Source organism: Zootoca vivipara, chromosome 15 (genome assembly GCF_965207765.1).
Source record: "Zootoca vivipara chromosome 15, rZooViv2.hap1.1, whole genome shotgun sequence".
Taxonomy (NCBI): Eukaryota; Metazoa; Chordata; class Lepidosauria; order Squamata; family Lacertidae; genus Zootoca; species Zootoca vivipara.
This window is the reverse complement of record NC_142598.1, coordinates 41535160-41823517: the sequence shown is the minus strand read 5'-3', so window position 1 is coordinate 41823517 and position 288358 is coordinate 41535160. Positions and strand designations below refer to the sequence as shown.

General features: G+C 46.3%; 2 protein-coding genes, 1 long non-coding RNA gene and 1 pseudogene across 6 annotated transcripts; 2 read left to right on the top strand and 2 right to left on the bottom strand.

Annotated features, from left to right (window-relative positions):
* Nucleotides 1-18425: 18425 nt before the first annotated feature.
* On the bottom strand, nt 18426-52012 carry VLDLR (very low density lipoprotein receptor). Of its 2 annotated transcripts, XM_035097125.3 has the most exons (19): nt 51306-52012; nt 39892-40011; nt 36605-36727; nt 35800-35922; nt 31898-32278; nt 31675-31797; nt 31185-31307; nt 30409-30528; nt 30202-30327; nt 29637-29808; nt 27818-28042; nt 26340-26458; nt 25829-25968; nt 25209-25350; nt 24115-24264; nt 22769-22834; nt 20917-20997; nt 20348-20517; nt 18426-19036 (listed from the first exon to the last, which is right to left on the bottom strand). In XM_035097125.3, the coding sequence occupies exons 1-19, from the start codon at nt 51388-51390 to the stop codon at nt 19001-19003; spliced, it is 2625 nt and encodes an 874-aa protein (XP_034953016.3). In that variant the 5' UTR covers nt 51391-52012; the 3' UTR covers nt 18426-19000. The 2 variants fall into 2 exon arrangements, with proteins under 2 accessions (XP_034953016.3, XP_060125235.2); XM_060269252.2 differs by lacking the exon at nt 22769-22834 and having other exon boundaries at nt 51306-51846.
* On the top strand, nt 52003-57237 carry LOC148683456 (uncharacterized). The gene is made up of 3 exons (XR_015947332.1): nt 52003-52064; nt 53809-53878; nt 56077-57237. It is a non-coding gene; the product is annotated as an uncharacterized LOC148683456 (long non-coding RNA).
* An 88191-nt stretch (nt 57238-145428) lies between these two features.
* On the top strand, nt 145429-145875 carry LOC118075320 (large ribosomal subunit protein eL21 pseudogene; annotated as a pseudogene).
* Nucleotides 145876-165099: 19224 nt separating this feature from the next.
* SMARCA2 (SWI/SNF related BAF chromatin remodeling complex subunit ATPase 2) lies at nt 165100-279057 on the bottom strand. Of its 3 annotated transcripts, none has more exons than XM_088658815.1 (34): nt 278894-279057; nt 272077-272335; nt 266517-266646; nt 258922-259245; nt 257433-257534; nt 256480-256729; nt 252778-252904; nt 249690-249863; nt 246012-246185; nt 243988-244162; nt 241581-241630; nt 238475-238605; nt 238207-238264; nt 235282-235382; nt 234543-234693; nt 231298-231461; nt 227839-227905; nt 225247-225357; nt 222579-222821; nt 221493-221606; nt 220341-220448; nt 219007-219093; nt 217738-217784; nt 216466-216632; nt 216066-216229; nt 213756-213983; nt 211696-211773; nt 206530-206748; nt 191383-191603; nt 174115-174220; nt 170670-170771; nt 168978-169107; nt 167981-168123; nt 165100-166015 (listed from the first exon to the last, which is right to left on the bottom strand). In XM_088658815.1, the coding sequence occupies exons 2-34, from the start codon at nt 272299-272301 to the stop codon at nt 165980-165982; spliced, it is 4707 nt and encodes a 1568-aa protein (XP_088514941.1). In that variant the 5' UTR covers nt 272302-272335; nt 278894-279057; the 3' UTR covers nt 165100-165979. The 3 variants fall into 3 exon arrangements, with proteins under 3 accessions (XP_088514941.1, XP_088514940.1, XP_088514939.1); XM_088658814.1 differs by having other exon boundaries at nt 278255-278960; XM_088658813.1 differs by lacking the exon at nt 278894-279057 and adding an exon at nt 277282-277547.
* Nucleotides 279058-288358: the final 9301 nt, after the last annotated feature.

Here is a 288358-nt window from a genome sequence, read left to right as displayed (position 1 = left end):
CATTGCTGACTTGAGACTCAGGTGGCCTCTGGTGGCCCAGCTGCACCCCGATCTGGACAGGGGCAGCCTAACTTCTGTTGTCTATGCTCTGGTAACTCTAGCTTAGATTACTGCAGTGTATTAAACATAGGGCTGCCTCGGGAGACGGTTTGGAAACTTCAGCTAGTACAGAATTCGGCAACCAGGCCGCTCACCTGGGCCAGCTGGTTTGAGCATACAGCATGAAATATACTCGGAGTCGCGTAGTGATTTCATGCTCTTTATTGCAGCTCAGCGACCCAGGTGGCGCTGTGGGTTAAATCACAGAGTCTAGGGCTTGCTGATCAGAAGGTCGGCGGTTCGAATCCCTGCAACGGGGTGAGCTCCTGTTGTTCGGTCCCAGCTCCTGCCCACCTAGCAGTTCGAAAGCACATCAAAGTGCAAGTAGATAAATAGGGACCGCTCCGGCAGGAAGGTAAACGGCGTTTCCGTGCGCTGCTCTGGTTCGCCAGAAAGCAGCTTTGTCATGCTGGCCACATGACCCGGAAGCTGTCTGTGGACAAACGCCGGCTCCCTCGGCCTATAGAGCGAGATGAGCGCCGCAACCCCAGAGTCGGACACGACTGGACCTGATGGTCAGGGGCCCCTTTACCTTTACCTTATTGCAGCTCATAAAACAGTGAATGAATTTCCCCCCAGACCTCAGGCTTTATAGACATTATTTACACAATGAGGTCCGTCTGATTGGCTGATTCTGCTTCCCTCCTGGCGCCTGATTGGGCTGGTCCTGCCAGCCAATCAGTTGTTGCATTCTAGGATCCTACCAGCCTAATAGGCTGATTAACTTCCTCCTGGGGTCTAATTGGGCTGTTGCATTCTAGGAGCCTACCTGCCTATTGTTCTAGGATCCAAGCTCAGTACATAACACCACACCAACCTGAGCCCAACTGCACTGGCTACCAATTTTCAGGTGAAGAAGAAGAAGAGTTTGGATTTGATATCCTGCTTTATCACAACCCGAAGGAGTTTCAAAGCGGCTAACATTCTCCTTTCCCTTCCTTCCCCACAACAAACACTCTGTGAGGCGAGTGAGGCTGAGAGACTTCAGAGAAGTGTGACTAGCCCAAGGTCACCCAGCAGCTGCATGTGGAGGAGCGGAGATGCGAACCCGGTTCCCCAGATTACGAGTCTACCGCTCTTAACCACTACACCACATTGGCTCTCAATTCAAGGTCCAATTCAAAGTGCTGGTTTTGACCTATAAAGCCTTAAACGGCTCTGGACCACAGTACCTCAAGGACCACCTCTTACCTACCCAGACCCTGAGATCATCATCTGAGGTCCTTCTTCATGTGTCTTCTTTGTGAGAGGTTTGGAGGGTGGCAACACAGAAAGGGGCCTTTTCTGTGGTGGCTCCCCATTTGTGGAATGTTCTCCCCAGGGAGGCTCACCTGACGCCTTCATTCCATATCTGAAGGTGCCAGGTGCTTCTCCCAGGCCTTTGGCTAATAAAACCATCTGTGGCCTTTTAGACTGGGGAGTGGGGTGGTTTTATTATTTTTGCTACTATGCTCTGTATTTTTATGTTGTAAACTGTCCTGTGATCCTCAGACAAATGGCGATATAGAAATTTAATTAATTAATTAATAATAAAATAGTGCTGTCTGTAAGCAGTTTTGTTCAGCCAGAGCAGTCCATTTGCTCAATCACCGTACCCTGTGCTTCTGATTTATGGAGACCAACATGATCCACTAAATAATAATCATAATAATAATATTTATTTATTTATTTATTTATTTGTATCCCACCCTCCCAGGCCAAAGCCGGGCTCAGAAAGAAAGAAAAGTATGCATCTAAGAGAGAAACCGATTTGAAGGAGTGGAAAACATTTACTGAGCTGCTATTTCAATGCATAAAATAACTCCTCCAGCCCCACCCCTCTTAGTTTTCGCTGTTGCAGAGCCTTCTGCAAGGCTCCTCATCTGGATGGAACAGAACTTCTTTTTGGTGCTACAGATCAACATTTGTGGGTTCCGCATTGTCTGTATGTGTTTGTGGGAAGACAGACAAAGAACCTTAAGGATATTTACAAAGGGGGCGCATTTTCCTTTGTGTGATTCCTAATAGGATGGTGGGCTCTTAACTGTGCAAAAACGGCCGCAGTCCCTTCAAGGAGGCTCTCTCTAACCATCTTGTTTTCGGGAGGGATTCTTTTCCCTAACTAATGAACTGCAAAGAGAGGGGTGGGGGAATTGCTTCTCCCTCTTAATTTGTTGCGCTGAATGTAAAGTTCAATTACATTAATGGTTTGCAGTGTTTCTGAGATCTGAAGTACTCCAGCTAATTAATCACCCTGGAGTTATATTGTGCGCAGTGCAACGAAACACTTAATACATTGATGAGACCCAACATAGTCTTTTGCACTTGGCGGAATGAATGTGGTGAGATGAATGAAGGGGGGGAGGGGGATCTCAAAATCTCTCTGCCTTTGAGGAGTGGTAAAAAAATAGTGAGATAATAAGGATGATTATGGCAGGGAATACTGTATCTGTATTGTGATTTAGAGTGCTCCAAGAGTGTTTTCCTTTGCAGAATTGCCTTACCCCAAAAGAGCCCACTCAATTGGATCAGTTTGCAAAACTGGCACTGTTACAGGTGCACAAAATGTAGGCCTGAGCTTTTTCTGGCAAAGTTGTTGAGGCTTTTTTTGCCAAAATCTCCATAAAAAATTTGAAGTTTCCCCCTATTTCTTAGAAAAATCACCAAAAGAATCAACACTTCCTATACGGGCTGCCATATGCCTGGGTTTCCCCGCACATTTTTTCCGCTTTTCAGAAATTCTGCCCAGATGCCATTTTTGACACCTGTGTCTGGGAAATTCTGGACATAGGGCAGTCCTAACATAATGCTTGCTCCTTACTTGTAAGAAATCGGTATTTTAGTCTGGCAGCAACTACACTTTGGAACTCCCTGCCTGTTGATATCAGCTAGGTGCCTTCGCTGTACTTTGCTGTTCCGGACATGTGAAGTTGCATGTGTGTTATTTCTTTTTAGCTACTGTTGATTGTAATAATCTTTTGACTATTTTAAAATACGTGTTGTTATCAATAATTTCAATGTTTTGTTTCCTATTTTCCTACACCGTTAACTGGTTACAATCTAGCAATATGTACATTTTGTTAAATAAAAACAAAACTTTACAACCTTGTAAGGCAGATCGGGATTACGGTATTATCTGCATGCCAAAGCTTGCCCGGGGCCGGGGGGGGGGGCTGAGTCGCAACAGATTTCCTGAAAGTGCATAAAAAATGAAGGCAGAAGCAAGACTAGGGGTTTCCTGTCTCAGCAGCTGTTCATTCTACACTGGACCATAAATGAAAGTAAGTCCTGCCGTATTCAGTGGGGCTTAGTCCTAGCAAAGCGTGCAAAGAACTGCAGCCTTAGTCCCCATTCCACACTACGGCTGCATGTGATGGATGTAACGATCAATCATAGTTTATTGTGAGAAGCTTGGCCTCCCTTGGAGGTTAGCATGTAACTATCAATCGAGCCAACTTCACGCTGCGATATAGGAAGCTGGCTTGTTTCACAAACAATGGTCAAGGTCAAGCACATGGAATGGTTCAGATGTAATGTGAACTGAAAGCAAAAGCTTGACATTAGGAGGGAGCTAGGCTTAGCCACATGTCCACTGTCCTAATGTCACAGAATGATCACTCCTGTCCTTACTCCCACGTCACAGTGTTGCATTGTAACCTTTGAATAAATATTTAAACAATAATAAACCATTCCAACCATAAGCAGCCTCTCCCTAGGAATGAGCTAGGAATGAGCCACTGGCCGGATCCAGCAGCCTCTGCTTCTGCTTGTATGCATTCAGGGCTTTTATTTCTTAGATCCACCCCGTTCTTTAAACTGTCCATTTCCCATTTGAATAATTCTTTGTGTGTGTAGAATGGACATTTGTGATGGTGCATTCTCAGAGACCATAGAATCATAGAATCGTAGAGTTGGAAGAGACCACAAGGGCCATCCAGTCCAACCCCCTGCCGAGCAGGAAACGCCATCAAAGCATTCTTGACATATGCCTGTCAAGCCTCTGCTTAAAGACCTCCAAAGAAGGAGACTCCACCACACTTCTTGGCAGCAAATTTCACTGTCGAACAGCTCTTACTGTCAGGAAGTTCTTCCTAATGTTTAGGTGGAATCTTCTTTCTTGTAGTTTGAATCCATTGCTCCGTGTCCGCTTCTCTGGAGCAGCAGAAAAAACCTTTCTCCCCCCTCTATATGACAACCTTTTATATATTTGAACATGGCTATCATATCACCCCTTAACCTTCTCTTCTCCAGGCTAAACATACCCAGCTCCCTAAGCCGTTCCTCATAAGGCATCGTTTCCAGGCCTTTGACCATTTTGGTTGCCCTCTTCTGGACACGTTCCAGCTTGTCAGTATCCCTCTTGAACTGTGGTGCCCAGAACTGGACACAGTACTCCAGGTGAGGTCTGAAAAACAAATCCCTTTCGCTTTTCAGCCATCGCCCCCCCCGCCTAGCCACAACTTATTGTGGAAAACTGCAGTGATTTTGACCAGTACTTGGCATTAGTTATTGGCACGATATGCACAGACTATAGTAAGAGCACCTTACTATGTAATAGGTTTAATACCGGAGCTGTACAAATATTTATTTCTGTCTCTAGCAGCACCAGAGTATGACCTTTAAATGGATTGATGGTTGACTGTAATGCTTTAAGGATAAGTAATAATGCTCTCACTTGTCAATATTTGCTCCATGACAAGTTATAGCTAACAGGGGTGAGGGAAGGGTTCATGTGGGCCGTACTGAAACATCAACGTTAGCTAATAACAAGAATCCTTGCAGAGGTTTTGGAACATATATCGCGTCCAAAAGTTCTGCAAGCTATTTTTAGCTTATTTTAACCATCCATTTGATGCTGCTTGTGTTCAGCAGGCCAGGTCTATTTGCTAAATATATCTTTCCAAGTTTTGCATGCTACTCCAGGGACACTGCGTTCTGTTTCGCTGCTTGAGGTGAAACAGGAAGGGCCGCCTTGTGTCGCCATCACTTCCATCCCTGCTGGCCTTGGCCCTGGGGCCAGTGTCAATTTCAGGCAACAGGTCACCCAATTTGGGCAAAATCCTGTGCGATTTTGGGTGTGAATGTGATCCAAATCTGTGCTGGAGGCTGCAGGGTTGCCGCCTTTTGCCACCTGAAGCATCTGCCTTGGCCGGCCGGCTGTGAACTACCCCGGTTTAACCACACATTCCTCCAGGTATTGGCCTCAACTCCCATCTTATGACAGAACTCGACCTGGAGCAAGTTGGCTTTCAGGGCTCTTTGCATCCTGCCAGGTGGCAAGGAGAATTTCACAGGTGCAGGCCGCAGTTACCTGTGTCAGACGGGGCACCTTGGGCCTCTCTGGGTGGCCCTCAGGACCCCTCCTGGGAAAGTTAAGTAGCATCCAACATATGCTGACCTAGGAACAAGTGGGCTGCACATTGCATTTTCCAGTGGCAGCTTGAAAACAGGGGTGGAGCGAGCTGGATGCGGCGAGTGCGGACCACCCTGGGTGTCATCTCCGAGGGGGTGACATTTGGCGCTCCACCTGCCCGCAACTCCCTGCTACCCTGAGCCGTCGGGGGAAGGGGGGAGCTGTGCCGCTTTGCTGGCAGCCTTCCCCCCCTTCATTTTGACAGCCCCCCGCTCCTCAGCTGCTGAAGGAGGCATGGAGACAGGCAGGTGGGGAGAGGATGGGAAGGTGGCAGCGAGCAAACAAGCGGAGAGTGGAGGGAAGGAGAGAAGCAGAAGCTTCCTTTACTCAGGACCCAAACCCTGGAACCCCAAAAAAGCTCAACAACTTTGGCCGAACCTTTCCTAAAAAAGCTGAACAACTCCGGGCAATGACAAAAAGGGAGTCTTTTTATACTGTGAGTAGATCGCAGTCTCACTGCAGATGGTGACAGCAGTCACGAAATTAAAAGACGCCTGCTTCTTGGGAGAAAAGCAATGACAAACCTAGACAGCATCTTAAAAAGCAGAGACATCACCTTGCCTACAAAGGTCCGTATAGTTAAAGCTATGGTTTTCCCAGTAGTGATGTATGGAAGTGAGAGCTGGACCATAAAGAAGGCTGATCGCTGAAAAATTGATGCTTTTGAATTATGGTGCTGGAGGAGACTCTTGAGAGTCCCATGGACTGCAAGAAGATCAAACCTATCCATTCTGAAGGAAATCAGCCCTGAGTGCTCACTGGAAGGACAGATCGTGAAGCTGAGGCTCCAATACTTTGGCCACCTCATGAGAAGAGAAGAATCCTTGGAAAAGACCCTGATGTTGGGAAAGATTGAGGGCACTAGGAGAAGGGGACGACAGAGGACAAGATGGTTGGACAGTGTTCTCGAAGCTACGAACATGAGTTTGACCAAACTGCGGGAGGCAGTGCAAGACAGGAGTGCCTGGCGTGCTGTGGTCCATGGGGTCACGAAGAGTCGGACACGACTAAACGACTAAGCAACAACAACATATAATTGTCTATCCAACTGGAACAAATTGTCAGAGTATCCCGGTAAAGGGGTCTGGGGGAAAGTTTTGTCTGAAGGCCAAGATGGTGGCTGATGGACCACAGAACTCCCCAAAAGACCATCCCAGGGAGTTCTCCCTACTTGATCTGCATCCTAAGTGGGAGCCTTTAACCCGGAATTGGCTCTGGTGAAGAAATCAACCAGAAATTGGGTTGGTTGAGTCCGTATGCATCCCCAATGTCTATGCCAAAACCTTCTGACATCTGTAATCAATAAAGTTGTGGCTATGTCCAGTGTTCTCGAAGCTGCTAACATGAGTTTGACCAAACTGCGGGAGGCAGTGGAAGACAGGAGTGCCTGGCGTGCTCTGGTCCATGGGGTCACAAAGAGTCGGACATGACTAAATGACTAAACAACAACAGATCACAGTCTCATGGGAGTCCAACTAGATTTCAATGTTTGTGTGTGTGTGGGGGGGGGGGGTGACAAGAAATTTCCCGCATCATGTACCACCACCAGACCTTGCTACGCCACTGCTTGAAAGAGCAAGCCATGCCCAAAGTGAGGTCTAAACCACTTGGAAAACTGCCTGGTCCTGCAAGGCCACCAAATGCCCTTCTTTCTCTTCACTAGCCAGTGAGCGTTCTGTTCTCCTTCCTCTGTCTCTTCATCACTTGGCTCTCCTGGCATGTCTTGCCGCTTTCTACTCCAGCCATCGCTCCACCAAGATGTTTCTATGGCAACGCTGTCAAGCCACGGATGAGACATTTTTATTTCAACCCAAAAGATAACAGGAGACCATGCCAGACAAATTTTGTTGTTGTTTAGTCGTTTAGTCGTGTCCGACTCTTCGTGACCCCATGGACCATAGCACGCCAGGCACTCCTGTCTTGCACTGCCTCCCGCAGTTTGGTCAAACTCATGTTCGTAGCTTCGAGAACACTGTCCAACCATCTTGTCCTCTGTCGTCCCCTTCTCCTAGTGCCCTCAGTCTTTCCCAACATCAGGGTCTTTTCCAAGGATTCTTCTCTTCTCATGAGGTGGCCAAAGTATTGGAGCCTCAGCTTCACGATCTGTCCTTCCAGTGAGCACTCAGGGCTGATTTCCTTCAGAATGGATAGGTTTGATCTTCTTGCAGTCCATGGGACTCTCAAGAGTCTCCTCCAGCACCATAATTCAAAAGCATCAATTCTTCGGCGATCAGCCTTCTTTATGGTCCAGCTCTCACTTCCATACATCACTACTGGGAAAACCATAGCTTTAACTATACGGACCTTTGTCGGCAAGGTGATGTCTCTGCTTTTTAAGATGCTGGCCAGACAAATTACCACCAGGCAAACTGCATCGCCTTGTCAGACAAGGAGGGCTTCCTCCCTCACACCAAGGCTTTGCGCACATCACACGTCGAAAGCCTGTGACTTCTCCCACAAAGAATCCTGGGAAATGTAGTTTACACCTCTGCTCTGCAATTCCCAGCACCCTTAAGAAACGACAGTTTGCAGGATGCTTGAACTGGGATTTAAGTGTACGGTGTTTATCAGCCCAAATGCAGGTTAAATGGTTAGGCAACGAGCCCGATGTTCTCCAGACCTTTTAGAGTTGAATCTAGAATTGCCTGTTGTACAAGATTGCATTGTACCCCACGCAGAACACTCAACCAAATTTCTTATAATTAAACAAGACAGGGAGTACATGCTGTAAAATTTAAGTGGCATTTTAATGACTCACTTTATAATATGAGGGAACAAAGAAGTCTCTTCCAGGGGTCATGAGGATCTCATTTACATAATATATCTCTTGTAGAAATTGAAGTATGACACAGCCCTTATATTACAGCAACACTAGAATGGTTCAAATTGCATGGGGTACATTTTAAAAAGTAATACTCTCAGCTTGTAATCCCATTGTATTTCTTAGAAGAATCTCAAAAGTCTATTTTGTGCAATTCACAATAATCACAGCAGAAATTAAACCTGGGAGCTGTTTCACATATTGCATAAAAAAACGCACACCTGAAAATTCATGTATAGATCTAAACATATAAATTATACAAAGACAAATGTGTTTGGAAATGCATCATTAGCAATGGGGAAGAAATTCAATCTAATTCACATTTTAATGCAATTTAATGCAGTGTGGTGGTTAGGAGGTGGTCCTTGAGATATTGTGGTCCAGAGCCGTTTAAGGCTTTATAGGTCAAAACCAGCACTTGAATTGCACCTTGAATTGAGAGCCAATGTGGTGTAGTGGTTAAGAGCAGTGGACTCATAATCTGGTGAACCGGGTTCGCGTCTCCGCTCCTCCACATGCAGCTGCTGGGTGACCTTGGGCTAGTCACACTTCTCTGAAGTCTCTCAGCCCCACCCACCTCACAGGGTGTCTGTTGTGGGGGAGGAAGGGAAAAGGAGATTGTCAGCCGCTTTGAGACTCCTTCGGGTAGTGATAAAGCAGGATATCAAATCCAAACTCTTCTTCTTCTAAAGCAACACAGAAAGAAGGAGGTATCCTTCAAAATTCACACTTTTTAAAAGTGCTGCATACTCTAAAAAGCAAAGATTAAGAGCTGCTACAGCAGGCATCCCCAAACTTCGGCCCTCCAGATGTTTTGGGCTACAATTCCCATCATCCCTATCCACTGGTCCTGTTAGCTAGGGGTGATGGGAGTTGTAGTCTCAAAACAGCTGGAGGGCCAAGTTTGCTTATGCCTGCTCTGGTCTCTAGACAGAGGCACAAACCACCTGCAGGGGCAGAGCAAGTGGGGGCGGAATGCCCTGGGCACCACCCTGGAGGGGGTGTCACTCGGGGCCGTGACCCCACCCCCTGCCTCTGCACAGCAGCCTCAGAGAAATAAAAAATAAAAAAGATAGCTGAGCGGGCCTGCGGCTTTCTTTCTTTCTTTCTTTTTGTAGCTGGAGCGAGGTGCGCGGCTTTGGTGGTGCGGGGGTGCGGTGATACCCCGCCATGTAACAACACATGTGCAATTTTCCGCCCCGGGTGTCGTGGCGCCCCGCTATACCCCTGACCACCTGCCTTTAAGAAAATGTGTGAAGGGAGAAAGGTCAGAGTGCAGCAATGAGATGCATATATAACAGGTCAAGGCATTGGCCTAGAAGATCCAAGAAGATCATCACGTGGGAAGGAGATTGTCTTCAGGTTCTAAAACAAGAAGCGAGCACAACAAAGCATTCAAGCAAGGAGACAGGAGACATGCTGGAAGATTAATGCAATACCTGCCAGTCAAAAGCTCTCAATGTTTAATGCCAGCCTCTATATTCCTAGTGATTTTAGAGCCCAAAGGAAGCCCAAGGCCAAGACTCTGTTGGCAGTGGCCGTATTTGTCCAGCACGAGCAGTTTGGTTGCCAACTAGGCTTCTCTTGAAGACTGAGGGAATGCCAGAAGATGCTTGATTTGGGCAGCAAAGCTTAAAAGACAGCAAATCACTTAGAATAGTAGAGTTGTAAGGGACCCTGATGATCATCTAGTCCAACCCCCTTCAATGCAGGCATATGCAACTGTCCCTTACAAGGTTTGAACCTGCAACCTTGCCATTATCAGCACCACACTCTGACCGGCTGAGCTTAGGAGAATCATTTTTTAAAATGTAGTGAACCTAACAACAATGCTTGTTCAGTTAGATTCTTCGTTTTCATTGAAACCTTGTCTTACCAAGGGGCGAGGAATCATTTGTTGCTTTTCACTTTTTAAAGTTGTTCTTGTTTCTCATTAGATATTTTTCTTTTGCTGTTCCTACTTAACTTCCACCTTCCTTGACCATTGGTCCATGATGACTGGGGATGATGAGAGTCCAATGGAGCCAGAGCTTCCCTATTGAAAGAAAAGTCCTGGGGCCCACTTACTCCTGTCTCTATCCCTGTGCACTCGCTAAATATATTCTGCCTTTTCGCAAACTCTACAAAGCGGTGTGTGTGTGCGCAGGGAGAGGCACACTTCCCTCTTCTCTTTTTTAATTTACTGGGTTAAAACCCTTTTATTCTCTTGAGCAGCCATCCCCAAACTTCGGCCTTCCAGATGTTTTGGACTACAATTCCCATCATCCCTGACCACTGGTCCTGTTAGCTAGGGATCATGGGAGTTGTAGGCCAAAACATCTGGAGGGCCGCAGTTTGGGGGTGCCTGGTCTGGGTCATAGCAAAAGGCCAACAACCAAACAGGTTGCAATGATGAAGGTAAGCAGCAGCTTCAAAGAGCTCTTGGCAGTGAACTCTCTTTAGGGCAGGCATGTCAAACCTGCGGCCCTCCAGATGTTTTGGACCACAATTCCCATCTTCCCCAACCACTGGTCCTGCTAGCTAGGGATCATGGGAGTTGTAGGCCAAAACATCTGGAGGGCCGCAGTTTGGGGATGCCTGCTCTTGAGCTCTTGATGAGTAACAGCAGCAGCGGTTCTCCAAGGTCGGAGCTAGCAGTCTTTCCCGTCATCTGTGCTCAAAATTGGGGTGCAAAGCTCCACCAGTGAGCTCCGGCCCCTTCCTCTAGTGCAACACAGTTTCTTTAAAAAAAAAAAAACCCACTGCCTTAAAAGTCCAGAATGCTGAATATTTTCTTGACGATTCCTTGCTGTTTCTTAGATCCTTAATGATGCACACACATTCATCGGAAATCTTAGAGACCTGCTGAAATGGCGCCACGTGGGGTGGGGGTGGGAGGAAGGGCACAGAAGAGCTGTGCAGGAAGAGACGATGAGCAGCTAAGAAGCAAAGCATGATGCCAGTGGGCTTATTTTAAAAGATAAAAGGGAAGAGTGCCAGGCTGCCAGGGCACAGCAACCCTGGGGCTTCAGTCCCTAGAGCGGCTCATGCAAGAAAAGGCAGCTATATTTAGCACGGCACCACAACCTTCCCCAGCCCAAATCCAGGCACGGCGTCAGCAACACAGCATTAGCAAAAGCCTGACAAATTCCTGCTGGTTTTCAAGTACTATCGCACACTGTTTTTTTCCCCCGGGGGCAGATTTTGCTCTTTGTGGCCTTCTTTTAATGCGGCAACAGATGGTCAGGTCGGTACGGTACATCCAGATTCAGTGCTGGCCTTCCTCTCTGTAAGTCGGCAAAGCGGTTCAGCCGGGTCTCGCTGCTGGCAGGATTTTACCAGGCACAAGGTCTGGGATGACAAAGGAACCAATTGGCCAGCACAGATTTCTGACCTTGGGAGGTTTCTGGGTGGAGCGAAGGTTCGCCCCCACGATCACGGAGGAGTTTTTGGACAGGCTGCTCAGAATTACTTAGGCAAATCTTGCCACTTAGCTGTGCTTTGTGGGGCCGGAGGACCCCACAAGTCACAAAGGCCGCGAGTGAGGAAATACACGAGAGTCCTTTGGACCTGCCAGTTTATCTAATAAGGGCATTTTTTGTGTGTGCTAAGTGTCCTAGGGTACATTAAGGATGACTGTGGGTCTTTATGGGTCCTGTTGCTGAAATCCCAAAGTTCACTGCCCCAATATTCTGCTCCCAATGAAGGCATTTCTGGTTTGGTTTTGCTGCAGCAGCAGCAACAACAACAACTTGCTGTCAGAATTAAAATGGTAGTTTCAAAAAGTACTACATATAGCAGCGTTTCTCAACCGCACTAGTGTGCCGCGAGACGCTGGCTGGTGTGCCGCGACGTGCGGCGACGAGAAGGGCGATTTGCATTGTCACGTGCCTGGCGGCCGCCAATGATCAGCACTGACCCGCCGGAAAGGAAGCCAGCCGGGTCACGACGCGGGGCGAGCGCAGCTCTCAACAGCCGCCACCACGGGAGGGTGGTTTTAGACAAACTTAAAGAAGCTGGCTGGATGAGCTCAACGTGAAACTTGCTGAGCAAAGGATTGTGCTGGCAGAGAAATCAGCGGCTTGTGAAGCCTTATTACAGGAGATTGCAACCAACACAGCAATTGGCAAGTGTTTCTTACAGTCATAATTATATAGTCAATATAGGGCGGCACAGAGTTAAATTTTTTAACTTTTTTAATGGTGGTGTGCCTCGTGATTTTTTTCATGGAACAAGTGTGCCTTGGCCCAAAAAAGGTTGAGAAACACTGACATATAGTGCTATTTTATCCTGCAGTCTGTTTTCCAAGGCCAAAATCATGTTATTGTTCACTCGCAAATCCCATTTAACTAAGCCCCCCTGCAATGCTAATTAGTAGCTTCCTTATAGATTCTGCCAGTTATTAGTTTTTTGCTTTTAATTTAGTGCATTTGGGGGATTTATAATTTACCGCCCCTTAGTCAGCATCTGTTGCCAACATGCAGCTTTTGTTACTTGCTTTCTCTTCCCCATCAAGTTTTATTTGATAGCATCCCCCCCCCTTATAGCAAAATAAAACTGAAAGGAAACTACGTAGTAACCAAAGCCACCTCTCCAATGAGGAACTGAAGTTGACTGACCAAGGAGCAATTAATCACTTATTCCTCAGCTGCATTGAACAAGAGGAAGCAGTGAAGGGGGCAGAGTGAGTAAGGAAGAAGCTTTTATCTAATCAAATAACAACTTTAATTTAGGTGGCCTTGAAAAGCCTCAGAGCACTGCCCAAGTTGGAAAGGCAGGTGCTGCAATGGCATTTTATCACTGTGCAGAAAATAAGACATAAATCAGCTATGAAACATGGCAGGAGACCACGTCAGAAAACCAGTGGGTTGCAAACATTTGGCCACATCACCAGGATTCTCAGAAAAGTGGAGAAAGAATGGCAGGGGAGACAGCTAGTCTTCTAAAGCAGTGCTCCCCAACCTTTTTATCGCCGCGGACCAGTCAACATTTGATAATTTTACCGCGGCCCACTAAGGGGAGGACGTTGACTGTTTATATTTTATTTAGATTGTTTTGATTTAATAATTTTAATTTAATTGTATTTAAATGTTCCTTGGGCGGCCCGGTATCAATTGATCCACGGACCGGTAGCAGTCCGTGGACCGGGGGTTGAGGACCACTGTTCTAAAGAACACAAGTAATTTATTGCAATAGTGCTAGGATAATTCAGATAATAAATCTATCCTCCCTCAGCTGATTTTCACCTACCTGAAGAAGGTGCCATTGAAGGATGTGATGTTACATTAAATGTGGACAGAGAACAGTGAGCATCTGGGCTTGGCTTTTAGGTTTAGGAATCGGACAAGACAGAAACAACAAACTGATAGCAAGCCATCCCTGAGCCGATGACCCCAGCAAGTTTAAGAAAAGCACCACATCCATCTATGGAAGGAAGGAAGGAGCAGCTTGCAAGTAGAGTCCCCTACAAGGGGAAAAAACATAGGAGCAGGTATGTTTTCTGTATAATAGCTACCAAGAACTTTATAAAACGAGCTACAGAACGGAGAAAAAGCAGTAGTTTTAACCAATAAAGAAACTTGTATCAAAGTGAGTCAGTGACACTGCATGGGAGAGAAGCAAACAGAAGGAATTTTTTATTTTTTATTGCAAAGAGGAAAGGATTTCCATTCTCGGAGCACACTGTGGAGCGGGGTGTTTTGTTCCCTTAAACACTTGCATGTTTCAGAATCTTCCTGGACCAGACTTGTTCGTTTCAATGGGAAAGAATGAATTCCAGACATACAACAGAGCAGGCCAGAACGCTGTCCTTCTCGATAAGAATACGTTTGATTAATAGCGAAGCGTGTGTGTCCATATGGTGCTCAATATCACTTGCCCTAGAACAGCTGCTTGTGAGACGCCACTTTACTCGGCCTCCTGCAGCTCAGAAGCCAGCAAGAGGCACTGACGTATTTTATTCAGGATTGTTGAACGGATATCCATGAAATTCCAAACCAGAAATTCTCATGTTCTGCAGAGTTATAGTTCCCCAAAGACAGATGGTGCCAATGTTTCAAATTAAAGTATCCCCCTAGACTACCCAGAAGAATTGTGGCAGTCATTTAAAAAAACTCATAAAAATATGCAGCTCCCAAGCCTTTAATCTATTTTTTTGCCCCCATTTCAGGAGGAATCTAAAATAATCCTCAATTCAGTCTGAGGCTTTACTCTTCCATAATGCTGCATTTCACAATTCTGACCACAATGATGATTTTCTTCAGGTTAAAACCCAAGGAAAAATCTGTACCACCTGCCTTGTGAAATATCTTTGGGAGAAGAAAAGGCTAAGGAGGAAATCCTACACAAATCCGGAGCGGAGTCCCTAAGGCAGTTGGGTGGCACCTTGTAAGCCTCCTTCCTGCAGCCCAGCGGGTGCCAAACGTCTTGCTCTGCTTTCCTTTGGACCACGTCAGCGAGGCCGAGAGGGGGTCTTGTCATCTGGGCAGCCGAGGACCTCCAGACACACCACCCAGACTTGCGCCCCAGAAAGGTCCCTTCAGGAAAAACAATGCAGGAGGCAGCAGTTATGAGTTCCCAGTCTCTGCAGCCACAGCAGGCGCTGTGATTCTCCACAAGCAGTTTGACTTCACCCCCGGAGGCACACTCCAGGGCCGGCTCATCATAGACCCCCGGTGGCGCAGGGCACCATGGCGCCGGCCCGCCCGCTGGCCGGCCGGCCGGTTCACTGCGCAGCTGCGCGCGGCGCCCACCTTCCCACCACGCTGGGAAACGGGGCGGGAGGGCGCTGGAGAGATCGCGCTGTGTCTGCCCGCCTGCCCGCCGCGCAGCAGCGCCGCGCCCGGCGCCCACCGCGTTAGGAAACGGGGCGGAAGGGCGCCGGAGAGATCCGGCGCACCATGGCGACAGGGGCGCTTAAGACGGCGCTGGCACACTCCATTGTCTCTCGAGACAGGCAGATGCCAACAAATGATGATCTTCTGCACAACATGAGATAATAGTCAAGTCACATGTGTTCAAGGCATCACATTTACCAAATCTCTGGTATTAATTCTTTGGGTGGCCAAGCGCATTGTTCATTCAAAAGGGCTTAACAAGATCTTAATTTTAAGGCCTCTGAATACAGGGGTACCTTGGTTTACAACCATCATCCATTCTGGAGATCCGTTTGTAAACCAAAACAGGTTGTAACCCAAGGCGCGCTTTCGCCAATGGGGCCTCCCCAAAAAATTGTTTGTAATCCCCCCAAAATGGGTTGTAATCCCAAAAAAGGTTGCAAACCGGGACATGCACTTCCTGCTTTGACGTGTTTGTAATCCAAAATGTATGCAAACCAAGGTACCACTGTAGTTAGACGTTGAAGCGCTGCAAACATGTTGCCCCACCTACAGGAAACGAGAGTTACTTTCCTTTGCTGGAGACAAGAGTTCTCTTTGCCAGGGATGGGGACAAAGTGACAGGGCTGGGGGTCACGTAGCAATTGGTGGGGGCAGCAAGCATGCCTTGCCAGTGTGCAGCTGGGAGTGCGTTTGCTCCCAATTGTGCTTACGGAAGCCAATATTCTGGAGGAAGACCCATTTATCAAGGCTTGACCAAGAACAATCCACTCTTAACACAAAGGAAATGTTGTTCGCCTACATCCTAACCCTAATAAAACACTTTCAACCATAAGGCTGCATTTGAATGTATTGTTGCAAGCAACTTCTGTTATGGGCAATTCTTTGCTTACCTTGGTTGGCAAGATGTCAACAGATCAAGTATCAGGAGAGGGTGAAAGCATGGGTATCCTCTGAAATTCAGCACTGGAAGGAAAAACTATTCCCTGAGGGGATGAGAAATTGCCACACTTGGCTCATAGCACATAGCAGAACTCTGCAAAAAGGCATTTGGAAATTAAGGAGAGAGAATACAACATGGAACCAAGCGCCACAAAAATGTGCCAATATCATAACTGCGTCAGGCCGGTCATAATTCCCTTACAGTGGCACCTCTAGTTACGAACTCAATTCATTTTGGAGGTCCGTTCTTAACCTGAAACTGTTCTTACCTAGAGGAGTTTGTAACCTGAAGCGTTTGTAACCTGAGGCGTTTGTAACTCAAGGTACCACTGTACAATTATAGAAGTTTTTTTACAATGACAACAGGAAGGAGATTCTGCTGACTCAGAACGTCAGTGATTTGTAGACATCTTTCGAGAGCAAAGCGAATTGAGAAGTCTCTTTTAGACATAGAATCATGGGGAAAAGAGGGCAGCCTGGATTCAAAACAGCAGAAAGGGCACTTCTGATACCTGATCTCAGTGGAGGAGAGTGCTGTAGGAAATGGGGGCTGGATCCTGCCAAACTTTAGACTGACAGGAGCAGGTGGTTGTGGGCAATTTGGATGAAAATGGCATAGCTAGAGGTTGCCTTGCTCCTGATATATCACTTGAACATCCCTCCCAAAAGCACCATGACCAGAGAGCCATAAGAAATCCAGACTCATCACGAGAGACGGCCTCTCTCTGGTGTTTTCCTTATGTGGAGGGCTGTGTGGTAGAAAGAGACATTGTTCCCAGGCATGCTGCATCTGCACACATCACTAACTAAAACCCACGTTCAGTCCTGTTGGGCAGATACCGGTTTCTCTGAAAATAAGACACCGTCTTAAATTCCCCCCCCTCCTCAAAAAGCACATGGCGGCTTATTTTCAGGGGAAGTCTTATTTTTATTACGTGTCCAGCCTAGCCTCTTCCTTGGCGCCCTCCAGAACTGCGCCTATCACTATGTCTTATTTTCGGGGTATGCCTTATATCGCGCAAATGCTTATAAATCCTGCTACGGCTTATTTTATGGGCATGTCTTATTTTCGGAGAAACAGGCCCATCCTTTGCTTCAATATCAGGTGTGACTAAGTTAGCCGTATCACTGCAATCCAGTCCTTCCCTTTGGAGCAGTGATTGGGACCCCGGGACCCTCCAGGCATTGCTGACCTACAGCCCCCATCATGCCTGACCACCGTCTGGGGCGGAGTCCAACGATAGCTGGAGGGTCACAACACACCTAACTGTCAACTTGGGTCATGGTGGGCCTACTGCTTGGAAGGAAAAGGGGCCACCACAAAACAGAAGTGGTTTCCACATACCTGGCTTCTGATGTATCACTTGAACATCCCTGGGTGGGACTGTATTATGTGTATGAAGGAGCATCTCCACCCCCATCGTTCTGCCCGGGCACTCAGGTCCAGCTCTAAGGGCCTTCTGGCGGTTCCCTCCCTGAGAGAAGCGATGTTGCAATGCGCTCTTGGACTACTGCAATGCGCTCTATGTGGGTCTACCTTTGAAGATGACCTTTGAAGGTGAACTACAACTAATCCAGAATGCGGCAACTAGACTGGTGACTGGGAACGGCCACCGAGACCACATAACACCGGTCTTGAAAGATCTACATTGGCTCCCAGTACATTTCCGAGCACAGTTCAAAGTGTTGGTGCTGTCCTTTAAAGCCCTAAATGGCCTCGGTCCAGTATTCTCCCTCATTGCAAGAAGCCAAGTTGCAGGCAACCAGGCAGAGGGCCTTCTCGGTGGTGGCGCCTACCCTGTGGAATGCCCTCCCACCAGATGTCAAGGAAATAAACAACTATCTGACTTTTAGAAGACATCTGAAGGCAGCCCTGTTTAGGGAAGCTTTTAATATTTGATGGATTATTGTATTTTAATATTTTGCTGGAAGCCACCCAGAGTGGCTGGGGAAACCTAGCCAGGTGGATGGGACATAAATAAAAAATTTATTTATTATTATATTATAATTATTTGCAGCTGCTTATAAATCAAGTACTCAATTGGCACCGTAAGCACCCCTGACATCCCAGGACTGCCTCTTGAGAGTAGCTGATAGAGAAATTGAAAGGCACCGGGCAGACTCAGCAAGGCAACGGCTGAAGCCAAGGGTTAGGATATTAATTGAGGGGGGGAAGTGAGGGCTGCGTGAATTGGGCTGCTCACCCCTGCAGCGCTTCTGGCGAGAGCTACACCATTCGCAGGCAGCCCTGCCGTTCAGATTTCCGTGTGCTCCCTTCACTCCAAGCCAAGTTCTCAGCTGGTGCCCGGAATGTGCCAGCAACGCGATCAAGCAAACGGCACGCCCAGCCTTCCTATAGCCTTGCGTCTCTTTAATGTCATTTCAGTGTCGAAATTTACAGTGGTTTTCTGATACAGAGCAATTGTCCTCTGCACACCCCGGTAGGTGGTTCAGGAAGGACATATTCACAATTCATACAAAAGTTAAATTTTACAAATTTTTTGGCAATTAAACTGAGTAACCCGTTTTCTCCTATTGCCATTGCCCAACCATTGACAAAAAAAGTTATACAATAATTTACATGGAAATGTGTTTCTTCTCCAAAGTGCTTGATAGACTATCCTCAGGAAAATTTACAGGGGCCTGTACAATTATTTACAGGAAGTCCTTCTTGCAGCGCTTGTTCCTCCCCTATGGCTTCTTGGAAAGTGCTTTCTACAGGGCCAGCGGTGGCAATACTTCTTAAAAGGATTACAGGTAACCAGCGACTTAAAAGCTGAATTGCTGTGGACAGCCGTTGACAAGCTTCATATGAAAATGGGTTGTGAGCTTGGGCCATCTTCATTCTCCCATGACAGGAAGGAAAACTGTCCAGCCACTGGCTTCTGTCCAAATGGTGTAAAACAAAAGTAGACTAGGAGATGGCCGCCTTCATGACAAGTCATCGTCTGTGCTGACGACTGATATCTGTTCGGAGGAGAAACGAGGATTAATGACAATGCAATCCCTCCTGTTTCATGCAGTGAAGTTTCTGCAGCACGTGGGTTTGTGTTTAACACAAGATGCTCCTGGCTGTCAACTTTGTATGACGGGAACAGTACACAATACTTACCCTGTTTTACTTCTCCGCAGAGCCAGCGGAACTTCCTAGCCAGTAGCTGCCACAACTTTAGCAGCTAATGCAGCCATCTCTGTTTAGCCTCAAACATGACTTAGGTGGGTGCTGAGACAGAAGCAGTTCCAAGAGCCCAAGACCCTTGGCAAAGGGTATCAGTTGTGCCCTGGTCACCTCCCATCGCTCATTCTGAAGGAGCGTCTCCACCCCCATCGTTCTGCCCGGACACTGAGGTCCAGCGCCGAGGGCCTTCTGGCGGTTCCCTCGCTACAAGAAGCCAAGTTACAGGGAACCAGGCAGAGGGCCTTCTCGGTAGTGGCACCCACCCTGTGGAACGCCCTCCCACCAGAGGTCAAAGAGAACAACAATTACCAGACCTTTAGAAGGCATCTCAAGGCAGACCTGCTTAGGGAAGCTTTTAATGTTTGATTTCTGTATTTTAATGTTTTGTTGGAAGCCGCCCAGAGTGGCTGGGGGAACATGGCCAGATGGGCGGGGTATAAATAATATATTATTATTATTATTATTATTATTATTATTATTATTATTATTATTATTATTATTTTCCCCACAGATAAAACTTAAGATGACTCCCGAGATAAATATTAGAAGAGGGGGAGAAGCCTCCATGGGGTCAAAGGAGAAATCCACAAAGGGATCTCCCATCTTCTGCCTCCTTCCACCTGCTTGCTTTGCAAGTGATCCTCTGCAGGCCACCGGGAAGTGAGCCTCACTGAATCCAGTGGGTCTCCCTTCAGAGGAAACCAGCCGAGAACCAGCGAGGGCCCCTCCTGAGCTCCTGGATCCCCAGACAGTGCTTGGCCCATGGATGGATCTGCAGCCACGTCCCGAGTTCTGCTATGCACTTACCAAAGCTAGTTTGAAATTTAAGCCTTAAGAACCAATTTGGATTAAGGACTTTAAACAAATTCTGATTTTCAAGAGTTGCCGGGATCCATTTAAGGCAGTCACTATCGTGCCCTGCATTCCCATAATCCCTGACCGCTGGGCGACACAGACTGGGGACGATGCGAATCACAATCCAACACGTTAGGAGGACAGCACATTGGTGGCACCACTGCTTCAGATACGACAGGGAAGTGATGCCTTATTTCTGGTGCCTAATATTTACAATCTTCTACCGTTCCACCCCCTTCACTTACAGCTGGATATGTGTGGCCCACTGAAGCGCTGTGTCTTCCGATGTCTATAGAGAGGTCTTCTTCCGTCGTTTTCAAGTACACCGGATTGTCAAAATTCATGCTTTTCATGTTCTTGTGTTGCCAGTTGCGCCACATGAAGTAGCTGCCTGCCGCCGCCATGGTCAACAACACTGAAAGAAATGGCAAGGGGATGTTCCTCTGGGGCATCTTAGCCCAGCTCAGACTGCTGAATAGCCTTCGGTGGCCTAAGTTGAACCCAGCCACCATCAGGAGCAAGTGTGCCGCCTTGCTCCCACGACTGAGGGGGCCGCAGCCGCGTGGCATCAGCGGGGCATGTGTGCATGGTGTCAGCATGCTGACCTTTTGTGCGCACACCCCACGGCTTGTGCATGTGATGCAAGCACACCCCACGACATGCACACAGGGCTGCCAAGGAATTTTGAGGGGGCCCAGCCTGAACATGGGGGTGGGGCCTTGACCCCCTGATCAGGAGGGAGGTGCAGTGAAAATCAGGAGGGAGGTGCAGTGAAAATAGCTCACACAATTTCAGGGCAACGTCTTCTACTTACATACGGGAAGAATGGCCCATGCTGCTGAAGAACTTCTGGAAGAAGAAAGCTCTTCTGAAACTGGACTGCTTAGATTTTGTCCTAGGAAGGAAGAAAGAAACAGCCATTTCATTCATTCCCAAGTTGAACCCCGGTTAAGTGTTTTAAAAGGTTTCCACATCTGGTACTGGTAGAAAGCTTTGCCTACTAAACAGTTCAAACTCTAAGGGAGGCAGAAAAGTTGCCCAAACTTTGGCAGACAAAATGAGCCACCTGCCCAGCTGGTTTCCACTCAAAACTCGAGGTGTGCTGCTGCCACAAATCCCCCCTTTTAGGATGTTGTCCAATGCATCATGGGACGACTGCCTGGTGCAATAGCTCTGCTGGCCAGAGTCAGAAAGGAATATTTCAGTTCAAGTAAGAGAAGGATCAACTCTGAAGGCTCCAAGGCCTACCCAATGGGCATTGCAATTCTGAGTAGAAAATGGTAGCATGAAGCTTAGGGCAGAAAAGACCAAGTTAGTGTTGCTTGGCTGGGGGGGGGGCGTCTAGAGGCCTCTAACTGTCTGCCCACTCTCCCGTGAGGTCTGCAGCTTGGAGGTAATCCTAGATTATCCTCACACTGCCGTAATTGTCAGCTGTATCCTTCCCATGATAAGTCAATCCAGACCATGTAATTAATGCCTCTATTTCTAGACCACTGTAATGTGTTCTCTGTGGCTGCCCTTGGAAGCTAGCATTGTATTGTGGAGTTATATATTCTTATTTTCCAGCTTCGTGTGACAGCCACAGTATGGATTAACTGAGGTTTATGAACTATTAGCTTTGCTTACTTCAAGTGCTGGATGACTTTTCCAAACTTCCAGTACTCTGGGACCGAAGTATTTTAAGAACTGCTTCCAGGCATAGGAAATCATTCCCCCTCAAAGATGGCCTGGCCAGCCCCTGCTCTCTGTGTCAGACATCGGAGAACCAGGAGCAGAGCCTTTTCGGTGGCGACGTCAAGTACCGGAATGTTCTATTCCAAAGCAGGTTTCCCTGGACTGAAGGGCCACTCCACTTTCGGCAAGCAGCCAAGGCTTTCCTCCCAGCGGGACTTCATTTGGCCTCTGAACTACATTTTGCTGTACCTTTTATTGCAAATCTCACAATATTGTACTTGTTAAGGTCGCTCACTTTGCATTTTATTTGTTCAAATGATGTGTAAACAAGTCAAGAAAGCACACTTTTGGCAATCCATACCAAGGACTCTGGGATATGGCATTCTTGCTCAAGAACTTAAGTACCTTCCTGGAAGAAGCCAAGAAGCAGCTAAATGTATAAGCTGAACATGCTATAGCTTAGGACCCCACTCTCTGAGCCCCCCCCCCCCAAATTAGGAGTCTTTGTAAATTGTGTTTCTAAAGGAACTTTTGTTATTGCCAAATGCCAGTATTAAGTTTATGAATAAAAAATCATTTTAAGTTAGAGCTTAATAATTATTTCACTATTAATATACTACTTCTTAATTGTATCCCACTATTAATATACTTCTTAATTGTATTTCAGTTCAATTACTTCGGTAAAATACATATTTTGTTATGCGAGATACCTATGAGGTCCATAAATTACCATATAGCATGTATTCAACACAAAAAAACAGCGACAATTTGTTGTTGACAAAGGACAGCTGGACAGATAAAGGCCCCCCCCCATTACCTTCAGGAGCTGAGGGCCTCATCAAATCTAAATCCGGCCCCGAGCTTAGCCCAGTGTTCCTTGGAATGACCCAAACACGCAAGGTCTCAAAAAAGACCCCTTTGCGCTGAGCAGAAGTGGGGTGAGCCTTCGCTTATTCTGCTCCACCACCAGAACGTTGCATTAGGACCAATACCTCCAGAAAGTGGTCCAGGTGGTTTTCCTGTCCTGCTGTTCTCTTTTGCCTCAGCAGCTCCTGTACCTGAAATTATAGATCGGCAACTTTGAAGCCCAGGATTGACCGGGTCCTTGTTCTGCGGAGGTGGCGCGTCTACAGATGAGCATGTTCATGCATGTCTCAAATTAGCTGCGGATTGCAAGATGTCAGCCGTCTGCTGCAACTTCGTTACACAGCAGATCCGTCATCAGATCAGCTCTTGAATGCTTAGAAAGTCAGGCTCAAGTTATCTAGCTCTTGGCCACTTAAACCATTTTTAATTTTTTGTATTTTTTAAAAAATAAGAGGTCAAATGTATTTCTAAACTATGCTGGAAAATAAAAGCCAAGGCTGAAGTCTGAGCGATGTTATGCTTAGACCCAAGCTGCAGGACCAGTTGAACACATTATCCAGCACAGTGTTTCTCAACCTTTTTTGGGCCACGGCACACTTGTTCCGTGAAAAAAATCACGAGGCACACCACCTCCATAAGACATACCTCCATGCCCTGTAGAGCGAGACCACCGAGCGCCCCAGCCAGCCAGAGGGGCCTGGAACCGGCTGCTGTAGCAGCAGGGAGTGCGCGGAGCGCCAGTGCAGCGCCTGGCCTCTTCTTTTTTTGGGGGGGGGCTGCCCGAGGCCTGCCGCCTCGGTGCCTGGAACTGGCGGCTGCAGAGCGGAGCGCTCCGAAACGGTGAGCGCTCGGAGCGCCCTGCAGCGCCAGGCCTTTCTTTTCTTTTTTGCTGCCCAAGGCCGGTGGCTGCAGAGCGGAGTGCTCCGAAGCGCTCGGAGCGCCCTGCAGCGCCTGGCCTCTTCTCTCTTTTTTGGGGGGCTGCCCAAGGCCGGCGGCACGTGACAAGGCAGCAAGTCGCCCTTCTCGCCGCGGCATGTCGCGGCACACCAGCCAGCCTCTCGCGGCACACTAGTGTACCGCGGAACAGCGGTTGAGAAACGCTGATCCAGCACTCCAAGAGATGCTATAGTAGGTTGATATGTGAGGTTTCAGACTTCAACTGGCAAACCTTTCCCACCTAGAACTAGCGTTCTGGATTAAGAGAGCTTGCTTTTTCAAGGCACTTTGCCTCCCAGTAGGTTGTATGTCAGCATACATCCCACTGCAGAGAGTATCATTTGTCCAATTATTATCAGGTCGGCATTTGAATTTAATAGATGCCTACTATAGCTTGTGAAATCCATGAGAATGTAGATGCCAGCCAGAATAAGCCACTGAATGACCACATCAAAGCATTTTGGACAGTATAAATGCACAAGATGGACAGGGCAAAGACTCACGAGACACAACTTCAATGAGCAGGCAGGCATACCTCTGCATCTCAAGCCATTATCTTGCAACGTGTCACCATCGGGACAAATGCAAGTATACTTTGGCGAACGGTCATTGATCTGGGGAGCAGGCAAGCAGAGATATTCGCAGCCTCCGTTTGTCATGTTCTCATCTTCACACCAGTTCTTTCCTGCAGAGAGATGTTTCCAAGCATATTCATCTCGTATCAGAACTTAAAGCTTCCATCAAGACGGCAAAGGCTGTGATCAGTTTACTAGGCGAGCCATCGCAACGTTTGGCTTGCAGTCAAGGCTATACTCCACATGGTGCTCATCAGGGCCGTCTTAAGCATATCTGGCACCCTGGCACTGTGGTGTGAAGATCCCTCCAGCGCCCCCCTGCCCCGTTTCCCAGCGGGGCCCCCTGGCAGCCCGACGCCCTGGCGCCTTGTGCCACCCAGCCTTGCCTTAGAGCCGGCCCTGGTGCTCATCTTCCTATAATGGGAGTGTTTTCCAAGAGGAAATGCGAGAGCAGAGAATCCTCCCCAGGACGTGCCCTGGCGAGGAAGAAGGCTGCCCCGTCTTTCCAGCATAGGATGCTATTTGTCCCTTGGCTATTGCCAAAGTAAACCATGGACCCAGAGCAAGTTACAATCAGAACTTGGATGGCTGAAAGCAGAATTTGGGGCAACCACCCACTTCCCTCTCAGATACACTGTGGCAACTTTAAACAGATTCATTTATGAAAGTCTTTTTATACTGCTGTATCATAAATATATAGCACAGCAGTTTACAACAATATAAAACCATGAAGATTAGAAAAAAAGTTAAAAACAAGTCGTAAGCAAAAGAAGGGAAGGGATCATCTAGTCTAGGCACCCCCAAACTCGACCCTCCAGATGTTTGGGACTACAACTCCCATCATCCCTAGCTAACAGGACAAGTGGGAATTGTAGTCCCAAAACAGCTGGAGGACCGAGTTTGGGGAAGCCTGATCTAGTCCCACTGGCTGCAATGTATTGTGGGAGATGTACCCTTAATTGCCTGCCTAGACCTGGTGGAAGAGAAGTTCTCAGCTGGCCTTTAAAAGTTGGCCCAGAAAGCTTCTCGCACTCCACCTGCTGACTCCTGTTACCTGATTGCTGTACAAGTTCGTGATACACAATGATATCCCGAGCATCATACAAGTTGTTGACTACGGTTTCCAGCTCAGCGCCCGTAAACTTATTCGCACCATACACAGCTTCGTTTTCACCATCTGTCCAGTAAATGGTGTCCTGGGGAGAAAGGTGGTTATATCAGAGTGAAGGATTATTCTTTGAACTGCTGAAGTTAAAAAGAAGGCAAGTGAGGACCAAACGTGTTTTCCATCAAATTCCACAAGTCAAGTTAAAAGGAGCAGCAACTTTTCAGCAGCAATTTAGTTCACTGGCCTCCTGGCCCAGCTCCATTATCACGGAAGGCAACAGCCTTTCTGCAGCTCAAAGGACTTCTCACCACTCTTAGCTTGCTAATTTATTTCTCACATTCACAGACCACCTTTTCTTCCAAGAAGCTCCATGTGGCATACGTGGTTCTTTTTCCTCCCCAGTTCATCCTCACAACAACCCTGTGAGGTTGGTTAGGCTGAGTGACTGTGACTGGCCCAAGGTCAGCCAGCCAGCTTCATGGCCCAGTGGGAATTTGAACCCTTGTCACAACCTGACACTCTACCCAGTAAGCCACACTGCCTCTCACTGAGACCTTGGCTCTTACCTCAAATATCGTCAGACCAAGGGGATGAGCAAGGAATTCATGAGATTCCAACACGATCCTTCGGTCGTGCCCATTGAGATCGACACTGGACAGCTTGTGAAGCTTAGAATCGACCCAGTAGAGACGATTCTTCACACGATCTGAAGAGAAAACATCTCAGAATGCAGCCAAGTTTTGACAAGATCTTGCCTAAATGCACTTCTAAGCCTAGATTTCTAAGGACGTTTTGCAGTAGCGTCCTTGGCTATGCAATGGGTAATTAAGGCACCACAAAATGCAGATTACATGAGTCAATGGCAATGATCATCGAGAGAAGCCATGGAAGCATGTCAAATACCCCCAAGGCTGGGTATTGGCTTGATTTGGGGTGGGGAAAGGTCTCATCGTGTTCTGGCCCAAAGCAGTTCACCCCAGAAGACTTGCTTTCACACCCACACTCATCCCAATTAATCCAACTCCAAGAATTCCTTAAACAAGGAATTCCAGCACGGTAGGAAGAACATTTATATACCTAGTGCAATCCCATTAGGCCTCTCAATATCTGTTGTCACAAGTTGTTGCCTGTCAAGTCCATTCATCCCTGCTTTCTCAATTTTGGCTGGTTCACCCCAATCAGACCAATACATGAAGCTGTAAGAGAAACCAGGTAAAAACTGTCAGGAGTCGACTCGGCTGCCTTGATCATTTTGCATGTTTCTAGAGTTTCACCTTAAAACTTTGGCTGATGGTTGGGCTAATGGGCTCCTGGCAGGCCCGGGCAATGTATTGTCTAAAACCGGTTACAATCGCAAGAGCAAGTTCAGAATTTCTGATCAGGCAACGCACCACAAATTCCTGCTCACCTCACTTTCAGTGAGCCTCGCACCCTGCAATCGGGCTTGCCCGGTGCTTGTCCACCCCCTCCCTGCGCAGCCCACCCACCCACCTCACGAGTGGGGCTTTCCTGCCCGCCCCCCGTGCCTTGTGCCTTTGTTCCTTTCCCGGCTGCGGAAGCACTAGCAGGCTGCCTCCTCCCTCCACATGCCGAGTGGAATGGTTGCCTTCTGGTAGCCAAGAGAGACTCCGGTCAGAGGGAGCCATGGCTGGCGGTTCTGGGGGAGGCCGGTGGCTCCACGGTGCCCAGCAGCGCCCCAGCTGATGCACTCCACCCGGGGCAGTGCCACCCGTTCAGCCTCACCAGGAAGAGGTAGAAGCTAAACATGGCGACGTCAATCATCTCCTCAGCCGGCAACTGCCTTCTTCCTCCCTTTCAACATCGCAATATACCGCCATATCGCAAAGTTTAGCTGGCGATCTATTACAAGGTTGGAAAGCAGGTTTTGCCCAGCCTTACCTAGTTCCTATTTGTGCCAAGTTACAGAAAGGATGGGTCTCTTCCCTCAGGGTCATTATTTGGTTGCGCAAATGCACAATGCACCAAATCATATAGATCAAGCCTAGAAAAACAGTCCCTTCTCAACTGGGGTGGGCAAGTACAGGCATAGGCAAACTCCGGCCCTCCAGATGTTTGGGACTACAATCCCCATCATCCCTAGCTAACAGGACCAGTGGGTCAGGGAGGATGGAAATTGTAGTCCCTCGGGTCTGGAGGGCCCGAGTTTGCCAATGCCTGGGCAAGTGTTGTGGGCAGCTACTCTGGCATTAAGTTACTAGCAATTCTTCCAGTTCCACTTCCTGTCTATTCAACATAGATGTGCTTACATTGGCAAAAATATAAAAGTTTATGAAGCAAGTTACTGCTGTCTTTTCTGGATTCCCCAATGGAATCCTCAATGATATTCATTCAAATTGCGGGTTTCCTCTCTCTCTCTCTCTCTCTCTCTCTCTCTCTCTCTCTCTCTCTCTCTCTCTCTCTCTCTCTCTCCTGCAAGTGCCGCTATACGTCTTGGAATGCTGTACCCTTTGAGCGGATAGGTCATATCAGAGGGGCTCAAACATCATCAAGGTTGATTAAGTTAAGATGATCTCAGACATCTAAAGATTGTTTACCCAGAAAGTGGATCCACCGCAAGAGAGGCTGGCTCTTTTAAGTCCGTGTCAAAGAGGACCTTCCTTTTAGCACCCTTCAGGCTGGCCACGGAAATGGACTTGAGAGAAGAATCAGTCCAGTAGATGTTCTTGTATATCCAGTCAACAGCAATTCCTGCAGGACTCTGCACATTCTCTATGATCCGGCGGTGCTGGAGCGGCTTGTTATTAGAAGTGATGGAGGTGCTGGGAAGAAAGATCTCCTTGAGTTGAGTCTCCAGTGGATGCAGCCTCCGGTTCTGACACACCCTGCCCCAAACCCAGTGTGCGGGGCTCCAAGTCTAGGATTACCTAGACTCAGGTTTAGCTAGAACAAGCTTGCAGCCTAAGGGCCACATTTCCCTCAGAGACAACCTACTGAGAGCTACATGCAGGGAATGTTCACATGGGCAAAGCTGGAGACCCTCTCACAACACATTTCCCACCAAGCCAAGCGAGAGGAAGCACAGTTCTACAATACATTCAAGCTAAGGTCAGAAACATGGCCTGAGGAGAATTCCCAGGGCTGGAGGCACCTTTGGCCCTCAGGCTGCAGGCTGCTAACCCCCTGGTCTACAAGTTGAGACTCTTAACACCCCACGGCCACCCATCAAAGGAAATTGATTTTGGCCATCAAACTTGCCATCTGGTATGTTTTGGCAGTCACACACAGTAAGGTTTCAGCTGGGCTTCCCTCCCGGGTCTGTGTGCCTGGTACCAAGCTAAAAAAGGTGCCCAGGACTTTTAGTTTGTTCATGTATCTGCTCAGCTGCATTTGAAACTCAACTGTGTTAGTGACATCTTGCTAAGTTGATAGCCATTTTGAAACTGGGTAGTGGTACCTTGCTTCTCAAACTTAATCCAGAATGGATTAATCCGTTCCAGACTTTTAAAAAACAAACCCTAAAACAGCAATTTAACATGAATTTTAGTATTTAACGAGACCATTGATCCATAAAATGAAAGCAATTAACAATGTACTACAGTCACACAATCAATCAGTAGCTGAACTGAGTTCCACACAGTCACAAAAACAAAACAAAAAAAGAGTAAAAAAAAGTAGAATAAATAGCAAAAACAGACAGACCTCAGCATAACACTCAAAACGGAAGTGTGGAACCCAAATTGGAAGCGTAACACTCAAAATGGAGCACATTTAGCTTCCCAAAAAAGTTCGCAAACTGGAACAGTTTGCAGTGTTTGGGTTCGAAGTTGTTTGAGTACCAAGGTGCTTGAGAACCAAGGTACCACTGTACAGGTATGGTGGCTCAACACCTTAAGGGAGCACTCATTATTAGAAGGTTCTCGCCAAGGACAAAATTTTGCACAGCTCCGTTTAGTAGATCGTGCTTTATGGTAGCAGCCAGCACTGGAGAGCTCAGTTGGTTAGAGCCTGGTGCTGATATAACGCCAAGGTTGTGGGTTCTATCCCTGTATAGAACAGCTGCCTATTCCTGCATTGCAGGGGGTGGGACCAGGCAATCCTCAGGGTCCCCCTCCAACTCTAATTCTATGATTCTATTCCTCTATATGTCCCCCCCAAGAAATCCAAGGGTCTGTCTCCAGCTGGACCTGTGTGTCGGGTGACCTGAAAGACCTACGCTGGGCCTGTTGATTATCCATTACCAAGTTGAGGCCGAGAGTAGGGTACAAGACATTGTCTTCACCCAAAAAATAAGCTGCATAGTCTTAAAGGGAGGTTTGGTGATCTATTGCAAGTCAGCCAAGCCAAAGGTTGTTACTCTTTAGGTAGGTGTGCAAGCAGCTCTTCAGTTCCATCACCTGCATGGAAAAAGCTTACCTGAGGAGAGCATTTGGGCCAATGTCCGCCCAAAAGATGGCATGCTCAGCCATGTCCGCATCCAAAGCCACCACATTCCTCAGGTCTCCTATTAGCTGGGTATAATCCTGCCTTTCCAGGGCAAACTGCCTGATGTTCCAGCGATTTGTAAAAAGCAGGCTTGGTTCTCCACCTGCAATAATAGATTAGTAGGTGAAGTGTACAGCCAGAGAGTGCAGAAATAGCTTTTTACCCCGAGCACCCACTTTCAAACAAGTTCCTCTGTGGACCTTTTCCTCATCTGCAGGCTCTGCTCAGTCATTCGTGTCTCCTCATTCCAATTACGCATTTCAGGAATTCAGATCTCAACTGATTCGGCTTCAGAGGCAACCAAGGGCACCCATTGTCAATTACAAAAGTCCTTTGACATTTTGCAAGGGGGACAACTTTCGTTCGTCTCTCTGGGGTGCAAGGCTCTGGTAAGGTGCCTGGAAATGAGTTTGCGATTGTTTTACATCCTCAAGTGGAAAATTATGGACACCAGGATGAAGAGTTGCTTAGTGCCAGAACCACTCAAGCTGCTTACCGATTGCCTTACATACTAGAGTTTGTGGGTCCATCCGGTAGCCCCGGCTACATTCGCATTTGTACCCCAACTTTGTATTGATGCAGATTTGGCTGCAGATACCCGGGTTCTGGCATTCATCGATGTCTGGAAGAGAAAAGCTACTTAGCATTGCACTACAATAGGAATACAAGTTTCAGGAATACCATCTCGCCACAAAATGCTCACCTCCGCACGTTTTTCTGTCTATCAACTCAAAACCAGCAGGACAATCACATTCATAGCCTATAACCAGGTCCCTGCAGATATGGGAGCAGCCTCCGTTGTTCACAAGGCACTCATTGACGTCTGGAAGAAATGAGAAGGGCCACTCAGTCCTTTGTGAGATTTGCTTCATGTGCTTAGAACATGGGGAGGCAAACTAAGGCCCGGGGGCTGGATGCGGCCCAATCGTCTTCTCAATCTGGCCCGCAGACAGTGCAGGAATCAGCATGTTTTTACATGAGTAGAATGTGTCCTTTTATTTAAAATGCATCTCTGGGTTGTTTGTGGGGCATAGGAATTCGTTCTTTTCTCTCTCCAAAATATAGCCCGCCCGCCCCCATAAGGTCTGAGGGACAGGGGATTGGCCCCCTGCTGAACAAGTTTGCTGACTCCTGGGCTTAGAAGCAATACCTCCCTAAACCTTCTAGAGATGTCTGTTGCAACAGAGAGAGAATTGGAGGCCGAGTTGTTGAATCAGCCCATGACCCATTAGAGCCGTGTGATACTTGACTGCTCTAGTGGGGAAATTGCTTTACTCGTGACATTTAGGTAGCAGGAAGCGTTGCCTTGCCGGCTTCAAAAAGGACATGGAATGCATGTTGCTGTTGAATGTGGTTCAGCTACGTTTAAAGTTCCAACCTTGAAAGGAAGGTGGCTTGTTTGTTTGTTTGATAAGAAGACACAGACCTATTCAAGTGTCCCGGGTGCCAACAATCCACGCTACGCTACCTACAACTTACTGCATTCTTTGAGAGGTTCGTCACTCCAGTCTTTGCAGTCCTGCTTCTGGTTGCAAACTTTGCTGGACTCGATGCACTCGCCACTTCTGCACCTGAACTTGCCAGGTCCGGTGCACTGATTCGCTGGAGGTCACAGGGAAGAGACGGACCACGTTAAACAGCTGTCCCAAGCTCAAAATGCTGTGGCTGCTGTCAATGAACTTGTCATTGGTGTAGGCTCAATACATATTCTACCACTTAAAGCATGCAGAAGCACTTAAAAACCACACGACATCTAGACTAATGAAAATAGGAGCAGCAACACTTTAAGCCTCTCTTTTAATCAATGTCGAGACATTGCCCTTCAATGATATGGGCATGCAAGAGCCTTCAATAGGAAGGTTACCAGAGCCATCACCACGTTCATTCCAGATTGCATTTTGCGCATCATTTATTGCAGTTTCAGGTCTCAGCCCGCCATCTTCTCTGCTGCGTTATGCTCCCCACTTACCTACTTGGCAGTTCACTTCATCTGATCCATCTATGCAGTCCCTCACACCGTTGCACTGCCTGGTTCCATGGACGCAGTTCCCATCCTCACATCTGAACTGGTCGGGTCTGCATGTCTGGAAAGCTGGGAGAGGGGGAAAGAGGGTGTTCAAGAACTCAGCTTGCAGCCGAAGGAGCCCAGGAGCCACTTTCTGCCGTCCGCAGACCAACGGACCGCTACTTACAGCAGTTGATCTCATCGCTGCCGTCTTTGCAGTCCGTGTCGCCGTCGCAGCGCCACTTCTTGTGGAAACATTCGTCTCCCGAATCGCAAAGCATTTCGCTCTCCCCGCATTTCACGGTCCGGACCGGCTGGTGGCCACACTGCTCCGAAGATTCGTCCGACCAGTCGGTACAGTCCGGTTCGCCGTCGCACACCCAGTTCACCGGGATGCAAGTGTCGCTCTCGCTTTTGCACTGGAATTCACCGACCCGACAAGTGGGTGCCGCGCAGCCGACCTCGTCACTGCCGTCGCTGCAGTCTTCGTGCCCGTTGCAAGCAAAGTCTTTGGAGATGCACTGGCCATTGGAACATGTGAACTCTTCCGGGTTGCAAGTGATGTTGGCTAAGGGGAAGAAGACACAACACAACTTTTAATTTTATTTACTGGGTACTGCCGCTTGACAGGAAGTCACCATGGGGAACTGCCAAACACCGAAATATTACGCTGATCAGGTTAATTTTGCACACCCAGAGAACTCTAGTACATGTTTTGATTTACACTGTAGTATACACTTGTACCTCGGTTTTCGAACAGCTTAGTTCTTGAATGTTTTGGCTCCCGAACGCCCCAGACCCAGAAGTGACTGTTCCGGTTTGCAAACTATTTTTGGAAGCCGAATGTCTGACGGGGCTTCTGTGACTTCCAAATGGCTGCAGGAGCTTCCTGCAGCCAATCAGAAGCTGCGCTTTGGTTTCTGAACGTTTTGAAAGTTGAAAGGACTTCTGGAATGGATTCCGTTCGACTTCCAAGGTATGACTGTATTTAGCACTAGCAGAATGGGTTTAACAGTTAGGTTTCCATTGTTCAGTTTCTGTTAATTAGTTCTCATGGGAAACTTACAGATTCTTGCTTCACACAATTAACTCAAGGCAGTGTCAATTTACTCTTGGCAGAAAGCCAAGGTCTGCCTGGCCTGGCAACAGCTCTCTGATTGGTTAATGACCAGCACTGAACTCTGTTATCTAGGAATGCTAGCACAGTTGTTGCTTGTTGGGTGTTAGGAGTAGGAGTGCTGCGTATGGTTGGAGAGAGAAAGGATTTATTTTGCTTTGCTTTGTATGCAGAAACTCTGCTGGTTTTATTTTCTTTTAATAAATCCTGTAAATAGTTATTCTGCGTCTAGCCGACTAGTCATTTCCACCTCAACTAGCTTCTGCGCTGTGCAGGAAAACTCTGCTACGTTTGGGCTAAAGCCACTAGAGCTATGCCTGACACTTCAAAATTCTAAGAGGTTATGGGTATCGTGCTGCCAGCCTGAGTTGTGGTGGTGTCAGCGTAAGCGGTGTTGGTTCCAGTAGTTCCAGAAGTCATTGTTCCTGTGGCGTTGGTGCAGCGGTTGGACACTGGCTGGTTCCTGACTGTCGTGAGCTGGTGACGCAGTGGACACAAGGACGACAGCTGCAGCGTGCGAGTGCTGGGTGCTGTGGTTCCTGTTCTCTCTCAGTGGCCGTGAGTAGCTGGTTCCGGGTTCCAGGGACATCGCTCTCTAGAGATGGCCTCACAACCAGTTCAGATGGCTTTTGAGCGTCTGAATGATTCCAATTACTTGCTGTGGTCGGAACGCATGCAGGCAGTGCTGCAGAGGGATCATCTCTGGCAAGTGGTGAGTAAGTTTCCTGCGAAGCCTGATGATGAAGACCTCGATAAAGACCAAAGAGCAAGGGCCACAATTGTCTTGGGGCTGGAAGATTCCCAGTTGCCGTATGTGAGGGGAATCAAGGCAGCTCGAGGTGTGTGGCAAGCACTTAAAGAACTCCATGTGCGTGAGACAGCGGTTTACAAGCTGTTTATTCGCTAGGCATTGTACAAGGCAATGTTACAGCCTGGGGTTACAATGCAGGAACACCTACACAGTCTGCAGTTAAAGTTTGATGCGCTTCAGGAAAAAGACTGTGCGTTCTAGGACCTAAATTAATGAGTATTTTAGTACCTTAAGCAATTGGTGTGTAGCAACATTCATGCTGAAAGAAAAAGCGCTCCTATCTTCACTTCAGTCCTAAAGTTGCCATCTGCATGGTTTAATACAAAATGGCAGCTTGCAAATGCAGAAATTTTAATTTAGATCACTGTCTCTTCTCGGTACTTTACAGTTTGCTGCTTTGAACCAGTGGCATCCCTGCCTGAGATTCAAGCCCAGGACTGTGGCCTGGATTCAGCTGAGCTGTGAGTCAAACGGGGCCTATTCCTAGGGACTCTGGCATTGGATTATTTGGGTTCAGGCAGCCATGGATCATGACAGGTCTGACGGGATGGCCCAGAATGATCCACGGTTGTCAGGCAGGAAGGAGAGGCAGGCCAGGAGAGAAAACAAGCTTGCCTGCCTGCCTGCCTGATGCCCTTTCTCCACTCAAAAGTTGGCGTTTGGGCAATGGGATCCTGCAAAGTGAGGCTGACACAAGTCCTGCAGAGCACCACCCTCCCACCCAGATGGCCTCCTTTGCTCAACTGTGGAGATGAGAGGGTGATCTGAGGGGAGGTGGCAGCGGAGGAGGAGGAGGTCTCTTTCCCCAGCCCCCGTCCTGCCTTGCACTTCTTTAGGAACAGGTCCAAGGTGGGCTGGGGGTGGTCCCCAGGCGGGGTGAATCCAGTGCCCCCAAAATTGGAGCCATGGGGCAGATCGGGGGGCTGTGCACAGCCCGACTCAACTACCCCTGGAAAATGTCACTGAGGGATTTGGCAAAGTCCCTTTTGTGGGATGTATTATTACAAGAGCAGTCAAGTACAACATTTCCCCGTTGCCTAGAATGGACACACAGGGGGATGTGGCTCCAGACAGGAAGGACTTCCTATCATACGTGCTCCGACGCTTCCTCCCCCTGTGTGTGACCAGGTAGATGGGCGTGGCCCTAGCTGACCAGATCAAAGGGCTCCCCACGCAACCATCTCTCTCGGTCTCTCGGACTCCTCCTCCTCAGGCGTGTAGCAAGGGAGGGGGGGGCAGGCCACCCCTGGCTCCAGTCTGGTGTTGACAGTGTGCGGGGCAGCGCCTCCGGCCCCTAGCCCGTCCCTCGCCTTCTCCGGCCGAGTGCACTGCCGCCCAAGCGCGCAGTGCGCCACGGACAGACTGCATGTGTGGAGATGCACAGTCCTTCCTGGCGCATGCATCGTGATATCACAACGCATGCGTCAGGCCGCGTCATGACGCACGCGCCAGGGCGGACTGCGTATGTGCCGCCCCGGGCAGCCAAGCAGCACCGTTCGCCCCTGCTCCTCCTCTTCCTCCTCCTGGACTCTTGCTCTCCTGGCTCTTAGCCAGCGCATGGCTCAACCTTCACATAGGATGGAGCCCACAAGCAGAAAGTCTGAGATGTAGCTCACACTTCTTGGCTCTGTACCCACAAGACAAAGCCTACCTTCAGTTTAATGCTGGGAACTGAATGTGAGTAAAACTTTACTCTTACTTTCAAAGAAGAAGACTGTGTTGTGTCATTATTATTTTAAGAGGTGGATAAAAGGGAAAACTTGCCAGGAACAATCCAGATTGGACAATCCAGACTGGTTTGCTTAATGAAAGGATTCTAATGAATCATCAACTTGCTTCCAAATAAGTTGCAACGGGAATGTGCTCTGCTGTTTACTCACTAGCGTGAGTGAGGAGGGATAATATCCAAACAATATATCCTCTCCTTCCTCCCTTAACATCCCCACACCTTCAAGTAGAGACAAGAAACCACAACCACCATTTTACTGAAGCTTAGCTCAACTGGATACAGGAACTGATGCTTGCATATCAATAGCCTACATCAGCTGTGAACACTGCCTCTAGTGTGCATTTGTGTGGCTGGATACTAATACAATTCCTGTGTATTATGGGGTGTGCTGTGGCCAAGTCACCCACACAGCCCTGATGAACTTAGGCTTACCACAATCGTCTTCGTCCTCAGCAGCGTCGCAGTCGCTTTCTCCATCGCATTTCCAGGACACAGGGATGCAGCGACTTGACTGAGGGCCACAACTGACTTCCCCTATATCACACTTCCTTGTGTCTATTGAGAAGCGATGAAGAATTCACTTAAAATAATAATAATACCCAGAATACTTAAAAAGCTCCCATGCAAGTCAGTGCAAGTACCAGTCAAGTGAGGCTTGGTCTATGCTCTGCTCGGGGGTCTCCAATCCTGCAGAGGGAAGCCAAGCCAATTCTCCCTTTCAGCATCTTAGGCAAGACCTGAGCAACTTAGCCTTTTTGGGGAGAGGGGGGAGGGGAATCTTGCATTTTTAATATTTCATAGATTTGGCTTGATGTTTGTTTACAGATTTAAAACAAATACCAAATGCTACCTCAACACAATAACCCGTTTGGGGTAATAATGCATTGGCTTATGCCAAGTTATTTGCCAATATATAGCTAATGGTTGGTTGAATGCTAAAAAGTTTTACTTAATTGTGGAGAAGGGGGTTAAACACACCAGCATGGCTTCCCTCAGAAATCCAGAAGCCTAACCTTGCAGCGAAAGTAGAGGAAGGTTTGGATTGTAGGCCAGGCATGGGAGATCTGAATTCAAATCCCCCTCCCCCGCCTGTCTCCTGCCCAACGGCTTAAGGCCACACCTGCAACTTCAGCGCAAGAGGTTCTTTGTCTCAGCCATATGGGGAAAGCATGGAAACAGCCTGCCTTGGGCGCAACCTCGCACTTGGCTTCAGCTTTAAGGGAAGGTGGCTACTCACAGCAAAGTTCCGATCGCTCGTCCGACGCATCTTCACAATCGGGGTCCCCATCACACTGCCATCGGTTCGGTATACACTGCCCACTTAGGCACACGAAATCAGATGCGGCACACGTTTTCTTCACTGCAAGGAAGTAGCATTTTGCTGAATTTGTCAGGGAAAAATATCAGCGCTTGCTTCCAACTGCTCCGATCAACAGGTGCCCTAGCCCAGCTAATGTGGTAGTTGCTGCCAGGTGTGTTCCACAGTGCACAGGATTTCATGCTTCTTGGAGCTGCCCTGTTGCAGAAGTCACAGCAGAGCTATGAAACCCTAGTTAGGATTCTGGCCACTTCCTCCACACGAAGAATACAGGAAGCACAATGCCAAAGGATGTGTCTGGAATAAATTTGGTAGGGATGCTAAGTGTGTGCGCTGGACCTCAAAGAAACAGGATATTTTGAGGTGCAGCTATAGTAGAAGTTGGCAGAATGACATAGTCGCCCGGTTGCTCCAAGAGATGCAGGCTTGCTCCACTTCAACATTTGGAGGAGGAATTTTCTGCTTCCCAACTGGTCTTTCAACAACAGTTCCCAACCCCAGGGTGGACGGTCAGCATATTTCCATCCTGCGTCGTTCATATCTTTACAAAACCAACCCCATTTCATTCATGGGCAGGTTCCTTTTAAAGGGAAAATCCAAAAAAAAAAAAATCCCACCCAGTTTTATGAACAAATAAAAGCAACACTTATATGAGGTGGTTTAAGAGCTGCCCTTCTCTCCTTTGAGATTTTACAGCTGCTTAGAGCAGCTCTGTGGCCGCATTGTAAGATTTGTTTTAAAATGCTCCCACCACATGCAGTCAAGGAATCGTACGAAGAAAAGACAGCTGTTGCCATGGGCCTATGAGCGACACCATCTTTTCCCCATACAATTCCACCCCCATTGTTCAGCCCAGACCCCGAGGTCTTCCTCCAAGGGTCTTCTGGTGGTTCCCTCACTGCAAGAAGCGAGGTTACAGGGAACCAGGCAGCGGGCCTTCTCAGTGGTGGCTCCCGCCCTGTGGAACGCCCTCCCACCAGATGTCAAGGAGATAAAGAACTACTGGTACATAACTTTTAGAAGGCATCTGAAGGCAGCCCTGTTTAGGGAAGTTTTTAATATTTGAGGTTTTATTATGTTTTGATATATGCTGTAAGCCACCCAGAGTGGCTGGGGAAACCCAGCCAGATGGACAGGGTATAAATAAAATAATAAGGTAATAATAATAAGGTAAGGTGAGACGCGGGTGGCGCTGTGGGTTAAACCACTGAGCCTAGGGCTTGCCTATCGGAAGGTCAGTGGTTTGAATCCCCGTGATGGGGTGAGCTCCCGTTGCTCGGTCCCAGCTCCTGCCAACCTAGCAGTTTGAAAGCACATCAAAGTGCAAGTAGATAAATAGGTACCGCTCCAAGCGGGAAGGTAAACGGCATTTCCATGTGCTGCTCTGGTTCGCCAGAAGTGGCTTTGTCATGCTGGCCACATGACCTGGAAGCTGTACGCTGGCTCCCTCGGCCAATAGAGTGAGATGAGCGCTGCAACCAGAGTCGGTCACGACTGGACCTAATGGTCAGGGGTCCCTTTACCTTTACCTAATAAGATATGGACCTATTGTGCACAGAGGTTCACCGACTGTGTGGTCTAATCTGTAGCCATCAAGGTGTCTTGAGATGCTTCAATATGCAGTTGGAACTGCAATTGTTCCCATCTCTATACTACACTAAATTGTGTACTGTCTTAATAAAAGCTGTTTTTAAAAGCACTTTTCATCTACACGGATACTAGAGCAGGATATAAGGCAGGCATGAATAAAACCAAGTACTGTATACAATGCACTAAAAGCAATAAATCATAATGCATATGGAGCTCATAGAATACAAGCAGTGCAGATGAAAGGTTGGTTAAAAACCGCAATGAAAGTCCCTGGGCAAAGTAGGAAGTTTTGATCTTGTGTTGAAGTGAACATCCCAGCATGACTGCCGTCAATAAAAAGTCTATTGCATAGACAGAGCCACCACCCAAGGATGCTCATACACTTCACTGCCTGTTATTTTATTACCTCCCCACCATCCCAAGGTCTCAGGGCAGGTTTCAATGATTTAAAATACAGTTTTAAAAAACACAATCATGAAAAACAGGGTCTTGACAATCTAACGTTCCCAGGTGTCAAAGAAGAAAGGGGTGCATCTACAGCATTTGTCCCAAACTGTATAATGAAGTTGCAATACACACCTCTGTGGGGAGGGAGTCCCCCAACTCAGGGGCTGCCACAGAGAAGGCCCTCTCTTGGGCTACTGGTACCCAAGCTCCTGCGGGCGGCAGAATCTCCAAGAGACTCCAAGTTGATTACCTATGTATTGACCCTTACCAAATAAACAAGGGAGCAACTCAGAAGAGTCAGCCAAGCCCACACTTCAGGTTCAGGTTGATCTAAGTCAGATGGCGCAAAGCACAGAGTTCTGAGCGCAGCCTTAAGAAAAAGAAGGAATTGGGCCTGGGAAAAGACATATAAAGATTTGAAGAAAATGTGGGAAATGATTGTTGTTAAAAAAATGAAGTTATGATCCTGAGATGTACAGGGCTTGAGCAAAAGACTTTGTTCCAATACGTGAGACTGGATGCCAGGCCAAGACCAGCCAGCCCCTATGGAAGGAAGAAGCTAAGAAAAAAAAGATTGGCAAAATAAATGACTGAACTGTGGAGGACAAATTATTCTAAAAAAGGGCAACTGTTTAATGCATATTTTTAAAGCTTTGTGTATAGATTTTTTTTTACATTAGTATAACTTTTAAAAGTCACTTGTAATAAAATGAAGGTTTTAAAATTGGATTATGTATATAAGAGTTGATGGACGTGCATGAACAAGTATATTATAATAGAACCAAGAGGGGGAGTGGAGGGAAGTCATCCAAAAATTATGGTTTAATTCGGTTATGGTTTCTTTCTCTGTTTCCCGCCCCCCCGCCCCCATTTTGTTATTTCTGGGAAATCAATAAAATGTTATCCAAAAAAAGGTGGGGGTAAGAAAAAAAAGAGTAATTGCCAAATGCCCTATCAAGGGAGGAAGTTCCTAGGCTGCATGTGGCCCATCCCTTGATAGGGATGCATGCTTTGATAAGCCTGAAGTGGAACCTCTAACTGCAGTCTTTTTGCTCTTCATGGTTTGCTGCCCAAGCTCGAAGCATGTCAGACAGAGGCAGGCCAAAGGACCTGCTGAGCTACTTTGCTACTCAACTACAGGCTCAGTGGCAATGCAAGACCTTCCTTACCACAGGACACTTCATCACTGCCGTCGGTGCAGTCTGGATCTCCGTCACATCTCCACAGCAGTGTTATGCAGCGGCCGTTGTGACACTGGAACTGAGAGTCGTCACAAGTCACTCTTGTACCTTGAATTAAGAAACAAGCCCATTAGATGCAGAAGCAGCAATTCAGAGTTCACCGATCCAATGCATTCTTTCACAGGGACGAGGCTTCTTTGCTTTTAGTGTCAGAGTTTGGCACCCTCCTCTGTTCAGCTGTCACGGGATGCTCCTTCTAAACATGGCAAAGGGAGGATCCCATGATCTCCAACATGCAAGCTCTTTAATTCACACAGCTCAAGGCCTATCACTCTTCTGGGATATGACTAGCAACTAGCTTTGATTTGATTAACAACCAGCCATGTTAGCAAAGTAAGGCCACAAACATTGCTAGCCTGCAATACTTACCAGGCTGCTAAGAGGCTAGTTTTAAAATGGTCTTTTAGCAGGAAAGCTGGCGAAAGAGGACGGGTAGACTCAGTCCCACCCTCCACTGGACTGCTCTCCCATTTGCACAGAATCCCATGACACCAGTAACTACAAGGGGAGCCCTTAAACCACAGGTCCACTCAGGGGCTGCTTGCCCATTGACTCTAGTGGTGCGGGGCGCCAGGGCGCTGGGTTGGGAGGGGGGCGCTGCGCGGCAGAGCCGCGCGGAAACCACACTGCGCCCGCCCACCAGCCGCAAGAAGAAATGGGGCAGGGCGGGGGCGCCGGAGCGATCTGCGCGCCAGGGCGCCCGACCTGCTTAAGACGTTCCTGGGTCCACTTTAGCAGCAAGTAGACCCCATGGGGAATGATTTTGCCATGGAATATCGCTCTCAATCACAACCTGAAAGTGTATTAATATGGCTTTCTAGTCCATGAAAGTCAGGCTATTTTACTTTTTTAAAAAACAGAGCATTATAACTGTACTGAGCCACTTAAAAGACCAAGATACATGTACATGTATCTTGAACAAGCTCAGCTGTCCAGGTTTCAGGTGACAATAGATGCGTCAAGGAGATGCTGCGATGCACAGTTCTATCACTGATGCAAGTTTTGCTGTCATCTTGGGAGAAAGGCCCACTGAATATTGGGGGAGCCTATACTTTACTTTTTTGGTTGGGCCAAAGCCGAAAGGTCGCTCAGTTGCGGATATGCCTGGAAGCGAAAGGAAAGTCCAATGCTGTAAAGAAAAATATTGCATAGGAACCTGGAATGTAAGAACCATGAATCTTGGTAAGTTGGATGTGGTAAAAAATGAGATGGCAAGAATAAATATTGACATCCTGGGCATCAGTGAACTAAAATGGAAGGGAATGGGCGAATTCAGTTCAGATGACCATCATATCTACTACTGTGGGCAAGAATCCCGTAAAAAAAATGGAGTGGCCCTCATAGTCAACAAAAGAGTGGTGAAAGCTGTACTGGGATGCAATCTCAAAAATGATAGAATGATCGCAATATGACCCCAAGGCAGACCTTTTAACATCAAAGGGACCCAGGTGGCGCTGTGGGTTAAACCACTGAGCCTAGGGCTTGCTGATCAGAAGGTCGGCGGTTCGAATCCTTGTGACGAGGTGAGCTCCCGTTGCTTGGTCCCAGCTTCTGCCAACCTAGCAGTTCGAGAGCACGTCAAAGTGCAAGTAGATAAATAGGAACCGCTACAGCGGGAAGGTAAACGGCCTTTCCATGTGCTACTCTGGTTTGCCAGAAGCGGCTTTGTCATGCTGGCCACATGACCTGGAAGCTATACGCCAGCTCCCTCGGCCTATAATGCGAGATGAGCGCGCAACCCCAGAGTCGGTCACGACTGGACCTAATGGTCAGGGGTCCCTTTACCTTTAATCCAAGTTTATGCACCAACTACCGGTGCTGAAGAAACTGAAATTGGCCAGTTCTATGAAAACTTACAACACCTTCTAGAAATGACACCAAAGAAGGATGTTCTTCTCATTATAGGGGATTCGAATGCTAAAGTAGGGAATCAAGAGATAAGAGGAATAACTGGCAAGTTTGGCCTTGGAGTTCAAAATGAAGCAGGGCAAAGGCTAATAGAGTTCTGTCAAGAGAACAAGCTGGTCATCACAAACACTCTTTTCCAACAACACAAGAGACGACTCTACACATGGACATCACCAGATGGGCAGCATCGAAATCAGACTGATTATATTCTCTGCAGCCAAAGATGGAGAAGCTCTATACAGTCAGCAAAAATAAGACCTGGAGCAGATTGTGGCTCAAGATCATCAGCTTCTTATAGCAAAATTCAAGCTTAAACTGAAGAAAGTAGGAAAAACCACTGGGCTAGTAAGACACAATCTAAGTCAAATCCCTTATGAATACACAGTGGAAGTGAGGAACAGGTTTAAGGATTTAGATTTGGTGGACAGAGGGCCTGAAGAACTATGGATGGAGGCTCGTAGCATTATACAGGAGGCAGCAACGGAAACCATCCCAAGGAAAAGGAAATGCAAGAAAGCAAAATGGCTGTCCAACGAGGCCTTACAAATAGTGGAGGAGAGGAGGCAAGCAAAATGCAAGGGAGATAGGGAAAGATACAGGAAACTGAATGCAGATTTCCAAAAAACAGCAAGGAGAGACAAGAGGGTCTTCTTAAATGAGCAATGCAAAGAAATAGAGGAAAACAATAGAATGGGGAAAACCAGAGATCTGTTCAAGAAAATTGGAGATATGAAAGGAACATTTCGTACAAAGATTACCATAATCAAGGACAAAAGTGGTAAGGACCTAACAGAAGCAGAAGACATCAAGAAGAGGTGGCAAGAATACACAGATGAATTATACCAGAAAGATATGGAGGTCTCGTACACCCCAGGTAGTGTGGTTGCTGACCTTGAGCCAGACATCTTGGAGAGTGAAGTCAAATGGGCCTTAGAAAGCATCGCTAATAACAAGGCCAGTGGAAGTGATGATATTCCATTTGAACTATTTAAAATTTTAAAAGATAATGCTGTTAAGGTGCTATACTCAATATGCCAGCAAGTTTGGAAAACTCAGCCAGAGGATTGGAGAAGATCAGTCTACATCCCAATTCCAAAGAAGGGCAGTGCCAAAGAATGCTCCAACTACTGCACAATTGCACTCATTTCACACGCTAGCAAGGTTATGCTTAAAATTCTACAAGGCAGGCTTAGGCAGTATGTGGACCGAGAACTCCCAGAAGTGCAAGCTGGATTTCGAAGGGGCAGAGGAACCAGAGACCAAATAGCAAACATGCGCTGGATTATGGAGAAAGCTAGAGAGTTCCAGAGAAACATCTACTTTTGCTTCATTGACTATGCAAAAGCCTTTGACTGTGTCGACCACAGCAAACTATGGCAAATTCTTAAAGAAATGGGAGTGCCTGATCACCTCATCTGTCTCCTGAGAAATCTCTATGTGGAACAAGAAGCTACAGTTAGAACTGAATATGGAACAACTGATTGGTTCAAAATTGGGAAAGGAGTACGACAAGGTTGTATATTGTCTCCCTGCTTATTTAACTTATATGCAGAATTCACCAAAGGCTGGACTAGATGAATCCCAAGCCGGAATTAAGATCGCCGGAAGAAATATCAACAACCTCAGATATGCAGATGACACAACTTTGATGGTAGAAAGTGAGGAGGAATTAAAGAACCTTTTAATGAGGGTGAAAGAGGAGAGCGCAAAATATGGTCTGAAGCTCAACATCAAAAAAACCAAGATCATGGCCACTGGTCCCGTCACCTCCTGGCAAATAGAAGGGGAAGAAATGGAGGCAGTGAGAGATTTTACCATACTTTCTTGGGCTCCATGATCACTGCAGATGGTGACAGCAGTCACAAAATTAAAAGACGCCTGCTTCTTGGGAGAAAAGCAATGACAAACCTAGACAGCATCTTAAAAAGCAGAGACATCACCTTGCCAACAAAGGTCCGTCTAGTTAAAACTATGGTTTTCCCAGTACTGTAGTGATGTATGGAAGTGAGAGCTGGACCATGAAGATGGCCGATTGCCGAAGAATTGATGCTTTTGAATTATGGTGCTGGAGGAGACTCTTGAGCAGGCATCCCCAAACTGCGGCCCTCCAGATGTTTTGGCCTACAACTCCCATGACCCCTAGCTAACAGGACCAGTGGTCAGGGATGATGGGAACTGTAGTCCAAAACATCTGGAGGGCCGAAGTTTGGGGATGCCTGCTCTTGAGATTCCCATGGACTGCAAGAAGATCAAACCTATCCATTTTGAAGGAAATCAGCCCTGAGTGCTCACTGGAAGGACAGATCCTGAAGCTGAGGCTCCAAGACTTTGGCCACCTCATGAGAAGAGAAGACTCCCTGGATAAGACCCTGATGTTGGGAAAGATGGGGGGCACAAGGAAAAGGGGACGGCAGAGGACGAGATGGTTGGACAGTGTTCTCGAACCCACCAACATGAGTCTGACCAAGCTGCAGAAGGCAGTGGAAGACAGGAGTGCCTAGTGTCCTCTGGTCCATGGGGTCACGAAGAGTCAGACATGACTAAAGGGCTACACAACAGCATACTTTTGCCAAACCACCAAGCACTGAACATAGATTATAACACCCCCTGGCAGATAGTTTCATCTAAGAGAGGGTAAAGCACACACTATATAGCTGAGCAAATTCTGAGTCGACAAAGCAGGGAGCAATAGCAAGTATTGAGAAATGAGTCACCCTGAAAAGACTTTGCAAGCATGCATTCACAGAGTGGGATGGTGGAGAACAGACTGGCATCAGAGAAGACTTGCAGGCAGAGTTCATGAGCAGTTCAAGACTGGAGGGGGGCAAGTAATATCAGACTTAGGGTTTCTTTAAGAAAGATTCTTAGTTCCAAAATGCGAAAATAAAGCCTAAACATATAAACCAGCATGTATACTACACAAACATGCAGAAGATGATACAGAATGGGAACACCGTGAACCCGACCAGGAATTTTTACTTATGAAGCAACTTTTGCCAGAGGTTAAGTGTGCCAGTTCAGCCTCCTAGACTCATATGTGCAAACACACGCCGTATAAATCACCAAGGAAGGAGCAGACTGAGTGCCATGTGCCAAAACTTGTGCTCCTTGATATACTCTGAGACGTCTTTGTTAGTTCCTTTGGAGTTTCAACCCAAAGTTCATAGGATCAACTAATTCTAGGAAGATGTTCATCACCCCATCAAGGCTAAGTGGATATTTAGCATTTGCAGATACCATTTTTATTATGTAACACTCCCCCCCCCCCCGATGATAGCTGGGGTGGGGGAAATGGAGCAAAGTCAGGAATCTGGAAATGGAAGTTTCCACCCCCATCTTTCTGCCCGGACACTGAGGTCCAGCACCGAGGGCCTTCTGGTGGTTCCCTCGTTGCGAGAAGCCAAGTTGCAGGGAACCAGACAGAGGGCCTTCTCGGTAGTGGCGCCCACCCTATGGAACGCTCTCCCATCGGATGTTAAAGAGAAAAACAGCTACCAGATTTTTAGAAGACATCTGAAGGCAGCCCTGTTTAGGGAGGCTTCTAATGTTTAATAGATTATTTTATTTCATTTTTCTGTTGGAAGCCGCCCAGAGTGGCTGGGGAAACCCAGCCAGATGGGCGGGGTATAAATAATAAATTATTATTATTATTATTATTATTATTATTATTATTATTATTATTCTCAGTACACAATATATAGAAAAGAAAAAGTTTAACTAACTTAACTAGCTTTGAAAACTAAAACAAAACAAATTCAATAAATAAATAATAAAACTGAGCAATGGAACTGAGCCAACAACTAGAAATGGGGAGAACCAAGAAGTCACCCCCGCGACTACAGCAAGAGTCACATCCCAGGAGAATCTGAATCTTGTCCCTGGTCTTTCAAGCCAGGGGATCTTGAACCTGCAAAGGGGAAAGGGAGATCCTGTGTCTGGCCTGCAGGTTGCAGCACTGCTTAGCAGTGCCATGATCAACTCGAATTTTGGGCTTGCACACATTCATTCCGACTGCCAGTACTGTAACTGGGAAGAGAACTCCCCATGGTCTGCAAAACATTGCTGATTTTGAAACAGGCGTGCATTTAAGAGAGGACTCAGGTGGGTAAGGGCAGAAGGGGGAGCACAAGAGAAACAGCCACCATTTAAAATGCAGTACTAAAACTATGAGTGGTAGCTGAGGCTTAGCCATGGCACAATGGCATAGCTGCCTGTTATGGACCCAAACTCCATTCTTTGATGTTAAGGTGACATCCAGCACATGAAACCACAAGGCTAACCAGCCACACACACAGAAAGCTACTTGATACCAGGTCATACTATTGGTCTTTCTAGCCAAGACCAGCATCTCTCCAGGATCTCAGGCACCAGTCTTTCCTAGCACCATCTGACGGGCCCGGGGTAAAATGGCAACCTTCTGCATGCAGAGCATGTTACTCACCAGTGAACTACAACCATCCTCACATACAATTTAAAAGCTTATAAACTATAAGCAGGTTGGTGGTGGTGGGGGGACTCCCTGGTCCTGAATGGGGTAACTGTGCCCCCAAAGGACCAGGTGCACAGCCTGGGAGCCATTTTGGACTCACAGCTGTCCATGGAGGCGCAGGTCAACACTGTGTCCAGGGCAGCTTTCTACCAGCTCCATCTGGTACACAGGATGAGACCCTACCTGCCTGCAGACTGTCTTGCCAGAGTGGTGCATGCTTTGGTTATCACCCGCTTGGACTACTGCAATGCACTCTACGTGGGGCTACCTTTGAAGGTGACCCGGAAACTACAACTAATCCAGAATGCGGCAGCCAGACTGGTGACTGGGAGCAGCCACCGAGACCATATGGCACTGGTCCTAAAGGTTCTTCCCTGGCTCCCAGTATGTTTCTGAGCATAATTCAGTGTTGGTGCTGGCCTTGAAAGCCCTCAGGCCCAGTATACCTGAAGGAGCGTCTCCAGCCCCATCGCTCAGCCCAGACACACAGGTCCAGCGCTGAGGGCCTTCTGGTAGTTCCCTCACTGTGAGAAGCAAAGCTACAGGGAACCAGACAGAGGGCCTTCTCGGTAGTGGCACTCGCTCTATGGAACGCCCTCCCATAGAGGAGATAAAAAAGACATGTGAAGGCAATCCTGTATAGGGAAGTTTCAATATTTTATTATATTTTTAATGTATGTTGGAAGCTGTCCCGAGTGGCTGGTGCAATCTAGCCAGATGGGTGGTATATAAATATTGCAACATTATTATTACTAGTTGTTGTTGTTGTTGTTACACCACATCAGCAGGTCTCACTTTCCACAGAGTGGAATAGCTTCCTTTTGCAAGTATAACTGCCGTAAGGAAAGGGCTGCCTGGCATGCGAAGGAACTGGAGAAGCTGACTTTTACCTAGTCCTGTACTCCCGTTTTTTAACTTATTGCTTCCAGAAGCGAGTAATTGTGCTCCTCCTCCCAGCACGTACTCCCAAGCCGATCTGAAGGACAAGAATAAATTCTCTTCTGCGCAGGCTCTAGTCAGGCTCATCCGTCTACAAGCACAGTGAGTGAAACATGATCCAGGCATTGTAAAGGCCAAGAAGTGCAGCATGATGCAAGACGCTTCTTAATTTGTTGCATCATTTCCATGTTTACTTTTGCCACCTGAAGGTTAGTAGAGAGCATTTATTTTAGCCCTCACTGAAACAGCAAGTGGGGATCCAAGTCAACTCCTCCTAGCAGAGCTCGCCAGTATAATGTACAGCAGGGAAATCTCCAAACTAAGGCCGGGGGCTGGATGCGGCCCAATCGCCTTCTAAATCCGGCCCGTGGATGGTCCGGGAATCAGCATGTTTTTACATGAGTAGAATGTATTCTTTTATTTAAAATGCACCTCTGGGTTGTTTGTGGGGTCTGCCTGGTGTTTTTACGTGAGTAGAATGTGTCCTTTTATTTAAAATGCATCTCTGGGTTATTTGTGGGACATAGGAATTCATTCATTCCCCCCCCCCCAAAAAAATATAGTCCGGCCCCCGACAAGGTCTGAAGGACAGTGGACCGGCCCCCTGCTGAAAAAGTTTGCTGACCTCTGACAGTCAGAAATAAGCTCCTGGCTGGAGGTGGCATTTCCTGATGAGATACCTAGAAGTGAAGACTTGGGAAGCAGACGAATTGTGCAGGGTGGGTCCCAGCTATAAATCCTTAGGTTTTAGGACAGCCTCTGGCACTACAAACTTTTAAAGACATGACCACCACTAATGCAAGCTCCATCTTCCTCTTGGGATGGTTGATTAACTAGCCTGGTAGTAGGCCAATGCTAACTTGAACTACGTAGAAGTGGTTACAGGTAGGTAGCCGTGTTGGTCTGAGTCGAAGCAAAATAAAAAAATTCCTTCAGTAGCACCTTAAAGACCAACTAAGTTTTTATTTTGGTATGAGCTTTCGTGTGCATGCACACTTCTTCAGATACACTTGAAACAGAAGTGTCAGACCCTTATATATATACAGAATCTCCCAGGACATTCTATACAAGAGCTCAAAGCAGCTGTTTTATTACAGAGAAATTTCAGGAACAGACTGGAAAGAGACGTTGCTGAATTGGAACTCATTACCAAGCTTAAAACCATGGAGCCACCTGGGATGAATAGAGACATCGGATTCTTATCTCATTATGCATGATCAAGCTTTCTTTAGCACCTCAGCCCAGGACTAATTGCAGTCATCAGCAGTCGTTAACAGCCATCTACAGGTTTACCATTCCCATCAGCCCATCACCCATTCCCACCCACCCCACCACCCTCTGTATATATATAAGGGTCTGACACTTCTGTTTCAAGTGTATCTGAAGAAGTGTGCGTGTACATGAAAGCTCATACCAAAATAAAAACTTAGTTGGTCTTTAAGGTGCTACCGAAGGAATTTTTTTATTTTACGTAGAAGTGACAAGCGTTCGCCACCTGATTGGAGAATGCATTCGCCAGTGACCCAGTTTGATGCAGAGCCAACACATTTAAGGCCTCGTGAATTAGAATCTCAAAGCAATTACTTTCAGGTTGGTTTGTTCTTTGCACAATCGAGGAGCACCTACGTTTTACGAAACCAAAATATACAAAATAAAGTTTCAGGGACTATATTTATATCCCCAAGGGAGGACCTCTTCTAAAAGTTGGCACATGCTCAAATTAAGCAGGATTAATTTAAGTGCCAATGATGCAGTATCTGAATGGCCGGTATCCCTGCCCCACCAAGGATAGCTAACGGGCCTCCTCCCTGCCCAGACAACTCTCCCCAGCCATAGCTTTCTCTCCAGGACTTCACTCTGAATTCGTCCAATGGGGCTGTTTGCAAGAGTGTAGTCCCCAAGATAACTGACTGGTCAGGGCAAATGTGGTCCTTAAGCCAAGAAAGCCTTAGCCATGCCCATTTAGGAGGACCAGCTCCAAGGAGGCCCTTAGGGCAAGGAGGCCCCTTATTATACCAAGTTTAGAGTAGGTAGCACAAGTTTTAACTACACAAAGTACTTCTGAAGAATTCAGGTATCCAGGCACTTTTTGAGTGTTTGCGACAACTCTTAGACTCTCACCTTTATGTATTTAAGAGGCAACAATGAGGCAAATGAAACTAGTAAGGAAGAGACAGATAAAATACTGCAGCAAATATGGCCAACTGCAACAGTAGCAGACATTACGTCCAGGATGCATTAGGTTCAGAGGCAAGCATTTTGGCAAACTTCTCTCAACTACAGTTTTCATTAGCAGAAATTTAGAATTTAGGTTTGGGGTCGTGGCAGATTTTGTCTGCCGGTGCCCCGCTCAGCCCTACAGCAAAATTATTATTATTATTATTATTATTATTATTATTATTATTATTATTATTAATGTGCTGTCCATCTGACTGGGTTTCCCCAACCACTCTGGGCAGCTCCTGCCAAAATATTAAAAACACAACTAAACATCAACCATCAAAAACTTCCCTGAACAGGGCTGCCTTCAGGTGTCTGTAAAAGTATGGCAATACTTAGAATAGTAGCATTGCGAACCGAGACCTGCAGGTTCAGGGCAGTAGACAAAAATAATAAATAATGGAGCTGGAAGGGACCCCGAGGGTCATCTAGTCCAACCCGCTGCAGTGCAGGAATCTCAAAGCATCCCTGACAGACAGACATCCAACCTCTGCTTAAAAAGCCCACCATCTCCAAAGGGAGTTTGTTCCACTGCCAAACAGCTCTTATGGTCAGAAAACTTCCTAATACTTCGTCAGAATCTCCTTGCTTGCAGATTGAATTCACTGCTGCCCCTTTCTGGCCTAGAGGGGCCAGTTAAGAAGCTCTTCTGGCCTACTTCAACAGGATAGCCATCAGCATCAAGTACTTTCAAGTGCAGATTTCCCTTTAACACCAATGTCTGGTGTGGCGCTTCTGGAAGCTGTTACTCAAAGTCTCATTTAACTCTCCAGTTGCTCCCAGCTTATCTTCAAGCCACACACACCTCAGGTTAGCAAAGCAAATTTTGAAAAAAAGTGTCATTTTAGGGAGCGGCTGGTTCAGAGTTTAACTGCTCAAACAAACGCTTCTGCCCCAGGTGTTACTTATACAGTAAACCTTTGCAGTCAGAGCCACTGCTCCAAGAGCCGAGCAGTACTTGCCACAAGAGGAGACCCAAATGTCAGCCCAAATTGCGCAGAAAACTCGGGAGTTTGTTCACAGGCCACCAGCAAGAAGGCGCTGCAAGAAGCTCCACTCCCCCCAGCTTAGTCCCCCCGTTTCATTCGAGTCCCATTCTTACGGACGGAGCTCTGGACCACTAAGCAGTTCACCTGATCCATAAAGGCAACCAGAGCAATTCGTTGGACTCTGGAGTTTGGCGAGCCTTTGCTTAGAGAATCTGAAAGGCGAGTCCTGAAATGGGTAAAGCACGCCTGGGGGGGATGGACCCTGCAAGCAACAGGGGAGCTGCAACAAGAGGGAAGCCAGCTGCTCTCTCTCTCTCTCTCTCTCTGCCATTGAAATCTCCTCCCAGGGCGAAATGGGGAAAAGATCCCAGGTGATTTCTTCACTGGCGGCAGCGGCAGCAGCAGCAGCCCTGGAAACAAAGAGCCTCTGCCTGCCACCCTCCTCCTCCTCCTCCCGAGCCAGGCCTGCCGGCTTCTTCGGCCGCGGCACAGAAAGGGGACCCCGTCCATCCCTCGCCAGGGCTTCCCTCGACGCCCCCCGCCAAGCGACACCCCCCTCGGGCGCCCAGAAGCAGCTGCTCCGGCGCGTCGGGCTGCGTTTCTCAGTCGGGTTGCTTTTCCATCCGGAGACCCCCCCCCCCGGAGGAGGGAGGGAGCGCCCACCCAAACGCACCCCTTCCATCCTCACCCACGGGACCCCCGTCGCGCGGTGCCTCCCGCTCCTCCGCCCACGGCGCTTCCCCGTCCGCACCCGCGTGGAAAAGGCCCCGCGCCCCGTCTCGCTGCCGGCTACTCACCGCGCGCCGCGGGCAGGCGAGCCGAGGCCAGCAGCAGCAGCAGCAGAGGCAGCCAGACCAGAGCCCAGCCGGGCAGCGCGCCCATCCTCGCGCAGCTCCGCGGAGGAGCCCAAGCAGGCGCGGGAGCGGCGGACGGGCAAGAAGCAGCGGCGGCGGCGGCAGCGGCCGAGTCCGTCCTTCCTTCCTTCCAGCCGCGCGGCTCCTTTTTGGAAAGCGGAGCCGGCAGACTCCCGGACGAGGCAGGCGGCGCGAGGACGGGCGAAGCGCGTCTCCGGGAGGCTCCCTGGCTTGCGCGCACCCGCGTCCGGCGGCGAGGGACGGGGAGAGCAGGCGGGGAGGGCGGGCTGCGCGTCTCCGGGCGGTCTTATAGAGGCGCCGCGCTACCTCCGCGGCCGCGTGCGGACGCCTGGCTGGGCGGCGTCTGCGGGGCTCCTGCCCGCGCCTCCAATCGCCAGCGCCGCCGCCGCCGCCGCTGCCCTGATTTCCTGATGCGCCCAACCTGGCGCCGCAGCTGCGCCGGGCGCGCCCCCGCGCCCAACGCGCGCAGCCACGATCCCGCGCGCGCCGCTCCACACGCGCCGCCCAGCTGCCAAGGAGCGAACCGGCGCGCAAGGGAGGCTCTGGGGCGCCCGCGCCGCCGCCTGCGCGCCGAGGAGCCGCGCGCGCTCCGCGCAGTAAGTTGCGCCTTGCCTGGCGGGGGAGCGGGAGGAGATCCACGCGAGGAAAGGCCTGGGTGATGCGGGATTGTCCCACATTGCAGTAGGATACAGTTTCGTCCCGTGTTTCCAAGTCTTCTCTCTCTCGCTCTCTCTGCCAAGTTAGGAGCCCTCTCCACAGGCAGGTGTTTTGAAAAGGCGTGGAAAGACCCCAGGAACCCTAGGCTTGGAGGGGACCTCCAGTTTCATCTAGTCCAACCCCTTGCAATACGGGAAGCTTTTGCTCCACATGGGGCTCGAACCCACCACCCGCAGAAGAAGAGGCTCACGCGCCACCGACCGAGCTCTTGGTGGCCAAGCATAGACAGGGGGTATAAATTCGTATTTATGCGCGTGGGCAGGTGCGTGTGTGAGGAATTCGAGAGGGGCCCGCAAGAGATTGGAATGGATTGCTTTGAAGTTACTGGGGGGGGGGGGGAAACACACGAAAGGGACCCCTGCCCTTCGGTTGCTCCTAGTAAAGGCATGGCCCAGATATGGGGATCCTAACCATGTCTACTCAGAAGTAAGCCCCATTGCTGAGTACGTAAGTGCCTGTAGGATTGCAGCCTTCAAATGAGAGACTTAAAGCTCCAATCCTCACTTATCTGGGAAGAAGTCGCACTGAATTTAGTGGGATTTACTTACGAGTAGACATGTATGGGACACGGTTGGCGCTGTGGTCTAAACCACAGAGCCCAGGGCTTGCCGATCAGAAGGTGATGGGGTGAGAGTAGATAAATAGGTACCGCTCCGGCGGGAAGGTAAACAGCGTTTCCATGTGCTGCTCTGGTTTGCCAGAAGTGGTTTAGTCCTGTTGGCCACATTACCCGGAAAGCTGTCTGCGGACGAACGCCAGCTCCCTTGGACAGTAAAGCGAGATGAGCGCTGCAACCCCAGAGTTGTCCGCAACTGGACTTAACGGTCAGGGGTCCCTTTACCTTTACCTTTTAGACATGTATAGAATTGCTCTGTTTTGCTTTGAGCAGTCTGTGATATTCCAGAAGTAATATTTGGAAGTGTCACTTATTGATGATTCCAATCTTCATTATTTAAAGCACTCCCCTCTCATCGACAACCAGAGTTCAGTCACAGCTCCAAGTGGCTGCTCTCATATGACTGAGGGTTGCAAATCATCTCTCCCCATCCTTGGCAGGCTTTCTCTTGTGTCTTTTAACTGCTGCAGAACAGGCAGGAATATAACAGGTGCAGCTCTTTGCATCACACTGCACATCCTTGCATGCAAATGCAACACACTTTGAATTTTTTCCCAACCGTAGTGACCGTAATGAAGGGCAAGGGGTTGCACTTATTTTGATGCACAGATGTTGCAGTAAACAGCTTATCCCCAAACATGTAATGTGGAAAGAAGCCCCAGTAACTTCCGTGGCCCGAGACTGACAGGCATTTTACGCAGCAGTGTTTGCTTAGAGCTACGCTGGCATTGGAGTGTCTTTTTCATGCAATAAATGCATATTGGCTAAATGGAAGGCAGACGATGTACTTCCTTAAAGAATCAAGGAAGCTGATTGGCTGCAGTTCCCCAATATGCCTGTTAAGGGATGCCTAGCGGTAGCTCTCTTGGCAGTTTACCTCTTTATTGCCAGAAACATCGCTGCAAGAGCAGGGCACCTGCTCCCAACATGATGCGTCAAGCACCTTTTACTTCCACATAACTCCACAGCTATCACTGCACTGTCTTGAAGTTGGGGAGCTTGTGAGCTTCAGGTGGATTAATTTTATTTAGTTCCCTGCACTTTTATTCCGTCTTTCTTCCACTGTAAAATTCAAAGTGGTCTCCCATCCAGATGCTGACCAGGCCCAGACCTGCTTAACTTCAGCAAGATGCCTGTATCCTGAGCCCTCAGATCAAACAAGGTTTGAAATTAAGGGAACTTTAGGGGTCTGTTGTTCAAATAACCAAAAAGGTCCATGGTGCGGGGAGGGGAGTATGCGGAAGCTCGTAAGCACACAGAAACTCTTTGCATCTGGGCCAATATATTAGGATTATGGTACAAACAACACTATTTGTTTTACTCATAAAATGTATAGTTTCCCCCTTTGCCAGTAGTCTCAGAGAACTAATGATAAATCAGAGTATGTCAAGCATTTACACTATTCTCCAATACCCGATTTAAAATATACTATACATTTTTTCCCCAATTCAACATTTCAAAATAGAGGCAACTGCTATTCATCATGGGCCTGGCAAAGGTTACCAGCCATGCAACAGGAAGGAAGTAGAATAGAGCAGGCTGAGAACCCCCCCCCCATTTGCTATGTTCATGGTATATATTTTTAGAACTGGTAAATCTGCAATCCTGAAACAAATGGAAAATTCTTAAGGGTCATTGTCTTCAGTGGGAGTTATTCATTGCAAGCAGATTCAGGTTCAGTATGTACTTGGTTTTTCTATCCAATACCGCAGTAAGCTTGCGCATTTCTATCATTTATACCCAAACCTGTTTTGATGTAAGGTGAACTGAAAGAGGAGAAGGAATGCAGGTTGTGATGTTTTTCCTCTCACCTCTGGCAACAGGGTGAAATGTTGCTAAGTGAAAGTTTGCAAAGACACATTTGCAGAGAAGCGCTTGCAAAACTACTGGGGGGGTGTGTGTGAACATGTTGAATAAGAAAGGATTCCATAGCTCCTCCTTCAGTGATGTGTCATATCAACAACAACAAAAAGTTTGTTTCCTGTTATTTCCCCTTTCCACAATAAGGTGTAACTTATCAAATGACAAAACATTGCAGTGGGGCGTCTGGGAGAGAAAACAGTTTACAAAACACACCATCAATAAATTCAAGTGAGACAAAAATCAACAATTTATGAAGCATCGTCAAATAAATCAATACTGTGTTGCAAAATAAATAATCTAGACTTAAATACATAAGTGCAAAGCCACAAGGGAGGACAGCTGGCTGCTGCTGGTTCAGACCTTCTGACACTCCAAGGCCCCCTAGGAGGGGGGCTGAGATACAGCTCAGAGTGGGAGGGGCCTTCTCTCCAGGCTAGATTATTTGCAGCTGGCTCCCACATCTCTCCTCCAGAGGAGACTTATAGAAGCACAAGGGGAACCCCGTGGAGGGCAATGATGCTGAGGGCCCTTCTCACCTTCCTGGAAGTTGCAGCAGCTGCGCTTGTTGTAGGTCTTCCTCACTAAGAGCAGGCTCCATGGCAAGGGTCCCATACAGAGGAGGCTGCTAATAAAATTGCATGTAGCATGATGCACGTTTTTTTAAAAAAAAAATTGCAAGGAGGGCAACAGGGAGATAAATGGACAAGTTAGAGCAGGGAATAAAGCTGTAAGCTCACAGAAGGGAATGCTACAAACTGCCTGGTGGTTCTCTGAGCATGGATGATGCACTGGAAAGCAGAAGATGGGGGACTGAGTCTCACCTGGGAAGATGCACCTGGAGCCTCAATATGGTCCAGCTCACCTCGGGGATCCTGCTGGCCACCATAATTGCACATTAAAGATGGAGTTGCAGGAGCAGGACTGCTTCCGGTCTGTCTACACACTTTCTTTTTTTGCTGCTTTCAGGTCATTCAGAAATACTCTGGGAGGTTCCTTCATAAACACCAGAAGAATGGTTTGTGTGTGTGTGTGTGTCAGGGAGTGCGTAGAAATCTCACCAGCATTACTTAAGTCTCTCTTGCCAGGAAAATGGGTGTTTTTCTGCCAACTTTCCTCTCTGTGGCACTTTTCCTATGCACTTGTACGTGATGAGAGAGAAATATTATTCTTCCGTGTCATCTTGAGGCTCTTTGGGGCTCTGGCCAGAAAAGAGTCTCCTTGTTTCAGGTTAGGTTAGGAAAGAATCAAGTTCCTTCTCTGGAGAGAAGACAGAGGCTGGGATTTATGGAATAATGCTGGGAGCTAGGTCCAATAGGCAAATGGTTTTCTCTGAAATCACCTGTGGGTATGCAGTCAGGACCTTTCAGAAAGGGAGAAAACCACTGTCTGGTTTGCTTGTGCCTCCATATTTATGTAGTCTATAGAAACAGAAATTCTTCTTTCAGAACATATTTTTTGCATTGTGAATGATTGATGTTTCCTTTTGGATGTTTGCAGTGAAAATGATCTTGCAGTCCGTGGAAGATGTGGAAATTGCCAATAACTAAGATGAATCAGCTGGACAGAGGCAACGTTCAGGAAACTGACTAATATTGCATCATCAATAACTTTCTGGATCCGTCATGAACATCCATCTACAGAAAGATGCTTAACAGAATTTTAATTATGAACGCCAGTTTCCTTGCCCTAAAGAGAGAGAAAACGCAAGGCCTCTTGTGCATATGCTTGTTCTCTGTGATACCGGTAGAAGATTTGGTGTACAATTTGAAACCTTAAGGAAAACCAAGACGCCAACTCAGGATCACCTTCTGGACTGCAGGCAGGGCTGAAAAGCTACTACTTGAGTTGTTGGTGATTTGGGTTCAAAAAGAGTTCTCATCCAATTATCAGTACTTGGACAAATTTTGCGGTGGATTATTGAGATTGGTCTGCGAATCCTCAAAAAAAAATTTCTGGATGAATAATTCTCACTACTGTACTGTATCTGTTCAGCGCAAAACAGAGAAAGATGCGTGGGAGAAGGCAGTGTTTGAAACTAGCCAGGTGCCAGGCGCCTTTTCCCACTCAGGAGCGCCCCCTTGAGACCAAGTGGAGATTTCCTGTTGCAAGGTTTGCGACTGAAAACTTCCGCTCTTGAGCTTTGGGCATTCCCCTTTGCTGCTCCCCTGAAGCCTTTTGAAATGCCCAAGAGATTCCATAATGGCGCTGTTTGCATAAGTAAACAAACAAACCGCAAAGCTCTTTCATGTGTTTAAGTGGATGCTTATTTGAATTGCCAACTTTGCAGGAGACAGAGCAAATTTCCTCCTGTGCTGGGTTGTTCCCACCCTCCCCTGGTAGCAACTGATTTTTCAGTTGGCCCACTCTCACTTCTCCCTCCAGTTCCTTGCTCCTAGATAGGAGGGGGGTGAATTGCCTGCCTCCCCTTCTTCCTTCTCCCCCACCAGGAGCCATGTGACAAACAGCTTTTCCACCGCAGTTTCTAACACAGGTAGGAGGACAATCTGATGAATAATCATGCACAGGCCCTTCAAGACTTTTGTAGTTTTCGTAGCAAATCATTCCTACATTCAAGCTCATTCTGATTCTTTTTTCTAAGGTAACAAATGATACAAGAATAAAAACGACCACAATAATAAAAATTACCACATTCACTCAGCTTTTTTTATTTGAAGTTTTTGGTAATTTTGGTCTCCTCTCCCGGTGTCTCTATATCTCAGTGGCAGTGTGCTATGATTTGATGCTGAGTTACATGATTCAGGGAGCACACATTTTTTCCCTCCTCTAAAATTTTGCCCCCATGGGAGGGGAAAGGATTTGTTCTACCTGTGCAGGCCGGTGTAGAGTTTCACTGGTTATGGGGGTATAGCCACGGATTGTACAAATTGTGGGTTGGACCTAAGGGTGGCCATCCCCTCGGCCGTCTATACCCCACCCGTAACTTTAGCAATTTGGGCAGGAGATCTTCCCAGGTGGAATGCCTCTGCCTAGGACTCTTCTGCCATTGCATCTGTTTGTCACAGCAATGGTGTGACCTGCTCTACTGTGTTTGGGCTTCTGCTCAATCCTGCAGACCTGAGTGATTGGTTTTCTCTCTCAATAACATTTTATTAATTTTCCAAAAATAACAATAAATAAATAAAAATAATCACAACAATACATAAAGAAAAGGAAAATGCAAACATCATAAACAAATTTTTGAACCATATTTTTGCTTGACTTCCCTCCACTCCCCCTCTTGGTTCCATTGTTTAGTACTCGTTCATGCACATCCATAAAACCTTATAATCTTAATAATCCAATTTTAAACCTCCTTCATCTCATTACAAGTGACTTTTTAAAGTTATACTAATGTAAATATCTATACACAAAGCTTAAAGGTTATGCATTGAACATTTATCCCTTTTTTAAAAAAAATCAAAGTCCTGAGTGATTGGCTTTCTCAGTCAAGGATGGCTTGAATTTTTTTAAAAAAATGAAGTCAGTCTTGTTCCCAGGAGTGGAATTCTCTGTTGTTAGAATGACTGGGGACTCATATTCCCCCCACTGTGCTGAAATGTTTCTATTTTCAGAAGGTTAATTAGTGGATTCCTAATGAGAACTGACTTAATAATAGCAGCTGTTACTGCATGTGAATCTTTTAAGACTCTCAACGTATTTTGGAGTCTCTTCTCTCGCTCTTTTTTGTTGGAGAGGATTTGGGGGGGGTGGCAGAGGGGGGGAGTAGAAACATATTTAGTAGCATCAAAATGTTATTGATAGCCAACATTAAGAATCAAGCTATAGTTTTACCAATATTGAATTCCCAGCCTAAAGGGATGGGGGCCCTTCCAGCAAGGGGGAGGAGGAGGCAGTCTGTGCAGTAACTGATGGTGGAGAAGTGTGTGTGGGGGGGGGCTGGATAAAACACAGGCAGTTGCACAAATGGGTAAAGTTGCAACAAACAACCCTTGAAAGTTGTTGCAATAAGGCTGTCTGTTTATTTTATATAATGGAGCAAACTTGTAGGCGCTTTACATCAAATGCACATTAAAATTATTGATAAAGGTCAGAAGATAAGAACAAGTTGACCTAAAAATATCAAAATACAAATGGGATCAGCAGTTTAAAACGCATGCCATAAAAAAGCTTCATATTAAAAGACATGTCAACTTTACGTACAGTGAGCCATCTGCCTAATATCAAGGGGCAGGGAGTTCCAAAGTGTAGGTGCTGTTATGGCAACAGATGGATCCTGTACGAACCTTATTTCTGCAGATTGAAGTGGCTGAGTGGCCGTCAATGGGGTAAGACCATCCAGTTTAAGTAAACAGCTTGCCAGCTGTTAAGGCCTTTATCTACTAATAGTGAGACCTAGGGTACCACATCCTTATGCGATGTATGTGACCTTCAGAGCCTAGGCCTGCTTACAAGCAGCATTCAGCCTCGTGCAGAAAGAAATGCCTAATTTAATAAGGTCGCTGGAGAAATTTAAGAGGAGTTTGACGCAAAGGCACTATATGCAACAATGAAGAATGTACGTGGTATCTTGTGTGTGCTGTGTGAGGGCAATAGCACTGCACAGGAGGAGGAGGTGCTGGGAACAAGGTCCCAAGGACAAAATACGGTTCAATTTAGGAGCCGGTATGAAGCCCACAAGGGACCCAGGTGGCGCTGTGGTTAAACCACTGAGCCTAGGGCTTGCTGATCAGAAGGTCGGCGGTTCGAATCCCTGTGACGGGGTGAGCTCCCGTTGCTCGGTCCCAGCTCCTGCCAACCTAGCAGTTTGAAAGCACGTCAAGTACAAGTAGATAAATAGGAACCACTGCAGCGGGAAGGTAAACGGCGTTTCCATGTGCTGCTCTGGTTTGCCAGAAGCGGCTTTGTCATGCTGGCCACATGACCTGGAAGCTATACGCCAGCTCCCTCGGCCAATAATGCGAGATGAGCGCGCAACCCCAGAGTCGGTCAGGGGTCCCTTTACCTTTATGAAGCCCACAGGCTGGTGGAAGCTGTAGGGCTGTAGGGCTGTAGGGCTGGCCGGTATAAAGATGTATTGTCCAAAACTGGTCTGAAGTACCGTGATATTGGTTTCATGGTTTTTTTTAACCTGGCAATATATCATGAATCACGATGTGTGTGTGTGTGTGTGCTATGCAAAAACCACAATTGGGGGGCGACTGAAGTACCGTGATATTGGTTTCATGGTTTTTTTTAACCTGGCAATATATCGTGAATCACGATGTGTGTGTGTGTGCGTGCTATGCAAAAACCACCACCGTGAAGCCAGCCAAGGCCTCTTACCAAGATCCATCCTGATTTCAGACCTTGCGATGTGTATCACAACATTAGCTGGGGGCAGAAGGAGCCTGGTGGGGCCATGCCCAATTCACCCTCGAGGACTCGCCTCCACTGAACCAAATCTATAAAAGACAGAAACAAAAAGCGCACACAGAATAAGAATTGAAAACAGGCGTGAATGGAAGTTTCCTTAATTCCCCCCCCTCATGCTGTTGCTCTGTGAATGAAAAATATTTTACAACGCAGCCCCATAGCAATAGGTACCTTGAGAGTCACAGAGGGAGGGTGGCCTTCTGCGTAGAGAAGGTGGCAAGGCACATCATGAGAGCTTGGCATCCCATGCCTACTGGATTTGGAAACATCGAAGAGAGGTTTTCAACCCGTGTGAGGCAGACTGTGTTTCTTGCCAACCTCTGGAAGGCAGAGAGCGGGGCAGAAATGAAACTTCCAGACAGATCACTCCTTTCAGAAGAAGAATAGCGAAATATTCCCACCAATGCTGCTACCCAGTGTGGTATGGGGGGTTCAACGATTGGATTCGGACCTGGGAGACCAGGCGTCATATCCTCCCTCAGCCGTGAAGCTCGCTGGTTGACCTTGGGACAGCCTAGCCTACCTCATAGGGTTGTTGGGAAGATAAAATGCAGAGGGTGGAAATCACGCATGCCAGCTTGAGTTCCTTGGAGGAAAGGCAGGATATAAATCAAACAAACAAACACTACTAGGCTAGATGGACAAATAATCTGAATTAAGCTTCTCATATGCCAGTATCATGGAGAAATTCCAAAGCAACAACTATACAGTGGTACCTCGGTTTACAAACTTAATCCGTTCCAGAAGTCGCTTCTTAAACCGAATCCATTCTTAAACTGAGGCATGCTTTCCCTAATGAGGCCTCCCACTGCCGGTGCCCTTCCACTGTTCGGATTCCGTTCTTAGACCGAGGTAAAGTTTGTAAACTGGGACACTACCTCTGGTTTTGCAGAGTTCGTAAACAGAATAGTTTGCAAACAGGGCTGTTCTACTTCCTGGAAGAAAACCAGAGAGTTCTCTGGCACCTTAAGAATAACGAATGTAGTATAGCTTAAATTAGGCACCCCTAAACTCAGCTCTCCAGATGTTTTGGGACTACAACTCCCATGATCCCTAGCTAACAGGACCAGTGGTCAGGGATGATGGGAATTGTAGTTCCAAAACATCTGGAGGGAGGGCCGAGTTTGGGGATGCCTGGCTTAAATCTTCCTTTGATTCTTGGAGTCTAGCTGCATGAATGGCAAAAAGGAGCAAAAGGATCCTTCCATTTTCTTGGAAGAGGAGGCTGTGTGTGTGTGTGTGTGTGTGTGTGTGTGTGTGTGTGTGTGTGTGTGTGTTTGCTTCTTCATTTCACCAGGGATAAAAATGTGGAAACAGGATTTCAATATGTTGCTCTGCTTTCCATAGAGCAGCAAAATCTGTGCATACCCCCAAATAAGTTGCCCACCTCTGGTGGCATATGGGGGTGGAAAGTGTTCAGGGGGGTTGCTTCATGCCCTCCAGCCCCACCTCTAATGTCTTTGCACATGGGAGCTCCTCCTGGTCTTTTGATGTTGATAGCGCAACATTGCCAATTCCGCAGAGGTGCCCAAGGTCAACTGAATGCCGCCGGAAGCCCCTTTCGGTCTTCACAGAAAATATTGGACGCATCTTTATACTGAGTCAAACCATTGGACCATCAACTCAGCACTGTCTATACCAGTGGCATAGCGTGGGTTGCCAGTGCCCGGGGCAGGCAAGCAGCCACTGGCAAAGTGCCCCCCCCCCGAGCCAAGAAGGGCCACGTCCACGCAGGGGGGAGCCTGCCTGTCCAAAGTGCCTGCCTGTCCACGCAGGGGGGAGCCTAGCCGGCCAACGCAACCCTTCACCCAAGGTCAATACCCTGACACCCGTGGAGAGGAGGAGGGCTGGGCTGGGTTGCTCTGGGGTCACCCCTTGACCTCCTCCCTCCATTGGTTCCCACTCACCATTGACCTGAGCTGCCACCTTTGTCAGAGCGGGGATCCCTGTGGAAGGCAGTGCCTGCATGGGGGCAGTTGCGCCCCCTCTGAATTTTGCACCCAAGGCCACGAAACCACATTACGCCACTGGTCTACACTGGCTGGCAGGGATTCTCCAGGATTTCAAAGAGAGTCTCTCGCAGCTCTACCTAGAGATGCCTAAATATGCAAAGGTCAGTGGGAGGAGGGGGCATGCCTGGTATGCAGGGAATTTTTTTGGGGGGGGGTGGCAGCCTAGCCTGTGTGTGTGTGCCCAGCCCCCCCCCACACACACCTGACTTCTTGTGATGAGGCCAAGGGTCTGAAGAGGGATAATACTGTTCATCAATGTGTATGGAAACCATGGGAAACACATCTTTCCATTTTCATGTACACGGCGACATTTAACCATCCAAGGACATTTTGCTGCTAATCCACTTAAGAGTCTCGCTGTGGGCAGAATGAGCTCCGAGCTTCTGCTCTTCAATCTCATTCTTGGCTCACAGCAGTCTTTGGAGCTCTTCACAAAACTGCTGGGGACAATGAGGACGGAGGACAGAGCAAGAGGTGGTTCTCACATGGGTTCAACTGGAAGAGGCGGGCTTTCGGTTGGGGTGGGGAGGAGAAGAAGATGTGGTAGGCAGAACTCAGAGACACGCTGAATCCCCATGCCACCTTCCTAGACCGCTGATGGTGTGACGCAGAAGCTCAAAAGAAAAGAGGAATAACGGCATTTTGGCAGCCTGGAGCCAATCAAGTGTTTGGACTGTGCTAATGTAAATAAGCACGGCGATTGTGTGTTTTGTTGGGATCTGGTGAGATAAATTACTATGTCAAGCACCTCCTGTATTAGAAAGTGCCCTTATCAAATGACAAATTCTCCATTTGCTGGTTCCTTTCCCTGGCAAATGCTGTTACCCCTCCCCACCCCACCCTCTCTGCCAAACATCTGAAAGGCCAAATGTTCAACCCAGTTTTTGAGAGGTGCCAATGAAAAGATAGTTCTTTCAGTGAGAGCTGGACCATAAAGAAGGCTGATCGCCGAAGAATTGATGCTTTTGAATTATGGTGCTGGAGGAGACTCTTGAGAGTCCCATGGGCGGCAAGAAGATCAAACCTATCCATTCTGAAGGAAATCAGCCCTGAGTGCTCACTGGAAGGACAGATCGTGAAGCTGAGGCTCCAAGACTTTGGCCACCTCATGAGAAGAGAAGACTCCCTGGAAAAGACCCTGATGTTGGGAAAGATGGAGGGCACTAGGAGAAGGGGACGACAGAGGACAAGATGGTTGGACAGTGTTCTCGAAGCTACGAACATGAGTTTGACCAAACTACGGGAGGCAGTGCAAGACAGGAGTGCCTGGCGTGCTATGGTCCATGGGGTCACGAAGAGTCGGACACGACTAAACGACTAAACAACAACAACAACAACAATGAAAAGATAAAACCACTTTCTTCCTTTCATGTTTTGTGAGTATGCTTTCTTTTAGGGGCAGCCATGGGGCTGGCAAAATTTATTGGAACTATTCGATGCTTTGCTGTGCTGGTAGGGTGGCTGCTATTTTAGATCTCCCCCCCCCCAAAAAAAACCCCAAACAATTTCTAGATACAACCTCCGGAGGAAAATGGTACAATGGTGTCGTTCTGCAGGGATTTTGCAACCATCTCTCCCCCACCCCTCAAATATCAAGTGGGTGTAAGTTGGAGAGAGGAATTCACTGTCAATGTAGCACAGAAACAGAACCGAATTAGTGTCAGTAGTGGCAGCAAACGGCAATATATAACCTATAATTTTAAATAGGAAGAACAAAAATTAATTTGGATCTAAGTTGCATAAGTATAGGCTTTTCTTATCAGTGAATAGCTTCATTATGCTGATACAATTAAAGAGTTTCATTTGCAATGACTCTACCTCATTTTTGTGCCAGCCCCTAGAAACATTGTAACCTGTTTTATTCCGTATCTGAGTTAGATCTGCTGATTGCAGAACTTCTTTCACTGCCTGAAAATAGCTCTGAAATTGCTGCTGCGTGTATTCCAGGTTGTGACTGGCTGTGGACCCGCAAAGGTCCTGGGAACTGTAGCTTTTTACGGGTGCTGGGAATTGTCATTTTGGGGGTTAATTGCAGCACCCGATTTTCTTTAAGGGAGAATGTATTCGACGTGTCAGGAAGCATCTCCACTTGCATTGAAGGCTGATGTGTCTGCATGGGAAAGGAGGAGCTGGCACCCCTAACAACAACAACAACAACAACAACAACAACTTATTACTTATACTCTGCCCATCTGGCTGGGCCTCCCCAGCCACTCGGGGCGGCTTCCGACAGGATATTAAAAACACAATAAAACCTCAATCCTTAAAGACTTCCCTACACAGGGCTGCCTTCAGATGTCTTCTAAAAGTCAGGTAGTTGTTTAATTCCTTGACATCTGGTGGGAGGGCGTTCCACAGGCCAGGCGCCACCACCGAGAAGGCCCTCTGCCTAGGGCCCTAACCTCCCTTCAGACTACTAGACTGACACTCCTGTGGCTGTGGACATCGTTTCCCACTTCCTCCTTCTTCATGAGAGGAGACCCCTGTTTTGCAGGTCTCTCCATCCAAGATGTGAGATGGAAGCATGGCTCATTGCATCTCCTGCTTAGTTAGAATTGGGATGTTAACTACGCCTGTATTTCCTACAATCAACCAAGCTTTCTGATTTTGCTAGACTCAAGAGTATCAGTCTGATGACATCCCGGGCAAAGGGAGCTCCTCCAGCAGGAATTCAGTCTTCAATTCAGCTTCTGACAGCTTCTTAACTCCAACGTTTGTTGGCATTTAAGCACCAACAAAAGGTGCTTTGGATAGCTCCATTGGCTAGAGCCTTATACCGATAACGCCAAGGTTGCAGGTTCGATCCCCTTCTGGGACAGCTGCACATTCCTGCAATGCTGGGGGCTGGACAGGACAATCCTCGGGGTCCCCTCCAACTCTATGATTATGTCGTTATAACTGTGATTTAAATGTGCAGTGTGCATGCACCTAATGTGACGTCACTTGCTTGGTTCGGCTCCCTTCTTTTTGTGAGCAATTAGCTGGACTTTGCAGGGAACACATTCAAAATGGAAACCAAGTGCTCTTCCCCAGTGGAGAATTCTTCTCTATGAAGTCACTTCACCAGAGGTTAGCCAGTGTTGTACCTACCAGATACAACGGACCTCAGCAGCATCCCTGACCATTGGGCATGCTGACTACAGGCAGCTGTGGCGGGAGGTTCTAGTCCAGGTGGCCCTCCATATGTTTTGGCCTACAACTCCCATGTTTTGGCCTACAACTAGCTAAGAGGACCAGTGGTCAGGGATGATGGGAATTGTAGTCCAAAACATCTGGAGGGCCGAAGTTTGGGGATCATAGAATCATAGAGTTGGAAGAGACCACAAGGGCCATCCAGTCCAACCCCCTGCGAGCCGGAAACACCATCAAAGCATTCTTGACATATGGCTGTCAAGCCTCTGCTTAAAGACCTCCAAAGAAGGAGACTCCACCACACTCCTTGGTAGCAAATTCCACTGCTGAACAGCTCTTACTGTCAGGAAGTTCTTCCTAATGTTTAGGTGGAATCTTCTTTTTTGTAGTTTGAATCCATTGCTCCGTGTCCACTTCTCTGGAGCAGCAGAAAACAACCTTTCTCCCTCCTCCATATGACATCCTTTCATATATTTGAACATGGCTATCATATCACCCCTTAACCTTCTCTTCACCAGGCTAAACATGCCCAGCTCCCTAAGCCGTTCCTCATAAGGCATCGTTTCCAGGCCTTTGACCATTTTGGTTGCCCTCTTCTGGACACGTTCCAGCTTGTCAGTATCCTTCTTGAACTGTGGTGCCCAGAACTGGACACAGTACTCCAGGTGAGGTCTGACCAGAGCAGAATACAGTGGTACTATTACTTCCCTTGATCTAGATGCTATACTCCTATTGATGCAGCCCAGAATTGCATTGGCTTTTTTAGCTGCTGCATCACACAGGGATGCCTGTTGTAGTCCAAGAACAGCCCGAGTGCCCAGGTCAGCTCCCCTTGCAATAGATTTTCAGCTGAATCTCAACGGGTAATGTTGTTAGCTTTAATGTAACTTCCACTGTTGGCAAACATTGATTTGAAAGGTATTGATTATTTCTCCTTCTCTTCCTCTGCTGAATCTGAGGTAACTGAACTATCTTGCACACTGCAGGCAAAACACATCCACTCATTAGCTGGAAATGCTTAGTTAAATCAATTGAAGAGCTGCTAATTTCATTGTTTCTGTTTCCATCCTTAAATACATTTGAGTTTCCCCAGCTCTTTAAAGTCATACCATTAGTGCAGACATGTAAAAATAAGTAAGTTTGGTATCAATATGTGCTTGGTGGAGCTCAGTTCCTAGTGCATTTGAAATGATCTGTTTCACACGGCACAGTCCACCAATGGGCCGGTACTTTGTCTTGTTACAGTTTGTTGCAGAGATAGAGTTTTAAAATCAGCAATGGTACGGATCCGAGGCATTAAGCTCTCTGTCCAGATGTTCCATGGGATGCCTGTGAGACTATTTTTGGCAGTCCAGATGGAGCCCTTGTTCCTTTCCTGTGGCCTGTGATATATCACCCTGCTCTCGGTTCCCCCAGGTGCTCAAGTGTCAGATTACTGCTCCTGGTTCCGGGGCTGCAAGCGCAATGCCGCTTGGTTTCCACCTTGAATGTATTCACAGGAAAGTCCACTGAAGTCCTGAAGTCCTGAGAGGAAGGCTGGAAGCAGGGCCTGAGCACAATGGCACTCTCTTCATTTACGATTCCTATAGTGCAGTTGGTAGAGCAGGTGATTCTCCTTTTCAGGGTCGTGGGTTCGAGCCCCCGCGTTGGGCAGGGGGTTTGACTAGATGACCCTCATGGTCTTTTCCATCTCTACAGCTCTATGATTCTGTGATTCAGAGGGGGAACATAGACATTGTGCCTGGTAACAGTTGATAGCCTTCTCTTCCATGGATTCAGCTAACCCTCTTTTGAAGCGCTCCAAGTTGGTTGGGAGCAGAGTCTACGTGTTGTGTGGAAAAGCACTTTCTTTTGCCTGTTCTGAAACTTCCCACATTTGGTGGGGGGCTAGCCCCACTCCCAATGCCCATGTTTTTCCTGCTGCACCCCTAACTGTTGGTCTTGGGCCAAACACACATCCAAGCTCCCTTCAGACTTTCCACCTCAATGGGGGAAGATCAACGGTAGAGCAGGCAGGGACAAGGAAACTGGAGGCAGAGCCGGTGGAAGGCTGACCCAGGGGTTCTTTGCAGGACGCCAGTTGCAAGAACCGTGTGGGGAGGCTCTTGTGTATGTCCACTCAGAAATTAGTCCCATTTTCAAGGAGACTTGATCCCAGATAAAGGTATATAGTATTACAACCTGAGAGACTTGGGGCATGTTCATAGAATCATAAAGTTGGAAGAGACCACAAGGGCCATCCAGTCCAACCCGCTGCCGAGCAGGAAACACCATCAAAGCATTCTTGACATATGCCTGTCAAGCCTCTGCTTAAAGACCTCCAAAGAAGGAGACTCCACCACACTCCTTGGGAGCAAATTCCACTGCTGAACAGCTCTTACTGTCAGGAAGTTCTTTCTAATGTTGAGGTGGAATCTTCTTTCTTGTAGTTTGAATCCATTGCTCCGTGTCCGCTTCTCTGGAGCAGCAGAAAACAACCTTTCTCCCTCCTCTATATGACATCCTTTGATATATTTGAACATGGCTATCATATCACCCCTTAACGTTCTCTTCTCCAGGCTAAACATACCCAGCTCCCTAAGCTGTTCCTCATAAGGCATCGTTTCCAGGCCTTTGACCATTTTGTTTGCCCTCTTCTGGACACGTTCCAGCTTGTCGGTATCCTTCTTCAACTGAGGTGCCCAGAACTGGACACAGTTCAGTTACCAACTCTCAGCCTAATGTACTTCAAAGGGGTGACTTGAGCTTAAGGCAAGAACCACACCGTGCAGGAAGGACCCAGCTATCTGATAAACAAAAATGTAACCAGAAAGGTACAAAAGTGAAATGCCAGCTGCTCTCCACCCTCCATCGGAATAGCCCAGGTCCCCTGCTTTGTGCCCTTGTCGCAAATTTCGCCTGGGCTGGAAGTGCAAGTGCTTCTGCTCTGCAGAACTAATGAGCTCCTTCATTAGCATTCTGCTCATAGACTTGGCTGGGCTAGTGTCAAACGTTCTTGCATTACGATTTCTACAGATCTTGCCCTTTATCACCAGCGGTCATGGACTCTACCTTCGAATGGGTTCCCAGCAGTACGTAGCAGCTGGGAGACTGAGCTGTGGTTGCCAGGAGGAGCAAAGTGAAATGAGCTGGAGCAGAGCTGGGGCCCCTCCTTCAGTCGTGCTGGGGTGGTAGGATTTGTGCCGGGGTGTTAGCCACCCCCTGCAGTTTTGTAATAAAAACAGGCGGCGGGCGGCAGTTTCAATATTAGCAGACCTCTGTGACTCTCAGGCATTGGCTGCAAATGCAAGCCAAGGAATGCCATCAGGTAAGGTCAGGCTTCCTCAACCTCGGCCCTCCAGATGTTTTTGGCCTATAACTCCCATGATTCCTAGGTAGCAGGACCAGTAGTCAGGGATGATGGGAATTGTAGTCTCAAAACATCTGGAGGGCCGAAGTTTGGGAATGCCTGTGTTAGATTGTCCTGCTCTATAGCAACTTCCTTATTCTCCACCGGCTTCTTCAGTCATTCAGGTGAGGATGCTTGACAAGGCCACCAACCTGAAAGAGAAATTGGTTTGACCAGTTCAGCAGTTCCTTCTACAGCAAAATTCCACCTTGTTCCATGTGAAGTCCCCGGCTTGGTTGGGACCCAAAGGCATCATCTGAACCACCTCACCCCAATCCTTTAACACTATTACATTACCCAGGCTTCCTCAACCTGGATTACAATTCCCATCTTCCCCGACCACTGGTCCTGTTTGCTAGGGATCATGGAAGTTGTAGGCCAAAACATCTGGGGGGGCAGTTTGGGGATGCCTGCTCTAACATGTCCCCTAAGCCCTGTCACTGTGGGCCTTGATCTCCTGAACCTTTCCTAAGCTGGAAAAGTCTAGCTCTTTGGCACTCCAGCTACCACCAGCCTCAACCAGGATGCTAAATGGCCAACAGCATAGAGTGAAGGGGGTTGTTTTAAAAAAGGAGAGCAGCAATTTGAGGGTGACCGAGATGCTATTTTCAGTTTAAAATTCATGTTTGGAAAAAGTAGGCAGAAATAATGATTTGTAGCTCAGATGGCACACAGATGTGCTTCCGGTGATACTGAAAAATAGTTTCCAGAGATTTCCTGTGAGTAGAAAATCACAACTTTTTTGGACTGTACCAATTTCCGTGGAAGAGAAAGCATGATTATAAGGTGCGTTTTCACATACGAGGCCTAAATCCCCCTCCCTTTTTTGAAATTTGAATGTAATAATGCCTACAGTAGCTAGAATAAACTTTTGGTTTTAAATTGGCTGGGTTTCACTTTCTTTCCTGCATTAACAACACTCTCATGTGCCCAACTTGCAGGGAAAGTGATTCAAAAGCTCTTTTAAGTGTCATGTGTGAAAACTCTTGAAGTCTGGCCATTAGAGGGAATCAGGCCACAGACTTTTTAAGAAGCAGATGTTTCAGTGTTCTCAGAGAAAAGTGTCATCTTTCTCCAGCTATGGCATCGTTTAACGAGTTTATTTGGGCTGGCAGCCTTTTCTGCTTCTGAGACACCTGAGATATTGCAGCAATTGAATAGTTCGTTTGGAACTAAAAAGCCAGTGATTGCTTTTCGTATATATTTATTATCATTAAACAAGCTTGGTATGCAGACTTTAAGAAATGATTGGAGCCAAGCACTGGAACTTTAAATATTACCCACAGTGGGAAAATGCATCACTACCAAAGGTATCAATGGATCTTAATTTAAGACATACAGCAGAAAATAATATTCAGAATTTACTGGACTCCTTTGTTGTTGTTTAGTCATTTAGTTGTGTCCGACTCTTCATGACCCCATGGACCAGAGCACGCCAGGCACTCCTGTCTTCTACTCCCTCCCACAATTTGGTCAAACTCATGTTCGTAGCTTCGAGAACACTGTCCAACCATCTCGTCCTCTGTCGTCCCCTTCTCCTTGGGCCCTCCATCATTCCCAACATCAGGGTCTTTTCCAGGGAGTCTTCTCTTCTCATGAGGTGGCCAAAGTCTTGGAGCCTCTGCTTCAGGATCTGTCCTTCCAGGGAGCACTCAGGGCTGATTTCCTTCAGAATGGATAGGTTTGATCTTCTTGCAGTCCATGGGACTCGCAAGAGTCTCCTCCAGCACCATAATTCAAAAGCATCCATTCTTCCGCAATCAGCCATCTTTATGGTCCAGCTCTCACTTCCATACATTACTACATAACTTTAACTATACGGACCTTTGTAGGCAAGGTGATGTCTCTGCTTTTTAAGTGCTGTCTGGGTTTGTCATTGCTTTTCTCCCAAGAAGCAGGCGTCTTTTAATTTCGTGACTGCTGTCACCATCTGCAGTGATCAAGGAGCCCAAGAAAGTAAAATCTCTCACTGCCTCCATTTCTTCCCCTTCTATTTGCCAGGAGGTGATGGGACCAGTGGCCATGATCTTAGTTTTTTTTTTTTTTTTTTGATGTTGAGCTTCAGACCATATTTTGCGCTCTGCTCTTTCACCCTCATTAAAAGATTCTTTAATTCCTCCTCGCTTTCTGCCATCAAGGTTGTGTCATCTGCATATCTGAAGTTGTGGATATTTCTTCTGGCAATCTTCATTCCTGCTTGGGATTCATCCAGTCGAGCCTTTCGCACGATGAATTCTGCATATAAAAATCGACTAGCTAAAACAGCTCTTTGCTGGAGATGTAATCAGGCCTATGCCTCCTTGAAACACACATTTTTACCGTGTATTATGTTTCGGGAGAAAATGCTGTACTGTATAAAAATGAATGTATGAATAACGTTAAAACTTACAGAGGAGAATATTCTCCTGAATTATATACCTACACTATTATATGGAAGTTGACAATATGCACCCTAATGATTGCTAAGAGACTGATCCTGATAAACTGGAAGAAACAAAAGATCCAATTCCATTTAATCAAGAGATTGACAACACAATAGCACTTGCAATGTATGAATGGATGACCAATAGACATAGACTTTGTTTGGATAAATATATTGATATTTGGAATGAGTTTGTACAGGATGCTGTGGGTTATTAGGAAGCAGATATTATCACTTTTATCTCTATAATAATTTATAGCAATGAAATTAACTTTACTAAATGTATTACATTGTATTTTTTGCACCTTTTCTCCCTTCTTTCTCTTTTCCTTTCTCCACTTTTTTCCTTTCTTCCTTTTCTTTATAAAGAAACATCTTGCAAAAAAATATCAATCCCCAAAAGAAGAAGCAGATACTTCAAAATGGTAAAACCCAGAGTTTTCAAAAGGTCTGTTTACAAGTTTATCGTTCTGCCAGGAAGGGTGAAAATTTGGTGAGTGCCAGATCCAGAGGCAGTCTTTATTTCAGGGTGAATGTTCAGTGAAAACTAGCTTTTGAACTCATCTTCAGTGATGGTGTCTTCTATAAATAGCACACCCATTAATGAGAAATATGGGGGGGGGAGAGCTCTTAAGACTTTCATTGCCTTCAGTGGGAACAAAATAGGTCACAAGGTCTGTGCATTAACTCACAGAGAATAGAATTATGCCCGCTAGGGTTACAAGAAATGTCCCAGATACTGTGCTCAGTGAAATAATGTTTGAAATATGGGAATGGTGGGGATGTCTTTGTCCATGCTTACATTTGAGTTTTCTTCTGCCCTAATGTGTCTTATACTGTCATCAAGTCCATGCTTAATCTCTAAAATAATAATAATAATAATAATAATAATAATAATAATAATAATAATGATATTTATGCCCTGCCCATCTGGAGGCTGCTGACTTGGGGACATCGAATGCAGCCCTAAACACATCTACAGTGAAGTAAGTACCATTGACTTCAGTAGGGCTTACTCACGGGTAAGAGAGAATAGGCCTGCAGTTCACACCATTCATTGAAAGCACTTTGATGCCACAGGCATTACTTCCCCCAAAGAATTGTGGGAGCTGTAGTTTATTAAGGGTGCTGAGAGTTGATGTCATTCCCCTTCCAGAACTACAGTTCCCAGAGTTCCCTGTGAAGCGGGGTTGGTGGTTACATCATTCTCGGCCATGGTAGCTCTGAGATGTTCTTTTCCTATTCTTTTTTAAATATATATATTTTATTTTATTTTACAAATTATTATTTCCATTCATAATCAAAAATAACATGCATGCACACAAAAGCTCATACCAAAATAAAAACTTAGTTGGTCTTTAAGGTGCTACTGAAGGAATTTTTTTATTTTACAAAAATAAAAACAAATACACAAAGATTCCCCAGAATCTTTGGACACCCCTCCATGGGTTCCATTGCTAGTCCTTTTCTGCTGAGTATTTTGAATCTCTCCAGTTTTTCCTTTTCCAAAGTCTCCATAGTCCTTGTTACATTACATTTTGATCTTCCTGTTTCTGATATTCTTGGTTTATACAGCAAAGCATCATGCGCCACGACACATGGGTGCTGATGTTTGTCTACACATGGAGCCATAGGCAGAATAATCTGACCAATATGGGTTTTTAAAATTATGCAGTTTTACTTCAGCACTCTCAGGTAGGAGGTAGCAAACACACCATTCTCTCTCTCTCTCTCTCTCTCTCTCTCTCTCTCTCTCTCTCTCTCTCTCTCTCTCTCTCTCTCTCTCTCTCTGTGTGTGTGTGTGTGTTGAGTCTGTCAAAACTTTCTCAAGACACCCTAGTCTTGGCAGACTGAACAATGTACATTGCAAAAGACACGCCGACTAATCTTCCCAAGCAGTTTCCATTGTTTGAGGCCAATGAATCAAGTCAAAGACTGACAAGGAAATTCTTCAGTGATGGAGTCAGGATTCCTCACTCATTGTGTCGCGTTACTGTATTCTGGCATCTATAACAGGGAATTACTTTAAAATGGGAACGTCAGCAATTATCATGCCTGGCCAGGAGCATAAGGCTTTGCTAAAAGGAAATAAAAGATACTCCGAACTAGAAATGTGTATGGCAAACATGCAGTGGAATTCCAAACTTTCCTTTAAAAGATGGGGCTCCGTTAAATGGTCTCTGCTTCTGCTGCTGCTTCTACATAATGACACCACAAGAGTGTGCTTTTGTGTGTAGTGGGGCTCTTGAGATTGGAACCAAGGCAGCATGGTGGATCTGAATCAAATTAGTTAAAATCTAAACCCCACTGGGGAAGCAATGGAGCAGCAGATCTAATAATAATAATAATAATAATAATAATAATAATAATAATAATACATTATTTATACCCCACCCATCTGGCTGGGTTTCCCCAGTCACTCGGGGCGGCTTCCAGCAAAATATTAAAATACAATAATTCATCAAATATTAAAAGCTTCCCTAAACAGGGCTGCCTTCAGATGTCTTGTAAAGGTCACATAGTTGTTTGTTTCCTTGACATCTGATGGGAGGGCATTCCACAGGGTGGGCGCCACCACCGAGAAGGCCCTCTGCCTGGTTCCCTGTAACCTCACTTCTCGCAGGGAGGGAACCGCCAGAAGGCCCTCGGAGCTGGACCTCAGTGTCTGGGCTGAACAATGGGGGTACTGGACTGAAGCCATTTAGGGCTTTCAAGGTCAGCACCAACACTTTGAATTGCTCTCAGAAACATACTAGGAGCCAATGTAGGTCTTTCAGGACCCAACGCCACTCCCTCCAGATTGGCACATCAGAGGGGCCCAAGGATCCAGAGTCTCCTTGGGGGATTCCCAAGGCATTGGATCCACCCTGCCCTAACACGCCCTCCTTCAGAGCTCTTCTGCAGGCTACCACCAACGGCACCTTCCCAACTAGGGTTGCCACCCGTCCCTAGAAAAATGTGGTAGTTCTCTTTTTGGGGGGAGAAAAGTGTCCTCTGTCCTGCATGAATCTTTTGACCAATGTGGGGCTCAAACCCACAACCCTGAGATTGTGAGTCTCATGGTCTCAGTCTCAGGGCTATCCCAAAAGGATGGGAGTCCTGCTCAATTCTCAGACAAATATTTCCACTGATGCACTGAATAAACAATGCTCTGTGAATGGACCATTCTTCCATTCATGAATACCCAGCATTCCACTAATACCGAAAGTGGTACTTAAGATGACTTAGATAACTAATATAACAGTAAATACAGGACGATGTCTTTTAAAAACTGAAATAAAACCAGCATATTCCTGTGCAAGGGTGATCTCAATTAAGCCCTTTGTTCCACACCCCTTCCAAATCAGGAAATATTTGACTTCAATGTTTTATTCTGCTTTTAAATCATTTTTTTTGTTTGTTTCATAGGTTATTTATTTAAAAGCATAGATCTGGCATAGGCAAACCCGGCCCTACAGATGTTTTGGGACTACAACTCCCATCATCCCTGACCACTGGTCCTGTTAGCTAGGGATCATGGGAGTTGTAGTCCCAAAACATCTGGAAGGCTGAGTTTGCCTATGCCTGGCATAGATCTCACCTTTCTCTATAAAAGAAACTGAAAGCAGCTCACAAAGGCCTCACAAACTAAACAAAGCACAATCAAATGGTTTAAGTTTCAATGCAAAACAGTTCAAATTACTAAAATCAATCTCATACACTAAAAACCAAGAGCCGAAGGGGGGACAAGACTTGAGCAAGCATAGCAATGCTAAAAAGCTCGCCTGAAGATTCAAAGAGAAGGTTATGGACAAGTTGATTCTGCAAGAGATTTTAATTGCTGATATGCAAGAAATCCTAATTGAAAGAGGGTTTGAAAGGACCACCTGTGGCTCAGTCACATTTTGCCTGTTTTTTTAAAAAAAGAAAAAGCACATTCAGGCCAGGAAACACAGCAGAAATGCTGAATTAAATGTATGCACACCACTTTTGGAAGGGCATAAACAACATCTGGTTTTCTTGGCTTTTGTTGCATGAATTTCCCAATTAGCTGCTTTTCCAGCACTTTGTTTGTTTTTTAAGGGAGACTGGAAGCTGTAAGAGTCTTCCGTGCCATCAGTGTAAGGGGGGGGCAGCTTTGGGGAGCACAATCCATGGCTGAGAGAGAGAGAGACATATGATTGGTGCCTTGGGAGACAGAGAGAGGAGCAGGAGTGTCACCAGCCCACCCTTTTTTCAACAGGATCATCATGTCATCTGTCTCTAGCGTGGGGACACCTTCTCTCTGGACATCTCTCCCATTGCATATCCAACAGGTGCCTTCTCTCCTGGATTTTTGGCACCTGCTAAACAAGCCTCCCAAAATCATCAGTTGGTATCTACTGTACATTGCTCCATCCTTATTTCAGACATCGTGATACATCAGTATATCACGATATTTAGCTGGTGATATATCACAATGCTGAAAACCAGTTATTGCCCAGCCCTAGTGTGGAGAGTTGGCAGTTTCCCAAACCCCAAGTTGATATTCCTTAAACCTGTGAGCTTTCCACCAGCCAGGGGTGTTGGGGGAAAACCCATTGCAGGTGAGAGCCCTGAGTGGAAGGTCAGCTGCTTTGCAGGACTGTTGTGTGACGTGGGCTCTGGGATGCTGCCTGGCTCAGGTCAAGTTTCCTCCATTTTTCAGTGTATTGAGTATCCCTCACAGCAATAGTAAAATCACACGTTGCAACTTGCCCTTTGAGATACACCATTGCAGGTGGATCTCCTGAGACAGAACAGACAATCGTTGGGTTGTTCCCATTTATTTCTTGCAGAGGAGTCTCCATGTCTAAATCCGTGAGTGACAATGCCGTCTCCGCTCTTAATATCGAGAGACAGCAACACAGTCAAGGTTGTCATCACTGAAATTAATTGTTGTTTCAATTAATTGTTCCAATTAGTCTCTCTCTCTCTCTTCAGTTATGCCTTTCTAGAACAATCACACCTGAGATACTAAGGGAAATTGGAAGCGCTCTGTGGGTCACATACTCTGCAATTAAAACTCTTACCATCTATAATGAGTTTCTGCCATGTTTTCACTGTTACCCTATATGCAGAGTGGGTGGTCTTGGGCTGGATGGCTTAGCGTTGCATGTCTGAATGAATAAAGAACAGAGAGAGAAATGAAGACAGCATTTCTGTGCACACCTACATTGGAGTAAGCCTCATTTTGCATAGTGGGGCAGAATTACTTTGTGTAGGATCCTGGATAGTTCAGTTGGTCGAGCATGAGACTCTTAATCTCAGTGCCATGGGTTTGAGTCCCACGTTGGGCAGAAGATTCCTGCATTGCTGGAGGTTGGAGGAGATGACCCTTCCAACTCTACAATTCTGTGATTCTATGACCGTTCTCTTGCTTTTCAGCTGCTGGGAACATGACCAGATACGGTTACTGTACTCATGCCCAATAGCCCCATCCATGTTTCCCCACTGCAGATATCATGGTGGTGGCATTATGGTTAGAGTGTTGGGAGAGACCAGGGTTCAAATTGCCACTCAGTCATGAAGCTCGCTGGGTGACCTTGGGTCATTCTCCATCGCTTAGCCTAGCCCGCCTCTCAGGGTTGCTGTGAGGATGAAATGGGGACGAAGAAGAACTATGTACGTTGCACTGAGCTCCTTAGAAGATAAAGGTGGTCTATAAATGTGACAAATTAATTAAATGCAGCACTGAGTCCACTCTTGCACCTCGGCAGCAGAGGACCAAAGTCACATCTGGGTGTAGCAGAAATGCAGCAATCTTTTTTCTCGAAGCATTTTTTAGGAAAAGGTTGGGCAGCCATTCTCTAGCAATGCTTAGCTCCCTGCAGAACATATCCTGCCTCAGAGCAGACTGACATCCTCCCCTAGCAAAAACATACATTATTCCCCTCTCCTCCTTTTCAAAGATTACTGAGGTCTCTGAAACTTTAGAGAACAGAGATGCATTAAACTTGAAACCAAAACTTTTCCGGGTGATTGAAGAGCTGGCCCTTCTTTATGCCGCCATCTTTAATAAGCTGTGCTTGTTTGTTTTGTATATCGCATGCTCATGTGAATGTTGGCTCCAAACACACGATGAAAAGAGTTTTCTTCATGCATTCTACAACTAAAAGGAAGGCTGTTTCAGAAGAGCTGGTATTTCTGACCCAAAAGCTGTTAAAAGGTCCCCCTTTTAAAACCTATTTGTGTCCCAAACAATCGTAGAAACTAGTTTGCCAGCAATGCTATGGTGGGATTTTCATCCTAATGGCGACTGCTCTGGTAGCAAAAAGGTTTTCAGAGTTGGTGTCCTTAACTTGATGGTGTACTTCCTAAAAGAGAATCAGCCACCACAGCCTTTCAGCAGATATTCACATGTAGCAACTTCTCATTTTTCTACACAAATGCCTGCTTAACAAATGGTGACTGCCAGTTGGCTGCATTTACGGTGCCAAATGCCACCAAATTTCCAAAATTGCTGATTCAGAAGAAGAACAACAACTGGATGCAGAAGGGAGACCTGCCAGTTATTGATGCTCATAAATGCACAACAGGGAGGCTCACCAAGCAATAGACATCCGGAAAGGGAAGAATCGGAAAGAGTCACAGAAGCAATCATGAATTGTAGAGTCTTCACTACCACCACCAAAAAATTAGCCTACCTCACAAACTTTTGGGGATGTTCCTCAAAATTTCTAGAATGCCCACATTCATTCTTACTACGAGCCCCTTGAACAGTAGTCTTGCATACCCTCCAACATTTCTCCAATGAAAATAGAGAGGTCCTATTCAACACCAACAAGAAGAAGAACTATTATTATTATATTTTATTTTATTGATATCCCACCCATCTGACTGGGTTGCCCCAGGCACTCTAGGCAGCTTCCAACATACATAAAAGCATTTTTAAAAAACCCTTCCCTATACAGGACTGCTTTCAGATGTCTTAGTTACTGGTAGCTAGCCGTGTTGGTCTGACATAGTCGAAACAAAAAATAAAAATAAAAATTCATGCACACACGAAAGCTCATACCTATGACAAGCTTAGTTGTTCTCTAAGGTGCTACTGGAAGGATTTTTTTTTTGTTTGTTTAATAAAAAAATTCCTTCAGTAGCACCTTAAAGACCAACTAAGTTTTTATTTTGGTATGAGCTTTCGTGTGCATGCACACTTCTTCAGATACAGTGAAATGGAAGTTTCCAGGCACTTATGTAGAGAAGGGGTGGGGAGGGGTGGGGATGGGGAGGGGGGATCACTCAGAAGGGTGGTGGAAATGGGTGATTGACTGACTGATAGCAGTTGATGACCGAAAACGACTGCAAATGGTTTTGCATGAAAAAGCAAGGGTTGAGATGGCTGAAGATCGCTTATCATGTATAATGAGATAAGAATCCGATATCTCTGTTCAAACCAGGTCCCTCCATGGTTTTGAGCTTGGTGATAAGTTGTAATTCAGCAACTTCTCTTTCCAGTCTATTTCTGAAATTCTTTTGTAGTAAGACAGCTACTTTGAGATCTTGTATAGAATGTCCTGGGAGATTGAAGTGTTCTCCTACTGGTTTTTCTGTCTTCTGGTTCCTGATGTCAGATTTATGTCCATTTATCCTTTGGCGTAGCAGTGGGACCCAGGTGGCGCTGTGGTTAAACCACTGAGCCTAGGGCTTGCTGATCAGAAGGTTGGCGGTTCGAATCCCTGTGACGGGATGAGCTCCCGTTACTTGGTCCCAGCTCCTGCCAACCTAGCAGTTCGAAAGCACGTCAAAATGCAAGTAGATAAATAGGAACCGCTACAGCGGGAAGGTAAACGGCGTTTCCATGTGCTGCTCTGGTTTGCCAGAAGCAGCTTTGTCATGCTGGCCACATGACCTGGAGGCTATACGCCGGCTCCCTCGGCCAATAATGCGAGATGAGCACGCAACCCCAGAGTCGGTCACGACTGGACCTAATGGTCAGGGGTCCCTTTACCCTTTACCTTTATCCTTTGGCGTATGGTTTGGCCTGTTTGTCCAATATAGAGAGCTGAAGGGGACTGTTGGCATTTGATGGCATACACAATGTTAGAAGATGAGCAATTAAATAGTCCTGAGATGGTATGTTGGATGTTGTTGGGGCCAGTAATGATGTTGTCCGGGTGTATGTGGCAGCAAAGTTGGCATCTGGGTTTATTGCAGGCTCTGGTACCAGTGTCCATGTTAAGTCTGGTGGTTGTACTATTATTGTGGGCGAGGAGTTGTTTAAGATTGGGTGGCTGTCTGTAGGCAATGAAAGGTCTTCCTCCCAGAGCTTGAGAAAGGGAGCTGTCATTGTCCAGGAGAGGCTGTAGATCTCTGATGATGCGTTGTACTGTTTTAACTTGGGAGCTGTATGTGATGACTAGTGGTGTTCTGTTATTTTCTTTTTTGGGTCTGTCTTGCAGCAGGTTCTCCCTAGGTATCAGTCTGGCTCTGTTGATCTGTTGTTTAACTTCATCAGGTGGATATTTTAGTTCTAAAAAGGTTTGCTGTAGATCTCTTAGGTGAGATTCTCTGTCTGTATTGTTGGAACAGATGCGGTTGTAACGTAGGGCCTGGCTGTATACGATGGATTGTTTGGTATGTTTGGGATGGTAGCTAGAAGCATGTAGATATGTTTGTCGGTCAGTTGGTTTTCTGTATAAGGTGGTGTCTATACGTCCATCCTGTATTTTTATAGTAGTGTCCAAAAAATGTATTTCTTGCATAGATTGGTTCATTGTTAGGTTGATGGTGGGGTGAAAGTCATTGAATGTCTGGTGGAAGGTTTCCAGGGTCTGTTGTCCATGTGTCCAGATAATAAAAATATCGTCAATGTATCGCAGGTACAAGAGAGGTTGAGTGGGTAGGAGTTTAGGAAACGTTGTTCTAAATCTGCCATGAAGATGTTGGCATACTGTGGGGCCATGCGGGTGCCCATGGCTGTGCCGCTGATCTGGAGGAACAGGTCATCACCAAATTTGAAGTGGTTGTGGGTAAGGACAAAGTGGCAGAGTTTGGTAGCAAAGTCCGCTGTGGTTTTATCTGAAATGTAAACCATCATTGTGTGGGATGTTGGTATATAAAGATTCCACATCCATAGTGGCTAGTATAGTATTGTTAGGAAGATTGTTCAAAGATTGTATTTTCCTCAGAAAATCTGTGGTGTCACGTACGTAGCTGGGAGCACTGATAGCATATGGTTTCAGAACAGAGTCCATATAGCCGGAAACACCCACTGTAATGGTGCCAATACCTGAGATGATGGGGCGTCCTGGATTTCCTGGTTTGTGTATTTTGGGTAGAAGATAGAAAGTTCCTGGCCGAGGTTCCGCTGGTGTGTTTGTGAGGATCTGTTCTTGGATGTGTAGGGGTAGCTCCTTTGTTTGTTTGTTTCAGATGTCTTCTAAAGGTTGTGTAGTTACTTATCTCATTGGCTTGGTCATCACGTAACTCCACACTCTCCAAGATTTCTCTGATGAAAATAGGGATGGCCAAAGAAAAGCGGGACAGGATCAAATCAGAAACTGGGATGGCTTCTGTAAGGGGGAGGGATTTTAGAGAACCCTCCCCCCTCATCAGAAGCAGCCCGTCTCCAAGCAGTCATGAGAGCGAGGGGTCCGAAGGGGTGAGTCAGGAAACGGAGAGGGAGTGCCAGGGCTCTGGCAACATCAAAGAGCCCCTGCTCCATAGGCAGGAAGAGAGGGAGGCGGAAAGAGTGGACAGGAATAGGGCAGACAGAAGACCCGTCCCTCCGACGCCGAAATTGAGAAGGAGGAGGAAAGGGAGGCGCTTCTGAGTTCCGAGGCTTTTATGCTGGTCCCGAGCGCGGAAGGGGGTAGTGCAGGAATCTGACTCGAGCGGGTAGACATGAAATGAGCAATCCGTTACACTGTAAATAATGTGCACCAATAAAAACGTCCAAAAGACAAGCATGTGGACGGTCGTTACTCAAGAGTAGTCACAACAAACCCTGACAGCTTCTGTAAATCTTGGACTATCCTTGGAAAATAGAGACGCCTCAAGGTCTGGTCTTGGCTAATCAGTACTGGTATAATTTTCAGCGATACTTAGGTGAGGGTGTCTCAGCTCAGGAGAACTTCTCATTCAGGGCTTCACACAATTTCCTCAGGGTTCAGATATTTCTCCCATCCTTTGATATCTGCCCTGCTGACTCATATCTTCCCAGCTTTCGTAGGCCCATTCCACAGTCTGAAGGCCAGACTTCCTGAGTCATGGGGAGTTTGTTCAGTTGCATGCAGTTTGACCCCCAACTTCTTCTTTTTTGTCTGGCCAAGCGCAGAAGCGAAAGAAAAAAGAAGAAGAAAAGTCCTGGTGAACTAATGCAGAGGAGAGTGGGGGACCTGACCTGCCACATAAATGAGAAGATCCAGCACAATATTTCAAACTGCTGAAAAAGTGTCTCCTAAGACTAGCATTTGACATTGACCAGTTGTTCTACTACAACAAGAAACACTTTAATAGCTTGATTTGGTAAATCTGAAACATCTCTGTTTAATGCATTCTTCTCCTTCATACCATAAGATGCTCATATGAAGGCTCCTATAATCTATAAACAAACATAATCAACTCCATACATCTTGACCACTTTCTTTTTATAAGAAGGCAATTTGATATAGGATGCAACCTGGGGACAAATGGAAGTTAATGCACTCCTAGTATCTGGAAGAGAATGGTCTAAGGAAGGCCCCAGGCTACCTTAAAGGATATTGGCAGTCAACTGGCCCTCAGCAGCACTTTTCTGAGGGAAATGCACTTCAAGCAATTATCAGGCTCCAGAAGAATTGTGGGTTTTGCCTGATGACAAATCTGATGTAACTGCATGCAAGTGTGTTAAAAACAGCTGTACATGTGAACAGGGCCAAGCCTCATCTCTCTTTATATATATTTTATAAAGAAACTACCACTTCTGTTTCTTTTTCATAAGGGAGACAAGAATACTACAGCTATCTAAGTTTTTAAAAAGAGAGATAAGGTAAAGGTAAAGGGACCCGTGACCATTAGGTCCAGTCGTGACCGACTCTGGGGTTGCGCGCTCATCTCGCATTATTGGCCGAGGGAGCCGGCGTATAGCTTCCAGGTCATGTGGCCAGCATGACAAAGCTGCTTCTGGCAAACCAGAGCAGCACATGGAAACGCCGTTTACCTTCCCGCTGTAGCGGTTCCTATTTATCTACTTGCATTTTGATGTGCTTTCGAACTGCTAGGTTGGCAGGAGCTGGGACCAAGCAATGGGAGCTCACCCCGTCACAGGGATTCGAACCGCAGACCTTCTGATCAGCAAGCCCTAGGCTCAGTGGTTTAACCACAGGTGCTAGCAGGTGTCAAAGGGAATAAGACATGCAATACATTCAGGTGTAGGCAGAGTTTTGTGCCCAGACCTGAATGTATTTCAGGGTGGCGCTGTGGTCTAAACCACTGAGCCTCTTGGGCTTGCTGATCGGAAGGTCGGCGGTTCAAATCCCCACGACAGAGTGAACTCCCATTGCTCTGTCCCAGCTCCTGCCAACCTAGCAATTCAAAAGCTTACCAGTGCAAGTAGATAAATGGGTACCACTGTGGTGGGGAGGTAAACGGCGTTTCCGTGCGCTCTAGTTTCCATCACGGTGTCCCATTGCACCAGAAGCAGTCGCCTTTGACTGGACTTAACCGTCCAGGGGTCCTTGACCTTTAACTTTTTACCTACGAACCTTCTCATTGACAGATCTCTGATAAAATTCAAAAAAAATGCCACAGGCACTGTTCACTCCTCTCCATGCAGGTATGTCATATAACCTGCTTCCTGAACTCCATGTTGTCCTATTAGAAAATAGCCTCTTTGACTCCTGAGGTCACTTGGCTGTCTCTGGGCAGAGCGGCCTTTGATATTGGGTTGGATCCAAAGGTTCCATGAATAGCAGGAAGTCCTTCTGTGAACGGGACTCTCTCCATGGAGGGAAGGAATTCCCTCTCGTGGAAAACCATGCTTCCATTTACTGGAGGAAACCTTTCAGTCAAACCCACCAAGGGACGGGCAAGGTAAGATGCTAAAAGTCAATCTTAGCATGCCATCCTTCCAATTGTGCTCATAATATTGACAGAAAAGGGCATGTCTGGCTACAGTTCTGCTTGGGGTCAGGGAAATGGACTGGCAGCTATGCTAACACATTATGGAGTCTAGTATACAGTTTAGATTGTTGACGTTATGTGATTATTCTTTATAATCTGCTGTGCCTTCTGCTATTTTCTGCTTGGTTTGCATTTAATCTTTTCTGGATTGGTTGGAAGGGAGAGAGATGCTGTTCCATTATATCCTATTTGTATTCCTGTGGCAAAACCAGTGCTGGGGGGGGATGTGGCCGATTTCCCCCAAGAAATGTTTTCAGGTGATAACCAATTCATTGTCATAGACCTTGTCTGGATTCTGGGCGAAAGGGAATTGATTTTCACCTTCAGAAAACAAACACGTTGCACAAAAAAATCTATAAAGACAGCAAAATGAATGAATTGTTCCCCTAATAAAATTGGATTGTTTAAGAAAAGCCTCCGTGTCACAAAAGATTCATTCACCAAACATGCCACGGAGGACAAGAATGTCTCTTAATGAAATGCATAAACGTCTTTCTGAAACATTTAACAAAGCCTTAAAACATGCAATCAATGTGCCTTAGTGAAGCGCTGCCTGTCTTTCTTACTTAATGGGGAAGGGGCATTCACCCCGGCCTTCAGCTGGAACCAATCAGCTGAATACATGAAATTCAGCATTTGCTGATTTCAGCACAGCTTATCGATCCCAGCAGTTCCTGAACACAAAACTCTGTAATTTTGTGCATTTTGAGACTTGCTGGCTCTTCTGCAATGTTGCAGCTGCTTCATGCAATGCATTGCTGGAAGTCAGAAAAAATGTTGCTAGGTCTCTCAAATTGCTCCCATTTGCATAACATAGGTAGGGCAGGAATGTGTGCTAGATGTTTGTTTCTTAGTTTGCAAAGTAATTGGAGGGAGAGGGGTTGCAACACATTGCCAAGTCATTCATCACAGAGCTAAACTTTGGAGGTACATTTACAGTGGTACCTCTACTTACAAATTTACTGCGTTTCGAACACACATTTGTAAGTCGAAAAAAATTGTAAGTCGAATCCCATAGGAATGCATTGGGAGAAAAAATTCGTAAGTCGAAGCAACCCTATCTAAAAATTCGTAAGTAGAAAAAATCCTATCTAAACCGCATACAAGATGGCGGACGGAGCTTCATTTCTAAGTAGAAAAATTCGTAAGTAGAGTTATTTGTAAGTAGAGGTACCACTGTACATGTCTAGAAGCAGTATGCAAGTCCAAAACCGATAATATTTGTGGCAGCGGTGAGAGATATAGAGTAGGTGGGCTTACATTTCTTCACCAACACTTTGCAGAGGTATGGAGGAGAGCGTGGGTTGGGTAGCAAGCGTCTTGTGATAGACCCAAACCATTGCAGCTGGATTGAATGATCCTCCTTGCCTTTCTGTTGACTTACCTGCAAGCGATATGACCGAGGAAGGTGGAAGGTGGGTTTCCAGTTCCACCCCTTTCACCAAATTAAATGGTATCCTGTGCAGATTCGCACAGAGGCTTCCATGCAGGACTTCAGCTAAAGGCAATTGCTGGACCAGAGAGAACTCTGTCTCATCATCTGCACTAGCCTTTCCCATCCTGGTGCCCTCAAAATGTTTCTGTACAATCAGAGGAGGAGGGGCAGTCAAGGAGGAGCCATCCTAAGGAGGCATGGTCTCCAAAGCAACTCCTTAAAAGGGCTTCCAAAATAATCCAGTCCTGCATACCCCAGCCCTCGTGCATTTCTGAAACAATTGTGGAGGGAGGCTCTACTCACTGCTGAAACCGTTATTCTTAAGAGGATACGCCCCCTCGCTCGGCTCTCGGTGCTGCAGCTGCTAACACGATGCACGAAACACTGGCCTGCGCAATTAATCGTCCTTTTTGGAGGCAGGTTTTTCTCAACAGAGACTCCTAATTAAAAGCAGCTACGTCTAGAGGGAATGGAGTTGGTGCTTGTGAGGGACAGGGGATATCGCGAAGTCCCTCCCCTCCTGAGTTCAAGCCCATCCCCGAGCACAGGGGAAAGCAGAGAGAGTTCCGATTCCAATGGGGAAGCAGGAAGTCGTGTCCGAGGCTCAGGCAAGGTAGAGGAGCCAGGGTCCCAGGTGGGACAGGAAGGGGCGAATAAGGGGGGGAGACCCATCCCCCCAACTCCGGAATTACGCAGAAAGAGGAGGGGAAAGAGGATGGGTCTGCCAAAGCTTTTGTGTTGGAGAAAGACGCGCCAAAAGCCATTCGGAGGTTCTGGAACCGACTGACCACATCACTCCGTGTAAACAGCAATGACTTCAGCACTGTAAATACGCAGCACCAATAAAAGAATAAAATGCAGAGCTGCGTAGCGTCGTTACTCTGAAGTAGCCCACTCCGGCCACTGTGACAGCAACCTCCGAATCCTTTTTTGGGCTACTTTGGAGTTGCCGGGATGAGCGTGTCAGAGGCGGAGAGATGGCGGCAGATCGCGGAGCAAGCCCAGCAAGAACTGCAGCAGCTGTCGCTGCAGGCGCAGGGGGAATTGAAGGCAGCTAAAGAAGAGACTAAGAAGGTCCAGGACGACCGGCTACAACTTGCGGAACAGGTGAGAGCGCTACAGGAAAGAGAGCAGGAATTAAGGGCGGTGGCGGTAGACCTCCAAAACAAGCTGGATGCAGAGAAAAACAAGGCGGGAGGGGCACCCCAAGTCCAAGTGCTGCCAGGAAGGAGAGCCGGGACCCTAGTAAGCAAGTTCAATGGAGACCCGAGGGTGCACCCAGTGTTTCATAGATCGCTGCTGTCGCCGTACAGGGAAAGCAGCAGGCTCTGAGGCAGCGAACAAACCCCTGAGGGAGGGGGGGAGAGAGAAGGCAGGGAGCAACTCAATGAGGCCACGGCCATCCTGGACTCAAGGAGGGGGGTGGGGGGCCTGGAGTACCTCATGGCATGGGAGGATGCTCCACCGTCCCAGAATGAATGGGTCCCAGCCACTCAGATACAGGAGGAATTCCTGGTAGAAGAATTTCACGCCCTCTTTCCCCATAGACCCAAGCCCTGGCACATGGAAAGGGAGGGGGAGGGGGAGGAAGCACGGGAGAGCAGTTCACCATGGCGCTGGGAAGCGGAGTTTGAGGAACCAGAGGATGAGGTATGGGTGTCACCGAGATCCACCCAGTCAGAGGAAGGAGCAGATTGGCAGAACATTTTTACCCCTACCAGCTCTGACGCCACGGACTTTTTGGGATTCCCGTCCTCCCAGGCGGAAGGGGGGGGCTCGCAGGACTGGGGGGAGGTGTTCTCACCAACGGGCTCGGAAAGCACTGAGTTCTTAGGCTTCCAGTCGTCACCGACACCTGGGGGGGACCTGGGGAGGGGTGAAGGAGAGCTTGGGGGGGGTGGATGTGAGGGACAGGGGATATCGCGAAGTCCCTCCCCTCCTGAGTTCAAGCCCATCCCCGAGCACAGGGGAAAGCAGAGAGAGTTCCGATTCCAATGGGGAAGCAGGAAGTCGTGTCCGAGGCTCAGGCAAGGTAGAGGAGCCAGGGTCCCAGGTGGGACAGGAAGGGGCGAATAAGGGGGGGAGACCCATCCCCCCAACTCCGGAATTACGCAGAAAGAGGAGGGGAAAGAGGATGGGTCTGCCAAAGCTTTTGTGTTGGAGAAAGACGCGCCAAAAGCCATTTGGAGGTTCTGGAACCGACTGACCACATCACTCCGTGTAAACAGCAATGACTTCAGCACTGTAAATACGCAGCACCAATAAAAGAATAAAATGCAGAGCTGCGTAGCGTCGTTACTCTGAAGTAGCCCACTCCGGCCACTGTGACAGTGCTATTCCTTATTAAAGGGATCAGAAGCTAGATTAAAATACAGGTTCCCCAACACGTATTAAGAAGTGCTTAACTTATGCCAGCATTTTTGGTTGTCCCAGTCAATGTGCAATTTTGCATTCCAGAAGCCGTGAGCAAAAATAAGAATATAATAAATGGCTGGACAGCCATCTGTTGGAGATGTTCCAGCTCTGGTTTTCCTGCATTTTCAAGCAGGGGGTTGAACCCAATGGCCCCAAATAGCCCTTCAACCCTATGACTCTAACCACTAGGGAATTGGGGAACCACCAAAATTCTCTTGCTAGCTGGGAGGTTTTGATTGCAGAGGATGACAATGGATTGCACAGCCCTTCATTAATCCCCCAGGCACTCTAATCTTTTCAGGATCTCCTCTAACTGCTTCATTTGATAAAAAAGGCTGTTTACTTATTTAAATATCTTTAATTAGTGCTCCTTGTTACTGAGCTATTGTTGCAGATTGCATTAGCATAGCTGGCCAAGAACAGGCAGCTGAATACATTTTCTACTCTCCAGTGCTGTGATGTTGACATCTCCCAGTGGGGCTGAACAAAAATAGCTGTCACAAATGAGGCTGGTGAATACTGGGCTTTAATTGAGCTACCGTAACCCACTTGTTTCCATGACCAATTTTTGACCAGCTGGGTCTCCCCCCTCCCCCCTCCCCACGTGCCATGTTGCACCATCCCAGGTGGAATGGAGATTTCAGGAGGATTGAGAAAGAGGCGATGTTTGTGCTTATCGTGTTAATGCTTAATTGCTACATTTGTAATAATTAATGTAATGTAATAATTAATGCATCTGTATGTATATTAGTAATATATCACCACATTATAATGTGCTGGTGCTATTAATATTCATCAATATTTAAATATTTAAATGCAGGTACAGTATGTTTAAATAATAGATTCAGATGTGTAGCGGTTGGAGGATGGATGGTGGCTAACAGATTGAGGTTGAATCCTGACAAGACAGAAGTACTGTTTGTGGGGGACAGGAGGCGGGCAGGTGTGGAGGACTCCCTGGTCCTGAATGGGGTAACTGTGCCCCTGAAGGACCAGGTGTGCAGCCTGGGAGTCATTTTGGACTCACAGCTGTCCATGGAGGTGCAGGTCAATTCCGTGTCCAGGGCAGCTGTCTATCAGCTCCATCTGGTATGCAGGCTGAGACCCTACCTGCCTGCAGACTGTCTAGCCAGAGTGGTGCATGCTCTAGTTATCTCCCGCTTGGACTACTGCAATGCGCTCGACGTGGGGCTACCCTTGAAGGCGACTCGGAAACTACAACTGATCCAGAATGCGGCAGCTAGACTGGTGACTGGGAGCGGCCGCCAAGACCACATAACACCGGTCTTGAAAGATCTACATTGGCTCCCAGTACGTTTCCGAGCACAATTCAAAGTGTTGGTGCTTACCTTTAAAGCCCTAAATGGCCTTGGTCCAGTATACCTGAAGGAGCGTCTCCACCTCCATCATTCTGCCCGGACACTGAGGTCCAGCACCGAGGGCCTTCTGGCGGTTCCCTCGTTGCAAGATGCCAAGTTGCAGGGAACTAGGCAGAGGGCCTTCTTGGTGGTGGCGCCTGCCCTGTGGAACGCCCTCCCAACAGATGTCAAAAAGGAAAACAACTACCAGACTTTTAGAAGACATCTGAAGGCAGCCCTGTTCAGGGAGGCTTTTAATGTTTAATAGATTATTGTGTTTTATTTTTCTGTTGGAAGCCGCCCAGAGTGGCTGGGGAAACCCAGCCAGATGGGCGGGGTATAAATAATAAATTATTATTATTATTATTATTATTATTATTATTATTATTATTATTATTATCTGGAGTTTTCATTCCACTTTTCAGGAAAATACTTGTGCAACCAGGCAAGTTCACAGATGTGTGCCTTTTAAAAACTAAACTAAAGCAGATTTTCAGGGGTATTTTAATTCCGCTGGTTCATGAATGATCTTGGGGTGGAGGCTACAGTTAGCTGGATAAAACCTTCCTGAAGGGAGACATTTCAAAACTGCCTTTGCTCATAGTGTGTCCCTGTTTATTTCTCCAGCCTGTTGTTCATCAACCATCCATCCTCTAAGTTGCTCAGGAAGATACAGATTGGGCAGGAGTCAACTAAGTTGTCATGCATGCTGACTGAGATTTGCTTATGCAAGGAGACTTTCCCAACCTCTGCTCCCCCCCCCAAAGACCCTGCTCTGGAGGGTTGGGAGAAGCCCAGAACAGGTTTAAGGGGTGCACTGGGTGGAGAGAAGGGGGAAATCATATTGCATGAGTGGATCTCTGGTTCCTTGCAGGCATACCCCACTTAGCCAAACATTCAATCAGATTTGGCTATACAGTATAGCATTTGGCAACATTTCTGCTGCTCCAAAGAGTCGGATGTGAACCCAAGAAAGGAGAATCTGAGTGAATGTTAGGAAGAACGTTCTGATAGTCAGAGCTGTTTGAATGGACTACCTTGGAAAATATTGGGCTCTCTTTCATTGGAGGTTTTTAAACAGAGGCTAGATGTCCATCTGCCAGGGCTTCTTTAGCTGTGATTCCAGCATCGCAGGGGGTTGGACTAGATGACCCCTGGTGTTCCTTCCAGCTCTACAGTTCTATGATTTTTTGATCATCCTGTTGAACTCACTCTGGATGAAGGGGCAAAAGAGGGAATGTCCAGACAGGAATGTTTTCTGACTTGTTATGTTGTGTAGGCAGTATCATTGCCCACCTACAGTGGCATAGCGTGAGTTGCCAGTGCCCGGGGCAAGCCAAGTAATGTGCCCCTTCACCTGTGGACCATTAGCACCCCCTGAGTCCGTGGAAGAACCAGTCCAGTTCCTGAACACCAGTATTGAACCCCTTACCCCCTAACACATTTATTGTATCCCCAGGAAACATATATAATGGAACAGTCAGAACTGCAAAATTATAAAACTATCCCAATAAAGAAAATCTAAAACAGCAGGCAATATGAAACAACTTTAAAAGCACTGCAAGAATTGACACACTAAAGGCCATTGAGACGAAATATGCTTTTGATTCCTGTCTAAAAGATTGTCATGAGGGAGCCACCACTGAGAAGTCCCTGTGTTTCATGTTCCTTTGTCTCTTTCTGCCCCACACCTATGGAGGGCTAGATCATCTTCCCCAGTGGCTGCTTTTGCGTCCTCTTACGCATGTGCATCCCATTTAACACACATGGTTGCTTTTGATTACTTTTGTCCTATTGCAGTCAATCACGTGCATCAGTGTTTGCCAACCTGGAGCCCTCCTGAAGTTTTGGACTGCAGCCCTCACAGACGGATCTTTTTGCTTGGTGTCACTGTTTTATTTCCATGTGTTTACTGACCTCTGCCCAATTAGATGGAGCATCTCTCCCCCACTGCACTGCCCTCCCCATTTCATCTTATTATGCATGTGTTAATCAAGGCAACAGGGCCTAACATAATTTCTGTTAAATTGGACTGGATGGGTCCTCACAGAAAACTCTCGTTTATCACTGGTAAGTTTTACGGCCCTTCAGCCAGCTTGTAAACCTTGCCGAAGTGCTAATTTCCAAGCCAATTTGAATTAATTAATGAGAGAGGATGAGGGAAAGCTTTGTCGCTTCCAATGTAAGATCATCAGATTGGAAGTTGGATTTGCGATGGTGGTTAAAAATCCATCTCAGAAACAGCCGGCGTAGGATGGGGGGGTTAATTAGCTGTGATGGTGGCTGATCTCAAGAGAATATTCTTTCCTACCTGACGTGGCAAACCGAAATGAGATGCCGAGGAGAAGGATAAACAAATTTAGATGCACATTCAAGGAGAACTAGGCCATTTGGCGGGTGGATCTCGACAACAAAATAGGTTCCGAGGCTGAATTATGGGGAGAGCAGAGAACAGTCGGTGGAGAACTTCAGCAAATGTTGGAACTTCAAAGCGGTCGGTAAATACTCCTGAAGTTAAAAGAAATGTAGCATTCAGCTTGAGATTGTTGGACTTGGGGTTTATGAAGACAAATGGCTGGGAATGTTGCATATTGGCAATTCAGATAACCCACTTTTGACCAAGCTGGTATTTTAAGAACAAGCTGAGTGGTCTACTTTTCTGTCATGAAGTAGAAGGAAATAGTGGCTTGCCTCCAACACTTTGTGAGCTGAGTTTCACTCACAACACAGGACTTCTCTCCTCTCCTCTCTCTGCACAACCCCAAATCTGCTCTCAACCACAGGAGCCAACTCCTGGGGGTGGAGGGGTATTCGCCTCCAATAAAATATTTGAGGGCACCCCTCCTCTGAACTATCCCCCAACCCTCTGGAGCCGATGGGGAGGATGAGTGGGGCAGGAGAGGAAGAAGAAGTTCTGTGGCACACATGGACGTCTGTTACACCCACGAAACTGCAATGCTGGATGCAACCCAAATATGCCTAGTTGTTAACTTGTATAGATTGGTTCTGCAGTCACACACAGATTCAAAACACGGAGAAAGAAGCTGACAGGTTCTATCAGTTCAAGGCCCTGTTTCATTTCTCAAGTGATAAAACTGACAGTGTCGTATCTGGGATCAGCGCTCCTCTTGTCTAGCAAGAAGATCACTTGGGTGCAAGTTGTTGACATGCAGGGTGCAACTATTACCATATTGGCCCGAATATAAGCCGCACCCCCAAATAAGCCACACCTTTAAAATTGAAGGAGGGTGTAAGGGGGAGGGAGTACAGAGTACCCCCCCCATCATCAAGAGTAGCGAAGGAAACACAGACTCCGGGGAGGGAAGTCAGGACACGGAGAGAGAGTGCCCGGGCTCAGGCAGGATGAAAGAAAGGGACCAGGGGGAGAGGGAAAATATGGAACGCAGACCCTTTCCGCCGGTTCCGGGATTACGAAGGAGGAGAAAAAGAAAGATTCAGTGTCCCGCGCCTTTTATTTTGGGGGCGTTCGCGCCGAGGGGCACTTCCGGATTCTGCATCGGAGTAAGGAGACATGTTTCTGCACCTGCTTCACTGTACATATCAGCACCAATAAACACGTTATGGAAAAGTAACCTGAGGAGCGTCGTTACTCGAGAGTAGTCACCAGAAACCCCTGACAGAGGGAAAAGAAAAAAAGACAATACCCGGGCTGCTTCCTGGGGGGGGGGAGCAGCACCCCTTTCCCGGCAGCATAAGGTCGTGAATATAAGCCACACTTTAACTTTTCACAGTCCAAATTTGGGGGGAAAGTGCAGCTTATATTCGGGTCAATAAGGTATTATGGGACCTTATCTAAGCTGCATTGCCCCAAGATAGTGAACCTTCTTGCTCCCACCTGAACTGAAGCTGAAGTGGCTTTGTCCACATTTATCCTGTTGCCCATATTTATCTTGCCAATGGAGGGTACCAGTGCCCTAGGGGAGCGGGTGGCACTGTGGTCTAAACCGCTGAGCCTCTTGGGCTTGCTGATCAGAAGGTCGGCGGTTCGAATCCCTGCAATGGGGTGAGCTCCCATTGCTGTCTCAGCTCCTGTCAGCCTAGCAGTTTGAAAGCATGCCAGTGCAAGTAGATAAATAGGTACTGCTGCGACAAGAAGGTAAGCAGTGTTTTTGTGCACTCTGGTTTCCGTCATGGTGTCCCATTGTGCCAGAAGCGGTTTAGTCCTGCTGGCCACATAAACCCAGAAAGCTGTCTGCGGGAAAACACTGGCTCCCTCGGCCTGAAAGCGAGATGAGCATCACACCCCATAGTCACCTTTGACTGGATTTAACTGTCCACGAGTCCTTTACCTTCTCTTTACCTACTACTCATGATGGCCTACTGCTCTGATGCTCCAGTATCCAAGGCAGTACCCCTCTGAAGAACCTCTGCAGGCCCTCTTGAGTGGAAGAGGGCTGTTCTGTTTCTGTCTCCAAGGGGGCTTCCCGTAGGCAACTGTGCTGACCAGTGGGAGAAAAGGATGCTGAAGAGGAGAGGCATTTAAAAACAAAACATAACAAAACCCTCCCAGGCTGTGACTGCTTTTGACAAACAATGAAAGTGATGGGAGCTTGGATCATGGATCTTCTCTAAACATGTTTGGCCCTGAGGCAGGAAGTTGTCTAAGGGTAAAATACTGCTCGCTAATCTGGATGGAGTTTTTTGTTTCGATTCAATTTATTTAGCAGGAGTAAGAGATCCGCCGTCTCACACAAGCCCACAAAAATACGGTATTGAGAGAGAGGTGGATGCCTGCCATTTAAAATGGTTTTTATTTGTTTGTTTTTTAAGGACAGACTCTCATTTGTAAGACTAATCAGCCTCTCTGCAGGCATGTTGAAGATGGGGTGAGCGGTGTTTTATACTGCCATATCTCAGAAGCGTGGGAAGAAAATGGCTGGGATTAGTTCATCAAAACAATCCTTTCTTCCCATATAGAGAAGTCCCCCTCGTCTCACCATCATTTTTCCATCATTGTTCTAGACTGGAATGAAGCTGGTTCCCCTTGGATACAGGCATGCTGAAAAGGCAACAGACAAGGGAGGCAAAAAATAGCCGCTTGTGTTCAGCGTGTGCCATTCTACACTATCCATCTGTTCGTTCGCCCTCAACAACCGCAGAAAGGAGCTTAGTCAGATCCTAGCTTGGGGGGGCAGTGCAGAGGACACCATTCCCAGTGTGAACAGTACAGTAGATGACATTTTGTTCACAATTGGAAACAGTAGAGGTGAGAAAATATAGCTGCTTACATATCTAGAAGTCAGTGGCTAGAGCAAGACAGTCTGAGTATAGAAAGTTAAAAGGTAAAGGACCCCTGGACGGTTAAGTCCAGTCAAAGGCAACTATGGGGTTCGGCACTCATCTTGCTTTCAGGCTGAGGGAGCCAGAGTTTGTCCATAGGCAGCTTTCCGGGTCATGTGACCAGCAGGACTAAACCACTTCTGGAACAACAGGACACAGTGACGGAAACCAGAGCGCATAGAAATGCCGTTTACCTTCCCGCTACTTGTACTTTGACATGCTTTCGAACTGCTAGGTTGGCAGGAGCTGGGACCAAGCAACGGGAGCTCACCCCGTCACGGGGATTCAAACTGCTGACCGTCCGATCGGCAAGCCCACTGTATTGGCTACTGATAAGTTTCCAGGCTGAATTCAAAGTGTTGATTTTGACCCATAAAGCCTTACACAAATCCTGAGTCTAGATGGAAATCTCTGTCCCAAAGCCAAGGCATTCTGCTGCTGCGTCATAGAGCAGCCTTCAGCAGCTTGGGAGGGCCATTCGTGTGCAGCTGCGTCTTACATCGGACCTGTTAATCCTAGGATTGACCCTGTCATGCCTCAGCCTTCCACCAGGTGTCACAGTCCGGTCGGCGGGCGGTTGAAGCCCTGGCTGAAGATGTCAGGACCAGAGGCAAGATGATGGTGTAGAAGCAGGAGCAGGTCCAGGGCTGAGGGTCCAGCAGCAGGCAGTCGCAGGGTCAAGGAGCAAGGCGGAGGCGAAGGTCTGGGAGTCAAGGATCAAGGCGTCGGCAAGGCAAGGGTCCAAGGGTCGAGGATCAAGGCATCAGCAAGGCGAAGGTCCAAGGGTCGAGGATCAAGGCGTCGGCAAGGCAAGTGTCCAAGGAGCAAGGGGCCAGAGGCAACCAGGCAGGGATAGCGTTGCTGTGGCAAAGAGCTGAAGAAAATGCTGAGCTTTTTATCCCTCCCAGCTCTTGCCACCAGGTGCAGTGAGTTATTAAGTGGCCTCACCTGAGTGGCCACTCCTTGCTTCTCCAGCACAAGCTGAGGCAGGCCCCAGTCCTGCAAAGCACTACAGGCCCCAGAGCCTGACTCCTGCCCATACTCCTGACACCAGGAGCCTGAGAGGGATAGACACCCAATGCCTGAGCCAAATCCGACCTACATCTGGGATCAATCAAGTTGTGGCCCATTTTAAATCCCAACACCTGTCTTGTCCAGGTTGTTCATCTTCTTAGATTAGGTCTTGCTCCCTGGGGAGGAGTCACTGTGAGTGGGACCACAATGGGGATTTCATTGGTGTACATACTGGCTCCAAATCCAGACTGACTCTTTCCCTCTGTCCTCCAAACAGCTGATCGGCACTTTGGAAACTGATTGTACATGAGCAGCAACACCAGGTCATGCCCAGAGCCAATTTGGGGAGTGGGGCATAGCTTGTGTAACATTTCCTGATTGTAGGATCTAGTAGTGTGTTTTTTTTGATGCAGAACTGGGACTACTGTTGGATATCACAGTCCCACCAATAAGCCCGAAACATCATTTCATAAAAAAATTAATACATCTGTGCCAAATTTCATCCAAACCAAGCCGAATGGAGTTTTCCCCTCAGCTGCCTGCCATTCACCCTTGGAGGAAATTTAGCCAGGATGCTGGGGTTGCCGCTAATTAACAAACAAAACGAGTTGGCCGGCAATTCTGTGAAGCAGTCTTGCAAATATGGGCATAAGCAGTGCTGGAGAGAAACCCTACAGTTTGGCCGTTGTTATTTGATCCGACTCCATCAGCTGGAGGAAATAATAAACGAGGAAATCACAGCCATGCATGCTGCTGTTTGGAAGCAGACACACAAAAAAGGCCGGTTTCACCAACAGATGGGTTGTACAAAACAATCGGAAAACACACAACTGCATTTTGGGCATTTTCTCCCTGCTGACATCCGCCCATGTAGGGTGATATCCAGGAAGCACAGCAGAGTTTGCAGAATCCACCATTCATCCCAAGAAGGCTTACATGGAATCTCTCCAATGATATGAAAGGGGATTGGCCAGGGGGAGTTCTCTGTGGCCTTTATTTACTCTGGAAAATTGTATGCAAACAAGTTGCCCTGCGTGTGTGCGTGCTTGTAGGCACACACCGAGAGGCTCCTTTCAGAAGAAGGGGAGTTGGCAAATCATGAGAAGTCCCTGACACAATACATTCACAGCTCATTAGTACTTTTGTTAAGTCTGTTTGCTCATGCAAATGCAGCCCAAACTCTCAAGGAGACTGTTTGTCAAGTGGATTGGAAGCAGACAGAGATCACATAGCAACTGTGAGACTGGAGAGGGGGAATTTACTTAACAGTCTCTCTCTCCCAAGAAATGCAGAAGACAGCTCTGGATTCACAGAACAGGAAAAGAAGAAGTGTGCATGCACACGAAAGCTCATACCAAAATAAAAACTTAGTTGGTCTTTAAGGTGCTACTGAAGGAATTTTTTTATTTTACAGGAAAAGAGGCAATCTGTATGGCTATTTAACTGGGCTGGTTGGGGGGGGGGCGACGACACCTATAGTCAGTTTTATCATATTACACATGGAGCCAAGTTTGTGGCTAATGTTTAGAGAAAGTTTTTCAAAGAGTCGAAAACCCAGGTTCATTTAACACAACTCTGCCAGGAGGGAAGTGATAAATACTGAAAAGAAAGACCAAGAGGACATTGCCTGGAATCCGTAGTGGTGAGCTGCTAGTGTACATCGGGGGTCCTTGTTCACAGCTCCCATTTATTCTCCTAAAGAGAACTTGGGACTTCAGGTTGCAAGGCCATAGCCATTCAGCAGGCAGGAAGCCTCAAGGACCAAAGATCTGATCTGAGTAGGGATGGATAGGATGGTACTGTCAATCATATTACCTGAAGTGGAAATGGGAAGCATGAGGTGTAAAGGAAGCCTGTCATCTTTAGATATAAAATAAAAAAATTCCTTCAGTAGCACCTTAAAGACCAACTAAGTTTTTATTTTGGTATGAGCTTTCGTGTGCATGCACACTTCTTCAGATGCACACTTCTTCCGTATCTGAAGAAGTGTGCATGCACACGAAAGCTCATACCAAAATAAAAACTTAGTTGGTCTTTAAGGTGCTACTGAAGGAATTTTTTTATTTTACTTCGACCCAGACCAACACGGCTACCTACCTGTAACCAGATCTTTAGATATGCCGCCGGTGAGGTTGTATGTATGTCACAATTCCATGGCGCCATGAAACAAGAAAGAAGCATTTTAGGTGCAGAACTGATATCAGAAAACGCCTGCTTTATTCTTTCCCAGCAAGCTTCTAGCTCTTATGATCGCTACCTTATGTTTTGTAACTTATCTGGTGGATTTTTGGAAGCTAGAAAGGGAACTTTCCCCTGGGAAAACCCCATCTAAATCGAAGCACAAGTCATTCGGGTTTTCCACTGGTTGATGTTTGTACCAATTCAGCACTAAAGAGTGGGTTTTCCTGGGGAAAGAGGTGGGGCAAACAGAAAACCACTTGGATCTGTGCGGCAAGTAGAAGTGTGATGAGCTCTGAGCAAGATTTCCCGTGGTCGGGGCAGAACCTCAGCTCTCTCTTAAGTCCCTAGCCTCTCCCTACAATTATCAAAATCAGGCTAAATAATTGTTTTTAGAAATGCAGACTAATTAATTCAACATAGTAGAAGTTATGCAAATTTGTTGAATTAGCATTATTATATTGTATGTTGCAACAGTCAGGTGTTCCAAGCATTGAGTCTGGATTACCCAGGTGCCAAATGTTAATTTCTTTTATCCACAATCTTTTCTTCTTCTTTTTCTAGAAAAGGGGTTCTTCAAGTCTGTATTTTGTAAATTTATGTTGTGAACTGCCCTGGGGTCCACGGGTATAGGGCAGTATACAAAATTAATTAATTGAGAGTTTTATATGTGGTGGGGAGCGTCACACACATCAGAATCCACAGACATCATAAGTTCATGCCCAGTGTCATCTCAAGTCTTTAGCAAGCGGCTGCAGAAGCTTCAGTCAACATTTCCCACTTAATAGCCCTGACTGACTGGAGTGAAATTGGATGATTCATGGAGCCTTCCCCTCCAGAGGTCAAAACCAACCTATGTCAACAGCTCTGAGTTCTTAAGGCCAGAATATGTCTGCTCTGCTCACTGACCTCTGGTAGCTTCAGCCCATTGCTGCTGAACAAAAGCTCCTTTGAGAGAACACCGTCTTGATGACCAAGGTCAAAGAATGACTAGGACTAGGGGGGTCCTTTGGAGTGGGCCTAAGCTAGCAGGGCAAATGGATGGAGGCTTCTTACCTTCACTTTGGGTCGCTTATTTGTTGTGTAACTTCATCTTCCTGCTGTCTGAATCCAATACCTTCACAAGCCCAACTCTCTCTCTCTCTCTCTCTCTCTCTCTCTCTCTCTCTCTCTCTCTCTCTCTCTCTCTCTCTCTCTGTGTGTGTGTGTGTGTGTGTGTGTGTGTGTGTGTGTGTGTGTGTGTGTGAAAGAAGCCCTAATGATAAACATTGCCATTGCCATTTCCAGATCAAGTCATGGCATCAGTTTTATGTAAGGGCTCAATCTCAGAAACAATGTTGTTTCCACATCACTTTTTTTTTTAAAAGGTAAAGATGACAGCAAAGTTTTTGCATTTGAGCCAAGTGGAAGACACAATGTCAGGAATACACAATGAAAGAGAATTCTTGGCCTCCACTTTCTGCTTTGCCCAGCTTTGAGGTTTACCTACTTGGACCTTTTCCTGCCTTCGCATAGGGATTGAGTCGTTAATATTGACAATTCTTGTAGCTATTACAACTACTATGATAAAAAAGGACACCTATGTGAGACTCCGTTTAGAGTAGTGGCTAGAGGGCTGGGCTGGGAGGACCTTGAAGACCACGGTTCAAATCCCCACTTGGCTATGAAGTTCACTGGGTCAAATGCATTACTTAAATATTTGATGTGATGGTCATTCAAAGTGTTGCTTCTGCACTTATGAAGCCTTAAGTGGCTCAGGACGACCCTTTCTCAAAGGCTGCCTTTCCCCAGATGAATCAGTCTGGACCCTGAGCAGGGGTGTTGCATCCCTGGTTGAACTTGACTTTACAGTATTATTATGTTATTGAGAATTTCAGGTATTTTGTATTGTACATTGTTTTAAAGTTCCTGATTTTAAAGTTCCTACTGCTTTTCTAGGCTGCATCAAAGAGAATTATAGTGTCCCAATCAAGGGAAGTCATAGTCCCACTCTGTTCTGCCCTGGTCAGGCCACACCTGGAATACTGTGTCCAGTTCTGGGCACCACAACTTAAGAAGGATGTTGACAAGCTGGAAGGTGTGCAGAGGAGGGCAACCAAGAGGATTCAGGGTCTGGAAACCAAGCCAGATGAGGAACAGTTGAAGGAGCTGGGTCTGTTTAGCCTGGAAAAGAGGAAACTGAGAGGAGATATGATAACCATCTTCAAATATCTCAAGAGCTGTCACATGGAAACTTGTTTTCTCCTGCTCTGAAGAGCAGGACATGAACCAATAAGCTTCAAGTTACAAGAAAGGAGATTCCGACTAAACAGCAGGAAGAACCTTCTGAGCTTTTGGACAGTGGAACAGTCTCCCACAAGAGGTGGTGGACTCTCCTTCCTTGGAGATTTTTAAGCAGACGTTGGATGGCCATCTGTCATGGATGCTTTTGTTGAGTTTCCTGAGTTGCAGAGGGTTGGACTACATGATCCTTGGGGGTCCCTTCCAACTCTACAATTCTATGAGTCTACAATTCCATATTATTTCTTGTTGAGTTGCTTTGAGACCTTTTCCCCCCCAATAAAGTTACTAGTAATGTAATAAATAAAATTCTCATTACCACCATCGTCTTTCTAATGGAGATTATTCAAAACTCTGAATTGTATATCCTCATTTCAGAAAGCACATGTGGAAGCTAATTCAGGCATCAGACAAGAAGCTTTGCTGCTTCCACATTCTTTAGCACGTACCCTCTTGAATCTACCTGAAAGAGAAACATTTATCCGTAACGGAAGGCACTGAATGGGGTGTTTTGCCTCTCACCTTCAAAAATACTGTCCTTGACAGACCGAGGTTTTGCTTTTCCTTTCTTTTAATCCCCTGCCTTCAGAAGGAGAAACCTTTAATTATTGGAGCTGGCTTTGGAGAGGACAGAATGCGTGCTTGACGGCAGGAGACCTGCCAATACAACATGTTTTTGCTTGGTGCTGAAGGTGGTGGCAGACGAGGCAGTTTATATTCTTGTTAGTGCAAAAGTGGTTGTATGTTTTGAGACTCAGTTGATGGCCCAAAGGTCAGAGCTTCCCTGGAAGCCAGAATATATCTGTAGTTTACCCTGCCAAATATAATTACTTTATTGTCTACAGCAACAATAACCGTTTTCTTGTTTTCGTTGTTTTGCCGCTCTTGGGGCTACTCAGTCAGAATACTAGAAAGATTTGACACAGGGCCATCACTTTCAAAGAGGCCATAAAAGAGTATTGGTACCTTTTGCTACTTTCAAATTTACTTATTTGCGACGATTTGAACTTTAGAAAAAAGACGGCAGTGGACAGTTGCGAGGAATTCCCAATTTCTTGAAGCATGGGAACCCAAATAAAAAATTCTTTAGATGATTTGGCATAACATTCGGTTTGATTGATATATATATGTGTATAATTTGAAATATTGAATGTGATATAATTGGTTTTAATTGGAAAATTAATAAAAATATTTTTTTTTCAAATTTACTTATTTGCCGGTATTTAGACATCTAAATGCAAAACGGCCTGCTCAGTCAAAGCAGCACTTTAAATGCTCTTCTTTATTTCTGGCTTTAGGGAACGACACTTATTTCCTCGCACGCTTTTCCTCCACTGCTTTTGCCCCTGCTTCTAAGTCTGAACATTACCAATCAACCTATAGCAATGTAAAGTATAGCAGGAGCAATTAGCTTTTTATAAAACTGGAATTGTGGACGGGGAGAGGGGGCTTCAGCAGGGGCCTCCAGGCTGCACTACGTAATGGTGATAGAAGGATTTCTAGTTAGAAGGCCTGCCAGCCGCACTCTTGGCAGCCTCAAGTACTTTGGGGGATAACCGCCTTTTAGAATCCGGGTGACCTCATTTTATTTCTGGCCTCCTCTAATGAATAGGGATGATAGACGACTTGTTAGCGCTAAAATGATGTTGAGGAAAACATCCTAAAGGCACAAGGGCCGGAATATAAGAGCAACACAATCTTCTATAGTGCATCGACTGCTAACAATGGCCTTTCCTTTCTCTCCCTTTTCACGTTGATTTTTTAATCCACTTCCTTTGGATGCACAGAATTATCTGCTTCAATTAATTTGGCGGAGAAAGGTTTGTCAGGCATAGCGAGCCTGTTTGGATTATTGCAAGCCACGTTATACCTGAGTCTTCCTTTGCTCATGCACAAAGTCCCCTTGCTCCTTCCTTCATCTGAATCGCAAGTAATCCAGAAGGCTTCAAATTAGCCATGGTTTCCCATTTCATTAAACCAAGAAATGATAGTTAGCAGGTTTGGAAGAAGCCATGATATTGAAGCAGCTTCAAACTGTGGTTTAAGATATCTCCTTATTCTGGAAATGGGAAACTCTGGCTAACTAGAGACTTAATGGCACAAACCACAAAGGGAGCAAAAGAGCGACACATAGGGACACATCTCAGCTTAGAAAGCCAAGTCAAGACCATCCAAACAGGGCCAAGAAGAGCAGCATGTTTTCCCACTGTGTATTCGCCCCGACTCTTATCAAATGTTTCTAGCAAATCCCTGTTCCCTCCCCAGAGCTACAATTCCAAGAGTGATTTCATGATCAATCCCCTTTCTCTGGGAATTGTAGTTCTGGGAGGGGGTTATGGGTCTTCTAGCAACTCTCAGCACCCTTAACAAACTACAGCTCCCAGGATCCTTTGCAGGAAAGCATGACATTTTAAAGCCGCATCGTAGTGCTCTCAATGTATGGTGTGAACATGTTCTGAGAGCCCTGTTCCCTGGGCACATGCTGCTAGGCCAAATGGCAGACTGCAGCCTAATGGAATTAGCACAAATGGGGCAAGCCCAAAAGCATCTACCAAATCACAACCCTTGACAAGTTGCAATTTCCCAATTATCTGTTTAGTCATCAATTTTTTTCATCCCACCCTTCCTACTAAAGGAGCCCAGGATGGCAAACAAACCTGCAAATAAAAATGCAATTAAAAAAGAAAAGAAAAAACATATTTATTATTTAAAACATTTAAAAACAATGAAACATAATAAAACATGTGACCAGTCAGGTGTCTGAACAGACCCACTGGGGAAAAAAGCTTTTTCACTGGGCATCTAAAATAACTGAATGATGGTGTCTGCCTAATATCTTGAGGCAGGGAGTTCCAGAGCTTCCCTGACTAGCACACTCCCAGTTTTGTGCCAATCAGCAATTGAGAAAGCCACTGTCAGGTTCAAATTTGAATGTTTTTCATTGTAAAGGTGAAAGTTAGGTCAGAATGGAAATGAATCATGGAATGGAAGCTGATTAATTCCTTTTGGCTCAGGAAACAAGTTTCATCCTAACAAATTGCTTTCCTTCACAACATTTCCCCATTGTTGACCCTGCTGCTTCTACCAAGCAAGGGCAGAACTGTAGCATGTGGGGGAAAGACACAGTTGCTGGCGAACTTTTGACGTGTTCCAATTAGGTTGCAAATTTCTCAGTCATTTTCGATTAGCTGCCACTGAGTATCTTTTCTGGAACCCTTTGAAGTCCCGAAACCTAATTCAGAATGCAAAGCCACATCGCTGCTCTTCATTTCAAGCCGAATGTGTTTCTTTTTCCACTGGTATTTTCCAAGCACGAACAAAGCCTCAAATTGAAGTGGAAGCAGCAGCGCTGTAGTTCAATGCACAGATGTCCAAAACGAAATGTCTTCACTTGTTTTAAACCAGCCATTTGCCATTTTCTGAATTCCATAATTGATATTTTTGCATTAGTGGTTGTTTGTGCAGAAAATCGGCGGGAGAGCAAGGGCTTGGTGGAAATTTGTGGAGCACATTTCCATTCCTATTCATTTCATCTCCAAATCTCACAGCATCTCTTCTTGTTTTCCTCTCCTCACTTTTGTTTGCTCACCTTTTTCATGTGTTTCTCAGCAACTGCAGCAGGCCTCTCCTTTTCCTGATGCTCACTGCCATTAGCTTGCTGTTATACCTGCCCTTTGAAGGTGCTTTGTGTCATGTCTTCCTGCAACTTCCTGGGCACATGCAGTTCTCTATAGGGGGGGGGTTGGCTTTTGCTGCCCAACTCCCCAAGGGACTGAGTCCCCTAAGTCCATGATCAGTCTTTTTTCCTCCCCCCCCTGCCCTCCAATGTTAAAGGTGCGGCTTATATTTGGGTGCAGTTTATTTGGGGGCCAATACGGTATTTCAGACACTATATTATATACAACTATTACACACTGAAAATCCACAGTACCCTGAACCAGAGCAGAGGGATAAGATTATGCAAAGAGTCGCTTCCTTTGTCACACACCACTAGCTGTTATTGATGCCTAGTAGCTTTGGGTGAGGATGCCCAGAGGGATGAGTCCCTGGTGAGATGTAGAGCAGGGGCCAGCAAACTTTTTCAGCAGGGGGCTGGTCCACTGTCTCTCAGGCCTTGTGGAGGGCCGGACTATATTTTGAAAAAAAGAAGAAGAACGAATTCCTATGCCCTGCAAATAACCCAGAGATGCATTTTAAATAAAAGCACACATTCTACTCATGTAAAAACACGCTGATTCCCGGACCGTCTGCGGGCTGGATTGAGAAGGCGATTGGGGCCACATATGGCCCCTGGGCCTTAGGTTGCCTACCTCTGATCTAGAGGAACAAGAAGGAGCCCAGGGGGTCCGGAACAGATAGCCAGAGCAGGTAGAATGACCGCCTGGGAGTGGAACAAAGGACAAGATCCCGAAGGCAAGAGTGTGCAGAGAGAGAGATCCTTCAGCACCCTGGACAGGTCCTGGAGACAGCTTGCAGTGAACCCGAAACTTACCCTGCTTTTAGGCGATTACAGCTTTGCCAGGAAGGGAGGGGAGGGGATAAATAAATAAATGGAGAGTGGAGAAATCCACTCAGACTTCCCTCCTCTCCACCCAGCGGGTTTCCTCACTTACTGGATTTTGGGAAAGCAGTGTAAGGGCTCTGGCAGCATCTCAGAACGCTTGTGACGCCTTCACAAGACGGCAGCCGGTCCTTATCAGTCCTTCTCCACCTTCTCCAACCAGCTGCCCTCCAGATGATTTGGCCTACAATTCCCATAACCCCTTGTTACTGCTGGGAGTGATGGGAGTTGTAGTCTAAAGCATCCGAAGGGCACCAAGCTGGGCAAGGCTGCCGTCCACAACTCTTCTCCTGAGCCCCTTGGCGGAGAATGGAGAGGCTGGCAGGAACAGCCCTCTGGCCGGAGCCTGGCTGCATATCCTTGAGGGCAGGAACTCTGGGCTTGTGGGCAGGAAGCTCCTGGAGGTCCCGACCTCGAGGCCTCAAGGTTTCATATTCTGTACTGAGAATATCATTGCAGAAAATGCAATTGCAAATTAAGGAAGGTGGATTTGGAATTCAGAAACTGGAATTATACCATCGACAAGTATCAGACATTAGAGACCTGTTGTTGGTTTTAATCTCCTGAGTTGGTCAACCTTAGAGTGTATGTGTATATATATATATATATATATATATATATATATATATATATATATATATATACACACACACACACACACACACACACACACACACACACACACATATACATACATAGCACCTGTGTTCTCCTTCCACTGTTGACGGCAGTATTCCTCTGAATACCAGCTTCTAGGAATCATAAGTGGGTTGAATGCTGCTGCACTCATGCTTTGCTACAGAGATTCCCATAGACATCTGGTTGGCCATTGTGAGAACAGGATCCTGGACTAGATGGGTCATTGCCCTGATCCAGCAGAGCTCTCCTTATGTCCTTATGTCCCCAGCATCCTTCTCTCCTCAGCTTCTCTACTCCGCACCCATTCTTGTATCTGCAGGAGAGAAAAGTCCCTTGGCTTCAGATTGTGGGGAGATCTGCTGCCGCTGGCAAGCAATGCTTTAGCCCCCTGCCCCCTGGTCATTAAAACAGGCTCTCACTCCTTGCCTCAGGCCACAAGTCCATCTACTCCAGCATTCCCTTGTCACAGAGGGCAGCCAGAGACCAAGGGGGCACAACAGGACCTACATAGGGGCTTGGGGCAGCTCAGGATTTAAACATATGGATCTGCTGCAATCATGCTTTGTTGGGTCCCGAATAACACCACCGATAATTGCCAAGGGAAATGGCAAGTAGTCTGTGCTGTCTTATATATATATTAAATTATAGAATCATAGAATCATAGAGTTGGAAGAGACCACAAGGGCCATCCAGTCCAACCCCCTGCCAAGCAGGAAACACCATCAAAGCATTCTTGACATATGGCTGTCAAGCCTCTGCTTAAAGACCTCCAAAGAAGGAGACTCCACCACACTCCTTATAAAATGTTATAAAATTATAAAATGTGCCTGAAGATTTTCCTGCATTTCGTACATGGGAGAGAGACAAAAGGCCAGGAAAATTTAATTCTGCCTGTATGGCACAATCCTGAGACCATGTATTTTCCAGGCATTGTGTAGGTTGTCAAATGAGATGGCGAATTCAAGCTCTCTTAATGTACAAGAAGTAAGAGAGATGCATTCCAAAAATTCAGTGCTAGCAGGGTACAACATAATTCTCTGTACTTCCCTGTCATCCATTACAGCAGCCGACAAAGCGACCATTTTAAGCATTCAGCAGGGAACAAGCGTTTTGGTATGGCTGACAACAACATGGCAGGGGCCCATCATTATACAAATATTTTCATCAGGCACAAAGGCCGCTCTTTTCTCTTTCGCATTGTTTGCTTTGTGTCGGATGGGAAGTGTGAGAGGCTTATGACGGCCGACTTATGCCAGTCGTCCTCTGTCCAGCTGGCAGGATCAACAGAGAGCTTCCCACTCTCAGTGCCACCGCTTGCTGTTGCCCAAAAGAGCTTGTCCCTTTTTGTCTGTCTAATTAAAAACAAAAGAACTTGAGTTCTTGAGGGACCTCAGCACTTGAGAGACCAAAGAACTTGAGGGGCCTCAGCACTGTGATGCTGCTAGATAGCCCCTTGCTATTTTCTGAGAAGTGATGCTCTTAATCGCTTATTATCCCATGGGAAGTTTGCATGTAATGCCCAGGGGCTTCTTGCAGAAAAGGCCGGAGAGACAATGTTCATTCGAATTCGGCACACTATGCATTTGTATTGGTATCTTCGTCAGGGAAGAAAGCTTTGGGAGGAGCCATAGCTCTGTGTTTTGGACTCTCCTCCAAACCTGTGCCAGAGTTTTGTAATGGTTTTGCAGCAAAAAGCCCCACATTTTGCAGCGCCCCACAATCTGAGTAATTGATACATGGAACATAGGGTTGGTAGAGGGCCCTACCGTTAGGCAGAGGAGGTGGCTGCCTCAGATGGTGGGTCTGGGAGGCATGGATGGGGCAGGAGGCTGGAGGAACCTGTTGGACTTCAACTCCCATCGGCCCCAGCCAGCATCCTCACTGGTCAGGGAAGATTGGAGATGCAACCCAACAGCACATCACAAGTCCCCCTCCCTGGTGGATGGCAATGTGTGGATGGAATACAGAGGGAAACTGAATGTGAGCCCACTTTTGCTGACTGATGCTGGCACTAATTTGCCCCTTCAGAAAGACTAATGTATATGTAGCTCTGGAGTCTGAGGTCATGCTTTGAGGTGTAAGGGATCTCTTCAGAGCAAATGTCTCGCCAGAATCCTGGTCTCTGCCAGACATGAAACCCTGGCTGGGTTCCCAAGCCTGGCCTGGTACTCAACATCTACATTTCTTGTTGCCTAGAGCCTGTTCTTTCCCTCCTCAAGATGCATGAGAGTATGGCCCACTCTCGCCCAGTGCAAAGAGCCAAGAATGATTCTATGAATTCCCTGGATCCACCTTCCTAATTGGGGAGCAGCAGTTTGTATTCTTGAATTATGGTGCTGGAGGAGACTCTTGAGAGTCCCATGGACTGCAAGAAGATCAAACCTATCCATTCTGAAGGAAATCGGCCCTGAGTGCTCCCTGGAAGGACAGATGCTGAAGCTGAGGCTCCAATACCTTGGCCACCTCATGAGAAGAGAAGACTCCCTGGAAAAGACCCTGATGTTGGGAAAGATTGAGGGCACAAGGAGAAGGGGACAACAGAGGACGAGATGGTTGGACAGTGTTCTCGGAGCTACCAACATGAGTCTGACCAAACTGCGGGAGGCAGTGCAAGACAGGAGTGCCTGGTGTGCTCTGGTCCATGGGGTCACGAAGAGTCGGACACGACTAAACGACTAAACAACAACAACAACAGTTTGTATTCTAGTTCTTAAAACATTTGCAAACAATATAAAAGCCAGGCACAGCTTTCCAGCTGGTCACTACATAAATACCAAGCACAGCGTCTTTTCTTGTGACCATGGCACAGATTTAGAGCCCAGTCACATCCACGGTAGAGCTGTGAGATGAATGCAACTGAAGCCTGAACCCCCAGCCAAACTGGGCCTATTTGGAGGGATTGGGGCCTCATTTGTGTCGGGCTGAGGCAGCCCCAGATGACCACAGGTTGGGTTGAAGGCTCAAAGTCCCCCGAGGCTTTCAGAGAGTGGGCATCCGGCAGGAAGGAGAGGCAGGCATGAATGTGGAGAAGGCTGAGAACCACAGAAGGGAAAGCTACCTTTGCAGGAGAAGGGGCTGCCTTTCCTCCCAGGCCTCTCCTTCTTCCTGCCAGGTCTCTTTGTCTTCCTGCTCCTTCTTGCCCCACGACGCTGCTCATGAAGCAGATGTGCCAGGTAGGAGTGGGTCCTTCTGCTTCACAGCTGTCAAGTGGGAAGATGCAACCCTGTGGGGTGCTGAGCACTGTTCCCTCCGGAGTGGCTTTCGTCGCATGAAAGCAAGTCACTTGCAAAGGAGGAGCAGACAGCTAGACTTGGCTGTATGGACGGACACCGTCACTGCATAAGTCCCCAGGGCGCACAGGACAATTCTGTACCTCCCTGCTGCTTTCAGGTGCCAATTCTGCTGCAACATACAGTGCGGCCAGATTCTGCACAGCAGCGCACAATATTCGCCGGGCGATGAGATGACCTGTGCCACAAACTAGATATAATGGGCACTCATATTGGAGTGCTCTGTAGACTGAGAGCTATAGCCCTATATATACTAACCTTTTGCACTCTTTCACTCTTGTCTGATGTAAGTGCTTTCGATAAATGCTCTGTATAATAGCGGTAGGTTACCGTTAGGATTTTTTTAAAAAAAAATGTTTTATGTGTTATGTGCTATGGCCAACCGGCTAATGCAATAAAATTTTGATATTGACTGAGAGCTATAGCCCTATATATACTAACCTTTTGCGCTCTTTCACTCTTGTCTGATGTTTCCAACCTTTCTTTTAGACCAGGCATCCTCAAACTCGGCCCTTCAGATATTTTGGGACTACAACTCCCATCATCCCTAACTAACAGGACCAGTGCTCAGGGATGATGGGAATTGTAGTCCCAAAACATCTGGAGGGCTGAGTTTGGGGAATGTCTGTTTTAGACCTTCTTAGCTTCTTTTGGATTCTTAGAGACTTTTATATATACTTTCCGTTTTAACTCCTTTTTGTTTTTGTTTTAAACGTTTTTAGATTTTAAATGATTGCACCCCTCCCTCCTTATGCTGGTCTATGACCATAATAAAGATTTGTTGCTGCTGCTGCCGAATGTATGTATGTATGTATGTATGTATGTATGTATGGACACTGTTGTATGTATTGCTTTTTTTTTACACCTGTTCTAAATATACCTGTTCACTCAGACTTCCCATGATGTCTCATTACTATCCTCCCTTCTTCCACAAGATGCCCCATTTCCCATTTTAAAATTTCTTTAGCTGCCACGCAGCCTTTCCTCTTGTGTCGTGTGCACTCCCACAGTGCAGAATCCTTTGCACTCGCTTGCAGCGCTTGTAGGCATTTGATCAAGCTCTTTAATTATTATTTATTTATCATTGTCATTATTTGCATCATCCTCATTGGGATCCCCTGGGGAAGCTTAAATTAAATAAGAGGATACCTGTGAGGGACAGGAACTATAGACTGCCCCCTCCCATCGTGACAGCGAGTTCCTCTCCAAGCACCAGCGGGAGGGAACAAGGGGAAACACAACCACTCAATGTAGCCACGGAGATCCTGGACTCCCGGTGGGGAGGGGGAGGACTGGAGTACCTTATGGCATGGGAGGACACTCCGCCATCCTGCAATGAGTGGGTGCCGGCCACGGAGGTAGAGGAAGAATTTTTGGTGGAAGAGTTCCACGCACTCTTTCCACACAAGCCCAACCCGTGGCACATGGAAAGAGGGGACACAGCAGAGACAGATGAAGTGGGGGGGGAAACCTCAGGAAGGGACGACACGGGCAGCTCCCCATGGCAATGGGAAGCAGGTTTTGAAGAACCAGAAGAGGAGGGGTGGTGGTACAGAAGCCCCACAGCGGGGCCGCCAGTCGAGGACTGGGAGCAAATTTTCACACCCACGGACTCGGATGCCACGGACTTTGTGGGGTTTCAGTCGTCCCCTGGGGAAGTGTCGCAGACCTCTGGTTGGGAGAGGATATTCACCCCCACCAGCTCGGACACAACAGAGTTTTTAGGCTTCCCATCGCCTCCCACGCCCCAGACGCCCTCAGGAGGGGGGAGGGGGCCTGGAGGGGGGTGGATGTGAGGGACAGGAACTATAGACTGCCCCCTCCCATCGTGACAACGAGTTCCTCTCCAAGCACCAGCGGGAGTGGGGAGGGAGATGATTCCAGCGGAGAAACAGGAAGCAGAGGGCAGGGGTCTGACAGGGTCACAGAGCCCCTGTGCCGACCAGGAGAGGAAGGAAGGGAGAGGGAAAGAGGGAGGTCGGAAAGCACGGCTAGGAGACCCATCCCTCCAGTTCCGGAGTTGCGCATGAAGAAGAGGGGGAGGAGATTGGGGATTCCCAGACTACTTTGTTGGAGAAAGATGCGGGAATCCCCATTCCGGGGTACTGAACCAGACTGAGAACATGTATATTGTACAGCTGCCGCACTGTAAATAATCTGCACATAATAAAAGCATGAAAAGGCAACGCATTGGCGTCGTTACTCTAGAGTAGCCTCCAGCGCACCTGTGACAATACCTTTTTGTGGGCCCAACTTCCTAACGTGAAAGACCTGTCCAGGCCGGAGAACCTTGTCAGTCCTGCAAACTCTTCTTTCAGAGATCTCAAATATTGCAGCTCCTTTGTTCAGAGAGGGGAGGGAAGCTGCTCCACTTTGTCTAAATTAATTCAGTTGCCTGATTCCTGGGCCTTTCTCTAGCTGGGCTGTCAGCCTTTCTGCTGGAGGTGTCACAGCTCTCCTATCACTGCTCAGGGGAGGCGTGGAGAGACTTCTTGTGTTTCAGCGCCTGGTGGGTGTTGGGAAGGAAGGGAACCTGGGACGATGCTCTGGCTGCTCTCAATTAGATGCTACTCTTGAGTGTCTGCCAGGAAATTGGCTCTCGTGGGACCTTTTCTTCCTTCTTTTTCCTAGAGGGTCTTCGTCTGCCTGCCTGGGCACCCTGTCCTGAAGCGGGTTTGCAGTTTCAAATGAATCCGACCCACAATGTTGGTGGGCAAGTGTAGATAACACACACATACACACACCCCATTTCCAGGATCATCTGCATCTTTTTTCATCTGTTTTCAAATGGACACATTCTGGGGTAACTCAGAATCAAACTGCAAATGTGATTTCATTTTCATAATGAAACCAGTGTCTCCATATGAGCTCTTGGTGGGGGGGGGGGAGAAACTTAATTGCTAAATTAGTGTTAGATTTGAATTGATTTGTTGTGAATTTGTTTAAAATTTGGAAAATTAATTTAAAAACCAATTGGAAACAAAGAAGAGGTCTCCCAGGGCAAAAAGAAATGCAACAGATCTGGATGGTGTGCAGGAAAAAAAAAAGTACTGGGTGCCCATTGATTCTAGAATAAAATGTCGCGTGTACACAGTCTAAGGCTGCAATTCTAGTCACACTTACCGGAGAGTAGCTCTCAAATCCAAGTCAAGCCATCTCTCTGGTTTGCAGATCAAGCTGTTGACTCGATTAGTTCTCTGCCTTGAACTAATACTGTATTTCAAAGAAGACAGGATGAAAAGCTGAGTTCTTTGTCTTTCTAGGAGATCTACCTCTACAGCGATTCATATATATTTCATTGTTTATAAATTGCCGCCTCACGTAATCTATGAATAATTGACAAAAAGAAAAGCACAGACATAAAAGGTTACTGTCAGGAAGAGTATTAGGTTTCAATAGATATTCCCCCCTCTTTTTAATGTTCTGCTTCCCGTTTTCTGATGTTGCTGCTGATTTGAAAGCAACCCTTTCAAGCAGTTGCAAAATCAAAAGCAAATGGTAGCTAAACAAACATTTTGTAAATAATTTTTTGATCTTTCAGAGGTGGTGAAGTAGGTGCTTTCCTATTATTCCAAAGAGCAATGTGGCGCACTGACTATTTCTATGTTCATTTGAGGGTGGGGTGGGGGGGATTCAGGAATTCATATGGAGAAACCCACTGTCACAAACTCTTCAGTCCTCCTGTATGCAAAATTCAGATAAGGCTTTTCTTTAGACAACTCAGCTTTTAGAACATGATTGCAGTCCTGTTCTGTTTCTTTCCTAGGCAGCAATGATCTCGCGATCGAGGGCTGGGCGCACATCCCATCAGGCACACGGTGTGATCTGCTGTGACATGCAACATTCTGTGCCCAGAGGCCGGTCAATGCCAAGCCCTGTGCTGCGCCATCTTCCTGCTCCCTCCCTTTTAAAGGGGGAGAATCACACAACTTGGCTAACTGCCCAACTGTGTCACTCATGAGCTGCGACATTCTTCGAATGGTGGAGGGAACCGGGCCATGCCAGCTCTCCCATCACACACAGATGTTCTCCGGCCTGGTGAATGCCTGGACAGAGCCTGAGTCAAAGATGAGAACGAAATTGGGTGATCAGTGGAGGAATAGACTGATTCCTTCTGCATGGCCACAGAAATGCGTAACCCACCCAAATGGCTGCAGAAAGTCAAGGATGATTTCTTGCTCATATTTGAGAGTATGAACAAAGAAGGAATGCAAAAAGACAAAAAGAGAGAGGGATAGAGGCTTCTAAAGAAAGGATGAGATGTTTATAGTGAAGAAGAATAAGGAGCCAATATTATCTTTTTTTAGTAGATTTGTTTGTTTCTTTATCATGCCCCAGGCGACCCAAAGTGACTTTGTTGTTGTTTAGTCGTTTCCGACTCTTCGTGACCCCATGGACCATAGCACGCCAGGCACTCCTGTCTTGCACTGCCTCCCGCAGTTTGGTCAAACTCATGTTCGTAGCTTCGAGAACACTGTCCAGCCATCTCATCCTCTGTCGTCCCCTTCTCCTAGTGCCCTCAATCTTTCCCAACATCAGGGTCTTTTCCAGGGAGTCTTCTCTTCTCATGAGGTGGCCAAAGTCTTGGAGCCTCAGCTTCACGATCTGTCCTTCCAGTGAGCACTCAGGGCTGATTTCCTGAAGAATGGATAGGTTTGATCTTCTTGCAGTCCATGGGACTCTCAAGAGTCTCCTCCAGCACCATAATTCAAAAGCATCAGTTCTTCGTCAATTCTTCAAAGTGACTTAGAACCGATAAATAGGATGCAGAAAGAGATGAGAGATGTTGGGAGAGTTTCAAGGTGAGGAGATAGGGAAACCAGCCTGAGTGACAAAATGAAAACAAAAATGAGAGGTTGGAGATGAGGAAAAGGTAAGTCAGTGAAGAGAACATTGAAACTGCTCAGGCGTTAAATAAGGGAGAGAATTGATGGCGTATTGATGGAGAGAAAAGACCAGATTTGAGAACTATCTCACGGATGGTAATCTGTATCTGGTACGCAGAAAGCTGTCTATTTTTAAACCGCCTCTTGCAACCTTACTGGAATAAGGTTGACTTTGTTTCCAGCTTATTTCAAATTCCAATGTCATGATTTTGAACCTGCTTCCAAAGTCATTTGAGTCACAAGAAAGGCTCCCAAGTGGCTTTCGGGAAGTTTGGGGCAGCAGTTTGTGCTGCTTCATCATGTTCTGCCTTCCAAGACAGATTGCAAAACATATGCACACATCTCTCACGACAAGAGATGCGCTTTCACATTCTCATCCTATTCCCTAAGGTGATGGGAAAGGCTGCGCTCGGCAGAGACGGAGATAATTTAACTCACTAACAATGCATCCGGTTCAGTGCCGCTCAGTACTGTGCAAGCGTTGAAGAAGCATTTGTACAACTGTGCAATTTTCTTTATTAAAAAAAGCTATGCAGAATGTGATTTGCAGTCTTTCCATGTGCCTCCCACTTATGGCGGAGGAGCTTGTTGGCGGGGCCAATTGCTGAAACTGCAGATTTACAGCAAAAAGTGCAATGTATTCTTAAACATAAACAGGGAGCTCTATATTCTTAACACTTCCAGGCAGGGTTTTTCCATCACAGGGCAAGTGGATACAATAATACAATGAACACGGGCTTCATTTTGATGTGGCGGCATCAAACATGACAGGGCGAACGATGTGCGTTTCATGTGGTGCCACTGTGTTCCGCAAGCTGCAAAAAAAGAGCAAGGGCTAGCTTGATTTCCTGTATAAAGGTATCATTTTCCTGACTGAAAAACCCCAAATCCTTGTATTATTTTTTTTAGTAGAAAACAATAATGGCAATAAAAAGGAAATATGAAAATATGGCATACAAAAGGAGGAAAGAGTCCTACTGTATTGCTGTCTTGCTTTCAGAAAATGGCAGACACAAAGTGGATGAAATGGTGTATTTAGTGAAATGATGTTTATTGATTGAAAGAAGAATGGATGTGTAGATGACTGCTAACTAACGGAGGGCAGTGTAAGAATATTTAACCATTTGAATGGCGATACTCATAAACTTTGGGGGATCCCAGTCCCCTCCAATATTTCACTGGAGGGGCCAAAGAGGAGTTGCACTCACCTGCTGCAGGTGGCCTCGATCTTTTACTCTTTGGCATGAAAGCAAAAAAAGGAAACCAAGCCAGGCCATTCTTTTTTCCTGGTTGGTTGACAACCCTATTATTAAGAGCCCCCTCCATATGGAATTTGTTTCTCTGCCAGGCTTGAACGATTCCATCTTCAATTAATGCATAACGATTACATGCTGACTAGTTGGCTGTATCAGAGAGGGCTTTGAGGGATCAGGAGATCCTAGCAATGCTAAAGTGACACTCACAGAAAGAGGGTGATAAATAAAAATAAATAAATTAATAAATAAACCCAAGTAATATTTATTAGTAATTTATGACTTGTGCCAAGCACTCTCCAGATAAACCTAATGAGATGTGCATAAATTGAGAAGTCCTTTCCAATTGGGAATTTTTCTGCTAAGGGGCTAAAGTGGCTGGAAAGAAATTTAAGGGGCAAGAGAAGTATTGGAAACCTTTGATGAAAATTATTTGTTTTACGCCAAAGCTCAGGCATTCTCATCATTTATTGTTTGGCTCATAGTTGCTCTCTTCTAGATGTGGAGGACGAATGTGAGATTTATCCATCCCTGAGCATGGCAGGGGTTTTTTTTCACGGTGAAATGGCATACCAGTTCAACAAAAGGATAATCTCATCTCAGCGACGAGTGCCCTGGGTGCTCTCAAAGGCTCCACTCTACCAAAAGAGGTCATTGTGCTTACAGAATCCTTCTCTGGCATAAAATGCCTCCAATGAAAAGAATCTATCGCTTGCCATTTAAGAAATATTACATAACCAACCCAGAATGGGGACAGCAACCTTTGTCACTGTTTCTTTCTTCTTCAACTTTTAACAGAAAACCCATAATAAAAATTCAACTTGCCAACTTACTCATATCCTACTTCTACCCTGGTATGCTGCTCTTGTTACAATCTACTTGAGGACTGTGGTTGTTCTGTCTGAACTACATTTTGATGCACACCATGGGAAACAAAGTGTCTCTCAAACGCAGCCAGAGGAGGGGGCAGCCAGCACTTTGGGAGGGGGGAAGCAGATAGAGAGGAGAGGATAGAGTTGGGGTTCTTGGGGTTCAGCTGGATAGGAGCGTAGTTCCTGAGCTGTCTAAGATCCATTCTGGGGAACAGGAGTACCAACATGGCCCCCATAACTGTGGGTGCCTGGGGTTATGGTTGCGATGCAGAGTGCCTGGCCCTGGCCCTGGCCCTGAAATTTGTGGGTGCCCGGCCACTTCATGGGGAATTTTGTGGGTGCTCGAGCACCCAGGGCCCCAGGGAGTTGGCACCTACGCTGAGGAAAATGTCTGTAGCCCGAGAAGGAGGGGAAAGCAAGTTTGTTGCACAAGAGCTCCAAGCCAATTATCATTGCTCCACTTGAATTTGCCAGCATGTGACTGAATTCCACAGGCAAATAGCAACAGCCTGGAAGTGCCCTTGGACATTTAGCAGGTGAAACTTTTTCTGACATGGAGATCAGTGAGACGAGGCTGCTTTCACAGGAGCAGTTAAGAAGGCAGCAACCCTCTGAATCATTAAAAAATAAAGTCTAAAAGTGCTTTAAAATTATCATCAAATTTCTAGGGCCTTGCAAGTTCACATCCTCATGAATACTTTATGCAGAGCTCACATGTAAATTTCCCTTGCTTTTCCTTCCTCACTAAGGCTTGCTCAGTATTAATACTGCACACCTTCTTAAAGACTGCCAGATGAAGTATGCAAATGATGGGACATCATCATCATCATCATCATCATTAAAAATATAGACTCTTTAGAAGGATTACTTTAAAAAACAGATCCAGTTTCCAGGTGGGTGTTTATAATGGGATGGGTGCTTCTCATGTATACAATATTTTTGCAGTGTCCACACAACGACCTCCGTGGTTATGTCAGCGCAGTGCATGTGTGCCAGGAGAAGAGACCGATTGGCTCTGCCAGTGTGTTTGCACTATGTCCACCTCACTGCTGCCTTGTCACTTACACCAACATAATTCCCACCAGTAGTGTGCAGTGTGAGCAATTTCTGTACAATGTACTAAGGAGGATTTAGGAGGAAATCTCTATTTTCACATAGCAGGTGTGTGTGTGCGTGAGAGAGAGAGAGAGAGAGAGAGAGAGAGAGAGAGAGAGAGAGAATTATTATTATTATTATTATTATTATTATTATTATTATTATTATTACCCCACTCTGGGCAGCTCGCAACAGATTAAAAACAGAATAAAACATCAAACCTTAAAAAACTTCCCTAAACAGGGCTGCCTTCAGATGTCTTCTAAAAGTCAGATATTTGTTTATTTCCTTGACATCTGATGGGAGAGTATTCCACAGGGAGGGTGCCACCACCGAGAAGGCCCTCTGCCTGGTTGCCTGTAACTTCACTTCTCGCAGGGAGGGAACCGCCAGAAGGCCCTCGGAGCTGGACCTGAGAGAGAGAATATCACCATTCCTTTACTACAATCTTTTTCTGTGTGGATTTGTAAAGCAGGTATAATCCAAAACCTAACTATGTTTTGCATGATCTTCACCTTACAAGCTTTCAGCTATAAGTGCAATATTTTACTTTATGCCAGCAAAATGTGTTTCGTAGATGATCTTACTTTTGACTAGTTGTTGTGTGTTGTTCCCTGCAAAGGAATTCCTTCTCCATCATGAGTCTACAGAAGACATTGGCTGATTTCTTCTTCCTTTCTCCATTTTCAGCCAAGGGACAGGAACCATGATTTGAAAGGAAATGACAAGCTGATTTAAAATACTGAAGAAGATCTTTTCCTCTCCTGCCACAGTTAATTTGAGAAGAATGGCTTCTGACCCAAGAGAGAGGCAGAGATGCCATCGCCCAAAGTTAGGATCTGGGTGTCCCGATGACAGAAGCAGCTGGGAGAATCATTACAAATGAGCCGTCTGACTACATACCGTCACAGCCTGCCGTCATCCCAAAATATGACATATGGATTTAAGGAAGCTGCCTGGAACTTGGCAGGAAGATAATTGCAGAGGGCATCTTCCTTTTGCAAAACCTCCCTTTAATCAGACACAGAGACAACAAGAGATCTGGGTCTTTTGTGCTGGGCCCCTTGTCCCCCTTTGATTTTTTCAACGATTCAACTATATTTTAAAATAAGAAACCTCTGCTTACAGTGTGGCTGGGCACACTTCAAGACATAGTGCTGCCGAGATGCAAACACTGTCTCAATTTGCCCAGAGGCACATTCCAAAGAAGGTGCAGAAGAAGGCATGGGGGTGAGAAAGAGGGAGAGGGAAACCACATTAGATGTCGAGCAGCACTTATTTTAGTTTATTTGCATGCATGTCTGCCACAGTTCTTGCTGGTGGTTTGCAGCAAGCAGGGCAGAGAGCCTGATCCATGTCTAATAATAATAATAATAATAATAATAATATATTATTTGTACCTTGCCCATCCGGCTGGGTTTCCCCAGCCACTCTGGACGGCTTCCAACAAAGATGAAAATGCATTAAAATGTCACACATTAATAACTTCCCTAAACAGGGCTGCCTTCAGATGTTTTCTAAATGTCAGGTAGTTATCTCTTTGACATCTGATGGGAGGGCATTCCACAGGGCGGGCGCCACCACCGAGAAGGCCCTCTGCCTGGCTCCCTGTAGCTTTGCTTCCTGCAATGAGGGAACCGCCAGAAGGCCCTCGGTACTGGACCTCAGTGTCCGGGCAGAACGATGGGGGTGGAGATGCTCCTTCAGGTATACTGGGCCGAGGCTAGTGCCCTGGGTCCAGATAAATTGTGTTAGTCCCTCATAGCTCAGAATAAGCCCTGAGGCCAAAGACAGGTTTGCTCCCCGCCCCCCAAAAGTTGGCCACAATTTGTATCTCTTTGCATAGAAATTAACCTAGGGAAATAATTGTGCAAATTTGTGCCATGGGCCTGTGCCCTGGGCTGTTAGAGTAACTAGCAATGTCCCTGCTAAATGCAAGCCACAGAAAAAGAATCGCTGAGCACCATTTGCAGCTACAGGCCATGTAAGAAGACACCTTATTTCTAGCTGTCCTGGTTTTCTGCAACATCTTCTAAGGTTCAGGCTTTGCCCTGTGACCGGCATTAGCCTCTCAGGTAGTTTCTTAGATCAGTGCTTCTCCAATTACCTCCTTGAACTTAAGGGGGCTGTCAGGAGTCCTGCACCACCCCAGCGTTGTTGCAGGTGTTCCAAAGTAAGCCAGCAGACGTATGCTTTGCTAAGGTTTTTGTCTCTAAGGTAACTGCTTTGTTTGTTTCTGGATGAGCACAAGAACTGATAGTGTGGGAACGTGCTGCCTGGTCACAGCCCAATTCTTCACAGATAATCTTATTATTGCTGTGGTGCTTGAACTCAAACACTCCTGACAGGAATTAATGCACTGCTAGTATATCGGCAGTGCTATAATTGCTGTCTAAAAGGCTTTGTGTGTCTGAGGTTTAAGGAGTTGACAGATTCCAAGGCACAGGAGCCTCTTGGAAGGGGGGTGGGAATGGAGTCCAAGACACACCAACCAGAAAGAGGGAATCCTACAGCAGCTGCAAGCCTGCAGTATGAGAATGTTATGGCTTTAGAGTTAAATTCAAGTAGCTTTTACTCAGAGTAGACCCACTGAAATTAATGGATCTAGGTTAGCCATGGGTATTCATTTCAGTGAGTAAAAGGTTGAATACAACCTATAGCACTGTCACACGTTAGCATTTTTCAGGATGGAATCCCACCTGTAGGACCACTTTAGGAGTAAGAGAGGCAATTTCTCCTCCCTCCTCCTGCTGTCCAGGCACAAGCCACAAAAATATGCCCCATTTCAGCTCCAGTATAATCCCTGAGCCCAAGAAACTCGCCTTATCATGCACCTTGTATAAAGAGTGTGTATCATTGATTGATTGATTGATTGATTGATTGATTGAAAAGATCAGCAGAACCCAAGAGAGCAACCCTAACACGACAAAGAAGAGCATGGAGTCAAGAGACAGAGGCTTGAAAGACCTCTGTCTGCTCCCAACCTTTGTTGTAGCAAGTGGCTCACTTAGAGCTCTCCGTGGTCCTGAAACATCTTACCAGCTGCTCTGCTTTCTCTGTGGGATCCATCATCGAACCAGAACATGACATTACATGTTGGAGGAATTTAAAAAGACTGGAGGGATCCCTCCCAGAACACCCCCCCCCGGAAAGGATGCAGGCTCCAAGTGAAAAGATTGGCCTTTATTGAAATACAAATGTGCGTAAGAACTGCTTCAAAAGTTAGGAGGCTGCAAATAACCATATCTAAAGCAATGCTATTTATACACTTCCAAATTACACACGTCATTTCTATTCACCAATCAAAGGACCACAGCAATCTTAATAATTGCAACCCAAGTCATCCTGAACCAATCAAAATAATTTGGCTCTTCAGATCAGACCTCATCATAATATCACGTGATTACATATAACCATTTTTCAGTATTTTTCTTTATTAAGACTTTGACTAATTTCCCTGTCCATTAAACGTCTTCCAATGTCCTCTTTCATCTCGCTACGAAACAATTCACTATTAATCACAGTTGCCATGCCTAGCTGATTCTCTTTTCAGGCATACAATGACCACCATAGATTCTAACAGTTTATTCTTTTCAGTGTTCTGGAACAGACATTCCCTATGTACAGTACCCTAAAGCAGCTAGTTCTGTGCTGTAAAAGGCAGGTACAGGAGGCCTTTTCAGTTTAGCTAGGCCATAGACTGGTAAGGAAATGGAGTCATCAAAATGCAATTTTATGCAATTATTTTCTCCAACACATGTAGGTACATGAGCAGAGGGTGACTTTCTCACTCACTAAAAGCAAATTCAGAGCCATTGGTGGGGAGCTAGTTGGAGGGGGAGATGCCTGGCCAGAAAGTGTGTTCTCATTACCCCCTCATGAATCCAATCAAACGCGTGGCAGGGTTGAAATGGTCACCCCCTTGCTCTTGTAACTTCCTCCCCATCTCTCTCTCTCTCTCTCTCTCTCTCTCTCTCTCTCTCTCTCTCTCTCTCTCTCTCTCTGTGTGTGTGTGTGTGTGTGTGTGTGCAAACAGATGCGGCTGCTAACTGCAGCTGCCTGGAACCTAGCATTAGTGATATTTAAAATAATTATATAAATTGCACGTTACCAAAACAAGCACCTCACTAGCCCCTGCAATTGCATGAAAGCACGTTGTTGCTGTTTTGAGGATTCCTCGTTTGACTGGGATCCAGTAATTATTTCACAGCTTCCCTAAGGAAGGTCTGTAAGGCAGAAATACCCGCTACCTCTGAGGCTGCTCCACTCCTCCCATCTGCTGTTTATGTCATCAGCTGGAATAGCAACTGCCTAGTCCTCTGAGCCCCTTGCCTTGGGATTAGTGTGGATAATTTGTCATTGATAAGGAGACAATGTACTTCTCTCAGCAGGCCAGATATTTCCAAGCTTCATTTTTCCCCTGCCAATTTTGATGGCCACGTAGAGCTTCCCTTTCTAATGCAAAGTCAGTGTAATAAATAATTTCAACTTGTCCTTAATCTCTTTTAAGCATTTGAAGCAGAGCAACTGGTCCAAAACTTGCTTTCAGTCATCAATCTTTAAATGTAGGATTAGTTACAGGTAGGTAGCCGTGTTGGTCTGAGTCGAAACAAAATAAAAAAATTCCTTCAGTAGCACCTTAAAGACCAACTAAGTTTTTATTTTGGTATGAGCTTTCGTGTGCATGCACACTTCATCAGATACACTGAAACAGAAGCCACCAGACCCTTATATATATTCAGAGGGTGGGGGTGGGGGTGATGGGAATGGGTGATGGGCTGATAGGAGTGGTAAACCTGTTGATGACTGTTAACGACTGTTAATGACTGCAATTGGTCTTGCGGGGGGGGGCAAGGGCTGAGGTGCTAAGGAAAGCTTGATCATGTATAATGAGATAAGAATCCTATGTCTTTGTTCATTCCAGGTGGCTCCATGGTTTTAAGCTTGCTAATGAGTTGCAATTCAGCAACTTCTCTTTCCAGTCTGTTTCTGAAAATTGTCTGTAATAAAACAGCTGCTTTGAGATCTTGTATAGAATGTCCTGGGAGATTGAAGTGTTCTCCTACTGGTTTCTCTGTCTTGTGGTTCCTGATGTCAGATTTGTGTCCATTTATCCTTTGGCGTAGGGTTTGGCCTGTTTGTCCAATATAGAGAGCTGAAGGGGACTGTTGGCATTTGATGGCATACACAATGTTAGAAGATGAGCAATTAAATAGTCCTGAGATGGTATGTTGGATGTTGTTGGGGCCAGTAATGATGTTGTCCGGGTGTATGTGGCAGCAAAGTTGGCATCTGGGTTTATTGCAGGCTCTGGTACCAGTGTCCATGTTAAGTCTGGTGGTTGTATTATTGTGGGTGAGGAGTTGTTTAAGATTGGGTGGCTGTCTGTAGGCAATGAAAGGTCTTCCTCCCAGAGCTTGAGAAAGGGAGCTGTCATTGTCCAGGAGAGGCTGTAGATCTCTGATGATGCGTTGTACTGTTTTAACTTGGGAGCTGTATGTGATGACTAGTGGTGTTCTGTTATTTTCTTTTTTGGGTCTGTCTTGCAGCAGGTTCTCTCTAGGTATCAGTCTGGCTCTGTTGATCTGTTGTTTAACTTCATCAGGTGGATATTTTAGTTCTAAAAAGGTTTGCTGTAGATCTCTTAGGTGAGATTCTCTGTCTGTAGAGTTGGAACAGATGCGGTTGTAACGTAGGGCCTGGCTGTATACGATGGATTGTTTGGTATGTTTGGGATGGTAACTAGAAGCATGTAGATATGTGGGGCAGGCTTTCAGTGTATGGTGCTGATATGAAGAGAATAACATCTACCTTCCCCCTGTTAATAAATCCCCCAAGCTGGAACCGTATTAACTGTCGTCATATTGAGAAAATATGGAAATGCTATTAAGACTGCATTTGGTATACCCCGGGGAGTTTGGAGAATTTGGGTGTGGCATTCACACAGAGCCCCCGCTCGTTCCGCAAACTATTGACCCTGCACCACCACCTCTGTTCTGTTCCACTGCCACCAGCCAGGTTTCCCCGGTAATATATTCAGACTCAGTCAGGTTTTAACGAATTTACAAAGATTCCATTTTATTGTGAACCCAAACAAGTTTTAAATACTTTGAAACACTGTGATCCGATTCACTCTCTCTGTCTCCCTTCTGTCTCTAACCCACTCTGACTCCTATGCCTCTGCCCACAAAAAACCAACCAAACTAACTGTCTCTCTATTTCCAACTGTCTTGCCCACTGTCTAAACCTCTGGCTAAGCCTTTTAAAAGCAGGTGGGCTCTGACTCTTGGTCTATTAACTCTTTCTCTCCCCCCCCCTACAGACATTTCCAAAAGAACGGGCAAATACCACATTGGGTTTTAAATTTTATTTTAAATGGACTTTAAATGGACTTTCTAGCATTGCATGGGGGGAATCTTATAAAATTAGGCAAAGAAGTTGGAGCGATAGACTTATGTTCATAAGCAGTTTATTGACACTCTTCCCCCACCCTGTGCTGGTGTGGGAAGACTAGCATTTTCCCATTGCACAGGATTCCAATGATGCCTCATCAGAAATGTACACTTTGATATGTTAATATGGTCCCAACCAGGGTTGCCATATTTCAAAAGGTGAAGATCCAGACTTTTGTTGAGCTTTTTCTTGGCAAAATCTCTTTAAAAGAGATTTATATATATATTAAATATATTTTATATTTTAATATATTTTAAAAGATCTTTAGTTTTTCTAAGGAAATTTATATATTTTAATATATTTTAAAAGACATTTCAGGGAATTCCACCCAGACTCTATTTGCAGCGGCCAAATCCCAGCTATATTTGGGAAGTTCCAGACATATGGCAACCCTAGTTCCAATTTGCTCAGCGCATCCTGCTTGCTGGGGAATTCAGAGTGCTGTGGGACATGTGGGACCTCCCCCCATTTTGTCTTCTCAATGATCCAGCGATGGACTAAAATAATAATGGACTCCAAGTGACTTTCATGGCCAGCAGGGATTTGAAGCCATGTCTCCCTGGTCCAAGTCTAATACTCCGTCCATTACAGCCCGAGGGCTCATATCCTGAATGACTTCCAAATAATTCCTGCCTGTTAAACCAAATGCAAGTCTGTTCTGACAATAGTCCCTTTTGTGGCAGAGGAATGCCAGTATGAAGGCTCCAGGGCTTAGCTTGCTATTTGTAGAACTTAAGGGCTCTGTCTGATGCTTAGCACAAAATTATACTGTTGCTGCGTTTTGAACTGAACCGTTTCTGAAGAACTGAAGAGGTGTTTGTTGCTGAAAATGGCAGCAACAGTCTTTGTCCGCCTTCCTGCCCTTCACAGCAACATAGCCCATTCATCTTTTCCTGGGGCATCTATGCCGGCAGCCAGATCAAGGCCCGGGTCCAGCTGGAAGGAGGAAAAAGGATCCCACCCACAAAATCAAGCTTTCCATAACAAGCTCTGTTGCTTTGTCTTGTTTCCTCACCTCTGCACACCAGGAAATGAGCCCCTGAGTAGTTTGTACATACAGTACATGAAGAGCTGCAGCTGTGTGCCTCAATACGTTCGGTGAAACATCAGTGAAATTGTGCATCTTTTTGGACTACATTTGCAGAGATTTAAACTTGCCCAGAGCTTGGCTAACAAGTCCTAAGATCTGGAAGATGGCCAGGTTTACAGTGAAGCTGTAACAGAAGGCAAGTGAGTTGTCTTGTCCTTTGCCCATGCTTCTGAAATAATGAACATCCAAAAGGGTGGGTGGGGGATGTGTGCTCCCAGTGTGGGTTGAGCTAGAACAGGTGGTAGACACTCCTTCCTTGCAGGTTTTGAAGCAGAGCTCGGCTGCCTGCCTGTCATGGATGCGTTAGGCAAGATTCCTGCAGTGCAGGGAGTGGAGGAAATCAACTCCCTCCCACAGGCCAGGCCAGAATAAGAGAAATAATAAGATTTCTTACCAAGCTATTTATTCAATAATTAGTCTCATTCAGCCTGTTAAGAAAACAGGCGCTAGAGGTGCAACGGGGCCGCAGCCTTCCCTCCCTTTCTGCGCTCGGCCGCGGGGCACGCCAGGAACGCAATTAAACAAAGCGCTCTCCCGTCATGTCCTACGGCCGAGCGCAGAGAGGGAGGGAAGGCCGCGACCCTGCCGCTCCTCCCACGGGCCAGGTAGGGTTGTCAGGAGGAGGAGGCGGACCAAGATGGCGGCATCTGGTTCCAGGGCTGCAGCTCGTGGCGGCGGCGGCAGGAGCCGGACCGGGCTCCCGCTGCCGCGGCCCCGGAGCCCAATGCCGCCATCTTGGTCCGCCGCCGCAGGGGAACGGGAGGCAGAGGGTTGAGGGGGGAGAGAGAGAGCGTGTGTGTACGTCCCGCCTCTTCGTCCAGTCCCTGTGTCCGTGGGGCACATGCGCATTAGCGCGGACACAGGGACACAGGGACTGGACGCAGAGACACAGGGACTTTATTATATAGGAGTCACAGAGAACGACAAAGGAATGCAGCCTTCCAAAAAATGATGTTGCTCCAACTGAGCTCCTCCAGCCTCCCTTCCTAGCACCAGCACTTCCCCTTATGGTGGTCAACAGGGACTAATTGTCTCGATAGTCCTTCACTCTTCAGCTTTCAACATATGCTGAGTTCTGGGAGAAGGGGGTGGGTGGGAAATGCTCTCCAGTGATAACGTGTCAGCTGGCTGCTCTGTCTCTGTCTCCCCCTTCTCTTCTCCCAAGACCTCCCAACTCTTCTGTTCACCTGTCTCTGAGCTGTGACCTTCCTCAACCCCCTGCTGTAATTCAATACTGCCTTCCTTTCCTCTGGGAAGTTCAGGGGGGCGGTCTCTGCCATTCCTTCTCCGTCTCACCCCCCTCAGCCCAGTCCCTGACACTACGTGACCCTCAGGGTCCCTTTCAACACCACAATTCTATGATTCTCTTATTCTCAATGAGAAGATTAGGAACAGGGAGTGGACAAGCGGTTGACCACCGAGATATGCAGGCACAGGGCTGCCTTGGGTGTCTTTGAATGGCGAAACTAGATGTGCCAGCAGTGGCTCCATTGGCTGAATACCAAAGGTGTGAGCAGAAGGCCACTGGCACCAAAATCTAGCCCACCCTCTCTTCCCCCTTTAGCCCTTTGCAGGCCCCAAAAGCATCTCTAAAGAGTTGGCAGGGGGGACCCCTGGAAATGTGTGAGCTGTGGCGCAGAGGGTAGCTGGGTTTGCAACAAAACGAGGCAATTGCCCCAAATCGGGCAGATGCACCTAACAGTTATTCCCCTTCGAGAAGCTAGAGGAGGAGAGAGAATGTGAACTTGGCTTTTGCATGATCAGATGCATGATAAGAGGGGGCACAGAATTATAACTACAAGGCATGTACAAAAAGCAAAGAACTGGACTTCTCTGTGTTTGGCCAAAGCAGTGGTATCAAGGTACAGGCCTTTTTCTTGTACGAGGTTGCCAATTTCTCTACTAGCCGGGCTCTGGTGCTTTTAATGGCTAGCATCTCTAATCTGGGGGAAACTTGACTGGCTCAGCTTCTGCTTGTTGTGCACTTATAAAGGTGCAGAGTCGTCCCAGATAAAAGGAAGTTGGTGACTCCATTCTCACTTATTGTCAACCTTTAGATGTTTAGTCTGCCTTCTGAATGGGAAACACTGTTTTTTCACTTCCAGAGCAAAAAAAAACAACCCTCCACAGGCTGCTTATGACTTGGTTGGAGACGTCTTTGTAAGGCTCCCTTTTCCTCAGTCGCCAGTACAGCAATGACAGATTTGCCCAGCTCTTGCAGCAATGGGCATTTTATGAGCCACAGTGCCATACCTACAATGTACTGAAATGCGCAATCCTGACAACTTCAGAAAATACAGAGGGCTTATTTACATGCATGGGGGAAAGGCTTGTCATATCATGTCACTGTTTGCTACCGCTGGGTCTTAGGCTGAGTGTGTGTCACATAATATGCCTCCCATGCAGAGAATGGAAGCTACAGAGAAGGATGTAAACACACAAACAAAATCTCGCCCTTTCTGTGGTCTGGCAGCTGCTCCAACAAGTTACAGCAGGTGGGCTTCTGGCTCGGTATTCCAAAGACATATTTTGGGCGTGAAGCTGGAAGAAGGCAAATGGCAACTGTCAAGGAAATAATTAGGACTGCCAATTAATTAAACGGACTTTATTATCTTGTTTTCAACTCTTAATCACTGGTGTACTAATCTCAAGTCAGATGATAACTGTATATTGAATACAAGAAAGAAGATTCCACCTAAACATTAGAAAGAACTTCCTGACAGTAAGAGCTGTTCGGCAGTGGAATTTGCTACCAAGGAGTGTGGTGGAGTCTCCTTCTTTGGAGGTCTTTAAGCAGAGGCTTGACAGGCATATGTCAAGAATGCTTTGATGGTGTTTCCTGCTCAGCAGGGGTTTGGACTGGATGGCCCTTGTGGTCTCTTCCAACTCTACGATTCTATGATTCTATGATTCTAACACACCACTGTTCCCTGAAGTGAGCAGTATCCATGCCAAAACAAGGTTATGTTTGTGTGTTCTCTTTGCCTTCTCTTCCTCCTACAGATACTTCCAAAAGGGAAATTTGCAACTATGAAGCAAGAAAAGAAATTTGGTTGTGGATTAATATCCAATTTATCAGATGCATGAAGTGTTATCCTGAGTTGGTATGAATACACATTGGGGGAGAGGACTGTAAGCAGTGAGTCAGAGAGGAATGAAATGCAGAAAGTGCTGGTAGGGACAGTGACCATTCTAAAAAAAAAATGTATAGGTGCAAACATCTTGGAACTAGTCAGCTAATGGACACATGTATCAGTTCTGTATAGCCCCTTGTCACAACTTTGCTGCTCCCTTTAGATGTGGGGCCTGACTGTCTCGCTCCCTCAAGCAGGCCTGAACCCCAGAGGTTTTTTTTTTTTTTTTTTTAAAGAAAATGTATATTGAGGAGAGATTTTAAAAATTCAGTGCTACCGCCCTATCTCTTAGCTCAAAGATATAAAATAGTAAGGCTGTCTTTTCTGATAGAATTTTTGGTCAGGATTTAACTAGTAACCCTCTCTCCAGCCCTGATATTAACAATTTTCTTGAAGCATGGCGATTTCTCGAAGATATGCTATGGGGCAACCTTTGTGTGCTTCGTACTCCTATCAACAAATGTTTCTTCTGCTTTGACGTGCCAAATACAAGGTCGCAAAGGTCCCAAACGCAATTAATTTCAGGATTCTAGCAAGAAAACTTCCGGCGCCTGGCAAAATGATTTGTGATGATTTAGCATCAAAATAATGTCCGGCACTCTTGAAGACAGCTTGGAGCAGGTCTGAGGGGCCTCACCCGGGAGCTAGATGTGGCCCAACAGCTCTCACTAGGCCCTCCACCCATCCTCAGCCATGTTCTGTGTCCTCCTTGAGTGCTTTTGCTTAGCTGTGATGTGTCCTTCTAGTGGGATGGTGTCCATGTGGGCAGAACCCTCTGACTTTTGCATGGCTGGCTTGTAAGCCTATTTTAGGAAGAGAAGAGTCACATCCATTGTGCCACCCACTTCTACCTCTGGCCCTGTCCACCAGAAGCGCGTAACCACCTCCTCACCCCACCCAATGAAGGGAAGGTTCCCCACAAGGAGATGTGGTCCTCAGGCTGAAAAGGGTTCTCCACTCCTTGCTTAGGTCTTGCCATGGAAGCTCCTCTGGTGCAAAGCCAGGCCCACGTGGCACAGCTTGCCAAAAAAGAGGAAGAGGTTTTAACAAGGAATTTTAACAAGGAGAAATGTAAGGTACTACACTTGGGCAAAAAAAAATGAAAGGCACAAATACAGGATGGGTGACACCTGGCTTGAGAGCAGTATATGTGAAAAGGATCTAGGAGTCTTGGTAGACCACAAACTTGACATGAGTCAACAGTGTGATGCAGCAGCTGAAAAAGCCAATGCAATTCTGGGCTGCATCAATAGGAGTATAGCATCTAGATCTAGGGAAGTAATAGTACCACTGTATTCTGCTCTGGTCAGACCTCACCTGGAGTACTGTGTCCAGTTCTGGGCACCACAGTTCAAGAAGGATACTGACAAGCTGGAACGTGTCCAGAGGAGGGCAACCAAAATGGTCAAAGGCCTGGAAATGATGCCTTATGAGGAACGGCTTAGGGAGCTGGGTATGTTTAGCCTGGAGAAGAGAAGGTTAAGGGCTGATATGATAGCTGCTCCAGAGAAGCGGACACGGAGCAATGGATTCAAACTTCAAGAAAGAAGATTCCACCTCAATATTAGGAAGAACTTCCTGACAGTAAGAGCTGTTCGGCAGTGGAATTTGCTACCAAGGTGTGTGATGGTGTCTCCTTCTTTGGAGGTCTTTAAGCAGAGGCTTGACAGCCATATGTCAAGAATGCTTTGATGGTGTTTCCTGCTTGGCAGGGGGTTGGACTGGATGGCCCTTGTGGTCTCTTCCAACTCTATGATTCTAGGTTGTCCCTCTTGGGGCATCCTTGACCGCCTTCATCTCCCCTGGCAGCAGCATGGAAGCTGTTTCATCGCACAAGCACATGGGGAACAGCTTGCCATATGGAGCATTCGTGAGATGCCTCTCCAGAGGGGCTTCAAGGGATTTTCACCACATCCGTCTCTAGGCAGTTGAATTTACAAGGACCTCTTGTGCCTCTGGTTGTATTTCTGGCCCCACTCTGTGTCCAGATAAGATTAGGAGTGCTGGAGGGATTTGATCTCTGCCCAATCCCATTCCAACTGATCTGATCCGCACCTCCCTGACTAATGTGTGAAGGTCAGAGCTTAGCCACCCGGAGGTGAGCCTTTGCACTTCTCAAATGCTCTGCCGAGTCCTTGGCTCAAAAACGTATCAAAACACATTTTTAAATCTTTGCTTTGAGAGAAGATTAGTTTTAAAATATGCATTTGGAAAGACGTATTTTAAAGCAAAACAAAACAACAATGGCTTATCACAGTAACAGATGTTACTGGTGACAACACAGCCTCCCGAGTTTTGCAATGATAAAATAATACCCACAGAAGGACAGCAACACCTCTGATTCAGGCGGAAACTAAATTGGCACCTCCAGTGGAGACTTCACTGCATTGCTGTCCTTTAAAACACCAGGGAGGGTTTGCTTCCCCGGGAAGTGAGTCCTTTACTACTTGACAAACCTCACGAGGATGAAATAGATTTGAGAGGTCGGGTACCCCAAAGCCACCTCCTTTAGTTCCAGCCCCAGGCAGGAACAACCGCCTTCCAGGTCCCTGGGACCAAACTTCACATCAATGCCAGATTTAGGGCAATGCGGGCCGTTGTCTCTCACACTGAGCCGAGCCCAGGAAGCACAAATGAATAATGAAACATTGAATTATTGTGAAGATGAGATATATTTAGGGGCACACCAAATCTTCTCCTCACTCAGGGCACCATATTACCAACAGTCGCTGCCACCCCTGCCCACATCACCAGGGAGCAGCTGCAAAGTTATTAAGAGGAACATGATCGAAACCCAGCCAGATGTGTGGGCTATAAATTGTTGTTGTTGTTGTTGTTGTTGTTGTTGTTGTTGTTGTTGTTGTTGTTGTTGTTGTTGTTGTTGTTATGTTATAGGAAAAATCCTGGGCTCACTTGGATTACCAAACAAAGACACCAGCCAAGAAGACAGGAGCAAAACAGCAGCAAGTAGGGCTTCATCTTTATTCAAAAGACTGTTGCAACAGGACTTCCACCCGTCACATGAGAGAAGCAGGCAGAAGTCCAGAACAAAGGATGGCTCCCACTTTTATCAGTTTTAAAAAGATACCCACAATGCCCCTAAAATTACATCACAAAGACATCACAAATTGGGAGGGTCTGGCGGCAGAAACCTGAGCACCAGGGCTTCCCTTGACCTCCACCTTACACCCATTAAGTAATACAAAGGTAAGTAGTGACATTTCCCGGTTTCCCAGCCAAGTTAATCACACCCTTTTGCCTTGAACTGGGTGTCAGGATGCCAGAGATTATCCCTCAGGCCGAGGGGCTGCTGAGTAGATGGGCTCATCCTTTAGGGATTATAGCTGCCCTCACTCACGTCCCAAGCTCCCCCCCTTGGTAGCCATTTCCTTCCTGATCAGAACAACGTTGGAAATTGTGTGGTGTCCTGCGTTGTGTTGTGCATTATTGTGTGTGTGAACAAAGGGGTGGGTGCACACTGCGTGCTGGAGGGGCAGCCTCCCCTCCCCAATCATTATCAAAATGCCTGTAACAGTTATGATCAATTCATGATGTCTTCTCGTCTTTGGCATAGAGACGATGAGGCCAGGCTGGTCTTCCTTGTGGAAGCCTACCTGAATCCTGAGAATGACCGTTCCACACATAAAAGGGGAGGCACATTTTGTGCGGTCGTGCGCAGCCCCCTGCGATCCCTGGGGCAGCCCTGGAAGTTCGGTGGCCGGCGCTGCCTTCCCGGGCTGGATACTGGTGGACTCCGCCCACGCAGTTACCTGTCCAATCCAGCTCGGGGAGGCGTTGCCGGGGGGATTGGCCAAGTAGGAGGAGGTAACCTTACCTTGAACACAGCTGAAGCAGAGTCATTCCTGGGAAGCAGTAGACGGCTCCAGAGCTTTCCCACCCTCCACTCCCAAAAATTGAAAGATTGCATTACAGGTTATTTTCTTCCACAGGTGTACACGCACGCAGGCGCTGCTACGACAAGGCTGCTGTTGAAGGGCCGGGAAGGAATTTCCCTGCATTGGCAGGTTTCGCCTTTCCCGTAGCAATTTGTCACAACTTTGGCGGATGCAGGCCTTGGGCGGAATCCTTTAGTCATCTACATAAATGGGGGGCGTGGGGTGGTGACCGCCCGCCCCCATTGCGGCGGCGATAACAGGGTTCCTGTAAATGGGGCTAAGGGGGAGGCATTGACCATATGCAATAGGCTGTCATTGCCCTCCCTCTCCAGCGGCTGTGATCAGGGGTGGGGGTGGGCTTGAACATATGTTCTCCAGAGCTAGCCCAACCCCCCCACATGCTGGAAAACCCTGAAATTACCCAGATCCCCGGCTGGGGGCTGGAAAGGATATACGCCCAATGCCTGAGCCAAGGTCTCCCTACATCCGAATTCTTAATAAAGTTGTGGCCAATTTTAATCCCATAGAATATGGTCTTTTGTCATTATTCCGCTTGGGGGCTGCCTGGGGCTTTGGGGGACTCCGCCTGACCGTGCAAATATTCATTCAGTAGTTTTTAGAATTAACACTAAATGACCTGCAAGATTCTAGCCCCCCTCCCACCAAAAAAAAGATGAGTCTCCCAGCGACCCCCTTGCCCCCAGGAAGAGACAGGTCCATTTGCAGAGCCCCCTTCTCAAGGCCCGCTCTCTCATTCAATTCTAATGGCAGCCCTATCTCCCACCTCCCATTCGTCGCCCTTCCTTTCCTCTCACGGCGACACAATAATATTTCATGACTAGTAATAAAGCAGAACCAAATCCTGTCTCCCCCAAAAGATTAGGCCACTGGAAAGCACTAAATTAAGCGGATCGGATTCTTAGAGGGAAACTGATAAGCATACAACCGTTTTCTTCTGCTGCCATTAGCCTACACATGGGGAATGGATTTATTGCACAACAGATTTTTATTTTCAATTATTATTATTATTATTATTATCCCTAACCACCACCGCCCTGCAGAAGGGTTTTGAGGGAAGTTAAGCAGTTTTGATTCATGTATCAATTCAGTTGTGTACATTCATATGGCCGCTTGCCAGTTTTCCCTGACATTTTTTTTTAGGCTCGAAACAGCTTAATCCAAAAAGCATTAAAGTATTTAATAAGCACTGGAGTGTATGAGGACATGTTTTTACAGGGCCCTTCCTCTGGGCTTCAGGTGCTATAAATAAGGAGAAGGGACCATCATGAGGCAAGGAAGCTCACGGAAAATGCACCACAGCCACCCACACATTGGCAGTTGTTAATATTTTTTTGGGGGGGGGTTCACGAAGAAAGAGGGTGCAAATTTGCATAAAAATCACAGGTGTGAATGTATTTGTGTAGATGCAAATTGAGAAGTAATTTAAAAAGGAATAGAATATATTTCACCTTAATGGGTAAAACCCTGACCAGGTGAGCTCTCAGCTGCCAAGGGGCCAAGTGTTTCTGGGCAGCTTCAAGACTCTTAACCCCCCCCCCCTTATTTATCTTTAAACTTGGCCTAGACCGGATGACCCTTCCAAAAGAGGAGGGCTCTCTGTCCTAGTTTTCATCATTTTGGATTCTAAGAAGAGGAGATAAAAGCCGAAATAAAGAAATGTTAATGTTTACATCCTTGTCCTTAAGGATCCATGCAAACAGGGGAGCAAAGTCTCAGAATTCTTCATCCTTAAGTATGTATAGCAGAACAGAATCATAGAATCATAGAATAGAATCATAGAATCCTAGAGTTGGAAGAGACCGCAAGGGCCATCCAGTCCAACCCCCTGCCAAGCAAGAAACACCATCAAAGCATTCTTGACATATGCCTGTCAAGCCTCTGCTTAAAGACCTCCAAAGAAGGAGACTCCACCACACTCCTTGGCAGCAAATTCCACTGCCAAACAGGCTACTGTGGGATGCATAGACTGGCAGAAACAGCAGGAAACCACAGTTCCCACTGAACAAATATCTAATAATGCAATTAAGTTATGCTCCAAAGCAGCCGTCCACACAATCTGCTGCTCTCCAGATATTTTGGAGAAATATCTGCCTGCACCAGGTCAGGAAGGCAGCTCTAAATAATGGCAAGTCTTAAAAAAAATATCGCCTGCAGATTCTAATCTTTAATTAATCCAGTTACATCTACCAATATGCATATGAGTTCCCTCTATTTATCTCAACATCTTTTCCACACAGATGGGTGGGGGAATAAAGGAGCGGGTCATTTTATGACTGCGTGATCTCTCTGCCACCAGCCTGCAAATTCTAACCTTTCGGGCATGGAAATTATGATGCACATTGCAAGGACAAATGTCTTACAGGAAGCAAGAACCCTTTGAACCAGCGCATGACCCTGCTGCATGTTGCTGCTGTTGTTGTTTTTCCAGCAGAAGTGACTGAGTTGCTCCTCTTTATACAAAATGACAAGGATTTCGGCATGAAGCCCTCTGCTGGCGTCTCTCGGGGTTTGCTGCCTGCCTTTTGCTTTCAGCTCACGCTGCTCCGATAATTCCACGCAAAATGGCACAGCGCTAGAAATGCTCTTTGGATGGTTAATGTATTTTGAATGGCAGTTAAAAATAATCATCCGGGTACGATACGGAAGCCCAGTATGATCAGAGCACCACCGTGATTATGATACAGGGAAAGTGAAAAAGCGCAGTGTTAGGGGTTTTTTGTTTTCTTACAGCCCTGAGAAAAAACAAATTTCATCGCGCTTCTGGTAACAGTCTTCTGAGAGAATGGCAGGTTATCTTGAAGACTGCAGCCAAGCTTGCAGATCTGATTTTAATGTTTTATTTTCAATCTTTTACAACATAACAACAATTTTCCCATTCGTAATAATACCCTATTCATTTGTTTCACTTCCCCACCCCACCCCAGCACCACCCTGGTTTCTAAAACTTCCCCTTTATTTTTCCTTGCCTATAATTACTTTTTCCATTTAATTTCCAAATATTTTTAAACCTAGTTATCTGATTTAAGGCGGCTCCTGTTTCCTATTAGGACAATTAGTGTCCTGGACACATTCCTTGGAAGCAAGCCTCACTCAGTTTGGTGGGACTTTGCATCCAAATAATGGACACCATCTAGGTCAGGATGAGAGAGGCTTGGATGGAAAGAAGCCCATACTGTACATTCAAGGTTGACTCTTTGCAATTGCTCCTCTTTTTATAAGCCCCTTTCCTAAAGTCCTGGGTAGGTGTGTTTTTAACATGTCTGCACTGAGTTGCCAATAATAGCCAGTCCGATAGAGAGTGGAAGGAACATATTTGAAAAAAAAGCATAATGCCATTCCATAAAGGTGATATACAGGGCAAGGCTAAGCTTAAAATGAATTCTGATGCTGATTAAAAACATGTTCCAGTTTTGTCCCTGTTGCAGGTATGTAAATATCATGCCTGAACACTGGAGTGAAATAAATGCCGTGGGAATCCCTAGATGTCTCATTAGTTACTAAAGCTGCTTTGCACAGTATGAGCCGGGAAGGGGGAGAAGTTGGAGATTAGCCAATCCCCCCAACAATGTTTTCATATATATGAAACTGTGCTTACTAAGCAATTTCCCAAAGCTCTAAGAATATACTGTAACCTGAAAAAAAATTCTGCACTCAAATACTACTATGAAACCAGGGGGGGTTGGACTGGATGGCCCTTGTGGTCTCTTCCAACTGTTTGATTCTATGATTCTATGAACCACCAGTCGATCTCATTGTTCCATGTCCAGGAAAAGACTGGGATTAGCTTGATTTTAAACAGAAACCTTTTGGGACTTTATAGTTAGCAACTTGCAGGACGCGATCCCAGTTCTAGGGCTTTATTAAGAATAATAATCTTATTTATTTAATTTCTATACCCCTCCTTCACCCAAGGATCACAGGACGGTTCATAATGTAAAAAAACCAGAAACTTACACCATATTAAGAATTGTACAACACACCTGCCTATCCAGTGGCACTAATCTGAGCGCATATAATGGACTTACCTTTGTGTAACAGAGTCTTGTCCCAACCTAAGCAGAGGGAAGATGCATTTTCTAGACCAGGGGTCAGCAAACTTTTTCAGCAGGGGGCCGGTCCACTGTCCCTCAGACCTTGTGGGGGGCCGGACTATATTTTGAAAAAAAATATGAACGAATTCCTATGCCCCACAAATAACCCAGAGATGCATTTTAAATAACAGGACACATTCTACTCATGTAAAACCACCAGGCAGGCCCCACAAATAACCCAGAGGTGCATTTTAAATAAAAGGACACATTCTACTCATGTAAAAACATGCTGATTCCCGGACCGTCCGAGGGCCGGATTTAGGAGGCGATTGGGCCGCATCCAGCCCCCGGGCCTTAGTTTGGGGACCCCTGTTCTAGACCTTCTGCCCTGTTCCTCATGTGCCGTCAGTGCCAGGTGACCAAATCGACAGCGTCAGCCTATGGGCCCCACGCCTTTTAGGGGCCCCACAGCAATGGTAGGGCTGCCATATGAAGAGGGAAAAAAGAAGGACAGCCTAAGTCACTGCCAGCCCAAGCTGGAGAAAGAGGCGTGCTGGGCCACTGCCACACCCATGTGCCTCTTTTCCTGGCTCGGACTGGCAGCAGCCACCATGTGCAGAGCAGCCCGAGCTGCCTGAGAAACCCAGACATTTCTTTAAAAATAAAAAAATCTGCCCAGATGGGCAAGTTGGCCCCCCAAAAGAGGACATGTCTGGGTTTTCCTGGATGTACGGCAAACCTAAACAATGGATCCAAATAATATTGATTTGATACTGAAAAAAAATTATAATCAAGTTTTCTCCGTTCAATTATGGGATTGAGGGAACAGCTTGATGAGACTTGACCATGACTTTCTATGTTTTGCTGCTGGCTGGTAGTATGTCAATGAATTCAGACTGAAACAGCAGTGAATTTGCTTTTATTTCTTCTCTCCCCCCCCCCCCCGAATGGTGTGTGTGTATCTTGCATTACGATCTACAGTGCCGAAAGCCTTAGTCAGGTCCTATACCTGTGGTTAAAGGTACGAGGCAATTCCAAGAGTGGCAAAAGATTTTATCAAGATTTGTCTGGCAGGGGAAAAAACCTAGAATAAAACATAAAATTTTGGTAGATAAGAAAGAAAGAGGTGGATTCGCCCTGCCAGACTTGAGACTTTATTATGAAGCGTCTTGTATCTGTTGGATAAAAGAATGGATAACTCTAGAGAATACGGACTTGTTAGATTTGGAAGGTTTTAACAATAGATTTGGATGGCATGCATATTTATGTTATGACAAAAAGAAATCACATACCGGGTTTACGAATCATGTGATAAGAAGATCTCTATACGAGGTGTGGGAAAGAAATAAAAGGCTGTTAGAGACTAAAACACCCTGGTGGGTCTCACCAGCAGAGGTATTAACAGTTAAGAAAGTAAATATGGAGAAGAGGCGGGCCACGTATGAGGAAATTTTGACGAAAACTGAAAAAGGATGGAGTTTAAAACCTTTTGAGGACATTAAAGGAGTATTAACAGGATGGATAGAATACCATCAAATAAATGATGTGCTTAAAGAAGATAGAAAAATAGGTTTTGAGGATAAAAGATCCAAATTTCAAATAGAAGTGCTAGAAGGCAAAACAAAGCTTTTGGCAAAGATGTATGATTTGTTGTTGGAGTGGTATACAAAAGATGAGTTGACAAAAGAAGTGATGATTAAATGGGCAAAAGATTTGGGGCATAATATTGAATATGATGCGTGGTTGAAATTATGGAATCAAACTTTAAGATTTACAGCATGTACTGCCTTGAAAGAAAATGTATATAAGATGATGTACAGATGGTATTTAACTCCAGTTAAATTAGCTAAAATGTATAGAATGAGTGACAAAAGTTGCTGGAAATGTAAAGAGAAAGATGGTGAATTTTATCATATGTGGTGGACATGCGAAAAAGTTAAAAGATTTTGGGAAAGTTTATATAACGAATTGAAAAAGATGTTTAGATATACTTTTCCAAAAAAACCAGAAGCATTTTTGTTAGGAATAATGGGAGGAGAGATTAGAAAAGAAGATCAAACACTGTTTATGTATGCAACAACCGCGGCTAGGACTTTGTTAGCCCAAAAATGGAAATTACAGGAATTACCTACAATTGTGGAGTGGCAGACAAAAATGATGGACTATGCTGAACTTGCTAGATTGACATGCAAGATTCGTGACCAGGGGGAGACAAGGTTTCAAAAGGACTGGAGTAAATATGTGGACTATATGGAGAAAAACTGTAGATCATTAAAAACTCTCGCAGGATTAAAATAAACCTTACGAATTGACCAATATGTCAAAAAAGGAACTGCAAAAAAGGGAATTAACAAGAAACCCGCATGAAGGGAGGGGGGGAAGTCATAGCTCGGCGGAGCAAGGTAAAAGATGTGAATATAAGATTTTGTATAAAAGATTGGTTTTGTTAATTTGTTGAAATTGGAAAACTGGAATAAAATGTATTTTTTAAAAAAGAAAGCCTTAGTCAGGTCAATAAACACCATATACAGGGGTTGGTTTTGCTCTCTGCATTTTTATTGAAGCTGTTGAACAGTGAAAATCATGTCCACTGTCCCCCTAGAAGGCCGAAAACCCTTTTGGGATTCAGGAAGGGTAGCCTCAGACTCATTGTTAAAACCATGTTTATGGAAGACATTCTTACTCGGCTACAAGTGATCACCAAAGAAAGAAGATTTATCTTGCAGGTGCTTTCTAAGTGACTCAAAAAGATGGAGTGCTGTGTTTTCTGCCCCATGCCCAGTCCTACTTCTGTGGATGTTTCATTTATTCATTTCCGCCTTTCGAGTTAGCATTAAAAGTACAAGAATTTTGAATTTTGTATACTGCCCTAGGAATGTTACTAGGGCATAAATCCCTGAAATAAATGATTTCAGACTTGCTTATCTGGGGGAAGCTTAGTGGAAGCCGATGGAACCAGCTTCTGAGAAGACCTGTAGAGGATTGCATTGCTGAGAACTAACCAGAAAGAATAATAAGAATAGGAATTTTATTATTTATACCCTGCCCATCAGGCTGCCTCTTCTTGTAGCGCCCAGTGTGCTGGGGTAGAAACAGGCTACAGCCAGGAGCTGGAGGCAGAGGGACTTGGGAGTAGCTGCCGTTTCACAAGTGATAGACCGCTGAATGTACCTGCCGTGCTTGTCTGCCTCTCATACCGGCAGAGAGAGTTGGGGCAACTGGGGCACCTCAAGTCAGATGGGTGGCCTATAAGGAATAAAATTATGGTGGTGGAGGTGGTGATTCAGGTCCCTCAAGCTCTGCAAAGACTTCCTGACCAGTTATCTTTTTTTCGAGAGGGGCTAATGTTTGGTATGTGCTGAGTTTCAAGCTCAAAAGATTTATTAAAGTCGGGTAAAAACTTTAAGTAATAAAAGTAGGTGAGATTTTTTCCTCCTTGCATGTTCTGGGGCACTCGTCTCCAGTCAGATGGAGAGAGAGGGAGTTCTAGTTCATTAAAGAAGCATTCATGCGCTGTCACAAGGAAGGAACTTCGCTGAACAGACCCTGGGAAAGGAACAGGCCAGATTTTTCTTCCACTTAGGTCTTCGAGTGCCAGTGACTTCTCTAAGAGCTCTTCCTGGCACATGTCACTTCCAGGCAGAATTGCAATTCACCTTCCATGCTTTGTCCAACTGATGTGCTGCCATTTCCAACCCCCCTGGGGGAAGGCTCAGCTATATTTAGTCTACAACCACAAGGACCAGTCCCCCCACCCCGTTTGCTCGAGCACATGAGCAAGTGGTTAGCCCCACACCCTGTCCCAGGACCTGTTTAATCGGTGCTGAATTTGGTGGACAAACAGTCGTTTTTCCCTTTTATCGTTTTATCCCTTTCAGGCTATTTGCTAGGCAGCAATTCACGGGCCAATGGTGAAGAGTCCTTCTCCGTCTCCATCCAAGATGTCATCTAGCTGCTGAGTTATGAACTTAAGGTGCTGTCAGCCTTCAAAAACATGTCTCTAAACATGCTCTGGATTTCAAACGGTGGCCTAATGCAGAGGGTTACGACTGTTGCTTTAGCGCAAGAGCTGCCCGGGTCACATTCAATTCTTCATACATCTCTCATATTGACAGAGACTGAACTTAACGAGACCTTGGTGGCCATTGATTTTATGCCATCGGTGACTGATAGGAACACACTGTGGACAGAGATGTCTGAGGCTGCCTTTCTGCCCATCCCAGCTATTGCCGGCCGGCCTCACAGCAGGATAAACAGTCTCCATAAGGAATACCATATACTTCATGCATCCTCGGTCCCCAGACAGACATCATTGGAGAGCCCCAACATAACAAATCACCTATTGACTTAACTAAGGAATTGCTTTTTCTGATCTGTTCTCGAAAGGTAGGTTTATTTTCCTGCAAATAAAAGTCAATAAGTAGTGATGTTTTCCAAAGTTTGCAGTATATTTGAACCATATGCCCAGATCTGTATGCTTAGTATATTATGAAATAGTTGCTTCCCCCCGTGTCTAATGGATAGCTCATGTTAGAAATGCAAATAAATGGCATAATAGCACAAAAGATCGACTGTGCAATCCTGTATGCCGTTATAATTTAACTTAATGGGACTTATTATCTGAGACTGCATGCACGCTATACCTTAAAAGCACATTCAAACACACACATGCTCAAAGATTATGGGCAGTGCAGTTTAAGCTGAACAAGCTCTAGCTTAGGGCCCCACTCTCTTGGGGGCCCCAAAAAATTTTAAAGGAAAAAAACCTGGATGTACATTTCCAAAATATAAGATAAAAAAAACAAATAAAACAAAACCTACATGCAGCAACCGTGTTTTGTGTTGTGTAGGCTCCTATGATGTAAGTCATGGGCCCCACCTGCTAGCCTGCTTCCTCAAATATCCCTGCTTTGCTCCTTTCTATATATAGGGTGCCTCCATTCTGCATGGACTGGTTGCAGGGCAACATGTGCAAATGGCCTTAGATACCTATGAGGTCCATAAATTACCATATAGCATCTATTCAACACAAAAACAGCAACAATTTGTTGTTGACAAAGGACAGCTAGACATAGAAAGGGCCCCCATTACTTCCAGTAGCTTAGGGCCTCACCAAACCTAAATCCGGCCCCGAGTTTACCCCTCAAAGAGTTAAAATTCCTCAGAAACCCTTAACAGGTTCCTATGAAATTTCCCTACCTTGGGAATTTCCTGGGAATTTTGTTATTGAAAATTCACATGATAGCAGGATTGCTAGTCAGCTACACGGAAGGATCGCAAGTTGTTGCTGCTAAGTCACCTGTTCGGCTTTTATATGGTGTTCAAATTTGGATGTTGAGTTTCAATTAAAGGGTTCAAAACTTTCAATCAAGTTTCTGAAGGATAATCTTTGGTTTCCCCAGTTGCACAGGAGCTACAGCCGTGAGGTTAGGGGCAAGGCTGGATTTTATAGAGCCTGGGGCTTAGAACACAAAAACAGCAGGAAACTGTTTTATGCCACGTCAGACCATTGGTTTGTCTAGCTCAGGAGGGTCTCCACTGACTGGGTGCCAGCTCTACCCGGAGATGCCCGGGATTGAATCTGGGCATGCAAAGCTGATGTTCTACTGCTAGTCCATGGCCTCTGGTTTTCAGAATTGAAGATTTGGCTTCCATTTGTTCCCTGTTCTCTCTCCTGGGTTATCCATCATCTCTAGATCCCTATGTCAGATTATGGATGAAGATGCTAAATAATAATAAAAGTGTGTTCTGGATTCTGTTCCTTTGCAACCTTGTTGATACGGTCCTGGCAAGGCTGGATCTTTTACTGTTCAGTAGATCAAAGATACGGATTTTCAAAATTTATGCCCAGTAGCCAATAAAACCTGCACACCTTTGTCAATAAGCACTTCCTCTACTTCTCAGACCAAATACCTGCAGAGCTTGTTTCACAATGCATTCCCTTCCTCTTTGCACATTTCAGCGAGATCCCCTCTTCTCTAACTTTACTATTTTGGAACTTTTGTTGAGATCTCCAGAAAGCGTTTGATTCATCCAGTAACTAGACAGCATCTTAAAAAGCAGAGACATCACCTTGCCGACAAAGGTCCGTATAGTTAAAGCTATGGTTTTCCCAGTAGTGATGTATGGAAGTGAGAGCTGGACCATAAAGAAGGCTGATCGCCGAAGAATTGATGCTTTTGAATTATGGTGCTGGAGGAGACTCTTGAGAGTCCCATGGACTGCAAGAAGATCAAACCTATCCATTCTGAAGGAAATCAGCCCTGAGTGCTCACTGGAAGGACAGATCGTGAAGCTGAGGCTCCAATACTTTGGCCACCTCATGAGAAGAGAAGAATCCTTGGAAAAGACCCTGATGTTGGGAAAGATTGAGGGCACTAGGAGAAGGGGACGACAGAGGACGAGATGGTTGGACAGTGTTCTCGAAGCTACGAACATGAGTTTGACCAAACTGCGGGAGGCAGTGCAAGACAGGAGTGCCTGGCGTGCTCTGGTCCATGGGGTCATGAAGAGTCGGACACGACTAAACGACTAAACAACAACAACAACATCCAGTAACCAAAATAAAAAAATTCCTTCAGTAGCACCTTAAAGACCAACTAAGTTTATATTTTGGTATGAGCTTTCGTGTGCATGCACACTTCTTCAGATACACTATCTGAAGAAGTATCTGAAGATACAGTACAGTATACAGTATCTGAAGAAGTGTGCATGCACACGAAAGCTCATACCAAAATATAAACTTAGTTGGTCTTTAAGGTGCTACTGAAGGAATTTTTTTATTTTGCTTCGACTCAGACCAACACGGCTACCTACCTGTATCCAGTAACCAGTTTGTATCCTGGAAGACAGTCCCAGGAACACTAAGCTCGTTGTCTCCTTTCAGATAAGAAAGAAGAATTGTGCAGCTAAACACTTGCTCAGATCAATGAAGATAGAAGTTAAAATCTTACCGAATGAATCCTAAACATGTTTTCCCATTTTGCAGGGATATTCAATAATTTTGCAGCTTCATTTTTAATGTTATGAATGTGCTATGGTGAGGTCTGTTGACTGGATCAATAAATGGAATGGTTGGTTGATTCCTCGTTGCTTTCCCTTCAGTGAGTCCTGAACCACTGGGGTATGTGTGCCAATGCATGTCTTTATATGATTTCTATAGCTCCATTCAAGCCAAGCCATTTTTCATAGCACTTTAACATGATAATCAATCTATTAAAAGTAATAAAAACAGACAGAGTGATGGAAGAAATACTTCTTCTCAAAGCTCAGTTGGTTACCGCGTGGTGCTGATAAGTCCAAGGTTGCAGGTTCGGTCCCCGTATGGAACAGCTTTATATTTTTGGATTGCAGAGGGTTGGACTAGATCAGGGGTGGCCACCTCCCAAGAGACTCTGATCTACTCACAGAGTTAAAAACTGGGAATGATCTACCCCCTTTTGGGGGGTTCAGGTCAAAGCTGTTGAGTTTTTTTAAGGAAGGGAAGCCCTGTTTTTTTGGGTTTAGGTCAAACTTGTTGAGCTTCTTTTAGGAGGGAGGGAGGCCCATTTTTGTTTAGGGCTTCAGGTCATAGTTCAGCTTTTTTTTAGGGAGGAGGAAAATTTTGGGTGAGCTTTTTTTAGGGGTGCCAATGATCTAGCAGTGATCTACCACAGACATCCAGTGATCTACTGGTAGATCACAATCTACCTGTTGGACGTGCCTGGACTAGATGATCCTCAGGGTCCCTTCCGACTCTACAATTCCATGAAAATACAGATATAAAGCACACGGGAAGATCTGGGCCATTCAAAGTGTCTTCACAGTGCTGGGGGAGGGGGAATCAAGCTTGGCCCTAAGTTGAGCCTCCCTGGAAAGATGGAAGTCGAGGGGCCACTACGAAGAAGATCACCACTCACTTTGGACATTGAGGGGATCTTATGAAGGGGATCTTTACATAGTTTTGTATGATTTGTGGTATTTTATGTACAGTGGTACATTGGTTTATGAACACAATTGGTTCCAGAAGTCTGTTCGTAAACTGAAGTGAACTTTCCCATTGAAAGTCATGGAAAGTGAATTAATCCGTTCCAGATGAGTCCGCAGCGTTCATAAACCGAAAATTCGCAAACCGAGGTGTTCATAAACTGAGGTTCCACTGTATTGTGATTTGCTGCTATTTTTTTTCAATTATGGATGAGTAATTCTTTATTGTCATTGTTAAATGTAAACTGTTTAATAATTACCTGCTGATGTTTAATTTTAGTGTTTACTATTGGATTCTAATGCATTGTTGCATATTGCTTTATTTGGTATAAGTTGTTTATTTTAAAGTTATTGTGACTTTTTACATAGGATCTGATTGTTACTATTCATGTTTGATGTTTTATTCTTATTTTTGTGTGTCTTGGAAGCCGCCCAGAGTGGCTGAGGCAACCCAGCTGGATGGGTGGGGTAATAATAATAATTATAATAATAATAATAATAAAGAGCCTCTGAAGAGAAGCTCAGGCAAGTTGATAGAAAGCTTCCTCTTCCGCTCCCCCTTCTAGGGTCCTTGGGATTCTCACCCGTCCTTTGCATTGCTACTCAAACTCTCTGCTTCTTGTACCATGGAATGAGCCGCTTCCTCGTGACCTTTCCTTCTGTTCTTCCTGGACTATGCAAACCCATCGGCTAAGGCTGCGCTGAGAAGGAAAGCCCATCTCCACCTGCTATTGCAGAGGGTGTGCCCTCCAGATCTAATCCTTCATCCCTCTGGATCTCATCCCTCCGCCCAGGGTACCTGAAGGAGCGTCTCCACTCCCATTGTTCAGCCCAGACACTGAGGTCCAGTTCTGAGGGCCTTATGGCGGTTCCCTCCCTGCAAGAAGCGAAGTTACAGGGAATCAGGCAGAGGGCCTTCTCAGTGGTGGCGCCTGCCCTGTGAAATGCTGTCAAGGAAATAAACAACTACCTGACCTTTAGAAGACATCTGAAGGGAAGTTTTTAATGACTGATGTTTTAATGTATTTTTAATCTTTTGTTGGAAGCTGCCCTAGCTAGATGGGTGGGGTATAAATAAATAAATAAATAAATAATAATAATAATAATAATAATAATAATAATAATAATAATTACTATTGCTGTCCTTGTTTAGGGTAGTCATGCCATTATCCACAGGGGGGCACCAGGAGAACCCAACATTGTTCTGGCTTTCCTAAAGCATCTGTTTAGGGAAGTTTTTAATGTTTAATGCTTCATTGTGTTTTTAATATTTTGCTGGAATCCACCCAGAGTGGCTGGGTACAAATAATAAATTTATTATTATTATTATTTTATTATCTGCAGACGTGGCCAGACATTGCCAGGCTGCTGGGAGAAACTCCAGAGACGGCACATTTCTGCCTAATATTGTGATTTGTTTGAGTGCGTAAAGAACGCCAGGTGTTTCTCTCTGGGCCTCTTGCTCAGGTGGCGGCAGCAGCAGCAGCAGCGGAGCTGTGCTGAAGATTGGAAGAGGACATGGAGAAGGCTGAGGAGATCTCTGGGCTGGCAGCATCAGGCCTCGAGGATTTCCAGGGAATGACCTTGGAGTTCCTGCCTCCTGGAAACCATGGCAACAGCACTGGCGCCTGCAAAATAATTTCTGGTTTCAGGGTTAGCTATTAGACATCTGAGCCATTTTCTCCCAGCTCTGCAGTAGAGTGGCTCCCTCGGTCTTTAAAGTGGTAGCAGGGGCCTCCTGTGTTGTTCTGTCTTCTGAATAACAATGGCACAGAAGAAGGGGAACAGTAGACCCCAAATGCCTTTACAAAAAATATCTATACATTTCCCAAAGAGAATACTATACAATTCATCCAACAGTTCACAAACTAATTGTCACGGTCCGGTCAGCGGGCGGTTGAAGCCCTGGCTGAGGACGTCAGGACCAGAGGCAAGATGGTGGTGTAGAAGCAGGAACAGGTGCAGGGCTGAGGGTCCAGCAGCAGGCAGTCGCAGGGTCAAGGAGCAAGGCAGAGGTGAAGGTCTGGGAGTCAAGGAGCAAGGCGTCGGCAAGGCAAAGGTCCAAGGGTCGAGGATCAAGGCATCGGCAAGGCAGAGGTCCAAGGGTCGAGGATCAAGGCATCGGCAAGGCAGAGGTCCAAGGGTCAAGGATCAAGGCATCGGCAAGGCAGAGGTCCAAGGGTCGAAGATCAAGGCATCGGCAAGGCAAAGGTCTCAGGGTCGAGGATCAAGGCGTCAGCAAAGGCGAGGGTCCAAGGAGCAAGGCGTCGGCAAGGCAAGGGTCCAAGGAGCAAGAGGCCAGAGGCAACCAGGCAGGGATAGCGTTGCTGTGGCAAAGAGCTGAAGGGAAATGCTGAGCTTTTATCCCTCCCAGCTCCTGCCACCAGGTGCAGTGAGGTATCAAGTGGCCTCACCTGAGTGACCACTCCTTGCTTCTCCAGCACAAGCTGAGGTCTTCACCTGAGTGGCCACTCCCTGCTTCTCCAGCACAAGCTGAGGCAGGCCCCAGTCCTGCAAAGCACTACAGGCCCCAGAGCCTGACTCCTGCCCATACTCCTGACACTAATCCCTCAATGGTCGACTTCCCTTCCCCTGTGCTTTCCTCAAGTTATCAGTTGCTGCTGCGTGTTATTATTATCCGAATCCTTCTCCCATCCATTTTATTCTCAAAGCAGTAGACCCCAAATTCAGCCTCTTTGGCTTTTCCTTTTCAACGGGAGTCAGTCCACACAGGTGAATTCTTCCTTAGCGAAAAACTGTTTATCATTTTAATTAGGGTACCATTACCACCTGGAAGCAACCTTTCCCTAGCCTTTGAAGCGGCTGTTGGGGGCCAGGCAGTGAGGGGCGGACAGCAAGAGGACAGCCTTAAACCCTTGACCGGATTAAAATGTCATGTTCGTGTTCTGTTTTCTTCAGATAAGCGGTCTTTTAAAATTGTGTACAGTCATATTTCCTACCTTGAATTGCATCTATTATTGCCCAGCCTGAGAGCTCAGGATTTAATAAGATTTAATCCACATGTGTTGCTCTCAGGCTCTGTCCGTATCGGAGGTGCCCAGGAGCTGAACAAAAAGAGGGTGGCTCACTTGGGGAGAGCGTGGGGCTGTGGACGCCAAGGTTGCGGGTTCGAATCCCCGTCTGGGACAGCTGCCTATTTCTGCATTGCAGGGGTTAGACTAGATGATCAACAATGCTATGATTCATTTTTTTTTCTTCGGCCTCGGACGCCATCTTACAGTAACCCATCAAGATGACCAACACCGAGGGGAAGAGGAGGGGAACATGTTACATGTTCTCAAGACCCTTTCGCAAACATCGTGTGGTCCCTCTCGCTACCTATATCCGCATCTATCATAAGGGTGATATTGTTGACATAAAGGGCAAGGGCACAATTCAGAAAGGCATACGCCACAAATGTGACCATGGCAAGACAGGAAGGGTATACACATACAGCATTACCCAGCATGCTGTGGGCATTATTGTGAAGAAGAAAGGTAAGGGCAAGATTCTGGCCAAGAGAGTTAATGTGCGAATTGAGCATATTACGGACTCAAAGAGCAGAGACAGAAAAAAGAAGCAAAGGAAAAGGGAATTTGGTTTGAACTAAAATGCCAGCCTGCTCCTCCAAGAGAAGCCCCACTTTGTGAGAAAGAGTGGCAGGCTGCTGGAACCAATCCCATATGAGTTTATGGCATAGTGTGTGTATGAACAAAATGAAATACCATGTTGAAGACTTAAAACAAACAAACCAAAAAACCAATGCTATGATTCTCTCAACCCAAAATGCAGAACTGGATGTTAGGAAGGGGTTAGGGTCAGGGAGCTGGGTATGTTTAGCCTGGAGAAGAGAAGGTGAAGGGGTGATATGATAGCCATGTTCAAATATATAAAAGGATGTCATATAGAGGAGGGAGAAAGGTTGTTTTCTGCTGCTCCAGAGAAGCGGACACGGAGCAATGGATTCAAACTACAAGAAAGAAGATTCCACCTAAACATTAGGAAGAACTTCCTGACAGTAAGAGCTGTTCGGCAGTGGGATTTGCTACCAAGGGGTGTGGTGGAGTCTCCTTCTTTGGAGGTCTTTAAGCAGAGGCTTGACAGCCATATGTCAAGAATGCTTTGATGGTGTTTCCTGCTTGGCAGGGGGTTGGACTGGATGGCCCTTGTGGTCTCTTCCAACTCTATGATTCTAAGTGCCGATTTCATCCTCATTTTTGAACGGAGGATTCATGGAAGGAGCTGTGTTTTCACCTGGCATGTAGATTGAAAGCCACATTGCCACATGCTATTTGATGTCAAGTGAAAGCCTAGAGAGCTCTTTGCTAAAGGCAAAGGGAATAATAACAATAATTTATTATTTATACCCCGCCCATCTGGCTGTGTTTCCCAAGCCACTCTGGGCAGCTCCAAACAGAATACAGTGGTACCTCAGGTTACAAACAGCCTAGTTAATGAACCTTTTGGATTACGAACACTTCAAACCTGGAAATGACTTTTCCAGGTTGCGTATTTTTTTGGTATACAAATGTACTCTGTTTGGGGGTGCACTTCTGTTTTGAGTGCCACACTTCCGTTGTCCGGCAGCAGAGAAGGGGGTTGTCATGGCGTTTCCCGCAGCCGTGAGGGAGGGAAGCTGCGCACCTGCCAGCCATCTCCCCCCCCCCCCATGCCACTGCGGGAGGTGCGCACTCTAGGGAGCATTTCCTGCAGCAGCATGGGGGCAGGATCTGTGTGGATCCCAGTTCAGCTACTGATGGATTGATTGATTGATTGTGTGACTGTGGAAATGGATAAAAGCCCCCCATCCAAACCATAGCTGCCAAGTCTCCCGTTTCCCCCGGGAAATCCCCGTTTTTCCAGCTGTTCCTAGCTGAAAAAACGGATTTTTTTGTTTTTCCCCGGTTTATTCTGGCACAACAGCCATTTTGGAACTGGGTGGAGCATGCTCAGAAGCGACTTTTGATGCTGCTCTGCCCAGTTCCAAAATGGCTGCAGTGCGACTTCTGGCGCGACGGCCATTTTGGAACTGGGCAAAGCAGCATCAAAAGTCACTTCTGAGCATGCTCCGCCCAGTTCCAAAATGGCGGCAGCGCTACTTCCGGTCTGCTATTTCCGGCCCGGTCCCTTATTTCTCTGACAGCAACTTGGCAGGTATGATCCAAACAATGACTACCATCAGTGCACGTAAGAATTTTTTAATTTTTTTTTAATTTATATCATCTACAATACTGTTTTATTGCTTTTATAGTATAGTACATTGATTATTGCTTTCATTTTATGGATCAATGGTTTTGTTAGATAGTAAAAGTCATGTTAAATTGCTGATATAGGGGTTGTTTTTAAAAGTCGGGAACGAATTAATCCATTTTGCATTACTTTCTATGGGAAAGCACACCTTGGTTTAAGAACGCTTTGTTTAAGAACGGACTTCCGGAATGTATTAAGGTCGTAAACCAAGGTACCACGGTATTAAAAACATGATCAAACATTACAAACTTCCCTAAACGCTTGGCATATGGGACAGACATTTGTAAATGTCATGATAAGCTCTCTCTTCTTCATACAGTTGGATTTGGAACTAATTAAATGAGAATGCAAGTCTTCAAAATTAGTGCTTGAATATTTCACATGGCTGTACTAATATTGCATTAAAAAAAAAGATCAGTTTTACCTCGGGTATCTTTACTGTAGTAAATATTATATTTCCTCCACTTTCTTCCCCCCTCTCCCAAAGTTTTTTATTAAAGTTTTCACAATACAATAAAATAGTATCTAGAACAAATAGAATCCAAAAGACAGGAAAGAGAAAAGGAGAGCAAATAACCCACTGAAGTCAATGGGATTTATAGAAACACGGACGGGATTTGTAAACACAAAATAACATAAAATGGTGTTTAAAAGGCTGTTTGGTTTTTCATTAGAATGATATGCAAATTTTACAAATTGTATTGCTCTGGGAAAAGGATCATGTCTCAACCATGGCTAACCTTCTGATGGTCACATTACAATGGTGGAAGGGGTGAGGTGGGGGTGGGGTGTGGGGGAAGCAAAATAAAATAAAACGAGAAATAATCAATAAAATCCCAGTAGCATAAATCCAACACAAAACAAATATTTCATGGTAGGGCCAGGGCTTTTCCCACCTCACATACAACAGATCTTCCTCATTTATTTTGCAAACAAACATGATAAAATATTAAGGAAGCTTGCCCACTGAAAGTACGTTCCTTTCTTTCAAATGCCTTGAGGCAGCATGCAAAGCCTCCATTGGGGGTGGGGGGTGGAAGGGTGCGAGGTAGAGAAATCCATAAAATGTGACAGGGACCAAATATATTGTTATAAGACTTTGCTCACAATTGCATCAATTTCCCTTCTGACAACGGTCATGCTGCTTTGGAGACTACAGAGGACCAGACACCAAGAGAAGCTCTCAGAGGAGCGTCCAGAGGACGGGAGATAATCTCCTTTTTGTTACAATTGCCCCTTATAGCAAACAAATAATTAGCTAAAACAAAAACTGTGCTCATGGCAACGTGAAATGTCTGCGTATAATGCACTCTGCTGTCCCTTTTAAGGTGGCAAACTGCATAGCCAACAAAGGAGCCTCAAAGCTTTCGATTCTCTTGGGAGGAAATTAAGTCGCACAGGAAACACAAAGCAGAGAAGCAGCTACAGGAGGCGGAATCCAAAAGCATCGCTAGTTATATGGTGGAACTGAGATGGAATGTTCTCTATGTACTCTGCAACATTGTCTTTGTCCAGGGCCATCTTTAGCATATGCACCACTGGGGTGCAAAGATCCACCCAGCGCCCCCAAATTAACTCTTTTATTGAGCTTTTTTTTGGGGAGGGGGGAGGCCAAAATTTTTGAGCTTTTTTTAGGAGGCAAATCACTCACCTGTAACAATGACGCAGCGGAAAGAGCTGCTTTTGTTTCCTGACTCATCAGGAATATTTGACGCTATAGACTCTATAGAGTAACAGAGCGGTGGAGGGGGACGGGGACTTTTGCTCTATTGCTTTTCACTGCCACCGATTGAGAGGGACCGGTATACAGTAGGTATACATTTGGCACACACTCCGAATTCGGCACCCAGGTGCCCCGCACCCCTTGGACCCCCAGGTAAAGATGGCCCTGCCTTTGTCCATTCATTGTGCGCATCTTCAGCTCAATCACAGGAGCGTCTGCTATGGTACTATCACCGAGTGAGCAAAATAATTGACTTCAAGATCTCAAATCCAGAGCCATGGCCCATCTTACTGCCAGACAGTCCAGAAGTCAGGAAATCCAGATGATCACTAGGTCCAGACAGAGAGCAGGAAGTGGCAACATAGGGCCAGGAACCACAGGCGTTGTTTCCAGTCTCTGACTGGAAATGAGAACTCTGTTTCAGAGGGCTGAAGCCAGCTGGTTCTCACCAGTCCTTCTCCTCCATCCTTGAAGGCTGATCAGCTGCAGGTAGAGTCATTCCACCTTCTCCCTCTTCAGGCTGCTGTTCAGCAGGTGAAGCTGACTCCCAGCCCACGACACCCCCATGTGGTGGCTTTCCTACATCTCAAAGCATACAGGGGTGCAGCTGCTTCCATGGAGAACTGGGACATTTCCACCCATCTCCTACATGCCCTTTTGAAGGTCCTTCGTGATGGTGTGGAAGTCCCTCACATTGTGAACCTCTACCCACAAATGACTCTCTGGGCTGGTTTGCAGTGAACCCTAAACAATGGCTTAGCATTATTTGAACTACACACCAGCCCCACTTCCAGAGGGACATTCGGGCCTGCCTTTTAAGGCTCCCTTTGCTTCTGCCCCACACCAGAAGTCAGTTGTGAGGCAGGCGTATTAGTTGGGAAAAATGACCTTGTGGGACAAATTAGGACCCTTGAGCATGGTCCAGAAGTTCCCCAGGCCAGGTGTAGCATAATGCAATGCAACAGGATAATACCGTATTATCAACAGGTCAAACCATTCTCTAACCCTGACTTTAAAATCACTTGCTGCCAAATAGAAATCAATAAGCATGAAAAAATAATAATGGTAAAACAAGCCTTTGCTTTAACCGGTGAAGTAAATATGTTCATTGTGGTAGAAGAAGAAGAGGAAGAAGAAGAAGAAAAAGAAGAAGAGGAGGAGGAGGAGGAGTTTGGATTTGATATCCTGCTTTATCACTACCCTAAGGAGTCTCAAAGCGGCTAACAATCTCCTTTCCCTTCTTTCCCCACAACAAACACTCTGTGGGGTGAGTGAGGCTGAGAGACTTCAGAGAAGTGTGACTAGCCCAAGGTCATCCAGCAGCTTCATGTGGAGGAGCGGGGAAGCGAACCCAGTTCCCCAGATTACGAGTCCACCGCTCTTAACCACTACACCACATTGGCTACACCACACAAGAAGAACTTGTTTCTAACTGCTAAGATTCTGTAGGGGGGGGAACTTAGCAGGCTTCCGGGGAGGGCATTTGAGAAATGTGGGGGCCACCACCTGAACAGCCCTGCTTCAGGTCACAGTAGAGGGATAGCAGAGGGATCCGAATAATACAGGGCAAAGCAATGGGAGAGTGTCCTGGCAGGGACAGAGTAGGACTCCTAAGGTTTGTTACTCATTTAATAGTGAAAAAGCAATTAATAAGCTTAAATCAGTCATTGGTAAAAACTGGCATTTAAAAAACAAAACGCAGTAGCAAAGGTCTTCTGTTCTCCAAATGGAAAAAGCAGCTGAATTTCAATACTTCATTGCAGTGAAACAAAACAAGCTAAATTGCTGTTTCACTTCACTGTGCTGCTCTTATGGTTAATTGATGTAATTAGAAGATACTGTTAATACCATAGGCAGTTATTGCAAAATAACAGTCCCATGCTGCCTGTGGTGGAGAAAGCAAGCGGTTTGTTTTCAGGCCAACAGCAATGCTCTGCAGCCACAGAGTTTTCATAGAATGGCATTGCTATGTTCTATTTAAAAACGGTTTCTGGAAGGTGATAAACCCTGTTCTGATTCACAGATACAAGAAAGGGCAATTGGTTCACTAAGGCGGTCTCTGGCTTGCCTCTCCAATAAGATCCAGCCAAGATGGCGGCGGTAGTGGAAGCACCGTTCGAGCTTCGCATCAGTATTGTATTATTTTACTAGTGTTTTATTATCCTTTTAATCGAAAGAAGGACTGACAGCTGAAGAAAACCTGCAGCTGAGTGAGTAGAACTCCCTAAAGGAACATAACAAGGCTAAGATAAACTCCCGGGAGAAAAACCAAATTGCTAACCTGATAAGGGTCTGGCAAGGCCTTGGGAGCTACTCCCTTTCTGCTGAGACCGACTCACGGAGGGCCCTACGATAAACTCCGAAGGTGGTGAGGAAGAGCTGGGGCTACGGCTTCAGCCAGTGAAATTTATTGCTCCATTCTACCTCCCCCGGCCCCCCTTGTATGGCCCCCCTTGCCGGCTGTTAACATCTAAAGACTCCGAAGATTCTAAATCTACTAGGCCGTGTGTGCGGGGAAGCTAGAGGGCACAATTTGGAGGAACAAAGAGTGCTTCCCACTCTCGCTGTTGAAGTATCCCCTCCCTAGTACAACTGCAACTGTGAGCAAAAAACCCACAGAAGAGCTGATAGTCTTTCGTCTTGGCAAGAATTTTTACATGCAGCATTTTATATATTTTATTGTTGACGCCGGCTCCAACGATAAAAAATTGTGGATTGACGTCGTTTTAGTTTCTGTGTGTGTGTGTGCAACTAAGCACGCTTTTAGAAGGAAAGTTTATGGGGATGGAGTGGAGGCTGTGAACCCATGAGCCTACCGTTCCAGCAAGCTGTGAAAGATTGCCTCATTTGTTATCTTCCTATTTCAAAGGCATTGATAAACTCCTTGTAAGCCCCAGTTCTACAGCTCCTCCCCTCGGTGGTTTTTAATTCTTATTTTAAAGGAATTGGCTTTTAACTCTTGCTAGCTATGGGTCATGGGAAACGTTTGAGAGAACTTGAAGAACCTTTGTCGCTCCCAAAACCAAAATTAAAAAGGACTGACAGACACCTGGGGAAAAGAGGGAATGACCAAATAGACCACCATGCCGGGGTGGAAACCTACAATCGCTTCCTCCCGCTAGAAGGCCCTGAACTATCCCCTACAGCGATGGTCCAGTGTTCCTCCAAATCAAAGACCCAATCGAACTCTCCGAGTAAAGGGAACAAAACCCCTCTGAAAGGAGGAACAGCCCCTGACCTGATGGATTGCCCTAGATGCGAACAGCTACACTTGGTTATTCAAACTCTCCACTATATTTTCAAAAAAATGGATGAGATATCTCTCCAATTATCAAATCTCCAGAAAGTGGAAAAATCTGACTTAAAAACATCCGAACTAAAAACATTTCAAAACTCGTCCATCGTTAAAAAGTCTTCGGCTCTCCATCCCCTCTTAGTTAAAACGGAGGCGAGAAAACACAAATATCACCTTAATCCTCAATTAAATAAACAAGCACTAGTCCTACAACCTAAGAAAATCTGCCTTTTCACCCGGGCTGAAACAGGAAAATGGCTCAGCTTAGAAGGGGCTAAATAATGCCTCAGTAAAATCCTAAAGATCAAGAACCAACAAATAGACATACATGCGGTCCTGCCCCTGGTACAGCAGGACGGCTCCCTCAAGGTGATTTTGGCTTTTCATTCGCCAAAGATCCCCTCCATCATCGTACGTCGGAAAAAGGACCTGATTATGGCTGGCATTATTCCAACGAGGGTGTTTGTGGATAAAATGATCAAACCCTTATTATGCAGAGTAGCTGATGGCACGCCCCAAAGTACAGACTGCCCTGACACACTTGATAAAGATGCCGCTTTACATCTTCCCCATCCAATTTCAACACCCCCTTGTCCACTTAATGAACCTTCACCTGTACCTGATATCCTACAAACTTCCTTGGACGAAAGCGCGCTCATCATTTCTTTTGGCGAACTCCCGTGGGATGAACAAGTAGAAACAATTCAAAGACTCGATGCGCTTAAATCGCAGCTTTTACGTGTCCATGATAAAGTAAAGGTCAAAAATAAGCTGATTCCATCATCGTCGACAGAAGCAGAGGACCTCCTTCAATTCAGCCCCGTGCCTAAATCCAAATGTCTTCAGCAGGCTCTATCGCGCCGGGCAACATCGACACTATGCCCTGATCTGCATGACGGACCCTCAACATCAGCCTTAATAAATTTTGACCCACTCCCCCCGACGGACTCAGCGAAGGACGAAGTCTTGGCCCCCCAGCAAGAGCTAAATTCCACCTCGACACACTCATCCATGCCGACCTTAGAATCCTCACCCTCTCCGGATAGAACAACACCCAACCAGCAAATGAGACCTCGAAGAAACCTTTCCATAATATCTGATCCTATAGTTGACCCCCGACCACCTCAACCTCTATGGGAAGGAATTCCCTTAGTACAAGATATGAGGTCGGATCTGATTGAAGACCCGATGGGTCGTATAAACAAAATTATCCAAATTCCAAATGACAATTCTAATAGAGATCCTGTCTTTGCCGATTTAACCTCCATCTCCTTGAGTAATGCTCCTCTACGCTCTCCAACTTCTTCAGAATCACAGACTATTTTAGGACAAGGAGCTACCTCTAGCGGAACAAGCATGCCAACTTTACAGCCAAACCGTCCTAATACGGTTACCACTTTGGGATGCCCATCTCTGTCGTCATCCTCCCAAAGTAAAATAACAGATTTTTTTGCAACTGCAACTCCCTCCACTAAAGAACCTCTCTTGTATCCGAATTGACTGCTAAATAGCCGGACTAGAAAATCCCCCCTGGCATTTTTATGTTGGAATATTGCAGGATGGAGGGGGAAAAAATTAGATCCTGAATTTTTGAAGTTTATAAATTTATTTCAGATAATACTCCTGCAAGAAACCTGGGAAGAGGAGGCAATTGATATAAATGGCTACGATCTCATTTCACTCCCAGCCTGCCCCTCCCTTAAAGGCGGACGCCCTAGAGGCGGTTTGTTGATTGCCATTTCTCTTAAATTGCAGGCCAAATTTACACTTGTCCAGTCACTACCCCCTTATGCCATCACAGGCCTGATTTCCGGGGGGGAATTTGAGTTACTAATTACAAATGTTTATCTCCCTCCTGGAGGCCAAATAGCGGACCTCCATTCTAAATGGGAAATGCTTGAAGAGCACTTAATTCTTTGTTACACCAAGTACCCAAATACCCCTTCAGTACTGGGAGGTGATTTTAATGCTCGTACGGCTGCAAACTGGGAGGCATTGAGTAAGGCTAAGTGGTGGGTTACTCCTGGCCACCAAAATCTGGATCTATCCCTCTATGTACAGAGGCGGTCAAAAGATAACAGAGTGAATGAAGCGGGTGTCCTTTTATACCAAATGATAATTCGTTTAAATTTAATCATTTTAAATGGTAACTGCCCTCCGGATATCCCCGGTGAATTCACCCACCTGAGCGCATTTACAAACAGTGTGCTAGATTACTTCATAGTTTCCAAAGACTTACTTTCAAATCCTTTTTATTTTAAAATAGAAAATGTCCAACTGAGTGACCACCTCCCGTTGGTTGCCAAACTTTCAATGGATTGGCACCCGGTAGAGGCTACACATCCCACACATATAGGATTAAATGCTGCAGCACAAGTGAAAGGAATAAAATGGTCTCCAACTCAGGCCCAAAAATATATGGAACTTTTCCAAAAAGAGATAGTTCAATCTCACATTGCCTCAAATCTAGACTCATATGGACATGACAAAATCATTAATGTATTTTCTTTGTTTATGGAAGATCTCACATCCTTCTTCACAGTACCGGCCCACCGAGTTAACCGGACCCAATACAAGACTGGTGCTCCCTGGTTTAACTCGCAATGCAAACAAGCTAGACAGCACCTCTGCACTATCTACAATGAGTATAAACTCTCTGGCGCCCTAGTATTACCCCCGAATTATCAACAAGCCAAAACTGCATACAAGCAGGCTCAGAAAATAGCCAAGCGTAAGTGGCAGCAAAATCGCTGGCAAGCGCTAATAGTCGCCTCCAGATCCCAAAACTCACAACAGTTCTGGCACCTCATTAATAGAAGATCTAAAAAGTACCCCTTAACAGTCATCCCTGCCCCAGTTTGGGAACTATTTTTAAGGAAATATTTTGCGCTAACAGAAACCAAGACCTATACGTTTGATGATCTGTTTGAACACCTCCCTATTTGGCCTGCCACTGAGCCGGATGAAATTTTGGATTTAATCGCTAAACTTAAGATCGGCAAAGCCCCCGGGCCCGATCTGGTCCCGGCGGAAGCCATAAAACTCCATCCTGCTTGGTGGGCAAAAATCCTTGCTATTACTTTTGATGCCATCAACGCAACTGGACTTGTACCCAAAACATGGAAGGATGCAATTATAATTCCAATTTACAAAAAAGGTTCCCCAGCTGATCCGGGGAACTATAGAAACATCAGTCTTTTGTCAATAATTGGGAAAATATATGCACGCTTCCTGTTAACCAGACTTGTCCAATGGTCTGACGAAAAACAACTGATAGGCCCTGAACAAGCAGGATTTAGACCAAATCACTCAACTACCGATCATGTATTAGTTTTGTACCATCTAGCTCAAAAATATACTTTTCCAACTCGAGGTCAACTTTGCGCGGCCTTTATAGATCTCAAAGCCGCGTTTGATAGTATTCCCAGAAGGCTACTTTGGGAAAAATTGGCACGCTGGGGAATTGATAGGAGGTTATTATGGCTAATGATTCAACTTCACGAAGGGTCGGCTGCCAGGGTGAGAATAACCCCTGCCGGCGACCTCACAAATACTGTACCCATCAACAGAGGAGTCCGGCAAGGGTGTATCTTAGCCCCTCTTCTTTTCAATTTATTCATTAGCGATATGAGGGCACCCTTAGCTGAATCCCAAATAACCATCCACGCCCCACGCCTTGCAAACTACCGCTGCCCACTATTACTTTACGCAGACGATGCAGTTCTCCTCTCTTTTTCGAGAATTGGCCTTAGGAGGGCACTCAAAATTTTTGCTTCATATTGTAAATCCAATTTTCTCACCATAAACCAATCTAAATCCAAAGTTTTAATTTTTTCCAAAAGTCGAAAATCATATAAGTGGGAACTAGACGGGAAACCTATCGAACAGGTTTTTAAATTTCAATACCTAGGAGTTTATCTCCAACACAATATGGGCTGGAAAGCACATATTGCATATACCCTAAATAAGGCCAAAGCCCTTTCTTTCGCGCTTTTGCGCTTTTTCTTCTCTGATGGGGCTCTCCACGTTCCATCCGCCTTGAAGGTATTTAACAACAAAGTGATCGCGACAATGACCTATGCCGCCCCACTATGGGGGACCGCAGTAAATTTAAGGCCTTTGGAGGTAATCCAAAATCAATTCATGAGACGTCTATTAAAACTGCCTCAGTGTGTCAGTAATTCAGCCATTCGCTTAGAATTAAAAATCTCCTCTCTAGAAACTATTTTCTGGAGGCGTATTCTATGCTATTGGCTGTCTCTGTGGTACAGGCTTCCGAATCGTTATCTGATCCAATGTCTTTGGCGAGACGAGTTTCCTAGTCCCTGGGCAAAAACGATCCATACTAAAATTGTGTCCTATGAACTGTCCCCTTCGGACTTGTTGAAACTAGACCTTGCCACAGCTAAAAGAACCCTCAAGCAAAAACTAGAGGAGATGGACCTCCAGCAAAATGTCATAATGGGAAGTGGTACCTGTTCACCATCGAACCTCGGCATAGTGCCCTCCCCGCAGATTCCATCTTATTTGACATCCCTATCAGTCGCAGCCCATAGGTTTGCCTTTATTAAGGCAAGATTTAATGTCTTTCCTTCCAATGTTGTGAATAATAGGTTCTCGAAAGGCCAGAGTTCAGTTCTGTGTGCATGTGACAACAGATCCATTGAATCCCTCCATCATATATTATTCTGTTGCCCCTTGCACATGGTCCCTCGGACCAGATTTTTATCCCCCTTAATATCTGAAACTTTGGATAAGACTTCGGAATCCCAGTTAACATATCTGTTACAGGATAATGAGCCAAGTAGATCACTCCTTGTAGCTAGATACCTGATTGCAGTTCTATCCTACAAGAGGAAAAATGGGTTACTTTATGATTATTGATTTTTTGCCCTAATGTTTGATCTATAGTGGTGACCAGATGATCTAAGTGATATTTTTTACCTTGTAATTGTAAATTTATAATATTTATAGGGATAGGATTTTTATGAATGGAATTGATTTTGTTTACTTTTGTTTTGTTTTGTTCTGTTGTACGATGTACATTGTTTTGTGTTGATATCTTGATATGGGCCTATGGCCGTAATAATAAAAGTAAGTAATCCTGCCTCTCCAATAGGCCAGCGTCACTGTTCTTCTAGATGCCTTTTTTGGTACAGGCTTCAGCTAAAAGCAGGGAAGTATCTCTCTCCCAAATATGCATTACACTTTGCAAAACAGAGACCTAAAATGCAAGTAGATTCAAAGGTGTGTTGCAAATGCCACTGGTTCTGTGCCAGCAGGAATGGTGGGTGACGTGGGCATCAGTGCCAGCTCTCAAATAGTCTAGGCATTTAAAGAGAGACTTAGGGAGAGGTTTTAATTCGAAAGTAGGGAATAGGGAACCTGTGGCTCTCTGGATGTTGCTGGACTCCACTTCACACCAGCCCCAGCCAGTGGATGAAAGCTGCAGCCCAGCAACTTCTGAAGTGTGAAAGGTTCCTTATCCCTGTTCTAAAAAGACACAGGACACAGGAGGAACTCCCCGAGACTTTACATGGCATGTATATGTGGTTGGCAGGCGCTGGGACCGAGCAACGGGAGCTCACCCCAGTTCGAAAGCACGTCAAAGTGCAAGTAGATAAATAGGGACCGCTACAGCGGGAAGGTGCTGGAGGAGACTCTTGAGAGTCCCATGGACTGCTAGAAGATCAAACCTATCCATTCTTAAGGAAATCAGCCCTGAGTGCTCCCTGGAAGGACAGATCGTGAAGCTGAGGCTCCAATACTTTGGCCACCTCATGAGAAGAGAAGAATCCTTGGAAAAGACCCTGATGTTGGGAAAGATGGAGGGCACAAGGAGAAGGGGACGACAGAGGACAAGATGGTTGGACAGTGTTCTCGAAGCTACGAACATGAGTTTGACCAAACTGCGGGAGGCAGTGCAAGACAGGAGTGCCTGGCGTGCTATGGTCCATGGGGTCACGAAGAGTCGGACACGACTAAACGACTAAACAACAACAACAACAACAACAACAGCGGGAAGGTAAACGGTGTTTCCATGTGCTGCTCTGGTTCGCCAGAAGCGGCTTTGTCATGCTGGCCACATGACCTGGAAGCTATACGCCGGCTCCCTCGGCCAATAATGCGAGATGAGCGCTGCAACCCCAGAGTCAGTCACAACTGGACCTAATGGTCAGGGGTCCCTTTACCTTTATATGTGGTTAGGTCTCAGATCTCAGAAGCATGCATTTCTTGCTGGGAATACAAAGTCCATACCCTCTAACATTTCTTCAAATGTTTCAAGGAAACAACAACAACAACAATTTTATTATTTATATCCCACCCATCTAACTGGGTTGCCCAAGCACTCTGGGTGGCTTCCAACATATATAAAAACATAATAAACCATCAAAAATTATAAAAAATAGAGGGCTGCTTTCAGGCGTCTTCTAAAGGTTGTATAGTTACATATCTCCTTAGCTTGGGAGTCACATAACTCCGCCCCCTCCAACATTTCTCTGATGGAAATGGGGACACCCTAAGGAGAAGCGGGGCATTCCAGGATCAAATCAGAAACCGGGACAGCTTCTGTAAATCTGGGACTGTCCCTGGAAAATAGGGACCCTTGGAGGGTCTGCAAAGTCCAATTGCAATAATAATAATCCTTTCCAAAAGCACTTGTGAAGGGGTTCTTTTGCTGCTCTCCCTTTCGGCTTCTAGCACTTCTGATGTGGTCCTGCTCTCTTGCCTCCCTCCTTGCCTGCCCGCCCCAGTCATTTCCCATAGTCTCCAGATTTTTGCTTCATTTCATTATCGGTCTCTTCATTTCATTTCTTGAAGGTCTGCTGTTGACCTCGGGGTCAGGCTCAGCTGAGCTCAAGAGCAGCAAAGGATTTCCCGAAGTCTGTGGGCTCACCTGTCCTCTTGAACTGCGGCCTTGTTGCCCACAAACATTTTGTGTTGAGTCAGGAGGACAGAGAAAAGGACCGTGTTGCCTAAGGAGGGGAGGGGAGGCCAGGAAAGAAGCCGAAACATCAAGAAGGAAGAGACGTGAGAAGGGAATCGAGAGAAGGGCAAAGGGTCAGAATGGAAGAGAATGATTTCACTGCATCTGATATACCAGTCACACTATCTGATGGTGGACCCCTATGTAGCCAAAACTCTACAGTCCATATTAGAGCCTGGCAAGAGTGCAGAAAACATTTGGGACAAAATTAAAGGGAGGGGGGAGACCGGGCATGCTTAATAGCCACACTGTGTGTGGTCACTAATATGCCAAGCAGGGCTATCTTAAGCATATGTGGTGCTGGGGTGCAAAGATCTGCCTGGCGCCCCCCCCCCCCAGTTGCCCAGTCCCAGGTGCGCAGGAGGGCGGAGCTGACTGGCCACCTCAGTGTCTCATTGGCTCAGTTGCCCCTGAACTCGTGGGGCAGACCGCTCGCAGCAGAAGAGCGCACCTTACTCTCCCATGTATAAGACTGAAAAAGAATGTTTAAAATGGGGGGGGGGTTGTTTTATACATGGATAGTGCAGAGCGGGGACCCAGGTGGTGCTGTGGGTTAAACCACTGAGCCTAGGGCTTGCTGATCAGAAGGTTGGTGGTTCGAATCCCTGTGACGGGGTGAGCTCCCGTTGCTTGGTCCCAGCTTCTGCCAACCTAGCAATTCGAAAGCACGTCAAAATGCAAGTAGATAAATAGGAACCACTACAGCGGGAAGGTAAACGGCGTTTCCGTGTGCTGCTCTGGTTCGCCAGAAGTGCCTTTGTCATGCTTGCCACATGACCTGGAAGCTAAACGCCGGCTCCCTCGGCCAATAATGCGAGATGAGCGCGCAACCCCAGAGTCGGTCACGACTGGACCTAATGGTCAGGGGTCCCTTTACCTTTACCTAGTGCAGAGTGGGGACGGGGGTTGGTTGCAGCCGTGAGCAGGAGCCTGTCAGTGGTGATTGGCTGGTAGGGAGCTGGGTATGTTTAGCCTGGAGAAGAGAAGGTTAAGGGGTGATATGATAGCCATGTTCAAATATATAAAAGGATGTCATATGGAGGAGGGAGAAAGGTTGTTTTCTGCTGCTCCAGAGAAGCGGACATGGAGCAATGGATTCAAACTACAAGAAAGAAGATTCCACCTAAACATTAGGAAGAACTTCCTGACAGTAAGAGCTGTTCGGCAGTGGAATTTGCTACCAAGGAGTGTGGTAGAGTCTCCTTCTTTGGAGGTCTTTAAGCAGAGGCTTGACAGCCATCTGTCAGGAATGCTTTGATGGTGTTTCCTGCTTGGCAGGGGGTTGGACTGGATGACCCTTGAGGTCTCTTCCAACTCTATGATTCTATGAATGGTGTCTGCTGTAAGGGCTGCTTTGGATTGGCTGTTGCTGCAGCAAGCTGGTAGAGTCATTATCGGCATACCCCCCCCCCCCCAACAAAAGCTCAACAACTCAGGCCAGTCCTCCCCAAAAAAGTTCATCAACGAAGCCCTTTCTTAAATTGTAGCCCCCCCCCTACACACGGAAAAATGTGGTACTTTGTCGGATACCTCTCAGCCATGCAATGGCTCACATGGATTTTAATGGCACCGGATTGTGTATGGTGTGCTATCAGGACAGAATTACTAAGGCGGCCAACTGTGAAATGCACACCTGACGCCTGCAGGGGGTGGCCCACATTGCACACACTTGGCACTTTCTTTTTTAAATGAAGATTTCAAATGCCTGCACAAAGTTCTGCGGCAGGGAAGGCTGAAGTTTGCGGTCTGTTTAGATTATGAAAATTAAGCCAGTTTGTATAAATTTCTTACGTTTATAATGTAATTGGCTTCTGTGAATAATTGGGAGGAGCATGTGCCCTGTTTTCTATTGACCAGTGAAAAAGCTCATTCTCTCCCATCCCAGATTCTGTGTTTGAGATTATTTTCTCTTTACAGCCATAAGAATTGTTAACTTGGCTCATTCATTCAGATGACGAACAAGATAAAAATATATAATGCTGAACAGAGAGAAAAGGGAGGGAATTGTTTAACAGTGCAAGCCTATGCGCAAAGTGGGTCTCATTTTGCTGAATCGGACTTAAGTCCAGGTTTGTGTGCATAAGACTGCAAGCTAAAGGGAAGGCAACAGATCTTTTTCAAGTAGCAACTCCCAAGATCCTAACACAGGAGAGACCAGAAAGGGTTCTGACTCCACCTAATGGAAAGAGGATGAGAAAAGCTGTCAAGGAAAGTTAGTCGATTCTTTTTAATACAAGGATTATCATCCATCCCTCAGATGCGGATCTTTGCTGCACAATATTGGAAGGTCACAGGAAACTCCCCTGCGTTTCCATGGCTTGGGGTGAAGTTAGTATTGGGTACCTTGGTTCTCAAACTTAATCCGTTCCAGAAGTCCCTTCCAAAACCAAAGCGTTGCAAAACCATGGGGCTCTTTCCCATAGAAAGTAACGCAAAACGGATCAATCCATTTCAGACTTTTAAAAACAACCTTTAAAACAGCAATTTTAAATGAATTCTACTATCTAATGACACCATTGATCCATAAAATAAAAGCAATAAACAATGTACTGTACTATAAAAGAAATAACACAGTATTGTAGATGATATTTTTTTTTAAAAAAAAATCTTCCCTGCACTGATGATAGTCATTGTTTGGATGGGGGGGCTTTTATCCATTTCCACAGACACACAATCAATCAATCAATCAATCAATCAGTAGATGAACTGGGTTCCACACAGTCACAAAAACAAATGAACTGAAAAAGCCTCATAAACAAAAATGCAAAATAGCAAAAACAAAAGTGCAAAACTTAATCCGTTCCAGAAGTCTGTTTGACTTCTAAAATTGCCAACCGGAAACAATTGCCGACAGTGGCATCGAACGTCCGACTTCTGGAAATGGAACCCTTGCTTCCGGGTTTTCGGTGTTCGGGAACCAAGGCATTTGGGAACCAAGGTACCACTGTATTGATCTCCCTTGTCTTCTCTGCTCCTTTGGTGCTTAAAGTAAATTTAAAAATATAAAGCTCCCCAGGATTCTTTTCGATGTATGTTTAAAATGTAAACTGGCAAATCCGCAGCTTATTAGCAAAGGACCCTATTTTGTGGGCAAGGTCCAGGTGAACGGCACAAATGTCCGAGCGACAACTAACCTCGGACGTAGTTCAGGCCAAAGGGGGTGTTCAAGAACCACACACAAAGAGCAGTTTACGCTTTCCGACCAATGGCAAATATCAAGTGGCACAATTCAAGTCAATTTGGGACATTTGCACAACAAAAATCTGTCCCACATCTCAAAATTAATTAAGAAAATGTAAAAAGGGGACTTTTTTTGCTATAAACTCTTTCCATTTATTCTCACAAGCCTGCAAGGTAGGTTGTGGTGAAATAAATAGTGTCCTCAACAAAATGTTGCAGCATATTCTCACTACTTCAGAGTAGTGCTCTTGTTCAACCTGGTTTTCTTTCCTTACTGTCAGCAATCCATGAATACTGAGCATCTGTAGTCCTCAGCCTCATAGGGCTGGTATAACATTAGCAACAGCAACAGCAACAGCAGCAGCATGAATACCACTTCTATTATTATGAATATTAAGACTAATAAAGAGAGATGTCAACCTCAGGTTAAACCAGTCATGCCAGCAGCAACTTCCCTTTTTTCTCAGTGGCCCCATTCTGGTTCCTCAAATCCTGTTTCAATTAAACCACACACACACACACACACACACAAATAGCTGCAGTGCCATGCATTGGTGCAACACAGCTCATGACCCAGAGACCTTTGTTCCAGCTGCTTGTCACATTTTTGTGGAAGCAAATGGATTTGCATCCGTTTGAAGAGCACCTGCGTGGGTGGCAGGAAGGCTAATGTGGTTACGTATTATTTTTTTAAAAGGGTTGCTCATCTGATCTAAGTGCAGCCCTGTGTCTTTCTCAAGAACGGAAACATCCAGCAAATCTCCCGACAGTCTTTGCTTATCTCCCTTATCGTCAAGGCCAAGTTGCTTGGTTTCAAGTGTCGTTTTACGTGCCGCTTCGCACTGGTGAGGCGTCTATGCAAATCCTCCCCTGGGATTTACCAAAGCAGAATTTTCAAGCAGTATTTTGCAGTCTTCGAAAGATTCTTAATGCTTTGCGTGTGCTCTGTGGAGATCCTGCTCGAGAAAGGGGTGTGCGCTCTTGAAGGGCAACGGGGCTCCCACCTTGCGGAAGCCAAGCAGGTCTGGGGCGGATTGGAGCCGGAATGGGGGGCCACTGAGGAACCACATGTATGCAATGTGAAGGAAATAACCAAATAAAGCAGCTGCGCAGCAATAGCAAAGTTTCTGTGAAGCTGACCCGGAAGCCAACGGGAAGTTGTTAGATTGTATGTTCTCTGTTAGAGCTTATTTCAGGTTGTGTGTCTCCTCCTCCTCAGGCCACCCCCGTTTCTGCTGCAAGGTTAAGAGCAGAGGGAGATGCTCTGTTGCTCAGCCAGAAGTCCTTGCACAGAGGGAGGCATTTTGTTGCATATCTCCCTATCTATGACTTTCCCTCGATACTGTGAAGCGGGATCACCACCATGTTGGAAGGCAGGTGAACTAATGCCAGTGTACTGGAAGAAGCAAAGGTCACCAGGGCTGAAGCAATGATTCTTCAACATCAACTTCGTTGGACTGGTCATGTTGTGCGGTCGGATGCCTGATGATCGTCTTCCAAAGCAACTATTCTATTCCGAACTTAAAAATGGAAAGCGTAATGCTGGTGGTCAACAACAGAGGTTTAAAGACTTGTCTCAAGGCAAATCTAGAAAAGTGTAGTATAAACACTGACAACTGGGAAACACTGGCCTGTGAGCGCTCCAGTTGGAGAAAAGCCTTTACCAAAGGGAGAAATGTGCTAAGAGGAAGGCACGCTTGGCAAATCCACACCGTGATCAACTCCAGCCCGGAAACCAATGTCCCCACTGTGGAAGGACGTGTGGATCCAGAATTGGCCTCCATCGCCAAGTACGGACTCACTGTTAAGACCATATTCATGGAAGAGAATCTTACTCGGTTACAAGGGATTGCCAAAGAAGAAGAAGAAAAGAAAATCGTATCAGATTCTCTTTTCGGTTCCTCTTGACCCCAAATGTGACTGAGTCTCAGTTAAACATCTGGCTAGTTCAGAGGGCAACATTGAACTAGGTGAAGAGCTTTGAGACCTTTAAAAAAGAAAAGTCACTTGATCCGGGGACAGCCCACATATCTATTGGCCTGTTCCTGCCTCTTTTTCTTAACAGTGACATGGACCGTTCATAATGTAGGAATATTAGTCACAACTGTGAGCAGGGCACTGGGGTGGGGCAAGTGAAGACAAGTGACAACAATGAGCTATAATGTTGTTCGCTGCTCAGGCTGCACAGAAAAAGTATTTTGGCTCCTGGAATTCATTCGGATTGTGCAGCTAAAGTATAACGGATAGAAATCTACAGGATGTGGTCTTAGTGTGCGGAAGCAGCCTAGATTCAAGGATCCCCAGGTGGCGGAGTTTTCAGGCACCATCCTGGCTCCCAAGCATCTTCACTTGGTCGCAAGTAGCTGAGAGCCAGGTGCAAAACACGCATGGCACGTGGTGACTTTTGAACACTGAAAGGAAGCGAGAATGAAGCTCGGCGCTGCAATGTCATTCTGCTTGGAAAACACGGAGGGCACAGACCGACCCGTCAAAATTACTGGAATTTTATTTGCCTCAGGCTTATGACTTGCAACCAAAGACATTGTGCAAAGAAAGCAAAGATTAAGTACACTTAGGGGGAAGGTGGCAAAACCACATTGGTAACACAAAAGGTAACCGGATGAAAGAAGCCATTCATTATACTACATAGATTGCAATATTCAATAGCATTTTAAATCCAACTTTTTTGTAATCAAGAAGAAAAAAAGAAGAAGAGAAGGAATAAAAGAAAAGGAAAAGTAAAGTTTACAGTAGACAGAAATTTCATGTATACAGTTCGAAAAGCATTTCTTTTTCAAGAGAGAATCAAATGAAGCAATGAATGCAGCAGGATTGGGGAGAGAGAGAGAGGCTAGCTACTGTACATTGAAGAAAATGGTATATATGCAGCACAGTGAAGAAGCAAATACAGAACTAATAAAACCTTGAAAACTGCCTGATGAAAAATAAAATCACCAGTTGCTTTTAATGGCTTCTCCTGGTTAGCAATGCTACAAAAGACATTGTTTCCAAATCTTTCTGATGCCAGGTGAGAGCATCTAATCAAATATTGAAACCAGGAATGTCAAACCATTAGTAAGTTAAACCCAACCCATAGAAATATACTATCAACCCATTTTTCCCCCATCAAAAGTTTTTTTGTTTTTTGTTTTAATCTTTGAGGCCCATTTGGTCACAGTATGTTACATGTTTTTCCTTGTTTGTCTTTTTTTTTACACCATGATACCATAATGTTTGTCTGGTAATATCCTAAAGCTAGTTATAGATGATGTAAATACAGAAACGCCCCGATGCCGATTCTGGCAGAGTGAATTCGCTGGGTGCAAAATGAGAGAAGAGAAGAACGGTTCTCCTTTAGACCGTGGGAATCACTCGTCGTCACTTCCGCTGGCTTCCGACTGGTCCTGGATGGAAGAGGCAAGGGGGGGGGGGAGAAGGTTTGAGATTTTGTTTGTTGAAAGCATTGCAAAAAAGAGAGAAAAGGACAATGTTACTTTGACACCCCCTGTTTGGGCCATAATAAAGAAACAAGGTGCAACCAAGAGATAGCGAGGCAAGCCAGTTAATTTAGTCATCATGCCTCTGGGTTTGTCGCAAGATGCCCTGTAATAGGTTTATGAGCTATCATGCACAGCTGTGCGGCGCGCATCTCGCAAGGTTCACGGCTTCCGCTATGATTTACTTCCAAATAAATATACCAAAAGACTGATGGGAGGTATGCTGACTCAGAACCAAATCCCAGGGAGTTTAGTGGGGCTGAGGCAGCCTTAGCTGGCCTTTGGCAGCCTTAGCTGGCCTTTAGAGGCTATACTGGGCAACCTTTGGGCACCTGCAGAATTTTTTTCTTTTCCATCTGAAGTGCAGGAGCCCCTGCGGATTGCAAATGGCTTGCAGAACTCCCCTGGCAAAACCCCCTTTGCCATTAAGGGGCCCTGCTCTTCAAGAAACCACAGGTCTCCACATAATATAATAATATTCTGCACAACAGAGGGCTCTTTCCAGCTATCCATACAAGAGTTAAACCAGGCGTAAAAATTAACAGCTATTATAAAATCAAAAATTAAAAAAGGAGTGGAAATGTTTTGATGAATCCATGGGAAAATATTGCTCAGAAAAAAGATATGCTAATATGCTTGGATTAAAAATGTAAAGTATTTAAATGAATGCAAAGATAAATGTACTGGTAATTTCAAATGTAGAGGAAATTGAGTTGGGGTGGAGGGAAGAAGGGGGAGGGGCAAAAGAATACGATGTTTGATTGAGGATGTAAGTGATAAATATGTAGGGGGAAGGGGGTGGGGTGACATATTGAAGATTTTGTTTTATTTGCAATGTGATGTAATATGGAAATAAAAGAAAGAAAGAAAGAAAGAGAGTTAAGCCAGGCACGGGCAAACTCGGCCTTCCAGATGTTTTGGGACTACAATTCCCATCATCCCTGACCACTGCTCCTGTTAGCTAGGGATCCTGGGAGTTGTAGTCCCAAAACATCTGGAGGGCCAAGTTTGCCTATGCCTGAGTTAAGCCTTAGTACTTAATTTTTTAAAAAAATACTTTTATTTGATTTTTAAAAATATAAACACACAGCAAATAACAATTCAAGACTGAAATATCAAGATTACTCTGAATCTCCTGACTTCCCCCCATCCCTTCCATGGGTCCTAGTAATAATATTTACACCTGCATATCAATACTATCCAAGATTTACCTTTCCAAATTAGTCATACTTTCCGTTAGTTCACAAGTGTGGTTGAAATCCTGCCCATGTTTTAACCTGCTTACAATGGTCTCGTAGATAAATCATAAACTTTCCCCATTCTTTTTTTAAAAATTCTGGTCCTCTTGATTTCTGAGCTTCCCAGTTAATTTTGCCATTTCAGCAGAGTCCATCAACTTGGTTTTCCATTCTAGGACTTAATTTTAACTTGGCTGGCTGAGCTCCAAATAACTACTTCAGGCATTCTCAAGGCCTCCTTCCCCCTTTTTCAGGAGCATCTCCCTGGAATTTGCCACTTATTTCTTGATGCAAATCACTTCCTGGAGCTCAGCTATTGAGTCCAAGTGCTGAGCATCTTAAGGGAGAGGAGGGGGGATACTTTGCTAGCGCTCTCAAACCTTTCATGCATCCTGAACCCCACCCCCATCGGCCCCCATGGCCCCCAACTGGTTTTGGATGACAGCTCCCATCAGCTCTGCCGGCAGGGCTCCTGCTCAGGGACAGGGGAGCCCCAAATACTTGCAGCGCCCCCCGCTGGAAAACGCATTGCTGGACTGTTAACCTCCAAAGGCGAATCCAAGTCGTGACGACTGGAGTTACAGGCACAGGGATGGGGGAAAACAAATTTACGGCCCTTGCAAGCAACACTCACATTCTCATCTTGATCCTCATCGCTGTCATCGTCGCTCACAACCGGTTTGGCTTTGACTCGACTTTGCCGCTTCTTGCCTTTTCCTTTCTCCCTGTTTTTATCCTCCTTTTTGTTTAGCTTGATTTTTACTTTCACAGATTTGGCTGCAAAAAACAACAACAAACCCACAAAAGAAACTTAGTGGCCAAAATTAACAGACCGGACGCAGATTTAGTCCTGCTTCTACAGCAGACCCGTCAACATCGACGGTATTTACGTCCATCATCGCAATCCTACACACCATGGATGTGAATGAATCTAGTCTCGTGTGTGACTAAATTTGGGTCAAGCCCAGTGTTTAAGGTTTCTCAGCCATCAACTCCCCTGGGTTCCTTTGGAAGGAAGAGTGGGCTATAAATTTAAACCATATATAAAACAAAGAAACAAACTCACAGAAATCACTCGTTCTCTCTCTCTCTCTCTCTCTCTCTCTCACACACACACACACACACAAACCACCCTGAAAAGGACCTTATCAGCATTCCTTATTCTACAACATAAGAGTTACAAAGAAATAATCTGAATGTAAATCTCATATAAGGAAATTTCCTATAACAGTGAGCTATTTTTCAGGGGTGTGTGTGCAGGGGTACGCAAATCCCTAAACATTTTGTGAATCTACCAGGAAAAGAAACTAATTTTAAAGAAATTGTTAGTTCTCTTCTCTAGCCTGGTGAATCGTCAGTTCCGTTGCTACCCCTCATTTCCTTTCCCGGTGTTTGCCGAGTCTCGGACGGAAGTGAGCGTTTAATGTGTGAAGCAGTGTGGAATGTGGATGTGTGGTGTTTTACTGATAAAAGCTTGGTCTCATTGAGGGGCACTATTTCAATATGGGTAACGCATATTCTTTGTACTTCCCCCCCGCTTTGAACTATAAAATGGTGGCTTTCTTGAGTCAAAATGAGAGTACCCCTAAACATTTTTGGGGAGAAAAAAAGCACTGAAGTGAGGGGCTCACATTCGGATTCCGACTCATCTTCCTCGTCTTCTTCTTCCTCGTTGCTTTCGTCCTCGCTTTCCTCTTCTTTGGCGATCTTCTGCCGCGCACTTTTGAACACCGACTGCAGAACAATGGAGTCCTCATAGATCTGTGGCAGGAAAGCAGAGTTGCGTCAGGCCGGCAAGCTGTGCTTCATCAAAGATTCACAGCGTGGAGCGCGATTTCCTATGCAAACCCAGAGAGAGCAAGGCTTCTCTCCCCCATTACAAGTCACAAGTCTTGTTGCATGAATTTTACAGGAAATGCCAATGTTAATTTCTCATGCCCTAAATGAGAGTTAAAAAAAGCCTTTCAGTGGCAGCCTGAAACAAAATGAAGCTCCACGTTATGTTTTCACATTTCTAAGTACCACCTTCTCTTATGTTTGAATTCAGGTAGGTAGCCGTGTTGGTCTGACGCAGTCAAAATATATAAAAAATTGTCCAGCAGCACCTTAAGTTTGTTCTGGGTATAAGCTTTCATGATGTTAGACTATAATCTAAATCTGAAGAAGTGTGCATGCACATGAAAGCTTATACTGTACCCAGAACAAACTTAGTTGCTTATGTTTGAATTATTTAATGTTTTATTACTAATGATATCAAGAGTCTTCAATGGAAAGTTCTAATTAAGACTTAGATTATAGTCTAACAATATATCCAGGTTAAAACAAATGTACTCTTCCAATGCTAATTTTCAGCAGTAGGAACAAGAGAGTTTATGTTAGCTAATACAGTAATAGAATTCTGGGGTAGATATAGGGCCTGTTACAGTTCAGCTTCTTGCAATCTTTACCCATGGTTCACAGATTATGAACAGGCTGTGGGATTTCACCCCTCCTTCTCATCTCGTCTCTTCTTGCAAATTCTCTGCCCTTTCCCCGACAGCTTAAACTGTGGTTAAGGGTCATGGCTTCAATGATCTTAGCTATGGTTGATGCCAACTAGGTTCCTCCATGTGGAGTTTTCCATAGGGAACCTTAGTTCGTATTAGCCAGGCCTAGGCAAACTCGGCCCTCTAGATGTTTTGGGACTACAACCCCCATCACCCCTGACCACTGGTACTGTTAGCTACGGATGATGGGAGTTGTAGTCTCAAAATATCTGGAGGGCCGAGTTTGCCTATGCCTGGTATTAGCCATGGTCAAGACCAGTGAAGACTGCACCTCTTAGCCAACAAATGGATTCCTGCAATGATCCATCATGGAGGATGAGTTGCAAGATAAAGACTGACAAGCCACCAATACACTCGGAAGCAAAATGGAGACACAGTCTATATTTACTTCAGCAAATGCAAATTTTATTACTCAACTTCCACGGAAAAGCTTCAGTTCTTCAGAAGATTTTTTTAAATAAGAAGACCACCACGGAGAGCTACCAACTAGTTGATATCAAGGGTGGTAAAGGCAGACTTAGGTATTTCTCCAACCGAGATGTTTCAAGTTTACTGTAGCTGCAGGAGAACTTCTAGTTATAACAAACTCTGAAGACTAAAAGCAAGCTGAAACAGAAAATACGGGCCTGAAGGTTGTTTTATACAACTGGGGAAACGTTAAGGCCGCCCCAAGTTTAGACAGCCCCCAGGCTTCTTATTGACCAACGTAACATGCTTACAAATGCAAAGGCGTACACCAACATTGCAGTTCTGCTAAGCAAATAATTTGAACCCGACCTGCGATCCTTCCAAGTTGAAGGTCTGAGCATTGTGACACAACAACATCACGTCCTTCTCCAGGTCGCTAACACTCCGATATTTATGGTTACGAATTCTTTCCTATTTTTTTTCCCAATCAAAAGAGATTGAAAGGGGGAGAGAAAGAACAGGATAGCTGGTTAAACAAGTCTGATGCCCTCATGGACACAACAGATTCACATGCGTAACGTTTTCAGTGTTGTCATCCTTCTGGCGTAGCACAAAGAAAGCAAGCATTTTCAGATAGAAGTTGTACGCCAAATGAAAGTTATCTGTATGCCGAGTGCGTGACATTGAGAGGCCGGGGTTCAAGGGATATCAGTTTCAATGCATACTCCAAGATGAGGCTCTACATCAGGGGTCCCCAGACTTACCGGGCTTTGGGCCGGTTCCCACCGCGCCGATCGCGCGGCGGGCCGGAGGGCGGGGGAGTGCGTGCCTGTGCGGGCCGGCGGGTGGGGGAGTGCGCTTCCAGGTCGGGAAAAGCGCCAGAAATCGTTTGTGCGCATGCGTATGGGCCTCCCCCGACCCGGAAGTGCACCAGAAATGACCTCTTCTGGGTTGGGAGAGGCCCATACGCATGCGCACAAAGGATTTCCGGCGCTTTTTTCCGACCTGGAAGAGCGCCGCCGTGCTGCGCGCCTTAAGAGCGGGCGGCGGCGGCGAGCGGCGGGGGTCGTCGCGGGCCGGATTGGGAGGCCAATTGGGCCGCATCCAGCCCCCGGGCCGTAGTTTGGGGACCCCTGCTCTACATCCAACTAGGCTAAAACTCACACCCGCCCACCGCCACATTTTAGTGAATCTACAGGCTGAACCACAAAGTGGAACAACCCTTTAAGGCTACAATGGATCAATGCCTACACCTCAAAATATTATGAGATGCCTTCTGTGGCACAGGGTGTCTTCTCGGTGCCTTATAAGAAAATTACAAACATGTGCAAAACGAAAACCATGTTGTGAACATGTACAAATGATAGGGATTCCGGCGCTGATCTGAATCGCTGGGGAGAAGAACACTCTAGAAACAGGGAGCCACAATTATCTCGTCTCTCTGCAATCTGACCTGGAGGTTCCCATTGGATACATCACTGAAGACAGCCAATAACGTGGATGGGTTTAAAAGGGAATTGGAAAAATTCAAGCAGAATAAAGGAGCAATCCTATGGCAAGAGCGGGGTTAGGATCCTGCGGATCTCTGGCTAAACTGGGAGGGTCCCTGCGTAGTCAGGCTACATCAGTGTAACTCGGGTCGGCCAGAGATCTGCTGGCATACAGGATCCAACCCATCCTGGCTTAGCTAGGAGCCCGACTTTAAACAATAACCGTGCGATAATGGATGATCCAAAACGTCATACAGTTTCTCTGGATGACAAACTGTTTCGAAAGTAACTTTTCATCAGCACATGAATGGTCCTAGCAGGTACATCAAGTGGCGTAAGGTGAGCACTCACTAAGAACTGTAGAAAGCTCATCTCATGCTACTTGATCTACCTGTTAGGACCATTCATATGCTGATGAACAGTTGCTGAAAAAACTGTACGGCGTTTTGGATCATCCATTATCACACGGTTACAAGATTGCGACTGTTGAAAGGCTTGTTTGCCTCTTTCGATACTGATGGGTTACATTGTCTAATTTTCTTAACGCAACAGTGACAGAATTTTATTTTCAGTGATTCTATTTCCTATTTTCTGTTTAAGAATTGCTACGTGTGGAGCTTCTAAGGATCACAATGAGTACAGGATTGGGACTACAGTACTGAAAGGCTTGTTTGCCTCTGTGATACCGATTGACGACCACCTCTAATTTTGTTCATACAACATTGATTTATTTTACCATTTGCACCTCCATCATATATTTTCTCTTCAAGAATTGTGAAATAATACATGTTACATATATTTTGTTAGGACATGGTTAGCCATGTGTTGCCTGTCATTGTTTAAAGCCTGCCTGTTTTTGCAACACAGGGGATTTCAGCTTTGCTGAGCCCTAAGCCCTGAAAGGGGGCGTTCCGGGGCCGGGGGAGGGGCTTAGATGGGATCCTAAGCTTGCTCACCTTAGTCAGTGACCAGGTTAAGCCACTAAAAAAGGGCCATGAGACTCAAACCCTCTTTACAAGCTAGTTTCCCATGGCCCCAAAATGGAAGGACGACAAGATACCGATGAAGGAAGGGCAAGTTAAATTCACAGAATACGCAGAAATAGCCAAACTTACAGGAAGACTCAGAGCCAAGGACAGGAGAGATTTTTTAAAAAAGATTGGGAACCATTCATGTTGTATCTACGGAAATATCGTAATGAAATAGATTCACTAGCAGGGTTTGAATGAACGCTTACAATTAGAAGATGCATTTTGAAAGAAACATAGTCCGATTTGAAAATGATTAAGAGTACAAGAGGAGTTAAGTAAAAGAGTATAAAAGCCATAAAGATCAAGCAGAAATAGCAAATGTTTAAAGAACCAGAAGGGGAGTTGAGGGATATTACCGGGGGGGGGGGGGAGTTTGGGATGTTGTTTTTTTCTTTACTTTTCTTTTCCTTTATGTTTTATATACCTATGTGTTACATGTGCGAAACTTAATAAAAATCTTTTAAAAATTAATTAATAAATAAAAGCTGGGTTGAGCAGCCCTGCTCCACAAGGGAGTTTGATGTGGCATCCTTTAACCAGCCTAACCTGGCTTCACGCCGGTTTATCAATGGCCGATAGACATGACGGAGGTGATGCTCTGCCTCCATGCGCAGAGACCGCAATGCTTCTGCACACCAGGTGCTGGGAAGGGCAGGAGGGGAGAGGGGGCTGGCGCTCAGGTTTCCCCACAGGCACCTCCTCCCTTCAGATGCCAAGGGGATGAAGAACTACACAACTTCTGGGAGACATCGGAAGGCAGCCCATGCTGAACATTTTACTATGGTTTTATATGTGCTGGAAAGTCACCCAGAGTGGCTGGGGAAACCCAGCCAGATGGGTGGGGTACCCATCATCATCATCATCATCATCGCCGTCATCTGGCTGGCCACTGTGAGAACAGGAAGCAATTCCACAGGTACATCACAGACATGGAATAACAACAAGCAGTATTTTATTTTTTGCAATTTGTGCACGAGTGCAAAAGCCAAGGAATGGTAACTTGGCCCGATGCTGGGAAGATGCATTCAAGGTCAAATGAAATCGCGGGCAGGATTCGAGGTCAAAGCAGCGGAAGGAAAACGACAAAGTAACTGAAATAGAGAAGTTTTTTGTGATAGGTATAATGCAGTAGAAAAGGTTTGAGTCAAAAACACTGCGGAGGTGAGGGAGGGAACTCATGAAACAATGTCTTTGATTTGAAGGTTACCGTGAAAACATTTGGGAAAAAGTAATTAAAAATATATGTAAAAAAGAAAGAAAGCTGCATTCGCGTTAAACAGAAATCAGGCCCACCTTAATTTTTTTGAAATCCACTGGCTTTCTAATTAATTCATAGTATTCTGGGTATTCTTTTCTGGAAGGCAGCTGAATGAAGACTTCACTTAACTGTCGTCCTGAGCTGTTAAAAAGGACAAAAATAATGGAAAATGTTATTACTTAGCTGTGACAAGAATGGGGGTGACCAGTATGTTTGAGAAGGAAAAAAAGGAAGATGGTTTTGCTTTTCACCTAAGAATTTGTTCCAGTTCAAGAAATGGAGCATTAATAAAATCCTGTGCCGTGAGGAATCAAAGTACAAGGGCAGCCGTGTAGAATGATATAAAAGATGCACCAGCGAGGGATATTCTGGAAATATACGCAAATTGCAGAACAGACTACCTTGCACACATTCCTAGAACAGCAGCACAGTACTCAATTTTACCTTCTCCTTTTTTTTCTTTTCATTAAAACCCAAATACCCAGCTACCTTTTGATAGAAGGATTTGATTTCTTAGTCCCCTTTGTGCATTTGTCAGTGAATATGGCTTGAAAAAAACCCCAAGAACCCAAAGGCAAAAAGCATTTATTTGGTAATAGAACACTTCCACCAGTTGCAACTGAGGTTATGCTAAAAAAAAAGCAAATGATTAGTTGTGAATAAGCCATCCTGGTTTTCAATCTCAATTTCCAGTTCCATCTGCACCTTTTGAACATAAATAAAGAAATAAGAGATCTTACAATCATAGGAAGCATGCACACTCTTTCTTTTCCGGTTGCCTAGCAACTGCTGAAGAGCAATAGGACCTGCATAAATTAAGAAAATCTTCAGAAAGATGAGTGGCATCTCTGACTCTACTGGGTCACATTGTCTGCCCCCCCCCAAAAAAACACAAGGCATCTCAGCAAATAAACACAGATAATGGTGTTGTTTTAAATCTGTTTTGTGCGCTGCGCAACATCCTTCCAGACTGGCAGGAGACGCCTCCCTCTCATTTCAAAAGCATTGTTTATCGCTGCATATTGTGGCATTAACAGGCGGCGAATTTAAGGTACTGTATTTTTCTGTGTATAACACCACCACCACCACCCCGTGTATAACACGACCCCTATTTTTGGGGACTCCAAATTAAGAAAGTGGGGGGAGATTCCCCAGAGTTGTTAAGCTCTTTTTTTGGGGGGGGGACTGCCCGCAGCTGACAAGCACACACCTCACAGAAGCAACCAATTGCTTGCCCAGTTACATCTAGAAGCCACAAATCGCCCACACAATTGCCACAACAGCCAATTCCAACCAGCAACATACGCCAATCGCTGCTGTATATCTCCGATTCACGGCTGCCAACAATTGCCCGCCCCCCCGCACTACCCGTGTATAAGACGACCCCCAATTTTTTTTACGTTTGCTTGGTTTTTTAAAAAAACCTCGTCTTATACACAGAAAAATATGCAAGCTGAAGATTTATTTGACAAGGTGAGCCCTCTGGGCAATATCATTGAAGCAATTCAACGCCGCTATCCATTGAAACCCCCAAATTTCACACATGCACACATACAGAATGCACGTTTTGTCTGGAGGGATTCGGTCCCTCTGAGATCCGAGTAGGATTATCTAGATCAGGGCTTCCCAAACTGTCGTCCGCGGACCCTCAGTGCTCCGTGAGCGGGAGGAAGAGGATGGAGATGCCAGGAGAGGAGGGCGGAGGGGGGGTCCTGGCCTGTGGGGCGTGTTTCTCCACAGCACCTCTGGGACTGGGCTGCAAGACTTGGTGAGGAGTAGGTGGAGTTGGGGGCTTGGGCAAGAGGGGGGCAAAGGGAAAGCGACTGGGGGGCATTGGAGAGGGCGGAGAGGACCAGCATGGCTCCGCTTTTATGCCCTTCCCGTGCCCTTTTTCCACCCCTGATGCTGGGATTTGGACAGGTGGGTGAGGCAACCTACCTACTGATTTAACATGGGGGCCATCCTGCTCAGTGCCGGATTTACATATAAGATAAACAAGCTCTAGCTTAGGGCCCCACTCTCTTGGGGCCCCCCCAAAATTTTAAAGGAAAAAATGTACATTTCCAAAATATAAAACACAAAATAAAACCTACAGGGGGGAGGGTCAAAAAATATCTCCATGGTGCTAAGAGAATAACTTGCACCTAAATATTAGTATAATATTTAAGGGACCCAGGTGGCGCTGTGGGCTTGAGCCTAGGGCTTGCTGATCAGAAGGTCGGCGGTTCGAATCCCTGTGACGGGGTGAGCTCCCGTTGCTTGGTCCCAGCTCCTGCCAACCTAGCAGTTCGAAAGCACGTCAAAATGCAAGTAGATAAATAGGAACCGCTACAGCGGGAAGGTAAACGGCGTTTCCATGTGCTGCTCTGGTTCGCCAGAAGCGGCTTTGTCATGCTGGCCACATGACCTATATGCCGGCTCCCTCGGCCAATAATGCGAGATGAGCGCGCAACCCCAGGGTCGGTCACAACTGGACCTAATGGTCAGGGGTCCCTTTACCCTTTACCTTAATATTAGTAAGACCAAGGTGATGCTGTTGGACTTCCGCAGGAAGAGAGGGGAACCTGCCCCATTGGATATCGGGGGGGGGGGCGCTGTGTGGAGAGAGTCTCTTCCTTTAAATTCCTGGGAATTTACCTTAGCGAGGACCTGACTTGGAAAATCAACGTAACTCAGGTGGTCAGAAGGGCCCAACAGAGACTCCATTTCCTGTCTGAACCTACCCAGCTGCTAAAATCCTCAGGTTCAGCATCTTAACTCAGTCCCAAAAGCATGTGAGGCACAGCTGGTGGTGACACAAGAGAGAGAAAGAAAAAGAGGGAGAGCCTTTTCAGTGGCTGCTCCCTGATTGTGGAATCCCCCCTGCGCGCGCGAGGTTAGACTGGTTCCCTCCTATTCTTTTGTCAGCATGCTGACACCTTATTGTTTAGACAGGTCTTTGAAAGCTAAAGTGCAGATGGTGTTGATCGATGGGCTGCTGTCAGGGCGAACTGGATTTTAATTGCTGGTTCTAAATGTGTTTTGATATACTGTATTTGAATTACTGTCTTATAACTAGTTTGATTTTCTTATTTTGCATTTCATAATGTTGTAAGCTGCCTTGAATCCCAACTTGGGAGAAAGGTGGGATATAAAGAAATAAATAAATTTCCTCAGGGTCTTGCAAAAGAATAATGTTAAACAATAACCGATGACCTCCTCCTCCTCCTCCTCTCATATTGCCTCAGTGTGCTATCACGGGCTGTCCCTTGAGTCCGCTAGATGACATCGCAAGGGATCGTTGCCTTAGGAGAGCGAGAAAAATTCTCAGGGATGACTCACACCCCGGTCATCACCTCTTTAATTTTCTACCCTTGGGCTGGAGATACCAGCCATACCAACAGGCTAAAAAATAGCTTCTATCCGTGGGCTGTTGGACGAAAAATAACATAGTGAAATTGACTTGTGAGGTGGTGTGTTGTTTGATAAGAGATTGAGTGTTTGGGGGGGGGGAGGCTTGTTTAATTTCATTGTACACAGGTTGTACAATGACAATAAAGGTATTATTATTTATTATTATTATTATTATTATTATTATTATTATTATTATTATTATTATATAGGGTGTCTACATTCTGCATGGACTGGTTGCATAGAAACATGTGCAAATGGCTTTAGATACGTATGAGGTACATAAATCACCATATAGCATAAAAACACAAAACAGCAACCATTTGTTGTTGACAAAGGACAGCTGGACATAGAAAGGGCCCCATTATCTTCAGGAGCTGAGGGCCTCATCAAACCTCAATCCGGCCCTGGTCCTGCTCACCTGGGCCCATGAGGCAGGAGCCAAAAGGTCTAATGGGTCAGCGTAGATTTCATGAGGTTTAGGGGTGCGCTGGGTTGTTGAGGCAAGCCGAGGCAGACTGCCCAGTACCCTAATAAATATGGCCGTCTTTTAAGATCCCCCTGGGCTCTGTGTCGCAACAGGTCGACGTGTCTCCTCCTCCTCCGGAAATTTTGCCAAGCGCCCTGTAATTATTATCAAGGACGAAGTCTGGAGCTCCGTCTGAAGGGGAAATCCAGATTAGGCAGAAACTCTCTCTTTTCTCCAACAGGTGACTTCTAAAGTGCCCCTTTGCTGGATCAGGTCCTCGTTCTTCATGCACGCTTAACAAAGCAGCAAATGCAGCCAAGTGTGAAAGTGCTCTTAATTCCAGCAGAGGTGCCAGGGGGGAAAAGGAACGCTTGGCATCTGGAGCTTGACCCGCCTTCCTACCCGTCACGCAAAGAGGGGCAGCTATTTGGGAGTCTGATGAGAGAATTAATCCCAAAGGGAACGTAAACTCAAGAAGTGGTTTGTTCCGGGCCGCTGCTAAGCTACAAACCTAGGACTAGAAAAGGTAAAATGAATTAAATACTGAGCCGGTGTTTCTGTTCAAAGCAGTGTGGAATCTGTTTCCGTTTTAGTTAGAAAAGTTCCTTTCCCTATTTGATTATCATATTCATTTCAAAAAATTTCTGTAGGATGTAACTATTGCATCTGAATGATTGCTAAAACGCAAGTTACACAAAATATCCATGTAAATAGCATGACCAGCAAACGCCTCAAATTCTCCCAGAGACTCATCCGAAATCCCCACTCAACGGCGGACAAAACAGAAGTTGTTTTTTGGGATCCAAATCCCAAGCCTGCTTCATCATTTCACAAAACTCTTTGTTCTGCATCAATTCAGTCGCAGAAAATATTCGCACAGCAAGGTAGAGGGGCATGGGAGTTATTTTCCTTGCTAGGTGGAAGTGGGTGCCATCAAGAGAAAATGACTTTCTCTCCTGTCCCTGTTCCACATTTGCCAGGATCTGACACACGCAGGACTTGGGAAAGGGCCACTTCACCCAGGAATTCATTTGCACATATTTTCTCCATGGATTTCCTCAATCGTAAACTGGAAGGTACACAGAGGAAACTGCACTGCGTCCACCATACGGAAAAAGCACCGTTGGGATTATGGAAATAGCGGCTCCTGTGTTCCATGTGACCAAAGGAAAGGAAAGAGACAGCTGCAGTTTTCAAGACCTGTTGACACAGTGTGGTTGGGAAAGACTAGAATGCTGATCGCCTCCACCAATTTTTATGTCAAAGACATAACCTACTAAAATAGAATAGCGTCTTGCGTTTCTAAAATGCGGTATGTGCCATCTATCATAAAAACATGTTCATCTGGCAATTCACACAGAAATATTTTCTTAATTCACTACATTGACACCACTGGTCTGGAGCCCCAGGCCATCATGTTCCATTTCTGCTGTAACTTCCATATCAGGCATGTAAAGATATCCAGATCCCTCTCGTTTGCTTAGGGTTGGCAGGTATATTTAATTTGGTACAGTCCTAATTAAAGTGCTCAGGCAAAGTACAGAAATGAAAACAAGTATTATTACCCCCCCCCCCAAATCAATGCTCTCTTCCTAAATGAATCCATCTCTGTTTATCTATTAGACAACATCCCTCCTTGGATGCAGCCTGATCTTTGAAGCATTTTACCAAAGGGAGCCCCCACCCTCCAAAAAAATTAATGAGACTAGCCCTTACTCAGCATTTAAACTAAGTCAAACCAAACCAAATTCCCAGCATCCTTTGCAAATCTCATTGCAAGCAACTCGGCTGTAACACGAACCTGCAGCTTCAAGTACTGCTTGTCAAGGGCAAGCAATGCCATCAAGAAGCTAATTAAAATTTAAAATTGTAGCTAGGGGTATCCCCCCCCTTATTTTGATTTTTGTAAATACAAGGAACTCTGTAACCGTTGCTGTTGGCAAAGCAGTGTAGGAAAAGCAAAAATGGCCCTTCTCTCCTGGCGACCTCATGTTTGGCAGGTGCTTCCCTGCTAGGGATGCTAGAATGAGGATGCAGGGATGGGCAGGAGACAACAGCAAGGGATGTAGCCGACAGGAAGCACATTATTAATCGCATGCAAGTTCTGGCAAATTCTGTGACTCTCGCTCCCTACTAGGGCTGGGCGATATCTTGAAATATCATCCAAAACTGGTCCAAAGTCCATATTGGGATACTGGTCTCATAATTTTGGGCCTGGCAATATATCACACTTTTCTGTGTATAACACCCCCCCATGTATAAGATGTCACCTATTTTGGAGGACTCAGAATTAAGAAAATGGGGGGAAGATTGCCCAGAGTTGTTGAGCTTTCTTTGCCGGGGGGGGGGGAGATTGCCAATCGCCCGCCCTATTGCCGTACCAACAGCCAATCAATAACAGCCCTCGATGCAGCCACCAATAACACAAAAAATAGCTGCTGACAATCTCTGGCTCCCGGCAGCAACCAATCGCATGTCACCCCGATGCACAATCCGTGTATAAGACGAACCCCGATTTTTAACAAAGTTTTTAGTGACAATTCCTTGTCTTATGCATGGTACAGTATGGTATTGTGAATCGTGTGTGTGTGTGTCATCATGCAAATAAACCAGGAATTCACCCAATGCCTCTAAGTAGCACCATCCTTATTTCAAACATTGTGATGTATCAGTATACTGCAATGTTTAGCTGGTGATAGATTGCGATAGATTTCCATTCTGAAGGAAATCAGCCCTGAGTGCTCCCTGGAAGGACAGATCGTGAAGCTGAGGCTTCAATACTCTGGCTACCTCATGAGAAGAGAAGACTCACTAGAAAAGGACGAGATGGTTGGACAGTGTTCTCGAAGCTACGAACATGAGTCTGACCAAACTGCGGGAGGCAGTGGAAGACAGGAGTGCCTGGCGTGCTCTGGTCCATGGGGTCACGAAGAGTCGGACACGACTAAACGACTCAACAACAACAGATTGTGATACTGAAAACCAGATTATCGCCCAGCCCGACTCCATACTATGTTTAGGATTGTTAAATTTCACTCCGAACCCTTGGGCCCATGAAACCCCCTAGCCTATGAAAATGAGAGCTCAACTCATCACTGTGTAATGTTTTTAATTCAGCAATCCTAGATCTCGTTCTCAGCCGCTGTTCACATTTCAGCCAGTAATTCCACTGGACTTGCACAAGGCTCAGTGTTTATTACCGGACGTTTCTGTGCAAGGCTGCCATTTGTAGCATCCCCCTGATTTACAGCAGGTATGCAAGAGTTAAAGAGACATGGCGAGCAAAATTCTGTTCTCATGGAAACCGGCATAAATCAGTAGAGACTTTGCTACTTACTATTGATCGGTCAGCACAACAGAAGGGGTCATTTCACTCACAACTCATTTCTCCGGACCCACACACAGCTCAGCATGCCACCAGCTTTTAGAAGATTATTTGCAGAGGGTGCAACAAAAAATGGCAGGGAGCATGAACAGAGGGCTCCCTCAAATGCTGTTGTATATTTTTAACATGATAGCACTTCCACAAGGGGGATTTCTGAGAATCCTGAATGAGCTATTCTGAGGTTCACTCTTACAAATCATTACTCACAAGGATGCTCTGTACTGTATATGTATTTGCACCCGATCGAGAGCCTTGCGTGAGTTTGCAGAAAAAGTGTCACAAGCGGCGAGATTAGCAATGATGCACAGGCTTCCCCAAAAGACAGCCTGCCAATTTATGACCCATCTTCCCCGGCGATAAACAGCCTCCGGGAAGTATTGCTTGCCCTGGACTGGGCAGTGACCCCCCATGAACAGAGGCGTCACCCCACAACAAAAACCAAGATCTCTGCAGCAGGCTGGGATGCCATGGCAGGCACACACGGGTTCAAGCCAAGTTGATGCAGAAGCTTGGAAAACCAAGACACCAGCTGAGAACGGGGAGGGTTTGTGCTGAGCACCCATTTGCAAAGGGCTTGAGAACCTGGAATCACTCCCCTGTTTCTGGAGTGAAAAGGGCCAAATGCATTCACCATTAGTTCATGACTTGTTCAAGGATCTCTGGAAGGGACTTCTGGACACTGAAGAAATGCAGCACTTGGCAAGCTTGTTTTCTCCTGCTTTGAAGACTCGAACCCGTGGCTTCAAGTCACAAGGAAGGAGATTCAACATCAGGAAGAACTTTCTGACAGGAAGAGATGTTCGGCTGAGGAACGGTCTCCCTCGGGAGGTGGTGGACTCTTCCTTGGAGGGTTTTAAGCGGAGGTTGGATGGCCATCAGTCATGGGTGCTTTAGCTGAGATTCCTGCATTGCAGGGGGTTGGACTAGATGACCCTCGGGGGACCCTTCCAACTCTACAATTCTACAATCTGGAAAGGGCTGCTTGGATCAGGTCTTCAATGTTTTCATGGGATCAGGTGCCATACCAGGCAGCCTCAGGAATCAGGTCAGGAGTGTCGCCAGCTCCAACCACGGGACCCCAGAGTGGAGGTTTCCAAGGGGAAGCTGAAGTAGACCATGCTGAAAGGGGGACTCAACTAAGAAAGGGCTTCTTTCATTTCCTGGGCTTTTTTTAAATTGGACCCTCATAAATACCTTTCCCCCCCCACCCCCAGAACAACAACAGCTCCAAGACTGGAGACTTAGAAGCTTCCCTTTTCTCCCCTCGTGTCACACCTTGGAAGAGCTATGGAAGATATGGGCAGCCGCTTATGCTGGTTACTAGCCCCCTCCCCTAAAAAAAGAGGCAAAGATAGTTGGAGACCCAGACAGAAAAGAGAAGTTAAGGGGTGGGGTGGGGGGTTTCGAGCAACAGCAGCTTCCCTAGTGAGGCTGTTGCTCGAGTTCCAGCGGGACCTGCAAATTCTCAAACTTCTAACCTCAAGGAGCCATCCTGCGGCAGACCTAATCTCAGCTGGTCAAGGCTGAGACAGCAGTTTATTCCACGTGGGGAGGAAAAACAAGCTGGGTGCTTTGGGGGGGAATGGCTCAGTGCTGTGAAAGGAAGCGCTTTTTCACTGCTTGGGCAGGAGCTGGCAGGAGATGCTCAGGGAATACAGACAATGTCGCCCGTCTGCTCTGAAGAAACTGGGTGCCCCCCCCCCGCTCCATGCTTAAGAGGCAGCACCCCCAAAGGCTCCTGCCCTGGCTGGGGAGTGGAGGAAAATCTCACAGGGATGCCCAAATCCGAGCCCGAAAACGTTCCTCCCCAGTCCCTCGTCTGGTCAGTTCTAAGGGACCTTGCATTAAAGGAAACATTAATGGCCAACTGGGCATCCCAGCAATTCTGCCTGAGCAAGCAGGGACTTCTTCCGCTAAATGGCTCCAAAGAGTCGCGGACCCGGCCTGGTACCAGGAAGCGCTGCGTCCCAGAGGATGATGGACTTGTTGCCAGGAGGGGAACAAGGCTAACAACAGCCAGCGAACTCTTTCAAGCTCTCCTTACCAACTCCAGTTGATTCATCGCACCACTTAAATGACCCAGGCTCTCGCTCCAGTGGAGAGAATTAGTTGGAAGTGACCAAAAGTGGCCTGAGGAACGAAAGAAATAAAATCCATCCCGGCCTGGTTTTCTTAGTGAGAGCATTTGCCTTTGTAGGGAAACGGAAGTGAGACATGGAAGCTGAAAACATTGCTTCAGGGGTCTCCTAAAAGGATTAGCTCATGTCCTATGAACAAAAAAATAGTGTGCCCAACCCCCCCCCCCTTTGACTGTGGGGGTGAAAGCAACAAGTGAATTGATCTGCACCCATTTTTGCTTCTTTCAGTCTTCCAAAGAGGGAGAGACTGAGCTCCAACAAATGTGGCACAAGATATGTGCACACAAACACCCATAGCTGCCAAGTTTTCGCTTTTCTCGCGAGGAAGCCTATTCAGCATAAGGGAAAATCCCTGTAAAAAAGGGATAACTTGGCAGCTATGACAAACACCCCACACACCCCACACACATTACGGGATTGCTGGCTGGGGAGGCCAGCTCTGCACACATGCCATTCCCTGGCCTCACACCATGCCATCTGCACATTCGCTTGCCAAGGCAGGAGGGGGCCCCACAGCTGTGAACCGAAGGCCCCCAAGTGACGGGAGACCCCGGGCCAATCTGGATCCCCTCAAGGGTGGAGATGCCCTTTTGGGCAGCCACTGGACGCACAAGCAGAAGAATGAGGGTGCAATGCGCTTTACTCCTTATTCAGACCCAATCAGGTTGAGAAAATGGAGAACCCAGCGAGGAGTCCTGCTCTCTTCTTGCTGGTGTAAAAAGGTTTTACAAAGCAAAATAACTTACTGACTGTTTTCTTCTTTGGCGATCCCTCGTAGCCGAGTAAGATTGTCTTCCATAAACACGGTTTTAACAGTAAGTCCATAAGTGACTGTGGCAGCCAATTCTGGACCCACACATCCTTCCACAGCGGGGACATTGGTTTCCGGGCCGGAGTTGATCATGGTGAGGTTTTGCCAAGCGTGCCTTCCTCTTAGCACGTTTCTCCCTTGCGTCCCGAGTTTGAGTGTCTTCAAAGCCCATGACACCTTTGGTAAAGGCTGTTCTCCAACTGGAGCACTCACAGGCCAGTGTTTCCCAATTGTTGGTGTTTATACTACATTTTTAAAGATTTGCCTTGAGACAGTTTTTAAACCTCTTTTGTTGACCACCAGCATTGCGCTTTCCATTTTTAATTTCGGAATAGAGTAGTTGCTTTGGAAGACGATCATCAGGCACCCACACAACATGACCAGTCCAACGAAGTTGGTTTTGAAGAATCATTGCTTCAACACTGGTGATCTTTACTTCTTCCAGTACACTGACATTAGTTTGCCACTGGCTGTTTCATACAACATCTAGAAGCACACCTCAAAGGACAGATTCAGGATGATGGTATTCCACGATTTTCACTCAGAATTGCAAAGCCACATTTTGGACTCATGTCAGTAATCTCTCACCTACTTTTTAAAACCCACTTCTAGCTAAGCCAAAAATTCTTAAGCTCTCAGGATGGGTTGGGGAACGTCTTTGGGCTCCATGGCTTTATTCCTCAGGCTTCATGACAGTGGTGAGGGGCAGATGTCCAGGGGCAATAGTGGTGGTGGTGGTGGTGGGGACACACTTTCCCTTGCATGGCAGGTTGTGTTCTAGCCATGCAGAAATCCTAGATTTCTCCACCCCTGGACCTCTCCAGCTTCCACAGTGGTGAGCAAGGGGCAGTAGGAAAGGTCAAGGAAACTTTTCCGCCAGGCAAAAGCACTCCACACACGTGGGGGGGGGGGGAGTCCCGACTCCTGAGGGCCAACCAAGGAGGACATTCAGGAAAACACTCCCATTGCTAACTCGCTGCTATAAAAAGAGAATGAAAAGCGCCCGCGTTTCTAATTTTACAAACGCTGAATCAATGTGATAAGACTACTTCTGAGCTCACTTGAGTTTTGCAAACAGATCGCAAACTCACATGCCCATTTTGCAATCTCAGCTGGTCACGGTGAACAAGCCCATCTCCATTTAGTCAGTCCAGATATGAACGGAGCCATTGGCCTTCCCACCAAACCTCTGTGATTCTTTTAGGAAAATAAGTGTGTCATTCAGGAAAAGCTCTAAATGACGGCAGCTTCCTGTGTCATCCAAACTGGGGAGCCACACTGTGTTAGGGGCTCCCTGGTTGAGAGAAGGGGCCACGCAAATGGACAAAGTCAGAATCTTGGCTTACTGAGCCACGGAGTGGATAAAAATCAATGGTGATTTTTTAAATAAAAAAATAGGATTTTTTTATTTTAATCGGATTTTTAAAAACATTTAAATTGGATTTTTAAAATAAAATGTTTTGGGAGGAAAAATCTTTTTAAAGATAGTTTTCTATTTAAGTTACATTAGAGTCCAAAGGCTATTCATCAGGAAATAAGGATTTGTTTAAGTTTTTCATATGTGCTAAAACTCAGTCTAAGTTTTTTATTTAAAAATTTGTTTAGCCACATCAGTTAACAAACATGGATACATATGCTGCTATAACATTTTTGTCTTAGTTAAATACATTGTTTAAATTGTCATCAAGGAAATGATTGTTTTTCTCCTTCCAATAAAGTAGAGCAGAAAAGTTGTCCAAATATAAACACAGTTAACTTATTAAACCTCACAACAATTTCATAATTATCGGTCTATGTCTTTCTAATAGTATAACCAAATCAGTAACTTTTGATATAACTGTAAAAACTACTCTGAAAATTTATTATTCCAAAAATGAAACCCTCATCTGGTTGGAAATATTAAGATTATACCAGCAACAATGAGTCTTTCTGTAAAAAAATGATTTAAATCAAGTCTTACTGACTAGTGATTTAAATCATGATCTAAATCAAATCCACCCTGCTGAGCCAACTCTCCAAACGGGACCATCACGAGGAATCAAGAGCAGAGAATTCCCAAGGGGTTTTTCACATTTCCTGACATTGCAAGGAGAGAAGATTATGACCCCGTCTGCTAGACATCAGGCCGTGTGGCCCCCGTCTTTCAGAAGGGACAAGGTTTTGCAGTGCGTCCCTTCTAGAACTTGTGGACAGTGCATAGCTTAAAGATGTTCTCAACCGACATGATGCCAACACTGGAAAAAAATAGATGCAACATGTTCTTCTTCTTCACAACAGCCAATTTCCACAAAAGTTTTACCCAACAGGTTTTTGTTTTGAACCTTCAAAATAACCTCAAGTGTTGCCGAGTTATTAATTACATCTTCCAATGAGCTCCCCTTAAGAAGTTATCTGTTTTGATGCTCTGTCTGGGGACCCGCTAACAGTATCAGAATTTTAATATGCACAAAGCCACAGGGAGACACTATTTGTGCGCCATTTCTCAAATCCCTCATCTCTCACAATCCGGCCGCTCTTACTTGAGTTTGACAAGTTGTGCAATGCAGATAGTTACCACCGATCCCTTTCTAGAGGAATAAACTTCTACGTTACTTCCAAGGGGGATAAACAAATTCATTAACAAATGAATCACAGCAAGGAACACAGAGGTCAGGCAGGATATTCTGCAAGTGAGTGTAAGATAAACTTGGATCACACTGTAGGCTATATGCAAAATCCAAGAGATTTCCGATGGTCTTCTTCTATTGGGCAAAAAGGATTTTGAATACTAATTTTATATTTCCCACCTTAGAGTACATGTAAAATGTGGAATATTCTCATTTCTTTAGGGGGAGAACTGAAAGAATGCAATGCTGAAAAACCATTGCATAGTATAAACAAAATAAAAAACTCTTCCAGTAGCACCTTAGAGGCCAACTAAGTTTGCCATAGGTATGAGCTTTCGTGTGCATGCACACTTTCTTCAGATACACTGAAACAGAAGTCAGAGGGTGGGGAGGGGTATTACTCAGAAGGGTGGTGGGAATGGGTGATTGACTGATAGGAGTGGTACACCTGTTGACTGGTAACGACTGCAATTGGTCTTGCAGGAAAAAGCAAGGGCTGAGGTACTAAAGAAAGCTTGATCATGTATAATGAGATAAGAATCCAGTGTCCTTATTCAGACCAGGTCTCTCCATGGTTTTAAGCTTGGCAATGAGTTGCAATTCAGCAACTTCTCTTTCCAGTCTGTTTCTGAAATTTTTCTGCAATAAAACAGCTACTTTGAGATCTTGTATAGAATGTCCTGGGAGACTGAAGTGTTCTCCTACTGGTTTCTCTGTCTTGTGGTTCCTGATGTCAGATTTATGTCCATTTATCCTTTGGCATAGGGTTTGACCTGTTTGTCCAATATAGAGAGCTGAAGGGCACTGTTGGCATTTGATGGCATACACAATGTTAGAAGACGAGCAATTACCGTAAATAGTCCCGAGATGGTATGTTTGATGTTGTTGGGGCCAGTGATGGTGTTGTCCGGGTGTAAGTGGCAGCAGAGTTGGCATCTGGGTTTATTGCATGCTCTGGTACCAGTGTCCATGTTAGGTCTGGTGGTTGTATTATTGTGGGTGAGGAGTTGTTTAAGATTGGGTGGCTGTCTGTAGGCAATGAAAGGTCTTCCTCCCAGAGCTTGAGAAAGAGAACTGTCATTGTCCAGGAGAGGTTGTAGATCTCTGACGATGCGTTGTACTGTTTTAACTTGGGAGCTGTATGTGATAACTAGTGGTGTTCTGTTATTTTCTTTTTTGGGTCTGTCTTGCAGCAGGTTCTCTCTAGGTATCAGTCTGGCTCTGTTGATCTGTTGTTTAACTTCATCGGGTGGATATTTTAGCTCTAAAAAGGTTTGCTGTAGATCTCTTAGGTGAGAGTCTCTGTCTGTAGAGTTGGAACACATGCGGCTGTAACGCAATAAACCAGGGTTTCCCAAACTTGGGTCCCCAGCTCTTTTTGGATTGCAACTCCCATCATCCCTAGCTAGCAGGATCAGCGGTCAGGGATGATAGGAGTTGTAGTCCCCAAACAGGGGAAGACCCAAGTTTGGGAAACCTTGCAATAAACCAAAGTGATGAAAATGAGCCTCGCCTCCTCCCAGGCTCTCATCCCAGGGAGCCAGCGTGGTGTAGACTCGTGGTGTAGAGCGGTAGACTCGTAATCTGGTGAACCGGGTTCGCTTCCCCGCTCCTCCACATGCAGCTGCTGGGTGACCTTGGGCTAGTCACACTCTGCCCCACTCACCTCACAGAGTGTTTGTTGTGGAGGAAGGGAAAGGAGAATGTTAGCCACTTTGAGACTCCTTCGGGGAGTGAAGCGGGATATCAAATCCAAACTCTTCCTCCTCCTCCTCTCCTTCTCTGCACTGCGGCCATGAGAAAGAGCTGAGAAGCCTTTGCTTCCATTTTTGATTAACCACAACTTGACATGCCATCTGAATCCAAAAAGCTGAGCTGCTCTTCAGTGTAATTTCCCTTAAACATTTCAATAAGCTGTAGTTAAGATAAACCAGTTTAAGGTTTGGACAGCACCTAACCCTGTGGTCCAGGGCTGGTCTGCCCCTCTGGCTTGGGGAGGCAGTTGGGCAACGGCTGGGAGGGGGGCAGATCCAGGCCCCCCAGGAGCTCAGCATGCTTGTCCCCTGCTTCCTGGGAAGAGTGGGGCAGCCACTGCCCCCTTCAGTGTGCCAGGGCTTCCCATAGCCATTCCCAGTCCCCTCAGGCGATGGAGAGATGCTGGAGGAGCTCCATTTTTTGTTTTGACTTGAGCCACAAAGTGTATTGGGCCAGCTCTGCTGCGATTCATTGAAACCAGGACTGAAAACATCCCATCTCTTCCTCATGGTCCCCATGGCTGAGCCCATGGGAAGTTGAGCATGGTGTCTCCACGCAGCCCAGATCTGAACACCAAATCTGGAACTCAATACCCTACACAAGAGAAAGCTGGCTTTCTGCTTTCAAAAGGTCCTAGTTTGAGTACTGGCAATCTTTAGAAACGTTGAACTGTGTGTGAGCCTCATTAAACTTGGCACGTTGGAGCCACCATGCAGAAGCAAATTCTGCCTTGATACTAACGTTGAAGAGAGACAACGTCATGTCTTTAAAAGGCATTATCCTTGTCATTTGCACTAGATAAAGAAAAGGAAGAGGAACAGGCAGTGTGTGGACTCATAGGAAGACGTATTTTGGAAGTGGTAGAAGTAGGTAAAGCAATGACTTACTTTTTTTATATAAACACTAAATACCTCAAATACGTTTAAGGATATTCAAAACACTTTCTTTTGACTAGATGCAATGGATGCTGGATGTCCCACTACTATCCATCTCAGAGAACTACAGAATAGTTCTGCTCAGGGAATGTATTTTAGCCAGAAATTGATACTTTTACAAACAAAGCTGAGAGGAACCTTTGTCCTGAAAGTGGCATTTATCAGATCCGCTTCCCTGGAGAGAAACCAGGCTGGCTAAATGTGTCCTGGATTGTAATGTCAGAATAACAGAAATTGGAGATACCATAACAGTCTTCGGTGCTGCCAATATCTCTTTTTAAAAATATTTTGAAACGCTCAAGACTACAGTACTAGAATATCTCGCTGGAGTAGATGGCATGGTTTGTCAAATAAATGGGTGCTTTCCCCAAGATATTGAAGACCTGTAGATTTTGCAAATGGCACCCCTAACCATCAAACCCAACTCCTATCCTCACTACCTAAAGCATTTTCCCATCACGCCTCAGGACAGCAAGACCTCAAGGACTGCCTCTTTCCATATGAACCTACCCGGACCCTGAGATCATCTTCTGAAGCCCTCCTTCGTGTGCCTCCTCGAGAGGTCCGGAGGGTGGCAACACGAGAACGGGGCCTTCTCTGCAGTGGCTCCCAGTCTGTGGGATGCTCTCCCCAGGGAAGTTCACCTGGCTCCTTCATTCTACACCTTTGGGTGCCAAGCAAAAACGTTCCTTTTTAACCAGGCCTTTGGTTGATTTGATTGACATCCTGTGCCCTTTTAAAATGTGGGTTTTTTGGGGGAGGGCGGGCATTGGGTTGTTGTTTTTATTTTGATTATATATTTTGTGGTTTTATATTTTGATTTTGTTCTGTGAACTGCCCCGAGACCTCCAGGTATAGGGCGGTATATAAATTCAATAAATAAAAAATATAACAACAAGAAGAAGAAGAAGAAAGGAGAGTAATTCAATATTGCCCCTAGTTTCTACTGAAAACATACTATTAATTCTGCCGTCCTCTTGGGAGGGATGGAGTCAGAAGGCGATGCTGGGACCCCCCTGCTCTGCTCAGGGCTAGAAACTGAGATATGAAAGCTAGGAGCTCCGGGGCACCTTAAATTGAGGTTATGGGCGCAGCAATGGAATGTCTAGGCACGTTTTTTCTAACAACAAGAATACAAAGCTAAAAATGAATGAACTGCAGCTAAAATATCATGTTCCTTTTTCACATGGTCTGGTACTTCCCCTGCCCACCCCCCTAATATTCTTAAGAGGGTCTCTTCTCCAGTCTTCAGAGAGTAGCTGGAAGTGGGGAGGCAGAAAAAGCTCCCCCCTTCCTTCCACTCTGCAGTTTCAATCTCAAATCTTCGGTGCAGTATTGCGCCCAGAGCTCGAAAACTGTTTGCGCTGATTAAATCCCCTGTCGCAAAATGCGCCTGGAACAAAAAGGGGAGTTTCTGCTGCATGGCTTCTGGGTTCCATCTTGTCCCCCATGCTTTTTAATAGCTACATGAAGCTGTTGAGAAGGAATTTGGAGGTTTGGGCAAAGTGGAATCAGATAGCAGGCTGTTCCTTTCCTCCTCCTAGTCCCTGGGATGCTGTGAAAGCGCTGAATAGATGTATGGAGGAATTGTTTTTTTTATTATGCTATTATTTTACATTTATATTCTACTTTTAAAACATGGCGGTTTTGTTGGTTCGCTGCCATGGGAGAGCTTTTCGGCCCTGAAAAGTGGCATGAAATATTTCAACAAATGATGCATTTAATACTGACGCATAAAAATAATGCACTTATTTTCCAGCAAGTAAGTCTTTACAAAGAAAACAAGGAACTGACTTAAGTAAATATGAGCTCACCTGTCTTTGTAATTGATAACAGTATCAACGATGGCATTCATCTGCTTTGTTAGCTTAGGAGGGTTGGGTGACAACTTCTCCGCCGGCGGCCTCCCTCTCCTTTTTTTCGCCTTTGCCTCTCCATCCTCTTTGCCCGAATCTTTGTCTACATTTCTCCTCCTTTTCCGTTTCTTAAGCCGAACTTCTTCTTCCATCTCCTCCAAGTTGCCGTCTTCGATTGCCTGAATCGGGAAAGTAGAAAAAATTATTTGCAAAATCGAAAAGGCCAATGAATGCTATATAGATCATAAACTCCGCAAGGTGTAGACAATTTTGAAGGATAAGCTGAATCAATCCAGAAGCACAAGTCCAAATATAAAATATGAGGGGAAATCAGAGGCGCTAAATTTAAAACCACAGGAACCATTTTGTCCGCATAATCCGTTCAACTGTAGAGCGTTAAGGCCCCACCCCCCAAAAAGGCCATTGAAGGTCCAACTGTCTGCATGCACACTCAAGAAACGAACAATATATTTTAATATGTACATCCATACATCATTTTCAATACATATTTATAGACAAAGCAATCATTAAAAAGGGCGGGGAATTCTCTACAAAACACATTCACCCGCATACATTGTATGAATTTCCCTTTCTGAACAAAGAAGTAACAAACCAGATTCTTTCAATTCGACATTTTCAAACAGAATTTTCAAATCCGTTAAAATCACACACCTAAAACGCCACGAATGCAATATTCAGCTGAGGTCTTGACCACCGACAATGCCGAAGTGTTGGACAATACACTGTTGTGCAGCAAAGAATATTGGCATTGTGGGGTGAGGAAAATGACACCACGCAAACACAAATCAAGCAACATTTACTAGTTCAAAATTTACCTGCAAATGTGTGCTGTGAACCTCAGGCAGCAGCAGCACTTATGCAGTGAGAGGGGGGAAATTGCTACAGAAACAAACCTGCTTTAAAGGAAATCTGTCCACACAGTCTAAGAAATCCATGTGTGACAATCACAGAAGCTGAACTTTCTTTGGTTTAAGAAAACAGAAGAAAAAGCCCAGAGATGTGGGACCGTTTAGTCCTCCAGGACATGAAAATGACAAAGATATTAGAGGGAAGAAAGAAAGAAGAAAATCCCGATTTTTAAAAATAAATCACCTCCGTTTTTGTGCTGAAGGCTTTCTCAAAAGACCCATGTTGACATTGTCCCTGTTGCTTTCCTGTGCTGCCTGCAATACATGCACATGATAATCAATCCTTTTCCTCGGAGCTGAAAGAGCTCTAATCATCAGGCAATTACCTTCATTTTTCCACAGCACCAAACATGGCTAATATTTATGAACATGTGAGTGCAACAATCAATACACAAAGAGTGATTGCAGCCCAGGCACAATTTCTTTCACTTGGGCGCAAGGTCTCTCTCGCCCAACGTTTTGTGCACAAAACCTGGTGCGCCGCACAAAGCAGGCAGGCGGGCATGTCAGAGACGCAGAACAACCTGCTTCCTATTCATCCTGCAATGTGCAAATCCACAGACGAACATGAATGCACACACAATCCGGAGGGAGTGCCTGAAAGCCAGGCCTGATTCATCAAAAGACAATTTCCATCCTGCTTCCACTGCGTTCAGAGAAGGAGCTCGAGATCGGATGAGTTGGGAGGAGGAGGAGGAGGAGGAAGAAGAAGGAGGAAGGAAGGAGCAGAAGAAGAAGGGAGAAAAAAGAATTATCTGCACAAAAATTCATGAATATTCATTTGGCTAAAGCAGGACACCCCGGTGCACACATACCAGCAGCTAGCGGAGATTAAGCAAAGGAAACTGTTCTGCAAATCTCGGAGGCGAGAAAAAGGCTCATCGTAAATGCAGCATGCAAGGCTGTCAACAGTTAATGCCATTGCTCCCCTTAATCCCTCGTTTGTGCACGGAAAAACACGGCAGCAACCCACACCGGCGGCCTGGGATGTGGCGCACACACACCTAGACATGCCCGGGATGCCGCTCGACTGAATCTCCACGACAGCAAGGAAAAAGGATATTTACCTTACCACTATCAGCAGCAGGCCGGCTATCGGAAATCACAGTTAGTGGGGATAAAATTAACAAGCCAGCAAAGCAGCGAGCTGCTAGTCTCTTCATCAGCTGATCAGGGGGGAAAAGAGAGCCCGGGAAAGGCTATGTTTTCATACACAAGTAATTTTATTTTACGGAAAATGCAATACTGAGAGGGTTGTAGGGGCTCAATTCTGCTGTTTCATTCTACCTTCCACAAGGCCTGCAGCCTCCTTCCTCCAGCCTGATTTAATATTGACAAGTACTTATCATATTTCCCCCTTATTATTCCAGGAACTCAAATCAGGAATTATTATTATTATCATTTTCTTTGGAAGGGGGGAGGGCAGGGCAGTTTCCTGGAAGCTTTTTAATTACAGTACATTAATATTTTTTAAAAAAATCCAAGGGATATAAACACACACTTTTTAAAAAAAGCAAAATAACGAGGTGTGCATTTTAAAGCTGCATCACACACAAAGATGCCTCATTGTTCTCTTAAATTTGGAGATGCAGGGATTGCTAAAAACAGAAACACTTTGGAAATCTTCCTGATTTAACATGCCTTTGAGACAAAAGCGTAAGGAATGAAATATTTCTGTTTTTAGCATTTGCATCCCGCAAAATGCAACACCCCCAAATCCCACTGGCACCACTCTCATGCTCCCAAGTGCCACACCTAAAAGCGGATTGCTAGCAAGATTTCAAAAGGGATCTGAGTAAAAATGATATTGCAGCAGATTATGTCATTTTCACCCAGCAGATATATGCGTATTAGAATTTATGAGTTTTATAAACTTGTGGGTAGCAATGGATACTGACCATTCTTTTGTGATGACTTCCCAATAATTTAAATTTAACCTCTTCTCAGACGCTGGGATTCTGCATTCTATTGACAATCCTTGGAAATTACCACAATTTTAATCAGATCAAAGATTTTGAGTACCAGCTACACAATCCAGTTATAGCAGGTCAAGCCTAGGTGGAATTTATGAATGGCATATTTGTTACAGAAGTCAAGTTCACTTTTTTAAAAAGCCAAAATACAACAGAGCATTACCATTCTTAGTCACGTGATAATTTCATATATTATGTTGCTTAGAGAATGATTATTCAACAAGTAGGGCTCCCAAGAACTTTGTCTAATTTTATTCCTCAGGGTCATTTTGATTTTTGGCCCCTGGAACTGAAATACCTTGGGGGGGGGGGTGGTCTGGTCACAGAAGACAATGGATACAAAAACATGATTAACTTGATTCCCTACAAACCTTGGCTTTTGTCCACAAACAAATTTAAACACATCTTTATTTACAAACACCTACACAAAACACTGTCTGAGAACTCAAAACCACCAAGAACCTGCACACCCAAAAACACTGAAATTGCCGCGTTAATGCTTATACGCCCCTATATTAACCAACTTAGCACCTATTACTCCACAATAAAAAAAGAACAAAAAAGAGGAGATTTTACACCAGCAGCACAATTTGGTTGCAAAAGGGGGTTGGGATGGAGTTTGGGGACAAGATATGAACAGGTCCTTTGTCCACAGATGCAAGCAGATAAACTGGAAACTCTCCAATTTGCCATTGTTTCCTGTGTTGTCTGAACTGGGAAACTGTGGCCACCAGCTTTGGAACAAACCACAGTATTAAAACATGGTTCTGAGGTTGGTTTAATATCCTGAAAAGCCTAATTTTCTAGTTTTGGGTGAAACAGTTTACTTGAGCGTCCACGGGAGAAGCAAAAGGCTTGTTCCCACCTCAGCTTCCGGAGACACTTGTCTTAAGCCGCATTTCCTTACCAGCTGAACATTATGCCCAGAATTAACCCAAGGAGGTCGTGGAATTTAAAAGGACGGAGAAAAAGGCGAGTGTGTTTGGGAGATGACCAAGGACGTTTCAAGCTCTAGGGCAGTGATGGCGAACCTTTTAGAGACCAAGTGCCCAAACTGGAACCCCAAACCCACTTATTTATCGCAAAGTGCCAACACGGCAATTTAACCTGTATATCTCATTTTTCTCTGTGTGTTTCACATTTCTTCTTTATGACTGCTGTTGCAATAAATAATCATTCATAGAAGTTATTGCATTACATTCTTCATTAAATTATCTTTCAACCAATATATAATTTTATGGTATAAATCAGTGCTTCCCCCCCCCCTTTTTTAAGGGCTACTCTCATTTTGACTCCAGAAAATCACCACCAGGGGGAAACGAATACAGTTCAAATTGGCACGCGTGCCATAGGTTGGCCACCACTGCTCTAGGAAGAAGATCTACTCCTTGCGGTATTTTCCAAAGGCTGCCCACCACGGAGGAACATAATAATAATAATAATAATAATAATAATAATAATAATAATAATAAATTTTTATTTATACCCCGCCCTCCCCAGTCAAAAACCGGGCTCAGGGCGGCTGACACCAACAGAATTACAATAAAACATAAAAACAATTAATTAAAATACAGATTAAAATGCAGTATTAAAATTTAAAGTGCAGCCTCATTTCAAGTAGTCCATAAGTCCAAGCCATGAGGGAGGAAAACACAGGGGTCAGGCTAAGTCCAACCCAAAGGCCAGGCGAAACAGCTCTGTCTTGCAGGCCCTGCGGAAAGATGACAAATCCCGCAGGGCCCTGGTCTCCTGGGAAAGAGCGTTCCACCAAGTTGGGGCCAATACTGAAAAGGCCCTGGCTCTAGTAGAGGCCAATCTAGCCACCTTATGGCTCGGGATCTCCAGAGTATTGTTGTTTGTGGACCTTAAGGTCCTCTGCGGGGCATACCAGGAGAGGCGGCCCCGTAGGTACGACATCTCTCCCAGGGCATGTCCAAAGCAGTGGTCTGACCAGGACAAACTCTGCACCGTGAAAAAGTCCGAGGAGTTCTCCTTCACGTTATCTGTATGGGCGGGAGGAAACGAAGGCAATATCCCAACAGCAAAGACTCAACCAATGGAAAGCCGTGGCGATTTTACGTCTCATTCCCACATCATGGAAAAAGACAGACAGCAGGGAATTGTGAACCGCCCTGAGACCTCCAGGTATAGGGCGGTATATAAATTCAACAAATAAAATAAACATTTCAGCCTTTCTGGGATGTTATTTCGTCAACCTCTAACACAGCTGTGCCGGGGTTACTGCAACCGGTCGCAGAAATCGCAATGGCTTCCGTCCGTGAGCTTAAGCCGAGGTTGTCCGGCAAGTGAGCAATACACCTTAGCAATACACACCTGAGGCAAGGGGAGGTGACAGCATCGGGTGGCAGGATCCACGGGGCAGCAGATCTGGCCTCCAAGGAATGTGTTGCTTGCTACTGCCACACTCTCCTTGGAGGCTGATCTGCCACGTCCTCAGCGGCATCCCTTCGCCACACTGCCTTCTACAGCGCGGCCTCTGGGGGAATGGGAGGTGCTGCTGGCCTTATCTCCCCCCCCCCCCCGGTTTCTGATGCTGATATTCACTCCCCACTTATTCCCTAGCACAGGGGTGTCCAAACTTTTTTCAAAGACGGCCAGATTTGATGAAGTGAACATGCCTACCAAAGGGCCGACTCAAGATGTTGACCCTTTTTTAGGATTGAAGTTGTTGAGCTTTTTAAAGGATTTTACCCCAGGAAATAAACTGCCACAGGGGCCGGATTAAACCGACCGGCGGGCCGGATTGGGCCCCCGAGACATTGGGCCAGACTCATCACCGGGCAGAAGCAAGGAGCCATTGTCTGGGGACATGGGGAGCTTGGGTTTGCCCACAAAATGAAACTTATCCCAGTTAGCATTCTCTCTTGGGCACCTTTGAAGGACTGGTGTAGCAATTATTCACCTCCTTGTATTCAATAAATATCAGCAGCCCAAAGAGGATATGCATGTTTGTACTAGATAAATAAGCTTCTTAGAACTGAGTTTTCTGAAAAAGTAAAAGCAGTCATATTCTGCTTGCAAGTCAAAAAGTAGGGAAAGATAAGAGATTATAGTTCTTTGAACACAGTTATGGAACCACTGGAGTTTTCAAAAGGCTGGTTCAGATATAGCAGTCCTGATTCCCTATGGGATCGCATCCCTCGCCCCCCCCCAAAATGCCAAGCACAAATTGCCCCCTGCCCTTTTTGCCCCCATGGTTAAGGCTAACCGGGGTTCGCTGTTAACCAAGGTTTGAAGCCATTTATCTAGGTTAAGGCTGCTGACAGAATGGCGCTACATTGGAACTTGAAGAAGAGTTGGGGAGGAAGCAGGCAACCTTGCCTCCTCCTCCCAAATTCTTTGCCAGGCTTAAAGGCTGATGGAGGACTGACCCAGGACATGTGCTGCCTGCAGGGAAGGACATTCCCACCCCTTCCTCAGACAGAGGCCAGGTGGACCGGCAGCCAAATTTTATTTCCAAGCAGGTTGGTTTAGGGGGTGCAGAACAGGTCGTGGGAAATACACAGCTCCCTAATATACAAGGGACAGTAGCCAAGGCATTTTGTGATGGTTGGTGTGCTTTGGGCTCCGCTCCCCGATTTCTCTTCCAATGTTGCTGAGAAGAGGAGTTTTCTGGCTAACTTTGGCACGGCGTGGCCTGACCTACATTGGCTCCCAGGACATTTCCGAGCACAATTCAAAGTGTTGTTGCTGACCTTTGAAGTCCTAAACGGCCTCGGTCCAGTGGACCTGAAGGAGCGTCCCACCCCCATTGTCCAGCCCGGACACTGAGGTCCAGCTCCGAGGGCCTTCTCGGTGGTGGTGCCCGCCCTGTGGAATGCTCTCCCATCAGATGTCAAGGAAATAAACAGCTATCTGACTTTTAGAAAACAACTGAAGGCAGCCCTGTTTAGGGAAGTTTTTAATGTTTGATGTTTTCTCGTGTTTTTAATATTCTGTTGGGAGCTGCCCAGAGTGGCTGGGGAAACCTAGACAGATGGGTGGGGTATAAATAAATTATGATTATGATACCAATTTCTAACCATGGGTAATGAAGGTCGGTTCTTGAAATTCACCCAAATTCACCCTGGTTCCCTAGGAACCCAACAGCACCACGGGGAGAAAAGAGGGAAGAGGGCAAGCCTGAGGCTCAGAGTGGTCTGGGGTGTGTCCCACCAAACCATGGTTTAGTGGAGAGCTAATGTGACCATACATTGTGTTGACCCAGGGCTAAAACAAACCTAACAGATGCTGGCAGATTACTGGATTCTTGCAATCATATTTTTGCTCTAATTTTTATAAGACCATACTGTTGGCCTTAATTTAAACGTTACTGAAACATACAAGTTGATACCAGAAACATTCTTTCTTTTAAAAGTCACTCCAAATAAAATTTATTTCAGCTGAAATTGTTCTAAAACAGCAGCTTGGGTGTTCAAAATGACCCAAATGAAGAATTGGCTTTGCCTTCTTTCTGACCCTCCTATGAACAGAAGCGAACAGACTCCACCATTGAGAAAATGGCAACTTACAGCCGTAACCCACCTTCCAAGCAGTAAAAGTAAATCATTATTGAATTTTCAACTGACTGACAGCTTAGTGGCCAAGTAAAATAAAACTGGCCTTGTAAGATTATGATGTTTTGAGACAGAGGAGATATTTATGAAGCAGTGCTTGGTAATACTTTTGAAAGAAAAGGGTGGCGAAGGGGGAAGGGCCACAGTTTCAATTAGACCTGCAATTACAGCAGGGGGGGGGGAATCATCACCACCCTCATTATTTTTAAACAGATTTATATACTGCCTTTCGTTCCAAAAAGAAATATGTCCCTTGGTGTGATCTTGTGCAGTCCTTCACCTAAGTCCAGGGGTCAGCAAACTTTTGCAGCAGGGGGCCGGTCCACTGTCCCTCAGACCATGTGGGGAGCCGGACTATTTTTTTTGGGGGGGGGGGAATATGAATGAATTCCTATGCCCCACAAATAACCCAGAGATGCATTTTAAATAAAAGGACACATTCTGCTCATGTAAAAACACGCCGATTCCCGGACCGTCCATGGGCTGGATTGAGAAGGAGATTGGGCCGGATCCGGCCCCCCCGGGTCTTAGTTTGCCTACCCATGCCTAGGTCCATGTGGGTGGACAGAAGGTAAAAAAGGGGGTTGGGAGGGGGAAAGTGGCAAAACAAGAGGGAGAGAAAACAAGGAGAGAGAGAGAGAGAGAGAGAGAGAGAGAGAGAGAGAGAGAGAGAGAGAGAGAGAGAGAGAGAGAGAGAGAAGGGGTGCCCCCCCACCCATATTTGGCCCCAGTGACTCCCCAGAGAAAGAAGATTCTCCAGCCTTGCACTACCAAGAGCGTAAAATACTTGGAAATCTCACTTTTTCCTAGGCAAAGGCATTGCTCTAAAAAAAGAAACTAGAAACCACCTTCTTGATCTCAAAGAATGGTACATGGCAACCACACAGAGGATGATACATAAAGGAAAGAATGGAAAAAATAGAGAGAGGCGCATAAATTTGTGGATTTGTTTTAGTCGGTGTGCAATGCCATTTCCCACATCCATGGACTGCAATTCAAACAATGCACACACAACACAATAGACGGATCGCATGCGCCACTCAGCTCCCAGCCTGTTGCATGTACAATATTCACAAATAGCTTAACAGTGGGACGATGCCACCTGTTCCCATCTCTGCTCAATGCCCTCCTGTAGAGAGAATCATAGAGCTGGAAGGGACCCTCAGGGGTCATCTAGTCCAACCCCCTGCAATGCAGGAATCTCAGCTAAAGCATCCAGGACAGAGGGCCACCCAACCTCTGCTTTAAAACCTCCATGAAAGGAGAGCCCACAAACTCCCCTGGGAGACCACTTCACTGTAAAACAGCTCTGACTGTCAGAAAGTTCTTCCGAATGTTGAGTTGGAATCTCCTTTCTTGAAACGTGAAGTCATGGGTTCAAGTCCTACCCTCCAGAGCAGGAGAAAACAAGATTGCTCCATCTTCCCTGTGACAACCCTTGAGATATTTGAAGATGGCTGCTCTCATATCTCCTCTCAGCCTCCTCTTTTCCAGGCTAAACATACTCAGCTCCCTCAACCGTTCCTCATAAGGCCTGGTTTCCAGACCCTTCATCTTCTTGGTCGCCCTCCTCTGCACACCTTCCAGCTTGTCAATATCCTTCTTAAATTGTGCTGCCCAGAACTGCACACAGTATTTCAGGTGTGGCCTGACCAAGGCAGAACAGAGTGGGACTATGACTTCCCTTGATCTGGACCCCTAGACATCTGTTGAGGCAGCATAGAATAGCTGCATCATGTTCAGCTTGTGGTCCACCAAGACCCCTAGATCCTTTTCAAATGTACTACTGGAAAGCCAGGTGGCCCCCATCTTATATTTGTGCACCTGGTTCTTCCTGTCTAAGTGCAAAACCTGACATTTGTCCCTACGGAAATTAGTTTTTGTCACTCCTGGCCAGTTACAGAAGAGCACAAACCTCAGAAGGGGAAATGGACTAGGAAGGATTTGGTGGTGTCTGTTTTCTGGGCAGCCCCTCGTAAGGAGGCGCATATTGTGTGCCGGTGGTGTTGAGCACTAGGAAGTAACCTGGAGTACTGTGTCCAGTTCTGGGCACCACAGTTCAAGAAGGATACTGACAAGCTGGAACGTGTCCAGAGGAGGGCAACCAAAATGGTCAAAGGCCTGGAAACGATGCCTTATGAGGAACGGCTTAGGGAGCTGGGCATGTTTAGCCTGGAGAAGAGAAGGTTAAGGGGTGATATGATAGCCATGTTCAAATATATAAAAGGATGTCATATAGAGGAGGGTGAAAGGTTGTTTTCTGCTGCTCCAGAGAAGCGGACACGGAGCAATGGATTCAAACTTCAAGAAAGAAGATTCCACCTCAACATTAGGAAGAACTTCCTGACAGTAAGAGCTGTTCGGCAGTGGGATTTGCTACCAAGGAGTGTGGTGGAGTCTCCTTCTTTGGAGGTCTTTAAGCAGAGGCTTGACAGCCATATGTCAAGAATGCTGGGATGGTGTTTCCTGCTCGGCAGGGGGTTGGACTGGATGGCCCTTGTGGTCTCTTCCAACTCTACGATTCTATGATTCTATGTAACAGCAAAAGAGCGACCACTGCTCAATGTATTCAATGTACTGACTGGAGGCACAGAGCAGCGGTAGAGGCAAGCAAGGGAATGTGCCGAAGCTCAGGGGTGCAATCGATGCCTTGCACGCAAAGGATCCCCATTTCAACCCAGGGTGTCTCCAGGAAGGACTGGGAAGACTCATGCCAGAAAACCTGGAGTACAGCTGTCAATCGGTAGTGACAATATTGGAGTAGACAGACCCACGGTCTGATTTGGCAGCAAGGCAGTTTGCGATGGCGTCCCATGGGGCAGCCGCAGCTGGTGCCAGACGGAGGGTGCAGTTGCTAGCTGGCTAGGAGTGCCGAGTGCGAGATCTCGAACAAACATTAACTGGTCAGTGCCAGTAACTATTTCTCTCTCCCTGTTTTCCCTCCCTGCGAGAAGTGGAGCTACAGGGAACCAGGCAGAGGGCCTTCTCGGTGGTGGCACCCGCCCTGTGGAACGCCCTCCCATCACATGTCAAGGAAATAAACTACGTTTATCTGACATTTAGAAGACATCTGAAGGCAGCCTGTTTAGGGAAGTTTTTAATGACTGATGTTTTAGTTTCAGGTAGGTAGCCATGTTGGTCTGACGCCGTGTGTGTGTGTGTGTGTGTGTGTGTGTGTGTGTGTGTGTGTGATATATATATATATAATTGTCCAGCAGCATCTTAGAGACCAGCTAAGTTTGTTCTTAGTATAAGCCAGGGGTGGCCAACTCCCAAGAGATTCTGATCTACTCACAGAGTTTAAAACTGGGAGTGATCTATCCCCTTTTGGGGGGCTCAGGTCAAAGCTGTTGAGTTTTTTTAAGGAAGGGAAGCCCTGTTTTTTGGGGTTTAGGTCAAACTTTTTGAGCTTCTTTTAGGAGGGAGGGAGGCCCATTTTTGTTTAGGGCTTCAGGTCATAGTTCAGCTTTTTTTAGGGAGGAGGAAAATTTTGGGTGAGCTTTTTTTAGGGGTGCCAGTGATCTAGCAGTGATCTACCGTGTTTCTCATATTATAAGACACATCTTATATTTATTTTTTCCTCAAAAAAACACACTATGGCTTATTTTCAAGGGATGTCTTATTTTTTTCCTCCTCCTCCTGCCGCGGCCGGCATTGCTGCTGTGCCTATCTCTATGTCTTATTTTCGGGGTATGGCTTATATTCCTTGAATGCTTAAAAATCCTGCTATGGCTTATTTTATGACTACGTCTTAAAATAGGGGAAACAGGGTACCACAGACATCCAGTGCATAGCTGCCAAGTTATCCCTTTTTTTAAGGGATTTTCCATTATGCTGAATAGGCTTCCTCGCAAGAAAAGGGAAAACTTGGCAGCTATGATCCAGTGATCTACTGGTAGATCACAATCTACCTGTTGGACGTGCCTGGTATAAGCTTTCGTGTGCATGCACACTTCTTCAGATACAATGTTTTAATGTATTTTTAATCTCTCGTTGGAGGCCGCCTAGAGTGGCTGGGGAAACCCAGCCACATGGACAGGGTAAAAGTAATAAATTATTATTATTAGTAGTAGTAATAGTAATAGTAGTAGTAGTATTTCTTCTCCCACTTACGAGTTTTTGAAGCCAAACCACTATTTCTGGAAAGGGGCCGTGTAGATCAGCTCTGCCTTGGTGGCCAATGGAAACACATGGCAGTTTCACTTCTGCCCACCTGCACTAAAGGTTTTCATAGCTGCCATTTATTTGTCAGAAAGTTAACCACCCTGGTGCAGGAAATGCAAGGGCATTTGAATTTTCAGGAGTGGCCCCTCTGTCCCAAGCAAGCAAGAACCAGATGTTCCCTCAACATAAGCAATTGACAGGCTAGAGTATTTGGGGAGATTTCAATGAGGAGCCTCCGAAGAATCAAAACATCTGGATAGATAAGTATTTAAATCTTAAATGGACTATTCCGTTTCTCCTTCTGAGGCAGGCTTTTTGGATCTCAGCCTTGTCTAAGGCAATGAAGACGGAGAGAATGAATGCCTTTGTAAACTTCTAAGGAAGATTTTAATCATTTCCCCAACCAGACATGTGACACATAGTAATTAGCGATTTGCTAAATGGCAAGAAACTGCCTGCATCCAATTAAGAAGTGTTTGCAATTATATGAGTGACATGGAGAAAGAGGCAGGCAGAGAGACATTGGCAGTGCAGAAGGCATTTGAGCAATACGACCCACCCAAAAAGATTACGTTGACCTTTAACTGGAGCAGGAAATCTTGTTGGACCAAGTTTTCTTCTCTGTCAGCGTAAGATTTCCTTTTAACAGCAAATTTATTGATGCCGTGCCCATCAACTGGGCAGCAAAATGGGACCATCCATGGACAAGAGAAGGGCTTCAAATTCTGTGTACTAAGGGCAGGGGGTCAGCAAACTTTTTCAGCAGGGGGCCGGTCCACTGTCCCTCAGACCTTGTGGGGGGCCGGACTATATTTTGAAAAAAAAAATATGAACGAATTCCTATGCCTCACAAATAACCCAGAGATGCATTTTAAATAAAAGGACACATTCTACTCATGTAAAAACATGCCGATTCCCGGACCGTCTGCGGGCCAGATTGAGAAGGCGATTGGGCCGCATCCGGCCCCCGGGCCTTAGTTTGAGGACCCCTGACTAAGGGGATTCCTAAAGGGATGAAAACAGGGAGGCAGGGAGGGGGCCAAAAGCTGGAAATCTGACTGCCTTCATCAAGCCCCTTACTGTATCCTGAACGAGAATCAGGAGATGCTGCTTGCAAGGCAGCAGCCCTAATCCTGGCTATCCAGGATGTTAGAAGCTTGTAAGAGCTCTGACCACTTTGAAACTAAAACAGTACAAGTGGTAACTCGGTTTTCGAACAGCTTAGTTCATCAACAACTCGGAACCCGAACGCTGCAAAACCGCAAGTAGGTGTTCCGGTTTTCAAACTCTGCCTTGGAAGCCAAATGTGCTCCTGAGCTTCCATTTTCACTGTTACACAGATAATTTGAGCCCCCCCCCCCAATCACAATTAAAGCCTTCTATTTCTGATTGTAGTGTTGTGAAGTGCTTTTGGGTGCTTTTGTTTTTGCTATTTTTGGCATTTTTGTTTGTGTGGCTTTTTCATTTTTGTGACTGTGGCTTGTTTTTTGTTTTATGATTGATTGACTGATTGTGTGACTGCGGAAATGGATAAAAGCCCCCCATCCAAACAATGACTATCATCAGTGAAGGTAAGGAAAAAACAACTACCGTGTTTCTCATATTATAAGACATGTCTTATATTTATTTTTTCCTGGAAAAAAACACACCATTTCCCCTTATTTTCAAGGGATGTCTTATTTTTTAATTAAGTACCGGTATCTGTACAGACCACAGACCTGCTCCCACCGGGTCTTCGCGCGTGGCAGGCAAAGGCTGCAGCCGGGTCCTGGGGCTGCGCGCGCAACAAGCAAAGGCTGCAGCTGGGTCCTGGGGCTGCGCGCGCGGCAAGCAAAGGCTGCAGCCGGGTCCTGGGGCTGCGCGCGCAACAAGCAAAGGCTGCAGCCGGGTCCTGGGGCTGCGCGCGCGGCAAGCAAAGGCTGCAGCTGGGTCCCGGGGGTTAATGCGGCAGCAGCAACCCTTCTTTGCCACAGACCTGCTCCCACCACCCGGCACGGCTTATTTTCGAGGTATGCTTTATATTTTTCCACCTCAGGAAAATCCTGCCATGCCTTATTTTGTAGGGATGCCTTAAAATATGAGAAACACGGTAATTTTAATTGTTATCATCTACAATACTGTTTTATTTATTTTATGGTACAGTAGATTGATTATTGCTTTCATTTTATGGATCCATGGTCTCGTTAGATAGTAAAATTCATGTTGAATTGCGGCTTTAGGGCTTGTTTTTAAAAGTCTAGAACAAATTAATTCATTTTGCATGACTTTCTATGGGAAAGTGCGCTTTGGTTTTGGAACATCCAGAACGGATTCAGTTTGAGAACCAAGGGACCACTTTATTGAGTGGAGAATCCACTGGGATCAGTGTAAAAGTGGATCTTCCAATCCTGATTCGTCCCGCCTGCAAGGACATTTTTAGTTGCTAATGGGGGAGAGTCCCAGATAGATTAAGAAGGGTAAAATTTGGGGTTGTGGATGTGCGCTGAGACACTTGCATCTCCAGACTCCGATATTTCCCTCTCCCTCACAAAAAACTGCCCTGTACCCTGTGGTACAGGGGAAAGATAACTGTATCCCTCCATGGGCCCACCCACCCATCAGGTCCAGAGCGGGAAAAGCGAGACCACGCTCTCCCGGCCACAGCAATCACAGTTCTACAGTTCGGAAACTGGGACGGAGAAGGGATTTCACAGTTGTTCATTCCATGCGTGGCTTCATTTTGCCGCCCAAATCGCTCTAACTCCCCATCATTAGACAAAGCAACATGGGCGTACCCAGGATCAAAGCTAGGGGGGGCACACTAGCCACGCCCCCAGCCACCCAACTGGCTAGCTGGCAATGATGTGGCCAGGATCCCCCCCAGGAGGCATGGTCAACATCCACACCTCTCAGAGAAAAGGGGGCCGTTTACAAGGCAGCACATGGAGCCACCCACACTTTCACTCCTGCCTTGCCCACTCCTTTAATGGCAGTAGTGACTAAAACTAGGCAGCAGCTGCCTCTGTTGAAAGAAACCTGGACCTGGACCTGGGCTAACTTCAGCCCACACTCTTTCAAGTCACAGCGAGCACAGCACAGAAAGTGCTGCCCTACAATGCTCTGCGGCACCTCATTTGCATGTATGCAAATGAGGTGCCACAGAGCATTGTGCCGCATACATGCAAATGAGGTGCCACAGAGCATTGTGGGGCAGCACTTTCTGTGCTGTGCTCGCTGTGACTTGAAAGAGTGTGGGCTGAAGTTAGCCCAGGTTTAGGTCCAGATTTTTTTTCAATGGAAGCAGCTTTGCTGCTGCTGTTGCCATTTTGTTTCAGGTGAGCTGGAGCACAGCAGGCAGTATCCCTGCCTGTCCTCTCCAGCTGCCCTGCTTCTAGGGAGGGGCAGCTGCCCACCCCTGCCCCATGGTGGGTACGCCCATGCAAAGCAACCATGTCAAGGAAGGAAGGAAGAGATGGCACATACCCTCAGCCACTGTTTCTCCGTCAGAGCATCGCTGTAGTCCACATCCCTGCGCTGGCGGGACCCCCTCCCAAATATTTTCTCCTCCTCCTCTTCGCAGGTGAGCCTTTCCACTTCGGCATCGTCCTTGATTATCCAAGACGGCAGGTCGTCCTCCTCCATCAAGCGCGGCTTCCGCTTGGGATTGCGAGCATCTTCTCTGCGCCGGTCCAGGTCCATTCGCTGCAGGGACAACACAGGCCGCCGTTGAGACATTTCTGGCAAGCTGGGAGCTTGGAACTGGCTGGAGGTTTGCAGAGTTTTTGGCCATTCTCTCTCTCAACCAAGTTCCCTTCAATGCATTTTTTATCAAATGACTTAACATTTATTAGAATAAATCTCAACAAAACGCAAATTACAGTGACAGATAATTCTTTTTTTAATTACCAAGAGATGCTCAATCAAAAGAAAAAGAAAAAAAGGAGGAGGTGGGGCACTTTCAAGGGTTTCGCAAACTAGGACATATTTTGTTGGAGCTGTTTTGCCTGTGCTTTAATGCCTACCAAATGCCAACACTTGCAGTACCTGACTTTTACATGCCCTAATGGTCCCTAAGAGACTTACGGTTTAATCCTCGAAGGATAAATATCAGCCATCTATTACACAATGGTACAAAGAGCTTAGAGCCCTTACTACAGTTGAATAAACTTTCTGCAAACATCACTTGCGATACATATTCAGACATCTGGGTGGCTTTTCCAATAAGTAAATAAATTCCAGAGGTGCTGATAAACTGTATTTAAAATAAAATAAACAAACCAGCAAGCACTTCCAACTTACAGAACCTCAGAAGTCCGTTCTGTTTCAGAGGGGTGGCTATTTTAGTCTTTTGCAGCAGAAACAAAGACTAACGAATTTTATTACGGTGGAGAAGAACTCACTTCACCAGACGCGCACTATTTAATTCCTGCTTTCCTGCCGATGATCCCCGTACAACTAGAATGTAGGAAAAGTACAGGAATATCTGCAAAGAGCACCTCTGAAATTTACGACAACGGTAGCAGATAGTGAGCGCTAGCAGGGATGTAGCCCAAACAAGAGGGTATTATCTGCATGCTTGTGGGGAACCTTGAGACTTGCAAAAGTACAAAAAAACATTTAACAATTCTGAGAAGCCACAAATAATAAGAGGGGAAATCAGAAAAGAACAAATTGATCATGGGTGCTGGGGGAAGAATGGGATGCCCTTCTTAGAAGAAATGGCGGGCTTGAACTCTGAATAGGATAGCTCCTTTGAGGAGACAGCATACAAGGAATTTTTTGTGCAGGCAAAGAAGTATTTTTAAACAACCCTTTCCCCAAACTAATGTGATAGCAGGAGACAAAAATACTTCTAATGTGATTTGCCCAAGGCATGGGAAAAGGTCAAGTCCAAATATATGAGCAAGCAAAAAATTCCAAGGACAAATATGGTTGACACCAGGGCCTAAGAATAAGAAATGTTTCATCCTATATGCTAAGAGTGAATTCATTCTCTGTGTGCGGATCCTTATGCAGCCAAAACAGAACAACCCACGTACAAAAAGCAGGTGGCAACAGGTTTGGAGGAACCTCAAGCTGCGTCAGACTACAAAAAACATATGTAAAAAAAATTAAGGGGGAAACACTTGGGAAGGGGGCAGAAAGAGCCCAATGGGGATTAAGAGGGTTCCAGAGGCGTGGATTGCTGGTTGAGGAACGGCAGAGGAGGAATGAAATGGAGGCTCTTAGGAAAGGCACATGGAGAACGGCCAGTCTGACCAGAAAGACCCAACACTGCAAAAAATAATAATGGAAGGTTGGATATGGTTTCTACCTCCATATAAAACAGCAGAACTGTGTCTGTGTACAAGAAATGCCAAGGTGTGAGTCTACTTTTCAAGCTCAAGAGACAAATTTGGATTGTCAATGTGTTTTCCAATGGATTATTCCAGTTTAATAAACCAGCCAACCACTTCCACACCAAGATGAAGGAAGCTTGAGAAGGGATCCTCATTTATCAGGCAACTTTGGAAGAAAACCTCCTGAGCTCTATGTCTATAGGACTGGAAGAGTTTGGATTTGGATTTGATATCCCGCTTTATCACTACGCAAAGGAATCTCAAGGCAGCTAACATTCTCCTTTCCCTTCCTCCCCCACAACAAACACTCTGTGAGGTGAGTGGGGCTGAGAGAGACTTCAGAGAAGTGTGACTGACTAGCCCAAGGTCACCCAGCAGCTGCATGTGGAGGAGCCGAGACGCGAACCCAGTTCCCCAGATTAGGAGTCTACCGCTCTTAACCACTACACCACACTGGATATGACATGACATAAAGTCTGGACACTATCTAGCCTTGCAGCTTTGAAATAATTATGGTCTTGCCCACCAGAGAAAGGCCGACACAGAGCCCAAGCCATTTTGCAATGTACACCACTGATAATGGCTGTGCTGTAAGATGAATAAAGCGCAGAATATTCTTCTTCCAGAGGAGGCTTAATTCATTTGCAAGGTGTGATTTGAAATATTTTTAATTAAGTGCATTCCCGAAGGGGCATTTGAGGGCAATGACAGTCACCAAACTCCCACAAATTGATCAAAAAGAGCCTGGAAGCTTTCATTAACTTATCCAAATGAAGAAGGGAAAACATCCTGGTCAGCGTTGCCCAAATGTGCTCTTGGCTCATGTGCTCTGCTATGGTAATGTGAGATTAGCACATGAGAAGAAAGGTGATGCATGCAAAATATCTGTGGGTGCTGGGTATCTACTGTTTTAAACATGGGTACTTCTAATTACCTATGTTTTTATGTCAGTGGGTCTGTATTACCGCCCTGTAACTCTGCTTACAGCATCTTAAAAAGCAGAGACATCACCTTGCCGACAAAGGTCCGTATAGTTAAAGCTCTGGTTTTCCCAGTAGTGATGTATGGAAGTGAGAGCTGGACCATAAAGAAGGCTGATCGCTGAAAAATTGATGCTTTTGAATTATGGTGCTGGAGGAGACTCTTGAGAGTCCCATGGACTGCAAGAAGATCAAACCTATCCATTCTGAAGGAAATCAGCCCTGAGTGCTCCCTGGAAGGACAGATCCTGACTTTGGAAGGACAGGCTCCAAGACTTTGGCCACCTCATGAGAAGAGAAGACTCCCTGGAAAAGACCCTGATGTTGGGAAAGATTGAGGGCACTAGGAGAAGGGGACGACAGAGGACAAGATGGTTGGACAGTGTTCTCGAAGCTACGAACATGAGTTTGACCAAACTGCGGGAGGCAGTGCAAGACAGGAGTGCCTGGCGTGCTATGGTCCATGGGGTCACGAAGAGTCGGACACGACTAAACGACTAAACAACGACAACAACAACTCTGCTTAACGTCACCATAACGTTGGCCCTTCAAAAGGAAGGCAGAGGAAGCTAGCTTTGTTTTGTTTTAAAGAGAGGTTGCAGGCTCATTTTACGGAAGGGAGGCAGGAAAGAAGTGGCACCTGCAATGGTTTTTGGGGAGGAAGACCATTTTATTTGCCTCAGCCCCAACAGGGTAGTGATGCCCTTACAGAAGTTAGGCAATTTGAGATGCTACACTTAAGGATACGGGGAGCTTGCAGATACCCCCCCCCCCCCCCCGTGCCAGATATGATGCCCATGCTGTGAGATTGACTGTAACCATTTGTGCTCCTGCTCTTTGACTGGCCTCCCAGCCCCATCCCTCCCTTGGTGCGTGAATATGGCCAATGCCCCCTTTCTTATCCATCGTCATAAATCCACCGCTCTTAGCCCCTCCTGTTATGCGCAATGACACAACCCAAAAGCGTTCCTTCGTTTTTGCTGTCTAAAAAAGGTGGCTCATAAAAATGTCCTTTTCGTTGTTCTGATCTAGTGATTTTTGTTGTGTAGGTTAATTTTTACGCTGCCTTGACTGCTGCCAGATAGCTATTCTTGGAGCAAAACTCTCTTTCTGGACGCAGCAGCAGCAGCTGCTTGCTTTCATTTCCCCAGATCCGTGGCGGAGAAGCAAGGGAAAGGGACAGGGCAGGAAAGGCAAAGAGGAGGGACCAGTTGGATGATCAGCCGAGCAGGTGCAACAGCAGCCTCTTGTGGCACATCGGGAAAAAGGCAGCCCTTCCAAGATTTTCCATCAGTCCACCGGCCACGTTTCATACTGGTTTTGTAGGAAGGAACAAAGAACCACTCATCCGGTTCATCAGCAAAAAATATGGAGATGGCGGCAGATTCAGATCCATTCATTTCCCTCCCTACTGGGCGACATGGGGGCTGAATTCTCAGAACAGGAACACAACTTTACGAGTTCAAGTGATGTACTTTCAACCGGGGCTACACCATTACTTATCTCCCGCTTGGACTACTGCAATGCGCTCTACGTGGGGCTACCTTTGAAGGTGACACGGAAGCTACAACTAATCCAGAATGTGGCAGCTAGACTGGTGACTGGGAGCGGCTGCCGAGACCACATAACACCAGTCCTGAAAAACCTACATTGGCTCCCAGGACATTTCCGGGCACAATTCAAACTGTTGGTGCTGACCTTTCAAGCCCTAAACAGCCTCGGCCCAGTAGACCTGAAGGAGCGTCTCCACCCCCATCGTTCTGCCTGGATACTGAGGTCCAGCACTGAGGGCCTTCTGGCGGTTCCCTCCCTGCAAGAAGCAAGGTTACAGGGAACCAGGCAGAGGGCCTTCTTGGTGGTGGCGCCCACCCTGTGGAATGCCCTCCCATCAGATGTCAAGGAAACAAACAACTATCTGACCTTTACCAGACATCTGAAGGCAGCCCTGTTTAGGGAAGCTTTTAATATTTGATGAATTATTGTATTTTAATATTTTGCTGGAAGCCACCCAGAGTGGCTGAGGAAACCCAGCCAGGTGGGTGGGGTATAAATAATAATAACGTTGTTGTTGTTGTTATTTCAAGGGAACCAAATGGGACTGTGCAAACCTTCGCTGGCCCCTGAAAAGGCCATTATCGAGGAGGGTGCATTTATGGAAGAGGATGCCCCAGAAAGGACAAGAGGTCTTTGGCCCAGACAGTGCCAGCATTCCCCATCTTCAGAATTTCAGGAAGGACTCAAACAAAACTCCACCACTGGGCTAGGAAGGGAGGTGCAATGGGAATCAAAGGAAGGAAGATTAAAAAAATAGGATTTTATGGTATCATTACCATGAAAAGATCGAATTCCTCTTCGCGCCGCGCAATCATCTGATTCAGAGTCTCATCATCAGGAACTTCATCCTCTTCCTGCAGGTGAGGAGGCAAAATCACAGAATTTACAGGCATGCACCCACCGAAAGATGCACAGACATTAATGAGACATGTGTAAAAAACATCCATCGGAGGACAGTCAACTCTTTAATTGCTGATTTGCCCAGTCGGAACAACTGCAAACCATATGCAAGAAACAAAGGAAGCCTGTAGAAAGAAAATGGCCTTGGGCATGTTCTGAATTTTACATTTTTTTTGTAATTAAATACAATTTCTGGTCTTCCTTCGTAGGAAGTATATTGAAAACATGCATGTTTGTTCAGAAGGAAGTTCAAGTTCAATTGACGTTATTCCCAAGCAGTCGTGGCATGTGGGGGGGGGGGCAGAGATGCCCTCCACTCACTGCTGCTTACTGCTGCTGCCCAGAGTGGCTGGAGAAACCCAGCCAGATGGGCGGCATATAAATAACATATTATTATTATTATTATTATTATTATTATTATTATTATTATTATTAGTGGAGGGGGGGCGAGGCGGCGGCCATTCACGTGAACCAGTGGCCTTCCTGGAGGTGCACCTGGCGCAATGGGACACCGTGACGGAAACCAGAGTGCACGGAAACGCTGTTTACCTTCCCGCTGGAGTGGTACCTATTTATCTACTTGCACTGGTGTGCTTCCAAGCTGCTAGGCTGGTAGGAGCTGGGACAGAGCAACAGGAGTTCACTCTGTTGCGGGGATTCAAACCACCAACCTTCCGATCGGCAAGCCCAAGAAAGCTGTCGTGAGCCTCCCTCCTTGCTTCCAAGTTCTCCGTCTCGCCAAAATCTTCAAGAGGGAGGGAGGGAGGGAGGCAAGGGCTTTAAGGGCGTCTCTGTGCTTCCTGCACAAGGACTGTCCGAAAGCAGCCAAACGCCATTCGAAACAGCCTCCCCCCCCCCCCCCCAAGCTGAGTGCGTTGGAAGGGGAGGCTGGGATGATGCGTGTGCCCATCACAGCAGCCTATCAGAAATTTCCATTATTGCCTCTCCCTTTCTGGACCTTATAAAAGCACCACATGGGGATCGTGCCAGTAGGATGACGAAAACGAAAGAGATACAGAGAAGGATTTGACCCAATGCACACTCCTGATTAGAAAGGGGTGCTTTGGGAAAGGGAACAACGGAGAGAGGGGGATTTCTGCAACGTGTATGCAAGGCTTTTATTCAGAGTCAACAATTCAACAACGTAAGTGGTTCCATAAAATGTTCCCATGAACAGCCACTGGATTTTCAAAACAAGGTTTTTAAAAATCCGTAGCCGGGTTTTCCAGCAATTCCTGGTTCTTATCATTTGTAAAGTCACGATTCTGAATCGTATATGTATGCCTGGTTTTTTTTTTGTTTCTATTTTAAGATACTATAAATATGAGGATCTGAGCAATTTTGGAAACACATTAAAATTACAGTATTTCATTTTACATAGAAATAATCTGATCAGCCGCTAGGAAGCAGCATACTTATTTCAGCCTTGAGGTACCTTAATGAAAGGGGGGGAAATGTTTTCCCCCCTAGAATTAATTTGTCCATCTTATCTATATATGAATGCATATTCAGTGTGGGATTCAGCTTTCATGCTAGGAATCTTTGCTAGCGTCACCTCCCTTCTCCCCAAACGACATCTTCATCAAGTTAGCAGCATTTATGGCTGCAAACATGCCCACGAAAACACGGGGCCAAGAATGCCTGCTGCTGCTATTTCAGAAGCCAGAGGGAAGGCTGGGATTTCCAACGCTTATCTCCTTTCCCTTCCTACGACCAGCATCAATTATGCAAAACAGCAAACATGCCCAGATAGGCAAAGTAGGACACACTCTGCAATTTCGCTCGGCTTGGGTGATTAACACCGGCCACAGAGTTCAGACTGGCTGGGCACATGGTTTTAGAGTAGACATAGCCAACAACACCATGAGCATTAGATCCTGGAAATGGGGGAGAGGGGAATGCAATCTTAAATTTTTAAATCGAGTTTGCAGACTACCTCGTTTTCTTCTTCGTGTTCCAATATGGCCTGGAGAAAAGCCCTCCGTTCGTGGCTGGAGGACTTCTGATCAAACATGCCGGCTTGAATAACCTTCTGGTCCACGTTCAATTTGTACTTGGCAGCGGCAAGAATCTTCTCCTCCACGCTGTTGACAGTGCACAGTCGCAGGACACGGACTTCGTTCTGCTGCCCGATGCGGTGGGCTCTGTCTTGCGCCTGCAAGTCCTGCGGAAAACACATTGCATGGAACGGATTAGTCCTGGGGGGGCTGGCTGAAGCAAAGCAAAGCCACGGTTTTACATATATATCTATAAACCCGTAAAGATCAAAGGCTAAAGATGACAAGCCGCAATGCCAAATTCAGAAACTGCTTAAACTTTAAGCTTTCAGTGCACAGAATTAGAATCATAGAATCATAGAGTTGGAAGAGACCCCAAGGGCCACCCAGTCCAACCCCCTGCCAAGCAGGAAACACCATCAAAGCATTCTTGACATATGCCTGTCAGGCCTCTGCTTAAAGACCTCCAAAGAAGGAGACTCCACCACACTCCTTGGCAGCAAATTCCACTGCCGAACAGCTCTTACTGTCAGGAAGTTCTTCCTAATGTTGAGGTGGAATCTTCTTTCTTGTAGCTTGAATCCATTGCTCCGTGTTATATGAGAGGAGCATGGCTTATTTAATGAAATAAATATAATATTTATAATAATTTATTATTGATTCCCCACACTATGGGCGGTTCCCAAATAACATATATTTAGCCCCCCATCTGTTCTGGGGGTTCTTTGACCTCCCAATAGGGCAACGCTCCCAGGGGCATTTGCACCCCACTGACGTCCCCATCGCCTTGCCCGCCCTGGTCCCAGGAAGCAACAGCCACCCGCCGGTCTCATCTCCCGATCCGTTTCCGCACTGTACTCTGGGCAACTGTCAGCGCTAATCCTGAACCCTCCTTATCTAGAGGTTGGCAGCGACATTTTCAAATGGGAGCCCAAAAGGCAGAGCCAAAAAAAATCTTCCTCTGGCAGAAGAGCTTGCAGGAGCAGCTGGCAGGGATCCCAGGCAAAGATTCCCAGGAACTTTTCACCCTCAAGACCTCCCTGCTGACCAAATGCATGCAAGAACTTCACATATCAAAGCTAATAATAATAATAATAATAATAATAATAATAATAATAATAATAATAATAATAATTTCTACCCCACCCACCTGGCTGGGTTTCCCCAGCCACTCTGGGCGGCTTCCAACAAAAGATTAAAAATACATTAAAACACCTGTCATTAAAAACTTCCCTAAACATTAAAAAACCTTCCTTTCAAGTTACTTTATTGAACTTAAAAAAAATAACACAAATTCAAAATTATCCATAACAGATAAACATCAAAGAATTGTCAATATCTATTACACCTTATCACAGTCTTCTTCTAGTTCCATTGACTTCTCGCCAACTTCATCTAGCTTTAAATTTATATTTATCTAGCGCACTGCTTGTGTCTGCTTTAAATAATTGCGTAGCCAAGATATTGTACTTTCTTAAACCTGTTCGGTATATAACAGAAGCTATTCAAAGGCTGCCACAGATTTTTATATCCTTTCCAATTTGATGCTGCACATGTGGTGGACTTGCAGAAAAATTAAGGAATTTTGGGATGAAATATCTATGGAACTAAAAAAAAATGCATAAGATTGTGTTTACAAAAAGAAAAGAAAAACACAGTGTCTTGGGCTCCTGGGCTCCAATATCCCATAAAGTGCAAAGGAATTGTTCCTCTATGCGGCAGCGGCTGCGAGAATTTTAATGGCAAAGGGAACGGTTTCTTTGTGTAACAAATGAAGGCTGAAAGATGGAAACAAGAAGAAATTCCAACTAAAGAAGAGTGGCAAGAGAAATGGATGAACTCTGCTGAGATGGCGAGACTAACAGGGGAAATTTAGGACCACTTCCCTAAAGGAATGGAAGAAGTTTTCGATATATTTTGAAAGCAATTGTAACCAATTGACATCGCTTGTAGGGTTAAAAGAAGTTTTGTAAGGAGTAATTTATAAATTACTGTGAAAAGAATTAAGAACAGATGCATTGGGAATTTGAGTTTATAACAATAATTGTAGTAACAAAATGCATGATTAGAAAGACTTTAGAAAACCATCTGTCGGGTTTGAAGGAAGTCTTAGGCTGTGATAGTCACAAATGATGTTTAAAACGATGTTATGCTGGAGAATATGTGTAAAAACTAATAAAAATTATTTGAAGAAGAAGAAGAGGAGGAGGAGGAGGAGGAGGAGGAAATGATTGTGGTCTGTAAATAACCTGGTGAGGATTCCAGTCGCTGTCAAAAATAATGACGGTATCCGCTGCCTGGAGGTTTAAGCCCAGCCCTCCTGCCCTCGTGCTCAACAGAAAGATGAAATACTGGGAATTGGGCTCGTTGAACTTCTTCAGCAGGGCTGCCCGGTCCTCCGATTTCGTCGTTCCTGAAAAGAGGAGCAGGCAAAAGAGCACGTGTCATTGCAAAGCATCTCAAAGTGGTGCTGCCCTGTTTAATTCTCCTTTTCTGATGTGAAGGAAGGGAACGCCTTCTCAGTGCCCTGGACCACCAGATGGCAGAAGGCGGGGAGAAACAGGGGTTTGAGAGCTGGAGTCCCTGGCCCCAAGATCACAAGACTGCCCCTCATTTATTTCCCAAGCCCCTTTCACTTTGGAACATTACCATCAAGTCGCAGGTAAGCAAAATTCCGAAAAGCAAAATAGTCTTCCATGATGGTCATGAGGGACGTCATTTGACAGAAGAGGAGGACGCGGTGGTTGGTGGCTCGCAACTTTGGCAAAATTCGATCGAGCAGCTCAAACTTCCCCGAAGCCCGATAAAGCTCAGCTCTGGGAAGAGAAAAGGCTGGATAATCAGTATTAACAAGGCTACATTTGCACATGCAATTAGCAGCGCCAAACTGCATCTCAATTTCTAAGCACATCCTACTTCTCGCCTATGGGCTTGTTAAGTGGAACGTTTGGAATGGAGGGCAGAAAACAAACCATGTGTGGTTCCTTCTCAGATATTTTGGTGCACAGGACTACTTCCCCAAACCCTACACAAAACCCCAAAAGATAAAAGGCCCAGCCTATCGCCAAGCAGCTATCTAAACACTGGACCCTAGAAGATTCTGTGAGGGCAAGTTCTAGGAAGTAAAAAAGAATGATTTATAAGAAAAAAAGATGCTGGAAATGTATGCTGGAGGAGGGGAATACATATCATATGTGGTGGCGGTCCAAAAAAGTAACATCATACTGGGAACATATATATATAATGAGTTAAAAAGACTACTAAAATATACCTTCCCAAAAAAAACCAGAATTGTTTCTGTTAGGATTGATGGGGAGAGAGATTAGAAAAGAGGATCACAGAATATTTATGTATGCAACCACAGCCGCCAGAATACTCTTAGCGCAGAAGTGGAGGATTGGAGGGCAAAGATGGTGGAATATCTAGAGCTGGCCAGGCTGACCGGAAGGGTGAGAGATCAAAAAGACCAGAAATCTCAAAAAGAATGGTGTAAATTTAGAGAATATCTGAAAACATTTTGTAAACCAACAATAACGCTAACTGGCTTAATATAATACCTACAGCTGTTTAAAATAAGAAAGGGATATGCTAGAGAGTAAATTATGGAAAAAAATATAGAAACAAAAAAAAGAATGAGAGGATAAAAAAAGAAAAATAGAAAACCAACTGTTAAAGAAGGAGGAAGCTGAAGCTGATAGAACTTATACAAAATGGATATAAAGTGTGATAACAGATAAAGGGTGGAGGGTGGAGGGGAGTAAGAAGGAGTGTATTGGCTGGATGTATATATTGTACTATGTAGAACAAATAACGCTGTACGAAGATGTATGAATATTTTGATTTTATCATTACTTTTCTTTACAAAATTGAAAATTCAATAAAAATCATATGCAAAAAAGGGAAGTAAAAAAGAATAGTTACCCATTGATGACACCATTTGAATAGCCCAAATGTTCAGCAAAGGATTCCTGAAAATGGAGAACAGCAAATTACTTAACACTACTAGATTAAACCCCACTCAACAGAACTCTTTCTAAACTCCTAAATCTAGGTTGGGGGTGCAACTGTGAGTAAAATAACAGATTTTAAAAATGATCTTTCTCTTATTAGTGCATAGACCACATTGTAATAAACATACTTCTCTGATGTGAATCAACTGGCAAGCTACTTGCAACTTATTGAAATGGATGGATTGGTAAATAACGGGCCAATAAAAACCTCCTATTTTAAGATAGCATGTCATTTTAATAAAGTATGAAAAATTTCATTATGTACCAATATGCATATGCCTTAAAGAATGGCACATTGATAAGATTAAATCTTGCCTAAATATTCCTTTGCAAATGGTGCATAAAAATGAACCTTTTTAAAACAATTAAGCTAGAAGATAATGAAATACCTTTTATCTCATTCAGAGTGGCACATGACACTAGGTTATGGGAAAGACCCACAAATGCTGTTACAGGCAAAAGCTTCCTTAGACAATCCTCAAAAACAAGCTTTGTGCATTGTTTCATACTGTTCCAATGCATGTTGGAACATCAATTACACCTGTTCTGGGTAGACCTCACTGCAAGGTTGTAGGGCAGGGGCCGGCAACCTAAGGCCCATGCGCCACAAGCAGCCCACGAGGGTCGATTAACCGACCCACGAGCCGTCCATGAACCGAGCCGCCCGCTCGGCGAGTCCCCGCATGCTGCGTTAAACTGGCAAAGCGCGGTGTGGGGACTCGCTTCCACGGCGCCGGAAATCGCGTCTGCACAGACGCCGAAAATGACACCTGCGCAGACACAGGGGCCAGAAATTGTGTCCATGCAGACGCAGGTGCTAGAAATTGCTGACCCCTGTTGCAGGGGGGGGGGGATTACATTCTGTGAGGGACACATTTCAATGGGAGAAATACTACTCTGTGAGTCAACATAAGATCAGTGTCTGTGCCTGAATAATTCCTCCTCATACGAGGGACAAACCCTTTTGCCTCCTTTTATTGCTGGCATTTTGGTTGTTTAGAAACAGATTTCTTTTTTTCCTAAAGTTCCCTAAAGAGGCTGTATTTCCACATCCTGGGGGCTTCCCCCTTTGGCTCTACCCTATAGAGAATTATTGAAGACCCGAAAGAAGAAAGCCCAAGTCTCCTCTATCCCATTATTAACCCCTGAGATAACCAAGGCGCAACGCTGACTCACTCACCTCAATGTGCTGAAACATATAAGGGTGATTGCAGATCTTTCTTAATTGCATGATGGTGTTCATTAGAGTCTTGGCGCCGCCTTTGCCCTGAGGAAGGAACAGATGAGAACAGTCACAAAGGCCAGTGGAAATCGGGGCAGATCCCACAAAACGCGGCAGACCATATAACTAACACAGGAGAGATACTTTAGGTCTCTTGTAATATATTTTAGCCCTAAATATCCCAGACTTCTATTTCTTGTTAGTTAACACGAGCTGTAGGGATTTCAAAGCACTCCAATGTCCAGCTATATATAATGAAATCTGCCCGGAGAAGTCCAAACTGTGAGCAAGAGGCCCCGAGGCCCAGGAGCATAAGAGAGTCCTGCTGCCTTGTCCCAGCCAGGATAGGAAAGCATCTTTCAAAAAGAAAGCTACATTAGCCCCAGGCTGGCTGGCCGGCCAAGGGCTCCACGCATCAGATCTACTGGAGCATCAGTGGAACTCTGGATCCAAATTTCCCAGCATCCCATCCTGCCACGCCCTGCATTTCAGGGCTTCCTACTGGCTAGGGCTGGGCGATATCTTGATATATGATCCAAAACCAGTCTGAAGTCCATATTGTGATACAGTGGAACCTCGGCTGCCAAAGACTGCAGAAGCTGAACAATTCGGAACCCGAACACTGACAACCCGGAAGGCAACGCTTCCGTTTTTGAACGTGCCTCGGAAGTCGAACGGCTTCCGCGGTGCGTTTCTCCATTTTTCAAAAAGGAATTTGCCGGCCGTCAATTGCTCCTCGGTTGTTGAACGTTTCAGAAGTCAAACGGTCTTCCGGAACGGATTACGTTCGACAACCGAGGTTCCACTGTGTCGGATCTGTAATTCTTGACCTGGCAATATATCACGAATTGTGAGGGGTGTGTGTGCTATGCAAAGATCACGATGCAGGAAAAACCGTGAAGCCAGCCAAAGCCTCTCCATAGCTCCATCCTCCATAGCTCCATCCTTATTTCAGACACGGTGATATATCGGTATATTGCAATGTTTAGCTGGCGAAAGATCACAATGTTGAAAACCAGATATCGCCCAACCCTAGGACTGGCCACTAACAGCAGGGACCTTTCCACCCACTTGGGTGATGCTATGGCCTCTGCCCCTCCGCTGGCCATGATCCTGTTTGCCAGCAGAGAAGTGCCTATAAATCACCCTCCCACCCCCTCTCCCAAGCCCTGACTGGCCAGGGGTGGGGTGGGAGACCCCAAAAGGTTCCCCCTGACTTCTTTGGGTCACACAGCTGATCAGGGTAGGGTTGCTCCGGGAAAGAGAGTGGATCTCTCTTGCAGCCTGCTCACCTTCTTGTCTTTCTCGGAGCCATCTGTGAGGAGGATCCCTTTGGCTTGCATGTGGCGGTACAAGATCTTCTGGAGAGCTGACATATCGCACTTGATCACATATTCCACCTGAGAGGAGGGGGACCCAACAGCAAATAAAGTGTTACTCTCAAAAATTCAGAGTCAAACCCCGGCAAGAATTTCACACTACACTATCTCTCAAGGTCTGACTTCAGGGAACAATGGTGCTGAAGAGGGACAATGGCACCGTAAGCCAGAAGATATTTTCTAAAGCAGAGTTGGAAAGACTTCAAGCTTGTGGGATCTACTTGATCTATTAGAAACCCAAGATTCATCTATTCTAAAGCCCAGCGCAGAGGAGAACCAGAACTGACCAGACAAATTTGGTTACCTGGAGATTTTTCCACTTTAGCAGCATAATTGAGCTGAGGGTGGAGCCATTTTGCTGCTGCTATTGTTAAAGAACTAAATCATCAGAAATCCTTGCCGATCTGCCGCAAATTGCCAAGCAACTGAATGGCAGGCAGACCCATTTCTGCCTTCTTCTGCCCAGATCTGCTTTAAGGCGGGGTGAGCAAAATATAGATTGTTGTTTAAAGTCAGGGTCACAGCAGATGCCACAAGCCTGAAGCCTCTTCACCCTCGATCTCCCAAGTCTTGGCACCGGGGAATATCTGAGTTGTGAAAGCATTAGATGATGCCCTAGGAAGGTCAGAAGGTTGTTCTTATCTCCTATTGCCTTGGGTGCAATCTGGGAAAAGGAGGCTTATTCTGCAGTATTAATAAAGAGAGTTACAGAATAAGCAGAGGTGCAAAGGGAGCCCACAGCAAAAGACAGCAATGGAGACCAATATAAATTATTGTGATTTTAGGAGAAGGTGATTCTGTAGATACAGATTCCATGACTCCTGAACCCTGGGCGATGCAGATGGGCTCAGATCTTGTTGTGCCCTAAGTCTCCTTTTTCTGCCCCTGATATTCTCTGTGCTCACAACACAGAAGGGGAAAAGAAGGCAAGATTCAGAGCCAGCGAAGTTCAATTAGTCTTTGTCTTCAGCGATATGTTTTCGCTGCTCACTTTGTGGCATTGGGAATTCGGGATTTAATACAGAACGGCAGAAAACTTCAGAAGGTCTTCCTTCGTCCACAAACCTTTTCTGGCAGCTGAGATTCAACCTCTTTCTTCAGCCTCCGTAACAAGAACGGACGGAGAACTTTGTGGAGACGCCGGATGATCAGAATAGTCTCTTCCTCATTTAAATCCACCTGAAAAGAGCAGAATGAAAAAATACCATGTACCCTGTTTCTCCTATTTTAAGACGTAGTCATAAAATAAACTATAGCAGGATTTTTAAGCATTCAAGGAATATAAGCCATACCCTGAAAATAAGACATAGTGATAGGCGCAGCAGGAATGCCGGCCATGGCAGAAGGAGGAAAAAAAATAAGACATCCCCTGAAAATAAGCCATAGAGTGTTTTTTGAGGAAAAATAAATATAAGACGGTGTCTTTGGAGAAACACGGTATGTGTGTGTGTGTTTTAAAATATGAATTGTTTTTCAGCGATAAACAAAACTCCGCTGTTCAATCTGTAGCATGTATCTTTATGACGTTTAGCAAACTGAGATTTTTTAAAAAACGTAATTTTTCTAAACGTAATTTAAAGAGGCTAGCATCATCATGCTAACATGGAAAGTATGCCTTAGAAGTATACCCACCCTTATAAAATAGATTTTGCATTGTTAAACTCATGGAGGTTGTGATACAAACAAACGAGCAACATCCCTAAAGCAGCCCTGTTTAGGGAAGTTTTTAATGTTTGCTCTTTTACTGCATTTTTAATACTCTGTTGGGAGCCCCCCCCAGAGTGGCTGGGGAAACCCAGCCAGAAGGGCGGGGAATAAAAAATAAATTATTGCTATTACAGTGGTGCCTCGCTTAACGAACGCCCTGTAAGACAAAATTTTTGCTTAAAGAAAGGATTTTTCTAGTGGAGGTTGCCTCGCTAGATGAATTCGTTTTATGAAAAAATTGTCTAGTGAATCGCGGTTTCCCATAGGAATGCATTGAAATTCAATTAATGCGTTCCTATGGGCAATTTTTTTAAAAAAAAAATTCAATGCATTCCTATGGGATTCGCTAGACGAATTTTTCGTTATAAGAATAGACCCGTGGACCGAATTAAATTCGTCTAGCGAGGCACCACTGTATCATCATCATCATCATCATCATCATACCCTTTCTCCGGTCATGGCAAAAGGGGCGTTGAACCACTGCTCAAAGGTGCTGCAGCTCTTGAAAATGGTTGGGAGGAGGAAATTCAGCAGAGCCCAAAGTTCCGGCAGCTTGTTCTGCAAGGGTGTCCCCGTCAGGAGGATTCTTCTCGGGGCGACGTAGTGCGTGTTCAGCACCTGAGTGAGCTTGCAGTGGTGGTTCTTCATGCGATGGCCTTCGTCTACAATCATATACTTCCACCGAATCTATGAAAAGGGAAGGCGACAAAACTTTATTCCCCTGGTTCTACGCGTGCAAATCCTAAAAACAGCTGCAGGCCTTCAGCTTAAAAGTAAAAATTAAAAAGATTCAGCAGAAACATGACCAGAACACCCAGAATGCAACCATGTCAGGGGCGGGGGCGGCGTAGCCCCCCCAAAAAACGGCCTGGCAGGGGAGGGGCTTTGTGGGGCCTGTGGGCCAAACTTGCTCCCTCCTCAGGGCCGTCTTACTCATAGGTGCTAGGGGTGCGGGGCACCCGGGCGCCGGGCTCTCAGGGGCGCCAGGCCGAGAGTCCGGGGCCCAAGAGTTGAGTCTGGGGAAGAGCCCGCCTGTTGGTCGGAGCGCCACGGAGGGCTCTTCTGCTGCGGGTGGCTCTGTGCCGCATGTTTGGGGGCGACCGAGCCAGCGAGACGCTAAGGCGGCCGGCCGGCTCCACCCTCCTGCGCGCCTGGGACTGGGCAACCGGGTGTGTGTGTGTGTGTGCGTGCGCTGGGTGGATCTTTGCACCCCAGCGCCGCATATGCTTAAGACAGCCCTGTCCCCCCTGCTATATTCAAAGTACAGTCATACCTTGGAAGTAGAACAGAATCCGTTCCGGAAGTCCATTCGACTTCCAAAACGTTCAGAAACCAAAGCGTGGCTGCACCAAAGGTCCTGCAGCCAATCGGAAGCCCCTTCGGGCGTTTGGCTTCCCAAAAAACATTTGGAAACCAGAACAATCACTTCCGGATTTCAATAGTTTGGGAGCCAAGGCGTTCTGAGATCCAAGGTACGACTGTATTCAAGTTTTAAGTAAATTCTTCTGCCCTCTTTAGTGTGCCTCCTGCAAGCATATCACACCTGCCTTTTCTTCTTTGAACTGAGATAATGTTGTTTTCCCATTCTATTACGTCCTGATACCTCACACATTTGTAGGGAATTTTTTTTTATCCTGATCAATTCTTTTTAATATAACTTGGGAGACAAAACTTTCTCATCTTTACTAAGAACAGTTGTCTCCTACTCTTGTCCATTTAGAAGAAAGCCCCAGAGAATTTAACAGGGATTGCTCTTAAGCAAGTGGGCGCAGGGTTGGAGTCTAAGTATGGGAGCGCTGTTTTCTATTGAGCTGAGATTCTTGCATTGCAGGGGGTTGGACTAGATGACCCTCGGGGTCCCTTACAACTCTACCATTCTAGGAAAACCTCTCACTATTGTCAGAGAGGGTTTCCAAGTCAGATGAGACACTGATCTGCGCAACTGCAGCTGCGCCAAGTCCCTTGCCACCATATGAGCCTGACAGCCAAGCTGATAAACAGAATGGGACTGTCATCCCACAGGCAATGACAGACGCATGCTAGTTCCGTGGCCCAAAAAGGAATTCTAACTGGTCAGCCGTGAATTTGGGGTGGTGCACATGGCGCAGAGCCTGTCGGCAGTTTCTCCGAGGCAATAATGAAACCAAGCGCTTCAAATTCTGGTTTTATGAGGGCCACTTTGCAACCAAAATTATGTCCCCGTCAGGACATGCTTCAAAGAGCCAGGGGGGGATTTGAAAGGGGAGGGTGGAATTGGGTGAAAGCTGGATTCAAACCACAGAAAAGAAGTTTAAGGTATGCTTTTAAAAAAATGAAAGGATGGAAATCTTTGCAAAGATTAAATAAGCTATCCTCAAAAGCCCATCAGAAGATTCTTGTGCCCAGGAATGCGTGTTCTCAATTGAATATTAGGCCAGGGGGGAGATGGTCAGAAAACTACAATTTAAAAGGTGACTGCGGCAAGCACATGAAAGCTCATTCAGAAATTCACAGGCTCTGATGTCTGACAATTGGAGCTCCGTTACTTAAATGCCTCCACTTCCACAGAAGCCACGGTTCCCAAAGATTAGCTCCCACTTTTCAGAGTCTATTAACTATTCAGGAGATACTCAGATCAAAAGCAGTGATTTTGAGCTACCGGGTCTCAATGCACAAATGAAAATGAAGATAGCAGGTTTCACTCTGGCCCCGTATTATCTCCCCACATCCAGAAAGCGGCTACACAGCCGGACTCCTTTCGCTCGCCACGTTTGTCTCTGCTCGGCAAACAAAGAGTGAGAGAAGAGCCGCGGATCAAAATGGAATAGCAGGACCCCACAAGAAATGCCACTGGGAGGATGGCGACGCTCCTGCGGGGAGGCATTGACGAGATCCACAGGCAGCGAAGCCATTCTCTCGTCTGCAGCCGGGAAAGTGGCGCAGCAGGAGAGGAGAGAGTGAATGGGCTGGAAGAAAAGCCCAACACCTCCGTTCAGGAAGGGAGAGCTGCCTTTTAAAGACAACAGCGATTGCGGCTGCAGGGCCAGGAGTCTCTTTGCCGGGTATAATCCTGGCTCTTCGGGGCAAGGGCAAGAGACCGCGTCCCCGAGAGGAGCCAGAAACGCAGCCTTACCTTCGCAAGAATGTGCTTGTCCTTTATTATGTACTCGTAAGTCGTCAAAAGAACATTAAATTTTCCGCTACGGAGCTGAGGGACAAGGGACCGGCGCATCGCAGGGGTGCCCTGGAAAGGGAAAAGAAAAGCATCCCCTGAAAGGAGGCTACAGAAATGCAAAACAAATTGCAAGGATCCAGCTGCAACGAGCAAATTCTCCAGATCAAGCTGGAGAAAGAGTACATGGTAATTCCTTTGCCACAGACAATGGCTCCCGGACAGAAAACTCCACTCAGATAGGTCTTATTGCCGTTGCAAGTTACGCTGAAGGCAGTCTGGGGTCTGTAGTGTTCACAAGCGCCTTCCTACGAATATCAGGGGCTGAATTAGTCCAAAGGTGAACTAATTCAGGACTGGTAAACCACCTTGAAATCTCTGACATGAACACGCACATATTATACTCCTGGATAACTCAGTTGGTTAGTGTGTGTTGCTGACAAGTCCAAGGCCGCAGGTTTGATCCCCGTATGGGGCAGCTGCGTATTCCTGTGTTGTGGGGGGGGGCTGGTCTAGATGATCCTCAGGGTACCCTCAACTCTACAATTCTATGATTTACAACAAATATTTCAGAATGTTCAATCGTACAGCATTTAATGTCCATCTTGCTCCAGCCAGAACACTTACGATCATCAACGATTTCCTGCTGCATTTCAATATCCAAAAGTAACGGTGACCCGTTATAAGCTGCTCTGAATGCCTACGAGGGGAGCGTCCAGGAGCCAATAGGATACCGGAGATAGATTGGGGACATTTCCATCGTCTCTTGGTCACGGCCATGAGCGGAGATGGCGCGACACGGGGCAAGGATCATGTCACAGGGAGCCTTATTCTCCCTCCACCGTCCTGCAGCTGAGTGAGCCGCAAGGGCGTCACAAAGCGTCAGGGGTCCACCCCAGAGTAGCCCCCCTCTGAGAAGGCCTGGCCCCGGGGGGCATGATGGTCAGACTCAGCACACACACCCCAAGCTGGGGCCAGGGCCTTTGGGGCAGCCCCACCCAAAACTCTACGGACGGCTACTGACGCTGACCTTTGCCCAAAGTTGTGATGACATGAAGTGAGCAAACCACTTGATGCCACGAGGAAGGCAAAACCTCAGCACAAGGAGGCCCACTATGCAGTGCCCAAAAATTCTTTCTGGACCCTTTTAACCAGCAACTGAACCAGGGCCGGATCTAGGTTTGATGAGGCCCTCAGCTCCTGAAGGTAATGGGGCCCTTGATATGTCCAGCTGCCCGTTGTCAACAGCAAATTGTCACTGAAATACAATTAAGAAGAAATATCCAGGGGGGGTTTTCCTTTACATTTTTTTGGGGGGCCCTAAGAGAGTGGGGCCCCAAGCTATAGCTTGTTTAAGCTTATACGGTACATAAATCCGGCACTGAACTGAATGTATCCATAGCAGGAGTATACAGTGGAACCTCGGTTTGCAAACACCTCGGTTTACGAATTTTCGGTTTATGAACGCCGCGGAGCCATCTGGAACAGATTAATTCACTTTCCATTATTTTCGATGGGAAAGTTCGCTTCAGTTTATGAACAGACTTCCGGAACCAATTACACCCAAGCTTCGGGTTAAGTACGCTTCAGGTTGAGTACTCCGTGGACCCAACTGGAACGGATTAATCCACTTTCCATTACTTTCAGTGGGAAAGTTCGCTTCAGTTTATGAACGCTTCAGTTTATGAACAGACTTCCGGAACCAATTACACTCATGCTTCGGGTTAAGTACTCTTCAGGTTGAGTACTCCGTGGACCCAACTGGAACGGATTAATCCACTTTCCATTGCTTTCAATGGGAAAGTTCGCTTCAGTTTATGAACGCTTCAGTTTATGAACAGACTTCCGGAACCAATTGTGTTCATAAACCGAGATACCACTGTATTAGAAAAGGGGAGGGACTTTGCAGAAGCGCCATGGGCTCCAAACTGGGGAGGGGAGGCCCCCGCCGGGCATTCGTGGCCCAGAGAAGTGAAGTCTCCTGCCTGATCTGTGTCGAGACTGAGCGCCTCCCCCCCCCACCTGCTGAGATCAACGTGGCACTTCAGCAGCCAATGAGAAAAGCCTTCGGGGATCCCAAGAAGCAGACCGGCTCCCTCCACACACCCTGTGCCAGCAGCTGATGGCAACAAGCCTGGATTAAGTGTACGGATTACCGTATTTTCCCGTGTATTAGACGAGGGGTTTTCTGACTCGAAAATCATGTGAATAAACTGGGGTTGTCCTATACACGGATAGTCGTTGGGTCCCGTGCGCTAGGGAGCTTCCTGCCCGCAGTGGCTTGGGGGGAGCGGCTGCCCATTTTGCCAACCCCCAGCAACGGCCCTGCTGGGGTGATGGCGCGCGCAACTCCCCTTTTAAAAATCTCAACTCCATCTCCCCTCATTGTCTTTCAATTTACTCCCCCAAAAAGAGGGGGTGTCTAATACATGGGAAAATATGGCAAGCCATTTTCAGTGCACAAAAAACCCATACAAATAAATGGATGGGGAAAAGCCGGGGGTGCACGTTTATACAGCCCACTTTCTATTTGCATATAAAGGACATCCAAACCTTGTAGGAGATTTTCACGACAGAAGGAGCCCATTTGTCAAACTCGTAAGTCCAGTTGGATAAAGTCCTGTGTGAAAGATTAAGAACACAAAGCACCTCAAAACCGATGGTTCTATAAATTGACTTAAAATAAAGTCTACAGCCTGATTTTTTTATTTTCAAGGTGCAAGAACAAAAGCAAAAGGAAGCAGGAGGAAGGAGAGCAGAACCTTTTCTCATCATCTCAGAAAAGGCTCTGCTTACCTTGCAGAGTCACGATATGCAGAAAATTGGAAACAAATAACTCCTAACACACCTATTAACCGCTGCAAGGACAACTATTGCCAGGACATGGAAATCATTCCAATTATTCACTATGGGCCAATGGTATAATGCAGGGGTCAGCAAACTTTTTCAGCAGGGGGCCGTCCACTGCCCCTCAGACCTGGGGTGGGTGGGTGTCGGACTATATTTTTTTTGGGGGGGGGGGGGAGGAACGAATTCCTATGCCCCACAAATAACCCAGAGATGCATTTTAAATAAAAGGACACATTCTACTCATGTAAATTCCTGGACCATCCACTGGCCGGATTCAGAAGGCGATTGGGCCGGATTCCTGGACCATCCACTGGCCGGATTCAGAAGGCGATTGGGCCGGATCCGGCCCCTGGGCCTTAAGTTTGCCTACCCATGGTATAATGCAATCTGGCAAACAGCATTATTGGGAAAAAGGACACGAAATTTAAAGAGCCCAAAAGAAACAAGGCCCTGTTGATTACATGAATAGTATGGTAGAATAGTAGCTATAGTTTACAACCGCCTGGCGTACATGAAGTACATATTATAATTTTTAAATCTTCCCTCCCTCCCAAAAAATTCTAACTGCTATGGATACAAAATACCTTTTACTTTTGGTCCCCAATCTGAGCAAAACGTGTCACTAGGTATCATTTCATATCTGTAATAAGTGTAATACTTTTTGGCATATACACTTTGGCACAACTTTGTTAACGTATTCAGAAACGTTTACCTGAGTGTTTATTGTTGCTTTACTTTTAATTTTACGTAATTGTCACCGGTCATATGTAAACAAACAGGTATCTCAATGCAACACTTGTACTGCCTGAATATATTTTAGTGCTTTGCTGAAGAGGAGGGGATTCCGAGAAAGACAGGGCAGCAGGACTGTAATTACAAAACCGGTGATTTATTTATTTTTACACTTAAGAGCTCTTTGCTTCCCAGTCTTCTTCTGAAGACAGAAGATTTCCCCTGAAAATGGAAACCTTGTTGTGTGTATTTGTCGTTCCTTGCTAACTGATCTGATGGTACAATGAAAAGGGCCAAAGCAGCCGAGCAGATGCACGCTTCGTTTTCCTTCAAGCAGGTTGTCAGCCTCTCAGTTTGCATGTCAAAGTTTGGGGAAATGTTAATAGGGGACGGTGGCAGGTGAGAATTCTACCACTGTGTTCAGGTCAAGATCTGCCAAAAGAGTAGAAGAAACTCTTCATGTATGCGGACAACTGCGACTAGGATTTTGCCGGTCCAAAGATGGAAAAGTGATGAAATACCACCGAAAGAAGAATGGCAAGGAAAACTGATGGAAAACTCTGAAATGATGAAGCTAACTGAAAGATAAAGACAGAGACAATAGAGATTTTAAGAAAGATTGGGAACCATTTATGTTATACTTACAGATAAAATGTAAGGAAATGGACTCACTAGCAGGGTTTGATTAAACGCTTACAATTAACAAAATAAATACAGGAAATATGATGAATATGTTAAAATGGGGGGGGGGGTAAAAATAATGATCTTTAAGAAATAGTAAAATAAACAGGGAAATGAAGTTTGCAAAAAAACCAGAAAAGGAAGTTGACGAAAGTCGTGGGGGGGGGGATTTGGTATTTGTATTTTTTGTTGTATATTATGATATTTGGATGATAAAAATGTAAAATACAATAAAAATTTTTTTGCAAAAAATAGTAATAGGGGGACTGTGATTTTTTTTTCCAGCCCTGGGAGAGGACACAGCTTTTGCTCTTTGTGCTCTTCCAGTTGGGTCACTGCTCTCTCCCCACCAAACGCACAAATCAAAAATTAATTCTGATTGTTTCAAAAGTTCAGATGCTGCTGCTGCTGCAATGAGCTTGCTGGCTGGGCTGCTTCACAGAGCCCCGCAAACCGCCGTGAAGTTTAACTATGGTTTAAAAGTGATGCTCAGCCGGTTGGTCCCTGGGGCTAAAACGGCGCCTGCTTTGCTCCTGGTGAGCTGCTGGGAGGGAAGCTTGGCTTAGCGTCCTGCCCAAGCCGAGCCTCATCGCAAGGGGTATACACCAAGAAGAAGCCTGCCGGTCAGTTTAATCTGGCCCCTGTGGCAGTTTATTTACTGGGGTAAAATCTCCAAAAAAGCTCTCAGCAAATTCAATCCTAAAAAAAAGCTCAACAACTTTGGCCGGCCCTCAGGCACATCCACTTCATCAAATCTGGCCCTCTTTGGAAAAAGTTCAGGCACTCCTGGTTTGGAGAGAGCTTGGCATCTGACGTGGCAGGAGGGCGGCAGGAGAGGAGCAGACACGGCAAGTTCACCTTTCAATCGCTGCTCTGCCTAACCGCGGTTTAAAGCGGTGAGGGAACCGGGCCAAAGACAGCCAGTGTCATTTATTTTGATTATAGACCTTTGATTTTGGAGGCTGCAAAGAAAAAGCCCCCAGGCCTCCTTGGAGAAAGGGGATCAGGTGCTCTGCAACCACAGACACACCTGTGCAAAGGCATGTCCGACTTGGTGGCGTTGTCGCTTTATAATGTCGCCGACCGGCTTTCACTAAAACCATTACGGTACCTTAATAAGACCAATATGGGTGTTTGTTTGTTTTTCCAAAGTTCAATGTTTCCAAGAATAAAATTACCTCCTGGGGATCTGGGCGCTAGGATGTTAATGTTGTGTTTGTTTGAAATCTAATGTTACGCAGAGCCGTGGGGCGGTTGCAAAGGTGGCTGGGGAGTCGCCGAGGGAAAATATCCCCAGCTAGGAGGTACCGATACGTCAAAGGGGGGGAAAGACAGGCTGTTGTGAACCAAGGGTGCCAGTTGAGAGTCCCCCCTTTAAAGATCTAGCAGCTGTGATAAAATTCTTTAAAAACGAAGGGAAAAGGATGTCGCATAAAATAGGAAACACGTGCATTTCTCTCGCTCCCCCCTTGTGACTCACAGTAGGGAGAAGCTTTAATGACTAAAAAGCACAATAACGCTAAATGCTTTTATCAGCCATCTGGTCCCCAATGACATGTGAGAAGAAGGGAAGACAATCATAGACGGAGAAGAGAGAACAGCCTCCTGCATGCTTCGTCTAACTGTTAAGCGTGTGCTATATATATATATATATATATATATATATATATATATATATATATATATATCGTTGTTAATGAGCCAATCTGCACGGCGTAGAAAAATATCATTAGGAGTTCATCTACTTACGAGAGGGGAACGATGATGAGATAGGGGCCATTGAGCCTTTTGTGGTCCATCAGGTAAGTGATGAGGGCAATGGTCTGTATGGTCTTTCCGAGCCCCATTTCGTCAGCCAAAATCCCATTCAGATTGTTATTGTACAGAGAAACCATCCATTCCAGGCCCTGGATCTGAAATGTAGGAGAATTGCCTCAATTAACCGGGGTCTGCGCACAGCAACGTTTTGATCTTGCGCCTCGGCTCTGGTGCTCCTCAGTGGAAGATGCGCAGGCGGCTGGCGGCATCATGAAAAATAAGCCGCAGATAGTGCTACCTGCGCATGGTGCCCTGCAGCTCTGTATGCTACAGCCTTTATTGACAGGTGCTTTGGGCGCAGTGTTGAGAGATTAATGCTGTTGGCACTGCAACACACTGCGGGCTCTTAACTGTCCCTATGTTTATCAGCTCCATCTGGTACGCAGGCTGAGACCCTACCTGCCCGCGGACTGTCTCACCAGAGTAGTGCATGCTCTGGTTATCTCCCGCTTGGACTACTGTAATGTGCTCTACGTGGGGCTACCTTTGAAGGTGACCCGGAAACTGCAATTAATCCAGAATGTGGCAGCTAGACTGGTGACTGGGAGTGGCCGCCGAGACCACATAACACCGGTCCTGAAAGACCTACATTGGCTCCCAGTATGTTTCCGAGCACAATTCAAAGTGTTGGTGCTGACCTTGAAAGCCCTAAACGGCCTCGGTCCAGTATACCTAAAGGAACGTCTCCTCCCCCATCGTTCTGCCCGGACACTGAGGTCCAGCTCCGAGGGCCTTCTGGCGGTTCCCTCGCTACGAGAAGCCAAGTTCCAGGGAACCAGGCAGAGGGCCTTCTCGGTAGTGGCGCCCACCCTGTGGAATGCCCTCCCACCAGAGGTCAAAGAGAATAACAATTACCAGACCTTTAGAAGGCATCTTAAGGCAGCCCTGTTTAGGGAAGCTTTTAATGTTTGATGGATTTCTGTATTTTAATATCTTGTTGGAAGCCGCCCAGAGTGGCTGGGGGAACCCGGCCAGATGGGCGGGGTATAAATAATAAATAATAAATTATTATTATTATTATTATTATTATTATTATTATTATTATTATTATTATATGTGTCTTGAATGTCTATTTCCAAGGGTTCCTCTTGATTTACTTTTAGAACCATCTCTATTCTCCAACTTGCAGGTGGCAAAAAACGATCCTGACTCTTCGTTCGGAATAAATTATAGAGCGCAGAATCAATTCAATATTGGTGCATTATGATGGGGAAAAACCCCACCTCCTAAAGCTGCTAAGTCTTAATCAGCAGAAGAGTTAGGAGAAACTGAGGGGATTAAAAAGACCAAGTCCAGTGAAGATGCAGCCATGGTTTGCAAACTGGGAGCCAGCCTTGGACACACATATTCCTTCCCATGTTTCAGACTCAATTCAAATGATACTTCAAACCATGGTTTGCAGGACTGGAAACTTGCACACACTCTCCTTCACTGCAAGCACAGTCTTCTGGGGTGTCCGATTGGCCAGCTGTAGCTAATGTTGCCAACAAAACCATGGTTGAAAGGTTAGCATGGTTAGAATGTTAACCATGGATTGTGCTAAGCAGGGTGCCCATGTAAACCAGGTTTGAAACCGGAAGTGAAGAGGGCCTGCAAACCATGGTTGAGAGGGAAACCGATTAGCATTAGCCATGATTCATAGGAGTGCTGATGCAATATTCAAACCACAGTTAATGCTGAAAAGGGAAGGAGCATTCATGCAGGGTAGTCGGGCACACCCTGGAGAAGACCCTCCAATCAGAAGGGTCAAGGAAATTAACTTATAAAAGACATCCGAAGGTAGCCCTGTACAGTGATCTTTTCAACATCTTATGGTGTTTTATTTTGTTGCACAGAGTGGCTGGGGTAACCCGGTCAGATGGGCGACATATAAATATGAAATTACTACTATTATTATTATTAAGGAATGTTTGTGTGCTCCTAAGGCAGGTTCCCTCTTTGAAACCCATTATTTGCAGGGAGGTATTTTGAATTCTGCAGCTGATAGAACAGTATTATTGAGATGTATGTTGCCGTGAAACAGCTCAAGGAGAGAGGGGATTTTGGTAACCATGAACCCAGCCCATGACACCTCCCGGCATAATGGGGGAGGCGGAAACATGCAGAAAGTCTACATTGCCAGGAGCCATTCAGAAAGGGCACTCCAATTGAGTCAGCTTTGCAGAGAAGCCCCAAGGGAAGGAGTTCTCAAACACTGCAACAAGAAATATGTGCTGCTGATAGTGAGCCTCCCCCCCTTCTGACCGGGGTGCAGCTAGACCACATAATGCAGAAAGGGAGAAAGCAAAATTCCCAACCAGAGGGTTCGGCCTGCAAGTGCCAGCGAACCCCAGCCAGCACCCTCAATGGTCAAGGATGATGGGATTTGTAGTCCCGCAACGTCCAGAGTCCCATGATAGGAAAGGCGGCTTTAAAATATTCAAGGGAAAACACCGAGAACCAAAGTTGCTTGATTCTTAATCATTCAGTGAAGCTGAAATGTTTCCAGGGAGACAGACTGGGAGACAATGTTTGAGAACAGCTATGGTAGAGATCCATGGAGGGGAGTTTTATGAACAATGCACCCATGGAAAGGCAGACCTGTCTGGCCAGAGTGGTGCATGCTCTAGTTATCTCCAGCTTGGACTACTGCCATGCGCTCTCCGTGGGGCTACCTTTGAAGGTGACCCGGAAACTACAACTAATCCAGAATGCGGCATTCGAGCGGCTGCCGAGACTGTATAACACCGGTCTTGAAAGACCTACATTGGCTCCCAGTACGTTTCCGAGCACAATTCAAAGTGTTGGTGCTGACCTTGAAAGCCCTAAATGGCCTCGGCCAAATATACCTGAAGGAGCGTCTCCACCCCCGTCGTTCTGCCCGGACACTGAGGTCCAGCTCCAAGGGCCTTCTGGTTACAGGGAACCAGGCAGAGGGCCTTCTCGGTGGTGGCGCCCTCCCTGTGGAACGCCCTCCCATCAGATGTCAAGGAAATAAAACAACTTTCTGACTTTTAGGAAATATCTGAAGGCAGCCCTGTTTAGGGAAGCTTTTAATGCTTTATCGTGTTTTTAATATTCTGTTGGGAGCTGCCCAGAGTGGCTGAGGAAACCCAGCCAGATGGGCGGGGTATAAATAATATATCATCATCATCATCATCATCATCATCATCATCATCTCCCCCTGAGGCGCATACCTGGTAATGTTTCAATGTGCCATTAATCAGAAGGGAAGACTGCTTCTCGACCCTCTCGGCTATTGCGTGCGCCACAGTGTAGTACGACTGAGACTCCCCGGCGCTGTATTCGTGCATGCTATACTCATCGTCCACATCTTGTTTGGCCGTCCTGCAAAGCGAGGAGAGAGAGGGAGGCACTTTATTTACGCTGCACAATTCCTTCGTGATTTTTTTTATTTCTTGCACAAGGACACAGAACTAGCCATGCCCAAATGTTATTGCAGTCCTATCATTTCTGTGCCATATTTCCCAAATCACATCTTACATTTTATTATTTTCCCAGTTGTTGAATCTTAACTTTTATATTTGTTTCCTTAATTGGAAGTGTTGACTCAATTCCTTCTTTGCAATATTTCTGTAAATACAACAAAAACGGTTCCCAATCCTTTGTAAAGTTTCTATTGCCTTTGACTCCTAATTTTCGCCATTTCAGCAAAGCTAACTGAAAAATTCATGCAATAACATTTAGGTAAAAGATTACAAAGTCAAGGTAGAATAAAACAGGCAGGAGAAACAAATATTTAAAGAACCAGAAGGGGAAGTTGAGGGAAGTCAGGGGAGGGGGGTGGGATTTATACTGTGTGGTATAGTGATGACTGTGTGGAATATAAAATTGTAAAATTCAATAAACGTTATTTTAAAAGAAAGAAAGAAGAACTAGCCGTGGCTAAAAGGGTTTGCTTCCCAAATGACTCACTCAATGATCTTCTTAGCGTCTCTTTCCGGAACGTCTTCGCTGTTTGGATCCAGGTGTCGCTTTTCGTCTGTTTCTGGCCTACTTGAATCCTCATCATCTTCCTGCAGAAAACAGGCTGTCAAACTTGCGCAAAAACTCTGCTCCCACTCGCAACCTTCTAAGTGCAAAGTTCCTCTGCCATCCCGTCTCTTGGCTTTTGTTTCATTGAAACAAAAGGCCCCTTCCCAAGAGAATGCCCAGCTAGCGTTTACCCACTGTCACAGGAATACGGTTTCAATGTGATTTTGATAGATATTTTGCTTTACAATTTTGTAAAGTATTTCCAGATTTACAATCTTCGTTGCCTTTCCCCGCCCCCCCCCTCTTCCTGCCTTTACAATACCTGAACTCCGTTTCAGAGTTCCACCTCATGGTGCGTCACATGAAATTCAGAGTTCTGTGATCGCAGGATGGTCATCATTTAAAAAGAAGAAATGAAGCTTTAAATGCCGCTTATATGAACCGCTGCTTAGTATTTTCAGAGTCAGAAATTATTCCACAAGACAACGTTTTCCACTGTTTTTTAAAAAGGCACCTCTCAGCGTGTTTAGATACTAAGGACTGTTCATCTCATTTCTGCCGTTTTCTCTGGATGTTCATCAGTAAGCAATAAAGCTGTACAACGGTTACCATGGCTCAGGTGGCATCCTAATGCAAATACAGTGGTACCTTGGTTCCCAAACGCCGAAAACCCAGAATTAAGTGTTCTGATTTTTTTAATGTTTTCTGGAAGCCAAATATCTGATGCGGCTATCAGCTATTGTTTCCGGAGCACCTGTACCAATCAGAAGCTGCCCCTTGGTTTTAGAACATTTCGGAAGTCAAATGGACTTCCAGAATGGATGAAGTTTGGCGCTTTTGTTTTTGCTATTTAATTTGCATTTTCGTTTTTGAAGCTTTTTCGGTTCATTGGTTTTTGTGAATGTGTGGAAACCAGTTCAGCTACTGATTGATTGATTGATTGATTGTGTGACTGTTGAGATCGATATAAGCCCCCCCCATCCAATGACTATCATCAGTGCAGGTAAGAAACAAAAAGTAATTTTTATTTTTGTCATCTACAAAACTGTCTTATTTATTTTATAGTACCGTACCTTGATTATTGCTTTCATTTTATGGATCAATGGTCTCATTAGATAGTAAAATTCATGTTAAATTGCTATTTTGGGGGTTTGTTTCTAAAAGTCTGGAACAGATTAATCCATTTTGCATTACAGTGGTACCTCGGGTTACGAATGCGATCCGTTCCGGGTCGCAGTTCGTAACCCAAAAAGTTCGTAACCCGAAAACGCCATTTTGCGCATGTGCAAAGCACTATTTTCACGCTTTGTGCATGCACAAATGTGTGCGGCGCTTCTGCGCACACACGCGCGACGAAAATACTTCCGGGTTTGCGCAGTTCGTAACCCGAGTTGTTCGTAACCCGAGGTGTTCACAACCCGAGGTACGACTGTACTTTCTATGGGAAAGCGTGCCTTGGTTTTGGAATGGACTTCCGGAACGGATTAAGTTTGAGAACCAAGGTACCATTGTATTTCCAAAGCTGGGTGGCTGGACCCTCTGCTCCCGGAATCAGCAGCAACCAGGTGGGAACCCCTTAGGTGAGCTCTGGGTGCCAAGCCAAAGGAGGAGGAAGCAACCGTGGCAGAACAGGCCGTATCTATTTAAGAGACCCCCTTTTAGGGAGAAATCAAAGCATATTCAGTTCATCCTGCTGTTCTTCAACTGTGCACATTTTCCAAGTCTCTACTTACAATGCTTTTAAACACAATTTTGCATATTGCTGAATCCCTGCTTGATTGCTAAAGTGGCAAAATATACCAACAGCTGCATTTCAGATCTCTCCCTCCCTACTCTCTGGTGCATTACTGTATTTTAATGAGGGACTGATTAAAAAGATAACACTTTCCAGGGAAATATCAGCTGACTTGTATGCAGATAACGTTGATGCAAGCAGACAGGATACTAACCATGTGAAGGACTAACAACCTGTGCGTGCTTTCTTGGAGAGCAATTTCATGAAAAACAAAGCCCAATGTTTATAGCGATTCACGGTCACTGGGAATCAAAACGAAATCTCCATTCCTTCATTGCTTAAAGATGTATATCATCTAATCTATCTTCTCTGTTAATTAATTGGATTATAGCATTGCAATTTCCCTCCCATCATATTGAAGCTTCTTGTTTAGACAAGAAAAGCCACACAAATAGCTCATTAGAGAAGGGTCTAAAAAGCACTGAAATCTATTCTAAGGAGGAGACTTTCTCCTTATTTATCTTGCAGTGTTATAGCAATAATTATTTTAATGGTCAGAGTGAGCTTCCTATATGCTTAATCTGACTCTCTGGTCCCTAGAATGGAAATTACATTAAATCAGGCAGGTCCAAAGTCTGTTTGGGGGGCCTAATCCGGCCCACCGGTCGATTTAATCTGGCCCTCGTGGCAGTATATGTCCTGGGGTAAAATCCTAGAAAAAGCTCAACAACTTCAATCCTAAAGAAAGCTGAACAACTTTCAATCCGAAAAAAAGCTTTGGTCAGCCCTCACACATGTTCACTTCATCAAATCTGGACCTTTGAAAAAAGTCTGGGCACCCCTGCCTTAAATAATATTTTGGATAAATACATGTATCAAGAGGAAGCAGTCAACTGTCTCAGGAACAGTTTCTTCTCTAGAGCAATTTTGGCCTTAAATGGAAAGCCTGGACTTTGAAGTCAACTTATTTTACTTGTTATTTTGTATTATATTTACTGTTTTTAATTAGGTTTTTGTAATTTTGGATTATGCGGAATGCTTTATCTGAGTGGATGTAGCAACCGAGTAATTTCGTTGTTCCCACAAGGGGACAATTACAATAAAGATATCTTATCTTATCTCTTACTTACATCTTCCTCAAACTCAGAATCACTTTCTTCGCTGTCTGACCTGGGTGCAACTTCATACCTGCGGGGAAGAAACAGGCAGAGGAGTCAATAATAAATGTGTGTGTCAGGAAGCTTTGGAAAGACACAGAATACAGATCTGAAAATATTTCAAAGGTAGGGGATATACTGTGGTTTTGATGCAAGCTGCTTCGGGGAAAGTTTTGCCCGGAAAGGCAGCACGAAATCAATCCAGGTTATGTGGTGGAGTGCAATGTGCAGGATTACTTACCCAGGGTTCATTTCTAGCCAGGCATCCAGCTGACTTGCTTTCGGAGCCTCTGGTCCAAGGAGAACTTTCCCTGTTTCCGTGTGAGTTACCTTGACGGGGAGATCACTCATCTGACTGCTCTCATCAATGGGCTGGAATTGAAGGACAAACGGCAAACTGAGTCACGGCAAGTCCAAAGTTGCAAACTACGTGGCGGTCACTTGCGCAGAAATCCAGGCCAACTAGGTGCTCCCATCCAGTGCCAGATTTATGTAGAAGTTAGGGCCCCACTTTATTGGGGGCCCCCAAAAAAATTAAAGGGAAAAAACTGGGTGTACATTTCCAAAATAGAAGATAAAAAAACAATTAAAATAAAACCTACAGGCAGCAACCGTGTTTTGCGTTGTGTGGGCCTCGCCTGCTCCCTCAAATATCCCTGGTTTGCTCCTTTCTATATATAGGGTGCCTCCATTCTGCATGGACTGGTTGCAGGGCAACATGTGCAAATGGCTTGAGATACCTATGAGGTCCATCAATGACCATATAGCATATATTCAACACTAAAAAACAGCAACCATTTGTTGCTGACAAAGGACAGCTGGACATAGAAAGGGCCCCATTACCTTCAGGAGCTCAGGGTCTCATCCAACCTAAATCCGGCCCTGGTCCCATCAGAGTGATATACAGCCGTACCTTGGTTTTCAAACAGCTTAGTTCCTGGACGTTTTGGCTCCCAAATGCCGCAAACCCGGAAGTGAGTGTTCCAGTTTGCGAGCCAGACGTCCAACACAACTTCCACAGCTTCCGATTGGAAGCCACACTTTCGTTTCCAAACATTTTGGAAGTCGAACGGACTCCCGGAACAGATTCCGTTCGACTTCCACTGTAGTTGGAAGGGACTTTAGGCGCAGTTCTCCCTACCCAAAGCCTGGCTCTTCCACCCAACTCCCACAATTTGGGTCACAACGAGACTGAAGCTGAGAGCAAATAGGCAGCACAGAGCGCATCGTTCTGCAATGCTAAGCTACGCACCGGCCAAGTTCACATGTCACATTGAATCAGATTTTTAAAGCGCGTATAGTTTAATATGAACAAACAGCGTCCTGGAGCATGTCGCTCAAAAAAATATGGCAATGATCTTCGTCCACTTCTGCCACAGCATGAATAAAGCAAGCTAGTATCTTGCTCATTTTGTTTCCTCCAAAGTGTGAGCAGAACAAACCTTGGTTGCAGCTCAGAGCCTGACTCTGGCTTGTTACGTCTGCAGCACAGAGGTTGGGAGGAGAGGACCGCCACGAAAACAGTGTCTGAGCTGTGTTCCCCACAACATACTGCTCTTTCCCATTAAACCATGGTTTGTTTGAAACTAGGTATGGCTTAATGCGATGTGCAAACAAGAACACAGAGATTTCTTTTACAAAAAAAAACCCTACAAAGTTTAGTCTCAGTGCAAATTATTACTTGACGTCAAATATGCTTGACAATTAGCATCGAACCAAACTATTCACAGGCAGTTTATGAATATAAGCACCATTAAAGACATTGGAAGAAATATGGTGTGGTGCCAAAACATTAAGCATTCATCAGCTTCTCCAAATGGATCATTTTAATTTCTGCTCCCTTCTTACTATTTGTAAAGAAAATTATTATAAATATGACGGATTTTAAGGCTGCAATCTTACAGATTAGTGTGAATAGATCCGAATATCCGAATAGATATTATATGACTGCACTGTCAGTATTTTTCTTTCTTAATGACTTGGATACGAGGTTTTAGATTAGAAATCTAATGCCTTATGCCTCCCCTATTCCCTTTACCGTAACAAAAAATAATAGTATCTGTCACGTCTCCAGTAAAAGATACTAACAGACACGCAGACGGAAACTTCCGGAAGTCATTTATAGGGCACTGCAGCATGCTCATTAGTGAGAGAGCTCATTAACGACAAGGGCACTCATTAAAAACTTCAATTAGAAGTGTTGGGCAGTGTCTTCCATTAAACCAATTTGCTACATATCTTTCTGCATGCCAGAAAACACAGCAAACTTCAAATCCACTGATGTCTGTTTGCTTGATTAGCTAGGGTACTTAAGGGGGTACAAGCTAAAATAAATTCACATAACAAAACAAAAATATCGTACAACTGACGATATTTATAATGTCTGGGCGAGTAACGTTTGTGGGCTTATGGACAAGGCTGATTTAAAAACATAAATAGATCCTGAGAACAGAACTCTGATCACAGAACATACCTGCAGATGAAAAGGTTTGCACCCCCCAAATAAAAGTTTGGGGAGATCTCTTGGAACAGCATGAGAAGAATCACCCCCACCCGCCCATTTCTGTCAGCAGGAGTTTCCATTCGATCAAAGGGCAACTTGGAATCAAAGCCACAAGAGGTACGGAAAGTGGCAACACAAGAACAGGGCCTTTTCCATAGTGGCCCCCCCACTTGAGAAATTGCTCTCCCCAGGGAGGTCCAGCTGGTACCTTCACTGTACACCTTCAGACGCCAGGCGAAAAAGGGGTCCTCTTTAACCAGGCCTTGGGCTGACTGACATCGAATGCTCCTTTAAAATGTGGGGGTTGGGGGGGGGAGGTATTGGATTGCTCATGTTTTTGTTTTTATTATGCGTTTTGTGTTTTATCCTGTGGTTTTATCCTGCGAACCGCCCTAAGACCTGCAGGTACAGGGCAGTATACAAATTTAAATTAATTAATAATAGTAGTAATAATAAAAATAATAATAAATAACCTGTAAGTCACCTTGCTGCTCTTGTTCAAAAGCCTTAAATCCTTGTTTATTTGCAAAGACCAGGCATCCCCAAACTGCGGCCCTCCAGATGTTTTGGCCTACAACTCCCATGATCCCTAGCTAACAGGACCAGTGGTCGGGGAAGATGGGAATTGTAGTCCAAAACATCTGGAGGGCCAAAGTTTGGGGATGCCTGGGTCAGACTGAGGTGGTTTTCACGGGCAAAGCATGCTAAGTGAAAGAGCCCCACCTCTGTGTCTTGGCCCTGCTCTTTTCTCTCTCAAGTCCCCTTGCACACTGGTGAGCAATTGCGGCATTTTGCTTACCACAAACCGAGGGCAACATCTTGAAACGCCTTCTGGACTTCTTACCTCTCCATCCGGACCAAGTCCGGATCCCATGCCTTCTGTACTGTCTTCTGCTTTCTGAAACCAAAGCACACCGGCAAGAAGTTACATCTCAGCTAAGAAAACCAGGATACAGGTTGCGGGTCACACTCTGTGAAAATGGGCTAAAATAATATCGCGTGCATTTCACTGTTCCACTGGGGAGTGCAGAAAGCTTCAGGGAAAAGGGAAGCCTCATGAATCCCAAACTTCCAATTGAATTATTGCGACAATCTGTAGCCTTCAAACTGCATTCTGTACGTGGCCCTTTCCCTAAAGCAGCAGGGGGACGCTCTCTCTGACTCGCATTAGGAATGGAAAAAAAGCCATTTTTAAAGAGATGGTCTCTTCTTAACTGCCAGGTGTAGAATAAGATGCAAAGAGACGGAGCTCTTGTTTCCCCTCCTTTCCCACTTTCCCTTCCTCTCGCTCTGCTTAGCGACGAGTAATTATATAATCCATTACCGAAAAGCAGTTTGAATTTATTGTTTGTAAAGACAGTAGATCAGAATCAGGCAACAACAAAAACTGCGTCCCATGGGAAAACGATGAACATTGCTCTCTCTCTCTCTCTCTGACACACACATGCAGCGAGAACTGCAAGTTAAGACAGAACTTCACATTAAAAAAGGTATTTTGCCTTTCTACGTAAGGCAAGGGGCCAGCGTCTCTTTCCCCCCTGAGCTGAGCAAATCATACGAGACCCTGAAGACACAGGGCAAAATGATGTTAAATTCAGGGCACAGAAACCTCTGCTGGGAGTTGAGAAATCCAGGTTTCTGATACAAAAGGGGCCACCTTCTCCCAAATAAAAGGACCCCAAAATGGCCAGACATGAGGATGCTCTTTCTAACGGCACGCTCAAAACTAGGACACTTGTGAAATGAGCCATGGCCAGACTCCCAACTAAGAGGGAGACTATAAACGGAAGGGCACCGGATGTTTCATTTCCATTTAAATGGCTTTTCTCCAAGATCAGAAGCACACACAAAAATTCAATGCATTGCAGTCGCCTGGCTCAAGGTTGAATGCTGTACGAAATATCACTCTTAAGACTAAGAATATGCCTGAAATCCCCCCTAAAAATGCTCAACAACTTTGGGCCACTCTCCTCATTTTCTTTAATTTAGTCCCCCCAAATAAGCCTTATACATGGAAAAATACGGTAATTTTTTGCCACATGTCTCGATGGGCACAGAGTTTCCTGCAAAAGGGCATCTAGGGCAGGATTGGACATCACGTTCCCCCTGAGCCCCCGTTCACCTCCCCTGTACACGATCTGGGACACAGAAAGAGGAATAATGTGTTTATGATTACGGGTAATTTATCCAGGAAAGGCAATCACTTCTGTATTTACGAGCTACATCTTTATGTTGGCCCTCTGCAAAGAATTTTGAAAGAGGTGCGGGAGTTCATATTCCCAATGGCTGGCTAAACTGGTAAGAACATGAGAAAGCTTGCAGGATGAGGCCCATGGCCCATCTAATCCAGCATCCTGCTCTGACGGGGGCCAAGCAGCCGGCAGGATTTGAGCTCCAGAATCCCCTTTGCTCCTGGCATTACAGGATATAAACTCAAATCTATGCGATAGGTAACAGAAACCCCCGTGGCGCAAATGATCAAAGAAAAGGGCTTTTAACTGGGCACTCGGTAAAGAGACCTGGCCCAAGAAACGCTCTTCATCATGTCTGAGACTTTTTAAAGATTTTTTTTGAGAGGCACTTTCGCAAAGAGGAAGGAAAGGATGGAGGGAGATATTGAAAACTCTGTGAGTGCTAACACCTAATTCCTAAGACTTTTTAATGTACGGGACAACAGCCGCTCGGATGCTACTAGCCCAGAGATGGAAAGAAGCCCCGACCAGAGAGGAATGGCAAGTTAAGCTGAAATGACAAAGCTGGATGGAAAACTCAGGAACCAAGAGGGCAAAAACTTAAAAAAAAAAATGGGGGGGGGATATAACTTATTTAGGAGACCACTGTAAGCAGATGGAAACATTGGAAGGATCTGAAGTTCACTTGTAATGTAACAAATAGCGAAGTTTTTAAATGTTTGATGCTGTATTGTGTTTTTAATATTTGGTTGGAAGCCGCCCAGAGTGGCTGGGGAAACCCAGCCAGATGGGCGGGGTATAAAAAATAAATTATTGATACTATTATAATACTCTGGACCATATGGATTGATATAAAATATGGAATAGTATGCAGTTGTAGATTTTGACACTAGGACCCATGGAGGAGATTTTTTTTGGGGGGGAGGGAGTCTCGAGATTCAGAGAAATCTCTATATAGGGATATGCATTTGGAATGTTACGAATTCCTATTTGTAAAATCAAATGAATATGATTACAGAAAGGAAAGGAAATTCTGCCAGTGGCAGCTGAAAGAGCTACTTGCCTTCTTTCTCTTCCTCCTCTTCTTCTTCTCCTTGGCCGCCTGAGCTTGCTTGTGCTCCCAAACCAGATTCGTCAGGTTGGCCACGTATTCGTCCGTTTGCTGCAGCAAGTAAGCCAGGCGCCGGTCCTTCTTCTGGTCAATCAGCTTGCGGTAGCCTTCCTCATCTTCAGCCTGGCAGGGCAAGGAAAGGCAAATTAAGGGACTCTGTCGCCAAGCAGCCGCTCACGGGAGACCCAAAGAAAGCGGGGGGCGCTTTCCGGGGGCTTAACAGCGCAGGGGGGGCAGGTTCCATCACTTCCAAAGCTCCAGGGGTCACTTCAGGGCTGGGGGTACAACTATTAGGCAAGTGCGCCATATCAATGATCCTAGCTACATACCGCTTCCCAAACGACGTTGAGTCAAAACCTCAGATATGTTAAAACACCCAAAAACAAGCGCCTCTATTTTGTTCCCCGTTTTAAAAAATGGAGTCTCCAATGCCATACGTCCGGGATGCCTCCGTCGAAAATGGTGCCCAGGCGGAATTTCCAAAAAATGGCTAAAATGTCCAGGGAAACCTGGGTATATGGCAGCCCATATCGAGAGTGTTTTTTTGGAGATTTTTTTTAATAATAAAAAAATGATTATCATTTTTTTGAGATTCTGCAGAAAAATCTCAACACCTTTTGCACCCAGATTTTTTCTACTGTGAGTTGAAGTCCTGATTTCTAGATACTAAAAGCACCAGCTGCAATAGTAGGGGGACCTATACCCTATTATTCCTTAAACAGCAATTAAATACCAGGGAAAACTTTGGAGAAACATTAAAATGATGCATTAAAATCCAATGTGAACTGAGGTCAACACCCAAGAGAACAAACAGGAGTTACATTTGCTGAATGCAATAGCTCAACAACTTCCCCTCTCCTGACTCTGTGGGTTACAGGGAACAACGTTGAAAAATGTGGTCTCAGTCCCAGCAAATTTAAAAACTCTTATGTCCCGTTGGTTTTAGCAGAAAAATACATTCTTAACCGCCTTCCTCTGAAATCAGCATGATTCAGAGGATGCTGAACTTTTGATGAAATCTTGCCTCTTGCCTTTGCCATGGAAATCAGTCTCAAGGTAGGGCTGTCCCAAGAAATAATGGAAAGGTAATGTGTTACTGTGGTTTCAATATAACTGAAGGGTTAGAAAAAAATGGTACGGTCTTGATGCTGTGAATGCCTAACAAGGGTTGGAAGAAATTACTGTGCTGCGGTAGAAGCTTCTACAGGGAAAGTATAATTCCTTGAAAATCAACCACGATATAAAAGAACATTTGGTGTTGCTCTGAAGGTATAAGTAAAGGGGGTCAAAATATAAAAGGGGGCAAGACAATTAAAATATTGGAAACCACAAGGGAGGGTGAAAGTGGTGTGGTTCATTATATTAAAGAGAGTCCATAAATATAATAAGATGCACATAAAAGACCACAAAAGGTTTACAAATAGAAATGGCTCCCTTATTTTTGCCTTGGGTTGGCTTATGGCTCTCTCGAGAGAGACAATGGAGACAATGGAGTCTGCCTCCGGGGGTGAAGTCAAATTGCTAAGTGACCTCCCTGGGGTGCAAGCCTGGGCAGCGTGTCTGGGGGTCCGGGGCTGCCCAGATGACAAGACCCCCCCCCTCAGCTGATGGAAAGCTGAGCAAGACACGGCAGGAGTTGCCAGAAGGAGGCGGACAAGGCGCCATCTTGGGGACTCCACTTTGGATTTGGGTAATAGGGTTTCCTCCGAGCCTTCTCTTCTCCCAAAGATGTCCCACAAGGCAGTGGAGGTTTAGGATCCGTTTCTTCCGTCTCCGAGATGGGCTCCCTTCCCATCTGCCCCTCCCTTCCCTCTACAGTGGGGTTTCCCAAACTTGGGTCCCCAGCTGTTTTCGGACTGCAACTCCCATCATCCTTAGGTCAGGGATGATGGGAACTGTAGTCCAAGAACAGGAAGAGACCCACGCTTGGGAAGCCCTGCCCTACAGCACCTTGAGCCAACACCGGCCTCACCATCAGCCGCCGCATTCGCTCTTTCTCAATCCTCTCCGTTTCCTTCTTCTGCTCACGCTCCGTGTTCGCGTGCCACGTGGCCACAGCTTTGGACAGCTTCTGGATTTTCCCAGCCACGGACCGATGGTACTCTTTGAAGTCCTTAGCGTGTTGCAAGATGCTGTTGAGATACTCCTGCGAAAGAAAAAGGGGGTGAAATGAACTTGGGGGGCTGACCCACAAGCAACGGTCGCAGATGCCAAGCATTCCACGTTCACCTCGCATCAAGGGTCTAAATGTATTCCCTCTTGCTGATATAGGGCTATGACTCACAGCTGGGAAGATGAGGCTGTGGCACCTCCTTCATCCTTGAGATGGGAAGGCAACTGGCAGAGGAGTCGCCCTTAAACTAAGGTCCTCCACTCCTGCTGGACCCAGCAGCCAGGCTCCTACCAGTTTCAATCATTTCTATTAGTTTGGGCTTGAATATGGGCAATGCTTTCCTGTCCAACTGTCAGTAAACAACATAAACTATGCCTTCACCAATAATAATAATAATAATAATAATAATAATAATAATAATAATATTTATTATTTCTACCCTGCCCATCTGGCTGGGTTCCCCCAGCCACTCTGGGTGGTTCCCAACAGAATACTAAAAATACAATAAAACATCACATTCTCGGTGGTGGCGCCTGCCCTGTGGAACGCCCTCCCAACAGATGTCAAAGAGGAAAACAACTACCAGACTTTTAGAAGACATCTGAAGGCAGCCCTGTTCAGGGAGGCTTTTAATGTTTAAATAGATTATTGTGCTTTATTTTTCTGTTGGAAGCCGCCCAGAGTGGCTGGGGAAACCCAGCCAGATGGGCGGGGTATAAATAATAAATTATTATTATTATTATTATTATTATTATTATTATTATTATTATTAACTTCTCTAAACAGGGCTGCCTTCATATGTCTTCTAAATGTCAGATAGCTCTTTATTTCCTTGACATCTGATGGGAGGGCGTTCCACAGGGCGGGTGCCACTACCGAGAAGGCCCTCTGCCTAGTTCCCTGCAACTTCGCTTCTTGCAGGGAGGGAACCGCCAGAAGGCCCTCGGAGCTGGACCTCAGTGTCCGGGCTAAACGATGGGGGTGGAGAAGCTCCTTCCGGTCTACTGGGCTGAGGCCGTTAAGGGCTTTCAAGGTCAGCACCAACACTTTGAATTGTGCTCGGGAACGTACAGTTAAGTGTCTGTTGTTGTGAACGCCCATTGGTCTTATTTCGCATGCATTCAGGTCTTAACCAAACTGTCACAAACTGTACTTTTTGTATTTCATGGCAATCTGAACCCTTGTTTACAATTGCTTTTCCTGTATGTGTGTATCGTTCTAGACATGCCTGCCCGCTTCTCTCCCTCTGGACCGATGGGGGGGGTGGTCTCCCGACCCCACGGCAGGCGGGGGGGGGGAGCCTCGCCACAGGAACCCTTGTGCTGGCTCCCACTAGTGGAAAGCCGTGAGGTCCTGCAATGCGCCATCAGCCTCTGGGCTGTTTTTGCTGCTCTTGCCTCTCTGGCAGGTACATCATCCTGAAGTGGTGCATATTTAAAGCACTCGCTGAGGGCTTCCTTGCATTCAGGATTTTGCTGCTGAATAATGGAGCTAAAAACAAAGTAAGGGAGGCTATTTAGAGCCAGCCCTAAATATGTCATTAGAAAGCATGTTGTTTAATAATGTGAGTGGTGTGTGCTGTGATTTTCGTCCTGTGGACTAAGGAGAAAGGTTTAATCTTCCCTTCCCAGCCAACATGCAAATAAAAGTCACTTCTGCACTGCCATTGGCCTTAGAAAGTAGCTGCTGTAATGCCAAAGGGAGCATTAACTTCTTGGGGGTTGGGGGGGAGCCCACCACGTCTAATTAAAAAACCAACAAACTGACATGCTCTCTAATGCAATATGGAGCATCATGTGCTCAGAGGCATAATCTCTGGGGGTTCCTAGTGGTTCTGCAGGAAGACATCAAACCTCCATAAAAATGTAACGTATCTCAAAAAGCAGGAGAGGAAATCTGCATGTTGCAAGTCCTATTAACGAGAGCAAGCGGGCAGTGGTCCCTGCATAAACCACTAGGTCCTAGACTGATCCCTTTTGGAACAAAACAGATCCGTGGTCATGCTTGCTCTCATTAAATCTCAGGTCTGTGGTCGATTACTGGCACCCTCTGTTTTGAAAAAGGACCAGGTAGCAATTAATTCAAAAGGCTTAAAGCAGGCACCCCAACCTGCGGCCCTCCAGATGTTTTGGCCTACAACTCCCATGATCTCTAGCTCAGTGTTTCCCAACCTTGTGCCTCCAGATGTTTTGGGACTACAACTCCCATCATCCCTAGCTAGCAAGACCAGTGGTCAGGAATGATGGGAATTGTAGTCCGAAAACAGCTGGAGGCACAAGGTTGGGAATCACTGCTCTAGCTAACAGGACCAGTGGTCAGGGATGATGGGAGTTGTAGTCCAAAGCATCTGCCTACCCCTGGCTTCAAGTCGTAAGAGCGATTCCTAGGCAGACCGATATGAGCTAGGTAAGCAGAAAGTCTAGGTCAGCTTCTTTCTGTCCCCATGTGTTTTGGGGGAAAGTCCCAGGTTCAATGTTGGAACCATTCAACCCACTGCGCTTAGGGGCGTAAATACGTCATCCCACTGAGCAACTGCAAGATGGGGTGAGGAGCAAGGAAGCCGAGGGGCTTCTAGCCGGCTGCTCACTGCCTGAGCATCCAAGAGGAATCCTCGTGGCGGAGGGAGTCCTGGGACAGCTGCCTGCCTGCCTCCCAGTTAAGACATCCAAAAATAAAAACAAGAAGTGTAGAAAACTGAAATTGCCAAAGAGAGCAAGGACCAGAGGGAGAAGGAGGGAAGGCCTTTCGGGAAAGAGACATTCAAGCTGTCTTCCAAACAGTCTGCGGAGTGGCGCTTTTTCCTTGCCGTTGCCTCTCCTTCCGCTGTGCAAGAAACCTGGTAGCAATATCAGTTCCCAGATTAATTGCACACCCTTGTGCAAATTAACTGAAACAAAGCATGTATTCTATCTTACTCGTAATCCTGTACTCAAAATATTGAGGTTCTACAAAAGGGAGTTATTCCAGAGCTGGAAAAGAGGTATCCTGATGGGGCTGGGATATTGCAACAGGACCTAACCCCCCCGTCCCACATCAAAAGTGGGGAGGAAATTCAGGACAGAGCAGCAAATACAGGTACTTGATTGGCCAGGGAATTCCCCGGACGTCAGTCCCATTGAGAATTTGTGGGCTATACGCAAAAGTCGCCTCCATGCTGCAGACTGTACGACTATGGAGAAGCTCATTCAGGTGCAGATTCAAGTCCAAAAACCAAAAATCAACAGGGACTGTTCGAAACTAGTAGACTCCATGCCAAACCGTGTTCAAATGCTGCTTAAAAATAGCAGAGGTCATATCCGTTACTAATGTAGGTGTATGTGAGTTTTGTACAATAAACTACATTGTTTGCTTCAATTAATTTGAACATGGGTGTATGTAGCAAGACAAGCAGCTGACTGTATTACAGCTCCAAACCCCCTGACCCTTGGGCTGCACTGCCTGGGGCTGATGAGAGTTGGAGTCCCGCAATATTTGGAGGGGGCGACGGCGGCTATTCCTGCAACAGACGAGCAGAACCGCCTCGGAGCATTCAGGTACCTGGTGCTTCTGCCTCCGTTTCCGCTCCTGTTCAATCTTCTGCTGCTTCTCCAGTTTCTCCGTCATCCGCGCTTCCCGCAAGGTCTGGCGCTTGCTGCGCTTGTAGGCCTTCGAGTTCAGAGCTGTCTCCAGCGTCGTGTCGCGGCGCATGCAAGCCACCACCTCCTGCCTGAGCTGGGAGCCAGAAGAACAGACCTTAGCAGAAAATCATCTCCCACCAGCAAAAGGGCAGCCAGAAACTCAAAGTTTGGTTTTCCAAAGAACTCTTTCCTTCCCTTCCCTTTTTTTAAAAATTTTTATTCATACTTTTTAGATTCACACATTTCACTTTGGCATTTAAAGACTTGACTTCCTTCCCCCTCTTTCTGCGGTTCCTTAAATTTATTTTTAATATTTTCTGCATATCCAAATTAACTTAATTTGCTCATTCATTCATCTTCTTTAAATATATGAAACCGCAAGCTATTACAATAATCCTGCCAATGTTTTTATCTGTTTACAGTTTATCTGGAAATATTCAATAAGCCCTTTCCATTCTTTTATAAAAAGTTTGTTATCTTGACTTCTTTTTTCTTCTAGTAAGTTTTGCAATTTCTGCATATTTCCTTCCCCTTCCCCTATAAGGTTTCTGTTGGTTTTTTTGTTTTTGTTTTTTTTGGTAGTACATCTAAATTTGGCTGGATTCCTCAAATGCCAGAGCACCGTTTTCTTGGTCAAGTTCACCAGTATAGTTAGAATCTGAGAAATTGTCAGACGAGTAATTAATTTTAAAAAGGAATCATTCACTCCGCTTTGGGATTTATATACAAGATAGCAACGCACTCCGAAAAGCTTCATTGCTTTATCTTATCAAAACACTTTGCTTTCAAAGACTTTACATATGACTTTTATTCTCACTTTTTCGTTATTGCACTGCTTGTGCTGTTGTCGTCATGCTGTTCTGCAAGAAGGAAAAGTCAATAGAAATGATTCTTAGAAAGAAGCGTTTGCATCTAGAATCTAGCAGGATGTCGGCAGAGCACAGCAGGCAGGGAATTGATTTGGGAAGCAGAATTTCGAGGTTCAAATCTCTTTTCGCTCATTTGATGATCTAAAGATGGAAAAGTCACTCACCCAAAGACGAGCCTAGTTGGGGCTGGGTGGGTGTCAGATAGCAATTAAGATGAGGGAGCGCTACAGAAAGCCCAATAACAACTCGACAATGGTTAATTATTACTGATAACAATGCACACGGGGCAAATTAAACTGAATTTCCATGTACTCCCAGGGAGGCTACTAGCATAATCTCCTCAACAACACCCCCCTCCCCACCCCATGTGCTGCTCCAGACTATTAGTACCATTTATCCATCACCTTCTCTAATATAATAATCTTATTGAAGGTTTTCTGACATGTTAAACAGCAAAATTCAAACTCATTTGTAAGAAAACGCAAAACACTATAGAAAAGAAAAAGAGAATAAAAGAACAGAAGAGTAGCTATAAAGACATTTGTGCTGTACGCATATTCTCATTTATCCATCCACAGAATGGCAGACCCCTCTGCTCTCACCCCCCCTCCCACCACCAACGGCCCCCTTCCTGAATGCGTCGTCCTCAATTCATCCTAAAGGAATCTTAAGTTATCAATCCCCTTCTCAAACGACTCCTGGGGGCTCTCGAACCGGCACCCACCTCTCTTTCTGAACTCCCGGCCCCAGGGAGGCACCATTGTCCATCGGGGACTGAGAAGTGCTCTTGGTGCAGATCCTGTCCTCTTCTGTGTGGGAATGTTCAGGGAGGCAGGAAAGGATATATTGTTTATTAATATCCTTCTTAACTTGCGCTAGCAAGTTCCTTTACTTAGCAGAGTTTTACATTCCCCTTTTAAACGCACAGCAGATAACTGGCTGCAGGCTTGTGTAAGCCTCTCACTATCAGATTCCTGGTAATTCCCCTTATATCCCTCTTAAAAGAATAGACACACCACAATCCTGTGTAAAGCAGTGTTTCTCAACCAGTGTGCCTCCAGATGTTTTGGGACTACAACTCCCATCATCCCTAGCTAGCAAGACCAGTGGTCAGGAATGATGGGAGTTGTAGTCCCAAAACATCTGGAGGCACACTGGTTGAGAAACACTGGTGTAAAGTATATAAAAGTTTACTCACACATCAGTTCACAGATGGATCCCTGAAGGCAGACTTAGTTACAGAGTATATACAGGTGGATCTATCCCATATGGAGGTTGGCTGAAAGCCAACATTCCTTGTTTTCCTAGAGTGGACATGAAAGGGGATGTTTGGTCCAGCTAGTCGGAACTTCCTGTTTCCTCCTGGGCTGGGACAAACTTCCCTTAACATGTGACTAGAGGTGGGCGTGACCTTACCTGCGCAGGTAACAAAACCACAAGGCACGCAGCCCCCTCCTCTTTTTGGCTTCCTCCATCGTAGGACCAGCAGCTTTTTAGCTAGAGATGCTCTGTTGGCTTTCAGCTAACAGAGGACAAAGGGATTATCTCCACATGTATATACTCTGTAACTAAGTACCTTCAAGGATCCATCCAGGAATGTGTGAGTAAACTTATTTTATATACTTTACACACGTTTGCGTCGTGTCCATTCTTTTAAGAGGAATAAAAGGGGAATTACCAGGAATCCGCTATTGAGAAGCTTAAACAAGCTTGCAACAAGCTAACCGCTGTGCTTTTAAAAGGGAATGGAAAACTCTGCTAGGTTACTTGCTAAGAACTTGCTAGCGCAAGTTAGAAAGGATATTAATAAACAATATATCCTCTCCTGCCTCCCTGAACATTCTCACATTCTGGACTTGTCAACTACAGTGGTACCTCGGAAGTCGAACGGAATCCATTCCGGAAGTCCATTCAACTTCCAAAACGTTTGGAAACCAAGGGCCGGTTTCCGATCCAGCAGCCAATCGGAATGCACGGAACCCGTGTCAGACGTTCTGGTTCCAAAGAACGTTCGTAAACCGAAACACTCGCTTCCAGGTTTGCAGAGTTCGGGAGCCAAAACGTTTGACTCGCAAGACATTCGGGATCCAAGGTACGATTGTACAACCCAAAAAGCTTCCTTTCAGGGAAATTTGTTACCTGGCGCTGGAAATTCAGCAGCCGGAGGGCCTTGAGCTCCACCGTGGCCTTAGTTCGCAGGTCTGGGGGCAAAGAGCCAGGCAAGTTTTCCAATTCCTGAATTCTGTGCGCGATCCGTGCCTGAAGCCTGAACAGGGAAGGACACAGGACAGGGGATTAGAAGAGAAAGAGATTAATTGCCCATTGCAGGTGCATTTTACATTCTCTTGACCTTGCTAGGGCTGCAATCCCATCCTCGGTTACTTGTAAATAAATCCCACCGAACCTTGCAGGACTTTACTCTCTGCAAACACGCGTAGGATTGGGGCTACATTGTTGTTGCCGCTAATGAAATGCAAGTATGTACACTCTGGAAAGACGCAGCACTTTCAAACGCTGTTATTTATATCTAAAATAATTAGACCACAAATCACTGGAGAATCACCCATTTATCTGAAAATCCTTTGAACTGCACATTATGTGTCTGTTAAGCTTAAGGTAAGAAATGAACAGAGAAAATGCTCTGAAAATTTCCAAAAGGCCAAGAGTTTCCTCACACTGTTGCAGAAGACATTTGAGGCATAAGAAGGGCTCAAAACAAGAGAGAAAAGGATGGGGCAGGATTTAGATTCCGGCCAACCTGGGCTCCATTTCAAAGCAGCTTCAATTTCACCCACGGAAATTTTTTGCAATGGTTTTTCAGTCCACCTGGAAAGAAGGGGGGGTAGCACCCCACGGTGTGGACACACAAATACACACTCTTTTCTTATTTTTTTGTCAGAAGAATGTCAGCTGCCAATCATGGCAATTTACCGGCATGCCATTCAAATACCAATAAATCCCCCCCCCCCCTGTGTGCCATGACTTGGGCATCATTAAATCTCTTTATCGCAGCGCAAATGGGGAAGAATTAGTGCTAATGGTGTTAATAGAGGAGTTGGCAGCCCAGGGATGAAAAGTTGTTAACTAAGCACAATGTTCAGAGCGGGGTCAGTCTGGCACCAGGCGGAGGGCGGAAAGAGCCAACTCGCTCCAACATGACAGAGGACCCCCTCCCTTCTGCTTTCAGGCCAGGGAACAGAGCCAAGAGCCAGGAGGGCCTGGGGAGGGAAGCAGGACGTGGCCCAGAAACTCTAGACAAACGGGATCCCCAACTAACCGATCAAATACCAAAATAATGCTCCCTGCCTAATCCTTGGAACAGGTGAAAAAGGCTGGCCTTGCATTCAGAGGGAAATAGGGAAGGCTCTTAAGTCATTCAATCATAAGAAAGGGCCAAAGACGGAAGCAATTTCTTGAAACTGCCATTTTCAAAATGCTCAGGGGATTTCATCTAACCCTGCCCAAAATATGTTTAATTAATCTCCACCGTGCAGTTATTTGTCTTCATCCATGTGGAAAGCGAATTTCGAACTGGAGCTGAAGCAGGAGATCTTCTTGCAAAAGGGCAGCAGCCCCTGGAACCGCAAAAGGGAGCGCAGCCCCAAGCGTCACCTTGAAGGACGGTGAGGTTTTTGGGAACGGGTGCCATGCGGCAGGACTGGCGACTCTGGGGGCACAAAGAGCTTTCTGGCAGCGATACTTTTGTCAGATGATAAAAGGAATCCATCCAACATAATCCACTGTGCTCGTAATTTCAGGACAATAGCGGGCGTAATTTTTTTTATGAGCGCTGAGAGGGAAAGAAGCTTTGCACATAGCAGAGTGACATTAAATTGCACTGCACATTATTAGTTTGACAAGACTTATTCATTAAGATTAAAGCAGCACTTAATTTTTCTTCTAAGTGTTAAAAAGAGCTTTGTAAGAATTACAGCATTAATTTATCGTGCTGGCCCAGTTTCAAACAGCAAAATAAGCTGAGCTGTTCTTGACATAAATGTAAAGGTTTCAGAGAGATTTTTCAAAAGATAAAAGTTTCACTATAGTCTTTGTTGGTCAAAGGATGGTATAATCTCGTTTTGGAGCCATCTCTCGTTCTGCAGAATGAATTCAAGAGAGATGTTAAGTATAGCTATACTATGACGAATATCAGCAAAACTCTTTTCAGGCTGGGCTGCAACTTTTCAGAGACGGTTTTACGGACAGAAGGCAGAATCCACAGTCAATGGCACTTCACTGACCCTTCTTCTTCTTCTTCTTCTTCTTCATTTGTACCACCCCCCCCCTTCATCCGTAGATCTCAGGACTGTTCACAATTTAAAGCATTAGCACAAAACATTCTCAAGCCAGCTTCCAGAGTTAGCTTCTGCCTTCGCTCAAAGCACACAGGTTTCTCTTAAGTAGCCGCAGAGAAGGTGGTGATGTGAGAACCCCAACTCTTAACAAAGATCGATGAAATCCCAAATAATCCTGGGAGCCAAGGAACATGTGCTGCAGCAGCATAATCCTGGGTATGTTTCATCAGCGGTTGTTGTTGTTGTTTAGTCGTTTAGTCGTGTCCGACTCTTCCTGACCCCATGGACCATAGCACGCCAGGCACTCCTGTCTTGCACTGCCTCCCGCAGTTTGGTCAAACTCATGTTGGTAGCTTCGAGAACACTGTCCAACCATCTTGTCCTCTGTCGTCCCCTTCTCCTAGTGCCCTCAGTCTTTCCCAACATCAGGGTCTTTTTCAGGGAGTCTTCTCTTCTCATGAGGTGGCCAAAGTATTGGAGCCTCAGCTTCACGATCTGTCCTTCCAGGGAGCACTCAGGGCTGATTTCCTTAAGAATGGATAGGTTTGATCTTCTAGCAGTCCATGGGACTCTCAAGAGTCTCCTCCAGCACCATTATTCAAAAGCATCCATTCTTCGGCGATCAGCCTTCTTTATGGTCCAGCTCTCACTTCCATACATCACTACTGGGTACAATCAGCGGTACAATCTGTTAAATCCAGTGGGACTTACTCCAAGGTAAGATGGTATAGGATCGTAACCTCAAACTCTCTAGTTGCTGCATCCCATCATTTCTGACCGAAACAAATGAGATACAGTGGAACCTCGGTTTATGAACACCTCGGTTTATGAATTTTCGGTTTACGAACGCCGCGGACCCATCTGGAATGGATTAATTCACTTTCCATTACTTTTAATGGGAAAGTTCGCTTCAGTTTATGAACGCTTCAGTTTATAAACAGACTTCCGGAATCAATTACACCCATGCTTCGGGTTAAGTACGCTTCAGGTTGAGTACTCCGCGGACCCGTCTGGAACGGATTAATCCACTTTCCATTACTTTCAATGGGAAAGTTCGCTTCAGTTTATGAACGCTTCGGTTTATGAACAGACTTCCGGAACCAATTATGTTCATAAACCGAGGTACCACTGTATTTGAACCAAACCTGGCACTGGGGGTGCAGTTCAAGAGGGAAATTTGCATCAACTGGAACCACCACCACCCTCAAGAATCTTCCAGAAGGCAACACAAGTTCCTTCAGAGTTTTCCCTCTGTCCACTGGGTGCAGGAGAAATTCTGTCAAATGGTTCTGCAGAGGTGAAAAAAACACCTTCTACAAGACTCTCAACAAATAAACCAGCATCAACATCCTTTCCCTCATGTCAGCTGATGCCTACCTGGGTGACACCACACAATTTCCGGGATGAGTCGCCACCCTTTCCCCAAAGTTACACACCATGAGCGTTACGTTGTTTTCATACCAAAAGATCATTGCAAAACTATCTTTTAGAAAACTAAATCACAAATCGTACCGAAACCCCTTCCGCCTCTCCTCTTGGTCCTTACCTATATTCCCGTTCTTGGAGGATTTCCACAGGATCCAGCCCTTGGGGCTTCTGGATGGGGCTGATGCGGTTCTGCTTCTGCTGCAGCTGGACAATGGGCGAAGGCTGGCCGGCTGCGGGCGGAGGAACCGAAGGGCCTGGCATGACGGGCGCCGGCTGGGCAGGCGCAGGCGCAGGAGAAGGTCTTCCGCTGGGGGACGGGACAGGGAGCTTCTGAGGGGTGCTGGGAACATTCATCTCTGGCCCTTGTCCTGGAAAATAAGCCGGCACCGATATTCATAAACCTGGACCAGAAGGAGCTAAACAAAAGGTTATATATCCTTTTGGATAAGGTCAACATAATATGATCAAGGACATTTCAGCAGCAAGTTACACGCGCTAAAGAGAAGGAATTAAATACAGTCGTACCTTGGATCTCAAACGTTTTGGCTCCCAAACAAATCAGCTCCCGAACAATTGAAACCCAGAAGTGGTTTCAATCATTTTCAAACTTTCTTTTGGAAGCCGAATGTCTGACGGGGCTTCCGATTGGCTGCAGGAGCTTCCTGCACCCAATCAGACGCTGCGCTTCGGTTTCTGAACATTTTGGAAGTTGAACGGACTTCCGGAACGGATTCCATTCAACTTCCAAGGTACGACTGTATGGATCAATGGTCTCGTTAGATTGTAATATGCATGTTAAATGGCTTGTTTTAGGGGTTGTTCTTAAAAGTCTGGAATGGATTAATCCGTTTTGCATGACTTTCTATGGGAAAGAAGCGCCTTGGTTTTGGAAGGGACTTCCGGAATGGATTAAGTTTGAGAACCAAGGTACCGCTATATAGCAAAGGAGTTGTTTGTTGTTGTTTTTTTTAAAGAAAAGGACTAACCCAACATGATTCTTTTTCTCAACTCTCAGTTACGTCAATGGTTTGGGTATAAAAGAGCTGCCAACATCTTTCTTTCTTTCTTTACCTTCTGGCCAGGTTTTGGGGGCCATGGCAGCCGTGTGCGCTGGCATTCCTGAGGCAGCTCCTGGTCCAGCTGGGAGGGGGGCGCCGGCGTGGGCTGCAAAAACTGCAAAAAGATGATTTTCCTTCCATCAGAATGGGCCACACCAAAACAGGTTCCAATAGCTTTTGTACCTTGTGAATTCTGTCGCAAAGATGCACCCAGAGTTCCAACCCCACCTCCTATCTTCACAGAGGGGTTGCTGCTTCCACCTCCCCCTTGCGCCTGCGTGAGACACACAGGGCTGCATCAAAGGAGCTTATCCTGGTACTGCGGGCAAGGAGAGGTCTGTGCACACCTCCCGCCCCCAGGCAGCCCTTCATCTCCATGCTTCACATGTGACTCCCAAGCCACAAACGGAAGGAGTGCATTTCCCACTGAGGCAAGCTGGGAGGAGGCGCACACAGGTATCCCCCCCCTTCCCAAATTATCTGTCATGCCACGGGGGCTCATGCGCGGAGGCCGACGGAGGGAAGAAGCAGGGCTCTAATGCGCCCCACAGGAATTCCTGTGGCAAGCGCATATGCTCTTGCTCCTAAATACCGTGTTTCTCCGAAAATAAGACACTGTCTTATATTTATTTTTCCTCAAAAAAAAAACACTATGGCTTATTTTCAGGGGATGTCTCGTTTTTTTCCCCCTCCTTCTGCTGCTGCGGCCAGCATTGCTGCTGTGCCTATCACTATGTCTTATTTTGGGGGTATGGCTTATATTCCTTGAATGCTTAAAAATCCTGCTATGGCTTATTTTATGGCTACGTCTTATTTTTGGAGAAACAGGGTATTTGCAAATAAACCAATAAGCGAGGCCGCATTTCTTCCCCTAAGCACAGCGCAGGTATATACACCCTTGTGCAAATTAACTGAAACAAAGCATGTTCTCTGTGCCACATCGATCAGTCTGCCAAGCACCCACAAAAGAAGATGCTTTGGGGGTGCTTCAGTTATTATGGTGTCGGGAGCCCGCAGAAAATAGAAGGAATGGTGCGCTCGCCACAATATATTCAGGTTCTACGAAAGAGAGTTATTCCAGAGCTGGAAAAGAGGGTACTGGGATATTGCAGCAGGACCTAGACCCCTGTCCCACATCAAAAGTGGGGAAGAAATTCAGGACAGAGCAGAAAGTTGGTTGGCCAGGGAATTCCACGGATGTAAACCCCATTGAGAATTTGTGGGCTATATGCAAAAGTTGCCTTCGTGCTGTAGACTGTATGACTATGGCTCATTCAGGCGCCGATTCAAGGGTGGTACAGGGATCCGAAAATCAACAGGGACTGTTCAAAACTAGTAGACTCCATGCCAAACCGTGTTCAAATGCTGCTTAAAAATAGTGGAGGTCATATCCGTTACTTATGTATGTGTATGTACAATAAACTACTGTGCTAAACTCATTGTTTGTTTCAATTCATTTGCACAAGGGTGTAGAGGAAGCCGACCGAGCCCGGCTATTTTACCCGTTGGCTTGTAAAGGGCCTGTTGCTGCTGAATCCCGGGCAGAGTCCTTTTCCCCTGGACGGCAAGCTGGAGGTTTTCAGGCAGTGGCTGCCCCCTGGCCAACATCTTGTACGCCAGAATCTGCGCCCGGAGCTGGTGCAGCTGAACCGGACTGAAGGGCGAAGGTCCCCGGCCGGGCTGGCTCATAGCTTGTGGGTCTCCTGGCATCGTGGGTCCCGGCTGGCTTGGCGGCATTTGGGGCGGGGTGGGGCCCCCTCCGGACATGGGGCTGGAGACATGCTCGGGGGCTGGTCCCAAAGGCGACGGGTGGGGAGACATGTAGCCTGGAAGAAGCAAAAGAGAAATGAGTGCCGTCATTTCCTGAAAAATGTAAGTGGCTTTCCTTGCGGCAGAGATTGGCTCAGCCGCTTAGGAAACAAGGATCGCCCTGGGAGAGGGGGGGCAATAAGTAAAAGAGTAACTTGCCACTCACAGAAACATTATTTCCCCCTAGCATTTTGGTAAACGAGCTGGATTTATTTATTTATTTATTCATAGGATTCTTTTTTTAAAAAAAATACTTTATTAAACTTAAAAAATCAAAATTGTCCATAACAAATAAGCATCAAATTGTTAATATCTATTTATCACAGTCTTCTTCTAGTTCCACTGTCTTCCCGCCAACTCCATCTAGCTTTAAATTTATATTTAGCTAGCGCACTGCTTGTGTCTGTTTTAAATAATTGCGTAGCCAAGATATTGTACTTTCTTAAACCTGTTCGGTGTATAACAGAAGCTATTCAAAGGCTGCCACAGATTTTATATTGTTGCAATCTTTTATGCAACTTTTAAATAAACCCCAATTATTGAAAATAACCAGTTCTGTGTATGCCATTAGTTTTTGTCGCCACTCCAATTCTGATGGTACTTTTTCTCCTTTCCAATTTGATGCTACTAAAATTCTCATGGCCACTTTCGCATATAGGAATAATTCCCTTACATTTTGGGGGATATCAATATCCCCAATATCCCAAGGAAGGAAGGCCTCTGGGTTTTTTGTTAACACGATCTTATGCATTTTTTAAAGTTCCATATATATTTCATCTATTTATAGGATTCATAGCCCGCCTTCCAATGAATGTATTTTGCCAAGTCACCTTCCCCCCAAAAAGCATATAAAACAAAACCAATTAGGTATTCCCATTTTAAGAGCCTGTAAGACATTTATGGTATACTGCCTAACAGGTGTCTCTGTTTGCAACTGAAACATTCCTTGACAACACATTGCTAATTTGAGGTTCAAGATATGCATTGCCTGAAGGGTAAGATCACACTCACACACACCACAACACCCCCCGCTTCTCTGCCAGGTTTGCTATGAACTGGTCACTGGGGAGCAGAGTTTTGAGCAATGAAATGCACATTCAGGCTGCGTGCAAATGATCCCTTCAGAAGAGCAGGGGCAGCCACTTCCCCCCAACTTTGCCAAGGCATCCAGTATTGTAGCTTGAAAATGCGGCCAATGGAATGGGGAAAGGGGAAGCCGCGAGGCAGGGGGCCGTCAAAGTGACCATGCTGAATTGAAACAGCTGGTGGTCTATTAAATTTCACTTCTTTTTAAAACTTTTTTAAAAGGGAAAAAACAGCAACAAAAACCTGGAATAAAAGGACACTGCTCGACGAAACAGGAGCAGCCGACAGAAGGCTCCAAAGTGTTGTCACAGAATCGTAGAGTTGGAAGGGACCCCCAAGGGTCATCCAGTCCAACCCGGTGCAATGCAGGAATCTCAGCTGAAGCATCCATGGCAGAGGGCCATCCAAGCTCTGCTTAGAAAGCCGCAAGGAAGGGGGTGTCTATCTACCACTTTCCATCTCACAGTCGAAAGGCTCTTCCTGAGGTTGAGCTGGAATCTCCTTTCTGGTCCAGACTTCTGGAACGGACTAAGTAGGAGAACCAAGGTAGCGCTGGACAAGCTGCGCATTTTAAACAAGCCCCTTGCAAGAGGATGCAAGCTCCACTGCAACAGTGCAAATATTCCTGGCGGTTTGCTTTTACAGCCCTGCCTGCGGGTCCCCCTGCGTCACAGCCTGCCGTTGCTCAGCATCTTTATCACCTCCGCGCCATAATAAATCCCCAAGTCCCCCTGCTGCTACTTTCCCTTAGTCACCAATAGGCTCCCCATCCACTCCTTCAGCAGTTTTAGCCTTTTGCAAGCAGCATCCCACAACCTGGCACAGGAATAAATGCTTTCTTAGCAGAGCGTTTCAGTGTTACTAAAGCAGCCCGGCATTGATTAAAGCAGCATTTTATGTAACAGCACCGGGGTGGGGGGTAGGTGTACCATTCCCACTTATTTTACTTTTGAATACGCAATCCATCAAAACACACACACACACAATGTGAACCCTTTTAGTCTTATGTTAAACAGAAAATAAAATGTTGAATTGGACAGAGGAGGAAAGGGGGGGGGATATTCTTGCCAGGTCACAACCGCTCTCTCCACCCCTCAACACTCGGTGTGATCCTGCCCCTTGCTTATAAAATCACCATCTCACAAAGATGTTTCAGTGTCTCTGAGTGAATACGGGCAGCTGTTTTTTACAGGACCAGCACTTCAATGACTGAACTTATGAGGAAGGACACTCTAAACCCTGGAAAAGCAAAACTAAGTAATTATCATTTCTTTCTCTTTGCAGGTTTGCTTCCTTACGGATCGTGTCCATTGTTGACTGGTGTAAGGCAGGAATCTCCTTCCGCTTGAGGGCCACATTGCCTTCCGGGGGCCGCATGGCAGGAGGGGGGAGGGGGAAAACCCAAGGCAAAAGCAGGCGGAAAAATGAATATATACAGGGGGCTGTTGTCTAGACACACTCAAACACCGTCCCATGCTCAGTTCAGAGAAACAAGGAACACCTTCAGAATCAAAAGAGACAGTCAAGTCGGGCAAAAACACTCAGAGATAGTGAAATACAGGGTCTGTCAGAGGTGCGGTTTGGGGAAGAGTCTTGGGGGCCAGACAAAAAAGCTTGGAGGGCCACATTTAGCCCCCACCCCAAATGTAAGGAGAAGCTTAAAGGGGCCCCCTGACCATTAGGTCCAGTTGTGACCGACTCTGGGGTTGCGCGCTCATCTCGCATTATTGGCCGAGGGAGCCAGCGTATAGCTTCCAGGTCATGTGGCCAGCATGACAAAGCCGCTTCTGGCGAACCAGAGCAGCACATGGAAACGCCGTTTACCTTCCCGCTGTAGCGGTTCCTATTTATCTACTTGCATTTTGACGTGCTTTCGAACTGCTAGGTTGGCAGGAGCTGGGACCAAGCAACGGGAGCTCACCCCGTCACAGGGATTCGAACCGCCGACCTTCTGATCAGCAAGCCCTAGGCTCAGTGGTTTAACCACAGCGCCACCTGGAGGGCCACATTTAGCCCCCACCCCAAATGTAAGGAGAAGCTTAGACGTCCCCAAATTTATTGGGCTAGCCTTGCTATCAATCGATCTATTTGCTCCACATTGTTCCCTACTTTCACAAGGCCATAGGTACAGTAACAAGGGCCCCCCAGGGCATAATCTGGGGGGAAGCTTTTGCAAAGTAAGTGTGCAACGATATGTCAGGCCTGGTCCCAGAACAAGGTTTTACGCTGCAACCGTCTCAAAGCATTAATACCCGTTGTTTGCTCAGGCGGCTGGACGCTGGGCCTGGCGCTCGAATGAATGCAGCTCCTTCCAAAGCCCCCTGCATTTTCTTTTTTAATAGGAACAGAACAAAAAGCAGGCAGCCCAGCATCAATAGGAGGAGGGTATATAAATATCCCTCTGATTGCAACGTTCGTGTTTTCAAAGGGGGACACGGGGAAGCAGCCTGCAGAGTTCGGCGGCATAATAGCATTCTGAAATAAGTAACTCTCATTCTGTTCTGCTGAGCTTCAGGAATGCCAGACAACTGTTTAAATTGCAGAGCGTTTGCAAGCCTTATCTAAATACCGAAACCATCCCGAGCGCTCGGTTTCAACCGTGAATTCCTCGGGGAAGGGACCCCCGAATGATGTGCTTCTGCTGCTGCTGCTCATTTGTTTTCAGAAACTGCCAGAGATTCACCGTATTATATGCTTACCTTCTGTTCTTAGAGCTTAGCTGCGCAGCATATGCCGCGACGAGAACATTTGACCTTTCCGAGGCCTGCCCTGCCCTGTCCTCTGTAAGCAGCGGGAAAGAAGCGGCCGGATGTGCCAGCCAAGGGAATGCAAGGAGAAGCCCCCAAGAAGGCAGGCGGCGTGGTTGGCAAAGGAAAGGGAGATAGATGCATATTGCAAATGGGAGGATATATCCCACATACAAGGTGCGCACAATGCTAAACCCTAGGCAGGCTGCACCATTTTCACATCATGTATTTGGTCCGGCAAACATCTATCTGCCTGCTCCAAATATTGCTTTCTGAAGGGACGCAAATTAAAACTGCTCCAACCCCCCCCCCCCGGAGCCCAGCAAAGTGCCCAGCTGCAGCCTCTCCGTGGCTCCCCTCCCCACCACACCTCTGCCTCCTCAGCAAGAACGTCACAAAGCAAGCGCCCAAGGTTAGATTGCTGCAATACGTTCTACGTAGGGCTGCCTCTGAAGACGGTTAGGTCAGGAAACTTCAGCTGGTGCAGAATTCAATGGCCAGGTTGCTCACCAGAGAATAACCCACCGATCCTGGTCCAACTGCACTGGTTACCGATTAGTTTCCGGGCCCAATTCAAAGTGCTGGTTTTGACTTATACAGTGGTACCTCTTCTTACGAATTACTCTACTTACGAATGTTTCTACTTACAAACGGAACTCAGTCTGCCATCTCGACTTACAAATGTGCGTTCGGAATGCATTAAATTCGTAAGTAGAGGTACCACTGTAAAGCCTTAAATGTCTCAGGACCGCAATACCTCAAGGACCGCTTCTTTCCATCTGAACCTACCCAGACCCAGAGATCATCTTCCAAGGCTTCCTTCATGTGCCTCCTCCTCAAGAGGTCCAGAAGGTGGCAACACCAGAGCAGGGCCTTCTCTGCAGTGGCTCCCCGTCTGTGGAATGCTCTTCCCAGGGACATTATACCACCTTTAGGCACCAGGCAAAAACGTTCCTTTTTAACAGGCCTTGGGCTGTTTGACATCCAATGCCCTTTTAAAATGTGGCTCTTTTGGAGGGGGCTATCGGGTTGTTATTTTTATTAGACAGTATAGAGAACCTCCCCCTTGCATCAGAAGTAGCTCCTCCCCAAGCAGTTTTGGAAGCGAGGGCTCTGAGGAGGTCAGTCAGGAAGTGGAGAGAGAGTGCCAGGGCTCTGGCAACATGGGAGAGCCCCAGCTACACAGGAGGGAGGAGAGAGAGGGGGAAAGGGGGGGAGAAGGAAAGCATGGAGCGTAGACCCTTTCCTCTGGTTCCGGAATTACGCAGGAGAAAAAAGGGGAGGAGATTCACTGTCCCGAGACTCTTATGTTGGAGGAAATCACGCCTGGGGGGGGGGGCAGTGCCGGATTCTGCATCGGAATGAGCAGACATGTTTTACACACCTGTCTCACTGTAAATAGAGTGCACTAATAAAAACTGCTTAAAGACAAGCATGGGGAGCATTGTTACTCTGGAGTAGTCGCAAGAACCCCTGACAGGTATTTTGTGGTTTTATATCTTGATTTTATTCTGTGAACCGCCCTGAGACCCCCAGTATAGGGTGGTATATAAATTCTAATTCTAATTCTACTACTACTACTACTACTAATAATAATAATAATAGTTCCTTTCCAATGAACTCTGAATAAATGCAAACAAAATCCAGTGCTACAAACTCATCCAACCAAAGATCCCGGCATCACGAGGGGCTGGACTAGATGACCGCCGTGGTCCCTTCCAACTCTACAGGTCTCCAATTCTATGAGCTAAGCAAGAATTTAATTGATGTAATGGAGAGTTCCTTCCCAGAAAGCCGTTGCCAGAGGGCTGAAAATGCTGGCAGTCAAAGCATTAGTCCGGACAGGTCAACAGTCTGACATTATCTAGAAAGCTGCCTTTTCCAGCCCAGATCACAGGCCCACCTACGGCTGAGTATTGTCTGCACCGGCCGGCAGCAGCTGGCCAGGATTTGAGACAGGGTCTTTCCCAACCCTACCCAGATATGCTAGGATTCGAACCTGGGGCCTTCTGCATGCAAGCCATGCTTTCTGTCTGCTTTCTCTGCATGCAGACACGCGGCTCCACCTTCTTTCACTAGCCCGGACATTTGTCCTTCTTGGATCTTATCCAAACACAGTACGAAAGTGGAAGGTATAGGAGCCCCCGTAAGGGCACACCATGGCAGGACAGGCGTGGGGGGGGGTGGGGAAATTCTTTGACCATGTTTTGGTTGGAACAGCTGAGGCTGTAACTAAAAGAGGCGTCGTGAATCCAGAAAAATCACAGGGAAAAGTGCTACCAGGCCCTGTTGTGGGCAATCGGAACAGGCTCCATAGGGCAGTGTTTCTCAACCTTTTTTGGGCCACGGCACACTTGTTCCGTGAAAAAAATCACGAGGCACACCACCATTTAAAAAGTTAAAAAATTTAACTCTGTGCCGCCCTATATTGACTATAATTATGACTGTAAGAAACACTTGCCAATTGCTGTGTTGGTTGCAATCTCCTGTAATAAGGCTTCACAAGCCGTCCGGCGGGTCAGCGAGGCTCGTTTGCACTGAGCTTTGGGAAAGAGGAGGAGAAATATTGTTTTCTGGCGGCCGCCAGGCACGTGACAATGCAAATCGCCCTTCTCGTCACCGCACGTCGCGGCACACCAGCCAGCGTCTCGCGGCGGAACAGCGGTTGAGAAACGCTGCCATAGGGCAAGGAGAGACTCAATCCAGTTAGTGTGAAAGTTGGCGAGAAGTTTCTGCTACCCAAGTATGGCAGAGCCAGAGTTGTACTAGGTGACAAGGGCTATTTCATATTTAGAGATGGGGATATCCTTGGGAAAACACATGGACTGGACAGTTCATCTTGCTGCATTAAGTTTCCATTCCACAAACAGGGCTCCTGTGGTTTGTTCCACAATGGAAATAATTTCTTGATTTTCTAATAAATACAAATTCTCCAAAGCACGCACGCACACTTATACACACACACACACAAATGAAAGCAAACAATACAGTGGTACCTCTGGTTGCGGACGGGATCCATTCCGGAGCGCCAGCTGGACCCTGAGGTTTCCACAACCGGAGGTGCCTGTTCTGCGCACGCACACGGCGCTGTAGAGCGCTTCTGCGCATGTGGCATAAACCTGGAAATCTACTTCCAGGTTTGCCGCTTATGTATCCCGAAGTTTACAGAAGTGGAGGGATATGTAAGCGGAGGTACGACTGACCCCTTAAACTTGCTTTCCTTGCAATTGTTTTTGAGCCCAAACTTTCCCCTCTCCAGGGGAAAGTTCATTCAGCTCTTCATTACAGCTTCAAAAGTCTTTTATAAATGAAGACAGACAGACATACAAGAACCACCAAAATAACCAGCCACAATCTGACAACCAAGGGCACAAGGCACCCTGTCCAAATTGGCGAGCAGCTTCACCGATCTTAAGAGCGACCTCAAATATATCGACAGCCCCCTGGGAACCCACCTTGGCTGTGCTGATCCCTTGGGCTCTGGGGCGGCCCCATGCCGGGGTGAGGAGGGCGCATGCTCGCGGTCTTCATGGCGCTGTTGTGCAGGTCTTCAACCATTCCTTTCTCATGCAAACCATCAATGGGCTGTAAACAGATGAAAAACAGGCACACATTTCTGGACTGCTCCATCGTTTAAGAAAAATGGGTCTCCAGCATTAAGTAGCATTAAAATCAGATCAACTGGCGTTGCCATATGTCCGGATTTTCCCAGACATACCGGCAACACTGAGGTCAGCTGCAGCGTCCAGAGGGAAATTGGGAAAATCCGGACGCATGGCAGCTTATGTCGGCAGTGCAGTTTCCCCATAAAAATAGCTCCAAAGCGGCATTTTTTAAAGCGATTTGGCCCCGAAAGCTCAACAACTTTTCGTCCAGGTTTTTTCACTGTTTGAAATATGGCAACCCGAGGCCAACATCTAAAACACGGTGCGTAAAAGACCAAGAAAAAGCTCCGATGGCATCAAATTAACATGGTGAGAGTTTGACGAGATACGGCACCCATCTTTTCTGAAATTGCCCCTTTACGAGTCAAGCGAGTTTGACTTTTCTCATTCCGAACCTAACTTAGATCAGCTTCAAAAGCCATTCGCTGAACCCCAAAGCTTCTTGAGAGCCCTGTCGCAATGCGTTTGGCCGAATGTGCTGCCGCGATAATCTCCCGCTCTTTGGCAGCAGCCAAGCAAAAGGTAGGGACCACAAAGACCATCATCATCATCATCATCATTTATTATTTCAACCCCACCCATCCGGATGGGTTTCCCCAGCCACCCTGGGCGGCTCCCAACAGAACACTAAAAACACAATAAAACATCGAAAGTTAAAAACTTCCCTAAAGAGGGCTGCCTTCAGATGTCTTCTAAAAGTCAGGCAGTTGTTTATTTCCTTGGCATCTGATGGGAGGGCGTTCCACAGGGCAGGTGCCACCACCGAGAAGGCCCTCTGCTTTCCATAACCCGGAAACAGACACAAGGAGCTCAGAAGAGGAGGAGATGGGTTGTCTGGGGCTCCATGAGCAGCAACTGCCGCCCCAGAACATCCCCGAGACCATTTGAATTTGAAAGTTCAATGGTAGGAACCAGCCCTTCCTATGGGGCAGGAGGAAGGAGAGGCAGAAAAACCTCACGGAGCCCTTGTGACACCCAACACCAGCAAAAAAATGAATTTGTGAAGCAAAAAGGGACTCGACTCAGCCAAGGGAGGAAGAGAGAGAGAGAGAGAGAGAGAGAGAGGGAGAGGGAGAGAGAGGGAGGGAGGAGGTATCTGATCAACGAGAATGAAACTCATGCAAGGCAATTGCATTCATACAGGGAAGAGACTGCCATGCGGGGACAAGATGAGATCCACACAGAAGGCAGAAGGGAACAGGCAGGGAGGAGAGTGGGGAAAACAGAGCAAAGACTATGCAAAGGAAACCTGGAAATTGCAAGCCTGGAGGGGTTTTTTTCATAATAATAAAAAAAAGCAAAAACATCAGCGCAGGAGGAAATAGAAGATTTACTTCCCTTGCCAGCTGCACTGGGGAGCCGTTATTTAAAGGGGAAGGAGCAGTCAGCAGCTGCTTGCTGGAGAAACAGGGGCAGCGCACAGACTCGCGCATGTGTGCGCACACTCCCCATCCCCTTACACACACACACACACACACACACACACACACACAGCTGATGTGCTCCCATCTCTTGCTCTTCCCCCCAGCCAAGGCCATGTCCAGGCCTCCAAGTGCTGAGAGCGATGGAGAGAAAGCGAGAGAAGCTGGGAGGAAACCCAGAACTCTGTTACAAAGGGAAAGAATAAATGATTCCAGATTTGGGGAGGTGGGAAGAGCTGCAAGACAATGCAACAGGTTTTTGCACGGCCAGAAGTTTTCCTTTATACCCAATGGCATTTTCGAACTAATCTGCTGGAGCCAGCAGGGGAGGAGGAGGAACGCCATTTCTTCCTTTCTAGACTTGTCAGCCGCCTTCGACATGGTCGATTATGAGCTTTTAGACCACCGCCTTGCCAACGTGGGGATTCAGGGCACAGTCCAACAATGGCTGCGTTCCTTCATCTCAGGTTGGGGACAGAGGGTGGTGCTAGGGATGGAGTTGTCGCCGCGGCACTCCTTGGTGTGTGGGGGTCCCGCAAGGCGCAATCCTTTCCCCGATGCTTTTCAATATCTTCATGCGCCCCCTTGCCCAGATTGTCCAGAGCTTTGGGCTGGGTTGCCATCAATATGCTGGTGACACCCAGATCTATCTGTTGATGGGCAGCCGCCCTGCCTCGGCCCCGGACACACTGACCAGGTGCTTGGAAGCTGTGGCTGGACGGCTACGTGGGAGCCGACTGAAGCTAAATCCTTCGAAGACAGAGGTCCTCTGGCCGGGTTGGGACAACATGGGGTTGGGGGGCCAACTCCCATCTCTTGCAGGGGCTCAATTGGTACCAGCGCCTTCTGTCAAGAGTTTGGGTGTAACCTTCAACGCCACCCTTTCCATGGAGGTGCAGGTTGCATCCACAGCCAAGGTGGCATTTTTCCATCTCCGCCGCATTAAGCAGTTGGTCCCTTACCTCTCTCGCCCTGATCTGGCCACAGTGATCCATGCGACGGTCACCTCTAGGCTTGATTATTGTAACTTGCTCTACGCGGGGCTGCCCTTGAAGCTGACCCAGAAACTCCAGCGGGTGCAGAATGCCGCAGCGAGGCTCCTTACGGGGTCCTCACTGCGGGATCACATTCATCCAGTGCTTTACCAGCTGCACTGGCTCCCGGTGGAGTACAGGATCAGGTTTAAGGTGCTGGTTTTGACCTTTAAAGCCTTATGCGGCTTAGGACCCTCGTACCTACGGGACCGCCTCTCCCGGTATGACCCACAGAGGACATTAAGGTCCACAAATAATAACATATTGGAGATCCCGAGTCACAAGGTGGTTAGGCTGGCCTCGACTAGGACCAGGGCCTTCTCAGTACTGGCCCCGACTTGGTGGAACGCTCTTTCACAGGAGACTAGGGCCGTGCGGGATTTGTCATCTTTTCGTGGGGCCTGCAAGACAGAGCTGTTCCGTTTGGCCTTCGGACTGACGCAGTCTGACCCCACGGTTAACCTCCCCTAAGGTTTTATTTCATAATGGTTTTATCTTATTTGTAGATTTTTAATTTTAAAATTGAATTTTAACATTGTATTAATCTGCGTTTTAACTGAATTGTTTCTTTTATACTCGTGTTGATATTATTTGTTGTTAGCCGCCCTGAGCCCGGTCTTGACTGGGAAGGGCGGGGTATAAATAAAAATTATTATTACTATTATTATTATTATTACTTTCGAAGGCATTCCCGAAAAACAACAACAGCTGCTACTATCCCTAATAACACATAATTAAAACTACAGTGCTAGAAATTCTCCATTTTGGGAAGGGCAGTTTGTTAGTGTTGAAAAAGGACCGGGTGAGACCCAGAGCTCTCCAGGAAACGATGCCCTTGGCACAAGCAGCCTTTCTTATGGTGGAGATGTAGCCAAGGCAGATCGAGGCGTTTCGAAGTTACGGGACCATGGAAAAGCAGCTGGAGACGCACAGAAAAGGGCCTTTTTGCCGTAGGCAGAAGATGCTTCCGATGTCCTGGGCTGATGTCCAAGAAGGGGGTTTCCACCCTATGGCATTTATGGGTGCAGAATGTTCCATGGCAGTTGGCAGATCCGTTAAGAATGGGAAAGAAGGAAGCAGGGGAGAGGGAGAAGGAGAAGGAGGAGGGCCGGCTGGGCAGGATGCTCCCAGGGGACACCTTAAGGCAGATTTGTCGTCAACCAACCAGGTGTCATCATTATTATATTAGTATTCGTATTATTTCAATCCATTTATATACCACCCTTTATCAAAAGCTCCCACATTACAGAACATCAATGATACAAACACAGTCAAAAGCAGACAGACATAATAAAACAGGGGTCATAATAATAGTCGTTTCCCCCACACTTTTGAAGGCCACAGATTAATTAATGGCTGAAAGGTCAAGAGGAATGGTTTTGCCTGGCGCCTGAAGGCATGTAATGATGGCGCCAGGAGAGCCTCTCTGGGGAGAGCGTTTCACCTTCGGGAAGCCACCACAGAAAAGGCCCCGCTCTCTAACTGCCACCCTCTGAACCTCTCTTGGGAGGGGGGCATAGACAAATGCAGGGTCTGGGTCAGTTCACACGGGGAGAGGCAATTCTTGAGGTATTGAGGTCCTGAGCCATGTAGGGCTTTCAACTTCTCAAAACCCCAGCCTGAAGCACTGATCTCTATGGGGCCTTTGGTACAATGCGATCTCCCCCCTTCAGGAGGTGATACTGCAGCCCAATTACTCTTGGGGAACTTTCTGTTCCTGGGGCTGTACCAAATCCACAAGAAACAGAGAGATACAAATCAGAATAGGGACTTGAAAATAGACAAGCCACATTAAACACAGTTTGTATCACACACACTCCAAATAACAAAAAAACAACAACAACAACCACTATGCCAAAAGGAGGTTAGCTCAGAAACAAAACTTGCAATAAGCCACTTCGAAAGCATAAATCCTTCACTTTAGGATCGTGGTCATAAAGAAAGAGAAAACCACTAATCTCCCATCACTCATGAGCCCCAACGCAAATAAACCCTTGTTTGCACAAGAGTAAAGCGGCCCAGGAGCTCTGCCCAGGCCCGTTTACACAGAAGTAAGCCCCAGCAATTTCAGGGGAAATTGCTTCCACGTAACTCGCTCAGGATCGGGATGTAAGATGCTAGGTCAACAATGCCAGCCGAGTCTACAAAAATTAAGAACCTCAAAAGTTATGCTATTCCACGCGTAACAGCATCCCCCATTTGTGATGCGTTTCCATTTGGGAAAACGTTGAAAATATTCCACTTATAAGCATCCCTCTTTTATTTATTGGACAGATGTGGCCTCACGAGAGGCACCAAGATCGAGCAGCCATTTACAAGCCTGAGTAAGGACACAGGGCGATTTCTAATGCCGGGATCCTGAATTTACTACCCTGATCCAGTGATTTCAATAAAAACAGCATTCCCAGTAGGTGGCATTTAAGCTTCAGGACAGCATCCAAACTACACTGCTTTGGTTTCCAAACTGCCATCTTTCTTCAAAAGGAAACTGGCAGTGCCATCGTAGACATGGCTACTCAGAGGTAAGTCCCGATGTCTTCAATGCTAAGTAAATGGATATAGGGCTGCAGCAACCTAAGTAAAAAATGTTTGCCATAACTGCAGCAATAAGTTCATGCTCTACAGAAATGTTGCTCAGTTTCAGGAGTATCTCAGGATCACCCTCTGCCCTTTTGCTTAGATAATATAAAGCTTAAAGTGATTATTCTGGGACACAAGGGCGCAGTCACTGCTTTTCCGTCTTATCCAGACTCTGCGGCTAAATGCAAAAGGAGCGCAGGGCTCTCGTGTTTTTAATAGCTGAAAGAGGGGATTTCAGCCACCAGCGTTTGCCGCGCAAGCTACTCTGCTGCCGTCAGACGTGCACAACATGGGGGGGGGACTGAAAATGCTTACTTTGTGCATTGGGTGGATTCCTTCTGGCGGGTAATCACTCGGTCCCATAGCAGGCATGGCATGCGGAACGCTTGGAGGTCCAGGACTCGGTCCCATCATGCTATGCACCGAACTGGGCGAGGGACCCGGCCCTGGGCTGGGACCCAGTATGGGTCCAGGAGAGAGCCCTGGCCCCGGGGAAGGGCCAGGATGAGGCATGGCGCCGGGATCTGTCGGAGTAGACATCTGCTCTCTGCCTGGCCTTCAGTCCACGGTTCGGCTGCAGCGAGAAGAGGGGAAACACAAGGGGAACGTCAGTCGTCCGCAGACAGTTAACGATACAAAGCATCAATTAGAACAGAGCTTATGGAAATCATTGCCATTATTGTCTCACCTCCTAAAGGGCCGTGAAAATATAATAACAATAATAATAATTTAATAATAATAATTTTTTATTTCTACTCTGGGTGGCTTTCAACAGAACATTAAAAACTTCAACCATTAAAAACTTCCCTAAACAGGGCTGCCTTCAGATGTCTTCTAAAAGTAGGAAGGAAGTTCCAAGTCAATTTGCAGCAAACTGGTCGTCAAATGAAGTTTCTCACGCAGCCAGAAACTTTGTTAAGATCAAAACTGCACGTTTTCTTTTAAATTGGGAGTTTTGCACAGAAGTGCAGTTTAAAGATAGATTATATCAATTGATATAAATGATAAAAGACAAATGAGGATTCCAGAGAAAGGAACCGGATGCTATCTGTGAAGGACAGCCCAGATCCTTAACCCTCCCTTTTAAAACTCATTCTGACGGTGCAGAATAACTAATCTAAACTCTCAGGATGCTGTGCTTCAGCCAACTAAGCGCCACTCAGAGTAAACTAGCGGAAATGAATGGGGCTCAGCAAATGTCCATTCATTTCAATGGGAACAAAAAGACTGAGACTCTCGGACCTCTGGTCATCCACCGTTTATTAGGGCCACGGGAGTATCTCCGAGACACGAGTTCTCTGCTACAAGAAGGCTCTGCTTGCATTTGGAATACAGATACCGATTTTGATGAGGGTTCAGAATCTGATCTGTTTATATCGCTGCCAATGAAGGAGATGTCTCCTAAATATATCAAGCCAACACTTGCTCACAGGGGCACCAGAGCAGGGCTCCTCCTTTTCTGCCCACGTGGAATTCTATTTATTAGATTTGCATATCGCCCTCTGCCCCACAGTTCTCAGGGCGGCTCACAATGTAAAATCACAATATAAAAGCACAGAATACATAATCATAATATATTTTTAAAAAAACTGGAACCCAAAAATCGCTCCTCCCCAAGACTGCACTAAATATCAAACAGCGCTGACAGAGGACTGAGCAAATTTGGATGGCTGCAATGAAGCCACATAGGATTTAATGGGAAATTCCTGCTACGGAATGCAGGACTCTGAGTCTAGAGAGATATCGAGTGTGAAGACATCGGAGGGATGGATGGGGGGAAAGAACAGACAAAATAAGGACCAAAGGAGGCATGTGCTTTATGCCCCTTCTCCCACCACAATTTTAGTGGGCACCCATTGCACAACCAGACATGCCAAACACTGCAAACTAAGACCCGGGGACCAGATCCAGCCCAATCGCCTTCTCAATGCGGCCCACGGACGGTCTGGGAATCAGTGTGTTTTTACATGAGTAGAATGTGTACTTTTATTTATTCTCTGGGTTATTCGTGGGGAATAGGAATTCGTTCATCCCCCCAAAAAAGAAATATAGTCCGGCCCCCCACAAAGTCTGAGGGACAGTGGACCAGCCCCTTGGTTGAGAGCATGGGATCAGCAGCTCTCCCTTGACCAGAGCAGGTCAGAGCCGAACGGGACGAGTGGCCAAAAGACACATGAGATTCAGCACCTTTGCAGAGAGGAAGAAGAGGCTACACAGCCCCTGCTGTCCGTTCTTAGTCCAGGTTAACTTGCAATTTACATGGGAGTTACATTCCAGGCATGGCGCATGGACAAACAGATGCATATTGGCAAAGCACCCTCTTGGAAGAGCCGGGGGGGGGGGTCTTCTGGAGCTTTAAAATGCCATGGGGCACATTACCCGAAGCGATCATAACATCACCCACTCCGCCAAAATAGGGGGAAAGGACAAAGTGCCCCCTTATTCTGGCTCTAGATCAGGGGTGGCCAGATCAGAAGGTCACCAATCTTAGGACTATCTAGATATGACACTGACGTGAAGCCCCGTCACTTCAGGCAGGCCTAGGCTTCACTGGAAAGGGCCAGTCGGGCAAACCCACCAACCTGCCCCCCAGAGATCTTCAAGGGGTCGTAAGCGGACCCACATCAGTTGCAAAACACACCCAGCAAACTTCCAACACCACTGGGCAGCGCAGTCCATTCTAAGAAGCAGATTCAAACTTGCAAAGACTCAGCTTCACAGAGCAGCTCAAAGCTGCAAAAACACTGGAACAGCCTTGAATTTTGCCACTCCTTTGCGCCAAACAAGCCTCTTCCCAAGTTATCCTGCAAAACACGGATAGGTCCAAAGCAGACAAGAGCTAGACATTATCTATTTTCCTCCGAGGCTTGTCAGGGATTATTGTCTGCACATTATTACAAAGCAGATTGACTAGATAACAGCCCCCATAACTCCAACCGTTGTGTCGATGTAATTTACAGAAGGGGGGTGGGAATAATTACCGTTTGGGAGCAAAACCGGTATTTTGCAAGCTCTAGGACAGGGCCCCCAGAGGAAGCAGAAGAATGACAAACCGCCAAGAACGGCAAATAATCTCGCCCGTGTTATTTGCAACAGACTCATCAACAAGCCGGGACTCAGGTTTCAGAAAGCATGGCCCACAACCCTCCCAGGAGATGGGAAGATAGGGGGGGGGACTCGGCCCTGCACAGTCTCACAGTACAGCTGGCGTAGGAAGTATTTTGCAAAAGCAGGAGGGAGGGACAGCCTGAGAGGCAGAACAAAGAGCCAACAGGTGGGCAAGAAGGAACAGCAACACGGAAGAGCAGCATTGCAAAGGAGCCATGCAAAGGAGCCAGGCAGCTCCACTCCACAAGGGGTTTTTTGGGGGGAGGGGGGTGCAGGGACCGGCAAGTCAATTTAGTAGGCAAGCGCTATCTCCCAACATCCAATAAAGAAGGCATTAGCTGGTAAATTTAAGAGAATATGATAGCCACGGCGGGAAGGAGGCATGAAAAAGTTCTTAACAAGCCAGAGCAAGATGACAAAGTGCCAGAGGGTTTTTTTTGGGGGGGGGGGTCCTTCCAGCACCATAAAGACTAACCATAAATGTCTTATGGCATTTGCTTCTGTGGACTGACCCTCAAAAGTCTGTCCCGTGGCAAATATGTCAAGTCTCCAAGATGCCATGGGACTGTCTGTTGGTGTTGCTGAAGGGTTTCTACCCAGCTGTCCCCCACCAGGAAAAGTTACAAAATGCAAAAACTCACACTAAGAACCATAATACAACAGTGGCAAACTTTATCCCTGCATTACGTTTGAGAACTGAGGGCTACATCATCCTTTTTCCTTGCAGTAATGTCAGATTTCTGGCCCTAACTCGGGCTTGCTCCTGAAGGGTAATTTTCAGGTAATAATTACTTGAGAGAATCTCAACTGGAGTTAACTCTGAGCAAGTGGGGGGGCAGCCAGCTTCAAACACAATTGTCTTCCAAAACAGCAGAGACCACAGAAACACACTGGAAATACTTCAAAGGATTTGTGTCCATCTGCCCATTTTCTGCCAGCTGAGAAGTCTTCATGCCTGGATCACGGAGGTGACAACAATAATAACCAGGAGTTTAATGGTTGAAAAGAGAAAGAAAATTTGCAGAGGAAACCTCCCTGTGCAGTTTGTGATCTTCACTTCAAAGCAAAGCAGAAGTCAGCACGTGCAAAAGGATGGATATTAATTCCAGCTAAACTTTTGAAAAGCGGGTATTAAATAGAATTCCAGCATTAACAATAGAACATTTTTTGCTGGAGGACTTTTTCCCCTTGTCAGTCTGCAGCCTCAGGTGTTGGTCAAAGCCCTCCTCAGATGTGACATGGCAGAAATGAACAAAAGGAGAGATCCAAGGTTGCTTTGAACAAGCTCTGGTGGCGAGCACTTTTCATGAAATCCCACCGTCCTTAAAGCGGAGACACAGCGCAGAAGAAATTCTTGCTTAATGAAGCATCGCCTTCACCTCTGTCAAACCCACATCTGTTACCCGATACGCTTAACTTCGAAGGCGCTTCAAAATGCTCACAACCAACAAGGAATTTTGTTTTAAGCATCTGATGAATTGCAGATGGACTTTAAAAATCTGCCTCTAATTTTGTCCTGCTGCAGCTACATCTTTTTTTTCCCCTTTCCCTGCAGTAACAAAGGGACTGGAGAGGAGGAGGAGGGAGGAAGGGAGGAGAGAGACAAGAATGAAAACTAGCAGGGCAATTAGGTCCACAAAGAGAAAGTGTGCCTGCAATTTGCATAACAATGGGCCAACTCGCTCAGCAAAAGCTGCCCCACCTCCTAACACGCCGCTGCCTAGCAGGGCAGCAAGGCCAGGCGGGCTTCGCATTCATTGCCCGGACCTCCAGGGAGCCGAGGTCGCGAGAGGAAGGGAAGGGCGCCCCAAGGCCGTCGGGTCAGAGGCCACGTTCACGGCCGGGGCGCACAACCTCCCCCCCCCCAAGTTCGGCGGCTCCACCATTTCTTGGTGCACATGAACCCGAGTCTGGACTCTGCAAAACTTTGCAACTCCGCAAGGCGATGCAACGCAACCGTCGCGGTCCCCTGAAGCTGCGAGGCCGCCCCGTCGCCAGAAAGGAGTCCCTCGCCTCCTCTTGCCTCGTGCAAACGGCTGGGGAAACCCTCGAGGGCTCGGCGCGCGCACCATGGCGCCGGCCACGAATGGAAGACTCGGGGACACTCCCGGAGCCCGGGCCAAGTTGCCCAACTTGGGATACTCGCCTGCAGCGCATGGGGCGCCCCGTCGCGGCGCTACGACCTCCCCCCCCCCCCCCCGCGCCACCTCGCTCCAGATCCGAGACTCTTCCGGGACTTTTGCAGGCTGCCGAGGCCTCCGCTTCCTAGTTTGCAGGGCGCGCGGGCGCGCCGGATAAGCCGAGCAAAGCACGCGGGAGCGCGCACTCGACCCCGCGTGGCCCGATGGCCCAGGTCCCGGCCCCCGTCGGGGGGAAGGTGAAGCCGATCCCGGCTGCTGCTGGGCGCGTTACCTTTCCTAAGGGAGCCCCGAAGGCGAGCCCCGGGCGCGCTTCCCCGGCGCAGGCAGGCCTAGCTCCGACCTGTCCGGGCCAGACGGGAGGGCGCGTCCTCGTCGGCCGCGGGGACTTCCTGGTTCTCGAAGCAGACGGAGGGAAGGAAGGAAAGGAGGAAGGGAGGAGGAGAGATGCCAAAGCCAGCCCAGCCTGCGCGGCGAGACCTCGCCTCTTCCTCTCTCGCAGCCAGCCAGCCCGGCGCACCGAGACGCGGCCTCCAGCTGGCCGCCTGCTCCTCCCGCGACCCCCGACGCCAGAGCACCCAAGGCGGCGTTGGCGGCGCCTCCCAGCACTTGAGAGCCCACCCCAAAAAAACTTTTCGCCCCTTCCTTCCCGGCCACCGAGAAACGGCCACCAACGGGGCGAGGGAGGAGCAGCCAGGCGCCCGTCGGGGGAGGGCGCACCAACGCGCGCGAAGCCCTCTCCAAAGGAAGAACGGCTCGGCGATTTGGGCCCCCTCGCCGGAAATAATATGAATGTACTGGGGGGGGGGTGAGATGAGAAGACAGCGCCTTCCTGCTCCGAGGGAGGGGGTGGGAGCCGGGCTATTTTGGGACGCGCACCGCGACACCTTGGCAGCAGCCTCCGACATCTCCTTTTGAGTTTTGAGACGCCAAACTAGGAGGCAGCGAGGACAGCGGGCCCTGGAGACCCTACTGCCGCCTGGTGTGCGTAATGTTGGTGACCGTCGTCGGGCGGGGAGATGATCGTGGCCTTCCTGGGCTCGGCCGCCGAATACCGCCCTCCCCATCTTGGATCGCCCTCCCCTCGGCGGCAGCTCCACCCCGGGGAGGGACCGGGGATCCCCTGCAACCACAGCCCCCTTCCCGGAGTTGAGAGAGATACCACCACCCTCCTCGACGTTGCCTTCCTTGGGGCAGGACGCCGCGCGAACTTCCAGCCTCCCGTCCCCGTCCCCCCCGGCACCTGCCTCGCTTTCCCGGGCAGATTCCTCCTGCAGCTCCGGAGCGGGGATCCTCCTCTTCCTCGGCGCGCCGCTGCTTATTTATAGCCACCCAAAGGCAGCTCCGTCCATCAGGCGCTGAAGGGCCGGAGAACGACCCGAGCGGCCCCTCGCAGCCTATTTTGGTCGCTCGCTCTCCGCTCTGGAAAGCAAAGCAACCGGAGCAGCGGCTGACGCGCTCCGGCTTCTCGGCTGCCGCCGCCGCCGCGCAGCCTTTTCCTCGCTCCCGCGACCTTCCCTCCTCCAGCTGCAGCTGACTCACAAAGTCAGCGGCGAGCCAAGGGCGCGATCCGGCAGGATCTCTCCTCGGGGGAGGGGGGATTGGAAAAGGAAGGAAGATCGCGACCCCCCAAAAAACTTTCTTGGGGGTCTTTGGCTGCTTAAAGGGCTCCGGGAAGAAGTCGCCAGGACTCTTCGGAGAGGGGCCCCCGGGGAGACTTGTTTACGTGGGGAGGGGAGGGGGGAGGGACTTGCTATTGGGGGGGGGGAGTTTCTCCGTTTTGGGGGAAGCGGGAGCCCCGAGCGAAGTGGAGGATCCGCCGAGCCGCGGAGGGGGCGCAGCGCAGGGCGGAGGATGCGCCAAGGAGGCGTCATGGGGATCTTTACCTTGCTGGGGGAGAGCGCCGCGCTAGATCCCCCTGCCTGTCTCTCTCTCTCTCTCTCTGAGTCACCCGGAGTAGATCCAGCGAGAGCCACCGGATTATGCCGATGACTTCACGGCGCGCAGCCATCCCCGCCTCTTCCTCCGCGCCCGCGCCGCCCCCGGCTCCTCCCACGCCCCCCTCCCGCCGCCCAAAGGGAGCCTCCGACTGGACGGAGCGGAGACGGAGCGCCCGCCCCGAGGGCGGAGAGGGATCCCCGATTGGAGACCTCCCGCTGCCACTCACAGCGCCCGCCCCCCACCAGCAGGCGGAGTCGCTCCCGAGGCTGCTCGGGAAGGGGCAGGCGGAGCCGGGGACCCGCTTCGAGGGGGAGGCCGGCAGGGCGAGCGAGCGGGCGGGCGGGCCTTGCTCTCGGTGCAAGGCGCGCACAGAGCAGCTGGGACGCTGTGCAATGTTTGCATGGGTTCATTTCACACACGCACGCACATAGGGAGAGATGCACGCACGCTTTTGCATTTTTGCACCGCTCTGTTTGCAGTCTCTTCTCCTTGCGCGGAGATGGAGAGGAGCCTGGCTGCATTTGGCCGCGGGAGGGTCGGGGGGAAGAAGGTGCTGGAACCCGGACGGGGCCGCCGCCTGGCGGAAGGAAAGGCGAGAGGAACCGGGGTTGGGGCTGAAGGCTGGTTTTCCCAGGCCCCTTGTTTGCATGCTTGGCGACAAGCTTAGAATCGCTGAGCTGGGAGGGACCTCGGGGGGTCATCCAGTGCAACCCCCTGCAATGCAGGACCGCGCATCTGCCCCCGACGGGGATCGAATCAACCTGCAACCTTGGTTCTCGCCACTTTGCAGGTCCTGGTTTGGCCTGCTACAATTTCAAGTGGGGCTTCCCAATCCAGCTGCCCTTTCCACTTTGCAGTGCCCCTCGAGGAAGTCCGGCAGCAGCCATCAACGGCTGTTTACTAAGCATTCCCTGGGGGGGAAAGGGTAGGCGATAGATGGCACCTCACAGCTCTCTGAGCAATGCCATCTGTATGCTAACAAGGCTGCTACAGTGCTGGCTAGGAAGTTGGGGGTAAATCTGGCGCTTGGGACTAGCGAAAGTAAGTGGTATAATTTTGCCTGTTTCTTTCCTCCTTGCTCTGCTTCCTAAAACTCACGAGATGCTTTGGAACTGATTGTGCTCATGAATCGTTTTTTTCCTGCTGGGGAGCTGAGTTTTCCCTTCCCTCTGAGCTATTTTTGTTGTTGTTTAGTCGTGTCCGACTCTTTGTGACCCCACGGACCATAGCACGCCAGGCACTCCTGTCTTGCACTGCCTCCCGCAGTTTGGTCAAACTCATGTTCGTAGCTTCAAGAACACTGTCCAACCATCTCGTCCTCTGTCGTCCCCTTCTCCTTGTGCCCTCAATCTTTCCCAACATCAGGGTCTTTTCCTAGGATTCTTCTCTTCTCATGAGGTGGCCAAAGTATTGGAGCCTCAGCTTCAGGATCTGTCCTTCCAGTGAGCACTCAGGGCTGATTTCCTTCAAAATGGATAGGTGATCCTCCTATCTCACTCTGCAGGGTGATTTCAGCCAGACAAGGGGGCGCACAGCATCCTAAGATTTTCGGTTGGGGGGTTCGTTTTTTGAAAGTCTGTCATCGAGAAAATGCCCCCCCCCCCCCGGGGAGGGCGTTGCATGACTAAACATTTCCTGAGACGTAGCCATGTCTGTTGTAGCAAAAGCTTGGTTTGATAAAATAAGGGACAAAGCTATAAAATAAGGGACAAGGCTATAAATGGGTGTTTGGCACCAGGGGGTCAAGGCGGTCTGAGCCCTCCCGACCTTTGCCACAGGATGAAAATACTGTATTCCTTTGCTGCCAATCTTTGGAGACAACGTACAGGTCTTGCAGAAAGCTTTTCATGCAAGATAAGAAATGGACAGCTTTGCCTCATCCATGGGCCGTCCAGCAAGGGGACACAGAGCACTCCTGGGAAATGTGGGTCCCCTAGACGGAAAAGCCGCCTGACAGCTTTCCATCTGTCCCTCCTGACACTTGGTCATCCGAATCTTGTTGATGCTGTTGCAACATGCAGTATTAAAGTGAAGGGGTCTTCTGTAAAACCTGCAAGAATATAAGCCAGCGCACATTCACAAAAACTGGAGTTTGGCTTCATGCCATAGTAATCGCCTAAGGGGCACAGGATCTGAACTGTGACCCAGGGAACTTGCAGTGTCTCTCTCCCCTAGACTCAGTAAGCCGACTTCCAGACTTTGAATTAGTAAAGTTTTATCTTTATTATGATTAGTAACCTGAATGCACTCACAACTAGGGCAGTTAAAAGTGAGGCGAGCAAGGGCAGAGGTGAAACGTCATCAGAGATTATGGCTTTGTGTCTCAGCAATGTGGGGCACGTTTGTCTGAGGTTTGTTTCCCCCCTGATCTCCAGGCACAATTTATGGTGCAACCCTAACCACACTTACCTGGGAGTAAGCCTATTTAATCTAATAGGTTCTTCTGATTCAACACGGTCAGGATTGTGTGGAGTCAAAAGAACACAGCTGGAAAAGGAGCCCAAAGAGAGGAGCTTTTCTCCCCTCCAGTTTTTCTGTTTTGGACACCTTTATCCAATTGCACCCTTGCCCCAATATTCAAGATGAATCCGCAGTCCTTCTGCCCTTTACCGTATCTCTGCTGGGGAGTAAACAGAACAGACCTAAGAGGGGAGCTTCCCTGCACAGCATCTTGCCTAGGCTGGCCTTGAACTCAGCAAAAATCAAACTGACCATTTTTTTGCAGTCAGGAGGATACAGGAAGGGGACACCTGAAACTAAACTCTCGGGCAAAATAAAACGTTGAGAGTCTAAGCACTGATTACTTTTGTTGCCTACAAATCATACCGAGAGCTGATGTCATTTGAGGGTTAGAGGCCTGTTGGATCTTGAATGGCTGCGCTAAACTCGGCTGAAGCCACAGGAAGGCAGGAGGGGCTCCAGTTTGACTCATTCTCTCCAGAGGTGAGGACCAAAGGGTGGCAACCATTGGTTTAGTGTCTGCGCAGAGACCTTCCTCTTGCATAAAATATTGCAGAGGAATAGATGTCAGCCATAAGTATTCTGGCTGTAAAATGAGTGGCAAGGCACAATCCCTCGGAAGAGATAAATTAAATATGTTAAATCATAAAGTACAATTGAAGGGATAAAATACTGCTGTGCAGGTTGATCATGATATACGTATGTAAAGATTACTCACTTAACAGAAGGGATTCTTCAAGTTTGTTTTTTTTTTGGGGGGGGGGGTGGAACAACCAGATTTTGTCAAAGTGGAACAAAAGTGTCCTGGTGATGTACTATGCTTATTTTATAGCTAGTTGCAGCCATCAAAAATCAGCATGAGAAATGCCATGTTGGGAGAGGCAGATGGATGTGGTTTTACTGGTATGGAAGCATAGGAATAATCCAATAAGTTGGACCTGAGATATTAATTCTGTTGGAAACTGAAGAGTTTTTATTGTTGATCAGGTGTTGATAGTGGGCTTCAAACCTGAGAGCACAAATCTGAGATCACACAGTCAGCTGCAATGACCGTCTGAGCTTTACAACTTGCTCCGCTTAAACTAAGAGGCAGGCTTGGGAGAGAGAACAGAACAGGAAAATATAGGAACTACCCAACTAACTGGATCAGAGCCAGATTCATCTACTCCAGCATTTCATTTCCAAAAGTGACCACCAGATACATCTGGGAAGTCAGAAGCAGGAAATGAAGATGGTGGACAGTTCCATTCCTTGGTACTCAGCCGGGGATAATCACAGGTACACTGACTCCAAACATGGAGGCTCAATTTAGGTATCCTAGCTAAGAACAGCAAAAGCTGCCAAATTGCTCATAAATTCTGTCCGAGTCTCGTTTTTTACCCTGGCCCAAATTAATCCTGTGTCCCAAAATGGATTTCCCAGCTCTTTTGATGCCATTCCATATTTGTCCAAGGACTGGGCATTACTTGCTATGCTTTCCGTGGGTTCTGATGTGACTAATTTCCCAGTTTCATGCCCCCTCTCAAACTTTCACACTGAGCAAAGTTCTTCAGAATAGTTTGGGCACACACTAGGTAAGGATGGGATGAATCGGGAGTACTTTTTTCAAACAATACTCAGCTCATGGCTCATAATCAGAACATTCATATCCTCTAAAACACTTTCTCAACATTTTTCCACCCATGCCCCCTTTTAGCCAACATAAAACCCCCCATTCCTGGCTCCCCAACATTTTTTGTGCTTTTATGTTTTAATATTGTTGATTTTGTACTTATAGTCTATATAACTTTTGAAAATTTTCATGCTCCCTTCCCGCGATCTTCATACGCTCTAGCTATGCTCTCCCCATAACAGTCGTCTGACTGCTAACTGGTTGGGTAAGGGAGGGATGGAGTGGGGCATAATTCAAGATTGATCCTGGAGCACAGAAGATATATTGATTTAAAAATGAACAGCATTTCTATGCCACTCAGTAGGCAAGTTCTCTGGCCATCTCAGAGCATGCATGCACATCCCTCAATGTAGCTACAGGAATATCTTTGCCTCCAGAAAGCTTCAATTAGATGCTGGAAAAAGGCAATGTGGTCACAAGGCTGGACTTGGAACATCGTAAGATCTTGAGTTTTTCAGCCAAGCAGCTCCTTATCTTTCTGGAATAAGAGACACTTCTGGCTGCCGGAAAGGTTGCAAGGCATGAGGCAATCCTCTGGCAATTTACATGGAAGAACAATGCTGATGTGATCTCCTGATATCACCAGAGCTTAAGCCTGGCTTCTGCAACTTCAAAGTAAATTGCACTGGTGGGTAAAGGAATGGAAGATTAGATCTGGCAAAATGCACAGCACCGAGGATTTGTTGCATGGTGCTTCAGGACTGACTCATCAAAAAGGCCTTTGCACTCCCGAGCTGCTTCCTGCAAGCGAAGCGGCTCCACAATGTGCCATTCCCATTCCCATTCTAGTTTCTGAGCATCACAGTAGGCCCAAAGAAAAGCTAAACACAATTGTTTTTAGCCTTCCTTTGTTTTAATGCAAGATTGTGGTTGGAAGGCCAAGACTGGTGTGTATTTGGAGTGGTGCTGAACCTCAACCCCATGGCTGATTCTCTCATTCAAACCCCTGTTCCAGCAGCACCTTTTCTTCCCATGGAAGGAAGAGCAACTTGTGGGAGACAATTTCGGGGGTTTGTGGGGGTGGTGGGTTTTTAAAAAAAAGAAATTTATTTATTTGGTTTTTCAGATTAAAATTTTATAGTCGGATATCCAGCATACAACATTAAAACAAGTTTCCGAGAAATCTCTCAGACTTCCCTCCTCCCCTTTGTGGGTCCTACTGTTAATCATTTCCTCCAGCATCTTTTATAATAATCCAAAATCTTTTATCTCTCTGTAATATCCATTAGATTCGCCATTCAACTACAAGTGATATTCCAATCCTACTAATGACTTTTAACTGTTTACAATGGTCTTTAAGGTAAGCAGGGGGCCGGTCCACTGTCCCTCAGACCTTGTGGGGGGCCGGACTATATTTTGAAAAAAATTCCTATGCCCCACAAATAACCCAGAGATGCATTTTAAATAAAAGAACACTTTCTACTCATGTAAAAACATGCTGATTCCCAGACTGTCCGCGGGCCAGATTTAGAAGGCGATTGGGCCACATCCAGCCCCCGGGCCTTAGTTTGGGGACCCCCGTTGTAGAACCACCCACCTCTCCAACAAAGGAGAATACTATTTTATAAAAGTTGCTGCAGTTTCTCCACTCTTTTCAGACTCGTCTTTGGCCCAAAGATCAGCCCAAACAGCCTTCTCTATGCCATGTTCCCTTTCCACATGCAACGTGCTTTGATGAGGGAATCGATTCAAGCCCATAATTGTCCATCTGACATGGAATAGCCCCCCTCAATGTTCCACCACATGCATTTCCTGAACAAATACACCAGCTCTTTGTCAATCCCCACCAAATATGCAGAGCCTGGTTTCTGGAAAGGCCTTCGTTAACCCATTGTTCCCATACTTAATGTACACTGGTGGTATTCGTGTGCACAGAGCTGATACTGAAATGTGATTGCTTACATGCAACAGTTGGTTTTTACGCTAAAGTGCAAGAGCAAAATTCGAAAGCAAGCCAACGGCTAGATAGACCCGTTTCCTTTTTAACAGCAGAGCTGTTGCTGCAGACTGCTCACGCTGTACCCATTTTTGCACTGAGAAGTTCTCCTGGGCCCACCTCCAAGCTAGCTGTGACTGCAATATCAGCTCAAGCCCATTTGGCACAGAAGTGGCATTGCCGAGAAGATAAATCTGGTCTCTGTTTTCCGGTGTCTTTTTCATTCTATCCTTGGACTGTTCTCCATGCTTCCCGCTTCCTCAACCAATTGCAGCAACATCAGACCTGGTAGAAGCCCCCCCCCTCCCCTAAGTGGCCAGAGAGAGCATGTTTATCTCTGATGTGCCAACATGTCCCTCTGTTGATGGCAATGAGAGGCCACCCCCCTTCTCCATTTCCAACGTGGCATCGCCCTAGGAATGGCTCCAGCTGGCCGGCAATTGGAGAATGTGTGGTTGAGCTGTAGTCAAGGATACCTGAGACGTTTACCTCCCACTGGGGGAGCTGACAATGAAGACCGTTTTTTTAAAAAAGAGGCAGATCATCAAGCGGAGGAAAGAAAAATCGAGGCACCTCGCCAGTTTCTAATCTAAGTGACAGCATGATGCTGAGATCATAATCTGGCCCAAAGAGTGCTGAGGAGGGGAGAAGAGAAAAAAAGAGGCAGGTCAGGCGAGAAGGTGAAAACAACTTCAAGCAGAAACGTCAAAGAATGAGAGAAGAGACATAATCAATCATGTTCCTACTACAGTAAAGGCTTGATGACTCTGCAGAGGAATATGCAAAAGTAATAGTCTCCCAGTGGAGGACTAAAGATGCTGCGCTTATAATATCTCCGATATCTTTGATACAAAGGCACATACCCACACCGTAAGAACATCACCTGGCTGCTCTTCTGGCATCCAGTTCTTGGTGCCACAATTTAAGGAGGATGTTGAGAAGCTGGAACATGTGCAGAGGAGGACCACCAAGATGATCAAGGGACTGGAAGACAAGCCTTATGAGGAATGGTTGATGGAGCTGGGTATGTTTAGCCTCGGAAAGAGGAGACTGAAAGGAGGTAAAGGCTATCTTCAAATAGCTCAAGGACTGTCACATGGAAGCGGGAGCAAGCTTGTCTTCTCCTGCTCTGGAGATTAGGACTCGAACCAATGGCTTCAAGTTCCAAGAAAGGAGGTTCCGACTCAACATCAGGAAGAACTTTCTGACAGTAAGAGCTGTTTGACATTGGGATGGAAGATCATAGAATCATAGAGTTGGAAGAGACCACAAGGGCCATCCAGTCCAACCCCCTGCCAAGCAGGAAACACCATCAAAGCATTCCTGACAGATGGCTGTCAAACCTCTGCTTAAAGACCTCCAAAGAAGGAGACTCTACCACACTCCTAGGCAGCAAATGCCACTGTTGAACAGCTCTTACTGTCAGATGGTGGACTCTCCTTCCTTGGAGGCCTTCAAGTAGAGGTTGGATGGCCACCTGTCATGGATGCTTTAGCTGAGGTTCCTGCATTGCAGGGGGTTGGACTAGCTGAGCATTGGGGTTCCCTTCTAACTATATGCAGATCATCTCAAGAGTATTGTCTGGGAGCACATGAGGCCGTATCTTACGCAAGTCTGAGTCTGGTCAGTGCCTGGTTGGGTGACTGTCTTGGGTATCTGAAGAAGTGTGCATGCACACGGAAGCTCACACCTATGACAAACTTAGTTGGTCTCTAAGGTGCTACTGGAAGGATTTTTTTAATTTTGATTTGTCTTGGGAGTCATGTGCTTGCCACCTTGGGTTCTGTGATGGAAGAAATAGTAAATATAACAATGTCTGCCATAGCTTAATTTAAACTGAGCTTCACAAGGGTCCAATGTACCTTTTTAAATTAATATACATGTCTTGAAGCTTGTACCAAAGGCTCCTTCTTCATCATGTCCATGTGGTTTCTAATGCCTTAAAACAGAAGTTCTCGAACCATGAGACAGGGGCCATTTGTAGCCCACAAGCACCACTCAGATCCCTTGCAAAAAGGGGGTGGAACAACTGAGAATCTGGTTCCCCCCCCCCCCGACAGTGGAGGTTGATATATCTCCCCCTGGTCAGGACTGCCTCAAACAGGCTGACAAAGCTAAGGGCCGATGACTTTCGTAATGCAATGCTGGTGCACTCCTACTAATTCTTCCTGGACTAAAAAGGGTCCTTCTTCCTCTTCAGTAATCCGGCCCCCGGGTCTGTGATTTGCATAGCATGGCCCTCTTTTTGAGAACGGTGGTGGCAATGAAGGAAGACGTCTCTTAAGTAGTCTTCTGAGACACCTTATCAACGTAGGTGGTCCAGGAAGGGGGGGGGATGAAGAACTGCTCCCAGGACACATCAAAATGCTTCAATCCGGAGGGTACCAGGCAAGCTTAACCAGGCAGACTGTTATTCTGCTGACAATTTTTTTTAATTTGGCTGTCTTCCAGGATGCTTTTTATTATGTTCTTATCATTTATGTGTGTAATGTGTTTTTACTGTTGGACATTGCCCTGGGATCTTTTGATAAAGGGCAGAATAATAATAATAATAATAATAATAATAATAATAATAATAATAATAATAATAATAATAATAATATGAACAGGTTAGGTATCATGGGAAATGATGGGAGGAAAAGGCAGGCTGCAGAGGATGAGAATGACACACCTAGTTGGTCGTTTGCCTGCTTCCAGGATATTTTAGCGTTTTAATGTTTTGCCTAAGGTGCCAAAGACCTAAAGCTGTTACTTGACTTTTCCCCTCGAGCAAAGCAATGTGCGCAGATTTTACACACACACACACACACACACACACAACAAACAAACAAAAAAACCACACACACACACACGTGTCAAACTCCTATGATGAGAACTTCGAGGCTTCCCCCTGGCCTTGGAGGACTTTGTCTCAGGCTCCCTCCAATAGTGAATATTTACTTAAGTGCAGTATTATGGGCACAAAGTGACTAATTGCTGCAGTTTTTCCTTTAAGCCTCTTCTAGTCGAAAGGCAGTAGGCTTTGTTCTGGTTAGAAAATACAAATTAGCTCCCCAGCTAATTTGTTGTCTGAAAATATAAAGTTCATTCTTCTAACTTGCAGCAGTAATAGCTCATGCACATTTTATGTCTCTGCTGAAGATCAAGGTCTCAAAGGAGTACTTGAAAAAATAAAATATTTGTCTTTGTTTTAATGCTTTAAAAGACTTCTTTAAAACACACACACATTCTGAGCTGACTGTTGTAAAAATAGATTTTATTTTTTTCCAAAGGAAAATTATTCTTTTCTAGGGCAAAAGCAACATTTCTTCTTTTCCTAAAAAAAGGAAAAAAGTGCAGAGC

Coding starts and splice junctions, on each gene's coding strand:
- SMARCA2 (XM_088658815.1), bottom strand. CDS start 272,301: ATGTCTACTCCGACAGATCCCGGCGCCATGCCTCATCCTGGCCCTTCC. Junction 216,633..217,737: donor TCAAATGGTGTCATCAATGG/GTAACTATTCTT, acceptor TTCTCTTCCCAG/AGCTGAGCTTTATCGGGCTT. Junction 166,016..167,980: donor ATGAGGATCAAGATGAGAAT/GTGAGTGTTGCT, acceptor TCTTCCATCCAG/GACCAGTCGGAAGCCAGCGG.
- VLDLR (XM_035097125.3), bottom strand. CDS start 51,390: ATGGGCGCGCTGCCCGGCTGGGCTCTGGTCTGGCTGCCTCTGCTGCTG. Junction 32,279..35,799: donor TGAGGACGAAGACGATTGTG/GTAAGCCTAAGT, acceptor TCTTCCCCTTAG/CCAACATCACTTGCAACCCG. Junction 25,969..26,339: donor GCCTAATGGGATTGCACTAG/GTATATAAATGT, acceptor TTTTCTCTTCAG/ATCGTGTGAAGAATCGTCTC.